We start from the raw sequence: 288,358 nt of genomic DNA, 5'->3' as shown, positions 1-288,358 counted from the left end.
GTCACAGCAACACCTCAGCCTGCTCCATGCCATGTCACAGCCACGCCTGAGTCTGTTCCATGCCATGTCATGGCCACATCTGAGCAGTTGGACCTGGAGATGGTTCCCACCCTTGTACCCACCCTTAGTTCTCCTGATTAGGCAAAGGGAACTTTCGACCCTCCGAACCTGCCTAGACCCTCCGAGCCCTGGACTCCGCCTTGGCCTGTCGATCCCTTGACATCGTTCCCTCGGCTCCACTGTGGTCCTTCAGCCTGTCGGCTTTGCTGGGATCCCTCATCCCTCCTCCTTGGTCTGTCGGTCACCTGGCTCTGACTTGGCTTTCTGATCCTCTGGCTGTGCCTCGTCCCTCCGATCCATCAGCTCCACCGGGGACCTCCATCTCTACAGCTCTGCCTTGGTCCTCAGCCCCACCGGCTCTGCCTCAGTCTTCCGATCCCCCAGCTCCACCTTGCTCCTCCGAGCCTCCAGCGCCGCCTTGGTCCTCCCTGCCATCGGCTCCACCCTGGCCCTTCGAGTCTTCGGCTACTCTCTGGGTACCAAGTTCCCTGGTGTCACCCTTCAAGTCTCTCACAGCTCCGCCTTCCACAGCTCCACCCCTCGAGCCTCTCAGGGCCCCACCTTCCATTGACTCTGCCCTGGTCCCATGCCCTGTCTCGTCAGGCCACGCCCCACGCCTCAAGACCCCCCCCCCCAGCTCCCTACAGAACTTTGGAACTATGTCATGTTTTATGTGTTTGTTCAAGTTTTGGGATGTCGGGAGCCGCCCCTAGTGGGGGGGATATGTAATGTTTAATGTGTGTGTAAATGTATTTCATGTCTTTTATTTTGAAAATGTATTTCCTGTTCCTTGTTATGTGTTCCTGGTCATGTGATGTACTGTTTTCCCTCCATGTTCATGTGTCTTGTTTTCATTGGTTCAATGTTTCATTATCTTGTTTAGAGTTCTTAGTGTTTATTGGTTAACTTTGTCATGTGTTCTCCCATGTCCAAGTATTTAAGCCCTCATGTTTTCCATTGTCGTTTGTCAGGTATTGTGTGTTTGGTAACGTTGTTATGTTTTGTCAGGCCAAGCTATGTCAAGTTAATTTCAAGCCAAGTTTACATCAAGTCTAGTCAAGTTCATGTTTTATGTTTCTTTCATGTTTATAGTTAGGGTTTATTGGATTTCACATTTATAAATAAATTTGCACTCGGGTTCTTCAATTCATCGTCTTCGTCTTCGTCATTGTCATTGCCAGCTTCAGCAGCAACGTTACACTCTTCAGTAATCAAAATACTTTTTGAATGTAACTATTCTAATGACCAATTATTTAAATTGTAACTGTAGTGGAATACAGTTACTTATATTTTGTATTTTAAATACGTAATCCCGTTACATGTATTTCGTTACTCCCCAATCCTGGGGTTTAAGTGTTAAACAAGATCCACTTGTTTATAATTCCCTAAATTATATTAACATTTACTATTAAAACTTTATTTCGCTATGAATCATCATCTACATAAATACAGCTCAGTAGAAATTATCTCCACGACACCGTTTGAGTAAAAGTTTTGTATAAATACAGGCATTCATGGGGCAAAATACTCGTGTCACAAAATATGTGTCTAAAATAGCTTTGTGTCAGATGACAATGAGAGCATTGATGAGATTTGCATGTCATTTGCTGCAAGATAGAATGCAGACTCACTGCTCACTGTAAAACACAAAACATGTCAACTCTGTCTACAGGTGCAGCTGCTGTAATCTAGAGACAGACAAAACATCATTAATAATTCTGACGCCATTCGGGATGGGCTCTTTAATCGCAGCGTTGTATTTATTGTTTTTTCCTTTCCTGAGAATGTATACTTAATCCAGTGAACTATTTGTCTTTAGCCTATTAAACAACACCTAAACCTTTTACAGCTGTAGTTTAAAATGGAAGGTTACATTCATGCAATGTTGGTAGACTCCCTTGTTGTTTATTCATGTTCTCTGTTTGAAAACATAAGACATTGTCATTTATTTTGCCTTTTATATATTAAATATATTATTATTGTTGTAGTTATTATATAAAAACTTGGTATGTGATTATTATTGGAATATAAAAAAAATGTGCAAATTTTTTCGCTGTTGAAAAAAAAAAGAGAGAAAGAAAAAAAAACAGTTCTGCATATCGGTTATTGGACATGTAAAAGTACAAATAATCAGTATCGTATCAGTACGCAGATGCAAGAGCTTGGCCACCGTGTTGCTAACGCACGGTCCAGCTGATCATGCCAAACGCGTTACTGTGGTGGTAACTAACCACAGTACTAAAGGGGGGCAGTCGCGTAACTACAGGCAGTGCGGACTAGGGGACAAAGAATGAAAACAACCATGGGGGACCCACCCCCTCAAGTGGCAATAAAAGGGGGGGCCGACAGGTGCTTCCAAAGACATTGATTCAATTCAATGTCAGTAGTTTGTTAGATATGCAATATAAAGTTGAGTAAACATTATTTTTAGCAGAGAAAGACCACTAGTATTAAAATTAATGGGAAAAACTGGAACGCCCAACGGATGTAGGAAAGGAAGTCCCGCCTTACAGATAAGAAAGCCAATCACCTTTTAGATACAGGCATCGCCTGTTAATCAATTCAAAAACGTGCATGCGCATGAGCTATAAAAGCTGGGAAAATAGTGCTTTTTTTTTGGCATAATCTGAAGCAGCACAATTTATGATACCAGTGCAGTAAAATATGTTATTTGATTTTAATCTTGACTATCCGTTCAAGATAGAAGCTGTACTTTTATGCCGCTTAAATCCATAGAAAATCGGTGCCTGAGAGCATTCCAAAGATGGCCACCAAGTGGATCGACTTGCCTTGACAGGGACTTTGGTCTCACGCAGGAGCCCTATTGAAAAAACGTACTTGCATATTAATATTCTCTTCAAACTGTAGCTTGGCCATTACAATTGTTCGCTTGAAACAGAAAACTCACAGTGGAAGCGAACATTTTACACTAATCTAGCTACAGACCATTTCAAGCATGTAAACAATAACAAGGAATTTGAATGCAATTTTTCCTGCAGCACTTCCGGTCTCATTAACGGATCCTTTAAATATGTCTCTAAGTTAACATATTTTCCTGAAGTGACATATCCAGACGTGTTGTTGATACTGAGCATCTACGCAAGAGAGGTTTAGATGCTCACAATTATTTCCTTAGCGGAGAGCTCAGGAATGATCACTCCTGTTATAACAAAGTCTTTTTAGGGAAGCCAGGTCACTCGGCAGACATCAACGCTCTCGGGCAGCTATTTTCTATGTAAACAAGCAGTACAGCTCCTATCTACTTGAATGGGGAAAGACCAAAATCTCCAAAACGGTTGGTCAAGATTACAATCAAAGAACATATTTCAAACAGTAAAATCGGACAACACTGGTACCATAAATTGTGCTACTTTACCTCAGATCATGCACAAAAAAAGAATATAGCTAATGAACATGCGCATTCTCGAGTTGACAGGTGATGTCTGGCTCATTTACCCGTAAGGCGGGACTTGCTTTCTACATCCGTTGACCATTGGGCAAACCAATTTCTTCCATTCATTTTAACAGCAGTGACATGTCTCTGCTAAATAGTCTCTGGTTATAATCAATTAAGCCATTTAGTGAAGCTGTCTGCACAACCGACGGACAAGGTAAAGATTTTTTTTTTTTTTTTTAATGATTAAAATACTTTTCTTGTTTCTTTGTTCTGGATAAAAGTGTCTGCTAAATGACTAAATGTAAAAGTAAACGACTTGCGAAGCTTAGTAATCGTGTTAAAGTCACTATGAATGAAGCGCCTCGCACTGTTGTTTTGAATGAGGGTGCGTTCTGTTTAGAAGTGATGATCCCTATGCACTTTGAAGACTGTACCATCCACTGTGAGAGCTCTGAAAGACTAAAAGGTGTGGGGCTCAAAAATAAGGGTCATTTGGAACTCACTTTGTAAGTAATTTGTATTGGAAATTCTGTTTGAAGCAATCTTACAGCATGACTATCATGATTGTTCTCCCTTCAAAGTGCCCTTCGGAGGGTGATTTATCCCGTTTGGAATGCACAACTAGCTTGAAATTGTCTATATCACCCCCTTGTGGCAACACTGAGAATGCAACATGTACTTGCGTTGTGTTATTAATGTGTGGTCCGACACATTTTGTAATGCTTGCATTGCAACTTGCATTACTCACAAACTCGAGTAAAATATTTTTAAGCCTTAAAAGTTTAAGAATCGCCCATTGATAAACCCATAATTGTTTACCACTAATCTCAATACTGAGGGGACTCGTCCCTCTGTGGTGGCCCTCACTGTCTTTGGTGGTTACGGCCCTGGGTAGGGTTGCACCAGCTGTGCGTAAGTTCTCACGTAAGTTGGGACGTAAAGTTCACACTAAGGGCTTAGTAACTACTAGTTAGTTTGTAACTAAATCAGTGCTTAATTTGGTTGCACCACCTGTTCTTAAGGCAAGACTTAACTAGTAGGTCGTAAGGTCTCAGTAAAGTGATGTGTAGTTGCTTAATATGACGTTTACCTGTATTGATCCAATAAGCGGCCTTCAAATTTGTACACAGAAGTGTTAAAAAGCTGTGAATTTCAATTTGATCTTGTTATGGTTGATGTTCAAACCTTATTTTCTCATGTAAATGTCAGCTGTAATAAGTTATATCCCCATTCAAATATGATACGTAATAAAAGTAGATTTAATAAATAGCATATTTGCCCTGTGTAATAACAATATATAGGAACTGTATCTAAAATAAATAAGGGGTGATAAATAAATACTAATACAACAGGCTGGAAAAATGGACATTTATTCATTTTAATATCTTATATATTTTGTATATGTTGAAACTTCACACCAGGCGATGCATCCTGAAAATGGCACTGTTAGATCGGTTACATGCTGAAGAGCTGTTTAAAAGTATGTTTTTTTTCTCTCTCGTAAATGAAAACGAGTGTAAATGCCAACACCATCATACCTGTATATGTCGAAATGATTGATGCCTGACAGCCAAAACATGAGCTCATTGATGTCATTAAGTGAGTCTGCTTTTTTATTCCATCCGTTACTCCGGGTTGGAGTATTCTGTAAATATTTAGTTTATACGTAGGGTTACATCCTAAGTTTATGGTGCAATGCTCAAATATTTAGTAGTGTGTAAATTGTGACTTAGTGCCCATTTACGCCACAACTAGGCTACATTTTAACTTATGCACAGCTGGTGCAACCAGCCCCTCGTCCTTTGGGCCTGAGGTGAGAAAATTCTATTTTTAAGGCAAGTTACTTTCATTAAGCCCCTCTTCACTCTTTTAGAGGTTCTTTAATGGTTCTTTGATTCAGCAAAAAACCCTCTTCATTGGTCATATTCAATGTAGGCAAAACCTGACATACACGACTGTGGTAAACCACTTATTCCACTGATTTCCACTCTGTTTAGTAGAATTATACAGTGAAATATAAAGAAAACAATCTGTTGTGTGTGTTGTTGATACTGCACATATAATCTTTAAGCTAATAAGGTTACCCCCCCCAGACGTGATTAAGTGGGGCAAGGTAAAGGTGGAGTTGGAGAGGTGGAGGGATGCTGGAAACAGCTGAGACCGAAGAGAGGTAAACAGCTGCTTATATACTCTGGCTGTTAATTGAAAGATTATATGGACTCGCTCCTCCCAAACTTATGTTTAGCTCTGCAGTACTCAACATGAGCCACAGGATGGCAGACTGATTTGATGTTCACCTGTGATGCACAGTCTAATCAAAGTGATTGATTCCAGAAGTTCCTGTTTTGAAAAACTCAAGAATCTCTCCATGGTAAACCAAACTCTAAATAAATAACAGTGGAAGAGAAGCATTAAATGATTAGCATATGCAAAACTAATGACTGATGTCTGATTGTGTGATGAATGTTGTGACCTGTAACTCATCATATTGTGATTTGTTCGGTTAAATTAATTAATGTATACATATGTTGTTGAAAAGGTTGGCAATAAAGTGTTTAAGAGTGTATATTTGATGACTTTGCAGACAAAAAAATAAAAGTCAGAAACGCACACCATGCATGCGCAGATGTGAATGCTTGGCCAACACGCAAGTGTGTGGTCTCGTTGTACTTATGTAACTTCATTACTGCGGCGGTAAAAATAAAATTACCTTCATATGTCCGTGCCATTAAACTGGATGTGTTATTTTTTAGGTAGTTAGATATAAACACTTTAACTTGCTCAAGATTCTTTAAACTCCGCTATGAACCTGAGCGAAAACTGACTGTAGAAGTAGACCGTTAATACCAGGGGTCCCAAAACGGTATTTTTGTAACAGAGATTATTCTTCTGCTTTTATTACATGGATTATTTTTGCAATTAAAATCCATTCACAGAACATGATTTTAATATTGGTAACTTTATTGTATGTATACATTTCTTAGCAACTTGCTTTAAGTTAGGCCTAAGTTAGGGGGGAGAAGTCTCTATATGTTTTTCTATTGTAGGCTAATCTGTGTGAAATGTTACATTACTATTTCATCTTAAATCAGTAGATCCATCCATTGGCTCGAGAATTTGCCTATCCAATACTGGTGGTGATTTTGATTAATCTCAGTGACTCGAGTCTTTTGAATCTGTTCACCAAAAAGATTCATTCAGATTAGTTCATTGATTCATTCATTGACCAATTCTGCAAATTACGTTTTTGCCAAATGTCACCAAATGACCATCTTTTACATTTTGAACGAGTAAAATGCACAGTTATTCACGATTTGAACAAGTCTAATTATCATTTATTCAAATTTGCAGGTCAACAATTCTACTAAGAGACTTCAGGACTGCAGAGTGTTTAAGCATCATAATCATTTCCCCAGAAATGACATCAAAGCCTATCTATCATATTCTGAACTGCTGAGTGTGAATTTTTATCAAGCTATACAAAAAAGACAGCAATACTAGCCTAAAAAATAATTATGAGTTTCAATAAAGTCTGTATGCCATTGTTATAAGTTGTTTATCATTATTTTATTCATAATTCATCTGGCCCATTTTTTTGTTGAACAAGATTGCCAAATTGAACAAATGACTTGCCTCCTCCTCTTGTTCAGTCGAACAGCAGATCCTCGTTCCTGATGTCTGTTTTATGCATTTTGTCAGCGAACAAATGTATCAGTACATTCAGTTTGTTCATTAACGGGACGTCTCATCTTGTTCAGACTCAAACGACCGACTAGAACTTCAGTGAAGGGCCGTATTCGTTCAGCGGGTGAAACCATTGATATGCTCCTTAACAGCCCGCATTTAAATGCTACTGGCTCATGCTATACTAAGTCTTTACAGGCATGAAAAGCCACCAAAGCAGTCTCACGCTTCCAGTGTGGTCAAAACGTGTGACAGGCATGGTTCTGTGGGCGAGTCAAAACATTTCAGAGGGCCGTAGTTTGGGGACTCTGGTTTACTATTGCTATCGCTATAGCGTCCCTAGTGGCAATGCTACAAGTGCAATGTATGTACTGTACTTCAAGCTTGAATTGCTCCAATGGTATGAAAATACATACTTTATTACGGATTTTTTTGCAATTTAGGGCATTGCACGGTTACATGTTACATGTAATTACATGTACTTTAAACTTTAATTTCTCTGATGGTACCTCACTTTTTTTAATGGAATTTAAGTACGGATTAAGGGGCATTATTAATTGTGTAATTTGTTTGTTTTTTTTCATGTTTTTTTTTTTTTTTTTTTTTTTAAATATGTGATTCATTACACTTAACTAAATTAACACATTAAATCAACAGCCCTAGTCCTGACACATTTCTAAATACAATACACAAAATGTAGTGTAGCTAGACGTGTTTGCATTACCATACTTGCACAGAGTAAGTGTTGTATGAACTGCATGCTTAAAGCCGAATGAACTTTACAGACATTGCACATGTAATGATGTTTTACCCAAACTCTAAAAGTGTGTTATATATCTCTGCTGTTCTTGTGAGGTACTCAGGCCAGGCCAAATCACTCACAGGCCCAGACCTGCATGTTTTCTGAGCCCTCGGTGGACCCGTTTGCCCAGCTGTGTGCTGGATTCAACCCGTGCCAGGCTCTTGATTGAAGCCTGTGGTTGCGTGTGCCAAGAATCACAACTGCAGGAATGCCGCTCTGGAACGTTTCTTCGCCCCATTCCTCACCAAGTGACCATAAAAGGCCGAAAGGATCGTTCAAAAGAAACCGGAGCGCATGCAGCAGGAAAGTGTTCAAAGCCGATTCTTCTAATCTAAGTTAACATGAACAAGGGTTTAACAGAGGCCCAATTCTGAACATGTCATGTGAAAGATTTAACTCTCCATTTTGATCCCAACAAGAGTTAAAAGGTCTCAAAATGTGGGAATGCACATCTAATTTGGTTTTGTTTGCCAGAAAGGTGGATGAGACGGAGGCACATGGTATGAGAAAGTTACAGAATACAATTCATATACTGTATTATTCTGTATTCAACTGTGTTGAAAGTATTCATATACTTTCAACCAAGGGTTCAAGGTTTGGTTGGATGAAATATATATATATATTTGTTTTGCAAGCAACATTTAAATTGATAGTAAATATTTCATTATATTGTAGGATATATTTCACCAGTGCCTTTTTTAAGGCTCTTAAAACAGAATTTTCATGAAATGGTGATTTCTAATACAGTATAAAGCCAATCACAATGTACAGTGGCTCAAAAAGTACTTGGACACTTAGTCACACTTAAAATTAAGAAAAGTGAAACTTAAGCATCAAAATACTTTTTGTGGACACAGTACATTTCACAATAGATTTTATTTTTATCTTCAAAACCCATAAAAATAATGACTGATGTAAGATATGAGGAGAATTCATATGTAAATAATGATAATGTTCACACCTGATTCACATTTCTCCACAGTTCTGTTTTTATATTTTATTTTTGCAGTATTCTGATATAGATTTTCCCTTCTCTATACATCTCACATGCGGCTGTGATGCAGATGTTCTGTGTGGTGAAATGGGTCTCCTCAGTTTAACAAACATGCCAGTCTGACAAACACGCCATCTACAGGATCATATTATACACTGCAAAACAAAAATGTACTATTCTTAAATTTGTTTTCCAGTACAAATATCAAAACACCCTTGTTGATTTTATACATATGTATGAAACAGTTCATTTCTTTAGGAGTAAAACTTTTTTAAATGGTGAAAAAAATACCAAGTCACATACAACTCATATTTTAGTTTGGATGCAAATGCTGCGATTCTTGTCCCAATAACACTCCAGTTCTTTTGGTTTCAAGTCTGGATTTTTAGTCATTTTGAATCATTGCCACCCTGGTAACATATACCTAAATTTCCACAGATTGCATGTAAATTATTTGTTTTTCTCTCTTTCCACAAACAGAAAATCAGCAGTTGAGGGAACTACAGAATGGAGGAATTAAAAGCTGCTGCATTCAAGGGTTCTGTTTAAAACTTTTGTTATTGCTCAGAGATTGCTCTTTCATAACTGAGAACTCCATATTTTTTCTGAAAAATCCCAGATGTGTATGACTCTTTCTTTCTTCTGCAGAACACAAATAAAGATTTTTAGAGGAATATTTCAGTTCTGTCAGTCCATACAATGCAAGTGTTATAATAAGACTATATATCTCCACCTTTCACCAGCCCCAACCAGTAGGTGGCTGAATGTGAAAATGAAAGATTTACAGTAAAAAATGGCTTAAATATTGATCTGTTTCTCACCCACATCTATCATAACAAATATGATCTCATGACAGTAACTTTTAAAAACTAATTCCTTAATCTATCTTCATCCTTGCCTGCTCCAATGTAGTTTAGAACCTGTAGTTTAGATTTGAAGAAAATGGAGCCTGATAGTGTTGGCCATTATTTCTGGTAGAACGTGATGGCATTTAACTCATCTTATTGATTATAAATGCAATAAAATTAACTGATTAATTTCATGAATTCAATATTCATGAATTAATTCAGTATATGTTAACATTTGTATGGTTCTAAAGGTGTTATTACATATAATGAATACGTTTTAGGTGCTGTCAAGATGTAAACATTTTATGTTTTATTGCCTACGCAAACGTAAGCAAATTTACGTTTGCTAGAACGACACTTTACGTAAGAATACATACAAATTCTATCAGAAAGACTCGAGATTATTGGAATAATACGAACAAAAAGATACTTGTAACATTTGGCATATACCCTGTCCTATGGTTCAGCGCTCCGATGCTGCTTTGCCGTCAGACCCTGCCGGATGCGATGACGGCAGGGCAGCAGAGCTTACCCCTGCCCTGGCACTTGCTTTAAAATGAAACCATGTGGTTTCCTGGCCCTACCTGGCCCGAACAATACCGTCAGATTATAAGCCTGAATCCAACATCGCTCACTATCTTTATTATTTCTTCTCCAAGCAAGTACTGTTGCAATAGGCTGTATTTTATATAGGCAACATTCGTAACAGTATTGAAACAGAAAAACGTACAGTTTATACAGTTTTAACAAGGCACAGCAGCCCCACAGTACATTAGAGCAGAAGGGGAAAATAGCATTGCTTAACCATTTATGCGCTGAAACTTTGCTTGGTGCAGAACAATCTGGAATAATATGAAACAATGCAACAGTCCCCTATTTGCAGCCTGAACTTGTTCAGAATGTTGAATCTTTTTGACACCTGCGTTCAAAACAATCTAGATGCAGTGCAAAGAATGAAACATGCGTTTTTGAAAATTTGACTTTTTTTTTAACTTGACATGGTGTTTAAAAAGTGCCAGTGCTGTGCGAGATGCAAAAGAAACAGTGAGACGCAGTGCAACAGTCAAAGACATTCATCCAGCATGTTTTTACATAGGAATACATAGGAACAATGGAAAAACAGAACAGATGCATGCAAAAACACGTTTGGTGTGAATGGCCCCTAACTCATCTGTGAAATGCTTACATTTCTCACAAAATCACATCCTAATTATGTCAGGGGGACAAACTTGAGTCCACAGCAAATAATAATATAAAAAAAAACTACTTTAAATTTAATCTTCTAAGAAAGAGAATGCTAAACAACTAGTTCTAGTTATTAGAACAAATGCAATATTGTAATGTTACTTTTATAAGTAAAAGATTACACCAATATAGTAATTTTTATAAGGTAGATCAAGTTGAAGTCACAATTGCAGTTTACCACCTTTCTCAGACCCCGTTTCCACTTGCTATTTAGATTTGTTTTGGGTGATCTGATCACATGTGTTCATTGCTAAATACAGGTTTAAATGGGGTCTAAAACGTTTTGTGATCGGATCACAAAAATCACATACGAATGTGATCACAAATGCATGTGAAAACATCACATTTGAGTTGTAAACACTAATGTGTACTGATGCGTCCCGGACAGCAGTGAAGCGCCAGCTCTCACCTGTTAATCAACTGCTGCGCTAAAACAAGAGTTTAAACTTCAAACTAAAAGGAAAAATAACATCCGATTGGAAAATTAATACAAGCGGATACATAAACAAGCATTAGAACTTCATGGATCTTCATCAGTGTGTTTGATATCAACATGCAGGGACAGTTATGAGAAGCACGGACATCTACAGTTCAAATTAATACAGCTATTCCACTAAAATAAAAGGACAATTCTGCTTAAAATTTTGCTTTTGTGCTTAGATTACATTTTAGCTGCATCTGGGAGAAATAGCACGCTGTTTTTTTCACGCTTTCTTTGTCTTTTCTGACTTTGTTGCATTTTTTTTATCATGCAGTAACACACTGGCATAGTGATTGATGTGTGTCGTCATGAAACAGAGACCTTCCCCTCCAAATCCGATCATAAGTGGTCACAGAAGATGCATTTAAGTGACCAGGTGTAAACAGCGATGTGTCTCATCTGACCACATGTGATCGGATCACCCAAAACGCATCTAAAACCAGGTGCAAACGGGTTCTCAGTGTGGCGTAAATGATTCATAGTTCAATCATTAAACTCTACATGTTGCAAGCTGATTGGTCCTGTGACATATCTATTAAGACAATCAACTTGCATACTCTCTCTTAACATTTAAATTGCCTCAGTTGTTTGCAAGTAAGCCAGTTTCACTGCAGTGTGCAACAAGAGTTTTTCTCTGAAACCTTCCTCCACCTCAGCTCCATGGTACTAAATCTGCTTCAAGGGGGTTGTACTGTATGTGTGTCTAATTCTGCAGCAGCAACAGCAGTGTAAGCAGATCTAGTCCCCCAAACCAAACCTACCAACCAATTATATCCATTATAACCTCTTACACTTATTAAGAAAGTTGTCATGACTGAACTAAAATTCTATATGTTGGACCAGACCTGATACTGGCCAAACATAGTGGCAGAAAAGGACAGTACAGCCTGCAGAGAAATCCACATGCAATATAATGAAGATCCCCTCACAGGACATGCAGTCTGGCTTGTGGCACATCTGGAAACATATTTAGCATGAGTGATGTTCTGCGCTCTTAAGAGTTAGTCTGTTAGTCACGGATATCATTGTGTTCTTGTGATGCTAGATTTGTTTTCCTGGTGGGTATTGCGATGAATGACTGCTATGGCTGAAAAAGGTTGCTAAAACACTGTTGCAGGAAGTATTCCATTCGCTGGGAAACATCCGAACCAGACTGATAGTGTTCCTGGGACACATTTCATGGGCAAAACTTTTAAAACGGCAATGAAACAGCTTGGTTTAAAGCATAAACTCACATTGCTCAAAGTTGGAGGCAGCTGAGTCACAATATGAATGTCTGCAGATTTTACTGAGAGCTCTGGTAGAGAAGAGCAGGATGGACGCTCCATTTAATCAGTGCTTTTTATCATTTAATTGTAAAGGTACTATTAAACTTTCAAAAAAACTATTTTCTAATTAAAAATTATTTTCTCACCCCAGGCCCAAAGTACCTGGACTGTAACCACCACAGATGATGCACTTCTCCCCAGATTAGTGGACCTAAAATTTGTGATTTTTTTCTTCCACAGCAGAGTTGAACTATTGAGCTTGACGAGGCAATTATAGACCTTAGTCATGCTAGTGCCATCTTTGATTTTTAATGAGAATGACAACAAGGCTGTGAGGGATAGTTTTACCATCTTTTCAATGGGCTGTACTGCAGTGTTTTTGTAAGGTTTTAACAAAACATTGATAACATATCTGTCTAAGAACATTCAGTATACAAAGAACTCCAGACAACATGAGTTGTGGAAAATCAGATGTGATCAAGGAGCTTTATACCGTTCAAGCCATTGATGAGATGGTAAGTCTATCCTTCACAGCCTTGTTGTCATTCCCATTCAAAATCAAAGATGGCGCTAGCGTAAATAAGGTCTGAAATAAAGGTGGTAAGAGACAATTACCTTCGTTTGATCAATGAAATCAAAAGTACTTTGACTATGTTTATGTTTTTATGCTATATAACATAAAATGCAATGTTGTTGATTGGGGACATTAAAAATGGAATTTATACAGTGCATTCATGAAGTATTCAGACCTCTTCATTTTTTCACATTTTGTTATGTTGCAGCCTTATGCTAAAATGCTTTAAATTATTTATTTATTTTCTCACATCAATCAACACTCCATACCCCATAATGACAAAGCAAAAAACTATTTTTGATAACTTTGCAAATATATTAAAAAGAAAATATTGAAATATCACATTGGCATAAAGTACTCAGTACTTAGTTGAAGCACATTTGGCAGCAATTACAACCTCAAGTCTTTTTGTGTATGATGCGACAAGCTTTGCACACCTGGATTTGGGGATTTTCTGCCATTCTTCTCTGCAGATCCTCTCAAGCTCTGTCAGGTTGGATGGGGATGGTCGGTGGACAGCCATTTTCAGGTCTTTCCAGAGATGTTCGATTGGGTTCAAGTCCGGGCTCTGGCTGAGCCACTCAAGGACATTCACAGAGTTGTCCCTAAACCACTCTTGCGTTGTCTTGGATGTGTGCTTAGGGTCATTGTCCTGTTGGAAGGTGAACCTTCAGCCCAGTCTGAGGTCCTGAGTGCTCTTTACCAGGTTTTCATTAAGGATATCTCTGTATTTTGCTGCATACAGCTTTTCTTCAACCCTGACCAGTCCCCCAGTCCCTGACTCTAAAAAACACCCCCACAGCATGATGCTACCACCACCATGCTTCACCGTTGGGATGGTATTGCACAGGTGATGAGCGGTGCCTGGTTTCCTCCAGACATGACACTTGTAATTGAGGCCAAACAGTTCAATCTTCGTTTCATCAGACAAGAGAATCTTGTTTCTCACAGTCTGAGAGGCCTTTAGGTGCTTTTTTTAGGTGTCTTGCACTCAGGAGAGGCTTCCATCTGGCCACTCTGCCATAAAGCCCAGATTGGTGGAGTTCTGCAGTGATGGTTGTCCTTTTGCAAGTTTCTCCCATCTCCACACATGATCTCTGGAGCTCAACCAGAGTGACCATCGGGTTCTTGGTCACTCTATTACAAAGACCCTTCTCTCCCGAATGCTCAGCTTTAGGAAGAGTCCTGGTTGTTCCTAACTTTTCCATTTAAGAATTATGGAACCTTCAATGCAGCCAAAAAAAAGTTTTTGTAGCCTTCCCCAGATCTGTGCCTCGACACAATCCTGTCTCTGAGCTCTGCAGGCAGTTCCTTTGACCTCATGGCTTGGTTTTTGCTCTGATATGCATTTTCAGCTGTGAGACCTTATATAGACAGGTGTGTGCCTTCCCAAATCATGTCCAATCAATTGACTTTGCCACAAGTGGACTCCAATCAAAGTGTAGAAACATCTAAAAAATGATCCAGAGAAATGGGATGCACCTGAACCTAATTTCAGGTGTCATAGCAAAGGGTCTGAATACTTATGTCAATGTGATATTTCAGTTTTTTTCTTTTTAATACATTTGCAAAGTTATCAAACATCTGTTTTTTGCTTTGTCTTTATGGGGTATGGATTGTAGATTGATGTGAAAAACAAAATAATTTAAAGCATTTAAGCATAAGGCCGCAACATAAGAAAAAACGAAGAGGTCTGAATACTTTCTGAATGCACTGTATTCTGTTTGTGAAAAAGACAGTTGTAGCACACACTTAACAGTCATTTAAAAATAAAATGTATATTTTATTTGCAAAAAAGTATTTTGTACTACACAAAAAGTTAAATCTATGAAAGTTTTTTTTCCTGTAAATTATATCATAAGAAATTACATTAAATTGTTAAATAAAAAAAAAAAATAATGTATTAAGTTCAATATTAATCAAAACATTAATTTGTAATTTATTAATACATTTCAATATTTAAAATATAGTACATTTAAATAAAAATTTAATATTAAGTGGTAAGAAATGAGCTTGGTACATTATCATCCACATGCAAACAAACAAAAAATATTAATGTGCAAGGTAAGTATAAATAATAATTTTGATTGGATTTAAAATATTTTGACTTTCCACAATTGTTCTGAACACAAAACAATGCAACATCAAAACTTTCAGATTGTATAAACATTTTCTTTAGCGTTGGCAAGCTTCTTTATAAGATAATTTTCTTAAAGTGACATTTTGCTCTTATTAAACTTCTTGTTTGTAAATATGTGTAGAGACCCCTAATTGTATCTAACTATTTTACATAATACATAATAATACCTGTAATTGCTTTTTAAAATTATATTGCTGGTAATTGTCAGATGTGCCTTTAAATGTTTTTTTCTTTGGAATTTGTTCTGCCATTTTACCTTACAAAATGGGTAAAAGCATACAAGAAAACACTTATGAAGAGGTGTATTAAATATTTTGTCAAATAAACAACATTTGACAAAAGTGTCTGACGTTTAAGTTGTTGAAATATATATATATATATATATATATATATATATATATATATATATATATATATAAAAATAATAATAATAAAAACATTTAAAAAAATAAAGTTTTGTAATTTTCTGTGGGGTCTGTATCACTTTTGTTATAGCTAACATGCAGAATTGCACTCCTAAAATTATGTGTAATTTTCATATTTTGAGTGGATTTTAGTGACTTAAATGTATAAAGTCACAATAAAAAAAATATTGCTTTTAATATTTATTTTAAAAATAGCAAAGTTTCATTTGGATAAAAGGAAAGGAAATACTAGCCAATGCTTTAGCAGTATCTCTTAAATTTCAAATGTGAAGTTCTGGCTCCATCTCCTGCCGCCTCTATAAATCGCTCGGTGTTCCGGCGCCCTCTGCAGACAGCTCCGTTGAACAGCAGAAGTTTAACCTCTTCCTGCCCGCAGTGCGTGTGTGCTATCAGTGGAAGATGGCGACCAGAGTCCTTCAGAGCTCTTGCTCCGGCCTTTATCAAGCTACAAACGTCGCCCGGACGAAAGGACACATTACTGCTGTTATCAGGTCGGCCGGTTTTATCTGAATTACACGTTATAAAGCTGCATTGACACTGCTTTATTAAAGCATTAGTGCGCAGGCTCGGTGCTGCAGTGCTGCATGTGAGTTTGTTTAATAAAAGCGTGGTTACACTTACTAAAACATGAAAATGTTACCTAATTAATAGGTTTTGAAATATCTGCGTAACCAGTAAAAAAAAAAAAAAAAAAAAAGAAAAGAAAAAAAGTTAATTCAAACACTAAAGTGAAGCACAGACCAGTGTTAACGTGCTCAAGGTCATAATAATTCAGCGAGGAATCGTTTTATTATAATAGTGTTATTATGATAAAAACAATAGTAAGTTATTTCATTTATACTGTTTTTTTTATTTTTTATTTTTCCATCCATTTATTAATTAAAGCTTAAACAGTAAATAAACAGGTTATTTTGCTTTATATTGTAATATTTTCTGTCATTTTGTATATACCAAAACAGCACACGTTCATCACCCAGACGTCTATTTGATGTGTATAATTACATCTGGAAGAAGTATTTTTTAGGTTGTTTGCTCAGTCATTTAAAAATAAAATGTATATTTTATTTGCAAAAAAGTATTTTGTTCTACACACGTAAAGTTAAATCTATGAAAAGTTTTTTTTTTTTTTTTTTTTCCTGCAATACGTCTATAAAATATATGTCAGTAAGTATGTTTCGGATATCAATAAGACATTCAGCAGATGTATTTGAGACGTTAAGGATTTAGAGTGTTCATAAATCTGATCTTTTTAAGATGTTTAGCAGATGTGGATTAGATTTAGATGCTTTCCAGATGAAAATAACTAAAACAGACATCTTGGAGACGTGTGCTATCTGGGTGTAGGTGTATTGCAGATGAGCAAACATCCTAAAAAAAAATCATCTTCCAGATGTAAACACACATCAAATAGACCTCTGGATGATGAACGTGTGCTCTCAGGTATGACGTTTCCTTTCAGATGTCAATAAGACATTCAGCAGATGTATTTGAGACGTTTATGATTTAGAATGTTAATAAATCTGACCTTTTTAAGATGTTTAACATCTTAGCACATACATCTCCAAGATGTCTAATAAATTTTTATCTGGAAAGCGTCACATGCTAATTAACATCTGCTAAACATCTCAAAAATATCAGATTTACAAATATTCTAAATCATAAACATTTCCAAGACATCTGCTGAATGTCTTATTGATATCTGAGTGGAAACCTCTTATAGACGTATTGCAGAAAAGCAAAGAACCTAAAAAATATGTCTTCCAGATGTAAACGCACACATCAAATAGACGTCTGGATGATGAACGTGTGCTCTCAGGTATGACGTTTCCTTTCAGATGTCAATAAGACATTCAGCAGATGTATTTGAGACGTTTATGATGTAGAATGTTTATAAATCTGACCTTTCTAAGATGTTTAGCATCCCAGATAGCGCATGTACATCTCCAAGGTGTCTGTTTTTTGATATTTTCATCTGGAAAGCATCAAAATCTAATCCACATCTGCTAAACATCTTAAAAAGATCAGATTTATAAACACTCTAAAACCTTAACATCTCAAATACATCTGCTGAATGTATGATTGATATCCAAAACATACTTACTGACATCTTGTAGACGTATTGCAGATGAACAAACAACCTAAAAAAATACGTCTTCCAGATGTAAACACACACATCAAATAGACGTCTAGGTGATGAACGTGCTATCGGGGTATGACTTTCCTTGAATATGTCAACAAGAAATACAGCAGATGTCTTTGAGACGTTTATGATTTCAAATGTTTGATCTTTTTAAGATGTTTAGCATCTTAGCACATACATCTCCGAGATGTCTAATATATTTTTATCTGGAAAACATCACATTCTAATTAACATCTGCTAAACATCTTAAAAAGATCAGATTTACAAATTAGTGCCTGACCGATATATTGGTCGACCGATATTAGCCTTTCACGGATATATCGGTATCGCTGTATATGTTTACCGATATGCGTAGATATGAAAACTTTTTTCAGAACATATAATGCTGAAAACAATGCTTTAGAATTGGTGTCATTACGTAGTTTGTCCAGCAGAGCGCGCTCTGACTCCATTGTTTACAGAGCTGACTCTGAACTGACTGTGGCTCTGCAGAAAGGGCGGAGTTGAGCAGTGTCTTCTCGGTAAGCTGCTAATTAGTTGGTGAAATACATACTGGAATGTTAACAAACAAACAATGACCCCATCATTTTCCCTTTTCAATATAACTAATATAACGTTAACCCTGTCCCTGACAACCATGTCACTCGTGTCTGTTTGCTGTTATCCAGCTATAGTTTGTCAGTGCATTCAGTAATGAAGCAGATTGAAAGGTAAACATCAGAGCATCTTTTTGCAGCTCATCAGACAACAGTGCGGTGGTGGACTGTATCTGATGAGTGTTGATTTCACGCTACGCTGTTACCTAATTGGTGAGACGCAATGCTGGAAAGTAAATAAAGGCCATCTTTTACTCTCCGTGGCAATGAGCTTACAGCTAACTAGCTAACCACGTAGCTACTTTCATTGCTTGTCAGCTAAGTGGAAGCTAATGAGTAAACATGTATTCACCAAACTGTTTTGTTCAGGATTCAGAGTTTTGTACCTCCTTCAACCGAACAATTCCAGTCGTTGCATTTATAAAATGTAATATTTAAAAGTCTTGTTTTCCACCGTTGAAAGTTTCTCCTGAACTTGTAGAGCAGAATACAGTGTAACACCACTGCCGCTGTTTATCTCTTGACTCGGCAGGTGTAAATGCTTCTTGTTTTACAACCTGCCCCTAATTGACTGGCAGTATTGATATAGTCAGCATCTGACTGATACTAAACAGTAATACTTGTTTATTTAGCTATTTATTTTATTTTTATTCTTTATTTTAATGGTCAGAAGTTGACTGATACTGAACATACAGTACTGATGTTTTTTTAAGCTATTTATTTTATTTTTATTTATTAATTTTCTCAGTGTCCATTTCTAGAATTTGTTGACAATGTATAATAATAATGTTAAATATTTTTTGATAAAAATATTTAAGAAAGCAGCCTTCTGAGTACCTTTGCATAGTCATATCGGTGCAAAATCGATGCACAATCCACATAGAAAAGGTCTGTTTTCATTCCAGCTAAAAAATTAACTATATCGGCCACCATATCGGTAACCGGTGAATTTTCCCTTTCTAAAATTCGTCTCGGGCTGTATTACAAATATTCTAAATCATAAATGTCTCCAAGACATCTGCTAAATGTCTCATTGATATCCGAGTGGAAATGTCTTAAAGCGTATTGCAGAAAAGCAAAGAACCTAAAAAATATGTCTTCCAGATGTAAACGCACACATCAAATAGACGTCTGGGTGATGAACTTGTGCTCTCAGGTATGACGTTTCCTTTCAGATGTCAATAAGACATTCAGCAGATGTATCTGAGACGTTTATGATTTTGAAACCGCACGTACATCTCCAAGGTGTCTGGTTTTTTTTTATATTTTCATCTGGAAAGCATCTAAATCTAATCCACATCTGCTAAACATCTTAAAAAGATCAGATTTACAAACACTCTAAATCCTTAAAGTCTCAAATACATCTGCTGAATGTATTATTGATATCCGAAACATACTTACTGACATGCATCTTATAGGCATATTGCAGATGAGCAAACAAACTAAAAAATACATCTTCCAGATGTAAACACACGTCAAATAGATATCTAGGTGATGAACGTGTGCTATCGGGGTATGAGTATAAGTTCATGATTTGAATGTTTGTAAATCTGATCTTTTTAAGATGTTAAGCAGATGTTAATTAGTATGCAATGATTTCCAGAAGAAACGCTCTTAAGCATACAACTCGGAGATGTACGTGTGCTATCTGGGATATAAATAAGTCTATGCCTGCTGTATATGATATGACATAATGTGTTTGTCTCATTTTAGGGGTCTGTCAGCGTCTAGTAACCGGCATCGGGAGGACAGCTGGTTTAAATCTCTGTTCGTGCGAAAGGTGGACCCTAGAAAGGACGCTCACTCCCATCTGTTAGCCAAGAAAGAGGATAACAACTTATATAAAATACAATGCAAGTCATATTGACCATTTGTCCTCGACTAGATAGTACAAAATCAAAATAAGTTTATTGTTTATTGACTCAGTTAACTTGTGTTTTAGTTCACAATGTGAAACCTGAATGTCTCGAGGCATACAACAAACTATGGTAAGTCAAACTTCTCCCACATGAATGAAAAATTTCAAATGAAGCTGTTTGGTGTTAATTACACAAAGCGAGCTGTTTTTAATGTGCGAGTCCCTTGAGTCTGAACTGATATGACTGCAGCAGTTTGTGAAGTTCAAATGAAATGTCCTGCTTTCTATTCCTGTCTGTGTTTGGAAGCAACACTGGGAGGAATCTGCTAGAGGTCATTCCTCTTGTGTTTACCGCTCAGTGACATGTTGTGCAATGCAATCATAAAGACTTCAGTAAGACAGATTGTAGACGCTAAGGTGCACTGATTCTATAGTTGGATATAACTGTTGGTGGCCAGGTGTTTTGGAACACTTTGAAGTATTTGGACACTTAAAGCGATAGTTCACCCATTTACTCACCCTTGTGTTGTTCCAAACCCGTATGATTTTCTGTCTTCTGTGGAACACAAAAGAAAATATTTTAAAGAATGTTGTGATTGCTGATTTCTATACAATGACACTTGATAGCGACTCACTTTACAGCGTAAAAAAGCACCCAAAAGTGTCTTAGTAGTTAAATATTTTTCACTACACAGTTACACTACAGTAAATAATGAAAATATTTGGCTTGTGTCCACAGTGATGAGGTGTTGCCATCCATTCATAATGATAAGCATTACCCATGTGAGCTGGTGGGCACATGGAATACCTGGTATGGAGAACAAGACCAGGCTGGTAGGACACATCACACAGAAATATCATGATGAACACAGACTAAAATTTAAAAAATGTTGTTGTCGGATGAACGTATCTGCATGCTGGTATTAAACAAAAGTTTTCTCAAATGTACAGTGGTGACCAAAAATATTGGCACCCTTGGTAAATACAGTTGAAGTCAGAAGTTTACATACACTTAGGTTGAAGTCACTAAAACTCATTTATTAACCACTCAACAGATTTAATATTAGCAAACTATAGATATGGCAAGTCGTTTAGGACATCTACTTTGTACATGACACGAGTCGTTTTTTCAACAGTTGTTTCCGGATTTTCACTTTTAATTGACTATATCAAAATTCCAGTGGGTCAGAATTTACGTACATTAAGTTAACTATGCCTTTAAGCAGTTTGGAAAATTCCAGAAAATGATGTCATGCCTTTAGATAATTAGTCAATTAGCTTCTGATAGGTGTACTGAATTGGAGGTGTACCTGTGGATGTATTTTAAGGCCTACCTTCAAACTCAGTGCCTCTTTGCTTGACTTCATGGGAAAATCAAAAGCAATCAGCCAAGACCTCAGAAAAAAAATTGTGGACCTCCACAAGTCAGGTTCATCCTTGGGAGCAATTTCCAAATGCCTGAATGTACCACATTCATCTGTACAAACAACAGTACACAAGTATAAACACCATGAGACCACACAGCCATCATACCGCTCTTGAAGGTGACGCATTCTGTCTCCTAGAGATGAACGTAGTTTGGTGCGAAAAGTGCAAATCAATCCCAGAACAACAGCAAAGGACCTTGTGAAGATGTTGGAGGAAACAGGTAGACAAGTATCTATATCTACAGTAAAACGAGTCCTATATCGACATAACCTGAAAGACTGCTCAGCAAGGAAGAAGTGAATGCTCCAAAACAGCCATAAAAAAGCCGGACTACAGTTTGCAATTGTACATGGGGACTTTTTGAGCATAATGACCATTGTTATGTTTGGAGGAAAAATGGTGAGGCTTGCAAGCCGAAGAACACCATCCCAACCGTGAAGCATGGGGGTGGCAGCATCATGTTGTGGGGGTGTTTTGCTGCAGGAGGGACTGGTGCACTTCTCAAAATAGATGGCATCATAAGGAAGGAAATTTATGTGGATATATGTAAGTAACATCTCAAGACGACAGCCATGAAGTTAAAGCTTGGTTGCAAATGGGTCTCCCAAATGGACAATGACCCCAAGCATACCTCCAAAGTTGTGGCAAAATGGCTTAAGGACAACAAAGTCAAGGTATTGGAGTGGCCATCACAAAGCCCTGACCTCAATCCGATTTGTGGGCAGAACTGAAAAAGTGTGTGCGAGCAAGGAGGCCTACAAACCTGACTCAGTAACACCAGTTCTGTCTGGAGGAACGGGACAAAATTCCAGTAACTTATTGTGAGAAGTTTGTGGAAGGCCACCCAAAACATTTGACCCAAGTTAAACAATTTAAAGGCAATGCTACCAAATACTAACAAAGTGTATGTAAACTTCTGACCCACTGGGAATGTGATGAAAGAAATAAAAGCTGAAATAAATAATTCTCTCTACTATTATTCTGACATTTAATATTCTTAAAATAAATAGTGATCCTAACTGACCCAAGACAGGGAATGTTTTCTACGATTAAATGTCAGGAATTGTGAAAAACTGAGTTTAAATATATTTGGCTAAGGTGTATATAAACTTCTGACTTCAACTGTATGCACAAAGAAGGCTGTGAAAAAATCTGCATTGTTTATACTTTTGATCTTTCATTCAAAAAATTCACAAAAATCTAACCTTTAATTGAAGTAAAACAATTGAAAGAGGAGAAATATCTAAGTATTAAATAAATATTTTTCTCCAAAACACATTGGCCACAATTATTGACACCTGTAGAAATTCTTATGAGTAAAATATATCTGAAGGATATTCCCATTCATATTTTACATTTTTTAGTGCACCTGGGTGACCAGGAACATGAAATTGTTCAGCCATGACTTCACAGGGGTATAAATATGAGGTAACACACAGGCCAAATTCCCTTAATCATCAGTCACAGTGGGTTAGACTAAAGAATATAGTTCTGATGTGCAGCAAAAGGTCATTGAGCTTCACAAAATGGGAAGTGGCTATAAGAAAATAGCCAAAGCATTGAAAATGCCTATTTCCACCATCTGCACAATAATTAACAATTTCCAATCAACTGGAGATCTTAAGAATCGGCCTGGAAAAGGACATGTGTCTATATTGTCTCCACGCACAGTGAGGAGGATGGTTCAAGTGGCCAAAGAATCTCCAAGGATCACAGCTGGAGAATTGCAGAAATGAGTTGGGTCTTGGGGTCAGAAAGTCTCAAAGTATCAGACATCACCTACATCACCACACATTGTTTGGTAGGGTTTCAAGAAAAAAGCTTCTGCTCTCATCCAACAACAAACTCAAGCATCTTCAGTTTGCCAGACACCTCTGGAACTTCAAATGCGACTGGGTTCTATGGTCAGATTAAACAAAAAAAAAAGCTTTTTGGCAGCAAACACCAGAGATGGGTTTGGCGCACACAGAGATGAAGTAGTACCCAATGCCCACGGTTAAATGTGGTGATGGATCTTTTAATGTTGTGGGGCTGTTTTTCTGCCAGAGTTCCTGGACATCTTGTTCGGATACATGGCATCACAGACTCTATCAAATACCAACAGATAAAAAATCAAAACCTGATTGCCTCTGCCAGAAGGCTTAAAATGGGCTGTGGTTGGATCTTCCAGCAGGACAATAATCCAAAACAAACATCAAAATCAACACAAAAATAGTTCACTGACCACAAAATCAAGGTTCTGACATGGCCATCCCAGTCCCCTGACCTGAACCCCATAGAAAATGTGTGGGGTGAACTGAAGAGGAGAGTCCACCAACATGGACCTCTGAATTTGAAGGATCTGGAGAGTTTTTGTATGGAGGAATGGTCTCAGATCACTTGCCAGGTGTTCTCCAACCTCATTAGGCATTATAGGAGAAGACTCAGAGCAGTTATATTGGCAAAGGGAGGTTGCACAAAGTATTTAATAAAAGGGTGCCAATAATTATGGGCAATGCATTTTGGAAAAAAAATATTTAATAATGAGATTTTCCCCGTTTCAATTGTTTTACTTCAATTAAAGGTTAGATTTTTGTGAATTTTTTGAATGAATGCTCAAAAGGATAAACAATGCAGATTTTTTTTTCACAGCCGCCTTTTCTCATATTTACCAAGGGTGCCAATATTTTTGGCCACCACTGTAATTAAAGAAATAGTTTACCCAAAAATGAAAATGTTGCAATTATTTACTCTCCCTCGTGTTGCTCTGAACCTATTTTCCGTTTCAAGCTCCAAAAATGACAAAAAAGCATCTTAAAAGTATATTCTATGTCTTCTGTAATATGACACACTCAAAACAATAAATCTTTGGCTAAACTTGATTCAGTCATGGACAGTGGTTCCACATGTTTGAAATTAGTTTTCTTACATTAAAATGACTATGTAATTTCAACTTGAATACTTAAAGTAGAGGGAACCTAACTGAATCAAGTAACCCCCAAAAAAATTACATGTCAGAAAAACTCTTAAGTGATATGCTAGTAAGTGTCAGGACATTTTAGCATGCTGAATACATGCTGGTGGGAAGCAAAAACAAAAATATTCATGTTGTCCCAAGTCACATGGATTAAGTAAAGCTGACAAGACACTTTTTGTTGAATTAACAAGTCATTTTTTGAGATGATTGAGTAAAACTGACAATAGTGAAAGTTCTTTTTATTATGTGTGTGTGTGTAGCTTTTTATGGAAAAGAGAAGTCATTATTCACTGAAAATCTTCCCCCATAACATGAGTGTTAGTAAATAATGACAGAGTTTAAATCTTTGGTGAACTATTCTTTTAAATAACTGTTTAATAACTCATTTATGTGAAATGAAACAAATAAATACTCTTCCTGTAACAGTTTTGTAACTAAAGGGTTACAAAATTGCAACAAGATGTTGTCCCCAGTTCTAGATGTGTGTTTATTTTAGTGCTGATGGATTGTAATATTTGTACTGTATGTGGCTGACTATATAGTGCACTTGTGGCGGTACAGAGGAGGATATCCAGCTCTCACTGAAGTCATGAGCAAACTGAGGAATAACAAGGTAAGGTTTACTTTGCTCTTGGTATTTGTGTGCTACATACTCGTGTAGTTAAAAGGGGAACCCTCAGGTTGTTTTTCCAAACCCGCATGACTTTCTTCCCTGGAACACAAAAGATGTTGGGCAAAATGACATGCTCGGTCACCATTCACTTTAATTTTATGAAATAAAAAGATGCAATGACATGGAATGTCATAGAGGTTTGGAACAACATGAGGGTAAGTAAATAATGACAAGTATATAATAAGTTTAAGCAGGATTTCAACAATATATATAAATGATTAGCCAAGGCTTTAGCTGTATAACTACTAACTTGAGTCACAGTATGATAATGTGATTTTTGTATGTGTTGTAAATATACCAAGAATTGCAGTAAATGTATTTTTCATATGAATAATTATTGCTAGTGCAGATATCCATTCCTGAGATTAACTGTTGATATCTGTAAATTAAATTTAACAGTGTCTCAGATATCTGGAAATTGATTTTAAATATCAATAAATGGAAGAGTAAATCAAGATATCTTAAAAAGCATTCTTACCAGTTACAGTCACATAGTCACAGATATCTGAAAATAACATTGCCACTAAAAATGAGCATTTTTACTAGTTGTAATTAATTCACAATTACAGGAATGGACATTTGCACTAGGAACAATGTAAATATTGATAAAAAAAAAAATATATATATATATATATATATATAATATTTACTATGAAGAAGTAAACAGCTGAGATGTGCATTTGGAATTTCAACTAGTATTAAATAATTTGTAGAAATCTGTAATTGTGTTTTGAACAGGAGTGAATGACAAAATTCTACTAGTAAAAATGCAGTTCCAGAAATCAAAAATTATGTTGAAAATCAAGAATTAAAATTTTTACTTGTGCAAACCAAATTACTGATATCAAGTATTAGCATTTTAACCAGTAAAAATTTTATAATAGATATGTTATTCATATCCTGCATGTGATTAAATGTCAAAAGGGCTTGCCATACTGTGGCTCTTTTATTTATTGTAATGAATTATTTGCCATATGGAGCATGCAGACAAAACGCTCTGATGCTCTTCATGTCTTTTTATCCACCTCAAGCAAGTGAGCATATACATTTTTATCTGCATTTCTTAAAATGTATGTTCATGTTAGTGTTTCCATCCAGCAGTTTTTATGTGATATCCCAAAATTTGCATATAAATACGTGGATGGAATCCCAGCTATAGACAGATGTGGTTGTTTATGCCAGGGGTTTTCAAACTAATTTTTTTTTTTTAAATGAATGTCCTTTTATAAAACTTGTTTTTGCAATTATAAACAATAGAACTCAGATTTTACATAGAATGATGATAAGACATAACAAATTCACATTATGAATTATATTTGACATGCTTTACTTTTTCAGATTTAATATATTTTGATAGTTACAGCATTTATTTTTATTACAAACAGAAAAATAACTATAAACTTAATATAACACAATACATTTATGTAATTTATATGAATAAACCATTTTCATTAGGTTTTATTAGGTAATAATTGGCAGATACATTGTCTACAGATAATGTTTTATTAATTTCTTTTGACTTTAGCATAGTAGTAATATAAAAGCTATTATAAAAGTCTTTATAATATCATACTTGTATGTTTTCTTAATTTTTCTCTTGTTTTTGAACACAAAAATATATAGCAACCTTTATATATTTTAGGAGGGGTCTCTCACAAGATGATTGTCATATTTGGGGGTCCTTGGCATCAAAACATTGGAAAACTGCTGGTTTATGCAGTTGAAGGGCATAATGGATCTGATTTTCTCTACACAGGAGTTCATGGAGTACAGGAAGGAGAGAGGAAAGATGCTTCTCTCCCGCAGAAATCAGCTGCTGCTGGAGTTCAGTTTCTGGAATGAACCAGTTCCCAGAGACGGACCCAACATATATGAGCTGCGCTCCTACCAGCTCAGAGTGAGTGTCTACATTTAACTGTTCGATCTGTCATGTTTCTCCAAATATCAGACCGTTGGTCATGCAACCAAACAGCCACTTGATTAGCATTGTTTCTCTGTCTTCCGTATGGGTTCCCAGCTATTGTTGGTGTAGTTTGGATCTCATAGTGCAGTTGTCCATTAATATTATTAGAGGAATATGACATTATTGAGGTTGTTAATAATTTTTGAAATACACCAGCAGGTCAGATTTACAGTTGTTGCTTTTTGTCGTTTTTTGCAGCCTGGGACCATGATTGAATGGGGCAATTATTGGTAAGATTTGTGATCTGTTATTATTACAATCATCTGAAAAATCCATTATAAGATGGATTCGGGAACATTTGTCATGTGACTCATCACTTGTCAGTGGTAGCAGATTAAAAAAAAATTACAATGATATAATGAAATACTTCTATTAGTTGGAAAATAAAAAACACGCCCGTTAATGGGGAAAAATGCTTTTTGCCATCATAATGGTGTTATGGCATTTACCAGCTGGTGTTGCTAACCAAACAATTCCTGACCCACTGATATGAAAATTCTAATGTCATTATAACTAACTGTATTCCACACTGGCTTGAATAAAGTGCTCAGATTATTATAATTGTTCTTCAGGGCTCGAGCGATTGGCTACCGGCAACACAATCATGAGGCCGTTGGTGGATTTTTCTCTCAGATTGGAAGCCTCTATATGGTGCATCACCTTTGGGGTAAGAGTGTACATCACACCCATATGTGCTTGTTGAACAATGAATTCCATATAATTTTGTCCACTCCTGATGGAAGACCTCGCAATAAGTTTTGTGTTCCCTCTGAATACGTTTTGCGTTCCCTCAGAATAAGTTTCAGAATAAAATTTGTGTTCCCTCGGAATACATTTTGCGTTCCCTCGGAATAAGTTTCAGAATAAGTTTTGCATTCCCACGCAATACGTTTTGTGTTCTCCCACAATACGTTTTGTCCCCTTGCAATAACAGGGTACCTGCAGGTCTTTAAAAAGTTTTAACTAGTCTCAATTTCACTTTTAAATTTTTAAGGCCTTAAAGGTCTTAAATATGTTAAATAAAATACAAGTCTTAAATCATTTGTGGAAGTTTTGGGGGCCTGAATAGAGGAGATCCTGTAAACAGCAAAAGAGCTGTTAAGCCTTGTTTATACAACACTTCAGCGAGATGCTCCGCAGACTGCGCGCACACCTCCCCAAATTCTAGAGCCCTTTGTACTTGACGCGCTGCTGTTGTACTTTACTGTGAAATGACATGGGGCGGTCAAGAGAAAATGTTTTCTGAATCAGCAGGAAGAGCAGCGAGAAGTAGTAGGTTGCCAGAAGAACAACAACAATGGTGTCCCTTGTGCATTTGCTTGATTTGGATGGTGAATCATTTATTTCATTGATCTATGTGTTCATTTTTTGTGCTTTTAAGCGTTTAGCATTTATTTCCTTTTGTAAAAAATCTTGATGAAAAATCTTTGTAATTAAAGCATCAAACTTCAGTCTGGTTTTGTTTTTATTCAATATCCAATGAAAGGCACCGGACAAATACTTGCATTTAAACCTTACAAATGCTTTTAGTATATTTATTGACCTCAAGCATATAGATATGGTGCAATATAAAACATAAAATGCTTATTTTATATTTCTTATACTCCTTTAAAATGCTTATTTTATATTATCTTATACTCCTTTAAAATTATACAAGCATATAGATGTGCAACAATATAAAACATTTTCACACACTATACAAAACTATTTAAAACTAAAGAGTAATGCTAGTCAATGCAACATCCAAGGTATAGAAGGCACCGCTACTATCAAACTTCAGTCTTGTAGAAATGCAAACTAAAATATGCAGTGCAGTTACTGAGACAACTCAATGAGCCTTAATCATGAAACATTAGCAAAACCTTTACGTAAATGCAGTCTTATGTAAATTGTGCCATTAAACTGAACGGGGCAATTTATGCAAGAATGGTTTTTAATAATGTTTTAAACAAACGAACAAAATAAATGTTTTTCTGCTTGTGTCGAGTATGACCAATTGACAATTTTCATTATCCTGTGTTTTTTTTTAATTTTTTTTATAAGTTTCAAACTTCAGTCTAGTAGTTTTTACTCGGAACAAAATTATTGTAAATATGCCTTAAAACACTTAAAAATCCTTATAGAATATTTCTTGGCTTCATACTCTTATATAATGTTTTCCACACAAACTTTAGAAAATAATTTAAATGTAAAGAGCAATGCTACAGTTTGCCTCTGCAACATTCAAGGGATTGAATGCACTGTTCCTATATTTTATGCTTATAAAATGTACGTTGTACTGCATTTACAGTGAAATGCATTCATTTTTTTAATGCGGCACCGCGTGCACTCTTCGCCTGTGTAACAAAAATGTGTGTGCACCGCAGCGCGAAATGAGGGTATGCGACGCCAAAGCGCACTTCTGCCAATGTTGTGATGTCATTTTTGCCACACTCAAGCTTGCGAGAAGTGGCTGTGTAGAGCATAAACCAGGGTTTAGAGCGGCATGGATTAGAGCCGCTGAGGTGGATTATGAGGTGAAGTCATGAAATAACAAACAATGGGGAAATTAAAGTTTAACAACAAGTGGCTTGAAAATAATGAGTAAATCGGCTCTTCCGCATCTCTCTCTCCCTCTCGTGCAGTCAGCAGTGAGAGTGCGCAGTGAGGAAGCCAGTTGTCGCAAATTTACTGAATTTAAGATGTTACAGATGTATAAACCTTCATAAATATGTTAATCTGACATACAAATGGCATTGTAACGCGTCTATTTAATTGAGCGATTAAAAATATTGCTCCTGTTTATAATCAACAAAGCTGTCAATGCTGCATCTTGGAAGAGCGCAAGGTCTTGTTGCCTTTAACATCGTTGCGCTCAATCACCGAGATCACATTTTTTCCCCATTCTGATTGTTAATGTGAACAATTAACTGAAGCTCCAGATCCATATCTGCATGATTTTATGTGCTGCACTGCTGCCACACGATTGGCTGGTTAGATAATCGCATGAATAAGAAGGTGTACGGGTGTTCCTAATAAAGTGGTCACTGCATGTATACATTTTATATATATATATATATATATATACATACAAATTTTCTATCGGATTGAGGTCAGGGCATTGTGATGGCCACTCCAATACCTTGACTTTGTTGTCCATAATCCATTTTGCCACAACTTTGGAGGTATGCTTGGGGTCATTGTCCATTTGGAAGACCCATTTGCAACCGAGCATTAACTTCCTGGCTGATGTCTTGAGATGTTGCTTCAATATATCCACATCATTTTCCTTCCTCATGATGCCATCTATTTTGTGAAGTGCACCAGTCCCTCCTGCAGCAAAGCACCCCCTCAACATGATGCTGCCACCCCCATGCTTCATGGCTGGGATGGTGTTCTTCGGCTTGCAAGCCTCACACTTTTTCCTTAAAACATAATGATGGTCATTATGGCCAAACAGTTAAATTTGTTTCATCAGACCAGAGGACATTTCTCCAAAAAGTAAGATCGATCTTTGTCCCCATGTGCACTTGCAAATTGTAGTCTGTCTTTTTTATGGTAGTTTTGGAGCAGTGGCTTCTTCTTTGCTGAGCAGCCTTTCAGGTTATGTCGATATAGGTCTTGTTTTACTGTGGATATAGATACTTGTCTACCTGTTTCCTCCAGCATCTTCACAAGGTCTTTTGCTGTTGTTCTGGGATTGATTTGCACTTTTTGCATCAAACTACGTTCATCTCTCGGAGACAGAATGTGTCTCCTTCCTGAGCGGCATGATGGCTGCGTGGTCCCATGGTGTTTATACTTGTGTACTGTTGTTTGTACAGATGAACGTGGTACCTTCAGGTGTTTGGAAATTGCTTCTAAGGATGAATCAGACTTGTAGGTCCACAATTTTTTTTCTGAGGTCTTGGCTGATTTCTTTTGATTTTCCCATGATGTCAAGCAAAGAGGCACTGAGTTTGAAGTTAAGCCTGAAATACATCCACAGGTACACCAATTCAGTACACCTCCTATCAGAAGCTAATTGTCTAAAAGCTTGACATCTTTTTCTGAAATTTTCCAAGCTGCTTAAAGGCACAGTTAACTTAGTGTATGTAAACTTCTGTCCCACTGCAATTGTGATATAATCAATTAAAAGTGAAACAGTCTGTCTGTAAACAGTTATTGGTAAAATTACTCGTGTAATGCACAAAGTAGATTAGCCAAAATTATAGTTTGCTAAAGTTAAATCTGTGGAGTGGTTAAAAAATGAGTGTTAATGAATTCAACCCAAGTGTATGTAAACTTCTGACTTCAACTGTTTATGTATATACACATAGTGCATTCATTCATAAAGTATTCAGACCCCTTCAATTTTTTTTTTCACATTTTGTTATGTTGAAGCCTTATGCTAAAATGCTTTATTTTTTTTCTCACATCAATCTACACTCCATACCCCATAATAACAGAGCAAAAAACTGATTTTTGGGTAACTTTGCAAATTTATTAAAAAGAGAAAACTGAAACATCACATTGATGTACACTGGCTGCCAAAAGTTTGGAATAGTGTACAGATTTTGCTCTAATGGAAAGAAATTGGTATTTTTATTCACCAAAGTGGCGTTCAATATCACAATGTATAGTCAGGACATTAATAATGTGAAAAAATTATTTCTGAATTCTGAACTTCTTAAACTACAAAGAGTTCTCATCAAAAAATCCTCCACGTGCAGCAGTGACAGCTTTGCAGATCCTTGCATTCTGTCTGTCAGTTTGTCCAGATACTCAGGTGACACTTCACCCCACGCTTCCTGTAGCACTTGCCATAGATGTGGCTGTCTTGTCGGGCACTTCTCACGCATCTTAGAGTCTAGCTGATCTCACAAAAGCTCAGTGGGGTTAAGATAATTTATTTATCCAATTATATGTTATCCAATGTCTGTGTTTCTTTGCCCACTCTAACCTTTTCTTTTTGTTTTTCCTGTTTCAAAAGTGGCTTTCTATTTGCAATTCTTCCTATAAGGCCTGCACCCCTGAGTCTTCTCTTTACTGTTGGACATGAAACTGGTGTTGAGCGGGTAGAATTCAATGAAGCTGTCAGCTGAGGACATGTGAGGTGTCTATTTCTCAAACTAGAGACTCTGATGTACTTATCCTCTTGTTTAGTTGTACATCTGGCCTTCCACATCTCTTTCTGTCCTTGTTAGAGCCAGTTGTCCTTTGTCTTTGAAGACTGTAGTGTACACTTTTCTATGAAATATTCAGTTTTTTTTATCAATTTTAAACATTGTATAGCCTTCATTCCTCAAAACAATGACTGACGAGTTTCTAGAGAAAGCTGTTTCTTTTTTGCCATTTTTGACCTAATATTGACCTTAAGACATGCCAGTCTATTGCATACAGTGGCAACTCAAAAACAAACACAAAGACAATGTTAAGATTCATTTAATGAACCATATATCTTTCAACTGTGTATGATATAATGGCAAGTGATTTTCTAGTACCAAATTTGCAATTTAGCATGACTACTCAAGGATAAGGTGTTGGAGTGATGGCTGCTGGAAATGGGGCCTGTCTAGATTTGATCAAAAATGACTTTTTTCAAATAGTGATGCTGTTTTTTACATCAGTAATGTCCTGACTATACTTTGTGATTAGTTGAATGCCACTTTGGTGAATTAAAGTACCAATTTCCTTCCGAAACATCAAAATCTGTACAATATTCCAAACTTTTGGCCACCACTGTAAGTATTCAGACCCTTTGCTATGACACTTGAAATTTAGCTCAGGTGCATCCCATTTCTCTGGATCATCTTTGAAATGTTTCTACACTTTGATTGGAGTCCACCTGTGGCAAATTAAATTGATTGGACATGATTTGGAAAGGCACACACCTGTCTATATAAGGTCTCACAGCTGAATATGCATATCTGAGCAAAAACCAAGCCATGAGGTCAAAGGAACTGCCTGCAGAGCTCAAAGACAGGATTGTGTCAAGGCACAGATCTGGGGAAGGTTACCAAAACATTTTGGCTGAATTGAAGGTTCCCAAGAGAACAGTGGCCTCCATAATTCTTAAATAGAAGTTTGGAACAACAAGTACTCTTCCTAGAGCTGGCTGCCCTGCCAAACTGAGCAATTGGGGGAGAAGGGCCTTGGTAAGAGAGGTGACCAAGAACCCAATGGTCACTCTGGTTGAGCTCCAGAGATCATGTGTGGAGATGGGAGAAACTTGCAGAAGGACTACCATCACTGCAACACTTCACCAATCTCCTCAGTGCAAGACACACAACGGCTGCTTGGAATTTACACAAAAGCACATAAAGGACTCTAGAGGAAACCAGTCACAGCTCATCACCTGCACAATACCATCCCAACGGTGAAGCATGGTGGTGGTAGCATGAAGCTGTGGGGGTGTTTTTCAGTGCCAGGGACTGGGGGACTGGTCAGGGTTGAAGGAAACTGAACGCAGCAAAATACAGAGATATCCTAAATGAAAACCTGGTCCAGAGTGCTCTGGACCTCAGACTGGGTCGAAGGTTCACCTTTCAACAGGACAATGACCCTAAGCACACAGCCAAGACAACGCAAGAGTGGCTTAGGAACAACTCTGTGAATGTCCTTGAGTGGCCAAGCCAGAGCCCGGACTTGAACCCAATCTCTGGTGAGACCTGAAAATAGCTGACCACCGATGGTCCCCATCCAACCTGACAGAGTTTGAGGGGATCTGCAGAGAAGAATGGCAGAAAATCCCCAAATCCAGGTGTGCAAAGCTTTTCGCATCATACCCAAAAAGACTTGAGGCTGTAATTGCTGCCAAAGGTGCTTCAACTAAGTACTGAGTTAAGGGTCTGAATGCTTATGTCAATGTGATATCAGTTTTTCTTTTTAATAAATTTGCAAAGTTATCAAAAATCTGGTTTTTGCTTTGTCATTATGGGCTATGGAGTGTAGATTGTGAGGTAAAAAAAAAAATAATAATTTAAAGAATTTTAGCGCAAGGCTGCAACATAAAATGTTAAAAAAAAAAAAAAAAAAAACATTAAGGGGTCTTAATACTTTATGAATCCTCTGTAGATACATGTATACAGCTCTGGAAAAAATTAAGAGACCACTGCAAAATTATCAGATTATCTGGATTTAATATTTATAGGTATCTGTTTGAGCAAAATGAACATTTTCGTTTTATTCTATAAGGTACTGACAACATTTCCAAATTCCAAATAAAAATACTGTCATTAGAGCATTTATTTGCAGAAAATAACAACTGGTCAAAATAACAAAAAAAGATGCAGTGTTTTCAGACCTCGAATAATGCAAAGAAAAGTTAATATTCATTTTTAAACAACACAATACTAATATTTTAACTTGGGAAGAGTTCAGAAATCAATATTTGGTGGAATAACCCTGATTTTCAATCACAGCTTTCATGCGTCTTGGCATGCTCTCTACCAGTCTTTCACATTGCTCATTGAAAAATTTTAGAAAAATTCAAGAAATTTTCAGAGTTGGGGAACATTGTCAGAGCAGATGGAAGCAAGTTTTCTTCCAGGATAACCATGTGTGTGGCTTGATTCATGCGTCCTTTACAAAGACGAATCTGCCCGATTCCAGCCTTGCTGAAGCACCCCCAGATCATCACCGATTCTCCACCAAATTTGGCTTGAAGGCCTCTACAGGTCTCCGTCTAACCATTAGACGACCAGGTGTTGGGCAAAGCTGAAAATTGGACTCATCAGAGAAGATGACATTACTCCAGTCCTCCACGGTCCAATCATTATGGTCTTATGCAAACCTCAGCCTGGCTCTTCTTTGCTTCTCATTGATGAAGCTTTTTTCTAGCTTTGCATGACTTCAGCCCTGCCCCCATGAGCCTGTTTCGAACCGTCCTTGGCATGCACTTCACCCCAGCTGCCATTTGCCATTCTTTTTGTAGGTCACTTGATGTCATCCTACAGTTGTTGAGTGAAATTCGAATGAGTTGGCGTCATCCCGGTCAGTGGAGAGTCGTTTTCGCCCTCTGTCGTATGTAGCTTTGTTGTCTCCAATGTCTGCTGCTTGACCTTGTTCTTATGAACTGCCGTCTTTGAAATTTTAAGGATGGATGCAAACTGATGCTCACTGTATCCCTCTGCCAGTAAAGCCAGAACTGAACCCTTGTTTCCTCACTGAAAACTTTTCTTTTCAACTCTTTTGGCATGGTCAATATTTATATTTTGATTCCAGTTACTTCTGAGGTACTACTACTAGCACTGTTTTTGCCATCCAGCTGGTCCTATTGCAAGAGGATAGTGATGACCACAGCAGTGGGTTTTGTACTTTTCCTCTTTAAGATTTGGTTCAGGTGATCACCTTATCAGTACCTCATTAATTAGAATGAGGTGTGCTTGTGTTGGAATTCAACAGACACTGGAATGGAATGGCTGCCATACATGTTGAGATGCTGATTTAATAAACATTTGGAGTGTTATCTTAATTTTTTCCAGAGCTGTATATATATATATATATATATATATATATATATATATACTGTATATTAGTATATTAAAGGTTTTAAATAAACATCATAACTGATTATGCAGCGAGATTCTGTTTCATGTTTTCATCTGTTAACATTTTCAATACATTGTCCACATTAAACGACCATTTTTAATGTAACTGGCAGAACTGCCAACCTGTATGCATTTTGCGTAGCAGGTATGCATTCTGACATCAAAGTACGCTGGTACAATTTGCCAATCTAAACTATGCAAAAAGCTGGTGACGCCTTTTTGTTCAATTGTGCACCTGCAATACTCAAGTCTAACAGCAAAGGCAGCAGCGTCTAGCTTGCAAAAGCAAAAAAAGAAGAAGAGTTTGAACATTCATAGCACTGGGTTCATTCCCCTAAATATCAAGTGGGGATGATTGACAAATGCGTAATGTCAATCATTTCAAGAGACTGCAAATGGACAGCAACACAAAATAGGTTTTATCCCTCTGGTTCCCCCTCCTCACTCCTTCTGGCTGGTTCCTCAAGTGAGGATGGTGCTTTTAACTCCTTCGCAAAGGTAAACAGGCTGTGGTGTATGTGGAAATTTGAAATTGTGAATTGAGTTAACTTAACGCAGACCTGCCAAAAAGAAGCAAGTTCATTCAAAAATTATTGAATGCAATTCAATGGTTATCAGTTTGTATAAGCACACATATCATACAATGAAATATTAATCATTAAAAAAATGGTTTTATGCAGGTGTACTGAAACTTTTGACTTTCACTGTATATTATAATATAGCCCAGTGCTGTGCAAGTGAGTAAAAGATTAAGAGTTCTTCTCAAGAATAAATGATTGTATTGTTTTCTTCATAGCCAATTTATATGATGAATAACTTGATGATATGGTGGTGAGTGGGGAAATGTGCAAAGCGAAGTGGTGCGAAAGCATGTGAACTAAGCATTACACTATTGTGGTACTCAAAATATTTTCCCAAGGTTGGCAGGTCTGAACTGGCGAGTATTGACTTGAAAATGAAAAAATGAAACTTCTGTCATCTCTTACTGTCATGCTGTTGCAAACCTGTATGATTTTATTTGTATTTTTTTTTCAGTGGAACTCAAAAGGAGATGTTAGGCAAAATGTTAGTTTCAGTCACCATTCGCTTTCATTGAATGAAAAAAAATTACGCTCCGTCTATACCGGATGCATCCGTTTACATTCCATACATTCCAATGGCTTGAGATTGTCTACACTGGGCATGTCGACACTAACGTTCTAAAGCATTTATTGGTGTTGTTGGCGGTAGTAGCGCCAGCGCGTGCAGCGCAAAATGAACAGGACATCAGTTTACGGTCGACATCATCATTGATAATGGATTCTGTTGCTTTTCATGCAGTGCGCTGCCCACGTCCGTGTAGACAGGGTATAAGTTTTGCGTTCCTTGCAATAAGTTTTGTGGTACCTTGCAATATGTTTTGCGTTCTCTCCCAATACGTGTTGTGTTCCCTCGCAATACGTTTTGTGTTCTCTCACAAGTTTGCGTTCTCGCTTGCGTTCCCTCGCTATTCGTTTTGCATCCTGTGGCAGTACCTTTATCCATCCCTTATGCAAATTAAACATGGTTTTACTACTGTAAGCATATTCGATTTAATGTATTTGTAGTGAAATCATAGTACATTTACCATGGTTTTACTATAATAACCATATTTATTCATAATATTTTCATGGTAATAATAATAAAGGAAAAACAAAACTATGGTAATAATCATTCTGCCAAAAAAAAAAAACATGCTTAGTTTTACAAGTAACACCACAGTTAGTTTGTGGTACATGTATCATGGTTTTTAAAATCATGGTTTACTATAGTGAAACAATAGTTAATTTTCATAAGGGCATGCTTTTTTTTTTTTTTTTTTTGGTGGAATTAAAAAATATATATTTTATTTGGAATGCCCAATTCCCAATGCGGTCTAAGTCCTCATGGTGGCGTAGTGACTCTCACGAATCTTAGTTGCCTCCACATCTGAGACCGTCAATCCGCTCATCTTATCACGTGGCTTGTTGAGTGCGTTATGCGGAGACATAGCGCGTGTGGAGGATTCACGCTATTCTCTGTGGCATCCATTCACAACTCGCCACACGCCCCACCGAGAGCGAGAACCACATTAGAGCGACCACGAGTAGGTTAACTCTACCCAACCTAGCAACCAGGCCAATTGGTTGCTTAGGAAGCCTGACTGGAGTCACTCAGCACGCCCTGGATTTGAACTTGCAATTAGTCAGCGTCTTGGTTTTAAAAAAATATACTTGTTATGGTTTTTCTACAATACCATAGTTCAACTGGTTCAAAGTTTAACATGCATGGGATTGCAAATTATTGCGAGGTAACAGAAATTTTTGTGAGGGGATGCAAAATTACAGAGATTTAAAATGAGACCAATATTTTGCAGTTAGTCCACATAATTTATGCAAGGTGAGCTTTTAAATTTGGGGCTTAAAAATGCAGCCAAAATATGCATTTTGCATGTTTATGCAGCCGGTCTCAGTCCAGTTCCTCCCTGTGTGCAAAGTGCTCCGCAAACTGTTGCCACAAAGTTGGAACTAAAAGCATTAAGATTTTTCCTCACTGTTCAAAATAAGGGTGTGTCCCTGTCCACATACTTTTGGCCATGGAGTGTACTGCATGTATGACTAAGCATGACTCTTTAAGTTGATTTGGCTTGGATCTCATTTAATGTGTCTGTTTACATCAGCGTACAAAGACCTGCAGTCTAGAGAGCATACGAGAAATGCTGCTTGGCAACACGAGGGCTGGGATGAAGTCGTCTATTACACCGGTAAACACTATCATCATTCTGCCATCTTCAAATACATTAAGTACATTTACGTAGTTAACATTGCCTTTGAATCTCTTGTTGTGTTTGAAGTGCCACTCATTCAGCACATGGAGTCCAGAATAATGATCCCGTTGAAGGCGTCACCACTGCAGTAATGAAGCTGAAGACATCATCGTTCCATCCCTGCGAGCGAAAGACCGGACTGCGATACGAGACACATTCACTGCCATGATCTGTTTCATTTTCATTATGCCAACCAACTTTATGTATAAAATGTTCTTTCTGATCATAAAATTGCCCAAAATTTTAACCAGCAAACCAAACTCAGTTTGTGGCTTAGTGGTGTTTGTTTGATATGATTTTTTTTTTTATTTTTTTTTTTTTAAAATAGGATTTTCCAAAGAAAGGTTTTTAAGTAGTCACTATGGCAAGCCACATTGACCTTAAATTATGTGCAGGATATGAATTATGTATATCTATCAATTAATTTCACTAGTTTAAATGTGAATTCTTAATATCAGTGACGGTGAAGCTAATTAGTGAAAATGCTCTTTAAAAAAAAAAACAGTAATAATACTGGCACTATTAGAAACATTTTTTTTTTTTTTTTTTAATGACACCATTACATGCAGAATTACACATTATTGATATTGATATCAAGAACTGGTATTTCTGCAAGTAATGACGTCATTTTTGATAGTTAACATTTTCAGAATTTTCATTTTCACTAGTAATAATTCCATTACTGATATCAAGTATTTCCATTTATCTAGTGAAAATGGAATTGTAGATATCTATAATTCATATCCCACATGTGATTAAATGTCAAAAGGCCATACAGTCACGTGCTTGTTTTTCAAATCTTATCAATAGGCTGTGTTCACAAAGCCCAGTTTTAGTTGAAATATTTGAAGGATATAAAAGGAGGGCATTACAATTTATTGAATTGCCATAATGTAGTGTAAAGTCTTTTACTTGCATCTTAAAGATGAGTGGAATATTCAGCTTGGATTTAACCTTTTAAAATTAGCAAAATACAGGCTTGGCTCCGTTGAATGTTGTCAGAAATCAAATGCACACTACTGAGAAGGAGGTTCACTGTGGCTAATTTATATATATATGTAAATATTATTTGAGGAGATCATTTCAGGTTTTAAAACCAATTATGACAAACACGGCAAAATCTATGCTACATACTTAAATGTTATCATTGGCTTATATCTCTAGTCATTATGTGCATTAAAAAAATAAAAAAAAAATCACCATATACATTTACAGTATTTTTGACTATTTTTGCATAACAAAAGCTGCCTTCATTTATATCAGATAATAAGCCCAAATGTCAGCGGTCAAGTGGTTGTGTGCAAAAGTAAAACTTATTTTGTAAGAAACATTTAATTCAACCTCAGTATTTGTTTTGCATTTCTTATGCATCCGTTTCTAAGCATATTGATAATGTTTTTTTTGTCTTGTGTAATGTTTGAGGTTTATCTTGTCAGCTCTTTCCCAGGTCAACCTGATTTGATCAGACTTGTATCTTACTGATTGATTTCTATATTGATTTTGATTGTTTTCTGTGTGATAGTGGCATGCCCCATTTACTGGACACTTCTGCCCTGCAGAGGTAATTGACTCAAAGGAATCTGACAGCACAATATATTTAATATTCCTGTAACTATTCAATAAATCATGAATGATACATTGTATATACAGTATATTTATTGTTCTAATGTTTTGCATTAAGAAATGAAGTCTGCATTTAAGACCACTAATTTTTTTGCTTTGTAACTATTTTCAGGACTCTTGTTTTTTTTTATCTCCCAATTCTCGTTACCATCATGCATCCGGATGTTTTACTTTTAACTATTCTCATTGTTTTCAATGAGACTACTCAATACCGTAACAGTTGTTTTTACTGCATTACTGCATTTTCTTAACTAAAATCAGTGAAAATGCAAGGCGGGCGGAACTAGTATGATGCATAAATACTTTTTAATTTGAGTAATATTTATATAATAATATTTATTAATATTTTCATGTTCAGGTACTGAGAATTGCCGTAATGACGACTGGGGGTAGAACGTGCAAAACTATCATGAAAACTCAATGTAAAAGATCTTAATGGCCCTAAAAATATCCTTTATTTTTTCTATATGCAAAATATAATTTCTTTAAATAGGACCAAACATTTTTTTGGCCAGTTTCGTGAGAATCACCTATTCATTCATTCATTCATTAAAAAAAAAAACACAAAACCTGTTACTTTTTTCTGATTAACAGTTTTTGTTGATTGGCAAAGAAAAGAAAAACATATATTCACAGAATCAACATTTAAACTCCACTACATATTTTCTTCAATTAGTTTGATAGAGATGCTTTGCAATGGTGAAATAGGGGCAAGAACTTCCTGTTCAATACAAAACCAGGGAGGGGCTCTCTCAGGTGGAAGCGACCAATGAGCCAAATGTCTGAGACTGAATGCATAACAATAAAACAAAATCTTGGGTAGGCCTAGCCCACCTTTGTCAATCGGCCTATGTAATTTATTGAAATGTAATCTGGGACATTTACCTTTCCAAATGAAGGACTTTGCTATGCTATCAAATTCCCTGAAATAAGAGAGGGGGACATCTACAGGGAGAGATTGTAGTAGGAAGTTGAATTTTGGAATAAAATTCATTTTAATAACATTAACCTTCCCAATCATAGATAAATGTAATGAAGCCCACCTGCCCACATCACTCGAAAACCTTTTTATTAAGGGGTCAAAATTAACTCTAACTAAATCACACAAATTTGCTGTGAATAAAATGCACAAATACTTAATGCCCTGTTTGGCCCACTGGAAGGCGCCCGGCTGGAAAGCCGTTACTGGGCAATACGCTGTGAGATCCAAAGCTTCGGATTTAGACCAATTGAATCTGTATCCTGAGTACTTAGAAAAGGAATTAATAATTCAATCAAATGAATGTTCAGTGAGTCGGTCCATTCGGCTGCCAAATGAGTGCAAGCAAATGACTTACTCCAATGAATCTTCACGCAGCTTAATTTCCCATCCTTAATGGAAAGTTGAAATAATGTAATTTCCTTGGCAGTCGTCAGCATGGCGGCAGGTGCTTTAAAAAGCGGTCGATTGTGACTGACGTCAATTCCAATTCCAAACACGCCCCACAGTATAAACTCCCACTCCCAAAACTGATTGACAAGTGTCTCTGTAAGGAATCGGAAATGCAAGTACAAAGGGAAATGCGATTTCATTTGAATTTTGGCAGGCTCCATACGGGACGCAGAGGAAGTGAGATAGCAAACGGGGTAATTAATATTGTTTTCCAATATGACAGGGTCATAACTCGTAAGACATAGGAAATGCAATTGCAAATGTTTTTTGCTTTTCCAATTGAAATTTGGCAGACTTTGTACTTTTGTGTAAATGAGAATGTAAACGGTATTATGCAATTTGCAATTGCATTTGGATTGTCACAATTTATGCGTCCAAAACGCAACTGCAAATACAATTTGCAATTTGGTTTGAAAATAGTCCTGTATATCCTCCCATATATCTAGTTATATAATTACTGATATTTAAAAAATGAGCATTTTCAGTAGTAATTCCATTGCTGATATGAAGAATTAGCATCTTAAGAAGTAAAATTGGAATTGTTGATACCTTTAATTCATATCTTGCATATCCTGCAAGCCAAACGACTAAAGTAGACCAGACAAGTAAACTACTATAAAGTAGACTCCAGTAGTACAAAGCAAACAAAAGAAAACATGTCACATGTTCACTTGTATATAGAAGCAGCACTGTTATACTCGTCTGCACATGATTCCCAAAAATAAAGATGAACTTATTTAATGCCTGTAGTGAGCTGAGGTAGGTGGTCAGTTATTAGTTTGTTGACTTGTTCCCTTGTTTGTTGATGCCCTCCTCGCGGACTGTGCTGTCGACCTCGAAACTGCCTCCATTCGCCGGAACAGCTCTTTAGTCTGAGCGACGGTTGCCATGGTGAACACCGAGAGTGTCATTAGACGCTCTGACAACACAATATTTTAGTGTATTGCAATGATGAGACCTTCAGGCATTTGCACAATGCTGGATAAGCACATGCAGTGATGCATTAAATGCCTGCATTCATTTGAAAAGAACACTGGGTTATTGCGTCACCCTCACTGAGGTTTAAAGTGCCCTGCTCACAAAATGTGCCTGACAACATTTGGTTTAGGAACTAAACATTAGAAATTAAAAGAAATGATTCGGAATTCAGTAACTACTCGCTCATTTTAAGTGAGAAGGGACAAAATACTGGGTATGTTATGAGTTTTGTGACTTCTCTATTGTTATACGCTTATTAATTCATCTTACCTTTATCCAAAGCAAATGAAATACACTTTAAACAACCATTCAAAGATATCTCTTAAATGACGCATTGGTTTTAATGTCCTGTAGTTGTGAAGTAAACACAGCTGTTGTTGCGGTGTACCTCCATTAATTCTTTCGTTGTTGTGTTGGGATTTAGAAAGCGAAATTTCGTATGGACATACATCAATCACTATACCAGTGTGTTACTGAATGTTAATAAACTGCAAAAAAGTCATAAAGACAAAGAAAGCGTGAACAAAATCGTTGGTATGTAATCGCTTTTTCAAGTTTTTTGATCGTACGTTTTTTTTTTTTTTTTTTTTTTAAATCCACACATAAGTTTAAACGTTTGTTTGGCGGTTGATTGACTGGAGAAAGGATGGGACGCATCAGGATGCCATTTTAAACCTCAAATGCGATGTGGTTTTTGACTACCTCTGTATGTGGTTTTTGTGGTCCAATTACAAAACATTTTGCATCCCGTTTACAAATATATTTAGCGCTGACCATTTGCGATCGGATCATCCGAAACGCATCCTATTTCCAGCTGTAAACAGGGTCAAAAGTGACTGCAGCCAGTGCTAGGGTATGCTGTAGAACAATTTCCGGCGGAAGTTCCATCCCCTCCCCACCCACATCCCCAGTAAGACCCCAAGGAAAAAGGTGGATATAGTATATTCACCGCTTCCTTTCAAAAAAGGATGCATTAAATTGATCGAAAATACTTCCAAAATCATTAATTGCAAATTATTATTACAGTTTGAAATAATTGTTTTAAATGGTATTTATTATTATTTTTTCTTTACCCATGATGGCAAACATATACTGTGTCACCTATTCCTTACAAAAGCATTCTAAAGTGCTAATTTGGTACTCAGGAAAATGTTCTTATTATTAGAACAATTGGAAATGGTTGCACTACCATGTGGAAATCAGAATACAGTGGGGGTTTTTCCCCATTTGCTGAGGTATTGGCACGGATCCACCGGACTTCCTCTCTCACGCCACACTCTGCTTCCTCTCCCACTCCACACAGCGCTCACTCTCCCCTGAGTTGATCACAAGCACCTGCGCATTATCAGTGATTAATCAATGACTGCATAAAAACCCCTTTCTCACACTATGTCATTTGTCTGTTCTCATTGTCAGTGTTTCCCCAGAGACTACAGACTCCCGAGTTCGTCAAGACTTACCTGAAATTATATACTTATCTGTTATTGTCCCATCATCAGAGTTTAGTGTTAGTTCATCCTCCGTTTGTTCCCCAGCATTTGGATTCTCTTGTTTCGTTTACGTTTCCTGTAAAGACCAAAAGACTTTGTGTGTTTTCCCTTCATCTGCATATTGTTATATTTCCCTGTTTGGAGTTTACTCGCCTGCTGTTCGTGTCATACCTGCGTCTGGATTGCCTCACCAGTTTGTTACACCTCTTGTCCATTCCCTCTGTCAATAAACCCCACGATTGAGTCCATCCCTCTGCCTCTGTGAGTTTCTCTGTGACAGAAGAACAGACCAACCAAAAAGGACTCAGCGGGTATTCCACCAACACCAACAAGCACAATCACCAAGAGCATGGAGCTGACCGGTGCATTGATTAGCCATTTAAACAAGATCTTCCTCTCCTAGAATACACAGCTAAGTTCTGTCAACTCATCACCCCAACCACAATATCGGACTCCTACTTCAGATCCATTTACGGAATGGGACTGAACTTTCATCGACACACAGCCCTTCTGGAGGTGGAGAGTCTTTCCTTTGTGGATTATGTCCGAGCCACGCTGGCCATCCATTACCCCTCGCCATTATCGACACACGGGACAAAGGAGGTCACTCCCATAACCCCAAAGTTAACTCCTCTCCCAGCATTCTCCCCTTACACTGTGGGTTATGGCGGGAACCCCGTGCCACCACCACCGCCTGCTCTGAAGACCACGGAGCTTACCTCGTTGTTTACTGCACTATCTTCTAAAGTGAATGATCCCCCACTGATGTTGGTACGTTTGGCCATGAAGACCATTCCTCATGGATTATCAACGTCCATGTCTGCCACAGTTAACGAGCCAGTGCCCATGCCTGCCACGGTTGGTGGCAGGCATGGTGGAGAAGAAAGGCTCCTACTCCCCAGTCGCTGCCAGTGCTCACGACCACGGAGGTCCACGAGGTTAACGAGCCGGTTAACGAGCCAGTTAATGAGCCAGTGCCCATGCCTGCCACGGTTAAAGAGCCAATGCCTGTAGCCTCGACCGTCCCAGAGCCAATGCCTATAGCCTCGACTGTCCCCGTAACAATGCTCCCAGCTGTCCAGAAGAAGAGGAGAAGAAGGGCTCCTACTCCCCAGTCGCTGCCAGTGCTCACGACCACAGAGGTCGTTCCCCAGTTGTTGCCAGTGCTCATGACTACGGAGGTACTTCCACGGCTCCACATTCCCTGGCTCCATCCCTCGAGCCTCCAGTGGCTCCGCCTTCCCTGTATCCGCCCCTCGAGCCTCCTGTGGCTCCACCTTCCCAGGCTCCACCCCTCGAGTCTTCCATGGCTCCGCCTTCCACAGCTCTGCCCCTCCAACCTCCCATGGCTCCACCCTAAAAGCCTCTTATGGCTCCACCTTCCACGACCTTGTCCCCCGAGCCTTCCACGGCTCTGCATTCCCTGGCTCTGCTCCTCGAACCACCCATAGCTCCGCCTTCCTTGGCTCCACCCCTCAGCCATCTCCTGGCTCCGCTCCTCGAGCCTCCTATGGCTCCGCCTTCCATGGCTCTGCCCTTTTACCCTCCCACGGCTTTGTCCCTCGATCCTTCCATGGCTTCGTCCCTCGAACCTCATGTTGTTCTGCATTCCCTGGCTCTGCTCCTCGAACCTCCCGTGGCTCCGCCTTCCATGGCTCCAGCTCTTGAGCCGCCCATGGCTCTGCCTTCCTTGGCACCACCCTTCGGGCATCTCCTGGCTCCGCCTTCCTTGACTCCACCCATTGAGCCTCTCCTGGCTCTGCCTGCCTTCGTTGAGCCTCCCTCGGCTCCGCCTGCCTATGTCGAGCCTCCCTCGGCTCCACCCTCAGAGTCTTCCATGGCTCCGCCCTTATCCCCTGAAACTCCACCTCCAATGGTTCAGTCCGCTCCACCACTATCTCCACCACCTGAGTCTCAAATCCCTGATCCTCTTGTGGCTCTGCCTGCTCCTCCTCCGATTCCTCCTCTTGAGACCCAAATCCTCCATCCTCTTTTGGCTCCATCTCCGGACCCATCTCCAGCTCCACCATTGGGATCTCAAGTCCCTACTCCTGCTGCTCTGCCTCTGGATCCGCCTATGGTGTCCTCCTGCCCTCCTCCATCTTTGGGCGCCAGGAGTCGCCCTTTAGTGGGGGGGGTTCTGTCACAGATCCACCGGACTCCCTCTCTCATGGCACACTCTGCTCCCTCTCCCTCACTCCACACAGTGCTCACTCTCCCCTGAGTTGATCACATGCGCCCACACATTATCAGTGATTAATCAAGGACTGCATAAAAACCCCGCTCTCACACTCTGTCATTTGTCTGTTCTCATTGTCAGTGTTTCCCCAGAGACTACAGACTCCCTAGTTTGTCTAGATTTACCTGTAATTATATACTTACCTGTTATTGTTCCCCTCATCAGAGTTTAGTGTTAGTGCATCCTCCGTTTTTTCCCTAGCATTTGGATTCTCCTGTTTCATTTACGTTTCCTGTAAAGACCAAAAGACTTTGAGTTTTCCCTTTATCTGCATATTGTTATATTTCCCTGTTTGGAGTTTACTCACCCGCTGTTCATGTCATACCTGTGTCTGGATTGCCTCACCTGATTGTTACACCTCTTGTCCATTCCCTCTGTCAATAAACCCTGTGATTGAGTCCATCCCTCTGCCTCTGTGAGTTTCTCTGTGACAGGTATTGAGTTCTTACAAGTTGCTTTACACTTGCAAGTCAAATTTTGGTTTTAAAAATAGGCAAAAAGAAACACATTTCTCCTGAAATTATATTTTCTCCTAAAGTCTATTGTTTTAGAGAGATGAAGGCTATTCCATCCATTCATTACTGTTTTGAAAAAAGAATCTCCAACCAGGATAGAGACGGAACTGGACGACCAGATGCACAACAAAAAGACAAGAAAATCACAGTAAAAACAGACTCCTTATAGGTTCTAAACTAGCAGATTCTAAATGCCAAAGACCTGCATTGCTCTTTGAAAGTATCCGAGACAAGTCCACCGGTGGACACTCTGGCCATGGGATTAGTGTAAAGGACTTGTATCATTCTAATGAACTGCTCACCAAAATTAAACTCTTTCTAAGTGTACCATAAATAACTCCATTCCGACCAGTCAAAAGCTTTTTCGGCATCAACAAATAAAAGGCCACTGGATGTTTTCTGGATTCGGCAATGACATGTAACACTCAACGAACATTTTCTGAAGCAAACGACCTGTAATAAATCCTGTTTGATCCAGGCTGATTAAACTGTGTTTCACCGATTGTAGACATCCTGCGATGACTTTAGCAAAGAGTTTTATATCCTCACTGATCACTGAAATATTGTTGTCCTGAGTGCTTTATGCACCTAAGCACCCCACCCTCCCCCTTAGTCCCCATTTAGCAAATGTCTGTGGCGATTGCGAGGCAACATATAAACACTACTCACCCCACCAACCCCCTCTGAAATGATCAGTTAAGGAAAGCTAAATCTAGAGAATCAATATTATCGAACTCAGAACAGCAGAATAAAGTGCTCAGGTTTCCGAAATTAGATTATTTTATGGTAACGAAAACTATAACTATAAACTATAACTCATCTTACACAGACAAGCAACCAGAGAAAAACAGAAGTTAAACAAGAACTCTTCACATGGCTGTACAAGCAAGCCAGAACAACTGTAGTGAAATGAAAATGAAAAGGAAGTTACATAAAAATAAAAATATAGATACCACATCACTTTGGTGTCATGAATGCAGAGGCAGGACCCAATAGCCGAGTACAAAAAAACAGGAATTTATTGAATACAAAAAAGGGGAAAAACAAACATAAACTACCTCCAAGGGGAAAAAGGGTAATTCAGGCTAGGGCAGAGGGAAACAGGACTGAAGGGACCAAAACAGGAACCAGGTAGGGGAAACAGGACTGACAGGGAATAAACTAGACCATACGACTGAACACACGAGACACACAAGACGAACTTGAGTAGCAATGCCAAACAAAGCGATGCCATGCATTCTCACACTAAATGAAACCTGAGCGTACCGTTTGCGAGGCAAACGCCACATGATGCATGCAACAAGAGACAAAAACAAGACCAGACACCTGTGCGAGAGTTTAGCCACACACAAACCCAAAATATCAGACCGAAGTGATTGAACATCAGCACAACGTGAAGACAGTTTGCGACCTGGGTGCGCAGGGCAAAGCGAGTGCAACACACGTCCATGGTCGCAAGAGACAGACACAGAACTTGGAGCATGAGTGTCTAGACACCGACACAGACCAAAACTGAACCAGACAGGGAAGTTGGGATCCAGACACCATGCTCTGGGCATGAAACATAAGACAGCTCGCGACCCGGGTGTGCAGCGTAACGCAAGCGCAATGCGAGACGCGCCTGTGTTTGCGAGAGACAGACATAAAGTACTGACGTGAGTGCATGCTGCCAAGATGACATAAGCGCAACGCACACACATCAATAACAGACAGACATGGAGCATGAGTGTCCGGATCCTGACACAGACCGAAACCAAACCAAACAGGAAGTCAGGAGCCAGACACCATGCTCCAGAAATTAAACAGGACAGACCGAAGAGCGCATGGCAGGGAATACAACTGAAACCGTGCGCTCACACAAAGACAGACAGCGAAACACGAGACAGACATGGGACGATGATGCCACGGACCTGTCAGACAAAAACCCAGACTGACAGAGTGACAGGACCGTGAGTTTTGGAGGATTGAAACGCGAGTTCACACTGAAAACGAAGACCATGTATAATCCGGGCTTGCTAGCAAAGACAATTATAAGTCCCTTGATTCAGCATGCTCCATGTCCTCCTGAAAGTTGAAATCTAATGATCTACGAGCGGCCAGTACCACTGAGCTATCCAGCACTCCCAGATACTTTTCGGTGTCCTCCGGTGATTCAATCAAATATTTCTGACCCTTGCGAATGACTCTCAATGATGCTGGGTAGATCAGAAATGTTTCAGCACCTTTCTGGTGAAGCTTAGACCTAACGGCCGAAAACGCCTTCCTTCTCTTCACCGTCTCTTGACTGTAATCAATATAGAATTCTAGACACACACCTTCAGGCAAAGTGGGCTTTGCTTTTCGTGCTCCTTGAAGGATGGCTTGCCTGACTGGATGGGGGATAAGCCGAATAGCAACGATCGAAGTTTGGGTGAGTTAGAGATTGAATAGACACGATCGGGTGTGGGCGCACTGAAAGGTTGGGGATCCATTTAGGTAGCATTTTCTGTAGAAAACCAATGGGGTCATCCCCTTCCATTCCTGATGGTAGATTAACCAAGCAAACATTGTTGCGATGTGACCGATCTTCTAGATCGTTACATTTTGGTTGCATCTATTCAGCTGAGACAGGCAGTGATTCCTTTCGTTTTTTGTTTTACGTAAACTGCCTTGGAGGTTTTCCACTTTTCTTGTGACCGTAGCCATACTTTTATTCAGCGAATCCAGCTCCTCTTTCAGTGATTGGAGAATACACCATTTTCGTTAATGTAGTCATTGAAAGGATTGAGAGCTGACTTTATTGCCTCCATCAGCATGCATGAAACTTAGCACATAACCTCCTGTTGCGCTTCGATCGCATAGCGAACAATTGAGGCCACATCGTCGAGCATTTTGAGGCGTTTACAGCTTACAGTTACAGTTTACAGATTTTTGAGGAGACATGGATTTTTTTCTGGTTGCCATTCTTAAGAGAGTTGTTCAGCTGCCAAAGAAAATGATTGATCTTTCCTCAATATGAAAATATACCTTTAGAGAGGGGGTTTTTGTCAGGAGCTCAGCGCCAAGTGACCATCTTGCTGTTCGTGCCACCGGAAGTCCTCATACCTTCTTTATATAACATTCATCCCTTGCGCACTTTTGGCCTCTAGCGGGTGAGGCTTTTCAGACAGATAAACAGCAGCACAGGGCAGGGAAGTACAGTACAGCACAGTGAGCAAGAGTGTTACCCACTAGGACAGTTTAATTTGAACAAGAGGGGTGAACGGTTACGGAATTTAACGTGGGAGTACAATACCGAACCGATACGTCTGTACGCGCGATAGTGTAATGAACTGGACGGCGTGGAAAAAAAATAAAGTTCAGTGAAAAGTCAAAAGAAGATCGCAATGTATGTAATTATAACTATATCAGATATTATTAATGAAACACGGGAACTTGTTGCGTGGGCAATTTTTGTCCCCATATTTTGAAGTTTGGTGATATTTTTGTTAATTTCAGTGGCATTTTTGCCCCGAGTCTCCATTAATTTCTGACACAATTGGTATTGTATCTTTCTAAGGTTTTTAAAAGTTTGTTTTAGACAAAGTAGCAAGTAAACAAGATATCCCCACATATATGTCAAACTACATTATGTTAATGTTTGACAAAGTAAAAACATTGCCTACCTTAAAAACAAGTGAAGTTTGATCAGTGGTTAAATGTGTTCAGAGAGTTCTCTCATACCTGAATGAACGGCTCCTTTCCAGCATAAAATGAAATATGCAGAAAATCACATTATTACAGTTCTTGTATAGAGACAGGGCAGAAAGTCTTAAAGAAGCTAGAGAAGAGAGGACACCGGTGGCTGTTTATGCAAGCTGCTTGGATACAACGTGATTTTTCTCCAATGAGGGGGAGGAGGGGCGGGATAGGTCCACGTGGGGATTTGTGGGAGGGCAAATTACACTACAGCACTGATATTATTGTGAGGCTGTGAGCAGACAGTGTCAATCAATGCATTGGAGAAAACAGCAACCATAAATGTAAAAAAACAAAGTCGCTTGTCAGATTTTCCTAACAAGCAACCATATTTTGTAAAACAAGCCCAAAAAACCACAACCCGCTACCCGTGATTTTTTTCAAGCGGCTTAAAAAAGAAGATGCCCAAAGTCACATATTACAAGCAGACTTGGCATCTCTGACTGATGTTCCTCTTCTCTGGATGTGACAGAGCCTGCCAAACACATGTTTAGATGTCTGTGATTGGTCAGAAATGTTTTACTGACCATGACGAAACATAAATTATCTGGTGAAGACTGGAAATATGCATGGCTGTTGCCAAAAAAGATTTTATAATTAACAAGGTGAGAGAAATACATGTTAAAATAAATCATCTGGTGTATCCTGTAAAAAACACTTTTTCTAAGATTTCATACTGATCGTTTGATTTTTGTGGTTTGGAGAAGGAGACTGTTGTTCACTTATTTTTCAGCTGCATTTAAAGTAGAATTTTTTGGATCGACTTGGAAGACATTTTCTTTATGTCTTTGGGTATTAAAATTGTCTTCTGAAAATACAATCTTTCTGATGTATTTGTTTATTCTAATAGACAAGGATTACAACTAAATGTGGCCTTTCTTATTAATTTATGTCTAATTATGGGGAAATACCATATGAATAAACAAAAATGGGCTAAATGAACTTTAGGTTAATCATGTAACCCCGGTTCTCTGCTAACAGGAGTGCGGTATCTCACTATGGGTAACGCCTTGGGCGTGGCCAATCCTGGAAGCACCAATAACACCCAGTCTGTCAGTTGACAGACCAATCACAGCAGTGATCAGGGAGTCCCACCTCCCTAAATTAACCACTGTCATAGGGGCCTACTTCATTCTCTATGCAACAGCAAGGAGGGAAGTGTGATGAGATCAAAATAACACACTTGTGTTTTACTGTGTTATTGTTGATTTGTGAATTATTATTATTATTATTTTTTTTTTTACACATTGGCAGATTGACTACCCACACCAAGGACTGAATGAGCCAATGATGGCTCTGTGACATCCAGTCTATAAAATCGGACAAAAGTGTGAGGCGATGCCCAACTCGCAGCTGCACAAATGTCCTGGACTGAAACGCTTTTAAACAGAGCCAATGATGTAGCCATGCCTCTGGTAGGATGAGCTCTCTAACCCTCCGGAGGTCGCAACCCCAGATTATTATAACTTAATATAATAGTCTCTACTACCCAATGAGACAGGCACTGTCATGATATGGGTCTGCCCTTACAAGAATCAGCCCAAGAAACAAAAACTGACTACATTTCCTCAATGCCTTCGTTCTTTCCACATACAAACATAGACTACAAACTGGACACAAACAGTGAAGCCACCTGGTGAGGAAAAAGGCGGAGGGTAAAAAGTTTGCAAATCCACTGGCTTACAGCTGAGCGCAGAGTCGCTCACCTTAGGCACATAGGTTGCATTCGTTTTAAGAGACACTTGATAAATCCACCACAAAGCGCATACAAGTGTGATAAACTGACAAAGAATTAAGTTCACTAACCCACTTTGCAGTTGTTAAGGCCAATAATAAAGCTGCCTTTAGCAAAAGGAGCTTTAATTCTATACTTTCAACTGGCTTAAAGGGAGGCCGAGAAAGCACATTCAGGACCACGGAACAGATCCCATGACGGAACCAGTGGTTTTGACACCCTATTCAAACATCTTGTGCCCCTCATAAACCTGCAAACAAGTGGGAGTTGACCTATTGTATTTGAGTCTATTCCCACATGATAAGCCTATATGACAGCAAGATAAACCTTGGTGGTAGAAAAGGCCCTGCCTTTATCTAAAAGTTGAATCTCGTGCTCTGAATCGTTTCAATAACCCTGGGGGGTAAACCCATGGCACACAAATTTGGCCTCTCACGGGCCAGGCCCAAAGAGCTACTCAGTCCGGAGGGGGGTGAAATATTTACCCCCGCGCTTGAAACAGGAGATCCCTGAGCTGTGGGAGCTGCCAAGGCTGGGTGCACAATAGTTGAATTATCTCCGGCAGCCACAGTTTCCTCGGCCAGTTCGGGGCGATCAGTACGACTGAGTGACTATATTCTCTTAATCTTTTAGAGTTGGAATGATCAGACTCGATGGAGGAAATGCGTAAAGTAGCGCAATTGTCCAAGGATGCGCTAGAGCTTCCACACCCATAGGAGCACCGTCTCTCGTCAGAGAGAGGAATAGAGGGCAATGAGCGTTTTTGTGAGATGGGAAGAGATCTATGGCAGCTTGCCCGTATCTCTCCCACAGCTGACTCACCACCTGAGGGTGAAGTCTCCATTCTCCATAAAGAGGATTCCCCCTGGACAGGAGATCCACCCCGGTATTCATCACTCCTGGATCGAGTGTCGCCCGTAAAGAGAGAAAGTGTGCACCACTCCACACAGTCAACTTTTGTGCCAGGTTGTGTAGCCGCTGTGAACGCGTGCCCCCTGTCTGTATATGTACCCCCTGTCTGTTTATGTATGCCACTGTTGTCGTGTTGTCCAATCTGACTAGGACATTGTAGCCTTGAAGGAACTGTACAAAGTGCTTCAATGCTAGAAACACTGTCAGTAACTCCAGAAAGTTTATGTGCCCTTTCTGTAGTGAAGCGGTCCAAACCCAATTAAATATTCTGCCTTCACACACCGCACCCCAACCTGTGAATGATGCGTCTGTCATCACCACTTTCCTCAGAGAGACTGCCCCCAAAGGTGTTCCCCTTTGAAGGAAAGCAGGGATTCTTCAGTGATGGAGAGTGAGCATTCCCTCTGATGTCACTCTTACTCTGGGATTTAAGTGACGGCGAGGACACAAGTGCTGCGCTGCAATCCAATGCTGAAACTCTCTCATTCGCAGTAGTTCCAAAGGAATGATTGACACAGTTGAAGCCATCAGACTCAATAGGCGTAGACACAACCTGAATGAGACTTTTTTCCCTTTCTGAAAAAGGGACAAAAAAACACAAATCGATCCGATGCGTTCCTCTGACAGAAAATGCTCGATACTGATCGGAATTCAATCTGAGACCCAGATAAATTATTTCCTGTGAGGGCATCAGACAGCTCTTTGTCTCATTTTTTTTTGAATCACAGATTCGCTAAATGAGACACCAGCGTTCTCATATTTATCTCTGCTTGCTGACGTGACGGTGCGCACAGCAGTAGATTGTCTAGATAAGCCGACACCCTGAGACCCGTTAACCTCAGCGGCATTAGCGCTGCCTCCACACACTTGCTGAAGACTCTCGTGCTAATGAAAGTCCGAAAAGCACCGTCAAAAATTTGCAAGCTATTCCCTGACAGGCAAATCTTAGGAATTTTCTGTGCGATGGGTAGATGCCCACATGAATATACACTTCCTAAGAGAGTGTTTTTGAAAAAACTAAGAGAGTGTTTTGAGCATGAGAATTTTGAACTTGTACATTTTGAGGTATTTGTTGAGGTTTCGCAAATCCAGAATGGGACTGAGACCTCCTCCTCTTTTGGGGATGACGAAATACCTGGAGTAATGGCCCTGACGGCTGTCCTTCAGCGGCACAATCCTTATTGTTCTTTTGCTCAGCAAATTGGCTATATCCTCCTCTAAAATCTGAGTTGACTCCCCCTCCGCTGTTGATGTTAACACACTGTTGAACAGAGGTGGTTTTACAGCAAATTGCAACCGATAACCCAGTTTTATTGTAGATAAAACCCAGGGATAAACTGCATATGCGTGCCAACCTTCTGCGTGAACAGAGAAGGTCCTGCTGAAGCTCTCGCTTACTGATGGCGCTGCTGCACCATCTAGCGGCGGAGCTGGGGATTGCAGCTCTGAGTTCGGTATTATTTTGTGATTTATTTTCACACACTGCTGTGCCCTTGGCCCACTGGATGCACAGAGGAGATTTTTATTGTCGTCACACACGTTTTTCTGCAAACTTTCCTCTTCTAGTATTTTCTAACCCTGTGGATGGAGAGGGTAGATGCAAACTGAGAGGCACTGGGGAAACTGGTGCAAACACTCTAATTTAAATAGTTAATGTATGAACCGTGTAACACAAAACTTTTGGTTTGATTCCCCTTCCGAGTCCTCTTGGCTGGAGGGGCGGAATACAAACTCACATCTTGATGGAGAAGTGGAACAGAGACTCTGTAAGCAGTGTTATTATAGTTAACGAAAATTAAAATGAAAACTAACTAAAATAAAATAAAAATGATCTTGAATTTTAGTTTTAGTTTTTGATATACTAAGGTGATTATGGGCAAAGTGGTTTACTTTTGGAAATTTTACATTTCTTGACACTTTGAATAATGATCCAAACACCACATAACCTAATATTATACCTTTGAAGAAAGCTTAGGACGTCTTCTACCTTAGTCAAAAGCAAAAATGAAGAAATATTCAATACTGAGAAGTAGAACCTTTGAAGACCCTCTTTTGTAATTAACATTTTTTATTGATTCAAAGAGGAAGCACAACAGAGAAAAATATACACACCGAATCAACATTTAACTTTTAACACTCATTAACATCCCTCCCCAAACACCAACCCCACCCTACCCCAAAGAACACCCCTGTGGTCACATAAAATAATACACATGCACAAACAATAAAATAAAAAAATAAAAAAAATAAAACATAAAATATATAATAAATATACATAATTAAACTAAACATCTCCCTCCTCATCCCTTTCCCTAGAGTCCTCCAAAACTGCCAAATACCTACCCCACTTCCTGAAAAATAAGTCCTAGGCCCCAGCCTTCTATCTATCATCTTCTCATAAGCCGCCAACCTCCCCATCTCCGATCACCACTCTGGAAATGGTGGCGCTCCGTCTGACTTCCATCCCCTTAAAATAATTTGTCTACCGATCATCACGCCAGTCAGAACCCAATTTTTTATATATTTGTTGCCCGAATTTATAACTTCCCCATCGCCCAAAATGCAAAGTCTGGGGCAAAGTAAAATTTGAGTGCCCAGAATGTCATGCAAATAATTCTGAATCTTTAACCAAAAATCTTGGATCTTAACGCATCCCCAAAAAACATGGGCTATGTCTCCAACTTCTGATTGGCACCGCCAGCATGTGGGTGTGTCTTTAAGACCAAGCCTATATAATCTAGAGGGGGTCCAATAAAATCTTTGTAAAATCTTAAATTGCATAAGGCGAACCCTTGCATCTCTAGATGCAGACTTAACATTTTTCAGAATCTTAGTCCACACTCCATCCTCCAATACCAAATTCAAATCTTTCTCCCATAATTTCTTAATAGAAGTTAAAGCTCTATCCCCATACTCTGAATTAACAGGGAGTAGAACACTGATGCCTCATGACCTTTTCCAAAAGCCGCAATCACCTCTCCCAAAGCATCTGCCTCCTCAGGGTGGTGTGTGGTACTCCCAAAAATAGTACAAAGCAGGTGGCGCAATTGTAAATACCTATAAAACTGAGGTCTGGGGATCCCAAAATGTTGGACCAAGTTTTCAAATGATCTCAACACTCCACTTTCATATAGGTCACTGAGTGTAGCAACCCCCCTCACAATCCACTCTGGCCAGCAGAAAGGGGACTTGCCAATACATAGCCTTGGGTTCTGCCATATGCTCGAGGCAACATTTAAATAAGTGTCCAATTTAAACAATCTGGACACTTTAGTCCATACTAAGTGTAAATGCGAAATAACGGGATGTAACTTAACTTTTCCAATTAGTTTGATAGAGATGCTTTGTAATGGCGAAATAGGGGCAAGAACTGCCTGTTCAATAACAAACCAGGGAGGGGCTCTCTCAGGTGGAGGTGACCAAAGAGCCAAATGTCTGAGACTGACTGCATAGTAATAAAACAAAATCTTGGGTAGGCCTAGCCCACCTTTGTTAATCGACCTATGTAACTTAATAAAATGCAATCTGGGACATTTACCATTCCAAATGAAGGACTTCGCTATGCTATCGAATTGCTTGAAATAAGAGAGGGGGATATTTACATGTAGGGACTGTAGCAGGTAGTTAAATTTTGGAATACAATTCATTTTAATAACATTAACCTTTCCAATCATCGATAAATGTAATGAAGCCCACCTGCCCACATCGCTCAAAAATCTTTTTATTAAAGGGGCAAAATTGACACTAATTAAATCAGACAAATTTGCTGGGAATAAAATCCCCAAACACTTAATGCCCTGTTTGGGCCATTGGAAGGCGCCCGGCTGGAAAGCCATTACCGGACAGTACGCTGTCAGAGCCAAAGCTTCGGATTTAGACCAATTAACTTTGTATCCTGAGAACTTGGAAAAGGAATTAATAATTCTGTGGAGGCAAGGCATAGATCTAGTAGGTTCAGAGACAAATAATAAAATATTATCTGTGTAAAGCAGAAGCTTATGCGTCATACCTCCCGCCATCACCCCTTTCTTATCCTCTGTTTCTGACAGAACAATAATGGGGAAAGAGGGCAGCCCTGCCGAGTTCCCCTATCCAGAGTAAAATAATCTGAAATCAATCCATTTGTTTGTACCGCTGCTACATGGTGTCTATAAAGTAACTTAATCCAACCAATAAATGTACTCCCAAACCCATACATTTCCAAAATCATGAAAAGATAATCCCATTCTACCATATCAAACGTCTTTTCGGCGTCAAGTGAGATGGCAGTGACTGGAGACTGATCTTTCACCACTGACCACATAATATTGATGAGACTCCTGATGTTATCAGAAGAGCTACGGCCCTGAATAAACCACACCTGATCTGTATGTATAAGTGATGTCATAACTTTACTTAATCCGTTAGCCAAAATTTTTTACAATATTTTTACATCTAGTTGGATCAGAGAGATTGGATGGTAACTTTTACATTCACTTGGATCTTTGTCCTTTTTAAGAATCAGACTGATCCGGGCTTGTGTCATGGTTGGAGGAAGCTTTCCATTCTTTAATGATTCAGTATAAACTTCTAACAAAAGTGGAGCCAGTTCTGTAGCATAGTATCTAAAAATTTCAGCGGCAAAACCATCTGGCCCCAGAGCCTTGCCAGTAGGTAGGGACTTAATTATCTCGTCAAGCTCCTCCAAGGTTATCTCAGAATCGAGAGAGTTTTTTTGCTCAGTTTAGGAAGTTCTAATGGTTCCACAAAGTTTCTAATATCTTCATCAGTAGACGAAGACATGGAACTATAAAGATCAATATAGAACTCTTTAAAGGCATTATTAATATCAATGGCTGAAGTAAAAATTTCACAACCAGCAGATTTCACTGAGGGAACGATAGAAAGAGACTCTCTCTGCTTTATATATCTAGCCATGTCACCCGACTCAAAGTATGACTGTCTTGCCCTGGATAACCAAAACTCCACTTTCCGTGACAAAATAGTATTATATCTATATTTCAATTGGGTCAATTCTCGGAGGCCATCAGCTGACATACGTTGCTTCAGCTCTGCCTCTGCACTTTTAATATTCTCTTCCAACTCCACGAGTTCTTGTGCTTTGGATTTTTTTGATGAATGAGGCATACTGTATGATCCGACCCCTAAGAACCTCCTTAAGTGCCTTCCAAGCCACGCCCACAGAGGATACTGAGGACCAGTTGGTCTCCATATAAACATTGATTTCAGTCTTTAACATTTGTTGGAAATCAGGATTTTGCAAAAGGGACACATTAAGGCGCCAACTATATGATTTCTTTTTCTCTATTTGTAGCATCACCTCTAAACTCACCAGGGCATGATCTGAGACTAAAATGTTTCCAATTGAGCTATCAACAACAGATGAAATGAGGGATTTGGATATAAAAAAAATAAATCTATTCTAGAATAAATCTTATGGACTGATGAAAAAAATGTATAGTCCCTACCATATGGGTTCAAACGTCTCCAAATATCTGTAAGACCAAGATTTTTACACATCCTGTGAAGCGTCAGTGTTGCTCTAGGGGGTTTACACACTTTTGCTTCACTATGATCAAGGACTGAGTCCATCAAAAGATTAAAGTCTCCTCCCAATATTATATCATGAGGGGTGCCAGCAGCTTGCAACATCCCATCAAGATCTATAAAAAAGCCCTGATCATCAGCGTTAGGTGTGTAAATATTAGCCAAAATCAACCTTTGCCCTTGAATTTCAACATCAACACAATGACTCTTCCTAATTAATCTTTAATCTGTTTGAGACATTTGAATTATAGATGTTTATTTACCAATATAATGACTCCCTTGCTCTTACTTGAGCCAGCACTAAAAAAAACATGTCCACCCCATATCTTCCCAGATTTTTCAGCTTCCTGCGGGGAGAGATGTGTTTCTTGAAGAAACGCTATATCATATTTCTTACGTTTAAGAAATGTAATAACCTTCCTTCTTTTTATGGGGTGCCCCAACCCATTCACATTCCTTGTGGAGAGAGATAGTACACTCATATTAACATTTGACATTTTGATATAGTAGAAAAAATAATTTGTGTGCCAAAAACAAAATTATACAGACTACATTCCCCATTAGTGAAACAATCAACCCCCGAACATCCCCCTGAACAAAACAAACAGAAAAAAGAAAAACGTGCACATTAACCCCGTGCACCAAAGCGCCAACCGGCGACAATCCCTCTAAACTCAAAAGGTCCATGAACACCCACGAGCCCCCACGACAACTTTCAAATCGGATTGCACAATTTTGCCTCACAAATTTGTGAGGCAAAATTACATAACAGACAATACTTTGTAAAATAAACCCAGCCAATAGGAAGAATGAACTCAAGGAACGTGTAGATTCATCCACAGAACTGTCTCAAGGATGTGATCTTCCACAAAACAAATTCCAGCTGATATAAAACTGTTCAGATTCCTCGGACAGACAAACAAATGTTCAGTGAGCCAGCTGTTATGAGTTCAGCGGATGACGTAATCATTCCAATATCCCGTAAAAAAACTCAACAAAACAAACTACAGTCAGCAGGAGGAATAAGCACGAAGAATGAACAGATTAATCCACAGCTGTTCCAAAGGAGTGTTATTCAATAGAACAAGCTCCAGCCACTAGGCGGAACCATTACAAAAAGAAACAAAACCGACATCCCGGTTCCCCGGTTGGACAAGTCAATTCACTCGGAGGCCACATAAAAGTATATACCATGACTTACACAATCCGTCAACTTTATAAAAGATCCTTTGTGTGAGCATGTAGATATTTTGCGGTCATCCATAGTGTCCACTCTCAATCTGTCTGGGAACATCAATGCAAAAGTTTCTTTAAGGAAAAGTGTTATTCACAAAACAAGCTCCAGCCGCTCGGCGGAGCCAACGCAAAAACCCCAAAATGTCGCCCAGCTTCCTCAAGAGTAAGTACAGCGAGTCAGACCCACTCACATGAGAAACATCCAATGGTTTACATAGACATTGATTGTATAAAAGACATTGCCTGATTTAGACATGTAAATACTTTGTGACCGACCTTCGTTTCTATTCTCAGTTTGGCCGGAAACATCAGAGCAAACGAGATCTTTTTCTGATGTAAGAGTTTCTTACATTTCTTTAACCGATCGCATTTCTCTCTTGTCGAACTCGCAAAGTCCGGGAACAAGAAAATATTACGGTTCTTCCAAGAAAGCTTCCCTTTGCTCCTCGCCTGGCGCAACACAAGATCTTTATCGGATGATCTCAGAAATCTGGCCAGAATTGGTCAGGGCCTGTCTCCCTCAGCAGATCTCCGAGCCAGGACTCTGTGAGCTTGCTCGATTTCCAGCTTGTGGCCTGTTATGTCGAGCAGACTCGGGAAAAGCTCATCTAGGAATTTCACCATATCTCTGCCCTCCTCATGCTCAGGAATTCCAACAGTTTGAACGTTGTTCCTGCGGCTTCTATTCTCAAGATCTTCAAGCTTTTCAAGGAGATGTTCCAGATCAACTTTGGTCGTGGGCGGATTAGCGGTTAATTCCCTCTCCGAAGATTCCAGAAAATCAATTCGTTTTTCAACATCAGTCACTCTTGTAACTAACTCAGAGAATCTTCGTCAACATCACCGACATGTTGGACAGTTGACACTGGATTCCTTCTCCCGCCAAGCCATCCAAAAGGAGTCCCCGGTCTGTAGGCCTGTCGGGGCTTTCATCCTGAGCACATAAGTGTTTTTTAATGTCTCCAGAGCCCGAGGATTTTGACTTCTTTGCCATGTTTTGCCTCAAAGAGCAAATGTGTAACTGGGTGTATCAAAATTCACCAGATTATAACATGAGAATAATCGAAAATTCAGCAAAGTGCGCAGAGCTCGTCGCTCACACGTCTGCTCCTTGCATGGCGACGCGTGACCTGTTAGTGAAGAAGACCCTCTTTTGAACAAATCCCAGAATTTTTTTAAGCAGTACTGGTAAAGTGGGATAGAGGAAAATGATTCTCTAGAAAATATCTACAAAGTATTTGGAATTAATTTTTATATTTCTTACACACTTTCACATCATAATATTAAGTTAACTTTTACTTTTTTATAATTTGTTTGACCTCAAATTTCTGACATTTTCTTGACCATTGTTTTCCCACCAGTAGTCATGAAATGAGCTCTGTCACACATCCTAAAGTGAAATCATCAATTTAAAATCTCAAAAAAATAAAGGGATAGTTGACCTAAAAATTTAAAGTCTCATCATTTACTCACCCTCATGCCATCCCAGATGCGTATGACTTTCTTTCTTCTGCAGAACACAAATGAAGATTTTTAGAAGAATATTTCAGCTCTGTAGGTCCGTACAATACAAGTCAACAGGGTCGAAAACTTTGAAGATCCAAAAAACATATAAATGCAGCATAAAAGTAATCCATAAGTGGTTTAATCCATGTCTTCAGAAGTGATCTAAACTGAACAGACCAAAATGTAACTCCTTTTTCACTGTACATCTTGCAATTGCAGTCTACAGGAATGATCATGGTTTCAACTTGATTACACTTACTAGTAGAGTTCGCAGAGCACTAGATGGTGCTGGGAAATATAATCGAGCTTGAAATCATGATTGCCAAGGATACAGCAGATGTCGAGATTTACTGTAAAAAAGGACTTAAATATTGATCTGTTTCTTACCACATCTATCATTTCGCTTCTGAAGACATGGATTAAACCACTGAAGTCTTATGGATTACTTTTATGTCATCTTGATATGCTTTTCGGAGCTTCAAAGTTCTGGCCCCTGTTGACTTGTATTGTATGGACCAATGGAGCTGAAATATTCTTCTAAAAATTTTCGTTTTTTTGTTCAGCAGAAGAAAGAAAGTCATACACATCTGGGATGACATGAGTGTGAGTAAATGATGAGAGATTTGTCATTTTTGGGTGAACTAACCCTTTAATTGTTTACTCCCCAAAGATTAGTTTTGTAATGATTTATAATAATTTAAGGAAATACATATGGATACAATGGGGATCAAGTTTAGATGTCCTTTGTCACTTTAACCATATTCACCCTATATGATAAAATTTGCAACATTTACAATCCACATTAAACATGAACATACCACTAGATAGAGGTAACACAAGAATGCCCTGAGAAATAACAGTAAATGATGTTAGACTTGTTAAATTACATCAGTGAAAGCTCAGCTTTGGCAGCCATAAAAAATACCAAAACTAAAATAAAAACGAACTAAACTGAAACAGAGAAAACTAAACTAAAACTTACAGTGAAACGAACGAAAACGTAACTAAATTGTAATGTCAAATTGAATATAAAATAGAAATAAAAACTACATTTAAAATCCAAAACTATAATAACCCTGTCCGCGAGTGCTGTTCACCCATTCCATGTCCCAAAACACAACACTGGTTAGGTCGCCAGTCTCTTCTTGTTCCCCTGAGGGTTAGACAGATGATGTTTGGGCTCCTCCGCCACAAAAGAAGCCTTGCTTGTTTTGGCTGTGCCCCTCCCTGCCCTGACTGCTGGGTCTGGGTTCTAAAACCAGATTGTCCACTTCTAAAAATGGGTTGTGAACCCGGAACGTGACGGCTGCAGGGGGGTGAGCAGTGGATTTTCGGGGAAGGCAGGCCTCGAACACTTCCCTATCCTTTTTCCTCAAATCAAACTGCTGCTGCACTGTGGACGCCATAGCCCCGAAAAGGGCTTTCGGATCCACTGGGGCATTGAGGAAATCTGTCTTCTCCCTCACAGACAGGCCAGACAGACTGAGCCAAATAGCCCTTTCGCCCACAACGGCGAGACCCATGCTGCGGCAGCGATCCTCATTATTCGACGCCACAACCCACACCCTCCTTTCCAAATCTCTCTGTACGAAACAGAAACAATGCGCGCAACACATTAGCTAATGACAATTTATGCTTTGAGATGCATTTAAAACTCAAATCAGAGATATTTCTTCACTCAAAATGTATTTTACAATAAAATTATTGTTTAAATCTATTATTTGTAAAAAAAAATAAAAAAAATTGTGAAAAGTAAAAGCACACCCAAGCAAGTAAAAAAATACACCCCAGTAAAACACTTACTTAGTTTACTAATTTTAAACTATGTCCTGCACTACACATAAATAACTAATACTGGCATTATATTCATGTTGTTTAGTCAGAGGGGAACTGGCCCCCACAGTGAGCCTAGTTTCTCCCAAGGTTATTGTAACGGGGTAAAAGGGAAAGTAGGAGGCGAGAACCGGCATAACAATATAAATAATATTTTAATAACCAAAAAGACAACCACACACAGGTGTCGGACAGCTGTCCGTAACTCTCTCTCTGTCGCACTGCCGTCTCCGGTTGGCCTTATCCCTCTCGGGCTTAATCAGCCTTATTAGGGGCCGGGTGTGCGGAATCACGACCTGGCCCGGCCCTCTGCCCTCCCACAGTTATTTTTCTCCTTTAACCAACATCTTATGGTGTTTTGTGTCCCTTGCCACAGTCGTCTTCGGCTTGCTCACGGGGGTTCAAAATACAATTATTATTTAATTATTTTACAAAATTTACAATCATAAACTCAGCAAAAAAAGAAATGTCCCTTTTTCAGGACACTGTATTTTAAAGATAATTTTGTAAAAATCCAAATAACTTTACAGATCTTTATTGTAAAGGGTTTAAACAATGTTTTCCATGCTTGTTCAATGAACCATAAACAATTAATGAACATGCACCTGTGGAAAGGCTGTTAAGACACTAACAGCTTACAGACGGTAGGGAATTACGGTCACAGTTATAAAAACTTAGGACACTAAAGAGAGCTTTCTACTGACTCTGAAAAACACCAAAAGAAAGATGCCCAGGGTCCCTGCTCATCTGCGTGAATGTGCTTTAGGCATGCTGCATGGAGGCATAAGGACTGCAGATGTGGCCAGGGCAATAAATTGCAATGTCCGTACAGTGAGATGCCTAAGACAGCACTACAGGGAGAAAGGAAGGACAGCTGATCATCCTCGCAGTGGCAGACCACGTGTAACAACACCTGCACAGGATCGGTACAGCCGAATATCACACCTGCGATACAGGTACAGGACGGCAACAACAACTGCCTGAGTTACACCAGGAACGCACAATCCCTCCATCAGTGTTCAGACTGTCTGCAACAGGCTGAGAGATGCTGGACTGAGGAACTGTAGGCCTGTTGTAAGGCAGGTCCTTACCAGACATCACCGGCAACAACGTCGCCTATGGGCACGAACCCACCTTCGCTGGACCAGACAGGACTGGCAAAAAGTGCTCTTCACTGACGAGTCTTGGTTTTGTCTCACCAGAGGTGATGGTCGGACTCGCGTTTATCGTCAAAGGAATGAGCGTTACACTGAGGCCTGTACTCTGGAGCAGGATCGATTTGGAGTTGGAGGGTCCATCATGGTCTGGGCCGGTGTGTCAGCATCATCAGACTGAGCTTGTTGTCATTGCAGGTATTCTCAATGCTGTGCGTTACAGGGAAGACATCCCCTCCTTCCTCATGTGGTACCCTTCCTGCAGGCTCATCCTGACATGACCCTCCAGCATGACAATGCCACCAGCCACACTGCTCATTCTGTTCATGATTTCCTGCAAGACAGGAATGTCAGTGTTCTGCCATGGCCAGCGAAGAGCCCGGATCTCAATCCCATTGAGCACGTCTGGGACCTGTTGGATCAGAGGGTGAGGGCTAGGGCCATTCCCCCCAGAAATGTCCGGGAACTTGCAAGTGCCTTGGTGGAAGAGTGGGGTAACATCTCACAGCAAGAACTGGCAAATCTGGTGCAGCCCATGAGGAGGAGATGCACTGCAGTACTTAATGCAGCTGGTGGCCACACCAGATACTGACTGTTACTTTTGATTCTGACAGCCCCCCCCCCCCTTTGTTCAGGGACACATTATTCCATTTCTGTTAGTCACATGTCTGTGAAACTTGTTCAGTTTATGACTTAGTTGTTGAATCTTTTTATGTTCATACAAATATTTATACATGAAAATAATAGCAGTTTATTTCCTCAAACTACACAATGATGACCCTAAGGGTGATTTCACACTGGCAGTTTAGTTCGAAACACAGCACGGTTCGCATGAAAAATTGGTAATGTGAAAGCTGTCATGCGGACCGGGGAGTGCACCGTGGTACCGAACCCGAGACTACCTGTAGGAGGTGGTCTGAGTTCGGTTGCAATGGAACTTTATCGTGATTTGCGTGAATGTGAAAGCAACTCGGACTCGGGTACGCACTCATTCAGGAAGTAAAATAACCTGTGCATGAGTTTTAGCCATTGACGACATCTATCTATCTATCTATACACCTTATAAATACTATATATAAATACTATTATAGGTTATAAATATAGGGTATAATAGGAGATGACAGTGGCGATAACTTCACCTTGGACGCGAGCGTAAGTGTGCGGTGTAAACAAAGATGCAAATGAATTCCTTGCAATCAGCTGTCTCCTCAAAAAAATGCCGTTAGCAAGCCACCTTTCCCTGGACATCTGATGAGTTACACCATGAAGCGCACATATATGCAGTTGTCGTTCACACTGCTGTGCATAATGGCACCAAAATAACAAAAAGTATGATGAGTCGCTGTAACACTTCTTAGTGGAAAGGAGGAGGCGAGAAGCAAGATTTCCTGGTTCAGGTAGGAGTTTTAATCATGCACTCTGACGCTTACAGTTCCACACTCGTCATTTTTACAGGCAAACATTTACTCAAACACTTCCAGTTCAATACACTAACAGTACAATAGAATGCAGCATCGTGGCCTTTCTTGCACCAGTCTCTCTCTGCCCGACTGCTGGTGATGTGGCTCTTTTAAGCCGTTCTCCCATGCTCACTGAAATTAGAGACAGGTGTTAGACATAATTTAGCTCAGGTGTAAGCACCCTTACCGCTTTCTCTCTCTCCGGAGAGATGCTTGACCACGCCCCCTCTGCCAAAGTTGCTTTGTGTTCTCCATGCGTGTTTGTGATGACGTAAGATGAACGCAAATGGACCGGGGTTCGATAGAATTAAGTGAGCGTGAAACCAGACCAAAGCTGCGGGGGGGCACCGGGAACAATTGCACTCGGAATTGCCCAGTTTGAAAGCCCCCTAAGACTTTATAGATATTACAGTTTCATTTTCTGTTAATGCATGATTTCCTGTAAAGCTGCTTTGAAACGTTGTGAAAAGCGCTATACAAATAAAAATTACTTGACTTGAGTGAAACATAAAAATCAAGTAAAAATACACCCAACAATTAGATTAAGTATCACAAATGACAGCGATTCATCAATCACGACATGAAAATGATCAGATACCTCTTGACCTTGCTGCCTCTGGACAATAATTTACACCTAAATAATGATGCTCCAAGAAACTTTAACAGCCATTGAACTGAAAATACACAGTAGAGTAAAAATATGATTTATTATTTAGACCCATCAAACCAATTAGAGATGAGATCTGTACCATAAGCCCCGCCTTACACATGTTTCTGACCAATCAGAGCTCACCAACCGTTGCTGTCTACCATATTGTCAAACAAATGCTGTTCTTGTCAGGAGTGTTTGTTTGAATTAAAACCGTCCAAACATGTTGAAACGCTGTTGTTGGGGCAAATGTAAGACCAACTCAAGGTACCCTGACAGAATACGAGGGGTCGCATTTTATCCTTTTCCGAAACCTAAAACTTGCCTTGACAATTGCTTTTTATGGATGAAATTGTGTGGCAGACCGTATTCACAGCTCAACACATCGAACGTCAGTAGAAATACCTACATCTGTTCAAAGTTAAGATCATTTCATCTAATTTCATTCATGTATTTGCTGTACTACTCGTAGTAGTGATGTTTCAAAGGGGCCATTCACACAGAATGCGTTCTAGAACGCAGGGGACACGCTGTTTTTAATGTACACCGGGCACGTCCATTGACGTAACGCGATGGCTTCAGGCTGTCTACGTTGGACACGTCGAATCGAGCATTCTTAACCTTTATTTGTCTTGCTGGCAGAAGGAGCGCAGAATGGAACATTTATGTATGGAGCCAAATTTCTGCCAAAACTAAACAAAGAAATAGAACGTTTGGCAAATAAACAATCTGCTTTGCAAAGGAAAACTCGACTGTCAAACAAACAGAAAGCGATTTCCAAATACCATTTAAGAGAAAATGAAGGCCAGTTCCCAGATAGCAAACCGACACAGAATCAACGTAGAATTGATGTCTCTCTCGGCACCAAAACGACGTTGATTCAGCATCTTTTCATGCTCGCTGGCATGAGAATCCCCAGCTGATGTTCGAATACTTCTTGGAAGTGAGTGAAGAACGTGTTGACTGACTGGGTAACTGGACCTCCTTGTATCCAGATTGTAGAGCCCCACTACAATGCTTTTCCAGTCAGAAGGGAAATGACATTTGAGAGACTGGTGCCGCTGCAGTTCCATCTCCATCATTTGATGTGGGAGTGGAAGAGGGTAGTGCCCATAACACAGCATCTAAAGTGTATTGAATTTGTTGCAACATATCCCCATGGCTTTGAAACAGCTGTTTGTGAGCAGTGAGGGTTGGCTGTGATGTATCAGTTCCCGCTGGGTCCATTTAAACTGTCTAGTCTTCTATCAGAAATGAAGACAGAGACAGTGAGAATTAGTAACCCATCTGTAGGAATCTTTAATGAAGTTCAGCAAAAAGGAAAATAACAAGGACATGAGAAATAACAATACACACTATAATAAAACTAATAACGAGCTCTGTGGGAAGAGCAACATGGTCTGAGTACATAGAGACAAGAGTAGACAATGTATGTGAACTAAAGTAGAGTATATATAGAGTCTTAATGATGATGATATTTGACACAGGTGTAGCTGATAATTGAATGATTATGGAGTTAGAATGTTGGTGAGTTAGAGTGGGTGATGGCGGATGATGTGAAGACCGACGGGGCGTGAAAAGAGCTCTAGGTCTATTACAATTTTTTTTAAATAATGTCAGAGAAATACTTAGACTTAGATACTTTCACTGCTTTCTAATATTTAAACAAAGAATCTCTTAAAATGTCATAAGACACCTGAAGCTTGTCTTTTTTGCATTTTCGTTCTGATGTTCTACAGACCTGTGACCGAGTGACCGTGTGGTATCATTTAGCCAAGGCTCAGACTTTGGTTTAGAGTATATGGCCCTCAAAAGAGCAACAGAGTCTAAAATATTAGTACAAATAGAATTAAACAGTGTATGATGCTCCCTTGCATTTAAGTGGTAGGAAGGGCATTTAACAGTATTAGGTTAAATCATCACTAGAGGTCGAACTAAACATATGGGACCAGCGAGAAGGAGTAAAAGATCTAGTGGCTGGATATGGAAGAGAGGCAGTAAGCACAACAGGCTCATGATTAGTAAAACGTCATGGTTACTGGTGTAACCTCCATTCCCTGATGGAGGGAACGAGACGTTGGTGTCGATGTAGTGACACTAGGGGTCACTCTTGGGAGCCCGAGACACCTCTGGTCTTTGATAAAAGGCCAATGAAAATTGGCGAGTGGTATTTGCATGCCACTCCCCCGAACATACGGGTATAAAAGGAGCTGGTATGCAACCACTCATTCAGGTTTTACGCTGAGGAGCCGATATAAGGTCCGGCCATTTCAGCAGGTAGTTCAGCGTTGTGCCAGGAGGGACCAACGTCTCGTTCCCTCCATCAGGGAACGGAGGTTACACCAGTAACCATGACGTTCCCTATCTGTCACTCACTCGACGCTGGTGTCGATGTAGTGACACTAGGAGTCCCTATACAAAACGCCACAAGGCTGAACGGTGTTACGTGAACTGGCGGTGTGCGGTGGGCAGACTTGCTGTGTGCCTCATAGCCAGCACACCAGGTCGACACGTAACCTCCCCCAACACAGTTATGAGTGTCGAACGGCCCTTTTTGGGGACAAGTCGACTACCCAAAGATAGAGACAAGCTTAACCCAGTCGTGGCCTCTTTCCCCTTCTCTTTTTCCACTCCCTAAAAAAGAAGGGGGATTATCTCTTGGGGTGACACACCTCACCCCAAGAGAGGGGGGGATATTTAAGTGGAAGAATACATCACATGGTCTTTCCAACCATGTGGAGAGCCTTCAAGGTAGATCCTGCCCAATGGGGGAGGAGTTACTACAACATGGAGACTGGGGCAGAGAGGCTCTGCCCAAGGAAGACACAGTTTGCCAGCAGGGAAATTAATTAGCAGAAGATATAGATCGCATGGGGTTAGCCTTACAGGAAACCACCACATGCAGAGCACCTACCCCAGAACCGGGCTCTTAGCGCGTGTACTGGGCCGGCAGCGAGTCTCTCAGAAAACTCGACTGCCACAGGGCTCGGAGGAAGTCAACCAGGGAACAACTTTTGTGAACACTACTGGGAATTAACAGTGCATGTCTTCAGCTCAAAAGGAGGTGGAAGGCGCTATGTGCAAGCGATACACCCGGCTGGCTATCCCGGGCTTATCCGCTTGTGTTGCGTGCCACTGGGACGAAACCGGTTCCACCCAGAGGTTGTAGAACCTTGCAAAGGTGTTGGGTGTTGCCCAGCCCGCTGTTCTGCAAATGTCTGTTAGAGAGGCACCTCTGGCCAGGGCCCAAGAAGCCGCTACACCACGGGTAGAATGGGCTCGTAGCCCTACCGGGGGTGGCATGTTTTGGGTGAGATATGCCATAGTTATGGCGTCAATGAGCCAGTGGGCGATCCTCTGCTTGGAGACAGCGCTTCCTTTCCGCTGTGCACCAAAGCAGACAAAGAGCTGCTCAGAGATTCTAAAGCTCTGCGTGCGATCCAAATAGATGCGTAAAGTGTGCACCGGACACAGCAACGACAGGGCTGGGTCTGCCTCCTCCTGGGGCAGCGCTTGCAGGTTCACCACCTGGTCCCTAAAAGGAGTGGTGGGAACCTTGGGCACATAGCCCGGTCGGGGTCTCAGGATCATGTGAGAATAGCCCGGACTGAACTCCAGGCATGTTTTGCTGACAGAGAACGCTTGCAGGTCACCTACCCTCTTGATGGAAGTGAGCGCAGTCAGGAGGGCAGTCTTCAAGGAGAGTGCCTTAAGCTCGGCTGACTGCAAAGCTCAAAGGGGGCTCTCTGTAGACCCTGAAGAACTACAGAGGTCCGATGAGGGAACAAGGCGCAGCCTGGAGGGATTCAGCCTCCTGGCATCTCTTAGGAACCTGATGATCAGATCATGCTTCCCTAAGGACTTACCGTCGACTGCGTTGTGGTGTGCTGCTATGGCAGCAATGTACACCTTCAAGGTGGAAGGAGACAGCCTCCCTTCCAATCTCTCTTGCAGGAAGGAAAGCACTGATCTGACTGTGCATCTCTGGGGGTCTTCCCGATGGGAAGAACACCACTTAGCGAACAGACGCCACTTAAAGGCATACAGGCGCCTCATAGAGGGAGCCCTAGCCTGAGTGAATGTGTCTACCATCGCAGGTGGGAGACAGCTTAGGTCTTCCGCATCCCATCCGGGGGCCAGACATGGAGATTCCAGAGGTCTGGGCACGGGTGCCGGATGGTGCCCCTTCCCTGAGAAAGAAGGTCCTTCCTCAGGGGAATTTGCCCGGGGGGAGCTGTCGCGAGGAGCGTGAGGTCCGAGCACCACGTCTGGGTGGGCCAGTAGGGTGCTTACCAGGACGACCTTCTCCTCGTCCTCCCTGACCTTGCACAGAGTCTGTGCAAGCAGGCTCACTGGGGGAAAACACATATTTGTGAATGCCAGGGGACCAGCTGTGTGCCAGCGCGTCTATGCCGAGGAAGGCCTCGGTCAGGGCGTACCAGAGCGGGCAGTGGGAGGATTCTTGGGAGGCGAACAGGTGCACCTGTGCCTGTCGAATCAACTCCAAATCAGCTGGACCACCAGAAGGTGGAGTCTCCACTCTCCCTTGAGGGTAACCTGTTGTGACGGCGCGTCCGCCGTAGTGTTGAGGTTGCCTGGTATGTGAGTGGCTTGCAGCGACTTGAGGTGCTGCTGACTCTGTTGGAGGAGATGGCGGGTGTGTTGTGACATACAGCGGGAGCGCAGACCGCCTTGGCAGTTGACATATGCTACCGCTGCCGTGCTGTCCGTCCGAATTAGCACGTGCTTGCCCTGGATCAACGGCCGGAACCTCCGCAGGGTGAGCAGAATTGCCAGTAACTCGAGGCAGTTGATGTGCCAACGCAGCCGCGGACCCGTCCAGAGGCCGGCGGTTGCGTGCCCGTTGCAAACAGCGCCCCAGCCCGTTTTGGAGGCGTCTGTCGTGACCACGACGCACCTGGAGACCAGTTCCAGGGGAACACCTGCTCGTAGAAATGAGAGGTCGGTACAAGGGCTGAAAAGACGGTGACAGACCGACGTAATGGCCACGCGGTGTCCCGTGGCGCCATGCCCGTCTCGGGACTCGAGTCTGGAGCCAGTGCTGAAGCAGCCTCATATGCATCAACCCGAGCAGGGTGGCCACCGCTGAGGATGCCATATGCCCCAGGAGCCTCTGAAAAAGTTTCAGTGGAACCGCCGTTTTATGTTTGAACGGCATCAAACAGGCCAGCACCGACTGGGCGCGATTGTTCGTAAGGCGCTTCGTCAAGGAGACTGAGTCCAACTCCAAACCGAGAAAAGAGATGCTCCGAACCGGGAGGAGCTTGCTCTTTTCCCAGTCGACCCGAAGCCCTAATCGGCTGAGGTGTGAGAGCACCAGGTCCCTGTGTGCGCACAACACGTCTCGAGAGTGAGCTAAGATTAGCCAGTCATCGAGATAGTTGAGAATGCAAATGCCCACCTCCCTTAACGGGGCAAGGGCAGCCTCTGCGATCTTCGTAAAGATGCGAGGAGACAGGGACAGGCCGAAAGGGAGGAGTTTGTACTGATACGCCTGACCCTCGAACGTGAACCGCAGGAAGGGTCTGTGTCGAGGAAGGATCGAGACGTGAAAGTACGCATCCTTCAGGTCTACCGCCGCGAACCAATCTTGATGCCGGACGCTTGCTAGAATGCGTCTTTGCGTCAGCATCTTGAACGGGAGTCTGTGTAAAGCCCGGTTCAGTACTCGCAGGTCCAAGATTGGCCGCAACCCACCGCCTTTTTTCGGTACAATGAAGTAGGGTCTGTAAAACCCTTTCTTCATCTCGGCTGGAGGGACAGGTTCTATCGCGTCCTTCCGTAGGAGGGTAGCGATCTCTGCATAAGGTAGCAGCGTTTTCGTCTTTCACCAAGGTGAAGTGGACACCGCTGAACCTGGGCGGATGCCCGGTGAAGTGAATCGCGCAGCCGAGTCGGGCGGTCCGGACCAGCCCTCGTGATGGATTGGAAGGCGCAAGCCATGCGTCCAAGTTCCGTGCAAGGGGGACCAAAGGGACAACGTCATCGGATGTACCGGCAGGTGGGGCCTCGCGGCGGGGCGGAGCTCGAGGTGCCACACCACGTCGTGGCCGTGCTGAGTCCGAGGACATCGAAGCAATTACCTGGCTCCTTGTGACCACCCCTGGAACAGCCTGGGACGGGGGAGGAAGAGGTCTGTCCTCGTGACCCGTGGAGACTGTCACATCGGGGGCGGATTTGTGCCACAGCTGGGCGCTCAGGGCGGGAGACCGCCGCTGGAGCGCCAACCTGCCAAATGGAGTGGTGGACGGTGGTCGTGATGCCAGCCGTACACACTGGATACGTGACCCAGGGAACAAGGAAACCACTCTTGCTGAGCTCTTGAGTACTGCAGCCACTTGGGCATGCAGCGCAATTAAATGCAAAAGGTAACTAAAAGATGAAGATCTGCTTACCAGCTCCAGAGCAGCGGGTTTCGTTGTCCCTGGATCGCCCGTCTCAAGGGCGCTTTGAAGCCTTTCACGGGTTCTGGGCGGCCGCGAGACGGGTGGCGTCTGCTTCCTGCGGTGGGCTCCTTGCCGGGGCCGGGCCGAATGGGCGGGCTGCGGCAGAGCCGGTGCAGTCACCGCAGGGGGACGCCCTTGGCGATGAGTAGATGGGGTGCGGGATCTTGAGCTGCGCCGGGGCAGGATATGCCGGCTAGCATCCATCTACTGCTCTACCATTGAGAACTGCTGGGCAAAGTCCTCGACGGTGTCACCGAATAGGCCCGCCTGGGAAATGGGGGCAGCAAGGAATCGTGTCTTGTCGGCCTCACCCATCTCGACCAGGTTGAGCCAAAGGTGGCGCTCCTGGACCACTAGTGTGGCCATCGTCCGCCCGAGAGACCGCGCCGTGACCTCCGTCGCTCGGAGAGCGAGGTCGGTCGCCGAGCGCAGTTCCTGCATCAATCCCGGGGCGGAACTACCCTCGTGCAGTTCCTTTAGCGCCTTGGCGGACTTGCAGGAACCAATCACCGAGCTGCGAAGGTTCAGAGAAGAGCGGTGAATCCACTCTAACCGACGCTCGCGGCTGCCCGGGAAAGCATGTCGTCATCTCCGCGTCAGCCTGTGACTGGGCGATCGACCCCGAAGGGAGGAGCCCAGCTGAGGCTTCCGACTGGACAAGCCCGCTCTCCGATGCTGCGCTCGAGAGCTCATCACTTTCGCGGGCTCCGAATAAGAGGTCAAACTCGCCATGAGACAAGCCGGCGGACTCACCCGGAAGCCCGATCGGGGCAGACGAGCGTGCTGGGGAATGGGAGGTCCGCGGGGGGATACCCGGCGGAGGCAGTCCCATTGGGGTCCCCAAATTGCCCCCAGTGCTAGCCACGCTGGCCTCAAACCCGTGGGTAAAAGGACCGAGGCGGGAGCCTCTGGGGTGGCTCGCTTTCTTATGAAGGCGAGCCGCGACCGCAACGTTGCCATGGACATATTCTCGTAATGAGAACATGACCATCCACAAACACTGTCTCCGCGTGAGCAGTGCCCAGACACGAAAGACAGTGATCATGACCGTTAGAAGGCAAGAGAGAACGAGCACAACCAGGAATAACACACATTCAGAAAAGCATCTTTAAAAAGACGTTCCGTGTGTGCCGCTCTTTTAGAAAATATATACTCTTTTAGAGGGGAAAAATGCTCTTTCAGAAAATATATTCTCTAGTTTTTCTGCCGAAGCGCCCAGGGGCGTTCTCTGCAGTGCACCAGTGCAGAGGAGGGAGAAGCCGCTGAAATGCGCCGTCAGATCCAGCAGAGGTGAATGAACAGTAGTATTCAGCTCAGTGAGCATGACCGTTCGGCTCCGAAGAGAAAATCTTAATGAGTGGTTGCATACCAGCTCCTTTTATACCCGTATGTTCAGGGGAGTGGCATGCAAATACCACTCGCCAATTTTCATTGGCCTTTTATCAAAGACCAGAGGTGTCTCGGGCTCCCAAGAGTGACCCCTAGTGTCACTACATCGACACCAACGTCGAGTGAGTGACAGATAGGGAACTAATGTCACATATCTCAATGTCACAGACAGACATGCGACAGAACCAGATTTAGTGTGTGACCTTGTATATGAGTAGGGCCTTTCACAGCTGAACAAAATCAAAAGAATCAATAAGATTTATGACTTCTTTAGCCAAGGAATTTGAGGGACAGCAGATTTGAATGTTAAAATCCTCAAAAATTAAAAGTCTATCATACTCAGAGATAATTCCCCCTAAAAAGTCAGAAAACTCATTGATAAAGTCTGTAAAACACCAATGAGTTAACCAGGTCCATTTGAAAGTTGTAATTCGAAAGTTGAATAGGCATTTAAGTCATTGAAGTCCTACAGAAAAAGTAATTAAAGATCTTCAGTAAAAGCTGCTTTTAAAAATAGATGCCAGCCCTCGACCCGTGGTTCGGGGAGAATTAAAACGTTTATTCAGAAGGCACAAGTTCAGAAAAAGGGCTTAAATCCCCGGCATTCAGCCAAGTCTCATTCACAAATAAAAAATCCAAGCCACGAGAGGTGAGAAAATAATTCAGAATAAAACTCCACCAGCTGCCATTCTTCGTACATACAACCTACTAACCACTAGATCAGGGGATGGGAACCTTTTTTCACTAAAGAGCCATTTTTTCATTTTTTGTTAATAAATTTTTTCAAAAGAGCCTTTGCAAAAACAAATATTTTACTGTTATAAAAACACGGTTTTTCAATAACATTAAACATTTATTAGGTCCATAGACAACTCAAAATCAAACAAATATGCAACAAACAATAAGTAACATGTTGCAGTATTAAATGTGTGTGTCTGTGTTGTGTGCAGGGCTCACACTTTGAGGTTGAGTTCGCACCTGAGCAGCATAAATCCTCTTCAGTGTTCTCTGTGTTTGTGTGTGTGTGTGTGTGTGTGAGGTGAGTGAGTGAAGAACAAAGCACAGTGCTTCCAAAAAATAACTTCCATTGCTTACGAACTACTAACAGGCTTACATCAGGCCTCCATAAAATTATTTTTCATTGCACATTTGTCCATGAAAAGTCCTTCCATTTCTGTTCCTTTGCCAAAAGTTCACGTTGACATATGAGGCTTTCCAGCTTCGTATTCAGAGTGACAAATTTGGTCGACCACATTTCTGCAGATTTGAGCTCAGCCGCCTCTAACTCAAAACTTGCAGTGGAGGTGCAGGGGATGACCTTGAGCTGTTTGTCGTTGAGTGTGGTATCGTGTGGAAGAGTGATGCATTTGAACAAACTGCTGTGCACACGAAAGTCCCCAAAACGTGCTTTGAATGACATCAAAAGGTCGGATGTGAAAGATATCAGCTGACTGAGTGCGATATCACGAGTGGGCTCATTTGTGAGGCAGTTTTCCCTGAATACTCGTAATCTTTCAAAGTGCAGGTGGTGGCCACTTTCAATATCATGGGTGAAAAGTTCCAATTTTGATTCAAATGCCAACACAACCTGGTAAAGAAAAAAAAACTGTGTTCCTGTGTCCCTTTATCCTCATGTTTAACTGGTTCAGATGCCCAGTAATGTCCACCAGGTAAAAGAACTTGCACAGCCAATCCCAGTCTGTGAGCTCAGGATGCACAATTCCTTTCTTCTCCAAAAAGGCCTTCACCTCATCCAAGCATGCAGCAAAACGCACAAGCACTCTTCCTCTTGATAACCAGTGGACGTTGCTGTGCAATAACAGGCTGGAATTGTTGCTCCCCATTTCCTCCAATAGTTCCTTGAACTGGCGCTCGTTCAGCGCACGGGCCACAATGAAATTCACCACTCGTATTACTAATGACATGACTTCACGTAGTTCGGGCCCACAAGACTGAGCACACAGTGCCTCTTGATGTAAGGTGCAATGATAGTTCAAAATGCTGCGCTTTTCTTGCTCACATAGCAGAGACACAAAACCTTTGTGTTTCCCCACCATACTTGGAGCTCCGTCAGTGCACACAGACACAAGTTTGTCCAGTGGCAGTTTTTTCAGTAACAACATCTACAGTATAAACACATTCAGAACATCTTCCCTTTTGTGTCCTTCATAGGCAGAATGGCCAGACTGTCTTCACGTATTTTGTTGTCAGATACATAGCGCCCAACAATGCTTAGCTCTGCAAAATTACAAGTGTCTGTAGACTCGTCCTGTGCAAGAGAAAAAAACAATCTGCCGAAGTTATATCCTTGATCTGTACCCTCTCTACCTCATGCGCCATCATGACAGCACAGTTATGCACAGTTCGGGCTGACAGGGGCACGACTTTTATTTTCTGAATGATTTTCCCCTTGTTTGGGAAATCAGCAAACAGTTCAGTTGCCATACTTAACATGCATGACTACATACATTTGGGTTTTCCTTGTCTTACAATCTCCAATGAGCCAGAAAAGCTGGCAGCATTCAGGCTTCCAGTTGCACCTGTCCACGCTTGCAGCTGCTGCTGGCCAGCTTGCAGTTTATGCTGGAGCTCCGCACATGCCTTCCTTTGGCTCTCGCCCACTGGGTACTTTGCTGCAAAAGCTGCATGGTGGGTTTCGAAATGTCTCCTAACATTTGATTTTTTAAATGAGGCAATATGTTCTATGCAAATCAGACACAGCAGAACACCAGAACTTTCAATAAAATTTTCAGTCCAATCACTTTGGAATATTAGATGCTCCACGTTCTTTCTTTTCGCCATCTCCACAAACTAGCTAGCTAGTTTGAAACTGAGTGCGAGAGGTTACCATAGAAACGTAAGTGGTTTTGGCCATGTATTGGCGTTGTGATACTTGCGCTTAGCACTGCAAATGCACAATGGACGGAAAAACCTGAAATATATTATTGTAAACTGATTGTTACCGACTTTGGTAGGCTGTACAACAAATTAGAGACAAATTAATTGTAATTTAATTTGCAATCCCACCCGTGTTGTCTGCTGGAATCTGATATCTAGTGATGTCTCTAAGTTTTTAACGATCATATGTTGGTAAATGGTGAGACACCTGGCGAGCAACATGGTTTTTGTCAAAGAGCCACGTGTGGCTCGCGAGCCATAGGTTCCCAACCACTGCACTAGATCATTAAGGTCTTCACAGAGTATGGTTTTGAGTGTCCCCAAGTCCCATCTGAAATCTAAAGGGGATCGTGATTTCTCTGTTGCGGCCCCTTGTCTTTGTAATAGTTTGCCTCTCCACATTAGATCCTGTGGCATTAGATCCTGTGTCTTTTAAAACTCAGTTAAAAACTCATCTTTTCTCTATCGCCCATGACTGTACCTAGACGCACTATAATTATATCTTGATTTATCTTTTATTGTGTATGTGCTTGATTGTGGCTGTATTGTAATTTTGAGTCTGTTGACTCAAAATTGAGTATTTTAAAACTCCATTATAGACTCAACTTTACACTATTGCCTTTGAATGTATTGTATTTTGGTTAATGTTTTTAGTGTGTTTGTGTTTAAATGTGTCTGTATTTTAATTCTTCTTGTGTAAAGCACTTTGGTCAACATGTGTTGTTTTAAATGTGCTATAGAAATAAATGTATTTGATTGATAAGCTCACAATACAGAACACAGAATCACACTGGTCATTTTATATCTGTAATTTAATTTAACCACGTACTCTGTATTGAAAATAATTTAATGTTTTTTACACACTAACTTTTGAGACTTATTCCAAGACGCTGATTCACAAATATAAATGCTTAAATCGGTTAACACACTTACATTGAGGATGGATGGATGAATAGATGGATGAATAAATTGATCGATAGCGTTTGTGTCTGGGACAATCAATGTAACCATGTCTCAAATGAGCCCATTCAGAAACAGTCCACCACCTCACTGCATATCTCGAAACACTCACGTTAATAAATGCATACTGCGTGAACATTTAAAAAATGTTGCCATTGACTGAAAGCCTATCCAGTCCCTCTGTCTGCGCAAGGTAAAGCCCAAAGTATACTTCGCCTGTCCGTGTTCCGCAACGGTCCGCGCACAGTCCACGTGACGTAATTTTCGTCATCAGGAGTGTCCGCGTGCAACCAGATTTTTCTGTCAGCACAGACTGTGCGTGGGCAAACGCGCCTGTGGAAGGTTGACTTGAGATGGAAGAGTCCACTAGGTTGCAATATGCACAGTTGGGCTGTACTGTCAAGCAGTAGTCGAAGAACATATCCAGCGTGAGTCTGACACGTAGTGAACATTATCTGTAAAAACACAAACTTTGTTTTGCACACGTCTCTCAAACACAGAACCAGGAAACTGTGTCAACTGATCATTTCAGGGAAACTGAAACTAAAGTGCTGTTGAGCTGTTGTACGTATCTCTTTGTCTCAGAGTACATGCAGTAAAATGGCAGAATATATTCCAGTGGATCATGAGCAGTTCTGCTGTCCTATCTGTCTGGATCTACTGAAGGATCCAGTGACTATTCCCTGTGGACACAGTTACTGTATGAGATGTATTACAGGCTACTGGAATCGTGATGATGTGAAGGGAGTCTACAGCTGTCCTCAATGCAGACACACCTTCACTACAAGACCTGTGTTATGTAAAAATGTGGTGTTTGCTGAAATGGTGGAGAAACTGAAGACGACGAAACTCCAAACTGCTGTTCCTGCTCACTGTTACGCTGGAGCTGGAGATGTGGAGTGTGATGTCTGTACTGGAAGAAAACACAAAGCTGTCAAGTCCTGTCTGGAGTGTCTGAACTCTTACTGTCAAAATCACCTTGAACAACATGAGAACCTTGTGGCAGCGGGGACGTGGTCAAGCATCTCTCCGGAGAGAGAAAGCGGTAAGGGCGCTTACTCCTGAGCTAAATTATGTCTAACACCTGTCTCTAATTCCAGTGAGCACGGGGAGAGCGGCATAAAGAGAGCGACACAACGCTCAGAGTGAGAGAGACTGGATATGACAGAGCTGAGCCAGAGTGACCATACCTGAATTGTGGAAGTTATTTGTAGAAGCAGTGTGTGTGTTAGTGTGGATAGAGTGTATGAACGTAACTAAAGTGGTGTCGAGGAAGAGGGGAAATAAAAGCGTCACCTGAAAAAGGAAAACTGCTTCTCGCGTCCTCTTTTACAAACCTCTTCCAAGGTAAGAGAGACAATCTGATGGACGCAACAGGACGATTTCAGGAGATGATCTGCCATCAACACAATAAGCTCCTGGAAGTTTTCTGTCGTACTGATCAGAAGTGTATCTGCATATTGTGCACGATGGATGATCACAAAAACCACAACACTGTATCAGTTTCTGCCGAGAGGACTCAGAAGCAGGTATGAATTGTATAGGGTGTAGTTCCAGCATCTACCAGCAGGTGCTAAAAGGGTCCTGCTAACCCGCTAATTCCTGACCCCCTGGTTCCTACTGCTGGATGCCCCACATTATTGACAGATCACATGAGCTCCACTGTCTGCGCACTTATTGGTAGTTGTTGCATCGTGTCCCTGCTCATATTTACATAAAGTTAATCTTAAATGCTAAAATTTTCATTTTCCCAAACTCACATTGGTAATGAATAACAGTTGCTTTTGTCACTGCAAATATCTGTCGAAGTAAATGTACCTATAATCTGTGTTTTTATCCTAACCAGCCACAACCACATCAAGCAATGAGTGACAACACATTACAGCAGTGCTGGTCAACTAGCGGCCCACAGGCCAAATCCATTTGCCAATCATTTTTATCTGGCCCTATAATTTTACTAGATAAGTATACGTGGACAGTCCTTGTCGTTGCATGCCGTTGGTGCATAAATGTACTAAAAAAGTATCGCAAAGCAGACATAAATAGAAAAACCGAAGAATATTTTCTCTTTTTCAGTTTAATGGCAGTTCTATATTAGATGACCGTTGTTTTCTTATGTGGATTAATATTGTCAAAGAGATGGAATTTAGCAGATCTAAATATTCCTCAGTTTTATAATTTGTGAACAATAGCCCTTAAATGTTAAAATGACAGAATAATTATGTTTTTATTTTCAAAGTAAAGTTCATAAAAACTTGTTTGTTAGTTGAGGTTGTGAAGTTGTGTTGTTCTTCAACCAAAACTTTAGAAGGAATTTATGGCCAAATCTTAAAAAACTGTTAAATGAATACCCCTGACTATTTTAATGTAATAAACGCACAGTAATAAAGTCGCAGTGAAGTTCCTTGATGAGTGCAGTTCTATTGGGTGTTCTGATGTATTTCCTGCTGAAACAGGAAGTGGGGGCAAGACATATCGAATTCACATTGCAGCCTTAGGCAAAGCCACAGACAGACACACACACACAGACAGACACACACACACACACACACACACACACACACACACATATATATACACAAACACACACACACAAACACACAGACACACACACATGTTGGTTTTGCTATACTTGTTAGGACCCTCCATAGGCATAATGATTTTTATTCTGTACAAACTATAGATCATATCCCCTAACCCTACCCCTAAACCTAACCCTCACAGAAACCTTTTTGCATTTTTACGTTTTCAATAAAACATCGTTTAGTATGATTTTTAAGAGATTTAAATTAAGGGGACACTAGAAATGTCCTTATAAAACACATTTATAGCATAATACCCTTGTAATTACCAGTTTGTAACCTAACAAAAAATCCTCGTAAACCACTTAAACCTGCCCAGACACACACACACACACACAGACACACAAACACACATACACACACAGAAACACATACACACACACACACACACACATACACACACAAACACACATACACACACACACACACACACACACACACACACACACACACACACAGAAACACACACACACACAGAAACACACACACATACACACAAACACACATACATACACAGACACACACACACATTCACACACACACACACACATACACACACACACACACACACACACACACACACACACACACACACATCCTTTTCCACCGTACTGCTCACACCAGAGCCGGTTGGATGGGTAACTGAATCTGGCCTGCTTCTCCACTCACTTGAGAACCAAATGACGATCTAACTGACAACATTAATACATAACCAGCCCACAATCGCACACATCACAGCGCGTTCTTTGCTTATGATGAGGCTGGTGTTGTTGTGCAAGTCCAGTGCAGATGAATGAGAAACATGAGTAACCTCTATTTAATATTTTCATGGAAATATGGAACTCATAGCATATGACAGCTGGCTGGATTGATGCATCCCACGTAGTTTTACTGAATACAAAACATCCTGCAGAAACATTTCTTCAGAGAAATTCTCATTGTCATCCTTAGACATAACATGTGTGGTCTGTTGGTGGTGAATTCTGCATTGATCAACTTGATACAATTGTCTCATTTGATTTGTTACATGATAAACTCACTCTGTATATCATTTAATACTCATGTTATTTAACTTATCCTGCCAGTGCATCAACCAGCCATTGGACTTGTTTTGCTACAAAAAACAGTGCTGGCACAGTTGCGTGACGTCATCGCTTTTTAAGATTATCCGTTTTGTCTGGTCTGGCATCAGTTGTTCCAGCTCTTGTGTTTGGTCACGACTTCATTGGCCCCGCCCCCACCGAACACTGGTCTTGCTTTCTCACATCTTGATTTACAAGTGCACAAGTGAGTTTTGCTGCAGGTTTATCACAAAAGTAGTTGCAAAATTCAAGGCGGGAAGATTTGAGAGGTTGTAAGTGCCGATTTGTGGTTGTACAGCGAAAGTGAATTAAATTACAAAAGTAAATATGTAATACAAGTTTGTGTCTGTCGTATTTATGTGAATGTCATTTTACACATTTGTGACTATTTATCTACAACTTTGAAATCAAAACTCAGGCTTTTGATTATTTTCTGGGAGCAGATTGCGTGATCTGGCAACACTACAATTGGCATTTCACCCACCCCTCGGCACAGAGTACTGTCATTTTAAAAAGAACGTTATTAACCAATCTTTTATTTTCTTCTAACCAGTAACCTTTTGGAAAGGTGGCTGCGGATCTTCTGAACCGGAACAAAAAATTGTTTTGCTCAGAATGAACCAAAATTAAAAAAATAAATTAATAATTGTTTTTAGTCCCTGTTTGAAATAAGGTTTTGTGAAAACTGAAATACGACAATAATGATTTCGTATCATACAGTATAGATCTGAGATTTTAATGCAGTTTGTTTGATCAACAGAGTCACTTGGAGGAAACACAGAAAAAATCCCAACAGAGAATCCAGGAGAGGGAGAAAAAGATTCAGGAGGTGAGAAGAGCTGTGGAGTCTCACAAGGTGAGTTTTGAGAAGAGGAAAAGAGAAGTTTGAGACTCAGTTGAGTCACAGACTGTGTGAGGTGTCAGTAAGAGCTGATTGTAATGTGTGTGTAACAGCGCTCAGCACAGACAGCAGTGGAGGACAGTGAGAGGATCTTTACTGAACTGATGAGCTCCATTGAGAGAAGACGCTCTGAGGTGACACAGCTGATCAGAGATCAGGAAAAGGCTGCAGTGAGTCGAGCTGAAGGACTTCTGGAGCGACTGGAGCAGGAGATTACTGATCTGAGGAGGAGAGACGCTGAGCTGGAGCAGCTTTCACATACACATGATCACATCCAGTTCCTGCAGGTAACACATCTCATCATTAATATTCATCATACTGAAGCTTCAAAATCCTCATGAGAACATCATAGTATAATTGCACATACAGAACAGATACAGTCAAAGTGTTTGATCAGTTCATTTTAATTTAATCATCACAGTATAAATGTAACTGTAGTGGAGGTGATGAAGGTTTTTGTCTCTGTATTTTCATGTTGTATTTCTGTAGAGTTTTCAGTCTTTCTCTGCACCTCCTGGATCTTCAGTCTCACCCAGCATCACTGTCAGTTCTGTCCTGTCTTTTGATGAGGTGATAAAATCTGTCTCTCAACTGAAACAACAACTGGAGGATTTCTGCACAGAACATATTGACAAGATATCTGACAGAGGTCAAATATCAGATATTTATTTACTTTCAGAGATTAATCTAAATAATAAATAAAAATACAAAGTGAAAATGACAGTAACTATGTCTGTTTATTCCCATAGTAACATACATTAAAATTATCACTGATGAACCCAAGACCAGGAATGACCTTCTACAGTGTAAGTCACTATAAAGAAACAAACAACACATGCTACTGTAAGATGCATTTCCCATAATCCCATAATATCCATGTGAAATAACACAAGATTAACAGACATGAGAGCAGGTTTGAGAAGGTTTGGTCTTTAATATCTGTTCAGCTTTATAACAGCCTAAGAAAAAACTTGAGCTTCATTCTTCAGTCTCACCAACAGAATTGTAAATTCAAACTGAGTTATTATTAAACTTAATAGAACTGATACAAAATGAGTTCAAATGTACAGTAAATATAAGAAAATTAAATATTTATACATTATTGGCATGTAGCCAATAACACACAATAACAATGTTATTTATTAAAATATGAGAATTGAGAACACAAATATATATTCTTAGTTACAGATGCCTACTATATAGTATAAGTATGTAATTAAACATTGCTGCTCACCTTCACCCCAATGAAACAAACTTACACACACAGAAACATACAGTATATGCATACACAAACTGACAAAACTGACCAAATTTAATCTAATGACGTGTGTTTTTATCTCATCAGATTTCCGTCAGTTCACAGGGGATCTAAACACAGTGAATAAACGCCTCCGTCTGTCTGAAGAGAACAGAGTGATTGCTTGCACTGACACACTCCAGCAGTATCCTGATCATCCAGATAGATTTGATTTTTATCTTCAGGTGTTGTGTAGAGAGAGTGTGTGTGGACGCTGTTACTGGGAGATTGAGTGGAGTGGTGATGGTGGTGTGTTTATATCAGTGTCATATAAGAGCAACAGCAGGAAGGGAGATGGTGTTGAGTGTATGTTTGGGGGTAATGATCAGTCCTGGTGTTTGTTCTGCTCTCCCTCCAGTTGCTCATTCTTTCACAATAACATAAGAACTGATGTCTGTGTCTCCTCCAGCTGCTGTAGAATAGGAGTGTATGTGGATCACAGTGCAGGAACACTGTCCTTCTACAGCGTCTCTGACACACTGACCCTCATCCACAGAGTCCACACCACATTCACTCAAGCTCTATATCCTGGGTTTTATATTAATTCTAAATCATCAGTAAAACTGTGTGATGTAACAAATTAGAAAAGCAGTTTTCAACTAGTTTTGCTTCATGACTCAGATTTTACATTGAACATCAAGTTTGTACAGTAATAAAACTGTTTATTGTACAAAGGGAAAAACTCCTTAAAATCAAACACAAACTGCATAGACCCAACAATAAACACATTTTAACATGTCATATAGGCTGAATATGATTTTAGTTTGTTTGTTTGATTGTTTTAGATCATCTTTAAAGCTTGAGTGTTGAGATTTTATATTTCTATAGTTTCATGCAGCCATTAATAAAACACAGATAAATTGTGATCGACAAAAACAATGTTTATCGTTATTTATATCTTTATTTTCTTTAACTTGTGTAGTTTTGTTGATGGTTTTTGAGGATGAGTTCAAGTTCACATCTGTCTACTTTGACAGATGAATTTGTGTTAAAATACTGTACTGTTTGATTGGACGCACAGCCTTTAATATCAACAAAATAAATGGGAAGTGTTTTCTGGTACCTTGATTATTCTATTTATTTTGCTATTGTAACAATGCATTATTATTTTGTTAATTGCATTTTATTATTTAATTAGTAGTTAAGTCCGATACAAAACAATGTGATAAATGGATACATGCAAACAAATTGACTGTGATCGTCACATTAACTATATACAAAAAACTAAAATAATCCCAGGAGACATGTTAACATGTCCTGTTCTCTGTTAACTCTTTGATCCTGATTAACCCTGTAGCTCGTGCACATGATTGAGTGACGTTTGCCATAAACATTTACTTCTCACGAGAAATACAGTGTGATTTATGTCCACTGAAGATCAAGAGATCATTATGAAAATATGAAGAATTTGAACATTTACACAAGAAACACCGCTACTGCCGTGAAAGAAAAAATAACTCAATATAATGTGTAATTTAATTTACATGCTTATTAATTTTATAAGCATAACAATCAAAATATTTATCTAAAATATAAAAACTTTACAATATAATTTTAACCAGTAGATATATTCATGTGAAAAGAATCCCCAGATAACAAACCGACACAGAATTAACGTAGAATTGTTGTCTCTCTCGGTATCGAAACGACGTTGATCTCTGACGTTGATTCAGCATCTTTTTGCACATCGAAGTCACGTTGAATCTACGTTGTTTATGCCATTGAAAACTAACATAAAATCAATCTAATTGGTTTTCTGACCTGACGTTGAAACGACATTGATTTCAGTTGGGTGAAACGACGTCAGACAATAAACATATTTTCTACTTTTGTTTTTAAAATCCCAAATACTTACAAATTAATAAATAAGCCATATGTACTCTCACATTCAGATGTATATTTATACAAAATATACATTTACAAATACAGACTTCTTTGGAGTTAACTTTTTCTGCAGTATATAAATCTTAATAATGAACTGCATTTACAAATGGAGGTATAATAACATATTACAGGCTAATTTAAAGGTAGTGTCAATTTGACAGATTTAAGTTAGCTCATCTATAAAATTAAAATGCTGTCATCATATACACATCCTCATGTTGTTCTGAACCTTAGATATTTTTATTCTGTATAACACAAAAGGAGAAATAAAGCAGAATATTAGGGTCAGACATTCTCAGTCACCATTTTCTTTCATTGCATCTTTCTTTTCTATAAAAGTGAGTGGTTGACTGAAATTCAATATTGCAATATCTTTTGTGTTTCACACAATAAAAACATACAGGTTTGAGCCTCTTAAGAGGACAGAGAGGGACGATCCCCCCCAAACATATTCCCTCGCAAAAAACAAAACGTGGTTTTAGTACAGTAACCATAGTTGAACAATGGTATTTGTAGTAAAACCATAACCACAAAACTTATCGTGGTTTTAGTAACCATATTTTAACCGTGATACTTGTAATGAAACCATTGTATAATAACACAGGACAATAAAAAGTATGGTAATAAAACTTGAATTTTGTGGTTCATCTGGTTTTACTACCATAATTAATCTATTGTTACTGCTGAAAGAAACAAAAACATTTAACCATTATGAAAATTAACCCTTGTTTTACTACAGAAACCATTGTTTAACCATGGTATTTAAAAACTACAAGATTTACCATGGTTACTAAAGTCATGTTTGCTACAATCTTAATAAAGTAAAACCACGGTTAATTTATTGCGAGGGAGCAATAATAAAGGGTTAGTTCACCCAAAAATGAAAATTCTCATCATTTACTCATGATTTCTCAGATGTGCTTGACTTTCCTTTACCTGCAGAACACAAACAAAGATTATTAGAAGAATATTTCAGCTCTGTTGGTCCATTCAATTCAAGTGAATGGTGACCAAAACTTTAAAGCTCCAAAAAGCACATAAAAGCAGCATAAAATTAATCCATAAGACTAGAGTGGTTTAATTCATGTCTACTGAAGCAATCCAATCAGTTTTTGGGTGAGCACATTCCAAAATATGACTCCTTTTTCATTACAAATCATCACATCAGCAGCCTCCATGGCGATCATGATTTCATGTTCGATTACACTTTCTAGCACCATCTAGCGCTCTGTGCATGTGTCAAGCACTAGGAAGTGTAATTGAGCTAAAAATCATTATTGTGCCTAGAGACTGCAATGGCAAGATGTACAGTAAAAAAGGAGTTACATTTGGGTCTGTTCTCACACAAAACTGACTGGATCACATCAGAAGATATTGATTAAACTACTGGAGTTGAATGGATTACTTTTTTGCTGCCTTTATATGTTTTTTGGATCTTCAAAGTTTTCGACCCTGTTGACTTGTATTGTACGGAGCTGAAATATTCTTCTAAAAATCTTCATTTGCGTTCTGCAGAAGAAAGAAAGTCATACACATCTGGGATGGAATAAGGGTGAGAAAATTATGCGAAAATTTTAGAAACTAACCCTTTAACTTAAGGGATTCACTGCAACTGGATCAAGTTCTTTGCTCTAGCAGTTCTTTATTTTTGCATACATCTCATTTTGAAGAGAACTTGCAAGTAGACAGCCATCCATATAAAAGCAGAAAAAGTCTTGTGTGGTGCCAGTAGGACTGAAATAAATGTCTGTCCAGGTTGACACAGGTTAAGGCCAACATCTTTAAGTTCTCGTTCTTCAACTGGGGCTCACAGAAAAACAGAAGACCTGCAATAAAAAAAACAATGCAGTTCAAATATTGCCATATGACCCACTTCAGTATCAAATCTTATCTGGTCACAGGAATATTCCCAGTACTATAACAACTCTTATGATGCCTTTAAACCCCTATAAAGGTTTTTGTATCCTGGGCGATACAGCATTTGAGAGGCTGAAGTGAGGAGCAGTGTGTAAGTTGGCTTAAATGTTTAAAAAAAACGTAATATGTTAGAAAATAGCAATACATTTATTTGTTTTCATAAATTAATTTGAGGTATTTTTATGTTCTTGCCTTTTTAAGGGTTAATGATCAGCAGGCTTACAAAGTATTTTAGAAGTACTTTTTTTTCTGGAGTAATTCATGTGCATCAGTAAGTGTACAGGCATCATTTATTTCCATTGACATCTGTTTTTTTGGTCTGCACCATGTAAGCTTGCAAAGGTATAAAATTGTGATCAATGATGAGAAAATACTTTATCATTCAGTGATGTGCTGCGATGCGGCTCTGTTGAGAAGTTCCTCAATAAAGGGAAAAGACAAGACATCAATCACATTGAAACTGCATTTCCCTATCAGTTACTCACTCGACGTTGTGTCGATGTAGTGACACTAGGGGTCAAACTTGGGAGCCCCAAACACTTCTGATATTTGAGAAAAGGCCAATGAGAATTGGCGAGTGGAATTTGCATGCCACTCCCCCGGACATGCGGGTATCTTTCTTTCCTTTTTAACGCCATGCCAGTTTCTATGACTATGACTAAATTGGCTCTCGCCATGAATGTTCAAGAGTAAAACTAAAGGTGTTTAAGATTCATTTTTTCTAAAAACCTTAAAACTAAATTTGGATTTACTTAGTTAAAAACCTTTTCAAAAGTGTCAACAGAATAATACAGGTTCCTCAAGTGTGTAGAAGTGTTACAGTCCAGTAAGACATGTTTAATGGATAGTGGGCTCTGACAGGATGGGCACTTTGGTGAATTTTCTCCAGATAGTAAAAACTGGTGTGAGAGCCTTGCGTGTCCTTTCCGGCATCGAGTGTAAGTGACTTGATCCCAACGATTTTTAAAAGGGAATACGTGTCTTGTCCCAACAACAGGATTTATTTCCTGTAATTTGTTTGGTTAAACATTGATCCCATTCTGACTGCCATTTGTTTTTAGTGTATATATTTAATGTTGGTTTTAGGTCTGTGAATGGAATAGAGCATTTTACTGGTTCTGAGGATAATGCTTCTTTGGCAGCTCTATCTGCTTTTTCATTTCCAGAGATTCCTGAGTGGCCAGGTACCCAGCAGAAAATAATACTAAAATTCTCTGATTTCAGAAATGACACTTTGTTTAAAATCTTCACGATTGTTGGGTGATTGGTTCTTGTAGACTCCAATGCTTCCAGACATGATTTAGAATCAGTTATCATTAGAAAGGATTTCTGTGGAACAGTCTCAGTGAAGTTCAGTGCTAGTAATAAAGTATTTGCCTCTGCATAAAAACTGAACTTTGGTCGGGAATGCAGATACCTTGACACAGTTGACTTGTTGCAAAGGCTGCTGCCACTTGATTTCCAGATTTGGATCCATCTGTATATATTGGGATATGTTGTGAGAACACTGCTCTTATATCCAAGAATTGTTGGTAAAATTAATTCGGATGAGTTTTTGATTTTTGGTTTCTCGTTAAATCCAGATGGATTTTGGGCTTTCTGAGATCCCATGGGAGGATTTCACAAAAATGTGTCTGCACCAGAATTTTTAGATCCTCTTTCAGATTCTCCAGATGGGTTTTTACACGTAGGCCAAATGGACGAATGTGACTTGGTTTTCTTTCATATAGTATTGAATGTTGAGATGAGAAAACTACTGAATAGGCTGGATTTTCTTTATTTGTTTTCAGTTTGATTGCATATTGTAGGGTCAGCTTTAGGCATCTGATTTCCAAGGAAGGTTCATTGGCTTCCACATATAAACTTTGAATTGGTGATGTTCTGTATGCTCCTAAGGCCAGTCGAATACCTTGGTGGTGAACAGTATCTAGAAGTCGTATCTATGATCTCCTGGCTTATCCATAAATGATGCTTCCACAGTCCAGCTTTGAGCTATTCAAGGTTTTGTACAGATTCATAACAGTTGAGCTGTCTGCTCCCCATTTGGTTTTGGATAAAAAGCTATAAACATTTTAAAGGTTAAAACATTTCTTTTTCAATAATTTAATATAAGGGATAAAAGACAGCTTGCTATCAATGTTGATACTAAGGAACCTGTTCTCTTTAATGACTTTGATGGGGACTCAGTCCATAAACAGCTCTGGTTCATTGTGCGATGAACAGAGCTGACAGAAATGCATGCAGACAGTTTTTGTTTGTGAGAACTTGAAACCAATCAAGTTGACAAGGAGTGCATTTTGTTTATCTTCAGTTGGATTTTTCGCTCGATAGTATGCATGTACTTGCTTCTGTAGCAAATGCAGATGTCATCTACATATAAACTACAATGAACATCAGAAACAATGACTTTCGCAATGCTGTCTATTTTAATACTAAAGAGAGTTACTGATAGAATACTACCTTGAGGTACTCCAAGTTCTTGTTTATGTAGATTGGACAAGGTGTTTGCTATCTTTACTCTAAAAAGTCTGTTTTTTCAATGAAGTCTGGCAGGTGACCTCTAAAATTCATTAGTTACAGATCCTTTGAAATGCCATGTTTCCACGTCGTGTCGTAGGCTTTCTCCAGATTTCTACCTTTCCTGAAACCACATTGGGCATTACTTATGTGATGCTCAGATTCCAGTACCCAGACCAGGCGATCATTGACCATCCTCTCCATTGTTTTACATAAGCAGCTGGTTAAGGCTATAGGGCAATAATTTATGGGATCACTATGGTCTTTTCCTGGCTTTGGAATGGGTATTATTTCTGCTTCATGCCAAGTGGTTGGGATATTTCCGGATATCCAGATGGAGTTGAAAATTCTAAGGAGCATTTTCAGAAAGAGGTGGGGTAGACTTTTAAGAATTGATAGTGGACTGTATCTGGTCCAACAGCTGTGTCATGGGATTTTTTATAGCTTGCTGTAGCTCTTCCATGGAGAAGGGTTTGTTGTAGGGCTCTGCATTGCTAGAGCCAAAGTTAATCTTCTCTTTTTCTTGTTGAGCATGAAATAGTCAAAAAGTGGGAAGACAGTTCTCAATAGATGAATTGCTTTCGAAAGTTCTTGCTAAAATGTTTGCAATTTCTTGTTTTGACGTCAGGAGTGTACCAAGCTGTTTGATGTGTTGTATTTGAGGGCCATTGTTTTTTCCCTTCATTACTCATATCAAGTTCCATATTTGGTTTGATGAAGTACTTGTTGTTAAGTTGGAAACTAATCTTCTCCAGCTTTCCTTTTTAACTTCATTTATGATTCTTCTTGCTCGTGACCAAATAGGTCCACCGGAACACTTAGGTATCCAATTCGAATTTGTTCTTGAAATCACGGTTTATTAAAAGTGAGGATGTACGTACTAGTTTTGATTGTTCGCTCTTCTCTCTTAATTATTATTATTTTAACATTTGTTACTTTTGGGTCTTGAGTTCATGTGTTATTTTTTCTTCATCCACATCGTCCAGCTCTCTAGTGCGGATTACTCCTTTACTGTAATTCAGAGTTGGAAGGTCTAGATCTGTACTCCAGCTAATGCGCTGGCATGAAGTAAGATTTCAGCATTGGCCTTTTTACTGTACTCCACAAGAATCTGACCAGATCGAAGCTGATGGGTTGAAGCAGTGACTGCTTCCACACACAATGTTGAGCTGAGACTTAAACATTGTTTGTTTAAAATATTTAAAAAAAATTCTAAAACTTACCAGACAACGTGTCCTACTGTTGCATCTATCATGAGCAGGAAGTGGGAAAGGGGTCCTCAGAGTTATAGCGGACCATGACATTGTCTGATATATTCGGGATTATTAAAAAAAAATCTAACGGAAATTATGCAAAATAAGCACACAACTTTGATAGGCAGTTTTTTTTATTTTTTTAATGGAAAATATAATTTAAAGTTTACTTTATGTATTGTTTAATACATTACAGATCCCTACCTTTCATTTGATATTTATAGTACATTTATGATATGTTTGCATCTTTAAACACTTTGTTTGGCAGTTTGACATTGTGACCTATTGCTGAGGACAGGTTAATTTACATATGCTTCCAAGTATAGAGTGTACTTTTAAAAAAATCGTAATGAAATTATTTAAAAATATAAGTAATAAATGCCCATACACATTTCCTTTTCCTCTTGATTTTTAACATAGAGGACTTTTGTATGTAGGACATGTTATGTGGGACATAGTGCAAATGTAATTACTGATATTTCACCATTTTCACTCATAGTATTTCCATTGCTGATATCAAGAATTAGCATTTTAACTAGTGAAAATTGAATTATAGATACCTCAAATTAATTTCCTCCATGTGATTAAATGATAATCTGGCTTGCCATAATGCTGCCATGAACAATAATGTTTGGTCACCTCTTTCTATTGTCAAGAGCTGAATTCTTTGAAGTTTTAACTTTTGAATAAGATGTTTTTATGATGATCATCCATATAACCAAAGCATATAGTGACCATGGGCTGTCAAGCATCTTAAGACATCTATCATAAGATTAGCTCATATGACTCATGTGCTACATTCATGATATTGAATGGCACAGCATCAAAAATGCCATATGTATTGATTTACACTGTTTAATGTTTACAGAACATGAAGAGGATGTTGATTATGAGCAAGCTGAGAAGTTTCCTGTGGTGGACCCGAAGATACAGCTGGAGCAGCAGAATGCAGAATTACTGCAGGAAATTGACTCATTGAAAAGATTAGTGAAGACTCTTCAGTCACGATTGTATAAAACCACACCTGAATCTCTGCATTACAGTGGTGTCCCCAATTACTACTTTTACTGCACCGGTTTCACCTACCAGCAGTTCAATAGTTTAATGTACAGTGCATCCGGAAAGTATTCACAGCACTTCACTTTTTCCACATTTTGTTATGTTACAGCCTTATTCCAAAATGGATTAAATTCATTATTTTCCTCAAAATTATTCTACAAACAATACCCCATAATGACAACATGAAAGAAGTTTGTTTGAAATCTTTGCAAATTTATAAAAAAAATAAATAAATAAATAAATAAATAAATAAATCACATGTACATAAGTATTCACAGCCTTTGCTCAATACTGTGTTGAAGCACCTTTGGCACCAATTACAGCCTCAAGTCTTTTTGAGTATGATGCTACAAGCCTGGCACACCTATTTTTGGGCAGTTTCTCCCATTCTTCTTTGCAGGACCTCTCAAGCTCCATCAGGTTGGATGGGGAGCGTCAGTGCACAGCCATTTTCAGATCTCTCCAGAGATGTTCAATCGGGTTCAAGTCTGGGCTTTGGCTGTGCCACTCAAGGACATTCACAGAGTTGTCCCGGAGCCACTCCTTTGTTATCTTGGCTGTGTGCTTAGGGTCGTTATCCTGTTGGAAGATGAACCTTCGCCCCAGTCTGAGGTCCAGAGCGCTCTGGAGCAGGTTTTCATCAAGGATGGCTCTGTACATTGCTGCATTCATCTTTCCCTCGATCCTGACTAGTCTCCCAGTCCCTGCCGCTGAAAAACATCCCCACAGCATGATGCTGCCACCACCATGCTTCACTGTAGGGATGGTATTGGCCAGGTGATGAGCGGTGCCTGGTTTCCTCCAGACATGACGCTTGCCATTCAGGCCAAAGAGTTCAATCTTTGTTTCCCATGGTCTGAGAGTCCTTCAGGTGCCTTTTGGCAAACTCCAGGCAGGCTGTCATGTGCCTTTTACTGAGGAGTGGCTTCCGTCTGGCCACTCTACCATACAGGCCTGATTGGTGGAGTGCTGCAGAGATGGTTGTTCTTCTGGAAGGTTCTCCTCTCTCCACAGAGAAACGCTGGAGCTCTGTCAGAGTGACCATCGAGTTCTTGGTCACCTCCCTGACTAAGGCCCTTCACCCCGATCGCTCAGTTTGGCCAGGCGGCCAGCTCTAGGAAGAGTCCTGGTGGTTCCAAACTTCTTCCATTTATGGATGATGGAGGCCACTGTGCTCATTGGGACCTTCAATGCTGCAGAAATTTTTCTGTACCCTTCCCCAGATCTGTGCCTCGATACAATCCTGTCTCGGAGGTCTACAGACAATTCCTTGGACTTCATGGCTTGGTTTGTGCTCTGACATGCACTGTTAACTGTGGGACCTTATATAGACAGGTGTGTGCCTTTCCAAATCATGTCCAATCAACTGAATTTACCACAGGTGGACTCCAATCAAGTTGTAGAAACATCTCAAGGATGATCAGTGGAAACAGGATGCACCTGAGCTCAATTTTGAGTGTCATGGCAAAGGCTGTGAATACTTATGTACATGTGATTTGTTTAGTTTTTTATTTAATACATTTGCAAAGATTTCAGACAAACTTCTTTCACGTTTGTAGAATTTTGAGGAAAATAATGAATTTAATCAATTTTGGTATAAGGCTGTAACATAACAAAATGTGGAAAAAGTGAAGAGCTGTGAATACTTTCCGGATGCACTGTTCACATGTAGACAGTTTTATAGGTATTTACAGCTGCAACATAGCATACATCCCCCTAAAGCGGCAGATACTCTGGGAGTGGTGCTTATTGCTTTTGGAAAAGGTCATGAGGCATCAGTGTACTCTCTCTGCTAATTCAGAGTCTGGGGGGACAAAGCTTCAGCTTCTCTCAAGAGATTATGCGAGAAAGATTTAAACTTGGTCTTGGAGGGAGTGTGAGCAAGGATTCTAAAAAAAACATCAGGTCTGCATCTACAGATGCAAGGGTGCACCTTATGCAATTCAAGATTTTACATTGATTTTATTGGACCCCCTCTAGATAGTATAGGCTTGGTCTTAAAGACACACCCACCTGCTGTCGATGCCAGAGGATGGAGACATAACCCATGTCTTTTGGGGGTGTGTTAAGATCCAAGAGTTCTGGTTGAAAGTTCAGAGTCTTGTATGTGATGTATTGGGCACTCAGCTTTCATTTTGCCCCAGACTCTGTATTTTGGGCGATGGGGCAATCATCGACATTGAGAATAGGCACATAAAGAGTTGGGTCCTAACACTAGCGTCATGATCGCCAGACAGGTTATTTTAAGGGGTCGGTGGTCGGCTGGAGCACCCTCATTTAATGAGTGGTGCTCAGAGTTGGGGAGGGTGGCGGCCTTTGAAGAAGGGTTGTATAGAAGGATGGGCAATCTGGGGTTATTTGATAGGAAATGGGGCAGATATTTGGCCTTTTTGGAAGGTTCTCATGGAGGGGTAGTGGAGAGGGATCTCTAGTTTTAAATGTGTGTGTGCAATTTGATTGTTTTTTGAAAGTATACTATTTATGTTTTTGTGTGTGTATGTTTTATGTTTCTAAATATTTATGACCACTGGGGTGAGAGTTTGTGTCAGTGGGGGGGATGTTCACGGGGGAAGGGTTTAATTTTATATAATTTGATTCTGCATTTTCTGTTACAGCTGTGCTCAAAAGTTTGCATACCCTTGGAGAACTGGTAATATATATACCATTTTTAAAGAAAACAAAGTGAGCAGGCAAAACATTTCTTTTATTTCTTATAGGATTCATATTCAACTGTAGGTTATAACAGAATGGCACAATTATAACACATGGCAACAAAGAAAAAAATGAAATGACCCCTGTTCAAAAGTCTGCATACCCTTAGTTCTTAATACTGTGTATTGCCCCCTTTAGCATCAATGACAGTGTGCAGTCTTTTGTAATAGTTGTCTATGAGGCCCCAAATTCTTGCAGGTGGTATAGCTGCCCATTCGTCTTGGCAAAATGCCTCCAGGTCATGCAAAGTCTTTGGTCGTCTTGCATGAACCACACGTTTGCGATCTCCCCAGAGTGGCTTGATGATATTAAGGTCAGGAGACTGTGATGGCCACTCCAGAACCTTCACCTTTTTCTGCTGTAACCACTGGAGGGTCAACTTGGCCTTGTGCTTAGGTCATTGTCGTGCTGGAAAGTCCAAGAGCGTCCCATGCGCAGCTTTCGTGCAGAAGAATGCAAATTGTTTGCCAGTATTTTCTGATAACATACTGCATTCATCTTGCCATCAATTTTCACAAGATTCCCTGTGCCTTTAGAGCTCACACACCCCCAAAACATCAGTGAGCCACCACCATGCTTCACAGTGGGGATGGTATTCTTTTCACTATAGGCCTTGTTGACCCCTCTCCAAACATAGCGCTTATGGGTTGTGACCATAAAGCTCTATTTTGGTCTCGTCACTCCAAATTACAGTGTGCCAGAAGCTGTGAGGCGTGTCAAGGTGTTGTCAGGCATATTGTAACCGGGCTTTTTTGAGGCATTGGTGCAGTAAAGGCTACTTTCTGGCAACTTGACCATGCAGCTCATTTTTGTTCAAGTATCGTCGTATTGTGCTCCTTGAAACAACCACACTGTCTTTTTCCAGAGCAGTCTGTATTTATCCTGAGGTTACCTGTGGGTTTTTCTTTGTATCCTGAACAATTCTTCTGGCAGTTGTGGCTGAAAGCTTTCTTGGTCTACCTGACCTTGGCTTTGTATCAAGAGTTCCCCAAATTTTCCACTTGATAAATGATTGAACGGTACTGACTGGCATTTTCAAGCCTTTGGATATCTTTTTATATCCTTTTCCATCTTTATAAAGTTCCATTACCTTGTTACGCAGGTCTTTTGACAGTTCTTTTCTGCTCCCCATGGCTCAGTATCTAGCCTGCTCAGTGCATCCACATGAGAGCTAACAAACTCATTGACTATTTATACACAGACACTAATTGCAATTTAAAAAGCCATAGGTGGGGGAAATTAACCTTTAATTGCCATTTAAACCTGTGTGTGTGTCACCTTGTGTGTCTGTAACAAGGCCAAACAATCAAGGGTATGTAACCTTTTGATCAGGGCCATTTGGGTGATTTCTGTTATCATTGATTTAAAAAGGAGCCAAACAACTATGTGATGATAAATGGTTTCATATGATCACTATCCTTAAATAAAAGAGTTTTTTTTTTTTTTTTTTTTTTTTTTTTTTTGCATGATCAGTCATATTTTCAAAATCAATGCCAAAATTTCACAATTTCTGCCAGGGTATGCAAACTTTTGAGCACAACTGTATGCATATTCACGCAAAAAAAAAAAAAAAAAAAAAAATGTACATTCAATACTTTCAATGAGCTTGGCACAGTGCATGTGTCCATTTGGCTGCTCAGAACCTGTTGTAACAGCCTTCTCTTCTATGATACCAAAAAATGCTGTCTAGGAAGACAGCTCAATTGGTTTTGGAACTGAGCTATATAGCACACACATATAGTACTTTATGGTCATTGATGAGTTAAGCAAACCTGTTCTGCTCCAGAGCCGCTGCTGGTACTGATTAAGTCTCTGGGTGTGCAGGTCATCTGGCGTAACCTTTATACAGGTAACAAGCAAGATAATGCATCTTTCTTAGAAACGGCCCATGCCCGCATTACTAAAGTGTTTGAAATAATTCACTCTTAATCTGTGCACATGGAGTAAAAAGGTTGAGCAAGAGAGTGAATATTTACATGGACATTAGGGGTAATTTCAGAAAAAATACTATTTATTGCTTATATGTCATTCAAGATTGATATTTACATTAGATTTGCATTCAAAAAAGTTGGTTGTGCATTAATTTTCAATAATTTATTCCACATTTTAGACACAATATTGCTGGCTGATTTGTTCATTTTTGTTCAGCCAATGTAAAAATAAAACAATGGTGAAAAACACAGAATTGGAATTCTATATAGCAAACACAGACAAATGGAGTGATAAACACAGTAGCTGGGTTTCCATCCAGTTTGCAAACTTATGCGAAAAATTTGAATATTGCAAAAACTATTTGCAAATAAAGCAGTTTCTATCCCACATGTTTAAGAGCAAAAAAGTTGTCACTTCCAGTGAAATTGTAGTCAATGGGGAAGGCACTGTGCCTCTAATTAACCCTTAATCACTGTTCAATAGAAGTTTACAGTTTTGCTTTTCTGGTCAAATTTGACCCGAAATATCTTCAAATCTAGTTTTATGCACAGGTTTGTGTGATGGTTAGATTTAGGGGTAGAGCTAGGAAATAGAAAATATCTTTAGCCTGATATGAAATCAATGGAAGTCCGAGATGTCCTCACTAATAGTCAAACAAACGTGTGTGTGTGTGCATGCACGCGCACGTGTATGTGTGTTCTGCACTGTAGATGTGTTATAGTCTCACTTCTTTATTTTTTCAGATTTATACATTTTGACAAATAAAATAAAAAAAATTGCTCTGTGTTGTAGTCTCACACATTCACTCCTATAGCGGGCCAAATTTGACCGAACACATTGAGTGTTGCACTCTTTTTTTAACAACCACTCCGAATCAAGTCTGAATTTATGTGTGTGTCTGTGTGTGTGTGCAGATTGCAATTGAAGGAAAAGTCCAAGCCTTCACCACTCAGATGAGGGAAATCATTTTTATTAACAAAATAAAAAAATCTAAAAGTAATTAAAGGTTACATTTAAGCACGGTTTACTTACGGTTTGGAACCTGTAGACAAAACGCTCTGACAAATGTCATGCTTGTCAGTGTTCGGTGGCAGATACTACCTCCCAGTTCTCGGACATAAAAGTACTCAATCATAATCGCAGGTGTAATGAATCACTAAACAGACCACGCATGTGTATTTCTGTTGTCGCCTTTTAGTGAAGTCATCTCAGGGGGACAGAGCTAGAGCACATACAATGCTTGTGAGTTGTCTAGAGCGCACAATACTCCATCTTTCTAACTATATGTTTTTCTTCACGTGTCTGTTAAACCAAAAAAAGTCTATAAACCTGCTCTTCGGCAGAGTTCAATTTGTGTGCATCTTACTGGCACTGAAAACTCTATGCAGGATTTGGTTTGGGTATTTCAGAATGAACAGAGCAACATTTGAGATGCTGTGCAATGATATTGGTCAGCTGGTTAGTCACAAGAGCAAATTCAGGTCACATTACTTATTTGAAGTACAAGTTTCCATCGTAGTTTTTGCACGTTTTCTTATTTTGGAAATGTAATTTGCATCTTGGTGTTTTCCGCACTTTTTATTTTATTTTATGAAATATCCCAAAATTTGCATAAAAATGTGCATGGAAACCCAGGTACTCTTGGAACACTGCTCATCTAATCAGATTTGAGGACCAGATCAAACACGCATCTCTGGAGTGGGGGCATGAAGCGCTCGGACCTCTTGAAGCCCAGTATGTCTCTGTGCAGCTTCCTCCAGCGTGCGTCTCTGCAGTTGAGCGTCTCTCAAGTGCCGCTCCAGCTCACGCCGTTTCTCCTCTAGCTCCTCCAGTAGAGCAAACTGGTCCTGCTGCTCCAGTAAGGGAAGTGAAATGCAGGACAATACAGGAGTCGGTGTTAAAAGGACATTCACTTTCATTGATGGACAAAAAGATGCGATGCAAGTGAATGCATTTCACTTTTGGGTGGCATTTTATGTAGCTACTTGCCATATTAATATAAATATACAGCTCATCCAATCAGAATACAGTTTTATAGGAATAGAATAGTTGTATACAGGAATGAATGCATCTCTGAGCTCAGTTCAAGTGTAGATGCCATCATGGAATACATGTTTGTGTTTCACAAACATTTCAGGAACAGTAAATTTACATCATAGCTCAGCACCAGCCCGAGACCATCAACACAGCATTGCGTTTGCGGCCCACAGACATTAATGCAGGCGGCGATACCAAACTCACATGTGTTTGTTGGCTCGTGTCTGTCTTAGTCTCAGCTGATGTGGGCTTTACATGGGCTTGTTCCTCTGGCAGCGGCACCGTTCCTGCCACTATCAGCTCATTGCTTGCCTACCTGACAAAGGGAGAAATTATTTTGTATTTCAAACACGGACATTCTACAGTCAGTATTTCAGAGTGAAAATGGTCTTACCTTCATCAGAGTGCGTTACGCTGGGCGTCTGCTTGTCTACTTCACCTGCTCGCTTCGGTTCCTGGCTGCTTAAAGATCCTGTTTCAATACTCAAAACATCCGGGACAGTGTCTTCTTAAGAAGTTGTTGCTGTAGCAGTGCTCTGTCTCTGACCAACCACATCTCTTTGGCTCCTGATGCGGTCAAGCAGTCTTCTCAGAGCATGTCTACCAGGATCTCCGACAGAGGACTGCACAGGAAGATGAAGAATAATATTCAAGAAGGGAACGCTGCAGTTTAATTCAGCAGTTAAACTAACAAATCTGGGCTCTATCGCCAAGTTATCCGTTTGCCAAATATATGTGCGGGTATGTTTGTGAGGGGTTGTGTGTGTGTGCGGTTAGTACGAGAGAGAGAGAACAGAGTGACTGCACCGAAGCCGGTTTTAGCGATCGTGGGAGAGAAGGCAACCATTAATTTTATCACTCAGAGACGTGGTGAATGGCTCGTAATCCGTCCGCCACGGTCGTGTATATATATATATATATATATATATATATATATATACACACACATATATATATATACACACACACACATACATATATATACACACACACACATACACACACACACACTCCATTTGAAAACATTAAAACATCTATTTATTTAGCCTATTATTATTGTTGCTGCTGTTGTTTGTTGCTATTATTAAAATTTTTATTATTATTAAAATAAAATTATATATATATATATATATATATATATATATATATATATATATATATATATATATATATTTTTTTTAAGATTCTGCACATTTTTTACTCTTTTGGGACCTCAAATAAATTCGTGAGATTTTTCCTACTTGAGTGCGAGCTCTGTTTTTTAAAACTATTTTAAAAGTGATCGTGTCGTTTTAGAAGGCTTTAATTTAATTAACCGCTTGAGTCATATGGATGAAGTCTATGCTGACTGTCTGTAACCTTATATTTTAATTTTATGCCTTTAAAATATTGAATCTACTTGGCTACAATGGCTGTTTGGATGAACACGAGGTACTCGTAATAAGTAGGATAATTCCGATAGCACATGAAGGCAGCATTATTTAAACACAGAAAAGTCAATGTGTATTTGACAGTTTACAATGTTCCGCATTTTCCTGAAACAATGTAATCTCCTCCTTTTCTGTTATTATGTGCCGCATTTGTAGATTTGTATAATATCTTGTAACGGTTACCAATATTTGGAGTTGCACGAATGCTTGAACCTGCATTACTTTGATTTAACAATGCAAGTGAACCGATCAGAGAGCGCCACCATGCACATGCACACAGATCAGTACGTCACAGGTTTGTTCTGAATCACACACGCCTTTTGTGGATTAATAATCACATATGACCAACTCGCCATTTTGATGTTATTTTGATTAATTATGCAGCCCTGAAGGATCGTGAAATTAGTCTACTGATGCGCTCTTTATGAAACTTAATGGCCAAATGAAAGCACATTAAAATCATCACGATATTCACGATATTGGTCAATTTGACATCGTCAGCAAAATTATCTGGATTATATCATTAATATTCGATATATCACCCAGCCCTATTTGCCAGTGTAGTTTAAAGCAGCTGCCTAATGAAATCCCTGCTGACAGAGCACTATTGTTAGCTTTTACAGTGAGCAGTGCGTCTATAGCTATCTGGCAGCAAATGACATACACATCTCATCAACGCTTTCATTGTAACCTCACACAAAGCAATTTAGACATGTTTATTGCATTTATTGTACATGAGTATTTTGCCCCATGAATATCTATGCGTTTATGCCAAAATTATACTCAAACTGTGTTGCAGAGAAAATAATTTCCAAAGAGCTGTAATTACACGGATGATGATTAATAGCAAAATAAAGGTTTTATAGTAGCCTAAATGTTTATACAATTTAGGGAATTTTAAACAAGTGGATCTTGTTAAAAGCTTAGCTGGCAACATACGGGTCGATTCTATAATTAATTAATTTTATAATTAATTTTATTTATTTATCACACATTATACATTTGCACATATACAGTGAAATTATTTTTTTTTTTCACATATCCCAGCTAAGCTGGGGTCAGAGTGCAGGGTCAGCCATGATACGGCGCCCCTGGAGCAGATTGGGTCAAGACAGTGGCATCTGATTCTGTTGGAACATGCCTGAGCATCAATCTGGTGAATGGACATTGTACGGGACTAATGAGCACAGGCAACAGAGAATTAAAATTAAACCATTTTATTTAAAACATGCACTCATCCAAGGCTCATCGCTTGAATTAATTTAATGTTACATCTTTGGGACTGTGCAGGATTTGTCTTCCACTACGTGAGTTCGTCTCTGTTTCTTAGCTTTAAGCTTAAACTTTCCAGCAACATATCTCACTTGAGCATAAATGGCTGTTACATTGAATATAGTTTATTAATTTTAAATATACATTGCAAAAGCAAGTTACTTTACCTGTGAACACCCAGCATTGTTTCCACTCACATAAAATGCTGTATAATGATCTTGCGTGCAATTTCTGAAAAAACCCACCAGATTGCACAGTGTATCCGATATTACAAAAATGACATCCAAATTAGATGCAAGCAGCAATAATGGGGCCAAGCAAACCAATAGCAATCAGTTTGATCAAATATAGAATTCCTGTGATGATTTAAGGTCTCTGCATATGTTACATGCAAAATTTCCAGCGAATACTGTCTAGGGGAAGCTTGAAAAAGTGTTTTTTTTATTTTTTTTTTTATTCAAAATGGCAGAAATCGAGCAGGTGGAGCTGAAAAACAATGCTAGGATGGTTCAAAAGTTATAGGCCTGAAACTATTTTTTTGGGGGAGGGATTTTCTCCCCAATTTGGCACGCCTAATTCCCAATGCGCTCTAGGTCCTCGTGGTGGCGTAGTGACTCGCCTCCAGTCTGAGAGTCAATCCGCACATCTTATCAAGTGGCTTGAGCGCATTACCGCGGAGACCTAGCACGTGTGGAGGCTCAAGCTATTCTCCGCAGCATCCACGCACAATTTATCACGTGCCCCACCGAGAGCGAGAACCACATTACAGCAACCATGAGGAGGTTACCTCATGTGACTCTACCCACCCTTGCAATCGGGCCAATTGGTTGCTTAGGAAGCCTGACTGGAATCACTCAGCATGCCCTGGATTCGAACTTGCAACTCCAAGTGTGGTAGTCAGCATCTTTACTTGCTGAGCTACCCAGGCCCCCACTTAAATGAAACTTTGAACTGTTGGTGGCACTAGAGGGTTTGAGTTAGAGACCCCAAATTTGGGTCACTTACATTTGAGAGTGTCCTCTATCAGTGTGCCAAATTTCATAGCTTTTTTATGTAAGGTTCTATGGGCTGCCATAGACTTTCAGTGGAAGAATAATAATGAGAAGAACATCAACAGATACAATAGGGGCTTCACACCTTCTGTGCTTGGCCCCTAATTAAGGAAAAATGCTTGAATATCGGAAAAAAATCAATTATCGGTCAATCTCTATTCATAACCATCCAGTCCGCCGAAGAAGCAGGCGTTTAGAATCAAGTTTAGGGAAAAACGTTGATAACCAGTGACACAAGCACAAAGTTGGTGTTAAAGGCATATGATTGGCTGCCCACCTGGCATTTCAGTGACTGGGGTATCAGGAGTGTCCTCTGTCTCAGCTGCAGGTGTACATTCAGTGTCAAGGGTCACATCCAAGTCCTCATCGTGACTAGCAGCAGACAGAGAGGGAAGAGGATCTGGTACCAGCTGAAGAACCAAGTCACTTTTGACCTCTGGCAGAGATCAGATGATGAAAGTCAATAGCTTTGTCTGAAACCACCCCATCCCATATATAGTGCAGTATTTCGGATGTCGGCCATTTTGCAGTGGTGTCCGAATTCCGAGTGAGCCACTCAATCCCTACTTTGTTCACTCATTCTTACCCACAATGCACTCTAATACACTAGACGATGGTTAATTGCCCATAATCCACCACTGGGAAGATGTACAAACTGGGAGAGGGTGCGCGTGCAGGAGAGAGAGAGCGCGAGAAGGCGAGAGATGCCAGTTTACTTTTTCCTTGCAATGTTTTATTTCATGCTGAATGTATTAAATTACTTTTTGACAAATCATTACTTATTTAAAATAACATATAGAGACGTAAAACATAGATACATTTTAAAATGTACTCTTTATATTTATACAGAATTTTGCCATTAAGCTGATTAAATCTTTATTTATTAAATAATAAAGTTGATATTTTAACTCAGGAAAATGCACATAGTGGAAATGATAATTCTGTGGATGATTTAAATATTCGGTTATAACATGTAGGTTATGATAACTTGGTGCCGTTTATCATCAGATAAGAAACGCTACCCAGCTTGTATTGGAGTTTAAAGATACTAAAGTATAACAAATAAATACAATAATGTACATCTGATCAAATGTGTTTACTCTTTATATGAACATATATATTAAAAATGACAAACAGAATGAATATTAACTGTATTAATATATTATTTAATAAGAATAACAAGTATTTAAAAAGTGACACTGTTTCTGCGACAGCCCCAGAGCTCCAACGCTCGGCGAATACGTCAGCATCCGAATTCACTCACTCATTTCGTTCACTCACTGTTGAGATATAGTGCACTAACTGCCATTCACTATATAGGAAACAGTGAATGAGTGAACGATTTCAGACACAGCTAATGAAGAACAACAATGCTGAAAATTCCTTTGACACGTCATCTCATCCTGTGGGACTTCAACTGAAGACCTTAGCTGTGAAAGGTGAAGCGCGTCATTATTACGGCGCTACCTTCAATGGGATGTTTCACCCGTTTTATTGTCCGCCAGGCAACATTTAGAAAACTCTTCGACAAGCCTCAAACTCTCATCATTGGTCAGAAGTTGAAATACAGAGCCACTCCGACAAACAGAACAATGTTTTGAAAGTGGAACAGAGTCACTGTATTTACAGTACACTTTTCAGGACATCAACCTAAAAAAGGCTTGCTTACAGTTGACTACACATAGGACACAAGTATTTAAACATGGAAAGTCTACAAACCTTTACATCTAACAACAGAGCATCTGAATTAGAGTAACAGCACATACAACTCTCTTCAGTGTACGTGTCCTGGAAGGCGATCTCCAGATCTCGCTGCTGCTCATCTCGGAGCTCCTGCTGTCTGTAGAGAGGCTGATAGATCTGTGCCGGGAAGCTGTTCACCGCCAGCCTGCACCGCAGCAAATCGACCTGCTGCAGATGCTCAAATTCACACAGCAGCCGTGCATGATCCTACACAGACACAAGACAGAGTGATCACTGAAACACCCTCTCAGTTGTGTTGATTCATCATAAGATGCTGTGGATGTGGGCTCTACCTGTGTATTCGGTTCTTTCCTGAGCGCGTGGTTTCCTCTCAGTCGTGCTTTCTCCAGTTTCCCCTGCTGATCTTGAGCTTCTTCTCTCTGCAGCTCTTCCAAACACTGGCCCTCAACCTCCGCTGCCTGACGAGCATCCACATGTTGCCAGAGAAGGTCAGTTTGAATCATTTTTGTTTATTTGTTTATTTTTATCCTGTTTTTGATAGCCTATGATTCAGGCTCTGATTGCTCTTTGTACCCGTTCAGTGTCTATCTCCCTGTCCACTGCTGTTTCAGACATGTGATGGCGTGTGACAAGAGAAGCGTTCTGCTGTTGCCGTCTTCAGCGGATGAGGGCTCTTCTTCACAATGCTCTTAAAGAGGAACCGTGCTCATTAGTATAATGACAATATGTGATAACTGCTCTTCAACACCTCAAATCACACACACATTAAAGACGAGCATCGCTGTACATCCACAGGTTTTAGAGGAGGTGGAGGCAGACTAGCCACTTGAGCAGCTTTCTTCATCTCCTCCTGAAGTGCTTTCCTCTGAGCTTCAATGCGCCTGTGAGGTCCATTTATTCACAATACAAGACCAGGTTTTGAGATTTTACCCTATACATTTGTAAATCTTGGGGGGTAAAAATATAGAATTTCCGATGCATCACGACCTTCTTGATATCGATTCTTAAATCCTAAGGTTGATATTTTACGGTGTTCGCAACCCTCCACTACAATAAGAGGAAATCACTCGCATTTGCAAAAAAAAAAAAAAAATAAATAAAAAATAAAAAAAAATACAAATAGGCGCTTGGCAACTGGCTGGTAAATGATGAGATTTCACTCAGCAGTGATTGTGTAGTTTAGTGGTGGAGTATTCAGCAGCGAGATCCTTTCACTGTGTGTTGAGAGTAAAAGTTGCTCTGTGTAATGTGTGTCCAAAGATGAGATCCACAAAATCCATTTGTCATTGAATAATGTCTCTTAATACCCTTTCTGTTCTTTACAGTCAGTTTTTGATCAAAAACAACAAAAAAGAACTGCCGGTTTTCTTAAAGAGACAGTACCGGTTTTAGCACGTTCAACAAATCAACATAAATACTTGAAAATACTACAAATGATGCATGTAACAAAACATAATATATGCAATATAATATATTTATTGATGGAATACATGGATTATCTCAATTTTAAAGAGCTAAAATGTGACCAAAATGATGAAAAACTGGTCAAATGTAATTAGTAAAATTAACATTTTCATACAATAAGTAGCTAGATAGTAGTTCTCCTGTATAATTAATAGCATTAGCTGGGAGAAAATGTTTCATATTTGAGAAAAATGTATATTATATCTGAAAAATTCTCATGAATCGATATCAAATTGAACGCTTGTAAATTGGAATCGAATCAGGAAATCTGTACCAATACCAGCACTATTAATTACACTGATTGGACAATATTGTCTGTGTTTAGTCAATGCTCAACATTTTTAACCGCTGAAACTACACAGGACACCTCCATGTGCCTATTTGGATTTAAATATTTTTCTACACTAGATGAACAGCTTTGACCGTTGTCATGCATCACGCCGCTTTTAAAAGACACAATATCAAGTTCGAACTCTATATAGGAGACCTACATGCTGTTGTGCTGTTTTGAAGGCATCCTGGACCGTTTTTGCACTCATCTGTGCTGTATTTAATTGTTGGTCTTTTGTAAGCGTGCACTAGATGGACGTCTTTAATCATTTTGATACGTTTCTGGCGATGTGTGCTGTGTTTTAAGAGCAGTACAAACGCAACTTTTAAAAACACGTCTCATTCTGCTGCTGTCAATGACTGTGTAAACAAACATGGAAAATGTGAGATGTGAAGACCAGCGTGGATTGTATATTTTTGGCTCATATCAGAGTGGATTGCTTGTGAACCAGTCACAATATGATTCAAGCTTTGCAAAGGAACTGAAAGATGCGACAGATAAACTCTACAGTAAACAGTTTCATTCACGAATGTTTCAAATGTCATGTCTGTTTGATAGAGTGAACATTTTGATGCATTCAGATGAAATGTGTTGGGTGTATGTTTTCTGTTAACCCTGAAATGTCGTTTTATTTATTATAATTTAAAGTTTGTTCATTTTCTTTCAACTGAGTTTCAAATATGGCTAAATTTGAAGGACTGGACCTCAGGGAAGATAATAAAAAAAATTTAAACAAATAAATAAATGTATGAGTATGTCATGACCCTTTAAACAATAAACACATTTAAATTACTAGGTTTGGGAACCTTTTTTTTTCTTTTTTTTTTTTTAAATACCAAAACTTTCGAGTCAGCTATCGAATCAAAAACACGCTGAACCGCAACTCATTTATTTCTCCATGTCCAACTTGTGAGACTTAATTAAGTAAATAATGAGACTTTTCACTTTTGGATGAACAATTTCTTTAAATTCCTTACGATTCTCATACCTTGCGTTTAACCTACATGCACACCAACACACTGATGACAACCAAAACATTTTTACATCAGGTTATCCTCTGCATTTGACATTAAAACACAAGAAGGTAGGGGCCTGGGTAGCTCAGTGAGTATTGACGCCGACTACCACCCCTGGAGTTCGTGAGTTCAAATTCAGGGCGTGCTGACTGACTCCAGCCAGGTCTCCTAAGCAACCAAATTGGCCCAGTTCCTAGGGAGGGTAGAGTCACATGGGGTAACCTCCTCGTGGTCGCTATAATGTGGTTCTCACTCTCGGTGGGGCGCGTGGTGAGTTGTGCGTGGAGAATAGCGTGAAGCCTCTACACGTGCTACGTCTCCATGGTAACATGCTCAACAAGCCACGTGATAAGATGCGCGGATTGACGGTCTCAGACGCAGAGGCAACTGAGATTCATCCTCCACCACCCGGATTGAGGCGAGTCACTACGCCACCACGAGGACTTGGAGCGCATTGGGAAATGGGCATTCCAAAAAAAAACAACAAAAAAAACAAAACAAGCAGGCATACGCACACTTGCGCGAAATCCGAAATCCGAAGGTTTTTGGCTTAAACCATGTGCAACCTTTCCCTGATAGAAAAACACAGATTTTAGGGCTGTTTACTCACGTTCTCTTGAGCACTGCAGTGCGCATGGCCGACAGATCTCAGGCTGTCCTCATAGTGTTTCTCCAGTATCTGGAGTTTCTCCACCTGTTGCGTTTGCCACTCCTGCTGTAGCGCACCAGCGAGCATCTGCAGCTCTCTCTCTGTCTCTCCTGCACCTCTCCGCACACCTGCTGCGCGATAAACCGCTCCTGCTTGCTCATCTGTCACAACAGCCAATGAAAAAGACGTCTAAAATGATGATTTAACAATCTAATTAAAAATGTGTATTCTTTGGATTCATGCTGCTTGTGTATGTTTTTGCAAAACTTTTATAGCACAGATTTAATGAATCTAACAATGTCAATGTCGGTCAAAAATTTTCAAATCGGTGCATCCCTAGTAATAATAACATTTTCCATACTCCTTGAATATGTGTAAGCGTACACATCTTAATCATTTCCAGACATACACTTTTAAAAAATAAAAAGTATTTTTTTATATATTTTAATATATTTTTTTACCATTTGACATGCAAACTAATCTGGCCACGCCATTAAAAACATGCAATTATCTGATTATTTTTTAGTTTACACCGCACTGACTTTTATTTGCCAAACATTTTTCAAATATTAATGGTATATTTAAACAAATCGGTTTCACTACATATTCTTCTTAGGCTACTTAAATGTTTCTCTTCAAGAATTTCTTCCAATCAAAGAGACATTTTCTTTCTTATGATTTTAGGATGGTTACACCACCTTGACATTTTTATTTTAAAGGATCAGTTTGCCCACCCAAAAAATTAATTTTCTCATCAATTACTCACCCTTATGCCATCCCAGATGTGTATGACTTTCTTTCTTCTGCAGAACACAAATGAAGATTTTTAGAAGAATATTTCAGCTCTGTGTGTTCACAAGTGAATGGGGATCAAAACCTTCAAGTTCAAAAAAGTACACAAAGGCAACAGAAGAGTAATCCAAACGACTCCAGAGGTTAAATCCATGTCTTCAGAGGTGATCTAAATTATTTTTAGTAAGAACATATAGAAATGTTACAACATCTGCGCATGCATCAAGCATTAGGAAGGGTAATCGAGCTTGAAATCATGATTGTGCCTAGAGACTGCACAAGTCAATATTTACAGTGAAAAAGGAGTTATATTTTGATGAGAAGATATAGACTTGACCACTGGAGTCGTACGGATTACTTTTATGCTGTTTTATGTGCTTTTGGAGCTTCAAAGTTCTGGTCACCATTCACTTGCATTGTATGGACCTACAGAGCTTAAAAATTCTTTATCTTCATTTATGTTCTGCAAAAGAAAGTAAGTCAAACACATCTGGGACGGCATGAGGGTGAGTAAATGATGAGAGAATTTTCATTTTTGGGTCAACTATCCATTTAAATACATAAAGACTAAATATATTAAATCATATAAGAAATTAAAGAGGTGTATTCAGTTACAGTTGTTACTATTAAGTGATCATGAAGAGCTTGCTTCTCCTCTTCAGGTGTATTTGATTACAGCTGAAGATCCGCTCTTGTTTTATGAAGTATTGATGTGGTACGGATTTAAATGTGACCTGTTGTAATCGGACTTTCCACCTGTCAAGCTCTTCTCTCACCAGCTGCGTCTCTTCATTCGGACTGAGCCTCATGTTTGTGTAGTTCAGCTCTAAACTTCACAGGAATCGTCAGATGAAACACACTGTTGATGGAACACTATCACAGCAAACACATTTATAACCAATACCTAACTTATACTCTATATAATAATGAGCTCCGCGCGACTGGATTCTGCCAAATATCATAATAAATAGGAATTAACAGAATGATTTACACGATCAACATCAGCACAGACTGCAATGCTTAAGACTTTTCTTTGATTAGCTGCATGTCAACAGACTCTAAACGGCTCTTATACCTGCCGTTACGTCACTTCCTCTATTCAAAACGTGCGCTGGAGCGATCCAATCCAATATGTTCGTTAAAAAATAAATCTATAGATTAAAAGCACTGGTAGCTCGACATTTAAATTGAAATACGCTTCTTAAATCTGTATAAAAAGGTTAAATAAAAATGATTCCCCAGTAATCACAAAAGGCTGTGATTGGTGCATATTTATCAACGCTGAGAAAAGTCACAGAGATCACGTGACAATGCAATCATATCCTGCTTCAGCAGCGCTCGGATTTATACATGAACAAATGACACCGGATACTTCAATAAACATTTAATTGAAATTAAATAGCCAAAAATTAAAATAAATTTAAAATTAAAATTCTTTATTATTATTATTATTATTATTATTATTATTATTATTTAGACTCATTAATCTTGACCAATCACTGAAAAAGTTCGAACCTATAAGTCCCGCCCATTATACTCACTTTTTGTTGAATTACATTCATTTGTATTTAGATTGGTACAAATATTATATTTATTGTAGCTGTAAAAACATTACACAACAAACTTATAAAATAAAGGGGGATTCCCTTTAGTCTCATTTCAACTTTGACCTCATCGCATGCAGCGCCAGTTCTCGCGTGATTTGCGCAGTTATCGTTCAGTAGCAGTAAGCAGAAGCTCGAGAACTGCAGCAGAAAGACACACAGAACATCACTACATAGATCATGTGAGTATACAGCAGAACATTTCATCTTTGATATCAGCTCTCAGAATGACATCATGCGCGTAACACTTTAGAGTTTGAGAGACAGAGAGCTGCACAAATTCATTAGCAGCTTTGAATCAATGGACGTGTCTCTAAACCCAGTGAGCTGCCTATCTAGACAGCGTTTTAGAACATAGGCAGCTCACTAGGTTAAGACTATCTAGACAGCATTTTTTAACATCCTAGTCTTAAAACCTAGTGAGCTGCCTATCTAGACAGCATTTTTGAACATTTTAGTCTTAAAATCTAGTGACTATCTAGACAGCGTTTTTGAACATATTCTTAAAACCTAGTGAGCTGCCTATCTAGACAGCATTTTTGAACATTTTAGTCTTAAAATCTAGGGACTATCTAAACATCATTTTTGAACATCTTAGTCTTAACCTAGTGAGCTGCCTATCTAGACAGCATTTTTGAACATCTTATTCTTAAAACCTTGTGAGCTGCCTATCTAGACAGCTTTGTTGAACATATTCTTAAAACCTAGTGAGCTGCCTATCTAGACTGCGTTTTTGAACATATCAAATCAAAATCAAATCACTTTATTGTCACACAACCATATACACAATGCAACAGTGGGTGAAAGTCTTGGGTGCAGTTACGAGCAACATAGCAGTCGTGACAGTGATACAACACAATTTACAAATAATAATATAAACATAATTACTCAACACAGTATACAAATAATAATATACAATGTACAGTATACGATACACACAATATGGAATATACAGTATAATAAAAATAGTATATATAAAATATAAAGTAGGTTGTATTGTACTGTATTGACATTCAGGCTGTCGGTTGATAGTAAGTTGCCAGTGTGTTGTTAAGAGAGAATATAATTTATGACAGTCCAGTGTGAGATAATAAGATTAATAAATTGCAGTGCTATTGTAAATTGATCGTGAGAGATCAAGAATTCAAAAGTCTGATTGCTTGGAGAGATTGATTCCAGAGTTTCTCATCAAGCTTGGAGGACACTATGGTGTTGAAGGCTGAGCTGTAGTCTACAAACAGCATTCTCACATAAGTGTTCTTTTTTCCAGGTGGGAGAGAGCAGTGTGTAGTGTAGATGCAATGGCATCATCAGTGGAGCGGTTGTTGCGGTATGCAAACTGCAGTGAGTCCAGTGATGGAGGGCAGCTTTAATCTCTGATTAGTCTTTCAAAGCATTTGCTGATGATGGGGGTCAGAGCAACAGGTTGCCAGTCATTTAAGCAAGTGATTTTGGATTGCTTTGGTACAGGCACAATGGTGGACGTTTTAAAGCATGTGCGGACCAGGGGCCTGGGTAGCTCAGTGGTAAAATACGCTGGCTACCACCCCTGGAGTTCGCTAGTTCGAATCCCAGGGCGTGCTGAGTGACTCCAGCCAGGTGTCCTAAGCAACCAAATTGGCCCGGTTGCTAGTGAGGGTAGAATCACATGGGGTAACCTCCTCGTGATCGCTATAATGTGGTTCATTCTCGGTGGGGCACGTGGTGAGTTGAGCACGGATGCTGCGGTGGATGGCGTGAAGCCTCCACACGTGCTATGTCTCCGTGGCAACGCGCTCAACAAGCCACGTGATAAGATGCGTGGGTTGATGGTCTCAGACGCGGAGGCAACTGGGATTCATCCTCCGTCACCCAGATTACAAATTGGGTGAAAAAAGGGGAAAAATCAAAAAAATAAAAATAAAATATGTGGGGACCACAGACAAGGAAAGGGGAAGGTTGTAAATATCTGTAAAAACACCAGCCAGTTGGTTCGCGCATGCTCTGATGACGCGGCCCGAAATGCCGTCTGGACCCACCGCTTTGCGGATATTCACCCGTCGGAAGGATCGGGTTACATCCGCTACAGAGACGGAGACTGAACTAACCACTGTAGCTTCGGCCGCGAGAGCTCTCTCCGCGCGGGCGGTGTTATTTCCCTCGAAACAAGCATAAAAAGTATTAAGCTCATCCGGGAGAGATGCAGCAGTGTTCACGGCGGAGTTTTTATTCCCTTTAAAGTCCGTGATGATGTTAATTCCCTGCCACATTCTAGCGTCAGTGGTGTTGAACTGTCCTTCAATCTTGTCCCCGTACTGGCGTTTTGCTGCTCTGGCATAACTGGCTTGTTTATGCTCCTCCGCGTTCCCGGAATTAAAAGCAGAGGTCCACGCATTAAGTGCTGCACAACATCGCTATTAATCCTTGGTTTTTGGTTCGGGTAAATCCGTATAGTTGTGGTTGGTACAACATCCTCTATGCACTTCCTGATGAAACATGTTATGCTATCAGCATATGCCTCGATGTCGTCATCAGAGGCGGACCGGAACATCTCCCAGTCCGTGTGATCAAAACAGTCTTGTAGCATAGAATCTGATTGGTCTGACCAGCACTGGATCGTTCTGAGGGCGGGTGCTTCCTGTTTCAATTTCTGCCTATAAGCGGGCAGAAGCAGGACAGAAGAGTGGTCCGATTTGCCAAATGGTGGGTGGGGGAGGGATTTGTAGCCATCCCGGAAGGGAGAGTAGCAATGGTCCAAAACCCGGTCCCCTCGTGTGTTGAAACTGATGTGTTGATAGTATTTCGGTGCTATTGACTTGAAGTTGGCTTTGTTAAACTCCCCAGTCACAATGAACGCGGCCTCAGGGTGCGCGGTTTCCTGCTTGCTTATAATCCCATACAGTTCCTTGAGTGCCCGGTCTGTGTCGGCTTATGGCGGGATATACACAGCAGTGATAATGACCGCTGTGAATTCCCTCGGTAGCCAGAATGGTCAACACAGAAGCATGAGAAATTCCAGATCAGGAGAGCAGAAAGACTTGATAGAATGTACGTTCCTCTGATCACACCAGGATTTGTTGATCATAAAACATACACCACCACCTCTGCTTTTACCTGAGAGGTCTTTCACTCTGTCCGCTCGGTGCATGGAGAACCCCGCGGGTTCAATGGCTGAGTCTGGAATCTCCGCAGACATCCAAGTTTCTGTAAGGCAGATAATGCAGCAGTACCTCATCTCTCTTTGGAAAGAGATCCGCACTCTCAGCTCGCAGAGCTTGTTGTCCAGAGACTGAACATTTGCCAGTAGAATACTGGGTAGCGGGGGTCGATTTGCACGACGTCTTAGTCAGATGAGAACGCTGGCTCTCCTTCCCCTTTTCCGGTTGCGTTTCTGTGGCCGGGCAGCCCAGACAAAGGGCTCCGCTGGCGTGTTTGTAAACAGCGGGTCGGCATTGAGGTATTTAAAGTCTGGTTTTCGGTGTGCTATTGCAGAACCAATGTCCAAAAGTGTTTGTCTATCGTAGACAACAAGACAAAAAACATAAGAATTGTAGACAAAACAAACAAAAAACTGCAATATTGTGTTGGAGCTCGCAACGCAGCAGCCATACTCGGCGCCATCTTGAACACAACTCAAACCCATCTTAGTCTTAAAACCTAGTGAGCTGCCTATCTAGACAGCATTTAGGGTGACTGAATGTTTGTTGTGTTTGTCATTTCTCAGTAGTAGCCCCGGTGTCTTCAGAATGATGTCGGGTGGTCCAGCAGTTCGTGTGAGCATCGAGTCGTCCTGTGAACGGCAGGTACAGGAAGTGTCTCTGGACGGGTTGGAGACGTACGTCCCGCCACTGTCCATGTCTCAGAATCTGGCTAAGCTCGCTCAGAGGATCGACTTCGGCCAGAGCTCCGATTCGGATGAAGAGCGCACTGAAGGAGAGAGCCGGGACGAGTGGAGCAAACTGGAACCAGAGGAGGACGAGGGTACGTCTGTTCGACTCAAACCCTGTTACGTCACTGGTGCTTATTCTTCAAACAGGCTTGAACCATTACAGCTGCTCTCTGCTGACAGGTACAGTGAAGTTCCAGCCGTCGCTGTGGCCGTGGGACTCTGTGCGTAACAACCTGCGTAGCGCACTAACAGAGATGTGTGTGCTGCATGACGTCCTCAGCGTGGTCAAAGAGAAGAAGTACATGACACTCGACCCAGTGTCCCAGGACCCCACTATGGCAAAGGTCATTTAAAACACTAACCACATCAACACAGCGCTTGCATTAAACTCACTGCTATGAAAAGCAAGGCGGTGTTTCAGGAGGAGAGTAGTCCTCTACAATCCACTGCAAACTCATTTACAGGTCTGGCTTTGTTGATACACCCAGTGTGCACGATGGATAAAATCCATCCTACATAATTTTCTCTTTGAATATCCCCATTTCATTCTGAAATGCATCATACTATGGAAGTAAAATGGGTTGCAAATGCCCTTTTGAGGTGACTTGAAAAACTTAAATTTAACAGGTGTGTGTGTGTGTGTGTGTTTAGACTCCGCAGGTTTTCCAGTTGATCAGTAAGAAAAAGTCCTTGGCCACTGCAGCCCAGCTGCTTCTTAAAGGTGCAGAGAAACTGACCAAGTCAGTGGCAGAGAACCAGGAGCAGCGCAGACAGAGAGACTTTAACTCAGAGCTGCTGCGTCTGCGCTCACAGTGGAAGCTGCGGAAAGTCGGAGACAAAATCCTGGGAGATCTCAGTTACCGCAGCGCTGGTAATGCACTAATTTTAGTAGTTCATCAGTGTGACATGCAATTGGTCTTACACCAAAGGCCTTTGCACACCAAACGCAAATTTTCGCCACAATTTTATTAATTCATTCCATTCACACCGGGAGCGGACATTGGCACGCCTACAAAGCAAGATATATATATATATATATTATGGTGAGTGTGTGCATTTTTCTTTCTTCACCAGCTGGTGAAATACCCCAACCAATAAAATATGAGTTGTTGATCCCCCTTTCAGGAGCCACTGCAATTACCAAAACCAGCACAATTGGTGGCGCTAAAGCACAGAAAGCTGTTTTGACCACCTACATTAATTAACTCGAGGAAGACTTTCTGAGCAAGCTAATAAAAATGTTTTTTAAAAGTTAGTGTACTTGTTAACCATGTGGACAAAAGTGTCAGTGAAGAGTGTACTTGAGATGAAATATGAGACAAAACAGAAAGATAAAGGGAAATAAAAAAAAATTTGGCCATCATTTCCAATCAAGCTGTAATTTTGCCAAATTATTCAAAAAGTGTGAAAATATTATTTATTTGTGTGCATTTAGGGTACATAAAATGTTAGCAATGAAATTAGCCTTAGCAAGTCAGCCATTTTATTTCAAAAACATGAAAAATTTCATTTCCAGGACAGAATTCTTTAAAACACTATACAGAATTTGAAATGTGCTGGAAATGACACTGTGGCGGGAATTGTTTTTATGACTTTCAGAAAAAATGAAAAAGCAGACATAAATCTCCTGATGCATGTACATACACTGTTGGATGTTGTTAGCAAGCAAAAAAATAAAAATAAATATTGAGTTAAAATTATTTTAACAAGACTTTACTTTCTAGACATTCACAGTGATATAAGTGCCTGAAGTTGAAGAGACAACCTTTAAATTAATTTATTAAAGTGATAATTTTGACCAAAAGAATCTTTTTCACACATATTTTTACATGGTTAAAATGTCCTCAAAATGAAAAAATAAATAAATAATATATTATATATATATATATATATATATATATAATATATATATATATATATACATACATACATACATACACACACACACTGTATACAGTATATAGCAAATATTGACCTTTAATGAAGAGGTTAATGGAGAAGTTTATGATGCTAGTCTAGATAAATGTTTACATAGATGAATGTTTCTAATGTTTTTGTTGTATTTTGTGTTCACATGTAGGGTCGCTGTTCCCCCATCATGGCACATTTGAGGTTATAAAGAACACAGATATTGACCTAGATAAGAAAATTCCAGATGATTATTGTCCTCTCAATGTGCAGATCCCCAGTGATCTGGAAGGCTCTGCTTATATCAAGGTCAAATTCAAGAATGTCTGATGGAAATTTAATGGAGAATAATTTTTCAGAAGAATTAACAGAAAACATCTGGATGTTTCTCTGGATGTCTGCAGGTGTCCATTCAGAAACAGTCACCTGATATAGGAGATCTTGGCACAGTGAATCTCTTCAGAAAACAACCCAAAGCCAAACCAGGTATATCCAGCTAGTTTTAACACAGAAATTGTACTTTTGGAATCAGATTTTACGGCTTCAGTAAGCCAATAGCTGAATGTCCATGTACCGATTAAATGAACTGCTATTAGGTTCAAACAATATGCAAATTCCCAATTTTCACCGTTGTCCAGCTGTAGTAACTCTGTGTTCATGTCTCATTGCTTTTTCTCTGTCAGGTTCTCAGATGTGGCATTTAAAGCTAGAAGCCGCCCAGAACGTGCTGCTGTGTAAGGAGATTTTTGCTCAGCTCTCACGTGAAGCTGTTCAGATCAAATCCCAGATTCCTCACATCGTTGTCAAGAATCAGATCATCTCGCAACCGTTTCCTGGTATGCACACGCACATTATGCTTCAGAAAAGGCTAAGACTGTGGAAAATCATGCTTTTTAATTTATGTTCCATTAGCTGCACCAAACAGAATTATAATCTGTTTGATTTAACAGCCAGACAAGAGAACATGCCTCTGAAAGACCTTGCATTTTGGAGGTCTGTTTTCCGGTCAGATGAAACAAATTGTATGGCAAGTGCTTTTAACATTTATTCCTTAAAGCTTACAAGCATCTATTTTTATGTTACTTGTACTTATTTTTTTAGTTACTAGTAAGTATTCCAGTAGTGACTAGTACCTTGTTTTACATTTTACTTGTATTTATTCATTAGATAGTTCCAGTAGTATGGTGACTAGAAGTATTCTATTGTTACTGGTTACAAATTGCTAAGTTTTGCCATTGAATTGAATTTGTGGTTCAGATATCAGCTATTAACTTCTGACTGGTATGTATTCCTATAGTGAATAGTGTATAAAAACATTTTTTATTAGTAACTATTAGATATTAGTACTTATAAGATATTGAAACGGTACTTATTATTATGATACAGTAGTGATTAGTATCTATTTCAGTTTACTAGTACTTATTTATTAGATACAATTGTCTGTTCCAGTTGTTACTAGTAACATTTCTTATCTCACTAGTTACAATATTATTATTATTATTATTATTATTATTATTTTTTAATGTAATGACTGGTAAGAATGGCTATTGTATAGTTCAATAAAAAAAATCTTACTAGTACAATTTAAAATCTTACTGGTAACAACTGGAATACACACTAGACTAGTGTAATAAATAAGTACTAGTAAAATCGGAATAGATACTTGTGTTGTCTATTGGAAGACGTATTAGTATCTAATGAATAAGTACTAGTAAAACTTCAATATATTCTGGCGTCTATTGGAATACATAGTAACTGAAAACTAAGGGCTTATTCATAAGATATTAGATCTTATTCCAATAGTAACTAGTATCTTTTCCAGTTTACTAGTACTTATTTATTAGGCCCTACTAGTGTATATTCCAATTGTTACTAGTAATATTTCTTATCTCATTAGTAACAATTGTTTTTTTAAACAAATGTAATGACTAGTTAGAATTGCTAAAGTACAGTTCAATTAAAAGTCTTACTAATAAAATTTTAAATGTTACTAGTAACAATTGGAATAGACACTAGTGTCTCATAAATAAGTACTAGTAAAACTGAAATAGATACTAGTGTCTATTGGAATACTTGAAACATAAAAATAGATACAGTACATAGATTTATACAAGTTTTAAGGAATAAATGTTAAAATGGCTTGCCATACAAATTGAACTGAATCGCCATAATGATCAGCACTATGCATGGAGGAAAAAGTGTGTGGCTTTAAACACCATCCTAAATGTGAAGCATAGGGTTGGCAGCATCATGTTTTTGTTTTATTTTTTGCAGAAAAAGAGACTGGTACACTTAAAAAAAAAAAAAAAAAAAAAAAAAAAAAACAAACAAAAAAAAAATTAGAAACATGGAACAACACTTCAAGACATCAGCTAGAAAGTTAAAACTTTCAGCAGGACAATGATCATAATTATACCTCCAACGATGTTACAAAATAGTATAAACAAAACAAATTGAAACGAATGGCCATCACAAATCTCTGATCTGAATACCATTTAAATTGTTTTGATTGCACTGTGTGTGCCCGAGGAAGGAGGTCCAAAAACCTGACAGAGTTGCACCAGGTCTGTTAGAAGAAATGGGAAAACTAATATTGTGAGAAGATTTAAAAGGCAGTGCCACCAAGTGTATGTAAACTTTTGACCCAGTGAAAATCTGATTTAGTACATTAAAGCTGGTATTACAAAAAGGTTTACTGCATGACGTGGTGGGGCATAGAGAGAGGATCATTATTATAGATAGGTGTTATAGTGTGTATTTATGTTCACTCCTCAGGTCTACAGCTCTCCATCTCTCTCTGTCACTCTACTGGAGACAAAAAACACCAGAGAACGTCACCAGACAAGAGCAAACCAGACGACCACCTGTATGTGTTAGAACACAACCTTCACCAGCTCACACGAGAGGTACTCGCACACGTCAGAGATGGACACGGGCTTCTGGACTGTTATGTTATTATGTTGGAGTGATTTGTTTTGTCTGTGTATGATGGGTATGTGTTGTTGTAGTTCCACAAGCAGACGCTGAGTTCAGTGGTGATGCCTCATCCAGCCAGCGCTCCGTTCGGACACAAACGCTTGCGCTTAGCAGGACCGATGGCGTATGATAAAGCAGAGATCAGCTCCCTGCAGCAGAGTGAAGGACTGCTGGAGAAAATCATCAAACAGGCCAAACACATCTTCCTCAGAAGCAGGTACATTATACACTTGACTGAATTGATATTTTTCATGATCTTAAAAACCTTTTGATATAAAGAAGTGTTTGTTTTGTGGATAAATCTAAATTAAATAGATGAGTTGGAGTGGTTAGTGAAGGAAAAGCAGCCAACAGGTGTCAAGCATACATGTGAACTCCTTCAGTACTGTTGAAAAAGCATGTAACGATGAACCTCATGAAGCCACTAGAGGGCCGACTAGCAGAATAAAGCTAAATAGATGTGTAAAAGTCTCTCTCCTTTTCTTCGATCGTCAGGACGGCACGGACCATTGACAGTTTGGCGAGTCGCATTGAGGACCCTCAGATTCAGGCTCACTGGTCCAACATTAACGATGTTTATGAGTCCAGCGTCAAAGTGCTCATCACTTCACAAGGATACGAGCAGATCTGCAAGTATGACAGGATTCTGACATTTAAAACTCTGAAGTTGCTGTTAGCCTGAACAGATGAACATCAGATCATCACACCAGCAAAATATCTGTGGAGACACCAGAAAAATACCCCATGAACAGTTCCTATTGTCATTTTCCCAAATTGTATCTTGTGCTAATATGTTTTCCCTTGTTGTCTTTGTTTTTAGTAAACAAATTAGTCATTTTTCTCAGAATTATTTCTGTTTTTTTATTTTTTTTGGACAAATTTCTGTGTAAAACATTCGGAAACCATTCTTGCATAAATTGTTGCATCCAATTCCATGGTGCAAATTATGAATTTCTACATAAAAAGTTTGGAAACCATTCTTATGTAAATTGTTGCATTCATTTTATGTGGTACAAATTACGAATTTCTATGTAAAAAATTTTTGGAAAGCCATTTTTACATAAATTGTTGCATCCAATTCCATGGTACAAATTATGAATTTCTATGTAAAACATTCGTTCAGTGCATCAATTTACGAATTTGAATGTAAATCATTTGCAAAGCCATTGTTACGTAAATTGTTGCATTCAGCAATTTACCCAAGTATGGCTTTACAAATGAATTACACTGAAATTTGTAAATTGTTGCACTGAACTGAATGCACAAATTTCTGTAAGAATGGTTTTCTGAACATTTTACATAGAAAATTCGGAATTAGTCCAATGAAATTTAATGCAACAATTTACATCAGAACAGCTTTACGAATTATTTCTACTGAAATTCATAAATTAGTGCCCTGAACTGGATTCACCAATTTACATAAGAATGGTTGTCCGAACATTTTACATTTAAAATTTGTATGTCCCATGGAACTGAATCCAAAAATGTATGCAAAAATGGCTTTACAAATGATTTACACAAAAATTCGTAAACTGAGGCTACAATTTACCTAAGAATAGTTTTCAAATGTTTTACATCGAAATTCATACTTTGGCCCATGGAACTGAATGCAACAATTTAAGTAAGAATGGATTTCCAAAAACTTTTTTTACTTAGAAATTAGTAATTTGTCCCATGGAATTGAATGCAACAACTTACACAAGAATGGTTTCTGAACGTTTTACATAGAAGTTCGTAATTAGTTCCATGGAATGGACGCATTCCGAATTTCTATGTAAAAATGTTCGGGAAACCATTCTTATGTATGTTGCATTCAGTTCAATGCAAGAATTTATTCATTTCTTTGTAAATTGCTTGTAAAACCATTTAAATATGTCAGTTTACAAATTATGAAAATGTTTTTAAAACCATTCTTACAAATTCTGTTGCATTTAATATAGTGTGACGATTTACGAAAGAATGGTTTTATGAATGATTTACACACAAATCTTTTCTACTCATATTTCATGAGTGAGACCCAATGATTGGCAAGTCAGGTCACAGGAACTAGTAAAAATGCCTTGCTACTGTTCTTTCCTCTCCCATAACGATATCCTCAACCATTGGACCTGTGAATGAGAGAAATATAACAAACCTCTTCCTCCTCTTCCTCTTCAGATCAATCCAGCTGCAGTTAAATATTGGAGTGGAGCAGATCAGAGTGGTACACAGAGACGGACGTGTCATCACGCTATCACACCAAGAGCAGGAGCTGCAGGACTTCCTGCTGTCACAGGTACTGATGCTCATTCACACACACCACAGTTTCAAACTCAAAGAGAAAAGAGAAGTTGCACTGAGTGTGTCTGTTTGTTTGTGCAGATGTCGCAGCATCAGGTGCATGCCGTGCAGCAGTTGGCTAAAGTCATGGGTTGGCATGTGTTGAGTTTCAGTAATCACGTGGGTCTTGGCCCCATTGAGAGCATCGGGAACGCCTCGGCCATCACTGTCGCATCTCCAAATGGCGACTATGCCATCTCAGGTACACACAATAACACACACATCTGGTATCGGAGTCGTTAGGGACCTAAACAAGCACTTCCTGATTAAAGGAAGGTTCCTGGGTTAAATGCAACTTAAGGTCTATGTACAGCATCAGTGACCTGCTGTCAATTACCACAGAAAATACATTTCCATTCGTCCATCCATAAAATTAAAGGAAAAATGGTTGAGCTGTAATTCACTTACATTCGAAGTCTATGGTGAAAGACATTGCACTGGGATAAACATTAAAATGCACACTGTTTAAAATGTATAACTACAAGATTGTATTGTGTTAACATGAGACTAGTCTAAGCGAATAACAGACTAACTAGTAGTTCTACCTAGAATTTCCACCACTTAAAGGAGGATTTAGACCACTTTACAGCTCAAGTAACAAGCTTTTTCACAAGAATCAATATAAGTGCTTTAGCAAAAACACCAGATGCACATTTTTGCTTCAAACTCTCTAAAGGCCCCAGCACACACACACAGAAGTTTTTCTTTGTTCTTCGCTCAGAGCCTGAAAAAAGATTGAAACAGTCGAGCAACGACATACTGTTTGCGAACATTCAGACAATGGCTACACCACTGGGGGAGTCGTTTAGAGGAGCATTTAAATATGAGGATGCACAAGACTACATGTAAATCATCAAATATACTTTTTTTAAAAAAAGTAAAAGAAGCTGTTTTAACCACTCGATGATGATTTAAAGTAATATACAGTATATACACCGATCAGCCACAACATTAAAACCACCTGCCTAATATTGTGTAGGTCCCCATCGTGCCGCCAAAACAGCACCAACCCTCATCTCAAAATAGCATTCTGAGATTATATTCTTCTCACCACAATTGTACAGAGTGGTTATCTGAGTTACCGTAGACTTTGTCAGTTTGAACCAGTCTGGCCATTCTCTGTTGACCTCTCTCATCAACAAGGCGTTGCAGTCAACAGAACTGCCGCTCACTGGATGTTTTTTGTTTTTGGCACCATTCTGAGTAAACTCTAGAGACTGTTGTGTGTGAAAATCCCAGGAGATCAGCAGTTACAGAAATACTCAAACCAGCCCATCTGGCACCAACAATCATGCCACAGTCCAAATCACTGAGATCAAATTTTTTCCCCATTCTGATGATTGATGTGAACATTAACTGAAGCTCCTGACCCATATCTGCATGATTTTATGCATTGCACTGCTGCCACACTTGGCTGATTTGATAATCACATGGATGATTGTTGGTGCCCGACGGCTGGTTTGAGGATTTCTGTCGGCCTTAAAGTAGGTGGAGCTCCAGGTCACACCTACCGATGATGTGGACCAATGGCAGTACGAAGGTGCTGGTATGAAGTTTTCCCGTGAGTTTATGCTGGCAATCTGTTTTGAATCACCAAAACAAATGCAAAAAATCTTCGTTTTGGCAAGATTTTGTTCGACTTCAGTTTCCCTTGAAGTATATCAGAGCCTTATTGCTAGACCCTATAGAGGGATGAGTCTAATAGATTTTCTGTGGGAAACAACAAGTCACAGATGCTGTACAGTATGTACTGTATGCATTAAACCTGAAACATTGCTTTAATACTTCCGTTTAGTCATCATGCCTTGTAAAAACTAACCAGTCAGCTATCAGAATATGACCTGTCTTCCTTCCTGTCTACCTGTAGTGCGTAACGGTCCAGAGAGCGGCTGTAAGGTTCTGGTCCAATTCTCTCGGAGTCAGGCTAAAGATCTGCCCAAGAGTGATGTGGTGCAGGATGCTAAATGGACTCACTTGAGGGGCCCACATAAAGAAGTGCACTGGGGCCGAATGGAGGGAAGAAACTTTGTTTATAAAATGGAGCTGCTCATGGCCGCACTGACACCGTGTCCCTGATTATATAATTACTGTAAATGGATGCTTCTTTTGTTCCATTTCTTAGCTCAATGTTTCTCACTCCTTCATGGCGTGTCAGTTTATTTGAATGAGAAACATTTTCCGTATTATTCATTTGACACCAGCACTGCTAACACTGAGGGATGTCATCTGCAAATGATTCCTGAAATGATCCTCATCTTCAAACATTGAACTGGCATGTCATTTTTCTAGGAAAAGTTTTTGGAAATAAAATATTTGTATTTTCAACACTGTATTAACCCCTTCATTTTTTTAATGGCAAGCATGCAAGTATAGGAAGGTTGTCCAAACACATAAGGATTTGTAATCATAAAGGATGAATCTAAATAAAAAGATCAAGGCCAATAAATCAGAATTTAATGAGTAATCCTTTACCATCAAGAATCATGCAATCAACAAAATATCTATATGCAATAATCTATGCAAGGTTCCCACGGTCATGGAAAGCCTGGGAAATTAGCAAAATCTTAAAGGTAATGGAAAAGTCGTGTGAATTTTTTAAGAGTTCATATAAATTTGTCTAGTTATGTTATGTTCTGTTCAAATATTTCTTTGGCTAGATATTGCTTTTACCCCGTTGAGCCACATTCAAATTATTATTTTTATTTATTTTTATTTTTTTGTCCTCCTAGATGTTTTTTCAGTAAAATTATAATTGGGTAAATCTCTTAAAAGGATTAGTACCTGACAAACCAATAGATTTAAACCCAGCAATATCGAGAAAGTTTTTTTTTTTTTTTTTTTAAACTCATCTATGAATTACAAAATGTTATTGTCAATAGATGTGTTAACTCTTTACAGTAATCTTGAGAAAATTCTAAATTACCAAACATTTTCACATCATGCATAGTACATATGTACACAACACAAACACTGCTTTCTTATAGACACTGTGGCAGTGTCAAAGTACAGCACACTAAATTTTATAAAAGCAGCTTAGCACCCACACAATCCCTGGACATCCAAGGATTCCCCCAAAACAAACACTACAGTGTTTGCAGTTATCTAGATGACATTGTAGTGGTTTTCATTTAGTAGAATATACATGCCACATCATTTTCATACATTCGATTAAAACTTCTGACTCAGAACTGAACTGTCCTGTAACTAGAATCCGTTATGTGTCAGTCGTAAATAAGTGTGCCATAAATAATATAATGAATTCAAATAAATTAACTTTGCAACTGTACTGTGTTCTTGATTGTTTTATGTAAATTTATAGCATACGAATAAAAAATATCCCAGATTGGGCTATTACAAAATAAATTAACAGATTGACTTTCTTAATATTTAAATCAATGCTCAGAATTTTTCAGTGTTTGCTGTTGTCAATATGGCTCCTTCATCCTGATCTTATGCTGTTCAAACACATTCAGGGCCTGAAAAAATGTTTTCATTCACGAAAAATGTCTATAAAATGAATGCCCTGATTTGCTAAAGGTTTACATGAATAGATGCACTTGGAAGCTTGAAAGCACTCGTGAGAAAATAGCTGATCTACTACCGTACATGGTTATTACTCTTAATTAATACTTATCGCCAAAGAGCAGGGGAATTTATGATAATATTGGATTTTATAAGCAAATTCTGTAATTACATTTATGATAAATGCCTTTACTATAAAATAATAAAATGGTATTAAGTGAGATCCGTAAGTGAGAGGTTGATCATTAACCACATGCACAAGCCTACTTTTTAGGAGGGTGTGTCCAACATGTTTACACATGTGGTTATTTGTGCTATTGTTCTTTGTAAATCACCAGCAGTACACCCACAAAGCGCACACAATTTGATAGACTGCACAAGCAAAGTAGTACACATTTTTGGGGATTTTAGCAAATCGGGCCTAAATCCTTTATTTTTGAGTAAATCTGTAATTTCTTATTAGAGAGTGAAATTTGATATCTAGTGTTCCAGATTCCAGAACAAACACTCTTACGTGTGATGTTGACGTGGATGTTAGTTGTCCCCTGAAGGTGCTGGAGGATGGGGCCCTCCTGGCATTTGGATGGTATTAAAAATCAGGTTAGTGTAAGGTAGTGATGAAAGGATTTGTTCCTTCATTGTCCATTGTTTTCTTGTCGGTTTGAGTCATACATGATCAGGAAACATTGGAAGTTCAGGAGTCTGAGTCTCTAAGTGTCTGGGGCCCGGGGCCTTCATGTGCCTCACATCCTGCCCTCAACACATCGATACACAATGAGTTTTATGCTTGTCCTCAAGAAGTGTCCATGTGCATTCATATCATCTGGAATATTATGAGAGAGATGCAAGACTGACTTTGTGATGTGAAGTTCTTCACCGAAAGTAAGAAATGAATCACTTGTCCTCTGAACACAAGTCCGTTCATCTCAGACATTCACCTTTAATTCAGAAACAAATTGTTTCCTGTATTAGATGCTGTGTACATGTTTGTGCTCTTCACAGCCGCTGTAGTTCAGTGTCATCATACTCTTAAAATATAAGAAAAGAAAAGAAATGCCCAGTTAGTTGTAAATCCTAAATACAGTATATAGTTATAAATCTGAATTTAGTTGTAAATCCTAAAAACATAGTTAAAAATCTGAGTATATAGTTGTAAATCCTGAATATATAGTTATAAATCTGAATATATAGTTATAAATACAATAATATATTTATAAATACTAAACATGTAGTAATTGATCTGAATATATAGTTGTAAATCCAAATATATAGTTAAAAATCTGAATTTGTAAATCTGAATATATAGTTGTAAATCTGAATAAATAAATCTGAATATATAGTCGTAAATCCTGAATATATAGTTATAAATCTGAATATAGAGTTGTAAATACAATAATATATTTATAAATACTGAACATATAGTAATTAATCTGAATATATAAATCTGAATATATAGTTGTAAATCAGAATATATAGTTATAAATCTGAATACAGAGTTATAAATACAATAATATATTTATAAATACTGAGCATATAGTAATTAATCTGAATATATAAATCTGAATATATAAATCTGAATATATAGTTGTAAATCCTGAATATAATTATAAATCTGAATATACTTGTAAATCCAAATAAATAGTTAAAAATAAGAATATAGTTATACATATGAATATATAGTTGTAAATCCTAAATATACAGTTATAAATGATTGATTTAAATTATATTTAAAATGTTTGTAATGTTTTGCATAATTTACTTTTTCACTTACTATTTCCTTAGTATTGTTTTTTACCTCTTACTATCTTTACTTTTTTACTTACTATTTGCAATTGTTTTTGTTTTTTTATCATATTGTGTCACCGCCATTGCTTTTAAAGGTACTCTCAATAACATTTTTGTTTGTGTCATCTTGGACTTACGTGGACACCTAGCAGCTTGGATGCAACATCATTCAAAATGAATAGTTCTCAGTTACAAATGCCATTGCAGAAATACACTATTTACAGTGAGCCATGATTATTTTAATCCATGAGTGAAAGTGTCCCATATAACAAGACGGTTCCTGAGATTAAGCAAGTAGTATCCTAACATGGCAGCCCCACTGAATTAATTTTGAAAACATCTTCACTATACCACTTAAAACTTTTGCACAGTACTGTACTTAAATTTCAAAATTACAGTTTATTTCTGAGGAATAAAAACATTTTAATGAGGAAAAAATTACAGAGTGTATCTTTAGGATAAGAAATAAAAAGAACAAAACTGATTTTTTTATTTACTTATTTTTGTTTGTTTATTGATTTATTTAATTAAAAATTTTCTCCCCATAATTTATTTTTGTTTTCTCCTTGCTACTATAGTAGTAGTGTCAAACCTACATCTCTTTTCCAGCTCGTACTTTGCCGTAACATTTCTATATTACTGTCTTCTTCCGCTTGTATGAAATATTCCTTATCTGTTAGTTTGCTTTTGATAAAATTGTCTGCATAAATCAATACAATGTAAATGGTTTCAATAATTCAGTGTAAAACAAATTTAGTAAGTTACCAGGCATACGTCTCTTTTCACTCCAGTCCATGATGTAGCGGGACAGTTTATTCAAGAGCCACATACACAGCATGAGAAATGCAGCCAGGATCCCCAACCCAATGACAGATACAATCAAATACTGTATATCCTCATACAGCACCTCTGAAACATAAATAGAACATTTAATCAATGCAAGAATGAGAGAGAGAGAGAGAGAGAGAGAGAGAGAGACAGTATAGCTGTCACACTTTTTACTCCAGTAAATATTAGGTTTATTTTTGAAAGCCAAATTCTGTATAGACAACCACCTTAAAGTTATGGCTACCAAAAAAGCTATTAAACGTTTCCATTGTCATTACCCAAGACAAAAGATGCAGTTGCACACTTTGACCAATAGCAGGGCATGTTTTTTACATGTGCAGGTGACCAGCTATGGTGGTCTTTGCAACAGGGCAACTGAAGGGAAAAAAACTTACTACTTACCTGTTACATTCAGTACCAGACCTGCATCTTTGCTGTTCCCAGATGGTTCTGTAACAGTGATGATGTAATAGCCAGAGTCTTGAAGCCGTAAGTCCGATATCGTGAGAGAACCACTGGGATGAGTTTGCACTCTTCCCTCGTAGAATTGCGTGACATTTGCAGAGTCACCGAGCATCCAAACTGCGATGCTCTGCTGCTCGTTTACAGAATTGAACATCCATGTGACTGTTGGAATATCAATGAATGTGATATTCACGGAAAAATGCACTCTGCCCTGAACTGGTGCTGTGACAGTGTTCCTTTGGACTTGAATGGTGATTGCCTGAGCTTCAGAGAGAGTACACAGAGAACAGTTAAAATACATTCTTTTTTCCCTGTTTAATGTTCAAACTCAATTTTGAGTAATCCATTGGCCGACTTCATAAAGAGCATAAACATTGTGATGTTTTTAAATCATTGCTCTGTTTGTTTGAGTGGCCAGACATGTTAACCTCAGACTCGATCAATGCCATGAGTTTGAAACGGACCTAACTGTTTGGCAAAAAAATGAAAGATGGGAGAGTGTTTGGGAAACCTGTATGAACATTATTTATGCTATTCTATTTAATGCTGCTAGTGGCACTGACCACGTTTACATGCACTTAAGAAAACGGTTTATTCTAGGATTTAAGCAGAAAGTGGCATTCTGAAACATCATATAAACAAGAACACTGATTTCCTTATGCCTTTAAGGGATTAAGAGAAAGTGGTTTAACACACCTAGGTTTCTCTCAGAGAATGCGGCTTAATATACTCATGTAAACACATAAGTGACATTCTGATGGGTGTTTGATGGGTGCACATGCAAGGAACAGGCCAGGAGAACAAACGTCATAGGATGGAGCCCAACAACAACACAGCGGAAAGAATTCAACATTTCTAGGGGTACAGCGGGAGAATCACATATACAATAAACTATAGCCTACCCATTTATACACATGAATGTAAAATATTGACTTTCCCTAATGTAATATGCTGGTACATTGCGGGAATCCCGGAGTTTTAAGTAAGAGGGAAACCCCCAATACTGCATTGCAATTCAGCTGCAGGTCGCGGTAGTATGTTAAGGAAACAAACACAGCAACAGCTCTGGAATATCTGGAAATAAAGTGAATCAACAGAGAGTAAAATAATGAAGCCTTCCTCGGATGCCATGTGTGTTATTTACACAAGCATCGCGGGAAAATTATGTTGCTGTGGAGAAGGCTTCTTATTGAATGAGCCGCATGTATACAGGAGTAAGGAGAACACCAATTTTACAGTGCATTAAACGGAAACACTCATGTAACTGTGGTCACTGACATTACAAGCATCCCCTTTAGGGGTGTACTCAAAGATGTGCCTTGTGTCCAGGGTTGGGAAGGTTACTTTTATAATGTATTCCACTACAGTACAGATTGTATGTAATTTGATGTAATTTGTAACATATTTTGTTAGATTTCTCAAAGTCAGTAACGTAATCTAAATACTTTGCTTCAGCACTGGCAGAATGTTTTACAGAATAACGTTAAAAAAAATTCTGTCAGTACCATAAGTCAACATACACTTATATTAACCTCCTGAGACCCGAGCGTGACTGCTGTGTGCATATTCCATTTCCCTTTTTGATTTGTTAATAGCACCTAATAAACAAGCAAAAAAAAAAAAAAAAAATCTAGAGAAAATAGTTTTCCTAAAAATGTATGTCCACATATGTGGACAGCGGGAATATGTTGTGCAATTTTAAATAATACCAAGCTGTAGAAAATCCTATTTTATTCATCAGATTGTTTATTTTGTTTCCAGGAGTGTTGGTTATTCATGTTTTTGAGACATTATAGACATTACAAATTCTGAATCTATGTACTGATTATCATTGTCCCATGTCTGCCAAACCTGTTGAGTGGTCCATACATCATCTGCAGCCTGAAACTGAACTTTTGGTCGATTTTTGGAGTGAATGCACTTAGCTGTATAGAAAGCTATAGTATGCACCCTTGCTCCCTATTAAGTGAATGACCTCCAGTGAGCTGTCTGTCTGCACTGGTCTCAAAACAGTTAAAAATGCACCTTATTTTCATCCTAACTCCATATAAAGCCTCTGAAAGCAACAATTTTCAGCTTTTGGATTAACCCATTGATTCTCAGTGTGAAAATGCACAGTTAATATAGGAATGCATTTACTAATGCTGTACATAGAGCTAAAGACACCTAATATGAAATGGGACCTAACTTTTTTCTCTCTAGGAAGACCTTTGATATTAGGGCAAAGATGTACTATAAAAATATCTAAAAATCCTTAAAACAAGATCAATTTATTTAAATAGCAACACTGCTATAACACACACATTTGGTATGTCAGAGAATGTATTTTTAACCTCATGCGACCCCACGTCCACATGTGTGGATGTTGTATTTTGGCTATAAGTATAATAAGTAAATTTACTGAAAGGGGGAGAAATCTCATAATTAAATATATAATTTTCTCCAAAACACGTTTGCCTCAAATATTGGCAAATTCTTATGAGTAAAATATAAAGTATATACCCATTCATATTTTAAATTTTTTAGTACACCTGTGTGACAAGGAACATGAAATTGTTCAGCTATGACTTCCTGTTTCACATGGGTATAAATATGAGGTAACACACAGGACAAATTTGCTTTGTCATCCATCACAATGGTTAAGACCAAAGAATAAAGTTATGATGTGCAGCAAAAAGTTGTTCAGCTTCACAAAATTGGAAGTGGCTATAAGAAAATAGCTAAAGCATTGAAAATACCCATTTCCACCATCATGGCAATAATTAAGAAGTGCCAATCAACTGGAGATGTTACGAATTGGCCTGAAAGAGGACGTGTGTCTATATTGTCTCCATGCATGGTGAGGAGAATGGTTTGAGTAGCCAAAAATTCTCCAAGGATCACAGCTGGAGAATTGCAGGAATTAGTTGGGTCTTGGGGTCAGAAAGTCTCCAAAACTACAATCAGTGTAACGTATGGAAGGAAGTCATGAGAGCTGGATCTAGGTGCAGCGAAACAGTATTTAATAAAATAAACAAAGTACAGATTAACGGGGTAAACACAGGAACAAAAGAAACAATCACGATGGGAAAAACACAGAAACAGAGATAACATCTACGATGGGAAGGGGTCAATGAACAGGAGGTCAAAACACATAACAACTGACAAGGAATGAGCAAATAACAGGGCATTAAATACACAAATACTAATGAGTTAATGAAACACAGGTGAGAACAATCAAGGACAGCTGGAAGTGATGAGGGCAGGGAATTAGGGGAAATGTAGTCCGGGCGGAACAGATGACAGTGGAGAAACACAAGGCAAACAGCAGTGAATCATGACAATCAGACATCACCTACTTAACAGCAAGTTGTTTGGGAGGGTTTCAAGAAAAAAGCTGCTCTCTGCTCTCATCCAACAACAAACTCAAGCATCTTCAGTTTGCTAGACACTACTGGAACTTCAAATGGGACTGGGTTCTATGGTCAGACGAAACAAAAATAGAGCTTTTTAGCAGTAAACACCCAAGATGAGTTTGGCGCACACATAGAGGTAGCCATATGGAAAAGTACCTCATGCCCACAGTTAAATATGGTGATGGATCTTTAATGTTGTGGGGCTGTTATTATGACAGAGTCCTGGACATCTTGTTCGGATACATGGCATCATGGACTCTATCAAATACCAACAAATAAAAAATCAAAACCTGATTGCCTCTGCCAGAAAGCTTAAAATGGGCTGTGGTTGGATATTCCAGCAGGCCAATGATCCAAAACACACATCAAAATCAACACAAAAATAGTTCACTGACCACAAAATCAAGGTTCTGACATGGCCATCCCAGTCCCCTGACCTGAACCCCGTAGAAAATGTGTGTGGTGAACTGAAGAGGAGAGTCCACCAGCGTGGACCTCTGAATTTGAAAGATCTGGAGAGATTCTGTATGGAGGAATGGTCTCAGATCACTTGCCATGTGTACTCCAACCTCATTAGGCATTATAGGAGAAGACTCAGAGCAGTTATATTGGCAAAGGGAGGTTGCACAAAGTATTGAATAAAAGGGTGCCAATAATTGTGCCACACATATATTTGACAAAATTATTTGTTTTTTGATCAAACTTGTGTTGTGTTTAGAATTGTTTGATATCTGTTCGAGGATAGATTTTTGTAAATATTTGGAATGAAAGACCAAAAGGATAGACAATAAGGATATATTTTTCACAGCCTTCTTTTCTCATCAAGGTGCCAACATTTTTGGCCACCACTCTGTGTTGTTGCATTGTTTTCAGTTTAAATTACCTTCATTCAATTACATTTGTAGTTACACTGTTAACCTTACCCCAATCCTTAACCTAACCCGACCCTTTCCCTAAACCCTAGCCTAACCACTACTCCTAAACCTACCCATACCTCAAAGGCTAAAGGCTACATTGGTTAGTATTTCTCATATAAATATCCTTTATTCTTGTAAATACCTTAACTGCATAAAATATATTAACAAAGCATGTATCCTGTAATTGTATATTTATTAAATTTATGTTTCATCCTTCAAAGCGTATCTAACTTTTTTCTGTTAAGCTGTAGAAACATGCTGAATTAAACATGAATTAAACTGAGAATTTTCTACAACCCCAAATCCGAAAAAGTTGGGACAGTATGAAAAATGCTAATAAAAGCAAAAAGGAGTGATTTGTAAATTATATTCACCCTTTGCTATATTGAAAGCACTACAACTACACATTGTGAATTTCATAATTTTTTTTGAAAATGTACAGTAATTTCAAATCAGATGATTTGAAATCAGATGCCCATGCCGTATTGTGCGTTTATAATGCACCACACATTCTCAATTGGAGATGGCCAGGACTGCAGACAGGCCACATTAGCGCCCGCACTCTCTGCTTATTTGGCCAGTATGTTTTACTACAAATAAAACCATAGTAAATACAAGATTAACTATTGTTAATCTTAAGTAAAACCATGGTAAATATATGGAAACAGTATACTGTATTAAAACCATGGTTTCTTAGTCTACCACAGTAATGGTTCCCACCACCACCAAGGGAATGCAGAACTTATTGAAAAAATCCCGCTCTGTCTATGGGACTCCATATATAGACATTATTTGTATGCTCTCTTTCTTTGAAATAATTGATGCTTTGATATTTTTTTATCTATTGCAATGACATTTGGGACCACTGTGAACAACATTCTACAAAAACAGTGATATTTTGACTCTCTGATTGCTTTATGCAAGTACATCAAAAAGTAAAAGCATGCAACAGTTAAACTGTCGCTCATATGCCAGTACTTCCAAGGCTAGTTAATAATTACATTTGTTTAAGCCACGAACAAGCTGGTGGAATTTAAAACCAGCTGACAGGATAAATAAGAGCCTTTCATACTTCAGTGTGCCTCAGAAACATATGACATAATCTTTCACCTTTGGGTTTGGGTAGCAGGATCAATGGTACATAGATGCAATGTACAGTATACATATATATATATATATATATATATATATACAGTATGTGTGTGTGTGTGTGTGTGTGTAAATGCTCTTCACGATAACAATACAATGTTATGATCAAGGCCAGAAACATACTCTACATTTGTGAGAGTTAATGTGACTCTACTGCCCATTGAAAATGAAGCAGAAACAGGTTTGTCCCGACTGACTCATTTACTGCTGAAACTACAATCCTGTCACTTCAGGATTTAACACTTGCAAGTCACATACGTGGCAGTTTGTTAGTTGTTCATGTGAACGTGTTCACATAACATAATATGAGATATCCATCCATTTTAATGTTAAAAAAAAAGTTTTGAGAATGCATAGCACCTACTGTATACCTAAAAGTTTCAGTCATAACACTGTAATAATGATTATCAATAATAATATGTATTAATATGATTCCTTGTTTGTTATCTATAAAATACACATGCAATGCACACATGTGAACAAATGTTTGCATAGCTATTTAGATGAGGACAGACTTCTATTGATTTTATATAAAGGTCATTATGACTACTATTAACTAACCCACCCACCCCTAAAAGAAGACATTTAGCTCACTTCTGGAAACAATTTGGTCTATGGCCACATACAGACACCCTAACACGCACTTACTGTAATGACAAAGACAGAAGATCAAGAGAAGTATCTGTGTGTTCTGAGACAAACTGATCCATACGAGCGTCATTCCTCCATGTATTTCCACACGAGTAATGTGATTCTCTTCACAGCGCGGTCATAACTCTGCACTTTCACTGTGATTTTCTGCTTTCATTTCTGTCAACTGCATGTTTCTTCACACCTCCACTGATTATGTTTTCTCTTCCTCTTTCATTACTCTCTTATCTTTCCATCTTTTCCTCTGTCTGTATCTGATCTGTTCATTCAACAGAGTCGTTGCACTTGATAGTGATCAGACTAGTTCAACAGGCTGTGAACAAACACAATAAACACACAAACGCCCACACACACATAAAGCATGGCTGTGTTCGGCATCACATTCAGCAGTATATGTTGTATACTTCCAACTATTTAAAAAAGCAGGGCCATTTTTAAGTATAAGAGCCAAAGTGTTATAAGTGGCTGCATAGGTCCCCCAAGCCACCAGGGGACCCCGGATGGTGATCGTATACAAGGGGGAACACCCCCCATATTTGTTTTACTTTTTGCTGTCATAAATATGAAAATATTGCATTTGAATCAAATTCTGTGTAATAATGTCTTGGACCCGATGAGATTTAATCGAGTGAAGAACTGAGAAGTCAATAAAATGTAAATATAAGGGCTGTGTGGTGGTGCCCCTCAAGGATTCCTTTTCTTGACTGAACAGCCTGGACTCATGAACATTAAGTGACTGTGGCAACATTTTTGCCAAACTGAATTACATGCTGTATTAAAGGTGAATATTAGATGGAGGTTTTAATGAGTAAAAGGTACCTCCCTAACCTAGAACTTTAACCTAAACCTAACCTATAGTGTTCTAGGAGCGAATGAGAGGTGAACAAAACAGACATCCTCACACTAAACAAACATCTAAACCTAACTGATAGTGTCCTTAAAATAAGGAGCACCATTTCTGAAGCAACCACGTTATTTTGTGTTGCTTCTATGACACTCTTGCCTCACATATCAGTTTGTGTGCCTGACCTTGAAACGTGGTCTTCAGAGTTCAAAGACCAACACTTTATCAGGTGCGCTACCATGGAAGATAACCATGTTGGAATAAGTGTGTAATTGTAGGTGAGTCTGTAATACAAGCGTTAAAATGTATCATTTTTCAAATAATGCATTACAGTAAAAGTATTTTGAATCATAACATAGTAGTGTGCGAGTAATAGAGCGAAAAATACGTGTTTATAAAGTTATAATCAGCTGTTGTACTCTTGATTTGTGTGAAAGTGAATAAAACACACAGTTGTTGTAGCGCCTCTATTGTTCATTTCAACAGGGAACTGTAATGAAACGTAGAATTCAGCTCATTAAAGTCAGCTTGCAAAATGTAGTTATAGTAACATTCATTCTATGAGACTAGGTTGTGACTGAAAATTGGTTTTGGAAATGTATTTGCATTTTTATCATTGTGTATTGTCTCTTATAGTCTGTATCTTTTTTTATGGATTGGTCTTAGATTTCTTAGATTTTTTTGTAAAATAAATAAGCATATCAGACATGACAAAAGACAAAAAATTATGAATGTGTCAAAAAGATAACAAAAAAGTACTGGAAGCAACTGTGTAGTTACCTGAACTGAGTTTTCTATGATATTCTAGACTCCCTTTAGCCTTTTAAGTTTACAAACCCAGATTAACCCTGAAGACTCTCTTTTTAAATACTCCTTTTTCCCTTGAATTAACCTAAATAGGTATCAAGTTAATAAAAGCCGCTTGAAAAAAACCTGGGTTGTATGATCTATGTAACATAATATTATGTTGTAATTGTAAATCTAACCAATTAATTGTACAAATCTTACTTGGAATGTCCTGCTAAAGCTCTTTAAATGCAACATTCAGTTAAATATAACATGTATTTATTGATGTGATGAACTAGTTCTTATGTCAATAACAGAATATACCGTAGTAAAAAAACAGAACAATTGTACATACAACCCCAATTCCGAAAAAATTAGGACATTATGAAAAATGCTAATAAAAATAAAAAGGAGTGATTTGTAAATTATATTCACCCTTTGCTATATTGAAAGCACTACAACTACACATTGTGAATTTATTTTTATTTTTTTTTAATTTTTTAAATGTACAGTAATTTCAAATCAGATGATTGCAATACACTTCAAAAAAAGTTGGGACAGTCGAGTGTTTACCACTGTGAAACATCACCATTTCTTCTAATAACACTTATTAAGAGTTTAGGCACTGAAGACACAAGTTTGTTAAGTTTAAAAAGTGGAATTTTCCCCCATTCATCCATTATGCAGGTTTTCAGCTGCACAACTGGGTCTTCGTTGCTGTATGGTGCGCTTCATAATGCGCCACACATTCTCAGTTGGAGATGGCCTGGACTGCAGGCAGGCCAATCTAGCAACCACACTCTCTGCTTATTCAGCCAGTATGTGGTTTGAAGTTGTCCTGATGAAAATGCCGGGACGACCCTGGAAAAGAAGGTGCTGGATGGCAGTGTATGTTGCTTCAAATTTGTACATTTCTGTCTGTATTAATGGTGCCCTCATGGATGTTACCCATGCCATGGGCATTGACGCACCCCTGGCCCATTCAGACACTGGCTTTTGGACCTGATGCTGATAACACCTTGGATGGTCCTTTTCCTCTTTGGCCCGGAGAACACGATGGCTGTGTTTTTCAAAAGCGTTATGAAATGTGGACTTGTCTGACCAAAAAACACGGTCCCACTGTTCTACTTTTCATCTAAGATGAGACCGAGCCCAGAGAAGTTGGCAGTGCTTCTGGACAGTGTTGATGTATAGCTTCTGCTTTGCATAGTAAAGTCTTAACTTGCATCTGTGGATGCAGTGGCGAGTGGTGTTGACTAACAAAGGTTTACTAAAGTAATCCCAAGCCCATGTTCATGATTTCCATTACAGATGAATGATGTTTTTTAAGACAGTGATGTCTGAGGGATCAGAGATCACGCTCATTCAGAAGTGGTTTTCGTCTTGCCCTTTACGCACCGAAATCTGACCACATTCCTTGAATCTTTCAACTATATTGTGCACTGAAGATGGTGAAATGCCCAAAATCCAATTTGTCAATGGGGAACATTGTTCTCAAAGTGCTGGGTTATTTTCTGAAGCATCTCTTGGCAAATTGACATGTCTTGAACAATCCTTGCTCTTGTAGGTCTAGGCTGTTTTTGGATGCCCCTTATAGAGTATACAGTTTTATGACACAATTTCCTCACCTGTTTAACATCTCCTGTTTCATATTGCCTTGTTATTTCAACTCGTCAAATTGTTTTTATTCTTAAATTGCCCCTGTCTCAACTTTTTTGGAGCATGTTGCAATCAAATGATTTGAAATTACTGTACATAAAAAAATAAAATAAAATAAAAAATAAATTCACAAGGTAAAACATAATATAATGTGTTGTTGTAGTGCTTTCAGTTTAGCAAAGGGTGAATATAATTTACAAATCACTACTTGTTTCTATTAGCATTTTTCATACTGTCCCAGCTTTTTGGAAATTGGGGTTGTATAATTTGATTCTAAACAATTTACAGAAATAGGGAAACACTTCTAAAACACTATCTAAAGCAGTTAATTGACATTTCTAAAATAATAGAAAATAGTTTTAAAAGTCATACTTCTACACAAATATATCAGAACTGTAATATTTCAGAATCAGAATCAGAATTAGCTTTATTGCCAAGTATGCTTACACATACAAGGAATTTGTCTTGGTGACAGGAGCTTCCAGTGTACAACAATACAAAAACAATACAAAAACAGCAGCAAGACATAGATAATAATAATAAAAAAAAAATTGTTATACACATACGTACATACACACAGACACACACATACATACATACACACATGTAGTGCAGTCTAATACAAATCTGTTATCTCTTATGTACAGTGCAAATGTTTTTTTTTTTTTTTTTTTTTTTTTTCAGAGGAATGAAATGGCAAAAAAGGTTGGATGTGTATTGCACATAGTTATTGCTCAATGGGGCAGTTTAATTGTTCATGAGATGGATAGCCTGAGGGAAAAAACTGTTCCTGTGCCTGATGGTTCTGGTGCTCAGAGCTCTGAAGCGTCGGCCAGAAGGCAACAGTTCAAAAAGGTGGGCAGGGTGAGTGGGGTCCAGAGTGATTTTTCCAGCCTTTTTCCTCACTTTGGAAGTTTACAGTTCTTGAAGGGGGGGCAGGGGGCAACCAATAATCCTCTCAGCAGTCCAAATTGTCCTTTGTAGTCTTCTGATGTCTGATTTCATAGCTGAACCAAACCAGACAGTTATTGAAGTGCAGAGGACAGACTCAATGACCGCTGAGTAGAATTGTATCAGCAGTGCCTGTGGCAGGTTGAACTTCCTCAGCTGGCAAAGGAAATACAACCTCTGCTGGGCCTTTTTCACAATGGAGTCAATGTGGGTGTCCCACTTCAGGTCCTGTGATATGGTAGTGCCGAGGAACCTGAATGACTCCACTGCTGCCATAGTGTTGTTTAGAATGGTGAGGGGGGTCAGTGTTGGGGTGTTCCTCCTAAAGTCCACAATCATCTCCACCATTTTGAGCGTGTTCAGCTCAAGGTTGTTTTGACTGCACCAGAGAGACAGCTGTTCAACCTCCCTTCTGTATGCAGACTCATCGTCATCTTGGATGAGGCTGATGACAGTGATGTCGTCTGCAAACTTCAGGAGCTTGACAGAGGGGTCCTTGGCGAAGAATAGTGTGGAGAGCACACATCCCTGGGGGGCACCAGTGCTGATTGTACAGGTGCTGGAAGTGAGTTTCCCCTGTCTCACAAGCTGCTGCCTGTCCGTCAGAAAGCTGGTAATCCACCGACAGATAGACATGGGAACAGAGAGTTGGTGTAATTTATTCTGGAGTATAGCTGGGATGATGGTGTTGAAAGCGGAACTGAAGTCCACAAAAAGGATCCTTGCATATGCCCCTGGTCTGCAGGAGGTGTTGGTGTTTGTGTGAAGTGAAGGTCAGAGTGGGTGTAGGGTGTGAGATTGGGCCTTTCAAATCTGCAGTAGAACACATTCAGGTCATCAGCCAGTTGTTGGTCCACCACAGGGTTGGGGGTAGGAGTCCTGTAATTTGTGAGTTGTTTCATGCCACTCCACACTGATGCAGGGTCGTTCTCAGAGTATCTTCTTTTAGCCACTCTGATTTCCTTGTTCAGTGTGTTCCTGGCCTGATTGTACAAGACTTTATCCCCACCCCTTTAAGCATCCTCTTTGGCCTGACGAAGCTGCCTGAGCTCTGCTATAAACCACGGTTTGTCATTGTTGAACTTTAAATAAGTCCTAGTAGGAATGCACATATCCTCACAGAAACTGATATATGATGTAACAGTATCTGTGAGCTCATCCAGGTCTGTGGCTGCAGCCTCAAAAACACTCCAATCCATGCAATCGAAGCAGGTTTGTAGTTCCCGCTCTGCTTCACTGGTCCATCTCTTTACAGTCCTTACTACTGGCTTGGTTGATTTTAATTTCTGCCTGTAGGTTGGAAGAAGATGAACCAGACAGTGATCAGAGAGTCCCAAAGCAGCTCTAGGGACTGAGCGATATACATCCTTTATTGTTGTGTATCAATGATCCAGTATGTTCCTGTCTCTGGTGGGGCATGTGATGTGCTGTTTGTATTTGGGCAGTTCATGTGTGAGATTTGCTTTGTTAAAATCCCCAAAAATAATAATAACTGAGCCCGGGTATTGTTGTTCCATGTCTGTGATTTGATCAGCCAGCTGTTGCAGCGCCGCATTCAAACACGCGTTTGGCGCGATATACATACTCACCAGAATAAACGAGGAAAAATCCTGTGGCGAGTAGAAAGGCTTACAGTTAATAAAGAGCGCTTCCAAATTAGGACAGCACATCCTCTTTAACGTTGTTACATCTGTACACCAACTTTCATTGATGTAAAAGCATGTTCCACCGCCTCTCGTTTTCCCTGTTAACTCCGCGATGCGATCTGCTCTGAACAGCTGGAAGCCCAGCAGATGTAACACGCTGTCCGGAATGGCTTCACTCAGCCAGGTTTCTGTGAAGCACAAGGCAGCAGAGGTTGAAAAGTCCTTGTTTGTGCGGGTGAGGAGATGTAGTCTGTCAGAACACATACAGCCATTCAGTGCCAAAAACTTGATTTCCTTGAGAGATGTTTATTACTATATTTAGAATGTCATGTTATTTTAACCTTCTATAGTTTCATTACCACAAAGAAAGGCTCCACTCATAGAAGACAAAAAGCTGTAAATGATACTCAGAACTCTAGTGTAGTGAAACTCAAATGAAAAAAAAAAACAAACAAAAAAAACGTGTATTTGTTGTGTTCATGGAGTGGGCAGCTCAGATTATTGAGCAGGTCCGGCATACTGGAGTGTGCCAGTTGGTATTCATGCCATCTGTGCTTGCTGAAACAGAAGCAACAATGAGCCATTTGTGTGTTTATTTGTTCTTTGTACTTAGAGTGAATCTTAAAAAAACCTATCAGAAAATACAGTAAGTCCTGTTAATATTTCACCCCAAAATAAAGGGACCAAAAAATCATAGGAACAAATACTGTTCAATTGTAGGTATTGTGACATTATATTAATGACAATTAAGTGCCCCATCCAACCCCCAGCTCCATTAGATTTAATAGAAAAATGTTACAGAATTTGTTTTTAATTTATTTCTTTACTATAATTAATTTTATAATTATAATTATTACTATAATAACATTGAGAATAATAAATGTAACTGTACAAAAATAACACAAAAGTAAAACATCTGGACACACTATGCAAAAAATCTTATGTGGTCTTAAAAAGAAAAGCCAAATTTTCTTCATGCAAAATAAAATGTCTTATAATTATTTTGGTCCCACTTCATGTTAGGTGTCTTTAACTACTATGTACCAAAATTACAATACAAGACAATCTACAGTATTTATTGTTTAACTACATTCTGTTCTTCAAAATTCTCTCAAGATTCACATTTGCTTCTACTAAGGTTGAGGTATGGGTAGGTTTAGAAGTAGGGTTAGGGGTTAAGGCGTGAGTATACAGTACTTCGGTTGTCCACATTGCTGAAGCTCTGCACACAGTATGCATGAAGTAAAATTCGTCATTCGGTGCCCAGATTTTCTCAACCTGTGGACAGGGTCATCGTCTGTGCACATTGTCTGCACTTGCGCCGGCCATTGATCCTACTAAAGAGTATCATAAAGCAGTTATAGTATGCATGCGTCAAACGCGTCCATCTGCACTCAGGGTCATTGGAGTATGCTCAGAAAAGCAACGCGGACAGCCAGGCAAGATCCGATACAGAATGGGCAGAGACTATTTAGCAGAGATGGGCCACTTCTATTAAAATGAATGGGAGAAATTGGAATGCCCAACTAAGAAGCTCTAGCGCCCAACGGTCAATGGATGAAGAAAGGAAGAGCCAGTCATCTTTTAGATACAGACATCGCCTGTTAATCATCTCGAGAACGCGCATGTGCATAGCTATACAAGCTGGTGTCATGATGAATTGTGTCTGCCCATAAAATAGAGTCCGCATCTGACGTCATAGTGATTCCATTGGCTCATAGGACATTTAATGAGTACTATATTCACTGCCTGAGTAAAAATCAAAATTATTTTATGATGTACAGTGTATGTCAATACAACTTTGTAAATACAACATTTAATGACTTCTAAATAATTTGTTACACATAATAGTATATTACCATCTATTAAACATTTAAACATTTCTTGTTCTGTGTGTTTTTCAGTTCGCTTCCATTTGGCAAGCTATCTGCTACAGAATTACTGAACCACAATATTACAAAATATTTTACATATTTACACACCTTAGAATCTTATATGACCACCAGCAATTATGATGGAAAAACCATTGTGTCCTGAGCCCCCGGCGAAACTATTTCAAGGTTTATCAATGCCACCAGGAAATATATATATATTTGTATAATCTGTGGTAAAGAAGCACAATTTAAGATACCAGCTGTGATGAGGCAGATGAGGAATGAGGATCTAAATGCGGCTTTAATGAAAAACAAAAGATGAACAAAGTAACTCAGAATTAAACGAAACAAAAACACGGGAAACCAGGCACAGAACATGACAACACATGTAAAGACTGACCAAGAAACCAGGGGAAAACAAGGGCTTAAATACACAAGGGCAAACAAGGGAACAAGGAACACCTGGGGAAAACAATCAGGGGGAAACCGATCATAAAAAGAAACTACAAAAGGACTACAAACTAACAAGAAACAGGAACTAAACAGAAATGTCAACATAAAAGTAAATACAAAAACAGGGAATATGTGACAGAGCCCCCCCTTTAAGGAGCAGATTCCAGACGCTCCAAAAAACAAAAACAAATTGTCCATGGAGTGTGGAGGAAAACAGTTAGTTCAAGGGGGCACAAGGGGTAAACAGGCAGTTCAAAGGGGCACAAGGGGCAAGGGGAGCAGAGGAACAAGGCAAAGTCAGGGAGGCTTGAAACCAAGGTGGAGCCAGAGCAATGGAGAGCCAGAGCGACGCTGCAGGCTAGGAGGACCAAGTAGACCAGAGCAGATCAGGCGGGCGGCCAGGAGGCCAGGGAGACCAGAGCAGATCAGGTGGATGGCCAGGGCACCAGGGAGACCAGAGCTGATCAGGCGGACGGCCAGGAGACCAGAGCAGATCAGGCAGATGGCCAGGAGACCAGGGAGACCAGAGCAGATCAGGCGGATGGCCAGAAGACCAAGGAGACCAGAGCAGATCAGGCGGATGGCCAAGAGACCAGGGAGACAAGGGCAGATCAGGCGGATGGCCAGGAGACCAGGGAGATCAGGGCAGATCAGGCAGACGGCCAAAAGACCAGGGAGACCAGGGCAGATCAGGCGGATGGCCAAGAGACCAGGGAGACCAGAGCAGATCAGGCGGACGGCCAGGAGACCAGGGAGATCAAGGCAGATCAGGCGGATGGCCAGGAGACCAGGGACTGGGTCAGGCGGCAGAGCTGCTGTAGGAGTCATCTCTGGGGGAGCGGGCAGAGCCGCTGGAGGAATAGTCTCTGGGGTAGCGGGCGGAGCCGCTGGAGGAATAGTCTCTGGGGGAACGGGCGGAGCCGCTGGGGAAATAGTCTCTGGGGGAGCGGGTGGAGCCGCTGGGGAAATAGTCTCTGGGGGCGGAGCCGTGGCAGGCTCGAGGGGCGAAGCCGTGGAAGGCGGAGCCGTGGGAGGCGCGAGACAAAGAGTCCTGGATGAATGGGAAACGACCTCCATGGTCGTGAACATGGGAAGAGACTCGGGAACGACCTCTGTAGTCGTGGGCATGGGCAGAGACTCAGGAATGAACTCTGTGGTTGTGGGCATGGGAGGAGACTCGGGAATGACCTCTGTGGTCGTGGGCATGGGAGGAGACTCGGGAACGACCTCCGTGGTTGAGAACATGGGCAGAAACTGGGAAATGACCTCTGTGGTTGTGGGCATGAGCGGAGACTCGGGAACGACCTCTGTAGTCGTGGGCATGGGCGGAGACTCTGGAACGACCTCCGTAGTCGTGAACATGGGCAAAGACTCAGGAACAACCTCTGTGGTCATGGGCATGGGAGGAGACTCGGGAATGATCTCCATGGTCGTGAACATGGGCAGAGACTCAGGAACGACCTCTGTGGTCGTGGGCATGGGCAGAGACTCAGGAACGACCTCTGTGGTCATGGGCATGGGCAGAGACTTGGGAATGACCTCTGTGGTCGTGTACCCAGGAAGAGACTTGGGAACCGAAACTTTTCTTCTCTTCCTCTTCCTCTGGATGGCCGAAGTTGGCAACACTGGCTCTGGGACGGAAGAGGCTGGCAACGCTGGCTCTGGGACGGACAAGGTTGGCAACTCGTTGGCTGTGGCAGGTGTGGGCATTGGCTCATTGACCATGGCAGGCATGGGCACAGACAATTTATGAGGTACGGTCTTCATGGACCTAGGCACCGACATCAGTGGTAGATCATACAACTTGGAGACAGGGGCCGTGGAAGGCTTCGAGACAGGGGCCATGGAAGGCTTCGACAAAGGAGCCGAAGACGTGGGTTTTCACCCAGGATTCCCACCATAATCCACTGTATAAATGGAACCGCAAAGTTCCAGAGCCTTCTCCACATATTCGCCGAGCGTCCAGTGAGGATCAGCCGGAGGCATCAGTTCCCTCAGTGCACTATTCAGACCGGCCCGGAAGAAAACCACCAGAGAGCAGTCTGGATAACGCACTATATTTACCAGCTCTAGAAACTCATGGACGTGATCCTCAGCTGGACGGTCCCCTTGCTGAAGGAGCAGAATTCTGATGGCCACTAGATCCATTTTTAGGTCAGTCTTTCTGTGACGAGGCAGATGAGGAATGAGGACCTAAATGCGGCTTCAAAGAAAAACAAAAGATGAACAAAGTAACTCAGTATTAAATTAAACAAAAACACGGGATACCAGGCACAGAACATGACAACACATGTAAAGACTGACCAAGAAACCAGTGGAAAACAAGGGCTTAAATACACAAGGGCAAACAAGGGAACGAGGAACACCTGGGGAAAACAATCAGGGGAAAACCAATCATAAAATGAAACTACAAAAGGACTAAAAACTAACAAGAATTTCAACATAAAAGTCAATACAAAAACGGGGAATATGTGACACCAGCTTTATCAGATTTTACTGCTGATTTGAAATATGTTCTTTGACTGTAATCTTGACCAGTCGTTTTTGAGATTTCTATGTTCCCCCATTAAAGTAAATAGGAGCTGCACTGTCATGACTGGAAATAACCTCCCGAGAGTGTTCCAAAGATGGTGCCAGTGGACTGACTTGCTAGACAGACTTTGGTTTGTTAGGTTTAGGTTTAGGGGTAAGGTTTACAGTTCAATTACAGATGTATTAAATGCATGTACTTCATAAGTATATTCTATCAAATTCTTCAATACATAGTAGTTAAAGTACCCAAATATAAAGTGGGTCAATTTTTTTGTCATTGATTTTGGGGTGAAATGTGATCTGGACATGTTGTCATTTGATCAACCCATTATCTTGATGTTGGTTAACTTGGTGCTATGCATGCCTAGTTAACTTAGAGGTAACACATTTGTATGCTGCCCTTTTAGTAATCTGTAGGTCACATACAAACAAGGTATAAGTATAGTGTTAACATGATGACATACCTGATTCTTGTTCATGCATGTTCCAAGCAGACATCCGATCAGTCTGTTTACTACTTGTGCCAGTAGCAGCACGGCCTCCATGGTACCAATGCTCAGCAAAATTGAAAACAGAACCACGTTCCACAGCACCACATTCTGTGGTATCTTACATTCGACCCATATTGTTTGATAAAACAGGTAACTCTCTCTGAACAGAGAAAAAAAAAAATCCTCAAAATATCCTTAAACACCTCTAAATTTATAAGGTGAAACTTTAGGTTTTATAGATTTCTATTATTAAAACTATGACCCCTGGAGTTGATTTTCTGGGACATTTATCTTTATAAGGCATATTTTTTTCATTAAAATTAAATAAATTAATGTTCCCTTTCTTTTAAAAGGGTTTTAGATTAATAAATGACTAATAAGTCATTTACAAATGCATTATAAATGCAGTTATAACAACAAGAATAAAATGGATGGCTTTCACGCAATACTTGCCAATTAGTGAGCACTTTCACTTACATGTTTAAATAATTACATGTAAATAAATATACTTAATTATAATTGTGTTAATCAAAAAAATAAACTGCTCTAATTCATGCTTTATTTCACAATGCAGCAAGAAAAAAAAAAGATTATTATAATGAGCTAAAAAGGAGGGATTATGACATTTTGCTACAGTCCGCTTTGTGTTTTTTTTTTCATGACTGTAATTCTTGACTCACTTGTGTTGTCACTTTTCTTGTCATGTTGATGTCAAAAGAATGGTTTTATCTAGTCCTAGTTACCTAAAGTCCTTTGCTAAAACACTTCAGATATTCATGCTCATTCACAGCATGTATCATATAATGATGCCTGATGACTATTAAACCATACTGAACTTTTTGTACAGGTTTCTTAAATGTGTTCAATTTACATTAAGGTTAATTTTCATAGGATTTTTTAAATGCTATATTAGTGTTATTAAGCATTTACAACATTTGAGGTAAAATGGTTCACTATTTGGCCAGTATTGAATGAAAGTCACCCTTTTTATGCATGTTTTTATGACCGCATATTAATGATTTATTAAGCATCTGCAAATGTCGTATTAGTCATTAATGAACCCCTTTACAAAGTCTTAACAAAGGGAATGTAAAGTGTTACCATTTTTTAATTTTTTTATAGCTATTTAAAAAAACTTATTTTATGTGAAATGCTTCAATTTAATCAATTAATTATAAACTGATTGATTACAATTATAAACAAGGCCTGGAATAGAAATGAAATTTAAGAAAAACATCAGATTTTACAAAACTCACTATAAATTCACATTTTGAATATCAGTGTAATTTTTGCCCTGAGCCCTGGTTAATTCCTTACCCTGCATTAAATGGTTAGTTCGGACTCTAAATTCTGACACATTTTTATATCAATTATTCATTCATAGAATGAGCTTTACTCGTTTAATATACGTGTATACATATATATGTCTTTAAATATGTCATATATAGTGCTTGGGTGCTACAGGTCCTGGATTTCTTATCCTGGACGAGCCCCCAATTTTCATGTTTTTAAAGAGGGCATGAATGATTGTTACTCTGAAGTCCGGTTTAAGAAGGGGTAGGTAAAGTTCCCATCTCCTGTATCACACAGAGGACCATCCTGCAAGCCAACGGTGGAGACGATCATACAGTACAACGCTCCAGCTGCACCCAATACAGACATCAGCATAGACAGCATCATCTAAAACACAGAAACACACATGCACACATTCACATAAATACATCAGTAAAAATACTTAAAACTTTGAAGCTAGTGGCTTAAAGCCGATTTATACTTCTGCGTCAAACCTACGCTGTAGTCTGACACGCACCTATCCAAAAATGTAACTATGCGTGGCACCTACATACACAACAAAACCCATGATTGGTTCACTTTGTAACCAGAGACGCTCTCCCAGGAAGATATAAAGATAGCTTCGCATTTTCTTTAAGATTATTTTAACATATATGCATCATATAACTTTGTATATGACCTGGTTTTAGTTGGGGGTATCTGCTGTTTTTATATTCTGTTTATGTTTAATGAAGTTACAAGTGAAAACTTGACAAAAAGCAACATCTGTTAATGACTCTGTTCTTTCTATTTTTTTTTTCTTTTTGTCTGTGAGTTAAACAATATGCTTGTTGTATTCCTTTCATTGTTGTTGTATTCTACTCGAGACCTTTCTGATCTGCATGGTGTTTTGACCATGTATTTGACAGTATGGTGTACAATTAATCATTGTATTTCACTGTCATGAAAACAGAACAGTTTAATTTGTCAGCAAATTACAAATTACTTGTGAAGAGTTGGTCATATTGCCTATATGCATTGTAAAGTCCAGCTTCTAAGCTTTATAATGGCATCCATTTTCTTTTGGTCAAGTGAGAAGTTAATATTAATAATCTGATGATTTATTTAAGTGTAGAGCTTCAAGGTATTCCAGAATATTTAATTATTAATATTTAGGCGACTCAAGAGCAAGCATACTGTATATGCCTAATTTCTTTTCTCTCTGCATGTCAGACATAATGTATTATACTGTGCATACTATGTACCTGCATCTCAACATGTCCACATACTTTGATTAACTGTTTTTAATGCTACAATAATTAAAAATATGTGTAAATCCATGATATACATTGCTTTTGTTTATTTATGAAATATAGCCTATGAAAAGGAAATGTCCCTCCAATAGCTCATTGCACAGCTGAACTTTGGGCGTGTGCACTCATGCAGAGAGTGATTACTCACCCAGGGGCGTAGATTCCAGGGGGGATGGGGGAGGTAACCCCCCCCCCCCCAATATTAAAAACAAGCAAATACAACCCCCCCAATATTTATACCATGATCAATGGAAACATGTAAATTCTTCACACTTTAACCCCCCCAAAGTTCAAGCCAATCTACACTCTTGTACTCACCCCACATCTTTGCACATCAGCTCCCATCCAACCCTGCTGCTCGCATCATGAAAGCAGGTAGACACCTAACACATGCACATGAAGAACGCAAATCACACACATGCTCACAATGGAGAAAATGGATGGAAACTTTTCTATCATACACACACTCTCAAAGCTTCAAGCCAGGCCCAGGTGGAATATCCATTTACTTAAACATGGTTAAATGTGTTAAAACAGAGAGTTTTCTACATTCTTATTGGTAGCTGAAAGCAGTGGTTTTGATCTGATAGGTCGCAGGTAATGCATGTTGGGTTGTGGACAGCAAAAGCAAGCAATAAAATACTATTTAATTGTGTAGTTAAGATAGAAAAAAATATGCTTATCAAAATATAAATGGTAGGAGAAAATGGTTTCTATATATTTTGTTGTTGATGTCAAAGGCTGTGCGTCTAATCAAAAACAACGCAAATTCATCTGTCAATAGAGCGCAACAGTGCCCGTCCCCTTTTTCAGCAACCCTTAATCCAGAAGTATTTTTCCCATTACTTTTTTTCCAGAGGCTTTTCGTAAAAGTCTTCATTAAAGCGTTCTAAGCAATGAACCAGACCAACCAGCTCTGATGTAGTATTTAAGTATTTCAAAAGTACTGAAAATTGGACAAAAGGTACAAGACTGTATACTTACCGTATGAAATACAATCCCATGAAGCACTGCAAATGACATAATCACATAAAAATGATAAAAATAAATAAAACTATTTATTTAGAATTGTGATTCTAAGTGTAGAACCAATATATATAAAGTATATTGCAAAATATTCTGAAAAGTTCTCTGATTGGTGGATCTTTTTATTTTGGATCATGTGTAGTGTAGTTCTTTACCAGGAATTCTGCTATTAAAAGTGATTTTTTTTAAACCAAAGTCGAAAGAACATGGATTGATGGCTTCAACAGAAGCATACCCCATTGATTAACAAACTCAGAGCTCATGGTAAATCTGTTTTTAAAGGTTGATAAGTTATTGTTAAAAAAGAATGAAAAAAATTAATTGGAATTTTACTTCCAGAACCAGATGGTTGCGCTCTTTTGGTAGAAGCTTGACAAATTAGCAAGATTCCATTATGGACAGGTTGCGTGACATGCACTTATCCATGAAAACTGTAATCATTTCAATGGTTGACCAAGGATATTTTTATTTACTTCTGTGTTGGGTCACCTTGATGTCCAATTAAATTCTGGGTCTTGAACCAAAACCAGTTCAGGACAACTGGCTCAAAAAATTATTAAATTAGCCAAAATCTTTAAGGAATGAACATGCAAGAGACAAAGGATGGGTAGAACTTTGAGACTGATGTGTCAAATTTGGTGGAAATATGCAGAGTTCTGTGGGTGCAGATTCTGTGTGGGCCTGCTTAAAACCCACCAATATTCCTCCTCCAATGACACCGGGAACCAGATCTTTTCTGTGATTTCCTGGGTCCTCCACACCTCACAGTTGGGAAAGAACAGCAAGATGTTGGCCCAAGTGGAAACAGGAGATTGCTGGTGCATTTAGCACACTTTCCCATACAAATGATGAACTCTTACAAAAATTTTCCTTCACCTGGGTGAGGATATGTTTCTTGGTTGCCAGTTTGGTAAATTAATACATGCATTCAGAGGTGGGTATAGTAGCCAAAAACTGTCAAGTAAAAGTACAATTACTTAAAAAGAATAATTACTCAAGTTGAAGTAAAAGTGCTAACATAAATAATTACTTGAGTAAGAGTAAGAAAGTATCCAATTAAAAGAGTGCTCAAGAACTGAGTAACTTGTAAACTTCACAAATGACATAATGGACGTTAACTCCCTACATTTCATTACATAATACACATTTAACATGTATTTCAAAATTATTATTTTTATTATTATTATTAATGGAAATTCTGTCATCATTCATCATCATGTTGTTCCAAACACATATGACTTTCTTTCTTCCATGCAACATAAGAAGATATTAGATAGAATGTTTGCTGAGTCACTATATACTTTCAGTGAATGTTTTTTTTCTTCTCTATTTTTTGAAAGTGAATGATGACCGAGACTGTCAGTCCCTAACATTCTGTCTAACATCTTTTGTGTTCCACATAATATAAAGGGTCACATGAGTTTGGAACAACATAAGGGTTGGGAAATGATGATGGAATATTAAATTATGGCTGAGCTGTCACTTTAAAGGGATAGTTCACCCAAAAATGAAAATTCTCTCATATTTTACTCACCCTCATGCCATCCCAGATATGTATGACTTCCTTTCTTCTGCAGAACACAAATTATGATTTTTTGAAAAATATTTCAGTTCTGTAGGTCAGTACAATACAAGTTAATGGGTGCCAAAATTGTGATGCTCCAAAAAGCACATAAAGGAATCATAAAAGTAATCCATACGACTCCTGTAGTTAAATCCATATCTTCAGAAGTGATATGATAGGTTTGAGTGAGAAACAGATCAATATTTAAGTCATTTTTTGCTAGAAGTTCTTCTCTCAGCCCAGCAGGGGGCAATATGCAGAGAAGAATCACCAAAAGCACAAGAAGAAGAATGTGAACATGATCTGTTTCTCATCCACACCCACCACATCGCTTCTGAAGAAATTGATTTAACCACTGGAGTCTTATGGATTACTTTTATGAATGAATGAATGTTACATTTATATAGCACTTTTCTGACACTACACACAAAGCATTTTACACAGTGAACAGGGGTTTCTCCTCAACCACCACCAGTGAGCAGCATCCACCTGGATGATGCGACGGCAGCCATAGTGCACTCACCAAACACCAGCTATTGGTGGAGAGGAGAGAACAGAATTCTAGAGCCAATTAATGGATGGGGATTATTAGGAGGCCATGACTGGGAAGGGCCAATAGGGGAATTTGGCCAGGACACCAGGGTTACACCCCTACTCTTTACAAGAAGTGCCCTGGGATTTTTAATGACCACAGAGAGTCAGGACCTCAGTTTAACATCTCATCTGAAGCACTTTGCCTTTTTACAGGATAGTGTCCCCATCACTATACTGGGACATTAGGACCCACACAGACTGCAGGGTGAGCACCCCCTGCTGGCCTCACTAACACCTCTTGCAGCAACAAACTTCATTTTCCCCAGGAGGTCTCCCATCCAGGTACTGGCCAGGCTCAACCCTGCTTAGCTTTAGTGGGCAACCAGTCTTGAGCTACAGGGTGATATGGCTACTAACTTATGTGACTTAAGGGATTTTTTTTTAGCTTTGAAATGTTGTCACCCATTCACTTGCATTATATGGATCAAAAGAGCTGAGAGATTCTTCTAAAAATCTTAATTTGTGTTCAGCAGATGAAAGAAAGTCATATACATCTGTGATGGCATGAGGATGAGTAAATGATGAGAGAATTTACATTTTTGGGTGAGCTATCCCTTTAAGGGCTCTTGTCAGATCTGGATGAAATTGTCAATAAGAGAGGTTTGGAAACCTTTCTAGTAATTATTATGGTGAAAAGTCCCATAGGGACATTATATTTAATGCTGAAATATAAACCAAAGCAAGATCACATTTTATTAATGCCTACTTTCACTATTTCATAGCTTTTAGTTGTTAGTTTAGTGTAGTTACAGTTTTCAGTGTCGAAAGAATTTGGATCATTAGTTCTGTACACAGTACGGCCGCTCTCTAAACGCAGAGTACGCAGCCTGCACAGGGCACCATGTGCAGAAATGCTGTCTGTTTGCGCTCCAGTTATCAATTACACATTCGGCAGAGCAAAAAGCCTTTAAAAAGTTAATCAGCCCGAAGTAGCTGCAATAGTTTCCAGTATCCCCACGAGGGCATGGGGTAAATGCATAAATACTACTCATGATATGCGGGACACGGGACAAAGCACACTGATATATTGCTGCAGATTTAAAAATAGAATCACCCTGAAAATGACCATCACCATGTCACAGAAAAGCCACGTTATCATTAGAGCCACGACTTACCTCAGTGTGCTGCCTTAAATTGGAGCTGCAATTTTAATCTTGAAATATCTGCTTGACTTGGTGTTAAATGAAGGCATTGCATGACGAATAAAGTGTTTCACTTTGAAGAGCATGATGCTGCAGCAGTAATGGACTCGGCTTGAGTGACAGTCTATGACAGCGCGCACAGCTGTGTGAACTTCCATTGTCGTAAAAGTCCCATTCAATAATCTCTCAATAAATTACACATTTATTAAAATTAAACCCAGTAATGTAACGACAGGAATGCCACCCATTGTAACGAAGTAAAAGTAATTTTTTTTTTCATTAGAAATGTACTTGAGTGAGAGTAAAAAGTACCCACTTTTAAACCTGCTCTAAAAGTAATTTTTTTTAAAGTTACTCAGTAAATGTAACGGAGTAAATGTAGTGCATTACTGCACACCTCTGCATGCATTATACAAGTCATTATAGCATTTTGCACGGAGAAAAAAAAACTTTGAACACTGCATAAAGTCATATTCTTAAGCAGTATCTTTATCTTGTTTTCCACTAAAAATACACAAATATTCTTACAAGATACATTTACCTGTTAAACAAAACTGTAAGATTTTAAGACTTCTTTATGGTCTTGTAGCACTGGCAGATTTTTAAGTTATGTTTGAAAACAAACAAGACAAAGATACTTGTTAAGGATATGACTACTGATGAAGAAAATCAAGTTGAAACAATTACAGTAAAAATAAAAACCGTACCTCGAGATCAGTAAAGGCCAAATATTGGATTCTTCTAGTCGTAGAGTTCAACATGGAGCACAGAGTGGTACAGAGCGTTGAGAGAGCTGATAATTGCTAAGTGAGGAGTTTCGATAATACTGATGATGACCAGGGAAGTGTTTTGTTTCATGAGACCGGTAAGGTAATATAAGCACACGAGTATATGTCCGGACGGTCAGTGACCCTGCTTTAAAAAAAACGGTCAATAACATACCGGCCACTCTCAATATGTGCTTAAACTATCAGAGGGACTGAAACTGGAACAAAACAGACCAAAATTTTTATAGTTTTTACAAATTTATACAAATGGGTTTTCTTTGTGTTTATTTTCTAAACTTCAAAACTTAAGCATGTACTGACTGTATTTGCCACAGACGTTTCCATATTTGACTTTTGCAAGGAGGTAACTTGGGTAGAAATGTTTAAAAACCAGTTTGATTTTATTTGATTTATGTCACAAACCCTATCCTAATGAGACCAGTTTTTCCTAAAGGTGAGGTAAATTTGTTTCACATATGTACTTGGTCTCTGAGAAATCTAATCCCATCCAGGTATGTATGTCTGTGCTTGTTAGATCTTAGATTGTCCTACACCAGGGGTGCTTACACTTCTGTGGTATGAGATCTACTTTTTCATAATGTCATTGTAGTAAGATCTATCATGTGTTGTAGGCAGTGTTGTCACAATACCAAAATTTCAGTAATCGGTACATGTGCACCAGTGAAATTTGACAATTCTCGATACCAAAACTAATAATTTGTTACAGTAATTAGGTAAACAATGTTTTAAGTTCTTAAAATGTATGCAATTATTCAGGACAAGGAAACAGCAGTAATAAAATAAGAACAAAGAAACAAATTCAGAAAACAGTGCTTACATTTTCTAACAGCAGTATCAATATGTCTTCAAGTATACATACGTTCAGAAATTGAAAAAAAAAAAATCGAATTCACTATAAAACTTAATAGATCACAGGTTTTCACTGTATGATTATAATATTTTTAAAGCTAATAAAGTTATCCAGCAAAGAGCAATAAATAGTCTAGATTTCTTGTTATTGTTGTTTGATTAATATTAACGGCACAGATGGACATGTCTATCAGGCTTGTATGCTTACTTTAGAAATAACTGATTGTGTTTGAATTAATACCTCGCACCAGGACAGACATTTTGCAGTGTACCGTCACACAGTCACACTGGCGCTTATCCGCATTACCATAAGCGCTCTTAGCACGCACAAACACAAATTAGCACACACATAGAAAGAATGGAACCTATCAGTGCACGGTGGCAAATATCCGAAATGTAGGATGGCAAGGATGGGCCTTTACATTCATGAAGAAAGCATATCTGATTGGTCGAAGAAACTATAACCTAACTCCAACCCTGCCCATATACCTAACGCTATCCAATCAGGTATCGGTTTCCTCATAAATATGAATGAGTCTTCCCCTGCCATCCGTGTGCGGGGGAGCCGAAATAAGGAAATCTTTAAGATTATCTTTATTTGTGTAGTTTATATCCCTTTCCCATTTGACCTGTTAACAAGATCGACCAGTGTTTGTCTTGTGATCGACCGGTCGATCGCGATCAATATAATGAGCACCCCTGTCCTACACAATCATCTGTTAACTTCTTTGAAAGTGCTTTGATGTTTTTATTTGTTTTATTTTTAAATATACTTTATTTTCTTTAGTATGTTTTTGAGAGCATAATGCTAATAAAAAAACTCTTTTAAGAATTTACTAAAATGTAATGACACTAAAAATGCCTCTCTACTTATAACTTAAAAAGTATAATGAATGACAGCTAGATGATAACTAAAATGCTTGTAGTATAGAAAGACATAAAAATATAAAAAAATTAAAACTCTTGTATTACTACTGTTTACTACATGGCTCTCTGGAATACTTGATTCTAATTTGATCAATTGCACCATCTAGTGGTCTGACATTTCTCAGTAACAATCGCAGATCCATGTATGAGACCGCTCATTCGGGTATCTTAGCCATCTTTACTACTTCCCAGATCACTGGGCAATCTCTACAAGTAAGCTAATAAAATAATTTCAGCCCAAATCAATGTGTCATGTGCATTTATTTGTTTATTTGGTAAGTAGTCTTGTAATAAGATGCATAATGGGCAGTCAGATGGTCATTCATTACAAAATAAACACCAACAGAACTCTGATGTAAACCAGAGGTTGATTTCAGCTGTTCAAAGATTTTTTTATTCTCACAATATTACATAATTTCAATGCAAATCAATGTTTAATGTCCATTTATTTGTTTATTTGGTTAGTAGCCGTGAAATAAGCAGGATAATGTACAATCAGCCGGACAGTTGGTAACACCCAAAAGCATGAATTATTTAGTTGTCTTCACACAGTATGCCTGGGATAATATAGTGGTAAAATAAAGGTTTACTTGTCGAAGCCAAGTGTCAAAAAAATAAACAAAAATAAAAATAAAATAATAATAATATATATTTTATTCATGATTTTCGGTAACACTTTATAATAACTTTCATTAATTAATCATTAACAAACATTTTATAATGCTTAACAGATCATTAGTTAATGTAAATGAAAATGCTAACAAATGTTATTAAGCATTCATTCATATATGGCACTTTTTAACATCTACAAATGGTATATGATTAACAGATAATTTGTTAATGTACATTTGAATGCTACAAATATCTTTAAACCTTTTCATTAATGATTCATAAATGAGCTCATGCATTTTTTTTTTACATTTACAAATGGTTTCAGAAATTATTAGCATTTTTGCAGTGCCCAATTTAAAGTCAAATCTGTTCATACAATGTTTATAAAGGCTTACAAATAATTATTTAGCACTTTTATGGGCACTTAAGTTTGGACTTAAGCTACTGTCACAAAGTTTGTGTATAGGCTATGAATCATATGCTTGATAAAGACGTTAATAACACATGACAACAATAATAACAAGACTTACTTTTGGAGCAAAACTTTGTGATTATTATTTCAATAACACTTATAATATACTGTATCCTTAAACAGAGAATATTAATTTCATCATAAATCAAAAAAACAGTAAAACTTTCAAGAGTGTTAGAAAATAATGTACAGTTATCAAATAAATGTTTAACAAAGAACCATGTTACCTTACTAATCAAATAAAAATATACAGGCCTATGCCTCTACCTTGTGTAAATCAGATAACAAGTGTTTTTTCTCTTGTAGGAGTTAACAAAATATCAGTTTCAATAGTATTATTCAACACCTGCACACCCTCCCCCACTGAACGGCGAAAATGTCCTTATATTTGAAAGAGGAAGCATATTTTCACTGAGTAGCTAATGGGGGATTTCGCTCGTAGATCAATTTTCACAGTTACTTGAAAGATTTGTCATTCAGCAGAACACAACCAGACACTAATAGGGCATTCAGAAAACCTTTTAAGCCCCATAATAGCAACTTTTTGAAGAGCATGTAGAGCTCATGGCACAGTTTGATCCTATAATGAGTGAATACCTTCGAAGAGTTTAGAAAAAAAAAAAAAAAAAGAATAAAGATCACTATTTTAGTAATATGATCCAAAAATGAGCTCAAGAAAAACAAAGGATGCAATTCTGCTGAAATTCAAGAAGGCCAAGTATTCTTCTGTAAAAACAGACTGTACAGTAGCGGTTCTAGCTTGTATGGCGCCCTGGGTGAAACTCCCTTAAACACAAAGTTTTGCTCTCAAAGTAAGTCTTGTTATTATTGTTGTCATGTGTTATTAATGTCTTTATCAGGAACAAATGTCTGTATCAAGCATATGATTCATAGCCTATACACAAACTTTGTGACAGTAGCTTAAGTCCAAACTTAAGTCAAGTGCCCATAAAAGTACTAAATCATTATTTGTAAACTTTTATAAACATTGTATGAACAGTTTCAGCTTTAAATTGGGCACTGCAAAAATATGAACAAACCATTAATAAATGAGTTGTAAAGATGTGTAAATAGTAAAAGCATGTTTCCATCAACAAACAAACAGTAAATGTGTGACTTTTACAGACATTGGATACTAATTAGCTGGACATTAATGAAATATTTGTAAACATGAATAGTGTGTGAAGTGGTGAAAAATACTAATAATTTCTGAAAGCATTTGTAAATGTAAAAAAAAGTGCATGAGCTCATTTATGAATCATAAATTAAAAAGTGTAAAGATATTTGTAGCACTCAAATGTACATTAACAAATGATCTGTTGATAATTATATACCATTTTTAGATGTTAATAAGTGCCATATATGAATGAAAGCTTAATAACATTTGTAAGCATTTTAATTTACATTAACTAATGATCTGTTAAGCATGATAAAATGTTTGTTAATGATTCATTAATGAAAGTTATTATAAAGTGTTACTGAAAATCATGAATAAAATTTTTTTTTTTACACATGGCTACAACAAGTAAACCTTTATTCTAACACTATATTATCCCAGACATACTGCGTGAAGACAACTAAATAATTCATGCTTTTGGGTGTTACCAATCAACAATGTTATCATTATTTTAAGTCAATCGTTTGTTAAATTCAACATTAAAGTTTTAGTTGCTTTCATTTGTCAGCACACTAGATCTTAGGACTTATATAATTTTTTCCTGTATCAGTTTTCATTGGATTTAAGTAATACAAAACAAATATATGAATTGCAGAGCTGAAATTTAGATTATGGCAACAAAGTGCTTTGGTTACCAAGAAAGGAGAAACACAAAACAAAGGGTACAATGGGGCTAAATGCACACCATAAAGGGATAGGTCACCCAAAAATTTTCTCATCATTTACTCACCCTCATGCCATCCCAGATGTGTATGACTCCCTTTCTTCAGCAGAACACAAATGAAGATTTTTAGAAGAATATCTCAGATCTGTAGGTCCATACAATGAAAGTGAATGGTGATCTACAGAGCTGAAATATTCTTCTAAAAATCTTCATTTGTGTTCTGCAGAAGAAGGAAAGTCATACACATCTGGGACGGCATGAGGATGAATAAATGATGAGAGAATCTTCTTGTGTTCCATTCAGAAGTGATCATCCCTAAGCCCTATTCCCTTTGAAGTCTTTACCATCCACTGTGAGAGCTTCAGAGTGCTGAAAAGAGTAGGGCTCATAAATAATGGTCTTTTGGAACTCACTTTTAGAGTAGTTTTTAGGCAGAGGCTATTTTGCACTAAGTGTAATTAGCACATTCCACACAGCATGGCTTTTTCACTCAAATGATCTGGTAGAAATACAGAAATTAAAGAGTAACTGCACTCTCATGTGTCGAGGCAATGGCGTAACATGTGAAGACAAAATGTGCATTTTTTGTCCAGATGGACCCAGGTTCAATTCCCCCTTTTGTCCCACTTTTCCACATTCTGCTTCCTGTCTCCACTCTTAATATTTATTTTAATGCTACTTATAATAATTAATAAAGATTTACATAAAAGTTGTTTGCCTCGTAGTAATTTGGTCACAGTGACGGTCAGGGAGTTGAGAGAAAGGTTTGATCTGGGTCAAATTAACCATGGTTTTACAATAGTGATATTGTTGTAACCATGTTTTTGGTGGAAGCCATAGTTTTAATGCAATTAATCATGGTTTTACTACAGTAATATGGTGTTAATATAGTAACCATGTTTAATTATGTGATTACTACGATTTTTAATAGACAATGCCATGGTGACACTGTGGTCACTGTAGTTAAATCATGGTTAATTTTTGTAAGCTAATTTTAGGGTTAGGTGTAACTGTGGTTGTAGGGTGTCTGTGGATGCTCAAATACTAAGATGCCCATCTACTGTATGTTAGTATTTAATAAGGAGTGCAAATAGCATCTAACACTACTTGCGCTTAATGCAAAGAAGATGCTTTTTGTTGCTATTTACACTTAGTTCAAATAGTCACTCTGTAAGTTTGATTAGACGTTCTGTTTGGAATGACCTTAAAGCATGGCGATAATGATTGTAATCCCTTAGAAGTTCCCTCTGAAGGCATCATTTAGGCCATTTGTAACACACGGTTCTTTTTGGGGTATTCCTTTATAGACAAATTTGCTTTGTTCTGGTCACAAAATGTACCAAGATTTCTTTATTTTTATTTTTATTTTTTTGGGGAATAGTGATAGAGCAAAATCATTTGTGTGAAAAGAATTATATCAGAAGGTTTTTTTGATTAAATTCATAAAAAAATAAAATAAATAAAAAAAAAAAAAGGTTGAGCAATACTTGGGGTAAAAAGCCCCCAGGGGGTTTATAGTGATTTCATGGAGATAGCAATAGCTATAGTGCAGAATTTGTCAACTAATTCAAATAATTTTGAGACAGCAAGATGCTTTTTTGAGTAACAAATTAAGATTATACTTATTCAAAATAACCACTTCAGAAAAGGGTGCCCCATTTCCTGTTAATTTCAATCACATTTAACATTTTATTATATCTCAAGTATTCTATAGAAAAATTAATCTATTCGCCCCACTTAAGAAAAACACCCTTGTACCCTACAAATTCATGTGATCATAATGACACATAAAATAGAAGTGATGAGATAATTAAGTTAATTTTCCCATTTTGAAATCTGTAAAATAAATAGCCTCCAGTTCAAATATAATGTAAGATCTAGAAATAAAGACATCAAACAGCAGAAAAGGATGGGTTATACAGCCATCTTTCAGGTCATATAGCAGCAAAGGGACAGTCCTTGCACCTGGCATTTCAATTACATTTTATAGAGTCTGTTACTTGTGATTATAGATGAGGTTATAGATTGAGTGGTTGTGGTGCATCTATCAAAACAGCAGTCCCTTTTAAGGAAGAGAACACGCCATGGGATCCAGTGAATCTGGCAAGAGGTGGCAGTTGAAAGGCCAGTTTAAGTTCAAGAGGTTGAGAGCTTGACTGCATTGCTGCTCTGCTGTGACACAGATGGACTGGCATGGTTGCAGCACGCCGCTCTGAGGGCTACAATGAGGCAAAAACATCCTGCATACTAGCTGCCGCAGAGATTCAAAACATGCAAACTCCATCAGCACCTGCAAACAAAATCAAAACAAATTTCCCAAATAAAATGCCATTACTTGTGAAATGGGGTTAAAATAACTTCAAAGTTTGTTCAACATAACTCAACAACTCAAAAGACGTTCTCACCCAGTACTTGTGCAAAATGGATGCAGCCTCTCTCTGATCAGAAATAGACAGCCAGATGTTTGGGAAGGAAGTGAGATTATAGCTCAAGCCTCGGCACATCTCAACCTGGATCAGCTCACAAGATGAAGCTGAGAGAAAAATGTCAGATAGTGTGTGTATTAATAAACTCTGCTGCATACAGTATTTTGACTGCCATCTGCAGTTTTTCACAACCAGTTTTTAAAGTTCACTTTACACAGACAGTGGACTAATGGCAAAATATTGTACTCATTTAACAGAAAACACCCAAAATTTCAAAAATATTCTTGCAATAATTCATAAATAATATTGTATATGTTTAAAATTTTAGGATGAACATACATTTTTTATCCTTTCTTTGAAGACATGTGATTCAGGCTCTGTTTGCACTATGTCCTTGCAAAAACAATTAGTTCATTTCAATAGATGACAGTAAGTATTAGGAATATTCCTCTATCACCTTCCATCACAACATACAAATCTGAAATGCAGGTGGCACTCTAACGCAGCTGAGCACTCACCATGTGCTTGTCCATAGACATTCACTCTATTCTGTGATTCCACGCACCTTCTCCACTATTTCGTTGAATATCTTGGCCTCTGAGTGGACTAGAAGCTACATCTAGGTGTCGTTGGAAAGTTGAGATCCTCAGATTTGCGATGATGTATAATATTTACTGATGATTTGCTTATAATACTTTTTCTGCTGGACTACATATTTTGTTCTGGAGACATAACATTGGATTATTTACCCAATCAAGATTACAGACAAGTAGAAAATGGCTCGTTTTGAAGAAAACAGTCGAAGGTAAGAGCTGATGTAGATTTTGTGGCTTCTTTGGGCTTACAAAGCAGTGATCAGAGCAGACAAGAGATGTTTGTCTTTGTTGTCTTACAGAGATCATATTTCATTTTGTGATATACACTTGAACTGTGGTGTTATGACAACAAAATAAACTGCATTGTCAAAACAAACTGCATTCCTGAGAATGAGAGCTTTTATTTGATATATGACTTGACTATTTTAGTGTTATTTAAAAAACTTTTACATTCATATTTCTACATCATTACCACAGAGTGGCCCTCAAAGGATTCCAGTTCGTATCTTTTTACTGAATGCAACATAAGTGCTAATGTGATTTTATGAGTTTTTCTGTGAAAAAATCAGATTCTAAGATTTCAAATGGCACCACATATGACTGTTTTTGTATACAGGGACTTTTACATTTTAAGCGTAAACTTTTAACATACCCCTGGCCCTGCAGAGTTCAAGGGGTTAAGAAATTAATGAGTTCATTGACTGAGTTTTGCTGTTGGTTCTTTATGTGCATAAGATTAACCCTGCCCTATCTGTACTCCAGTAAACTTATTTCTATACATCTGTGAACATTTCTTAACCATTTATCTATTTTAATAGGGGAAAAACTATGTAAAATGTAAGAGAATAAAAAGAGTGACACTGAAATAAATATAATCACAAGCTAGACTCAAGTGATTTTAAATGCATGGTTTATTGAAGCATTCTCACTGAAAGTAGGGTAGGTAGAGTTCATGCAGTCATGCTCATCTGAACCATCTGCGCAGTCACTCCATCCATCACACAGCCAGTTCTGGTGCAGACACTCCCCAGTGCTACAGGCAAACTGCGATGGACTGCATGTTCCTTACGAATACAAAACATCACGCAGTGCAGCCTTACCAACTGACAGTTTCAAAACATTGACACTTCACCACATTTCCTTCATGAATTTCAGAGATAAAAGCAGAGTGTAACAATGTGCTTCTCACTTTCTGAAAGAGATATGGTCTTATATGTTGCATAAAAGCCACTGTCAGCAACACCTTCATCAGCCACAAACAGAACAGTCATCACAGGTCCAGAAGAGGTCAGATCAGGAGGTAGAGTGGACCCACAGTATCTAATGCAGAGAGTCATCCATGCATAACACTGCAGCATAATGAAAGATATTTTCTAATGCATTAATGCAAGAAGCAATTACTACTAACCAACGAAGTCTTTGTTTGAAAAGGACAATGTGAAAACATGTCTAAAATTTGCCAAAAGCCATAATAGTGACCAAGTTTTGCAGCAGGAAATGTGTGGCATTTGGGAAGCGTGGTCATGTGTCGGTCTGTGGGAGAGGGAGAGCGGTAAGGCTCACCTGGGTTGTAATTATCTCTAACACCTGTCTCTCATTATAGTGATGGCAGAGGGAGATCTGAAAAGGTACGCCAGAGCATCAGAGAGGGGAGAGTGACCAGAGAACACGATAGCCCTGAACTGAGAGAGTGTTATTATTGAGAGTGTTTTCATTTATTTAAAAACTATTTTCTTTGTTATCGATGGATAATGTCGATTGTGTGTTTAAGGAATAAAAGGACTGACCTTGAACCTGCTTCGCTGCCTCCTGGAAATGCTGCCATGTAGTCCTCTGCCAGCTGGACGGCACTGGACCCACTCGGACATGCCTCGGGGAAGTTGGGAGACGAGTTGCTCCAGTAACACCAGATCGACGACTTCCACGACGCCACGGGTTCCCCCACCTGCAACCATTTCCGGCAGGTGTCACAGAGCTGCTGTGCAAAAGCAAATGGGTGGCCGTGCTTCCCAAAGCTCAGGGACCGGAAAAGCTTCCGACTCTGCTCCGGGGTTTGACCAACCCGTTGCTGGATGGCCTTCTTCAGGTGGCTGTAATCAAGGAGGCTTGTGGCAGGAAGTTGAGTAAGGGCAACAGATGGGCCACCCACTGATCGGGAAGCCACCTACAAACCTCTGCGGTCTTCTCGAACAGGTCGAGGAAGGCCTCCGGATCATCGTTTGGCCCCATTTTCATTAGGACCACTGGTGGGGTAGGCTCCGGGGAGGTCGCAGCACCAGCCCCCTCCCTGGTGATCAGGCTCCGGAGCACCTGCCGGTCCTCCGCTTGTGCCTGGAGCAGGACTTGAAAGTGTTGTTCCTGCTCCAGGTGTACCTCTATGAGGGCATGATGCTGGTTCTGCTGGATGCTGGTGAGGGTCTTGAAGACTTCGCCCAGCGGTGAGGACTTCGTAATGGCGCTCTCCTCTAAAGCCGGGTTTCGGCACCACTGTAAAAGGATCTTAGTTCATGGGCAATGGAGGAGTCAGGAGAAAACGAAGCAGGTTCAAGGTCAGTCCTTTTATTCTTTTTGTAATTTAGTGTTTTTTTATTTTCGAGAAAGCATACAGAACATTTTGCAATGAAAGAAAGAAAACTTATTTGACCATTATTACCCCATAACCTCCCCCCTTCCCTCACCCAACCCATTGTACTACAGGACTTAGACAGATAAATAAATAAAATGGGATAAAATAAAATAAATACATAGAAAAACAAATAAAATAGTAATAATAATAATAACAACAGAAGCAGTAGCTGCAGATTAAATATCCAAAATTTCCTTGACTGTAGATATCCAATTCTTCCACATAGACAAAGTCACAGGTTTAGCATGATTAGTCCATGCAGATGACAATTCCAGATATAGTATCTCCAATAAAGAATGTAGCCAATGCTTAGTAGAAAGGTCATGAGGAGATTTCCAACGTTGAACAAGTAGGTTCTTTGCAGCAGTCATGGCAGCTAGCCAAAATTTCCATACCTTCTCACTTAGAGGAAATTGAGAATTGTCATTCATCAATAAAATAACAGGATCTTTGGGAAAACAAATCCTAGAAGCTTTGTACAAAACGTCAAACAACATATCCCAAAATTTTTGCACATCTGGAAAGTCCAAAAGCATATGTATCAAAGTGTCCACGCATCCAGGTCCACAAAAATTACAATACGGGTGGGGTGATAGACCCATAGCATATCGTATGCGTGTGGTTAGATATGCCCTGTGAATAACTTTAAAATGAATGAATTGGTGGTTAGGGTTCGTGGACGCATGGAATGTATTATCCCACACTGTATCCCATTCGATGATTCTGTTAGAAGTGTTCAGATCCAATAACCAAGCTCTAGCTTTAGAGAAATGATCTGTATTAAGATTTAAAAAGCAAAGATAAAAATAAGAAACAATTCCTGTGCTTGGTGCATTGCAAATCCAATTCACCACCAGGTGAGCTTGAAGATTTGTACCCCAAGGTACCTTATGGGCCTTTAACGCGGCACGTAATTTAAAATATAAAAATAAAGTGTAATTCGAAATATTAAATCTTTCGATTAAGTCTCGAAAATCCAGGATAGATTCCTTTCCTTTTATGTCATTTAACGTTAGAATACCTTTTATAGCCCAGGATGGCTGCACAAAATGTTGTCCGCCAGAAAGTAAATTCAAATTGTGCCAAATAGGAGTATGAGTGTGCCATATAGTTTTAGATGAAAAACAGGCTTCTATCTTTTTAAATATTTGGAGAGTGTAGGAAAGTATAGGACCATAATATAATGAGCACTTCCTGTGTGAAAGGCCTGAAAATAAAAAATCTTGCAAACAAATTGGTGAAATGCGCTCTTTTACTATTTGTTTCCATGAAGACTGTGAACAAGGATCAAACCATTTCATGACTGAGAGCAGGATAAAGGACCAATGATACCATTGAAAATTAGGGCAGCCCAATCCACCTTTTATTTGACTTCTTTGAAGTGTAGACCACTTAATGCGGGGATGCTTTCCATTCCAAATATATTTTATCAGTAAAGAATCTAGCTTTTTCCAGTAATTTACTGCTGGGGGGAGTGGAAGCATAGAGCTAATAAAATTAATGCATGGCAGAATATTCATTTTTATTGTTGATATTCGGGCAGATGATGATGAAGGCAGACACTTCCATCTTTGAATATCCGACTCAACTTTTCCATAAATTGACATTTAATTAACTTTTGAAATGAGAGGTAAAGTAGGTCTCAGCTCAATCCCTAAGTATTTGACTTGTGTTGATATCTGAATATTATTTGGAATAGAGAAATTAAAACCATCTGAATTGAGAGGCATCAAAATAGTTTTAGAATGATTAATTTTAAATCCAGATAGTGTGCCAAATTCATCTATGCTTTGGAGGGCATTAGGGAGTGAGCGTTGTAGATCAGATAAAAATAATAAAGTATCATCTGCATATAGAGAGATAGAATGGATTGATGAGCCTAACTGAATGGGGTAACAAGTTTACACTCTCTAACGAACTGCGCCATAGGTTCTACTGATAAGTCGAACATGAGGGGGTAAAGTGGGCACCCCTGTCTTGTGCCTCTGCAAATATTAAAAGTGTCCGAGATGAGTCCATACCCTGGCCATGGGATTAGTGTATAGAGTTTGTATCATTCTAATAAAATGGTCTAAATGGTAAAAAACTTTTTCAATGTATACCATAAATAACTCCATTCTAGCCAATCAAAGACTTTTTTGGCATCAGTAAATAGGAGTGTTTCTAATTTCCCAGATTCAGCAATGATATGTAATACTCTACGAACATTGTCTGAAGCCAAATGTCCCGTAATAAATCCTGATTGATCTAGGTCAATTAATTTATGTATCACTGACTGTAGACGTCTGGCAATAACTTTAGCATACAGATATATTTACATCGTCGTTAATCAAGGAGATGGGCCTGTAATTAGAACAGTCCGAATGATCTGTGCTGGGTTTAGGTAAAACCGTAATTAGAGCTGTATTGAGGTCTTTGTGAAAATGACCTTTGAATATGGCCTCATTTATAGTGCATAACCAAATGTGGCCTAGTAAATACCACAGCGCCAGGTATAAATCTATTGGGAGGCCATCGATTCCCGGGAACTTTCCTTTATTTGAACATAACACTGCATAATGTAGTTTTTCTAAGGTAATTTCAGAGTCAAGGCTGTCAGCTTCCTCCTTTGAAAGTATGTTTAAGTTCAACTGATCAAAATTTTTTTTTAACTGGTCAGTACTGGGTTGCATTTCTGAAGTATATAATTTTTCAAAAAATAACATTGTGGCAGCGGGGGCATGGTCGAGCGCCCATCCGGAGAGAGAGAGGGAGGTAAGGGCGCTTACACCTGAGCTAAATTATGTCTAACACCTGTCTCTAATTCCAGTGAGCTTGGGGAGAGCGGCATATAAACAACCACGTCACTGCCAGAAGAGAGAGAGAGAGAGTCTGGCATGAGAGTCTCACGGTGAAGCTACTGAGTTCGAGACGCTACAGAGTTGTGATAGGGACTTGATCTTAGAGCAAAACTCCACACCTTGGGATGACTAACACAGGGGAATTTGCTCCAAGCTCAAGAACGGCAGAGCCGACTGTATAACAGGGGTGCTTGGCTGTGGGAATTCACACCGGGAGATAAGGTACTTGTGTTACTACCCACATCAAGCTCCAAATTACTCACCAAGTGTCAAGGACCCTTTGAGGTCACGCGACGAGTGGGGGATCTCGATTATGAGGTAAAGCGAACCGATAGAGGGGGCGCACGTCAAATATATCACCTCAACATCCTGAAATTGTAGAGGGAGGCAGTCCCTGTGACGTTGGCTATGGTAGATCTGGAGAGGGTGGAGCTCGGGCCGGAGGTGACCATACCAGCTCACAGGGGTTGCCAACTTGCAACAAGAATTTGCAGATGTGTTCTCCCCTCTACCAGGTCGTACGAACCTCATCCAGCACCACATCGTGACTGAACCGGGAGTGGTGGTACGTAGCCGTCCCTATCGCTTGCCCGAACACAAAAAGAAAATAGTTCGGGAGGAATTGGATGCGATGCTTGATATGGGGGTAATAGAGGAATCCCACAGCGATTGGTCCAGCTCAGTTGTTCTGGTGCCTAAGAGCGACGGGTCTGTACGGTTCTGTGTGGATTATAGAAAAGTCAACGCAGTGTCTAAATTTGATGCATACATGATGCCCCACGTTGATGAGTTGCTCGATCGGTTAGGTATTGCTCTATTTTATTCGACACTGGATTTGACAAAGGGTTATTGGCAGATCCCCTTGACACCAATTTCTAATGAAAAAACAGCCTTCTCCACGGCGTTTGGATTGCACCAATTTGTGATGCTTCCGTTCGGTTTGTTTGGGGCCCCGGCCACGTTTCAGCGTGTCATGGACTGAATCCTCAGACCGCATTCGGCTTACGCTGCTGCCTATCTAGACGATATTATAATTTACAGTAATGATTGGCAGCGGCACATGCAGCATCTGAGGGTGGTCCTGAGATCGCTGCGGCAGGTGGTACTCACAGCAAACCTGTGAGTCCCACCAATGCGTGATTGGGTGGGTGGAGGTACGGTATCTGAGTTTCCACTTGGGTCATGGGCAGGTGCGTCCCCAAATTGACAAGACTGTGGCGATTACGACCTGCCCGCGACCCAAGATCAAAAAGGGGGTGAGACAGTTCCTGGGGCTGGCTGGCTATTACAGGAGGTTTGTACCTAATTATTCGGACGTCACCAGCCCGCTGACTGATCTCACTAAAAAGGGGGCTCCAGACCCGGTCCAGTGGACAGAGCAGTGCCAACAGGTCCACTGGACCATGCAAATTAAAGCCGCACTTTGCGGGGGGCCGCTTTTGCATGCACCTAATTTCTCTCTCCCTTTCCTATTACAGATAGACGCTTCAGACAGAGGACTGGGGGCTGTACTCTCGCAGGAGGTGGAGGGGGAGGAGCACCCGGTGCTGTACATCAGCCGCAAGCTCTCCTTGAGGGAGACCAAGTACAGCACTGTGGAGAAGGAGTGTCTGGCCATCAAGTGGGCGGTCCTCACCCTCTGCAACTACCTGCTGGGGCAGGCCTTCACCCTCTGCTCGGACCATGCCCCACTCCAATAGCTCCACCGTATGAAGGATACCAAAGCGTGGATCACCCGTTGGTATCTGGCTCTCCAGCCCTTTAAATTCAAGGTGGTCCACAGACTGGGGGTGCAGATGGCTGTCACCGACTTCCTTTGCAGAAATGGGGGGGAGTGGTAGACAGGCCGGATGGCTCCCTGGCCTGAGTTGGGCGGTGGGGGTATGTGGCAGCAGGGGTGTGGTCGAGCGCCCGTCCGGAGAGAGAGAAAGTGGTAAGGGCGCTTACACCTGAGCTAAATTATGTCTAACACCTGTCTCTAATTCCAGTGAGCTTGGGGAGAGCGGCATATAAACAGACACGTCACTGCCAGAAGAGAGAGAGAGAGAGAGTCTGGCACGAGAGTCTCACGGTGAAGCTACTGAGTTTGAGACGCTACAGAGTTGTGATAAAGACTTTGTGATGATTAAGAGACTGTGATTAGGAGGCTGTGACTAGGAGCCTGTGACGCTAAAGAGTTGTGAAGCTGAGGAAGTTACTGTGCCAGTTGTGACTGTGTTATCCCTAAGTTTGTGATTAAAAGCTTACCTGAGACCTGAACCTTCCTGTCCCAGTGACCTCATTCCCTCACAGACATGAATGTTTTGTTGATGTCTGTGGGATGTGAGGTGAGACCATTTTTTGAATTTTTGATCACCTGGATGTTAAAATGCTGCTAATGTTTTTTCAGAGTAAGTGCAAGGAGTCGGCTCGGTCTGTTTCCATCTATGTAATATTTATGTTTTGTAATGTGCATTAAATATTCTGCTCTTCTTCGAAGCAGATCATTAAGTGCAGCCCTTTCAACATTAAATTTTTGTTGTGTATCATTGGAAAATCGATGACCTAATTCCCTTTCTAATTCCCCACATCTTCTCTCTAATACTGATAGTTGTTCAAGATAATTCTTTTAAAGTCTAGCAGAAAAGGAGATAGCATTGTTCCTTAAAACCCTTTGATGGATGCCCATAACAGTTCTTGATTGGAAACAGAGTCCTGGTTTAATTTGATAAAGTCAATCAGTCTTGCTCTCAGTTGAGAAAGAAAGTCTTTATTTTGCAGCAAAAAAGTATTAAATCTCCATCTGGATGGTTTACAGGGTGTATTAATCTGAAGGTGTGCTAATACAGCATTATGATCAGAAACACTTTGTGGTAGAAACTCAATACTGATTAGACCTGAAAGTAGCGATGATGAAAGTAAAATATAATCAATTCTCAAGAACGATTTGTGATTTGGGGAGAAATAGATGTATTCCTTAGCTGTTGGATTATGTGGTCGCCAAGCGTCACACACATCTAAATCTTTAGTGAACAATCTCAGCGCTGTAGAAGACTGAGATTGCGCTACTGAAACTGAAGGGTTGGAACGGTCCAAAACTGTGTCAAGCACGGCATTTATGTCGGATCCAATGATAATTGAATAGCCCTGGAGAGATTGTAGGGTTTTCAAACATTTGGAAAAAAGGAGGCATCATATGAGTTTGGAGCATATACAGGTGCATCTCAATAAATTAGAATGTCGTGGAAAAGTTCATTTATTTCAGTAATTCAGCTCAAATTGTGAAACTCATCTATTAAATAAATTCAATGCACACAGACTGAAGTAGTTTAAGTCTTTGGTTCTTTTAATTGTGATGATTTTGGTTCACATTTAACAAAAACCCACCAATTCACTATCTCAAAAAATTAGAATACATCATAAGACCAATAAAAAAAACATTTTTTAGTGAATTGTTGGCCTTCTGGAAAGTATGTTCATTTACTGTATATGTACTCAATACTTGGTAGGGGCTGCTTTTGCTTTAATTACTGCCTCAATTTGGCGTGGCATGGAGGTGATCAGTTTGTGGCACTGCCGAGGTGGTATGGAAGCCCAGGTTTCTTTGACAGTGGCCTTCAGCTCATCTGCATTTTTTGGTCTCTTGTTTCTCATTTTCCTCTTGACAATACCCCATAGATTCTCTATGGGGTTCAGGTCTGGTGAGTTTGCTGGCCAGTCAAGCACACCAACACCATGGTCATTTAACCAACTTTTGGTGCTTTTGGCAGTGTGGGCAGGTGCCAAATCCTGCTGGAAAATGAAATCAGCATCTTTAAAAAGCTGGTCAGCAGAAGGAAGCATGAAGTGCTCCAAAATTTCTTGGTAAACGGGTGCAGTGACTTTGGTTTTCAAAAAACACAATGGACCAACACCAGCAGATGACATTGCACCCCAAATCATCACAGACTGTGGAAACTTAACACTGTACTTCAAGCAACTTGGGCTATGAGCTTCTCCACCCTTCCTCCAGACTCTAGGACCTTGGTTTCCAAACGAAATACAAAACTTGCTCTCATCTGAAAAGAGGACTTTGGACCACTGGGCAACAGTCCAGTTCTTCTTCTCCTTAGTCCAGGTAAGACACCGCTGACATTGTCTGTGGTTCAGGAGTGGCTTAACAAGAGGAATACGACAACTGTAGCCAAATTCCTTGACACGTCTGTGAGTGGTGGCTCTTGATGCCTTAACCCCAGCCTCAGTCCATTCCTTGTGAAGTTCACCCAAATTCTTGAATCGATTTTGCTTGACAATCATAAGGCTGCGGTTCTCTCGGTTGGTTGTGCATCTTTTTCTTCAACACTTTTTCCTTCCACTCAACTTTCTGTTAACATGCTTGGATACAGCACTCTGTGAACAGCCAGCTTCTTTGGCAATGAATGTTTGTGGCTTACCCTCCTTGTGAAGGGTGTCAATGATTGTCTTCTGGACAACTGTCAGATCAGCAGTCTTCCCCATGATTGTGTAGCCTAGTGAACCAAACTGAGAGACCATTTTGAAGGCACAGGAAACCTTTGCAGGTGTTTTGAGTTGATTAGCTGATTGGCATGTCACCATATTCTAATTTTTTGAGATAGTGAATTGGTGGGTTTTTGTTAAATGTGAGCCAAAATCATCACAATTAAAAGAACCAAAGACTTCAACTACTTCAGTCTGTGTGCATTGAATTTATTTAATACACGAGTTCCACAATTTGAGTTGAATTACTGAAATAAATGAACTTTTCCACGACATTCTAATTTATTGAGATGCACCTGTATATTGACAAATGCAAACCTCTTTCCTTCTGTTAAAGTACAGCAATATGCAACTCTACCAACATCATCAGAACCTGTGTGTTCAATAATAAAGTTAGAGTTATGTTTGAATAGAATTGTCACCCCCTTCTTCTTAGATTTACAACTTGATGATACTATGGGAATATAACGCCTGTTTTGCATTCTTTGGGCATCCATGGCGGTAAGGTGGGTTTCTTGAAGAAACGCTACATCAATCTTTTTTCTGTGTAAAAGATCTAAAACCCGTGTTCGTTTGATAGGAGAGTTTAATCTCCTAATGTTAAAAGACAACGTGTTTATTCTAACCATAGACTGTAGTTACAGGGCTCACACAGGATAACATGTAATGTTTAGAGCAGGTTATAAAGCGTACCAATAAAGTTTTCACAGCTATACACAAAAACAAAGATGGTCCTGAGTGCTTTATGCGCCCCCTCCCTTTCCCATATCCCCCCTTTAGCAAACGTCTGTGGCGATCGCGAGGCAATGTCTAAACACTATTCACCTTATTAGCCCCCAATGAATTTAACAACTGAGGAAATTAAAATTATAGAATGAATATTTCCAAACTCAGAAGAACAATCTAAATTGCAACGATTTTGATAACGGCAACCAGATTTATAGAAGAACTGTAGCCCGTCTTTTCTAAGTAAACAAACATACAATAGTTATACAAGACCTTTACATATAACAGTCTAACAACCTGCACATGAAAACTGTTTAAAGGAGACTTAGAATGAAAATGCAATTGTATAGAAATAAAAGACTATTTACCATTTCACTTTGGTGAACTGAAACACAAGTGTACGCTGAAAAAGTCTTTGGTCCATGTATTGCACAGGTTTGTCAGCAAAGACATTACATGTCTCTTTAGTTGGCCTCCTCCATTGCCTCCTGAAGCAGGAAGTTTAAAGATCTACGAGCAGTAGGTACCGTTGCGGCATCAAGACCCTCGTGATATTTTTCAGCATCCTCCGGAGATTCGAACGAGTATTTCTGACCCTTATGGGTGACTCTCAGCGATGCTGGGTAGATCAGGAAAGTTTTGGCACCTTTCTGGTGAAGCTTGAATCTTACGGCTGAAAACGCCTTCCTCTTTTGCGCCGTCTCATGACTGTAATTAGCATAGAATTCCAGGTGCGCTCCTCCGGGCAGAGTGGGTTTTGCTTTCCGGGCTCCTTGAAGGATGGCTTGCCTGTCAGGATAGCAGAGGAGCCGGAATATCAACGATCGTGGTTTAGGTGAGTTGAAGTTCGAGTATACTCAATGAGCTCTATCGATCTCAATCAGGCTTGAGTGCGCCGAAAGGTCGGGGATGCAATTAGGTAGCATTTTCTGTAGCAAACCGACAGGATCATCCCCTTCCATTCCTGTTGGTAGATTAACCAGGCGGACATTTTTGCGACATGACCGGTCTTCGAAGTCATTGCATTTTCACTGCATCTGTTCAAGCTGAGACAAGAAGAGGTTCGTATCTTTTTTTGTTTTGCGTAAACTGCCTTGGAGATTGTCCACTTTCGTTGAGATCGACGCCATATTTTTACTCAGAGAATCTATTTCTTCTTTCAGAGATTGAAGAACGGCGCTGTTTTCATTAATATAGTCATTGAAGGGATTATGGGCCAACTTTATTGCCTCTGTCAACATGCGGGAAACCATTTCGCGCATAGCCTCCTGTTGTGCTTCGATTGCATGGCTAACAATTGAAGCTACGTTGTCCTCGGGTGATTTGAGGTGTTTGCAGCCCGCAGCTGATTTTTGGGGAGACATCGATATTTTACTAGTTGCCATTATTGAAGTAGAACTGTCCAGTCAATAACAAAGAAAATCATTTTTAAATAAACAAAAACACTCTCAGTAATAACACTCTCTCGGTTCGGGGCTGTTGTGCTCTCTGGTCACTCTCCCCTCTCTGATGCTCTTGCGTGCCTTTTCAGGTCTCCCTCTGCCATCACTATAAAGAGAGACAGGTGTTAGAGATAATTACGACCCAGGTGACGAGCCTTACCGCTCTCCCGCAGACTGACACATGACCACGCCCCCCATGCCACAAAAGGGTTTTCTGAAAAAACAATGGATTTTTTCTTTTAGCTAAAATTAAAACTTGAACTGAATTGGGCTTGGGTTTCCCAAAGGTGCTATGTTTTGTTATTACGTTATGAGTTGCTACAGAGTACACTGAACTAATTTCAGTCATTTTCATGTCCAGGTGACATTTTCTTTTTTTTCTTTTTTTATATTTTACGGTCCAGTTTTGGTGAGAGATTTCAATGCTGATAGTTGCCTTGATATGTTACTATAACCTGCATCGATGCACTCAAAATCCTAATTTAGACAAAGATATCATTCTTTTTCTCAATATCTAGCAGTGATGCACACAGATGCTGCTGTGATTGTGAGTGATTGTGATAGAAAGAGAACTACTTTAGATTATTAAGTGATCAATGTTAAAAAAGAGTTAAGAGTAGAATTGTTCTTACCTCCCTAGAACAGTGTTGTCACCCGTGTTTGCACTGTCATAAACCTCCAAGTAGTCAAACTCACATACATCCTGTGTTTCCAGACTGAAGTTCTGAAAACTTAGTCTTATAACTTGTCCATCTTGCACGGATATTTGCCACATGCACAGCTGTAAGAGAGAGTGCTAAAGCATTAGGCTGAGGTAGAGATACAAATTTATAAATAAAGATTTAATAGTGAAAATGGTTAATTAAATCATTAATAGTTAAGAGTTGGTATGAGTTAATTGCTCTGTTATGTCAAATGACATTTGTTCCATAAAGGTTTTATCACTTTACCAAATCTTTCTGCCCTACAGCATGTTACATGTATGAAACAAAATACATGATATCTTCAGATTTTTTCTTCTATTCGTCATTGACAACCTAACACAACCTGGCATAACAGAGTTTTACTATACACATTCCTTCCAAAGGTGGACAATAGAAAAAAATCAAGTAGACGCATGTACACAAGTAGGAAGTTATATATATATATATATATATATATATATATATATATATATATATATATAAAATAATCATACTCAACCAAAACTACTCTACTCTCTCCACGCCCCACCCCAAGAGCCCTCCAAAAACTCCAAATAATTGCCCCATTTCCCGACAAAAAAATCTAAGTTACCTCGTCTTCCCAATGACACCTCTTCAAAAGCCGCCACCCTCCCCATCTCCATGCACCACTCCGGAAATGGGGGCACACAAGCTGACCTCATACCCCTCAAAATAATCTGCCTGGCAATCATCACACAGGTCAGAACCCAATTCTCTATGTGACTATTCCCCACATCGATGACTGCCCCGCCCAAAACAAAAACTTTCTGAGGCAAAACGAAACCCGAGTGTCTACCACGTTACACACAAAATTCTGAAACTTCAACCAGAATTTCTGGATCTCAGTACACCACCAAAAAACATGGGCCCCTATCCAGAGTAAAATAATCTGAAATGAATCCATTTGTTTGTACCGCCGCTACCAGGTGTCTATAAAGTAACTTAATACATCCAATAAAAGTACCCGTATATTTCCAAAATCTTAAAAAGATAATCCCATTCTACCATATCGAATGCCTTTTCAGCATCAAGTGAGATGGCAGCGACTGGAGTCTGATCATTCACCACTGACCACATGATATTGATGAAATGCCTAATGTTATCAGAAGAGCTGCAGCCCCGAATAAACCCCACCTGATCTGTATGTATAAGAGATGTCTTTACTTAATCGATTAGCCAAAATATTTGACAAAATTTTAACGTCTAGCTGGATCAGGGAAATTGGACGGTAACTCTTACACTCGTTTGGATCTTTGTCCTTTTTAAAAATCAGACTGATCCGGGCTTGTCTCATGTTTGGTGGAAGCTTTCCATTCTTTAGTGATTCCGTATAAACTTCTAACAAAAGTGGAGCCAGTTCTGTAGGATAAGATCTAAAAAATTCAGCGGCAAAGCCATCTGGCCCTGGAGCCTTGCAGGGTCTTAATTACCTGGTCAAGCTCCTCCAAGGTTATCTCAGAATCAAGAGAATTTTTTTGCTCAGTCGTCAGTTTAGGGAGATCTAATGGTTAAACAAAGTTTCTAATATCTTCATCAGTAAGCGAAGATGTGGAACTATAAAGATCAAGACAGAATTCTTTAAAAGCATTATTAATATCAATGGCTGAGGTAAATATTTCACCACCAGCAGATTTCACTGAGGGAATGGTAGAAAACGACCCTCTCTGTTTTATATATCTAGCCAAAAGCTTCCCTGCTTTGTCCCCCGACTCAAATAACCAAAACTCCACCTTCCGCAACAAAATAGGATTATATCTGTATTTCAATCAGGTCAATTCTCTGAGGCCATCAGATGACATTCGCCGCTTCTGTTCTGTCTCGGTACTTTTAATATTCTCTTCCAACTCCACGAGTTCTCGTGCTTTGGATTTTTTGATGAATGAGGCATACTGTATGATCCGACTCCTAAGAACCACCTTAAGTGCCTCCCAAGCCACACCCAAAGAGGAGACTGAGGATCAGTTGGTCTCCATATAAACATTGATTTCAGCTTAGACATTTGTTGGAAATCAGGATTTTGCAAAAGGGATACATTAAAGCTATATGATTTATTTTCTTCCATATGTTGCAACACCTCAAACTAACCAGGGCGTGATCTGAAATTAAGATGTTTCCAGTTGAGCAATCAATGACAGAAGAAATGAGGGACTTTATATATATATATATATATATATATATATATATATATAAATCTATTCTAGAATAAATCTTATGGACTGATGAAAAAAATGTATAGTCCCTACCAGATGGATTCAAAAGTCTCCAAATATCTGTATGATCAAGATTTTTACACATCCTGTGAAGCATCAGTGTGGCTTGCACACTTTTGCTTCACTATGATCAAGGACTGAGTCCATCAAAAGATTGAAGTCTCCTCCCAATATTATATAATGAGGGGTGCCAGCGGCTTGCAACATCCCTTCAAGATCTATAAAAAAGCCCTGATCATCAGCGTTAGGTGTGTAAATATTAGCCAAAATCAACTTTTGCCCCTGAATTTCTGCTAAAACAATAATGACTCTTCCTAATTTATCTTTAATCTGTTTGAAACATTTGAATTGTAGATGCTTATTTATCAATGTTATGACTCCCCTGATCTTACTTGAGCCAGCACTAAAGAAAACATGTCCACCCCATATCTTCCCAAAGTTTTTAGCTTCCTGCGGGGAAAGATGTGTTTCTTAAAGAAACACTATATCATATTTCCTACATTTAAGAAAAGAAATAACCTTCCTTCTTTTTATAGGATGCCCAGCCCATTCACATTCCACGTGGAGAGAGATAATACACTCATATTAACATTTGATATTTTGACATATTAGAAGAATAAAATTGTAAAGACCAGATTCCAACATTAGTGCAACAATCAAATCCTGAACTTCCCCCAGAACCAAACACACAGAAAAAAGAAAAACATGCATTACTACACAAAACAAACTCCAGCCGCTAAGCGGAACCAACACAAAAAGAAACAAAAATGCCCTGCTTCCTCAGACAGTCAAGTGTATGTACAGCGAGACTTGGGGGCCATATGAAAATCACCAAATGGTTTACTCACCCCATTTTCTCTATGAAATACAATGCTTGCTGTGGGCATGTAAATATTTTGCGGCCATCCTTAGTATCTATTCTCAATTTGGCCGGAAATATCAGAGCAAAAGCGATCTTCTGTTGATATAAGAGTTTCTTACATTCCTTGAATCGATTACGTTTCTCTCTTGTTAAACTCGCAAAATCTGGGAACAAGAAAATGCTGTGATTCTTCCAAGAAAGCTTTCCTTTGCTCCTTGTGCAACACGAGATCTTTATTGGATTATCTCAGGAATTTGGCTAGAATTGATCAGGACCTGTATCCCTCAGCCGACCTCCGAACCAGGACTCTGTGAGCTCGCTCCATTTCCAGCTTATGGCCTGTTATGTTGGGCAGACTCGGGAAGAGCTCGTCTAGGAATTTCACCATATCTCTGCCTTATTCACGCTCAGGAATTCCAACAATTCGGACATTGTTTCACTGATTACGATTCTCCAAATCCTCCAGTTTTTCCCAAACGCTTTCCAAGTCTATCTTGGTTGCTAGTGGATTAGCAGCTAATTCCCTCTCTGATGACTCCAGATAATTGATCCGTCTCTCGACATCCCCGAGTCTTGTAACCAACTCGGAGAATTTCATTTCCATCGCAGTAATCGATCGACATATTACAGCAAGATCCTCTGTCAGCAACAACTTTCGTCAGCATCACAGACATGCTCGCCATATGGCTTTGAATTTCTCCTGCCGCACATTTCAAATCGAGTCCCTGGTCTGCGGGCCTGTCCGAGGCACCAGCTTGAGCACATAAGTGTCTTTTAATATCTCCAGAGCCCGAGGATTTTGAATTCTTTGCCATGTTGAATTCAAAGAACACATATGTAGCAGGGTGTAACGAATCTCACCAGTTTATGACATAAAAATAATAAAATACTAGCAAAGTGCACAGAGCTCGCCATTTACACATCCGCTCCTCAAATGGCGTCACGTGACTCCGCTTTGCTAGTTTTTAAATAAAGTAGCTTTTCAGTAGCGAAGCTTTTTTTTTATTAGGTAGCGGCATAGCTTTCACAAAAGCTACTCTGCTACATCATACATCACACCAGTGTTTACTATCTCCAGTTTTGAATCAGAACTAAAGATGTCCGTTCAAAAATGAATCTCTCATTTGAGTTGGTTCCTTAGAATTAATTGGTCACATGTGATAGCAAAGCAGTCTGAATCAGTTCGCAATTCAATCTAAATGACTCAGAAAGCTGCTGAATCTTATGGTGCGCGCTCTGACTTGGCAACATGCAAATGGTATTGTTTAAAACACGAAAAATAAAGATAACACTGGTTGCAGTGGATCTACAATCAATGGAAACAGAACCTGCAAATGTGTCCAATGAAATGATGAAGGTCTTTATACATAGGTTTGTATATGTAGCATGTATGAATATGATTGTACAATTTGTTTTACATGCACATACATTTTATATTGCACCATACTGTACACTTGTATACTGGACTACCATGGCTTAGATAAACATCATGTGAATAAGTCTTTTAGATGCTTTGTCTATAACAGTATGCTCTGTGCATCTGGTTGGAAAAAATGAAGTAGCTTAAATGTAGCAAACTACTTTTGGCCTGTAGCTTGTAGTGTAACTTGCTATGTTCTCTCAAGCATACCTTTTAGCTTAGTTTAACTAATTTTTCTGTTGAGTAGTTAATAGCTTAGCTATCTAAATGTTTTGAGTAGCCTGCCCAACACTGATCAAACTGAATACCAGGGTAGCAACTGGTAAAATAATGGAGATGGTTTACCTGTTGATGTGGGTAAGGCTTTGGATGGTTTGGACTGGAGAAAGATCCATATTCTCCTGTCAGTCTCCCCCCACATACTTGAAAAAAGGGATTTAATGCATCATGGATGACAAGAGAAAAAAAGGCTGGAATTCAAGTTTAGTAGTTTTTATTCAATGTGTTCAGTAATGTAACCTTTGTGCTTCTGGCTGCAGTTCACTTCATCTGAGTGGTCCTTACAGTTTGGCTGGCTGTCACAAATGGAAACAGGAAGTAAACAACGGCCATTGTCACACATAAACTCCTCTCGGGAACAGCTTTCTAATTGCAAACAGACAGACAAGTCATCTTCAGTACATATATACACAGAAATGTTTCCTATTAAGAACACCAACACAAATAATCCATGATCAGAATATCATATATATTTTACACCCAAAACACAACAAGCATTGCTGGCCAATACACTTGTATCTAAAGGTAGAAACAGTGCATATCTGCCTGAAAAATGTGTACCGCAGATGACATTTGAAGCTACATTTCATGCCGGTGCGTGCCGGTATATGTTGGAGCCCGCGATTTCCGGTGGCTGATCTCCAGACGTCCTAGCACTATCAGGGGTATTAATCTATCTCTCTTGCACCCCCCCCCCCCACCCCCAGTGGCTGGGCCCCTGAAAGCTGTCTCCCCCCCCCTCCCCCTTATGGGAAGCCCGGAGCCTGTGTATCAAGCTATTACTCTAACATAAACATAATGATAATATGTTCATGTAAGTTATACTTACTCTGTCCTGGTAATACAGAATGGTATTGTGCAATAAACCCATTTCTCCCAATGCTGCCATCAGATCGAAATGACACCCACACAGTACTGCTGTTTGTATTCACTGTAGGTGGTGCTACGTTGCCACAAAATCTGGGAAGAAGTGAATCTTAATTAAAGGTTCATGAAACCCTAAATCACACTGGTTACTGATATACACTATATTGCCAAAAGTATTCGCTCATTAGACGCATATGAACTTAAGTGACATCCCATTCTTAATCCATTGGGTTTAATATGACGTCGGCCCACCCTTTGCAGCTATAACAGCTTCAACTCTTCTGGGAAGGCTTTCCACAAGGTTTAGGAGTGTGTTTATGGGAATTTTTGACCATTCTTCCAGAAGCGCATTTGTGAGGTCAGACACTGATGTTGGATGAGAAGGCCTGGCTCGCAGTCTTCGCTCTAATTCATCCCAAAGGTGCTCTATCGGGTTGAGGTCAGGACTCTGTGCAGGCCAGTCAAGTTCTTCCACACCAAACTCGCTCATCCATGTCTTTATGGACCTTGCTTTGTGCACTGGTGCGCAGTCATGTTGGAACAGGAAGGGGCCATCCCCAAACTGTTCCCACAAAGTTGGGAGCATGGAATTGTCCAAAATCTCTTGGTATGCTGAAGCATTCAGAGTTCCTTTCACTGGAACTAAGGGGCCAAGCCCAGCTCCTGAAAAACAACCCCACACCATAATCCCCCTCCACCAAACTTCACAGTTGGCACAATGCAGTCAGACAAGTACCATTCTCCTGGCAACCGCCAAACCCAGACTCGTCCATCAGATTGCCAGATGGAGAAGCGTGATTCGTCACTCAAGAGAACACGTCTCCACTGCTCTAGAGTCCAGTGGCGGCGTGCTTTACACCACTGCATCCGACGCTTTGCATTGCACTTGGTGATGTATGGCTTGGATGCAGCTGCTCGGCCATGGAAACCCATTCCATGAAGCTCTCTACGCACTGTTCTTGAGCTAATCTGAAGGCCACATGAACTTTGGAGGTCTGTAGCGATTGACTCTGCAGAAAGTTGGCGACCTCTGCGCACTATGCGCCTCAGCATCCGCTGACCCCGCTCTGTCATTTTACGTGGCCTACCACTTCGTGGCTGAGTTGCTGTCATTCCCAATCGCTTCCACTTTGTTATAATACCACTGACAGTTGACTGTGGAATATTTAGTAGCGAGGAAATTTCACGACTGGACTTGTTGCACAGGTGGCATCCTATCACAGTACCACGCTGGAATTCACTGAGCTCCTGAGAGCAGCCCATTCTTTCACAAATGTTTGTAGAAGCAGTCTGCATGCCTAGGTGCTTCATTTTATACACCTGTGGCCATGGAAGTGATTGGAACACCTGAATTCAATTATTTGGATGGGTGAGTGAATACTTTTGGCAATATAGTGTATGTAAATATATGACTGAAATGGGAAACGATGACAATAAAACCTAACATTCACTACAGAAACCGTACTCTCCACCACAATGTTGAAAGTTTTTGTCTCCTCCTAACACGGAAACGGACGGACGGTCACTGAAGTTAAAGGATTCTCCACAGTGGCCTAAATGGACAATGTTGTCGGGATTTCTCCCTGTATGTCATTCTTTATTTATGTTCTGATTATTAATCATTAATGTGACATAAATTTGGTTTCAAATGTGGTTTCAAGACCAAGTCGTTTGAGGAAAATTGCCCAGATGTTTGTCTGATATTTCTGGTTTTCAGAAAGTTAAATCTATGCCTATGCTGTTGCGAAATCATCATTTGGTGGCGCTCAGGGAAGGTTAATCAGTGCATACATAGGAATCCTTAAATGTGAATTGTGGAGAGAGTTCAGAGTTAATTATATTCTTATGATGTTTATCAATATTTTTAAGAATAATTGCATGTAAAATAATGGCACATTTATTAGGACTACTACTAAATATTCTAAAAATGTTAAATAGTGCTGACTGACAGCCTAGTGTGTCTTGGTGTAAATGCAGTGTGGGCAAACCTTGTGACAGCAGAGGTCTTCTCAGTCTGCTCTCTAATCTCTAACCAATCAAACAAGCAAGGAGAAGGTCCCTCGATAGCCAGAGATGACACATGGATCTGCACAAGGTAAGGAGGAGACACCCTGATCACCCACACACAGTGAGAATCTGGAGGGTACAAGTCAGGGTGGTTTGGAGAACTGAGAGTGCCCTCAGAATCCGTCAACATGCCACCACATTCTGACAGAGCAGGAAAAAAAACATACAACCAATAATGATTAAATCAATTATATTAATTTATAACAGGGTAATTCACAACATGTGTGCACCATTCAGAATTGAATTAAGAATGCCGATTCACTTCCATTTCAATTCCTGAATTTGAATGGAATTTTAATTGAGGTAGTAAAAAGAATCAGAATCAGAATGAGCTTTATTGCCAAATGTTCTCACGTACACAAGTAATATTTTTTTGGTGATAGAAGAAGAAAGTGCATACAGAACATTACAGTGAGACACAGAATATAAAACAAGGTAAGAGTATAAATAGACATACAAATAATAGGACATATAACAGAATGGCATATGTACATGTGCAAGTGGTAATGTATGTGCAAGGTAGGGGTATGTACAGATATTGAATTAAATATGTGAATTTACATATGTATATGAGATATGTATTTACATTATTGCACTATGGGTTACAGTACATCCGGAAAGTATTCACAGCGCTTCACTTTTTCCACATTTTGTTATGTTACAGCCTTATTCCAAAATGGATTAAATTCATTATTTTCCTCAATTCTACAAACAATACCCCATAATGACAACGTGAAAGATGTTTGTTTGAAATCTTTGCAAATTTATTATAAATAAAAAACTAAAAAATAAAATAAAATCACATGTACATAAGTATTCACAGCCTTTGCTCAATACTTTGTTGAAGCACCTTTGGCACCAATTACAGCCTCAAGTCTTTTTGAGTATGATGCTACAAGCTTGGCACACCTATTTTTGGGCGGTTTCTCCCATTCTTCTTTGCAGGACCTCTCAAGCTCCATCAGGTTGGATGGGGAGCGTCGGTGCACAGCCATTTTCAGATCTCTCCAGAGATGTTCAATTGGGTTCGAGTCTGGGCTCTGGCTGGACCACTCAAGTACATTCACAGAGTTGTCCCGGAGCCACTCCTTTGTTATCTTGGCTGTGTGCTTAGGGTCGTTGTCCTGTTGGAAGATGAACCTTCGCCCCAGTCTGAGGTCCAGAGCGCTCTGGAGAAGGTTTTCATCAAGGATGTCTCTGTACATTGCTGCATTCATCTTTCCCTCGATCCTGACTAGTCTCCCTGTTCCTGCCACTGAAAAACATCCCCACGGCATGATGCTGCCACCACCATGCTTCACTGTAGGGATGGTATTGGCCAGGTGATGAGCGGTGCCTGGTTTCCTCCAGACATGACGCTTGCCATTCAGGCCAAAGAATTCAATCTTTGTTTCTCATGGTCTGAGAGTCCTTCAGGTGCCTTTTGGCAACTCCAGCAGGCTGTCATGTGCCTTTTACTGAGGAGTGGCTTCCGTCTGGCCACTCTACCATACAGGCCTGATTGGTGGAGTGCTGCAGAGATGGTTGTTCTTCTGGAAGGTTCTCCTCTCTCTACAGAGAAATGCTGGAGCTCTGTCAGAGTGACCATCGGGTTCTTGGTCACCTCCCTGACTAAGGCCCTTCTCCCCCAGTCGTTCAGTTTGGCCGGGCGGCCAGCTCTAGGAAGAGTCCTGGTGGTTCCAAACTTCTTCCATTTACGGATGATGGAGGCCACTGTGCTCAGTGGGACCTTCAATGCTGCAGAAATTTTTATTTACCCTTCCCCAGATCTGTGCCTCAATACAATCCTGTCTCAGAGGTCTACAGACAATTCCTTGGACTTCATGGCTTGGTTTGTGCTCTGATATGCACTGTTAACTGTGGGACCTTATATAGACAGGTGTGTGCCTTTCCAAATCATGTCCAATCAACTGAATTTACCACAGGTGGACTCCAATCAAGTTGTAGAAACATCTCAAGGATGATCAGTGGAAACAGGATGCGCCTGTGCTCAATTTTGAGTGTCATGGCAAAGGCTGTGAATACTTATGTACATGTGATTTTTTTATTTTTTATTTTTAATAAATTTGCAAAGATTCAAACGAACTTCTTTCACATTGTCATTATGGTGTATTGTTTGTAGAATTTTGAGGAAAATAATTAATTTAACCCATTTTGGAATAAGGCTGTAACATAACAAAATTTTTAAAAAGTGAAGCGCTGTGAATACTTTCCGGATGCACTGTAGTCCTGAGGCAGTTTAATAGTTCATTTGGAAAATGGCCTGAGCGTAAAAACTGTTCTTGTGCCTGGATGTCCTGGCACTCAGTGCTCTGTAGTGACGGCCAGAGGGCAACAGTTCAAAGAGGGAGTGGGCAGGGTGTGTGGAGTCCAGAGTGATTCTACCTGCACATTTCCTTACTCCTGAAATCTACTATCATCTCCACTGTTTTGAGCGTGTTCAGCTCAAGGTTGTTGTGAGCGTACCAGACAGCCAGCTGTTCAACCTCCCATCTGTATGAGGCTGATGACTGTGGTGTTGTCTGCAAACTTCAGGAGCTTGACAGTGGGGTCCTTTGCAGTGCATTCATTTGTGTACAGGGAGAAGAGCAGTGGAGAGAGAATACATCCCTGAGGAGCACCAGTGCTAATAGTGAGGGTCCCGGATGTGAGTTTCCCCAGTCTCACTAGCTGCTGCCTATCTGTCAGAAAGCTGGTGATCCATCAACATATTGGGGTGGGCACAGGGAGCTAGGTCAGTTTGGTTGAGAGAAGATCAGGCATGATGGTATTGAAGGCTGAACTGAAGTCCACAAATAGGATCCTTACATAAGTCCCAGGTCTGTCGAGGTGTTGCAGGATATAATGCAGGTGAAGCTTTCCTAGTCTTTTGTTTCTGAAAGGCCTGGCACACATCCTCCTCACAGGTCATAAGTGCAGATTGAGTAACAGGAGGGGGGAGGAGGGGGGTTCCAGGAGGTGTTTGTGTGTGTGTGTGGGTGAAGTGAAGTTCAGAGTGGGGGAGGGGTGTGAGACTGGGCTTTTCAAACCTGCAGTAAAACACATTCAATTCAGCCATTAGTTGACTCTACTAAGCGAGGGGGGTGTCTTTTACATGGTGATGCTTTTCAGGCCTTTCCACACAGATGGAGGATCGTTGGCTGAAAACTGGGTTTTCAGCTTTTCAGAATAGTTTCTTTTAGCCACTCTGATTTCCTTAGTCAGTGTGTTTCTGGCCTGGTTGTACAAAATTTTATCCCCACTTCTGTAAGCATCCTCTTTGGCATGACAAAACTGTCTGAGTTTTCCTGTAAACCATGGTTTATCGTTACAAATATCTTGCTCTTATCATCTAATCGTGGATGCATTTTTCTTCTAGTGCTTTTAGATCTTGGTGCTGCCTTCAATACCATAGATCACGACATTTTCTTGAATAGGCTTGAGAATAATGTTGGCATTTGTGGACTTGCATTAGCATTGTTTAGGTCCTATTTAGCAGACCGCTACCACTTTGTCTGTGTAAACGAGGAATTCAAATAAAAAAAAGTTAAGTATAGAGTTTTTCTCCTTATATATGCTTCCCCTGGGAGATATTATCAGGAATCGTGGAATAAGTTTCCCCTGTTATGCTGACGATACCCAACTTTATATTTCTTCAAAACCCGATGAAATTTCACAATTCTCCAAAGATTGGATGGCCATAAATTTCCTTCTACTCAATTCCAAAAAAACAGAGGTACTAATTATTGGACAAAAAAACTCTAAAAAATAAGCTGCAAAAATATCATTTGACTCTTGATGGATGTACTGTTACATCGTCTTCTACAGTGAAGACCTAAGGTGTTATATTTGATACCAATCTGTCCTTTGAAAATCTTCTAAAATTTCCAATGTTTGTAGAACAGCAATCTTCCACCTCAGAAATACTGCTAAGTTACGACAAATGCTCTCTGTTGCTGATGCTGAAAAACTAATTCAAACATTCATGTCCTAAAGACTAGATTATTGTAACGCATTACTGGGAGGATGTCCTGCAAGTTCAATAAATAAACTTCAATTGGTTCAAAATGCAGCAGCCAGAGTACTGACTAGAACCAAGAAGTATGATCATATTAGCCCCATTTTATCATCGTTACATTGGTGTTGGGGCTTTGTTCAGGAGCTGTTTGGTTCTTAGCAATAATTCATAATTATTAAAATCAATACAACATTGATTAGAATCAACATTAGCTTATTAATCCTTCAAATCAACAGCTATCAGATATAATTATTCATTATTAAAATCAATAGAACTTTGCTTAGAATCAACATTAGATTATTAATCCTTCAAATCAACAATCATCAAAGATAACTATCAATTATCAAAATCAATAGAATATTAATATGGATTATTATTGCCGGGGCACCACCCTGGAATCAGGCACTAATAACCAGACAGTATAACAGTCTCAATATAGGATTGTTCTCTTAGGAAGTCAACATCAGGAGAACATCGACATTCAAAAGGAAAACAACGAAGGCTTGAATCCGAGCACTGACATCCCCTGCCAGCCCTTGGCACAGGTGCATGCAGAACAATACCAAAACACTTCTCTTTAAAGTATAACAAAGTTTATTGATGCAGTAATATCAATTAATAATCAATACAATGCAGTCGTTAAACTTCTGACTTCCAACTACAAACTAAACAGTAAAGCCAGTTTAGCGATCGTGGGAGAGACGGCAACCATTAGTTTTATCACTCAGAGACGCGGTGAACAGCTTGTTATCCATCCGGCACGGTCGTTGGTTCTTTAATGGATAAACTTGTGTAAACTTCGGAAAGGTGTGCCGGTCTCATCCGCGATGGCGCAAATGCACAAACAGCCCAATGTGGTTGGATGACAACACAGCAAATCTCATTCATGGTAACAGTAAGTTAAAATAATACTTTTGAGTATGATTAGCATCAATGAGCAGACTCTGCGGTCCGTAAACTGTACAAGCACTAACTTTGATACACAAGAATAATATACTATAATAATCTATCTCTGCCCAGACGTAAACCTCTTACTTGAGTCACGTGAGGATGTGGGTAGAATGTGTGTTCGTCCATCGATTGACTCTGATTCGGTTCCTCGAAGCTCGGGTGATGACAGGAGGCTGTTTCCTCGCTCTGTCGGTGGGTGGTACGGTGGCTGATTCTTGGCAGGTTGGCAGAGATATCAGTGAAGTTGACTCGGTTGAAGAAGGGAGAGAAATATTCTTTCTTCACTTCTGCAGGCAAAAGTGTGAGACGCGGATTGCTTGGTGGTCTCCTTTGGAGAATCTCAGCCTGTCCAGCGAAATGGAGTTTGTATGGCCAAAGTTCAGGTACGTACGTTACTTATTTGGGCAGCGAGGCTACACCTGGGAGCAGCAGGGCTGCAACTAGACATGGCAAATACTGTCACTGGAAACAAGCTTAAGAGGAATCTCCGGAGTTTTATATTCTTGATGACATCATGGTTGAGGGACGCGTTCTGTCGCGCATTTCATCCAATAGGAGTTGAGAGTTCGATCCTTCAGAATTTCACACATGTGTAAAGTGAGCAAGGCTTGATGGGATCTGTAGTTTGTTTGGACTCCCTTTGTTTGATTTTGGTGCCGTTTGTGTTATCAGGATTTGAGTGTTCCTATAGGCCTCAGTCAGGCTTTATGACGGTATGTAGGCCTGCCTTTGTCTCCTGTCTGAGCACATGAGGCCCAACATTGAGTCATTTTTATTTGTGTAGCGCTTTTCACAACACACATCGTTTCAAAGCAGCTTTACAGAAAATCAGGCATTAACAGAAAATGAAAATGTAACATCTATAAAGTCTTAGAGTCATCATTGTGTAGTTTGATTAAATATGATGTAAATTGTGTATAAACTTAAATAAGTATATAATAATTGTATTTAAAACCCCAGTGAGCATGCCGAATGCAACTGTGGCAATGGTCACAAAACTCCATAAGATGCTGGTTAATGGAGAAAAATAACCTTGGGAGAAACCAGGCTCACTGTGGGGGCAGTTATATGTGTGCAGTGCAAGTCATGGTTTAAAATGATTAAACTAAGTAAGTGTTAAGGGCAGGTGTTTAAACAAAAATTTTGTATGAACTGTAAGATTAATAACGTCTTTTGAAGTCCATCCTGGATTAACTGCAGAAGTTCACATAGATGCACTGTCCTTTGTTAGTTGGCTGATGAAGGCTTTTGTTGGCAATTAATTGATAGTCTGTGTATTCCATTTTATAAGTGTGGTCCAACATTAGACCAAGGTGATGCAGGCAGAGATCAAAGAGGTGAATCGCAGTTCAACCGGCAGTTCATTTTGGTGAGGTTCGGTGGGGTCCATCCTTCAGGTCCAAGGTTCAGGCAGTGGCATATGAAGTATCCCATGTCTTGCAGTTGGAGTTGGTATCAGTTCATCCTCTGAAGTCCATCGTAGTAGACTGAAGAGATGTCTGGCTAGCACAGGCTGCATTTAGTCATCATCACTGAGAGACACATAGCAGTGGAGTCCAACACCAAGCAGGAACAGAGCTGGATCCGGCCGGCTCTGGTAACCTTGGGATATGAATACCAGTACCAGGTTGTTCTGTCTATCCAGAGGCAATAGTGCTCTCAGGTAATTTTAGCAAGTCTTAACTTACAAACTGGCATTTACAGGGTCCAAAATTTACTTTTCTTAGCTCATATTATAACTTGTAATAAAAAACATATTATTAAACGAATTATATATATATATATATATATATATATATATATATATATATATATATATATATAATTTCTATTTTATAAAAATATTTTTATATATTATATATATTATAAATTAAATTGTATATTTTATATATTTTTATTCAAATGGATTTTTGTCCCTATGATGGGAATTATTTAGCTGTTTTTTTCCTTGCATATCAAGTAAAAACAGAACATGTTATTCATTGTTCCTGTGAAGTGAAATTTCCCCCCTTTAGAAAAAAAAGATACATCATCACAATTGTATTCCTCAAATATTCTTTTGATGGCTTAATATGAGGAATATTCCTCATGTGTCTGATGGAGTTCTGGAAAAAGAAACCTTTAGGCGTCATAGTTAAATATCTGTGATAAAAGGTGTTTCTATTTCATCAATGTTATATCTTATATATCTTTTAGATATTTATAGATAGAAACAGTTTGATTTGAATAGTTCACATACATTTATTCAGCAAGGGTTAGATTATTGTTCTCACTATTCAATGTAAAGCATGTAATGATGACTTTAGCAATAATATTAGTGGCCAACTGGTGTATATTTCCATTTTACTTACTTGCCAAAGGCAGATTTTCTCGCACTTGGCATATGTCGAGTGTTAATTTTGGACCCTGTTGACATGGATATCTAACATACGTATATTTACCTAAGTGGCTATGGTGACACACATGGCTGACTTTTCTTCTGTAAGACACTCTTCAGACAATTGTCTACCTCTCGCTCTTTCTCTGCTCCTGTCTCTTTTGAATGTAAGATTTCAGCTTAATTTCTGTAGATGCATTCATGGACTAAGTATTGTAAATGACGTGTACTCTGTTTTACATCGTGCACTGGCTGAAGGACCAGACCACTTTTGTTTTCATTGGGAGTGGGTAGGGAAAGTTGCTAATATGGGAAGAGACCAGACAAATTAGGGGAACTCCCTGTTTTTATGGATGGAAAACTGACGTTTTATTCCTACCAACAGCATGTTATTACTTTATGTAACGTTTTCATGATAATATCAAGGAAAATCAATATAGCCTTTCTGTGGGCCCCCCTCCAGTGAGGGCCCATTACTCTGGTCCACCATTACCCCGGGTCCAACACCCCTGCTCAGAGCTGATGTCAATCAGCTGCGCCAAGTTCTTTCTTATTGGGAAGTTCTGTTAATAAACACGGCCACTGGCCATCAGTTCATAACTCTGCATCCGTGGTATCTTTTGTTAATACAGTACAAAAGCTACTTTGGGGACACCGATGCTTAAGTTATTACATTACTATGATGAACTTCGTGTCTCTGAAGTTGCCAGAGTTGTGAAAGCATCAACCAACAGTGTGGTTCGCCCAAGCCGAGGCCCTGTTTGCCACACTGAAAACTTATTTGTGGGAAACATTTGGTTTGACTACAAGGAATTGGCACAGCTGCAGAAGTTTTTGGGGATTGTAAATTTTTATCACCACTTCATCCCACTTCCAGCTGTGCTCATGCACCCCCTGTACAGTGCCCTGAATGTCAAAATGTGCAAATCACCTGGTCAAAGGAGATGACCAAAGCCTTATATTTAAATATGAGGACGCTCAACTAATATGACATTAAAATGTGTTATCAATGACTTCATGCCTAATTCTATGAGTAGAATTCATATGAGATCACTAAAATAAGCTGTATTAACTAATAGATAATGATTTAAAGTAATATATGTGCAAGTAGATAATGTGTAATTTGTAATGTTTACCTTTTGCATTCATAGAGCTCATGCGCTAACATGCTATACACGGACATAATATGCAACGATTACATTCTGTTATTGTAATTTATGATTACACTGATACTACTGCAAAGATGGGTGTATAAAAGAGTGTTAGCAGGTAGAATACACACAAAAGTATGATGATCATGATATCTTAATTTGGGCAGATGTGTAAATGGATTTTGGCTTTAGATGCTGCATGAGTAAATGGGCACTTAAGAGTATTTGAGTAGATTTAATTTCTTTTGTAGACTAATTAAACAAAAAAAAACACTTGACATGCTCTTGTAAAAAGTCTCTACGTGAACGAACATACAATTGTAGGTAAGTTTTCAGCAGTTTGCAGTTTACGACAGACATCAGACACATAGAAGGAAAGCCTCTCCAGTTCAGAACTCTGTGTACGTGGTATCTTTTTTTACAAAAGCTACAATATCAAAGTGCAATTCATACAAAATATGCAAACTACAAAATAATACAATTTAGTTTTACATTTTTAATTATAGCATGCATGCATTTTTAGAGGTCGCTGTTTTAGAGGTCGCTGTATTCAAAAATGCATATAGCAGACCAAGAACTGACTTGTAAAGAATGTGGGCACTTTCTCAGGCAGAGGGAGCTTGGAGCTGTTCGTAGGATGGGGGGTAGTCAGACTCAAAGAGAGATTCTGTGGAATTCTGTCTCCAAAATGGGACATCTCACCAATATGAGTCTTCATTTCTGTGAAATGCAAGAAAGCAAAGAAAAGTGAAAGGGCATTCCTAAGCTCTGTTCAAAATTCATAGGAACAATACTGTGTCATTTTCCTTTAAAGCAAAGGTAGATTTCTTTTAACCAGTGCTCTCTTGGATTCTTCCAAAAAATCCTACCACGCTTTGATCCCCTCAGGTTCTGTCAGCCTAGAAGTTGTAATACATTTTATAAAGGGATTTTTGCTCAAATTTATAGGACAGTTGAGAGAGAGATGGTAAATAGGCTGCAGACCTGATTCAAACCTGCATCCCTGCAAGCACAAAAGTACTTATGCCAGATAGAGGTGTTAATGGCCAAAGCTAACCATTTAAATACACACAATATGCTCCCAGATGAGGATTAGGGATGAGAAATAAAATATTTTCTTCTAAACTAAATTTTCTCTCGTCCCTACAAGGATCACAGTAATTGATAGAAAACATCTTAACAAATGCAAAATATTTAATGAAAAATGTAAGAAACATACAAATGTTCAGGACAAAAAAGGCCAAAATAAACATATAGAGTCACCACTACCTAAAATGAAATTAATCTAACTTACCTGAGAAATCAAACAAACAAAAGAAACAAAACAAATAAACAACACAACATTTTCCAAACTCCCTCTCTGACTAAAAGCAGGACAAAATAAAAGACAATAGGCCTCATTCATAAAACTTTCGTAAATATATTGTATGAGCAAACCTGGAGTAATTTATGCATAAAATGGACCTTCCTGTAAACTTTCCTCCAGATTCACAAACGCTGCGTTCACCCCAGATTCAAACACATGTACTGTAAGTAAGTGAATTCCAAACATTCATAAATATGGTGCGCATGCATACTCATTCACAATTATCATAATCCACGGCCATGAAAACGGCATATACTGTAAGGAAGGCATCAGAATAGAGGGATCAGTAAATGACAATAGGATGCTTTTAAAATCAATGTGGAAAGACATACAGTCAAATCATAAAATTTTGATTTAGCAAACTCACTGGTTTGTTAGGGCGCAAAGAAAGTAAGTAAGTTCCGGTCAGCGCATGTATTTGCTGTCATTGGACCTCTCTGGAAAAAGTCCAAGAGGTCAAGAAAAAATATTTGACATGAAGCTTCAGTATAAAAAAAATAGCATTTCAGGAGTCCACCACCAAAAACTTTATTTGGCTCAGTTGAATGCATTGCCAGAATCATTGGTGAAACTTCTCTGGTAAATCATGATGGTAACAGTGATTTAAACTGGAAGAATCTTCAGAGAAATTAAAAGCGTACCCGAAGAAGGTCTTTGACTAAAACACTGTAAGCTAATACAAATTCAGGAGCTATGACAGTGTGCGAGGCTTTTTTCTGTTTTATCTGTTGTATTGTGTATGTACCTGCCAATTACATATATTTATTTATAGGTTTAACAGCATTAACATAGACCATGTATGGCATCACACTCCCATAGATGCTTTATTTACACCTTTTGTTTTCATTTTTATTTAAAATAAATTACTTTTCGGTGGCGTGCACAGCCACTGTCTGTCTTTGCTTAAATGGATTGATAAAGGGGCAATAGTGAAATTGGCAAAAGGTGTCAGACACAAAGAGAGATTCTGTGGATCTGCATAGTAGTGGTAGGAGAAACCATGTGCCTTAATTATAGGTCCAAATGATGTAGTGTAGACTGAGAAGAGGAGGGGTCCAAGCACTGATAATGTCAAGGGGACAGGTGTAGGGCAGTTAGAAAGTAGTACTTTGGAGATGTCAGAGAAAGAGGAAAACATAGGATGGGATATGGGAAGAGAGCGGTTGTGGGTATGTGATGTAGGGAACTGGATGCTCACTATATCAGTGAAAAACATGGCAAAGTCTTCAGCAGTCAGAGAGGAAGTAGGAGTAGATGGGGAGGATAGAGAAGAGAAAGCTGAAAACAGTTTACAGGAATCTGAAGTGTTACTGATCTTATTCTGGTAATAATCAACCTTAGCATCAGAATCAGAATCAGCAAGGAATTTGTCTTGGTGACAGGAGCTTCCTGTGCACAACAATACAAAACAGCAGCAAGACATAGATAATAATAAAAATAATTAAAAATTGAATAATAATAATAATAATTTGAATAGAAAATAAAGTATATATAGAATACACAATAAGACTATATCACACACACACACACACACACACACACATATATATATATATATATATATATATATATATATATATATATATATATATATACATACACATACATACACATACATACATATATATATACATACATACATACATGCATACATACATACACACACATATACACACACAGACACACACATACACTGCGTGCCCAATTATTAGGCAAATTGTATTCCTCAGGATTAATTTTATTGTTGAACAAGCACAATGCTCTCAGTCAATCCAAAATGTTATTGAACCTCAAACCTGAATGTTTAACGAAGAAAAAGTGAGTTCCCTATCTGTCACTCACTCGACGTTGTGTCGATGTAGTGACACTAGGGGTCACTCTTGGGAGCCTGAAAAACCTTTGATCTTTGATAAAAGGCCAGTGAAAATTGGTGAGTGCTATTTGCATGCCACTCCCCCGGACATACGGGTACAAAAGGAGCTGGTATGCAACCACTCATTCAGATTTTCTCTTCAGAGCTGAACGGTCATGCACACTAAGCTGAATTCTCACGACTGTTCATTCACCTCTGCGGGATCTGATGGCACATTTCAGCAGCTTCTCCCTCCTCAGAGAATGCCCCTGGGCACTTCGGCAGAAAAAAGAGAGTATATTTTCCTGAAAGAGTATATTTTTCTAAAAGAGCAGCACACACGGAACGTCTTTTAAAGACGCGTCTTTTTAAAGATGCCTTTCCAACTGTGTGTTATTCCTGGTTGCGGTCGTTACCTCTCAACTTCAGATGGTCATGATCGCTGTCTTTCGTGTCTGGGCGCGACCCACATGGAGGCAGCGTTCGTGGATGGTTCATGTTCTCACTGCGAGAACATGACCATTGCAACATTGTGGTCACGGCTTGCTTTCGTAAGAAATACGAAATAGCACTTCATAAGAAAGCAAGCCACCCCAGCAGCTCCCCGCCTCGGTCCTTCTACCTATGGGTTTGAGGCCAGCGCGGCTAGCACTGGGGGCGATTTGGGGACCTCCCATTTCCCAGCACGCTCGTCTGCCCCAATCGGGCTTCCGGATGAGTCCGCCGGCTCGTCTCACAGAGAGTTCGACCTCTTGTTCGGAGCCCGTGAAGCTGATGAGCTCTCGAGCACAGCATCGGACAAAGGCCTTGTCCAGTCGGATGTAGAAGCCTCAGCTGGGCTCCCCCCTTCAGGAACAATTGCCCAGTCACAGGCTGATGCAGAGATGACGGATATGCTTTCCCGGGCGGCCGCTCAAAGCAGCCGCACCCCGCTCCAGTGCCTTTCTTCCCGGAAGTGCACGAGGAGCTGACAAAATCGTGGGAGGCACCTTTTACTGCCCGGTCCCGATTTCTCAGTTCCCCCGCACTCACTACCCTAGATGGCAGGGCAGCCAGGGGCTATAGGGCGATTCCCCTGGTGGATAAGGTGCTCGTGGTGCACCTATGTCCGCAGAGTGCCGCCACCTGGCACGGACGCCCAAAGCTCCCGTCCAAGCCCTGTAGGTTCACGTCGTCCCTGACGGCCAAAGCCTACAGCGCTGCTGGATAAGCCGCCTCTGCCCTGCACGCCATGGCTCTCCTGCAGGTCCACCAAGCCAAGGCACTAAAAGAACTGCAAGAGGGTAGTTACGCCCCAGATCTGATGCAGAAACTGTGCTCGGCAACCGACCTCGCTCTCCGAGCGACGAAGGTCACGACGCGGTCTCTCGGGCGGACGATGTCCACATTAGTGGTCCAGGAGCACCATCTTTGGCTTAACCTGGTCAAGATGGGTGAGGCCAACAAGACACAGTTCCTTGCTGCCCCCATCTCTCAGGCTGGCCTATTTGGTGACAACGTTGAAGACTTTGCCCAGCAGTTCTCGACGGTGAAGCAGCAGACGGAGGCTATCCGGCATATCCTGCCCCGGAATGGCTCAAGATCCCGCACCCCATCTGCTCTTTGCCAAGGGCATCCCCCTGCAGTGACTGTACCAGCTCCGCCGCAGCCTGCCCCTTCGACCCGGCCCCGGCGTGGAGCCCACCGCAGGAAGCAGACGCCACCCGTCTCACGGCCGGCCGCTAAGAACCCACGAAGGTCGTCAAAGCGCCCCTGAGATGACAACCCAGGGTCGACGAAACCCACTGCATTGGAGCTGGTAGTGAGACCACTCCATCCCCCAGTGGAGGGCCGGGTGGAGAATCTTCTGTTGCTTTTCATTTGATTTTGCCGCATGCCCAAGTGGCTGCGGTACCCAACAGTTCAGCAAAAGAGTGGTTTCCTCCTTCCCTGGGTCACATACCCAGTGTGCACGGTTGTCATCATGACCACCGTCCACCTTTTTTCCCTTGCAGGATTGGCGCACAAGTGGCGGTCTCCCTGCCCCTGCGCATCCAGCTGTGGCACACATCCACCCCCGATGTGACAGTCTCCACGGTTTGTGAGGACAGGCCTCTTCCTCCCCCATCCCAGGCTGTTCCGGGGGTGGTCACAAGTAGCCAGGTAAGTGCTTCGATGTTCCTAGACTCAGCACGGCTATGACATGGTGTGGCACCTCAAGCTCTGCCCCACTGCGAGGCCCCACCCTCCGGTACGTCCGACGACATTGTCCCTTTGATCTCCCTCGCGCGGAACTTGGATGCGTGGCTTGCGCTTTCCAATCCGTCGCGATGGCTGGTCCGGACAATCCGACTCGGCTATGCGATTCAGTTTGCCAGGCATCCGCCCAGGTTCAGCGGTATTCACTTCACCTTGTTGAAGGACGAAAACGCTGCTACCTTCCGCGCGAACCTGTCCCTCCGTCCGAGATGAAAAAGGGTTTTACAGCCTCTTCTTCATCGTACTGAAAAAAGGCGGTGGGTTGCGACCAATCTTGGACCTGCAAGTACTGAACCGGGCTTTACACAGACTCCCGTTCAAGATGCTGACGAAAAAACGCAGTCTGGCAAGCATCCGGCATCAAGATTAGTTTGTGCCGGTAGACCAGAAGGACGCGTACTTTCACGTCTCGATTCTACCTCGACATAGACCCTTCCTGCGGTTTGCATTCAAGGGTCAGGCGTATCAGTACAAGGTCCTCCCTTTCGGCCTGTCCTTGTCCACTCACGTCTTCATGAAGGTCGCAGAGGCAGCTCTTGCCCCGTAAAGGGAAGTGGGCATTCGCATTCTCAACTATCTCGACGACTGACTAATCCTAGTTCACTCTCGGGACATGTTTTGTGCACACAGGGACTTGGTGCTCTCACACCTCAGCCGATTAGGGCTTCAGGTCAACTGGGAAAAGAGAAAGCTCCTCCCGGTTCAGAGCATCTCTTTTCTCGGTTTGGAGTTGGACTCAGTCTCATTGACAGCGCGCCTCACTAATGAGCGTGCACAGTCTGTGCTGACCTGTTTGAAGGTGTTCAAACAGAAAACAGTGGTTCTACTGAAACTCTTTCAAAGGCTACTGGGGCATATGGCATCCTCAGCGGTGGCCACCCTGCTCGGGTCAATGCATATGAGACCGCTTCAGCACTGGCTTCAGACTCGAGTCCCGAGATGGGCATGGTGCCACTGGACACATTGCGTGGCCATCACGCCAGTCTATCACCGTCTCTTCAGACCTTGGACCGACCTTTCGTTTCTATGGGCAGGTGTTCCCCTCTCCAGGCATGCTGTGGTCAAGACAGACACCTCCAAAATGGGCTGGGGTGCTGTTTGCAATGGGCACGCAGCCACCGGCTTATGGACGGGCCCGCAGCTGCGTTGGCACATCAACTGCCTCGAGTTGTTGGCAATTCTGCTCGCCCTGTGGAGGTTTCGGCCGTTCATCCAGGGCAAGCATGTGTTAGTTCGGACAGACAACATAGCAACGGTAGCATATGTCAACCGCCAAGGCTGTCTGCGCTCTCATTGTATGTCACAACTCGCCCGCCGTCTCCTCCTCTGGAGTCAGCAGCACTTCAAGTCGCTGTGAGCCACTCACATCCCGAGCGACCTCAACACTGCAGCGGATGCGCTGTCACGGCAGGCTACCCTCAGGGGAGAGTGGAGACTCCACTCTCAGGTGGTCCAGCTGATTTGGAGTCGATTCGGACAGGCACAGGTAGACCTGTTTGCCTCCCAAGAATCCTCCCACTGCCCGCTCTGGTACACCCTCACCGAGGCTCCCCTCGGCATAGATGCACTGGCACACAGCTGGTCCCCTGGCCTACGCAAATATGCATTTCCCCTAGTGAGCCTACTTGCACAGACTCTGTCCAAGGTCAGGGAGGACGAGGAGCAGGTTGTCCTGGTAACACCCTACTGGCCCACCCAGAAGTGGTTCTCGGACCTCACGCTCCTTGCGACAGCCCCACCCTGGTGAATTCCCCTGAGGAAGGACCTTCTTTCTCAGGGATGGGGCACCATCTGGTACCCATGACCAGACCTCTGGAATCTCCATGTCTGGCCCCTGGACGGGATGCGGAAGACCCGTGGTGGTAGACATGATCACTCAGGCTAGGGCCCCCTCTATGAGGCGCCTGTTTGCCTTTAAGTGGCGTCTGTTCACTAAGTGGTGTTCTTCCCGACAGGAAGACCCCCAGAGATGCGCAGTTGGATCAGTGCTTTCCTTCCTGCAAGAAAGGTTGGAAGGGCTGCTGTCCCCTTCCACCTTGAAGGTGTACGTTGCTGCTATAGCAGCACACCACGACACAGTGGACGGTAAGTCTACAGAGAGTCCCCTTTGAGCCTTTGCAGTCAGCTGAGCTTAAGGCACTCTCCTTGAAGACTGCCCTCCTGACTGCGCTCACTTCCATCAAGAGGGTAGGAGACCTGCAAGTGTTCTTTGTCAGTGAAACGTGTCTGGAGTTCGGTCCGGGCTAGTCTCATGTGATCTTGAGACCCTGACCGGTACAGTGTGTCTTGGCTACAAGACACACTGTTGTCTGCCCGTTACACACCGCCAGTTCACGTAACACAGTTCAGCCAGTTGCAGCGTTTTGTATTTTGTCTATGTGCCCAGTTGCAGTGTTTTGTATTTTGTCTATGTGCCCAAGGTTCCCATGACCCCTTTTAGGGACCAGGTGGTGAACCTTTGAGCGCTGCCCCAGGAGGAGTCAGACCCAGCCCTGTCGTTGCTGTGTCCGGTGCGCGCTTTACGCATCTATTTGGATCACACGCAGAGATTTAGGATCTCTGAGCAGCTCTTTTTCTGCTTTGGTGAACAGTGGAAAGGAAGCGCTGTCACCAAGCAGAAGATCGCCCACTGGCTTATTGATGCCATAGCTATGGCATATCACGCCCAGGATGTGCCGCCCCCGGTAGGGCTACCAGCCCATTCTACCAGGGGTGTAGCAGTCTCCTTGGCCCTGGCCAGGGGTGCCTCTCTAACAGACATTTGCAGAGCAGCTGGCTGGGCAACACCCAACACCTTTGCAAGGTTCTACAACCTCCGGGTGGAACCGGTTTCATCCCAGGTAGTGCCACGCAATACAAGCGGATAAGCCCGGGATAGCCGGCCAGGTGTATCGCTTGCACATAGCGCCTTTCACCTCCTCTGAGCTGAAGAAGTGCACCATTAATTCCCAGTAGTGTTCACAAACTGTGTTCCCTGGTTGACTTCCTCCGAGCCCAGAGGCAGTCGAGTTTTCGGAGAGACTCGCTGCTGGCCCAGTACACGTGCTAACTAAGAGCCCAGTTCTAGGGTAGGTGCTCCGCATGTGGCGGTTGCCTGTAAGGTAACCCCATGCGATGTATATCTTCCACTAATTCGTTTCCCTGTTGGCAAACTGCATCTTCCTTGGGCAGAGCCCCCTCTGCCACAGTCTCCATGTTTGTAGTAACTCCTCCCCCGTTGGGTAGGATCTACCATGAGACTTCTCCACATGGTCGGCAAGACCATGTGACGTATTTTCCACTTAAATACCCCCCCCTTTGGGCGAGGTGTGGTCTCCGCGGTGTCCTCCCCTTGGGAGGGACACCCCCCAACTAGACCTGGCGGCCCAGTCGGATGATCCCCCTTGATTTTTAGGGAGTGAAAAATAAGAAGGGCAAAGGAGGCCACGACTGGGTTAGCCTGTCTCTATCTTTTGGGTAGTCGATTTGTCCCCAAAGGGCCGTTTGACACTCATAACTATGTTGGGGGAGGTTACGTGTCAGCCTGGTGCACTGGCTACAAGACACACTGTTGTCTGCCTGTTACACACCGCCAGTTCACGTAACACAGTTCAGCCAGTTGCAGCGTTTTGTATAGGGACCCCTAGTGTCACTACATCGACACAGCGTCGAGTGAGTGATAGATAGGGAACATCCTGGTTACTTGCGTAACCTCTGTTCCCTGATGGAGGGAACGAGACATTGTGTCCCTCTTGCCACAACGCTGAACTACCCGCTGAAATGGCCAGAGCATTCACGCACGCGTTTGGCGTGATATAAACACTCACCAGAATAAACAAGGAAATCACCCGTGGCACGTAGAAAAGCATACAGTTAATAAAGAGCGCTTCCAAATTAGGACAGCACATCTTCTTTAACGTTGTTACATCTGTACACCAACTTTCAATGATGTAAAAGCATGTTCCACCGCCTCTCGTTTTCCCTGTTATATCTGCAATGCGATCCACTCTGAACAGCTGAAACCCGGCAGATGTAATGTGCTGTCCGCAATGGCTTCACTCAGTCAGGTTTCTGTGAAGCACAAGGCAGCAGAGGTTGAAAAGTCCTTGTTTGTACGGGTGAGGAGATGTAGTTCGTCTGTTTTGTTAGGGAGCAGAGATTCGCTAGATGAATGCTCGGCAGTGCTGTTTGAAAGCCGCACCGACGGAGCTTGAACAGCACATATGCCCATCTCCCTCGCCTGCGTCTCTTGAACAGCAAAGCTGCACCTCCAACTAAAATGTCCAGCAAAGTGTCCAAATATTCAAAAACCGGGAAAAGATTGTCTGGTATATGCTGCCACATGTTCAGCAGTTCGTTCCTGGTAAAACTTACTGGAAAAAGATTACTAAACACAGGACAAACAAACAAAAACAACAAAAGAATAGGAGCGCTCCACACTGAGATGGCCACCCGTGGTGCCATCATGATGTATATCATGATGTATCAGAAACACTAGAGGAAAAAGAGGAGAGAAGAGATTGATACTTGCTCAGGTCAGCAGGGTCTTTTGACTTGTGCCACTTCCTTTCCACATCCCTGAGCTCAGTGCAATGGTCACGAAGAGTCACTGACATTCAGGGGCTAGAGGGAGTGGCACGTGCTGGGCTGGAGACATGAGGACAGACACTATCAAGGCAAGAATCAATGTTGGGCAAAGAGCATTTGTGGCTTCATTTACATGAAGTGAAGAGAAGTGGTTAATGAAGGAAAGGCCCTAGAAGAGAAGCAAGTGGGGGAGACAGAGCGGAGGTTACAGCGGAAGGATACAATAGGTGGGGTAAGAGGTATGGAAGAAGGGAGAGTGACAGAGAACCAGATTCAGAAGTAGTCAGAGATATGTAGAGGAGTAACAAGAGGATAATCAGAGATACAATTATGGGTAAGGATGATATCTAGCTGTTTTCCTGCTCTGTGTGTTGCAGTGGTGTACAGTCTTGGAAGGTCAAATGACATCAGAAGAGATAGAAAGTCAGTTGCATGAAGTTTATCCAAATGGATGTTGAAGTCCCTGAGGACCACCAGCAGAGTTCCATCCTCAATGAATGAGGACAGCAATACATCTAGCTCATCAACAAAGTTGCCTAGTTGATCCATTTACAATTTATGCATTTAGCAGACACTTTTATCCAAAGCAACTAACAGTGCACTTATTACAAGGACAATCCCCCTGGAACAACCTGGAGTTAGGTGCCTTTCTCAAGGACACAATGGTGATGGCTGTGGGGGTTGAACCAACAACCTTCTGATTACCAGTTATGTGCTTTTAGCCCACTACACCACCGCTACTCAGAGGGTGAAAGATGACCAAAAAGTGAATACTAGAAGGATTAATGGCAGTAATGGCAAGTGGCCTGGAAAAGCAAGAGCCTAGATAGCTCAGTTGGTAGAGCATCAGGTGTTTAACTTGACCGTTAACCATGGTACAAATCCCCATTTAGGCAAGTGGCATTGAATTTAGGCTAGCAGCAGTCCTAGCTTAGAATATCTGTTTTGAGAATTCACAACTTCTTTGGGCAGAAGTGTTGCATGAAACCAGACAAAGGGCAGCTCCAAACTGATTGTTGTGTAGGAGCTGTTAAGTTAATGGATTAAAAATCCATTGGGGTCTCCTTGTGCAGGTTCTAATCCTGTTGACTAAATTGCCAGAATGTGCCAACACTCTTTCTTCTTGCAGTGGCCTTTTAAAACTTTTCAGAGGTAGTGTTAGCTTTTTAGAAAAGGTTGCCATTGCAGTATACCCTTGAAAGCAATTGTGCTCCATGTATGCCTCTGAAAAATAAAGTAATTTATTCTGCCAGCTAAAGAAGCCATGGCCTCTTTGTATTCAAGAAGATATCAGTGAACTCGCTTAAAGGTAGATTGTTAGCTGGCCGAGATCGTGTAGCAGTTAGTACTCTGTGTTGTGCCCACAGCAACCTCAGTTTGAATCTGGGTCATGGCAGCTTTTTTTAAGGAGGAAAAAAATTAGCTCCCTGTGATACCTCTTCTCACTGCAGCCTTCAATATTGCACACATCCAGGCAAAATAGCTCAACAGCACAGACTATTTGTAGTCGTGGCTGTATGGTTAAGCTGATGTACTAGAAATCCATTGAGTTCTCCCTGTGCAGGCTCAAACCCTAGTGAATAGGGGCATCTTGATCTGTCTGCCTTTAATTCTGTTCTAATAATCTAAAAGCCTTCAGCTGCCCAGCTCAAAAGTAAAACCAAGAGGTCTGGTAGCTCAGTTGGTAGAGCCTTAGACTTTTAATTTGAGGGTCCAGGGTTCAAGTCCTTGTTTGGATGATCGAGTTTAGGCTAGCTGCAGTCCTTGCTTAGGAACGCTGTGAAGTGGCAGAAGTGTTGCATGACACCACACAAAGGGTCATTCCAAAACAAGTGTTATGTTGTTGAGGCAATGGACTAGAAATCCAGTGGGGTATCCCCTTTCAGTTTTGAGCCTTGCTGACAAAGGGCATCATGCTTCAGTTCTGTTCTGATAATATAAATGTCTTCAGTTTCCCAGCTTAAAAGTCATTTATTTCTGGGTAGACACAATCACATAGCAAAGCTTTTAATGCTGCATCTTCATGATGATATTTTGGAGGTAGACTTATTTCTCTTTCCATTACCACTAGAAATCCATTTGGGTCTTCCTGCACAGATTTGAATCCTGCTGACTATGTTGCCAGAATGTTGCCTTTGAAGACAATTGTGCTTGCTGTTAATGTAATAGACTAGAAATCCATTGGGGTCTCCCTGTGCAGGTTCTAATCCTGCTGACTATGTTGCCAGAATGTGTCAACACTCTCTCTTCTTGCAACACCCATGGGTTTGTGATAACGTTTGCCTTTTAAAACCTTTCAGAGGTAGTGTTAGCTTTTTTAAAAAAGTTGCCATTACAGTATGCCCTTGAAGACAATTGTGCTCAATATATGTCTCTGAAAAACAAATGTATTCTGTCAGCTAAAGAAGCCATGGCCTCTTTGTATTCAATCAGATATCAGTGAGCTCTCTTGAAGGTAGATTAATTGTTGGGTGTGATTGTATATTGGTCAATACTCTGTGTTGTGTCCGCAGCAACCCCTGTTCAAATCTGAGTAACGGCAGCTTTTATAAGGACGAAGGAAACTGAGCTCCCTGTTGGCAGCACTGATCGCTGCAGTCTTTTTTGTTGCACAAATCTACTCAAAAGTGCTAAAGTCCACGGCCAAGTGGTTAAGGCGATGGGCTTGAAATCCATTGGGGTCTCCCTGTGCAGGTTTAAACCCTGCTGACTACGAGGATCATATGTTAGTTCTCTTCTGATAATCTAAAGGCCTTCAGTTGCCCAGCTCTAACATCTTTTTTTTTTTTTTTTCTGGGTAGACACACTTACATAGCAAAGCTTTTAAATGCTGCCTCTCCATGTTCATGTTTTGGAGGTAGGCTGCTTTCTCATTCTCAAAAGATGAGTCTCTTTGAGAATATTGAAAAAGGCATCTGCTCATTCAGCTTTAACAGTAAAAATTACTCCTCTGTCCTGCCCACAAAATAGCTAGCAGTTTGTGATTAAGGGATCACACCATATTTTTTTTGCATTACTATGCTGGCAAGAGCAGTCCCTCTCACAATCCTTGTTGTTCGTAGCATTCATTCTGTAGAATGTATGGCGAATTCACTTTGTGTCAATGGAGCGCATGCGTTTTGTTGTTTAACTGATGTAAATTTCCACGTGTCTAACAAAAACAAGATCCTGGATAGTGCAGTTGGTAGAGCATTAGTCTGAGAGTCCAGGATTCAAGTCCCTATTTGGGCAGTTGGCATTGAGTTTAGGCTTGTTTGATTCTAGCTTAGGACAGCTGTCCTGAAAGTGTGCAACTTCTTTGAGCAGAGGTGTTGCATGACACCACAAAAAGGAACATTCCAAAGTGGGTGTTGTGTAGTTGATGCAGAGTGGTTAAGCAATGACTAGAAATCCAGTATGGTCTCAATGTGCAGGTTTGAATCATGCAGACTATGCTGCTGGAATGAGTCAGCACTCACTCTTCTTGCAACACCCATGGTTTTGTGATAACATTTGCCTTTTCAAAACCTTTCAGAGGTAGAGGTAGCTTTTTAAAAAAGCTTGCCATTTTAGTATGCCCTTGAAGACAATTGCGCTCAATATATGCCTCTGAAAAACACATTTATTCTGCCAGCTAAAGAAGCCATGGCCTCTTTGTATTCAAGCAGATATCAGTGAGCTCTCTTGAAAGTAGATTGTTTGTTGGCCATGATCGTATAGTGGTTAGTACTCTGCGTTGTGGCCGAAGCAACCAAGGTTTCAATCCGTGTAATGTCAGCTTTTATAAGGAGGAAAAAATTTTAGCTCCCTATTGACACCACTGATCACTGCAGTCTTATTTGTTGCACAAATCTAGGTAAAAGTGCTAAATCAGACAAACAAGTTGTAGTCGTGGCCGAGTGGTTAAGGCGATGGACTCGAAATCCATTGGGGTCTCCCTGCGCAGGTTCAAACCCTGCCGACTACGAGGATCACACTTTCATTTTCTTCTGATAATCTAAAGGCATCTGATCATTCAGGCTTAACAGTAAAAATTACTCCTCTGTCCTGCCCACAAAATAGCTAGCAGTTTGTGATTAGGGGATCACACCATATCCTCTTTGCATTACTAAGCTGGCAAGAGCAGCCCATCTATCTATCCTTGTTGTTTGCAGCTTTCATTCTATAGAATGTATGGCGAATTAAATTTGTTTCAATGGAGCGCATGCTTTTTGTTGTTTAACTGATGCAAATTTCCACATGGGCAGGAAAAGCAAGAGCCTGGATAGTGAAGTCGGTAGAGCATCAGACTTTTAGTCTCAGAGTCCAAGTTTCAGGTCCCTGTTTGGGCAATTGGCATTGAGTTTAGGTTTGTTCAGTTCCAGCTTAGGATAGCTGTCCTGAAAGTATACAACTTATTTGAGCAGAAGTGTTGCATGACACCACACAAAGGAACATTCCAAACTGACTGTTGTGTAGTCATTGCAGAGTGGTCAAACGATGACTAGAAATCTCATTGTTGTCTCCAGGTGCAGGTCTGCCAGAATGTGTCAGCACTCTGTCTTCTTGCAACACCCATGGGTTTGTGATAACATTTGCCTTTTCAAAACCTTTCAAAGGAAGAGGTAGCTTTTTAAAAAAGCTTGCCATTATAGTATGCCCTTGAAGACAATTGCGCTCAATATATGCCTCTGAAAAACAAATTTATTCTGCAAGCTAAAGAAGCCATGGCCTCTTTGTATTCAAGCAGATATCAGTGTGCTCTCTTGAAAGTAGACTGTTTGTTGGCTGTGATTGTATAGTGGTTGTGGCCGAAGCAACCCCGGTTTGACTCCGAGTAACGGCAGCTTTTATAAGGAGGAAAGAAAATTTTTTAGCTCCCTGTTGACCACTGATCACTGTAGCCTTCTTTGTTGCACAAATCTAGGTAAACGTGTTAAACTGCACAGACAAGTTGTAGCTGTGGTCGAGTGGTTAAGGCGATAGACTCAAAATCCATTGGGGCCTCCCTTCACAGGTTCAAACCCTGCTGACTATGAGGATCATGCTTTAGTTCTCTTCTGATAATCTAAAGGCCTTCAGTTTCCCAGCTCAAACATCGTTTTTGTTTCTGGGTAGACACACTTACATAGCAAAGCTTTTAAATGCTGCCTCTCCATGTTAATGTTTTGGAGGTAGACTGCTTTCTCTTTCTCAAGAGAAGAGAGTCTCTTTGAGAATATTGAAAAAGGCATCTGCTTATCAGGCTTAGGAGCAAAAATTACTCCTCTGACCTGCCCACAAAATAGCTAGCAGTTTGTGATTAAGGGATCACACCATATTCTTTTTGTGTTACTATGCTAGCAAGAGCAGTCCCTCTCTCTATCCTTGTTGTTCATAGCTTTCATTCTGTAGAATGTATGGCAAATTAAATCTGTGTTCATGGAGCGCACGCTTTTTGTTGTTTAACTGATGTAAATTTCCACGTGTCTGAGAAAAACAAGATCCTGGATAGTGCAGTTGGTAGAGCATCAGACTTCTAATCTTCTAACCAGAGTTCAAGTCCCTGTTTGGGCAATTGGCAATGAGTTTAGGCTGGTTTGATTCTAGGACAAGAGTCTTTAAAGTATACAACTTCACTGAGCAGAAGTGTTGCATGACACCACAAATAGGAACATTCCCAAATGAGTATATAGTTGTTGCAGAGTGGTTAAGCAATGACTAGAAATCCATTGTGGTCTCAATGTGCAGGTATGAATCATGTAGATTATGCTGCCAGAATGTGTTAGCATTCTCTCTCCTTGCAACACCCATGGGTTTGTGATAACATTTGCCTTTTCAAAACCTTTCAGAGATAGGGTTAGCTTTTTTTTTTTTTTTTTTTTAAGTTGCCATTACAGTATGCCCTTGAAGACAATTACACTCAACATATGTCTCTGAATTTTTTTTATTCTGTCAGCTAAAGAAGCCATGGCCTCTTTGTATTCAAGCAGATATCAGTGAGCTCTCTCAAAGGTAGATTATTTGTTGGCCATGATCGTATGTTGGCCAATACTCTGCATTGTGGCTGCAGCAACCCCAGTTCGAATCTGAATAACAGCAGCTTTTTTAAGGACGAAGAAAATTGAGCTCCCTGTTGACACCAATGGTCACTGCAGCCTTCCTTGTTGCACAAATCTAGGTAAAAGAGCTGTATTACACAGACAAATTGTAGTCATGGCCGAGTGGTTAAGGCAAATGGAATAAAGAAATAAATAAGAATACACCACTCACAATTGCTTTGACTGAAAGGAATATGTATATTGTGGTAGGAATTTCCTTGTATCTTTTCCTTTCCTTTTTTTTATAGATTCCTTTCCCATTTTTTTTCAGAGACTTAAATCTTAACTTCAGTGTTAAGGGGTTGAATCTCTCAACAATCTGAACAATTTATAACAGACAGTTGGAATCAAAATGATAACTGAACTGTTCAAGTTGACAAAGTGAACAAAACAACTTTCATAATGTGTTCAGTCCTATGAGGTGTGTGTGTGCGCATATGTATTGGTTGTCTCAGTCCTACCACTACCTTGGGAATTGTGATATTCAGTCCAGTAGCGATGAAAGGATGATGAAGAATGAAGGGGATAGAAGATTCCAGTGGAATGCAATGACCTCACTCCAAGGAATCCACTTGAAGCAATTCAATCCAGATGATTCACTCAAGAACAAAGTCAACAAAATAAAAAACAGTCTGCACAAATGTAAAATTCCAACATTGATTACATCATCAAAATCATTTCCAATAAATGGATACAATATGTACTTTTTTCCAGCACCTCTCTCAATATATAAAATATACAGTGTTAAATTTAACCTTGTCTAGTAATTTTGTTATTTACAACACATAATTGTGTCTCATTACATTACGTTAACACTCAACACATGCAAAGAATCTTAAAGTGTAGACATCGTATGCCACATGTTTGTAATGGATAGCAATACTAGCAGCTTAGCATTTTACTCAGCCATTCTCTACGCACTTATAAAATTGCTCTCACACAGACAGTTGAACTTTTATTTTCAATAACCACATCCTGACTGGTTTTGATATGATTTTGTTCAAAATTGACAACAAAATAACAATTAATGTTCAGATGAAAACAAAATACACTCACCAGCACATTTGGAAGGATAAAAACAGTCAGGAGGGGGAGCCAGCATCTCAGACTCCAGTAAACACTTACTTCGTCAGTTCTGTCAAGGGTGCTGGGACCAAGCCATGATAATAGGGCTTCAGCTTGAACAGCTGAAAGACAGTGTTCCATCATTCCCTGACTTTCTTCTCTCAGTTAGAACAGAGGAAGATAAAAGAGCAGCAAAGCTAGACCGAATGAAAAAACACCTTGGTAGTGCAAAAGCTCACTCCGTGTATGGTATACCCTTAAGTGTTGAGTCCCAGCCTGAACCCACAAAAAAGAAGCAGGGAGAAGCTCAAAAACTTAAAGGAGATATAGCAGCATTGCGAAAACAAGTTGCATATCTGTCAAGGAAAGATGAAACTAAAGAGTGTGAAGCAAAACTTATGAAAAATCTGCCTTGTGGCTAGTGCCAATGTGTCTTCTAACCCCATAGCCATGCCAAGGCCCTGGTTCTGCTTTAAGTGCAGGGAGGATGGACACATTGCAGTTCACTGTAGCAAAGAACCCAACCCCGAGATTGTCTGAAAAAAGAATTCACACCTCCGGGAGAGACGAGAAAAGTATAGAATTCAGCAAGAACATCTCAGAATTATTTAAACTTGTAGCAGCTCCTGTTGTGGGACACTCAGGAGCTGCCAGCCCTCATGTTCGTCCCAAAATGATGGTTAACAATGTTGTGGGTTGGGTCACAGATAAAATTCAAAATCAAATTCAAGACAAGATTAAAGATGAGTTCTTGACACAAGGTCTTATTGGCCAATGTTGCATTGCCTTTGTTCTTATTGAAGGCATTGAATGTGAATCTCTTGTGGACACTGGGTCTCAAGTAACAACTGTTTCAGAAACATTTTACTTGACCCATCTTTCTTCTTTCCCCATTCAACCAATTCATGCTTTGTTTGCAGAAGAAGGTGCCGGTGGGCAGCATGTTCCATATCTTGGCCACATTCAAGTTGTCATAACCTTCCCTTGCACTTTCACAGGTGCAGAAAAAGAACTCTCATCCCTTGTACTTATCATTCCAGACTGTCACTTTAACAGTAAAGTTCCTCTGCTGGTGGGAACAAATGTTCTGGATAGGCTGTATCAGCATGGTGTAGAGAAAGAAGGAGCCAAGTTCTTCCAAAGGCCTGGTGCCAGCAGTGATTATGCTTTGCTCTTTCAGCATGTCGCTCAGAGTTATGAGAGTGAAGAGCAACTTTTTCAAGTCAAAGTACCTGGAAAATGTTGCATCACTATCCCAGCCAAATGGAAAGTCTGTATCCCTGGTCAAGTAAGAGTAAAGAGGAGCATTCCAAAGACCTAATTTGTTCTACAGCAACTTGAGTCCTTTCCATTGCCAGGTGGGTTATTCCTTGAAAGAGCTGTTGTGAGTGTCCCACACAGAGCTTGCTCCAAGATTCCTGTCACTCTCAGGAATGTGACAGACAATGACATCATTCTTCATCCCAAGCGTGTAATTGCTGAGCTGAGGGCTGCCCATTATGTTCTGTCTTTGAAGTCTGAGCTGCTATCTTGTTCCGCTCAGGTGCCGAGTGGAGAGCTCATGTTCGATCTTGATGACTCACCAATTCCTGAAGACTGGAAGAAGCATATTATTAATAAACTCAAGTCCATACCTGAAGCCTTTGCTGTTGATGACTTGTCAAATGGTCATACTACTGTATTGAAGCACCATATCAGACTCCCAAGACGAGACACTTTTCAAAGAACGGCCAAGGCCAATACATCCAACTGACAGAGAAGCAGTTAAGTAACACCTCAGAGAGCTCCTGTATGCTGGAATAATCAGGGAACCCAAAAGCATCACCAATAGTGCTTGTCTGCAAGAAGAATGGGAATATCAGACTTTGTGTCACTTATAGGAAGTTAAACATGCGCACCATCAAGGATGCGTATGCCCTTCCAAACATAGAGGAGAGTTTTTCAGCACTCAGTAGGGCTAAATGGTTCTCTGTTATGGATCTTAAATCTGGATACTATCTAGTTGAAGTAGCCAAAGAGGACAAGCATAAAACAACTTTTGTATGTCCTCTTGGCTTCTGGGAGTTCAACCGTATCCCTCAAGGTGTCACGAATGCACCTAGTAACTTCCAGAGGCTTATGGAAAAATGTGTCAGAGACCTTCATTTGAGTGAAGTATTCGTGTTTTTGGATGACCTTATTGTCTTTTCCAAAACACTTGAGGAATATGAAATGCGACTGATGAGAGTGTTAAATTGGGTGAAAGAGTATGGCTTAAAGTTGTCCCAAGACAAATGCCATTTCTTTAGGTCCTCTATGAAGTATCTTGGTCATGTTGTGGATGCTGATGGAGTTCACACAGATCCAGAGAAGATTTCAGCTTTGAAGGTTTGGCCTCGACCTTCTAACAGGTGGGAGCTAAAATGTTTCTTAGGCTTTGTTGAGTATTACAGGCATTTCGTCGAAGGTTACTCTAAAATATCCAAGCCGCTAAATTGTCTCACTGCTGGATATAGTCCTCCGAAGAAAAAGGAGAAGGTCTATAAAAGAAAGAAACCCAACACTCCTGTGAATCCCAGTGTACTCTTTGGTGAAGAGTACAGCTGAGTGTGAAAATGCATTTAGGACTCTAATTAGGAAACTCACATCGGCACCAATCCTTGCCTTTGCAAAACCAGAACTTCCATATGTCTTGCACACGGATGCCTGTAGAGATGGGCTAAGTGCTGCTCTCTACCAAGAACAAGAGGGCAAGCTTTGTGTGATGGCCTATGCAGCATATGGCTGTTGAAAAATGAGAGGAATTACTCCACACATAAGTTGGAGTATTTAGCCTTGAAATGGGCTGTCTGTGGAAAGTTCAGTGACTACCTGTATGGCACTGAGTTTACAGTACTTAGACAATAACCTGCTGACTTATGTGCTGACCACAGCAAAATTTGATGCAGCTGGACATCACTGGCTTGCCGCATTATCCACGTACAGATTCAACATAAAGTACCAGGCTGCATCTGCCAATAAAGATGCCGACGGTTGTCTAGGAGACCACAGGATCCACCGGAGGAAGATGTTGCTTTCCTTAAAGAGGAAAGGGCCATTGATAATCTAAAACAGTGGTTGTCCCAAACAGATACAATGATTTTCAATGAACTGTTCTCTGCTTTTTGTCAGTGCCAGTCAGTTACCTTGACAAGTGAAGTTCCAGAAGCGCCAGAATTCATTTTTCTTGCTGAGTCTTTAGCTTTGAGTGCTTCATCTGTCCCTGAAAGCTTTGCCTGCTCAGGTTATGAGACTCTACCTGGAATGACCCACGATGATTGGTATCAAGCACAGAGGGAGGATTCATCTTTGCGAAGGATCATCTCTTTTATGGAACAAGATCAGAAATCCAGCTTTAGACAGACCAGCCTTGAAATCCTTGAAGTCAAATTGCTCCTAAGGGAATAGAATAGGCTTGAACTTTGAGATGAAGTGTTGTAAAGGAAGTGGACAGACCATGAGGCTGTGCTTCTTCAATTAATTCTGCCTCAGCAATGCAGAGAGAGCACTGAAAGGTATTCATGACGATGTAGGACATCTTGATTATGAGCTTGCGATCAAACTCGCTCATGACACGTTCTTTTGGCCTAGGATGGCTAAAGATATTGAGAATTGATGCCATACATGTGAGAGATGTTTTAGGTGGAAAGCAATACCACAAAGAGCTGCTCCCGTGGAATACATACAGACAACATTCCCACTTGATTTAGTGTGTATGGATTATCTGTCCCTTGAGCCAGACAGTCACGGCACCAGAAATATACTGGTCATGATTAATCATTTCACAAAGTTTGCTGTGGCAATACCAACAAGAGGCCAGAAAGCTAAAACAATCGCAAAAGCACTATGGGAGAACTTCATTGTCCATTATGGGTTCCCAAGTCGCCTCCTTAGTGACCAAGGAAGAGACTTTGAATCTCACACTATACATGAATTGTGCAACCTCATCTGAGCTGAGAAGGTGAGAACGACACCTTATCATCCTCGTGGAAACCCAGTTGAGAGATTTAACAGAATGCTGCTTAGTATGCTTGGAACCCTTGATGAAAAAGACAAATACTACTGGAGAGACTTTGTGAACCCACTGGTACATGCGTACAATTGTACCTGAAATGATACCACAGGCTACTCGCCTTATGCATTAATGTTCGGGCGGCAATTCAAACTGCCAATTGATCTTGTTTTTGGAATCAGTCCTTCAAATGACAAACACAAATCTCACTCTGAGTATGTCAAGAAACTACAACAGTGTCTTCAAGAAAGCTATGAGTTAGCAGTTGAAACTTCTCGCAAAATGAGTGAAAAGAACAAGGCAAGTTTTGATTTAAAAGTCAGAGCTGCTGAATTGATGCCAGGTGACAGAGTCCTTATGAAAAATGTGAGTATCAGAGGGAAGCACAAACTTGCCGACAGATGGGAGAAAACGGTTCATGTTGTAGTCAAGCGAATTTCAGATGGTCCTGTTTATGTTGTGAAGCCGGAACAACATGATGGTCCACATTGTACCCATCACAGAGATCTCTTATTGCCCTGCAGTTTCTTACCTGTGAGCCCTGAGGAACAGGTGCTTGGAACAAGTTCCACCACTAAGAGGAAACCTAAGATGAGGACAAGAAATATTAAAGAGGTGCAAGAAGGAGACGATGAGTATGTGGAACTGTCCAGTGATGAGGAAGGAGATTACTTTCAAATACCAATTCCTGAGATAATCACAAGGGGCCCATTCATACAGCAAATTGAGGATGTTTTGCTTACTCCTCACAATCTTTCTGGGAAATCATCAGACCAGTTGATCCCTCATGCCGTTGAGTTTGCTTTACGTACCTTGACTGTGCCCATATGCAGAGTGTGTTCACCCTGTAGAACCCAAAAGACAAGTCCCTGAGTTTGTCATTGAAATTGCACTCCCTTCAGATTCTAAGTCTGTTGAGACTACTAGTCCTTCCGAATATGTAGCCATTGAAATTCCAGAGGAAACTGTACCTTCCATACAACCAGAATTCCAAGAGGAAGTTGAAATCCCACTTAAGACTGAACCCATTCGAGTCAGATGTTCAGTGTGGGAAAGACACCAACAAGATAACATATGATATGATAAACTGGGGAAACCTCTATTGCTTGCCCTAACTACTAATAAACTGCCTAACTTGACATTTGGTAATCCTCAAAACATCTACATAGAGAGAATTTCTCAAACACTATAATGAGCATTCAGCCCTACAAGAGCAAACTTGAGATCTCTCCCTTTCCCACTGCCCGCTATTGCAGCTCTCTCCACACACAAGCTACTAATTTCTTAATGGGGCAATGCTCGTTTTAAAGGAAAAATGCTTATTGCCAAAATAAAAGCCTAAAATAAAAAGGGTTACATATGCCCTTGAAGACAATTGCGTTCAATATATGCCTCTGAAAAACAAATTTATTCTGCCAGCTAAAGAAGCCATGGCCTCTTTGTATTCAAGCAGATATCAGTTAGCTCTCTTGAAGGTAGATTGTTTTGTGGTCATGATCGTGTAGTGGTTAGTACTCTGCGTTGTGGGCACAGCAACGGCAGTTTGAATCCGAGTAACAGCAGCTTTTATAAGGAGGAAAAAAATGTAGCTCCCTGTTGACGCCACTGATCACTGCAGCCTTCTTTTTTGCACAAATCCAGGTAAAAGAGCTAAACTACGCTGACATTTTGTAATTGTGGCCAATCGGTTAAGGCGATAGACTTGAAATCCATTGGGGTCTCCCTGTGCAGGTTCAAACCCTGCTGACTACCACCATTATGCTTCACTCCTTTTCTGATACTCTAAAGGTCTTCAAGTCATGTCATTTTATTTGTATAGCACCTTTCACAACACACATCATTTCAAAGCAGCTTTACAGAAGATCAGGCATTAACAGAAGATAAAACTGTAATATCTATAATGTCTTAGAGTCATCATTGTGTAGTTTGATAAAATATGATTGTGTATTGTTTAAAAATAAGTAATTAATTAATAATTGTATTTATAACCCCAGTGAGCAAGCCGAAGGTGACTGTGGCAAGGAACACAAAACTCCATAAGATGTTGGTTAATGGAGAAAAAGAACCTTGGGAGAAACCAGACTCACTGTGGGTGCCAGTTCCCCTCGGCTAACATCATGAATATAATGCCAATATTACTTATGTATAGTGCAAGTCATGGTTTAAAACTATTAAACTAAGTAAGTGTTAAGGGTCAGTGTTTAAAACAAAGATTTTGTATGAACTGTAAGATTAATGACTAATGTCTTTGAAGTTCATCCTGGATTAACTGCAGATGTTCACATAGATGCAATTGTCCTTGTTAGTTGGCTGATGAAGGGTTTTGCTGGCAATTAAATGATAGTCAATGTATTCCATTTCAAGAGTGTAGTCCATCATTAGACTGAAGTGATGTAGGCAGAGATCAGTTTGGTGCATCACAGTTCAACCTGGCTGGTAATTTCGGTGAGGTCTATCCTAAGTCCAAGATTCAGGCAATGGCATATGAAGTATCTTATGTCTTATGGTTGGAGTTGACATCAGTTCTTCCTCTGAAGTCCATCGTAATAGACTGAAGTGATGTTTGGCTGGCACCGGCTGCTATGAGTCATCATCACACAGTGACACGTAGCAGTGGAGTCCAACACCAAGCAGGAATGAAGCTGGATCTAGCCGGTTCTGGTGACCTCAGGATAGGAGCCCTGAGGTTGAGACAGGGAAACAAATAAAATAATATTAGCATAGATGCCATTCAATTTATTGCAGAGTTATAGATCATGATCATTGTTTCTGGTTCCGGCAGACCTAACTAAAGCAGCCTAATTGTGAGTTGAAGGATACATTAGGTGTATGCCTGGCTAAATAGATGAGTCTTTAGTCTAGACTTAAACTGAGTGAGTGTGTCTGCATCTCGAACAGTGTTAGGGAGACTATTCCATAGTTTAGGGGCCAAATATGAAAAGGATCTACCTCCTTTTGTGGATTTTGATATTCTAGGAACTATTAACAGGCCAGAATTTTGCAATCATAATGAACGTGATGGAATATAGCATGGTAGAAGGTCACTTAAGTACTGCAGAGCTAGACCATTCAAAGCTTTGAACGTAGTTAACAGAAATTTAACAGATAGCCAATGTAACGATGATAAAATGGGGCAATATGATCATATTTCTTGGTTCTAGTCAGCACTCTGGCTGCTGCATTTTGAACCAATTGAAGTTTGTTTATTGATCTTGCTGGACATCCTCCCAGTAATGCATTACAATAATTCAGTCTTGAGGTCATGAACGCATTTATTAGTTTTTCGGCATCAGCAACAGAGAGCATATGTCGTAATTTAGCAGTATTTCTTAGGTGGAAGAATGCTGTTCTACATACATTTGTAATTTGATTTTCAAAGGACAGATTGGTATCAAATATAACACCTAAGTTCTTCACTTGATGATGATGTAACAGTGCATCCATCGAGAGTCAAATTATATTTTAGTGGCTTATTTTTAGAGGTTTTTTGTCCAATAATTAGTACCTGTTTTGTTGGAATTGAGTAGAAGGAAATTTCTGGCCATCCAATCTTTTATTTCATTGATACACTCTGCTAATTTGGAGAATTGTGAAATCTCATCAGGTTTTGAAGAAATATAAAGTTGGGTATCGTCGGCATAACAGTGGAAACTTATTCCACGATTCCTGATAATATCTCCCAGGGGAAGCATATACAAGGATAAAAGCAAAGGCCCTAAGACTGATCCCTGTGGCACTCCATACTTTACTTTTGTTTGGTTTGACAATTCCTCATTTACATAGACAAAGTGGTAGCGGTCTGCTAAATAGGACCTAAACTGTGCTAATTCAACTCCACAAACATAACTCTCCAGCCTATTGAAGAGAATGTTGTGATCTATCGTGTCGAACGCAGCACTAAGATCTAAAAGCACTAAAAGTGAAATGCAGCCACGATCAGATGATAAGAGCAAGTAATTTGTAACTCTGATAAGTGCAGTCTCTGTACTGTGATGAGGCCTAAATCCTGACTGAAATTGTTCATATATACTATTTCTCTGTAGAAATGAACATATTTGGGAGGATACTACCTTTTCTAGTATTTTCAACATAAACAGAAGATTTGAAATCGGTCTATAATTAGCCAGTTCTCCAGGATCAAGTTGTGGCTTCTTAATAAGCAGTTTGATAACTGCCATTTTAAAGTTTCTTGGAACATGTCCTAAGGATAACGAAGAGTTAATAATATTAAGAATAGATTCTGAGATTACTGGGAATACTTCTTTTAAGCTGGTATTGGATCTAACAAACATGTTGTGGTTTTTGATGTTTCGATAAGTTTTGTTAGCTCTTCATGACCTATGACAGTGAAGGATTGAAGTTGCACGTGAGGAAAATTATGAGACACTGTTTTCTGAGGTACTGTGACAGATGATTGCATAATTCTAATTTTATTTCTGATTATTTCAATTTTATCAGTAAAGAAATTCATGAAGTCATTACTATTGTGCTGTGACGGAATATCTGGTTCAGTCAATGCTTTATTCCTAACCAATTTAGCCACAGTACTGAATAAACACCTAGGATTGTTGTGGTTATTGTTGTGGGAGTTTGCTAAAATATGCTGACCTGGCAGCTTTTAGTGCCTTCCATGCATCGCGAAATACCTCTAATTTTGTACTCTTTCACTTGCACTCCATTTTCCGAGCAGCTCTCTTGAGAGCATGAGTGTGATCATTGTACCATGGTGCAGGGCTTTTTTCTTTAATTTTCTTTAATCAAAGGGGGGTGACACTATCAAGAGTGCTAGAGATGACTATATTTGTATTTTCTGTTATTTCATCAAGTTCTTCTAGGCTTTGGGGTTTACTGAGTGTATGAGATAGATCTGGAAGATTATATCTTAAGATGTAGATTGAGTAACATTAGCTGATCGCAGCATACAAGAGACGAGGTAATGATCTGAGATGTCATCGTTCTGCGGCAGAATTTCTATATTATCAACATCAACTCCATATGACAGAATTAAATCTAGCATATGATTATGGTGATGAGTTGGTCCTGTTACGTTTTGTCTGACTCCAAGAGAGTTGAGAATATCGATAAATGCTAATCCCAATGTGTCATTTTCATTATCTATGTGAATGTTGAAGTCACCAACAATGAAAGAAATATCTACAGTGACTTCAAGATCTGATAAAAAATGTGCAAATTCACCAAGGAAATCAGAATAAGGCCCAGGTGATCTATACACTGTAGCAAGGGTAAAAGACAACAAAGTTTTTTTTTATTTTTTTATTTATATCTATATCTGATGGTTATTAAGCATTATTAGCTCAAAAGACTTAAATTTATATCCTGTCCTCTGAGTAACACCAAAAACTTCACTGTAAATTGTAGCAACACCTCCTCCTCGACCCTTCAGATGAGGCTCATGTTTATAACAATAACCTGCAGGGAGAAGATTCATTTAAATTAATATATTCATCCGGTTTAAGCCAGGTTTTAGTCAAACAGAGCACATCCAAACAATGATCTGTAATAATTTCATTTACAATAAGTGCTTTGGTAGAAAGAGATCTAATGTTTAGTAGCCCTATCTTTATATGGTTTGTTTTGTTCAAGTTTGACCTAAATACAGTTTTTCTAAATGTTTTAATGAGGGTTTTGTGTGTGGTATTTCGGGGAACAGACACAGTCTCTATATGATATCTAAGTGATACAGTCTCTGTGTATTGTAGTTTATGTGACCTGTGTGACGTCTCAAGGCAGCTAGCAGACATTCAGATTAGCCAGTTTGTCTGCTTCCTGACCTGGGCCCCAGTTAGTCAAATACTATCATTATTAAGACTATGAGCCAAATGAATAGAGAGGAGAGTGGCACCTTCCCTGGAGGGATGGAGTCCGTCTCTCTTTAGCAGGTCAGGTCTACCCCAAAAACTCTTCCAATTATCTATAAATCCTATTCTATTCTCCAGACACCACTCAGACATCCAGCCATTCAGTGACACTAATCTACTATAAACCTTGTGTATTAGACACTATATTACAGTGTCTGATATTTTTGCAAATTGACACACCTCTTTAATATTATCTCTAATGATTTCCGACTGGCGAAGCCAGACATCATTAGTGCTGACATGAATAACAATTTTAGAAAATCTATGTTTAGCATTAGCCAGCAGTTGTAAATTTGATTTGATGTCAGACGCTCTGGCACCCAAAATGCAATTAACAATAGTTACTAGAGTCTCTATTTCCACCATGTTCCTTACAATAGAATCACCAATAACAAGGGCTCTTTCAACATGATTCTCAGTGGGTGCATCACTGAGTGGGGAGAATCGATTGGAAACTCTAACAGGAACGGGAGAGTGGTGTCGCTTTGCTGAGCGAGTATGCCGCTGAGACGTCACCCAAACGCCCTGCTGTGGGGGCTCTACAGCTGGAACCAAAGTGTGCATGTTGCTCTCTGTACTGCCCGCATCCGAACCAGTATCTACCGGCTTCTCTTTCTCACTGACTTCCACTAGCATTTGGATGTGTGCCTCTAACTCATGAACCTTCTCCGTCAGCCTGACTAATTCCTTACATTTATCACATGTGAACCCCTCACTGCTGACGGAAGAGGCTATTGTAAACATGTGACATGCAATGCAGGAAGAAATAACATGAGCGGATGACATGACTTACCGCAGTTGTTTGTTGTTGTTGTTGGTGGTTGTTCCTGAGTCGTGAGGGTTTGAGATCGATGTGAATCCCTCACACAATTGTTATTTGTTATGGTTGTTCTTGATAAGCGGTGCTTTGAGATGGATGCAATAATCCGTGTAACACAGAGGAGAAAAAAACAGGTGCATGCTGTAAAATGCTCGCAGTTAAATCACGATAAAAATAGAAAGTGGATTCATGTGGAAAATACACTTAGTTGAATCACGATAAGTGAATAATGCGGGGAAAACCCGATGCGCAATGAAAAATTGCAGATGTTAAGGATTAAAGTCTGAAAACAGATAGATAAGCGATGCTCAAAAAAGCTAGCAGGCTACAAACACAAACTCAAGCTAGACGCCAGCAGTATAAGGTAAAATACAAACAGATGAAACAGCAGAAAAGCGGAAAAACCCAAAACAATCAAGTCCCTGTTTGGGTGATTGGCATTGAGTTTAGGCTAGTTTGGTTCCTAAACTTAATGCAAACAAATAAACATTCCAAAATGAATGTTGTGTAGTCATTGCCGAGTGGTTAAGCAATGACTAGAAATCAATAGTGGTCTCCCTGTGCTGATCTGAATCATGCAGACAGTGCTGCCAGAATGTGTCAGCACTCTCACTTCTTGCAACAACCATGGGTTTGTCATAAAATTTGCCTTTTCAAAACCTTTCAGATGTAGAGTTAGCTTTTTAAAAAAGGCTGCCAGTATAGTATGCCCTTGAAGACAATTGCGCTCAATATATGCCTCTGAAAAACAAATGTATTCTGCCAGCTAAAGAAGCCATGGCCTCTTTGTATTCAAGCAGATATCAGTGAGCTCTCTTGAAAGTAGATTGTTTGTTGGCTGTGGTTGTATAGTGGTTAGTACTCTGCATTGTGGCTGCAGCAACCCAGTTCAAATCCGAGTCATGGCAGCTTTTATAAGGAAGAAAGAAATTGAGCTCCCTGATGACACCACTGATCTTTGTTGCAGACATCCAGGCAAAAGAGCTCAATGACCTAGACAAATTGTAGTGTGGCCAAGTGGTTAAGACAATGGACTCAAAATGCATTAAGGCCTCCCTGTGCAGGTTCAAACCTTGCTGACTATGAGCATCATGCTTTAGTTCTGTGCTGATAATCTAAAGGCCTTCAGTTCCTCAGATCAAAAGTAAAAAAAATTCTGGGTAGACACACTCACATAATAAAGCTTTTAAATGCTGCCTCTTCATTCTAATTTTTTGGAGGTAGACTGCTTTCTCTTTATCAAGAGAAGAGTGTCTCTTTTAGAATATTGTAAAAGGCACCTGCTCATTTAGGCTTAAAAGTAAAAATTACTCCTCAGTCTTTTTTTAAAAAAACAATTTTATTTTTTATTTTTTTATCAAAATTATGTTTACAGAGCAATTTGCACTTTAAAATCATACATTTTCACACAATTTAAAAACAAACTCAAAAGAAAGAAGTGAAAATATAAAGCAACATTTAAAATAAACACCTTAAAAACAGTTTTACTCTGGCAATTTTACTTTGAGTACTCAAGGTGTTTTGTACATCCAAAGTCACCAATTTATAAAAACAGTCCAAAATATCCTCCATTTTAAAATATTCATACAGTATTTTAAGTGCTCTTCAACTTTTCTTTTAAAAAACAGATCTATTTTATATTTCTTTTATTTTTCACAGTGTTTCTTCTACACCAGATTTTCCAATGCCAACAATAAATTAATTACTTTCTTATTTTCACATTTCTCATTGACAGCAAACAATTATTTTATTCCAGTTCATTAGATTCACAGTTTTCTTTAAAATTCCCATTAAACCTTCCAGTTCTGTACAATTTAAAAAAGTGTAAAATACCTTCATTTTCTTTTTCACAGATTTACATAAAGCATTTTGGGCCATTGCAATTTTACACAACCTAATTTCTGTGAAAATCACATTGTGTCTTAAGAAAAAGTCCAAACCTTCTACCTTTGCATCCAAATATTTCCATCTTACATTACACCAAATACTTTTTTCCTCAATTTCAGGAAAGACCAGGGGTGGAAAGAGTGCTGAATAATAATACTCAAGTAAAAGTACTGTTACTTCTTAAAAAATGTAGTTTCAGTAGAGTAAAAGTACCTGTCCTTAAAACTACTCAAGTAAGAGTAAAAGAGTAGCTCATGATTAGTGAGTATTGAGTACTGAGTTGTGAAAACTATACCCCTCTATAATGAAAACTCGATGCTGCAGTTTTAAAATGTAGCACACATACCGTAATTTAACACATCCCATTATCTGGCTGCCGGTTGATGCACATATCAAATTCAAGGCTCTGATGCTGGCATACAGATCAGTCACTGGGTCTGCTCCAGCATACCTAAAATCATTTATGCAGAGCTACACGCCCACTAGAAGCCTGCGGTCGGCTAAGGAACGTCGCCTTGTTGTACCAACACAAAGGGTCACCAAAACACTTTCCCGGACTTTCAGCTTCATCATACCACGTTGGTGGAACGATCTTCCCAACTCCATCCGTGAAACTGACACACTCTCTGTCTTCAAAAAAGGACTAAAAACATCTTTTCCATGAGCACTTAACCAGTCATTAAAAAAATAAAATAAAAATAAAATAAAAATTCCTGTTGCATTTTATTCTGTTTTGAATACTATTCTGATGCTAGTGAAACTTTGTAATATGGCACTTTTCATACCACTGTCTCCTTAAGATGATTCGCTTATGTTTTCCTCTTTTGTAAGTCACTTTGGATAAAAGTGTCTGCCAAATGAATAAATGTAAAATGTAAATTTACATTTCCTTCTATGGCTGTTTGCCAGAAAGAACAAACAAGGTATTTTATAGGTGTTTGTGACTGACAACTTTTAAAATACATCACTTACTGCATCTATGATACTGTAAACACTACATGAATCTGATTAAAAAAATAAAATAAAAGGGCGACATGATTATAGAAATGAAAAGATGAAAAAGTTATTTTCAATATCATAATGTATGAAACAATTACGTCAGAATCCGTTAATGTGTAGGGTCTAAATTTGAGGGTTTCCTTAATGCCGACTGAGAGTTATTGTTGCGTATAAAACATGTTCAAAACAATGCAAGGAATGCAAAAAACCACTTAAAAAGCAGGGTCACTTGGCGCGTCATGTCCCATACAATAGAGGCGGTAGAGCAGTTGTTTGGTACAGGGGCCACATTGGGCTTTAAAGAAATAATTCACACAAAAATGAAAATTCTTTCATCATTTAGTCACCCTTACGCCATCCCAAGTGTGTATGACTTTCTTTCTTCAGCAGAATACAAATTAAGATTTTTAGAAGAATATCTCATTTTGGTCTATACAATGCAAGTGAATGGGTGCCAAAATTTTGAAGCTCCAAAAATCACACAAGTAGCCTAATCCATGTGACTCCAGTGGTTTAATCCATGTCTTCAGAAGTGATATGATAGGTTGGGTGAGAAACAGATCAATATTTAAGTCCTTTTTTTCTATAAATTCTCCTGTGAAGCAATGTCGGGAAACGAGCTTGCGTGTGCTTACATACAACGTCATTTAAATTGGTTTGTTGTGAAATTAGAAGGCACCTAAAACTACATACACAGATAAATACCATAGTCTGGTGTTTATTTAACTTAAACGTATAGCTGGAGTTTGTGGAATATTTTCCAATGAAATGCGAATAATTTCGTTAACTCTGAAAAATTTGAGGCAGGGTGACTCGTCTTATTTGACGAGGATGTATGAATCGTTTGGAGTTTGTACCTGAGGGATGGATTTAATAGATGCTATGTGGGTGCCGTTTGCAGTAGTGAGGTGAATAAAACGACTTGTTTATATTGATAACCTGTAATAATTTCTACTGAAAACTGAAATATTGAAGTATAAGCGAGGAGCCGAGCCGAATCATCTGGCATAGATTTAAGCCAGTTACTTTAAAAATGGGGGGGATCGTAAGATTAGGACAGATTGCTGAACACTTCTTAAAGTCATGCATCCATTAGGTTCTATGGTTGAGCTTGTTAAGAGTTTGTAATCCGATGATTTGGGCAAAAGTAGAGACTGTCTGTAAATGAAATGATAGTTGTTTAAGTGCTTGCTTTGTGTATGGGGGCTGCGAGGCGAGCTTGAATGCTATGAGGCGAGACGAAATTGTGGAATGTTTTATGAATGAGTGTTACATGCCGCGCAAACTGCCTCTTGCGGGGCCGAAATCGGCTTGTGTCTGTTCAGACATAATTTGTGCATAGCTATAGTGAGCTGTAGAGTGATCAGAGCGGGAGCTGCTGTGGCAGCGAGTTCACGCTAAAATGTCTGTGTTGATTTGAGAAGCTGTTGCAATTAGAGTTATTGTAATTCGAATGAAAGTGCTTTGGCTCTGCATTGCCTATGGAATGTGGGAGGAATGGACTTGCGATCAATCATTATTGAAGGATTCGCTTGTGGCCATTCATTCCTTTGGAGTATTACCGCCACCTGCTGTACAATGTAAGTCTTGCATATCTGAAGCGTCCAATAGCAATAGTTTTGTGATGAGGGAATGCTCCACTCGACCCCCATAGAATCGAAGCCCAGGCTATGGCTGGCACTGCGTGTTCAGCTCCTCCAGCTTTCACGCTGAGCTCCTCAAACTCCGGAGCATGAGGAGTTTTCTCAGACGAGCTCGGCTGCTATGAGGGGGCAAAACGTATGTCAGAGCGGGAGCTGCTGTGACAGCATGCTCACATTAAAAATATCTGCATTGATTAGAGAAGATGTTGTAATTAGAGTAGTGTCATTTGGAAAGAGTTTGTTTGTTATATGATTGCCGCTGAGTTCCAAATTGGATAAATCACGCTTCGAATGGCACTTTGAATGAGAATGAGAATGAGCTTTATTGCTAAGTATGCTTACACATACAAGGAATTTGTCTTGGTGACAGAAGCTTCCAGTGCACAAACAATAATAATAATAATATATATTTTTTTAAATAGAACAAAAATAAAATGTGAATAGAAAATATAAGTATATATAGAAATACACAATAAGACAATATATATATTGTTTTGAATGCACCAGTGAGCCAGCCGTTCAACCTCCCTTCTGTATGCAGACTCATTGTCATCTTGGATGAGGCAGATGACAGTAGTGTTGTCTGCAAACTTCAGGAGCTTGACAGAGTGGTCCTTGGCGGTGCAGTCGTTGGTATAAAGGGAGAAGAGTAGTGGGGAGAGCACACATCCCTGGGGGGCACCAGTGCTGATTGTACAGGGAGTGTGTTTGACATCTGAATCGGTGAATGGAGGCCATACGGCTGCTCCCGGGTCCTAGTGCCTGCCAATCTAACCTCTGTCAGTGTGACTTAAGTGTTTTAAGTCTTTATCTTTCTGTCAACAACCCGGTGCGACTTATAGTCAGGTGCGACTTTATTTCCGGAAAATACAGTAAATAAATAATAAAACATGTATTTGCTGTGCTGTTGCAAGGATTAATTTGCAAGAGCAAATCTACAAATTGGAAAAGACACAAATTTGTTGGTTTTTCATTATCCAATTAGCGCTCTTGGCATCTGTGACCTCATTATACAGCGTTACTTGCGTTACTTGCGTTATTTGCATAGCCGAATTTCAAATATTACGAGTTCACGCTGCTAAGACAGACAGAAAACATGGGCAAGTTCTTGAAAAGAAAACTATCGACGATGGTTATGTGGGATAGTGGTGTGCCATGGGATTTTTTAATCATAAAAAGTGAGCCTTTGCAGAAAAAAGGTTGGGAAACACTGACCTAAACCACAAAGAGTTAATCTGCAAAACAACATCCAAAAGAAAACACACAGCAATATGTAAATTCTACAATGCAATGCTTACCGAGATGGCTGGGATCACATCAAACATTTATCGGCACTTAGAAAGAAAGCATAAAGAAAGGTATGCTAAGTGTAAGTGATGCAAGCACAGCTAGCTAGCTAACGTTAGCAATCTGCCTCTTGCTGCATTCCATTCAACTTAAGTTACTATATTGTTTAAGAAAAGACAGAGAAAAGTGAAGACTTAAGTATTGAATAATTTAGGGTGACCATACGTCCTATTTTTTCCAGACATGTCCTCTTTTTCGGACCTTAAAAAAGCGTCTGGCCGGGATTTCTAAATTTGCGAAAATGTCCGGGATTCGGCTTTAGTTGCATTATGATGTGCATCTGGTTTAACCCCTCTTTGTAAGTCCCGCTTTTTCGCACAACAATTGGTTGATAATAAGAGGCTTGCAGCAACTATTGGCCAAATTCCTGCCTGTCAATTTCTCCGCGAACGTGCGAAGCGCTGTTGTGTTCGGCATCAAACAGTTGCTTGACAGTAGCAGCAAATGACAGCTGAGTGCAAACAATGCCCAAACGAAAGTGCAAATTTACAGAAGATTTGCACAAAAAATTCTCATGTTTTCGTCCAGGTCGAGATCCGTGATTTAGAAGCACACATTAGTTAAAGTTCATCAGGTAAATTAACGGACTACTTTTTGCGACCAGTTAAAATTGTTATCACAGCTTCATTTTCCATGGGCATTCAAAATAATAGTAATAGTAAATGAAGGTACACTCATGGCATCAAATATTTTATTTTAGTACATGAACATTCAAAAGAATGTTGGAAATTTGTATTTATTTATATATATTTATGTTATGCTAATAGAGTGTATTTTCACTGTATTAAAGCTTGCATTCATAGTAACACTGTTTTGAACGCTATAATCCCTCCACCCACCCCCCAAAAAAGGTGTCATCTTTTTGGAAAACCAGAATATGGTCACCCTAAATAATTGTTTGATATATTCTGTACTTAATGATGGTTCATTATCTGTCACTCACTCAACGTTGTGTCGATGTAGTGAAACTAGGGGTCAATCTTGGGAGCCCCAAACACCTCCAAACAGAGGATCGCGCACTGGGTCATTGACGCCATCACGATGGCATATCTGGCGGGGTTATGAGCCCACTCCACCAGGGGTGTGGCGGCCTCCTGGGCCCTGGCCAGTGGCGCCTCTTTGGCAGACATCTGTAGAGCAGTGGGCTGGGCTGACCTCTCCACATGATATACTTCCGACAAGACTCGGTAAGACCATGTGACGTATTCCACTGAAAATACCCTCCTTTTTGCACGGTGTGTGGTCTCCGCAGTGTCTTCTCCTTGGGAGGGACACCCCCCGACGCAGACACTTATGGCTCCCAGTCAGCAAACAAATTCCAATATTTTTGGGGAGAAAAGAGAGGGAAAAGAGGCCTCGGCTGGGCTAGCCTGTCCCTATAGTTGGGCAGTCATCTTGTTCCTGATGGACTGTTCGATGCTCATAAGAGGGTTGGGGGAGGTTACATGACGGCCTGGTGCGCTGGCTAGGAGGCACACAGCAGTCAGCGCGTCACACACCGCCAGTTCACGCAACACAGTTCAGCTAGTTGTGGCGTTTTGTATAGGGACCCCTAGTGTCACTACATCTACACAACGTCGAGTGAGTGACAGATAGGGAATGTCCTGGTTACTTTCGTAACCTCCGTTCCCTGATGGAGGGAACGAGGCGTTGTGTCCCTCTTGCCACTACGCTGAACTACCCGCTGAAATGGCCAGGACCTTGTCTTGGCTCCTCAGCACAAAACCTGAATGACTGTTTGCATACCAGCTCCTTTTATGCAAAATCTGACACTTCAACACAAGTGGTTTAAAAAAAAAAAAAAATAAATATATATATATATATATATATATATATATATATATATATATATATATATATACATATATATATATATATGTATATATTTATATACACTGGTGGCCAAAAGTCTGGAATAATGTACAGATTTTGCTCTTATGGAAAGAAATCTGTACTTTTATTCACCAAAGTGGCATTCAACTGATCGCAATGTATAGTCAGGACATTAATAACATGAAAAATTACTATTACAATTTGAAAAAAATTAAATAAATCAGAACTTCTTAAACTACTTCAAAGAGTTCTCATCAAAAAATCCTCCATGTGCAGCAATGACAGCTTTGCAGATCCTTGGCATTCTAGCTGTCAGTTTGTCCAGATACTCAGGTGACATTTCACCCCACACTTCCTGTAGCACTTGCCATAGATGTGGCTGTCTTGTCGGGCACTTCTCATGCACCTTACAGTCTAGCTGATCCCACAAAAGCTCAATGGGGTTAAAATCCATAACACTCTTTTCCAATTATCTGTTGTCCAATGTCTGTGTTTCTTTGCCCGCTCTAACCTTTTCTTTTTGTTTTTCTGTTTCAAAAGTGGCTTTTTCTTTGCAGTTCTTCCCATAAAGCCTGCACCCCTGAGTCTTCTCTTTACTGTTGTATATGAAACTGGTGTTTAACAGGTAGAATTCAATGAAGCTGTCACCTGAGGACATGTGAGGCATCTATTTCTCAAACTAGAGACTCTGGTGTACTTATCCTCTTGTTTAGTTGGTGACCCTGCACTATGACCCCAGCTTAGCTGGGATATGTGAAAAAAAGAATTTCACTGTATATGTGCAAATGTATAATGTGTGATAAATAAATATAATTAAAAAAAATTAATTAGTTGTACATCTGGGCCTTCCACATCTCTTTCTGTCCTTGTTAGAGTCAGCTGTTCTTTGAAGACTGTAGTTTACACCTTTGTATGAAATCTTCGCAATTTCAAGCATTGTATAGCCTTCTGTTACACCCGCAGTGCCTGCCATCTCCCCCGAACACTGCCAGAGGTCGCCATCACCGGAGTTTTAACATTTCACAAACTACATTTCCCATAATCCTCCAGTCAGACTGATAACTCTTCCACCTGTATCACATTTAACCCTGTCTATTTAAGTTCCCAGTTTCCACGCATTCAACACAAAGTCTTGTTTGCCTAGTCTAAAATTCTGAGTGTTATTACTATCATTGATTACCCTGTGTTTGACTCCTGCCTGTTCTCTGAATTCCCCAGCCTTCTTGTGAGTGTTTTGGATTTACTGCCAGTTTATTGGATTACCCCTCTGCCTATCGAACTTACTTTGTTTGCCTTTCTGGACTGCCTATCTGTGTACTGATCCCTTGCCTGCCTTTGCTTTTGCTCTTTGTTTTGTTACTTTGTTTTTACTATTTATTTGCCTTATTAAACTGCACATGGATCTTAACACTACTGTCCCGGCATCTTCGCTACAGAAGACTTCACCAAACCTAGATCCAGCAGCTTTTCAACAGTTACACAAGCTTGTTTCAGCGCAAGCAGCCATGCTGACTAGTCACCATCAGCAGCTGTGCAAGTTCACATCTATCACGGAAGAACTCTTCAAATCCATGCAACCCAACCCATGTGTATCTCCGAAGGGGGTTTCCACTAGCAGTTCTGCCTGCAGCCCAATGCCCTCCATGGCTGTTATTAATCCTCGACTCTCTTCTTCCAGAGAAGTTTGACGTATCACCCAGTAAGTGTCGAGGATTTCTGGTACAATGTGAACTATTTCTGTCACAACTACCTCACATGTATCCCAACGATGAAGCTCATGTTTCCTTCATTATATCACTGCTGTCAGGCAAAGCTCTAGACTGGGTTATGGCAGTTTGGAGTCAAGAAAACATCTTAAAGTGTTCTTTGTCTCACTACTTAACTCGCTTGTGGGAAGTTTTTGAGCACTCCAAGGGGTGTAAGGACCCTGGAGAACTTCTGTTGTGTCTAAAGCAGAATAATATGTCAGCCGCTGAATATGCTTTATCATTCCGCACTCTAGCAGCACAAACCGTGTGGGTGGAGGATACGTTAAAACTGTTGTTCTGTAAAGGACTAAAACCCTGACCTTCAAACGGAACTAGCATGTCGTGATGAGGGAAGATCTCTGGATGAATTCATCAAACTCGCCATTCGCCTGGACAACCTGATCAAAGCCCGTCGTCCGGTCAGCTCTCTACAATCAATTCCTTCTGACATCGCTGTTACCAGTCTCCATGAGTCCATGCAAGTGGGTCGTTTCTCCCTCACCACCGAAGAGCAACAATGCCATCTCGGAGAGATTTTGTATCTACTGCGGACAGTCGGGACATTTACTGGCTGCCTGCCCTACTCGCCCCCCTAGGAGGGGGGGGGGGGGGCGCACGCAACGTGAGTTTTGAATTCTCTAATTTGATTCATATTGATCAGTTTCAATTGTCCGTCATATTCCATGTTCAGAATAGTGAACAGCAAATGTCAGTTATCTTAGATTCTGGGGCTGCTGGTAATTTCATTGACCTGGCCCTCGCCATGAATCTAAGATTGTCTTTTGTCCCTTGTGTCCCTCCATTACATGTTGCAGCGCTAGACGGATGACCCCTGTGCTCCGGAAAGATTCAGCAGATAACTCAACCCATACATCTCCAAGTTGGACTCTTTCATCATGAGGAAATTCAGTTCCTGGTCACTCACTCTCCAAAAAATCAGATTGTTCTTGGCTTACCATGGCTGAGACTTCACAACCCTGAGATTTCCTGAAGACATGGACAAATTACTTGTTGGAGTATCTCCTGTTTCCAGTCTTGCCTCAACCTCCCTGTACCCATCTTTCTCCCTCCGGTATGTACCACGACTATCCTCCCAGAAAAGGAGATGTTGACCCTGCCACAATGTTATTCGGATCTCCGGGAGGCATTCAGTAAAGCTAAAGCTACCCAACTTGCTCCTCACTGTTCCTGTGACTGTGCTATTGACCTTTTGCCAGGCTCCTCTCCTCCATGCGGACGAATTTACCCCTTATCTGAGCCAGAGACTAAAGCTATGGAATAATACATAGCAGAATCCCTAGAAATGGTTTTCATTCGACCCTCCACCTCTCCAGCTTTGGCAGCTTTTTTTCTTCGTAGGAAAGAAGGACGGGGGTCTTCGTCCATGCATTGACTATCGAGGCCTGAACTGTCACCATCAAGTATCGCTACCCCCTTCCTCTGGTACCACCTGTGCTAGAGCAGTTAAGAAACGCCAAAATCTACACTAAGCTGGATCTTCGTAATGCCTACAATTTGATCTGCATCCGGGAGGGGGATGAATGGAAAATGGCCTTCTCTACACACACTGGCCACTATGAATATCAGGTGATGCCTTTCGGAATTTCCAATAGTCCTTCTGTCTTCCAAGCCTTCGTGAATGACATTTTTCGTGACATTATTGGCAAGTGGGTTCTAGTCTACATCAATGACATCCTTATATTCTCGTCTTCCCTCGATGAACATGTTCAACATCTCAGAGTGGTACTCAGCCATCTTATTCAACATCAGCTTTACGCCAAGATGGAGAAATGTGAGTTCCACCAGTCCACAATCTCCTTCCTGGGGTATATCATCTCCCCTGAGGGGGTTGCCATGGACTCTTCCAAAGTACAAGCGATACTGCAGTGGCCTTTACCAGTCTATTAAGGAACTACAATGCTTCCTCGGCTTTGCCAACTTCTACCGACGTTTCATTCGAGGTTTCAGCTCCGTAGCTGCCCCACTCACCTCTCTGCTCCGCATTAAAGCCCAAAAATTCAACTGGACACCTTCCGCCCGTCAAGCCTTTGATCTCAAGCATTGCTTCACTACTGCCCCTATTCTCCAACATCCTGATCCCTCTCGACACTTCGTGCAAGAAGTAGATGCTTCTGACTCTGGAGTAGGTGCGGTACTCTCCCAGCGACAAGGATCTCCCGCTAAACTCCATCCCTGTGCATTCTACTCACGCAAGTTATCTTTGGCCGGTGTAGGGCCTTGGCCCACTTAAAATGGCAGCAGAGACCGCATGGCCCTTTGTTCTATGGTCAAAAGGAGAGACATTGAACTCAGTTTCCCAAGGTCCTTCACAAATTCACAACTGGATGCGAAGTCCCACCCATGGACCCAGGCTTAAACGCCATTGGTCGAGTGGCCTACGACCGATGACGTCATCTCGTCAACAAAACCCGCGGACAGATGAATTTCGCTCTCTCTGTGCTAAGCTCTGCCTGGCTCTAAAGGGACATCTGTACTGTGCACGTACTGAAGGAGTTTTCCCTCCGTTTGGACTGAGAACAAAGTGACCACGTTTTTCTAACCTCGCCATTTGGCCACGGTAGAGTAAGATTAACTTAGCTTTGTTCAAGTCTTTTAGTATACGTATATCAACCGGTTCAGTTTCACTGTAAAGCAACAGTGAATTCATTTTGAAAAACGGAAGGGCAACCAGTTTCCCTTCTCCCTCTTTTTCATTCAACGTTGACTATCTGCATTCTTCCCCACTGCTGGATCCGAAGAATAAAGCAGAGACGCGTCTTTCCGCTGACGAGCGTAAGACAAGGAACCATCCAGACTGTTTCTCCTGACCACTCGATGCAACAGGAATTCAACGGACAAACCTACTGAAATCACACAGGATTTCCCAAGTAAGGCTTGATATCTGGGCAGATTTAGTTTAGAAACTGACTTTTTCTTGTGAATCTAAATCGTATTTTTGATTCTAAATGCTGATGTTTTGAATATATATATATATATATATATATATATATATATATATATATATATATATATATATATATATATATATATATATATATATATATATATATATTTGTATGTTAAACTCTGCTCGCTGTTTCAAGTGGGGATATTTGTTTTAGTTTCTTTTGGGGTTATGTTTGTTTTGTTGAGTGATTTGAACTAGTAATTCAGTCCCGCTGTTACAAGCGGTTACCCTTAACTAAACTGCATGCATTCTTCCTCGCTCCCGCTCGCGCTCTCTCTCTCTCTCTCTCTCTCTCTCTCTCTCTCTCTCATTGATATTCATTGAGTGAGCGGCGCCTCAGTTCGTGTTCGACTCAGGCTGGTGAACCAAATTCTCCTGCCTATTTTGTCAGTTCCTTTGTGTGTCCGTTCATTTCCATTCGCACATGGGATCAGCTCCATTTTGGACTTAACCCTCCATTCTGAACCTGATCCTCTTTTTTTTTTTTTTTTTTTTTTCCTTTGTTACCACACCTAGACACACACACTATCATATAGCTCCACTGTTATCTTAGGATATCATTGATTTTATTTTTGGATTATATTCAGATAGTATTGGCTGTGTTCACTGGCTGGCTGCCAAATTCTCCTGCCTGTTCCATCAGTCCCTTAGTGTGTCCGCTCATTTCCACCCGCACGTGGTATTAGCTCCATTTTGGATTTAACCCTCCATTTTGATTCCTTGGTTACCACACCGGGACACACACACACACTAGCATATAGCTCCACTGTTAGCTTAGGATATCATTGATTTTAACTGGATTATATTCGGATAGTATTGGCTGTGTTCACTACTGCTTGTTTATAATAAATCTTGTTATATTAAGTACTCCTGTTTGTTTTTGTTTGAATGTTGTGTTGAAGCCAACCTCTGCCACGTGAAGAACTCCCAAGTTACCTCAGAGTACTATTATGTTGTTGGTATTAGAAACTAACTGTAACTAGATTACTGTTGGATTAGGTTTCCCCTTTGATTATTTTGATTAACAATTAAGATACTCAACCTACAGGGTAGATTTTATTCTATGAGACTCCGTCAGTAACTTGCTATCATTTTTCTCTTTTCAAAGAGTGGTGCCCCGAGAATAGAGTTTAATGAATTAAATTCTATTTAATTACTATTTAGCTACTTGATTATTCCATAATTAATAACAATTAATTATTGATCATTTCTGGAGAATAGTTTGTTAAATTCTATTTAGTTATTTAATTGTTATTTGATTATTCCATAATTAATAACAATTATCGATTATTTCTGATAGTAAAACTGATTTAAACAACCAGTGGCACCTACACCGAGAGAAACTACGATGTCGGCAATCGAGAACTCTTGGCCATGAAAACGGCTTTCGAGGAGTGGAGACACTGGTTAGAGGGAGCTCAACATCCATTTCTGGTGATTACAGATCATTGTAACCTAGAATAGATTCAATCGGCCAAGCGCCTAAATCCTCGCCAAGCCCGATGGTCTCTCCTCCAGATTAGATTTCACCTTTCGACCTGGGTCTAAGAACACAGAGGCCGACGCTCTGTCCTGCATTTATGATTCCTCCAGTGACAACCCTGTGACTTCCATCATCCCACCTACTCTCATTGTTGCTCCCATACACTGGGATATCATCACCCAAGCTCAGAACCAAGAACCCACTCCTGCTGGCTGCCCTCCTGACAAAGTCTTTGTCCCCAGTTACTTACGGAACAGGGTTCTTCAGTGGATTCATGACTCGGCCTGCTCGGGACATCCAGGTGCTCAAGCTACATGCAGGTTAGTGCAAAACCAGTTTTGGTGGGAAAACCTAGCCATTGAAGTAGCTGACTATGTTTAAAAACTGCAATGTGTGTGCCACCACTAAATCTCTTTGACAGCTCCCGTCCGGTCTCCTTCAGCCTCTTCCTACCCCTCGACGTCCTTGGTCCCATATCGCAGTGGACTTCGTCACAGATCTACCCAACGCGCAGGGTTTCACTACCATCCTAACCTTGGTGGATCGATTCTCTAAAGCCTGTAGATTCATCCCTCTACCCAAACTTCATCCATGGAATGTGCAGAGAGCCTGTTTCATTACGACTTCTGCTTAATGGCCTTCCTGAGGACATTGTCTCCGACCGTGGTCCCCAGTTCACCTCCCGAGTCTGGTCTGCATTCTTCAAATTATTCAACATCAATGTGAGTAACTTCTGGTAATCACCCTCAATCTAATGGTCAGGTCGAATGGCTAAACCAAGACCTGGGTAAATTCCTCCGAGCCTTCTGTCAAGTCAACCAACACGTTTCCTACCCTGGGCTGAATATGCTCAGAACTCTGTTCAAACCTGCCACCGGAACCACACCATTCAAATGCATCTGTTTTTTGGCAATTTCAAGCATTGTATAGCCTTCTTTTACACCCGCAGCGCCTGCCATCTCCCCCGAACATCACCAGAGGTCGCCATCACTGGAGTATTATATAATCCTCCAGTCAGACTGATTACTCTTCCACCTGTATCACATTTAACCCTGTCTATTTAAGTTCTCAGTTTCCACGCATTCAACGCGAAGTCTTGTTTGCCTAGTCTACAATTCTGAGTGTTATTACTATCATTGATTACCCTGTGTTTGACTCCTGCCTGTTCTCTGAATTCCCCAGCCTTCTGAGTGTTTTGGATTTACTGCCAGTTTATTGGATTACCCCTCTGCCTATCGGACTTTGTTTGCCTTTCTGGACTGCCTATCTGTCTGTGTACCGATCTCTTGCCTGCCTTTGTTTTTGCTCTTTGTTTTGTTACTTTTGTTTTACTATTTATTTACCTTATTAAACTGCACATGGATCTTAACACTACTGCCCTGGTGTCTTCGCTACACCTTCATTCCTCAAAACAATGACTGACTGATGAGTTTCTAGAGAAAGCTGTTTCTTTTTTTGCCATTTTTGACCTAATATTGACCTTAAGACATGCCAGTCTATTGCTTACTGTGGCAACTCAAAAACAAACACAAAGACAATGTCAAGCTTAAGTTAACAAACCAAATAGCTTTCAACTGTGTTATGATTTTCTAGTACGAAATTAGCAATTTAGAATGATTACTCAAGGATAAGGTGTTGGAGTGATGGCTGCTGTCTAGATTTGATCAAAAGTGACTTTTTTTTCAAATAGTGACGGTGCTTTTTTTTTTTACATCAATAATGTCCTGATTATACTTTGTGATTAGTTGAATATTACTTTGATGAATTCAGGGCCGGCCCATCCTACAGGCAATACAGGTGACTGCCTGTGGCCCTGACGTGTCTGGGGCTCTGCGAACTCGTGCAAAACATATGAAAGTCATAGAATTTAATGTTGATGACTTTAAATTTTAAATTCTCCACAGTCCAGTGGTTTCCAGAGCACTTATTTGTTGGGCAGCATACAACGAGCTTGGATCTGATCATTTAACATACAAATCACAATGACGGTGAAAACTAAAAACATCCTATTATGTATAAAATGAGCTCTGAATAATCACAAAAAAGATAAATAACTGAAAGTGACAACAAATAAAATAACAGCAGTGTATCTAAACTCAGCAAGAAGTAAAGCTAAGCACTACATACTAATCTGCATAATTTATTCATAATGCAAATCATTGCTGGGAACTAGAGTGCGGCTTCTCTTCACAATATTATTAGACAGGAAGGAATTCAGACACTGCCAATATAAAGAGGCAAAAAAAAAAAAAAAGAACTCGCATAGAGTGAATATATGAGCAGTTAATCTGAAAATAACCAAACCATCCTATCTGCAAAGATATTAGCTCTAAGAGGTATGTGGTTTTTTTATTTACATTTGTTTACAAATATATATTGAGGCGTTGTGTTAATAGGCCCTATTTAAAATATGTAATTTTATTTATAAATTATGGATTGCTGTAGTTACCTTATTTTCCCTGATGTTTTAACTTTTATTAACTTTTGCACACATTCTGGCCAACTTTTTGTTTTCATTGATTTTGTTGCTTTAAATAAACATTTCAAGCATTTTCAGCAGAATCAAGCATTGTCAGCAGTGTCCTATACAATTAAAACTATCTAAACCTATTTTAAACAGCATTTTCTTAGTGTAACTTTTTAATGGGTAACACTTATGGTTGTGTTAACATGAACTAACAATGAACAATACTTAATAATCTTATTTAATGTTAATTTATACATATACTAGTCCATTTTTAACTTTAGTTAATCCAATATGAACTAACATGAACAAACAATAAACAATTGTATTTTTATAAATTGACATTAGCCAAGATAAATGCTGGAAAATTTTATTATACATTGTAAATGATACCTAATGCAAACCTTATTGTAAAATGTTACAAAGTAATTATCATACTTGCGGTTTCCATGACCTCATTTTAATTGAGACACTAGTTTATTTGTACTTCTAGAAAAAAGTTGAAAGGTGATCAAAATAAGCGATAAAATGGTGACTTGTCAAAGCACCTAAAATGCACATTCCTTTATGCATGCATGTACATTTTAACCAAACATCTTCATGTTGGGAAAAATCAGAACACGTTATTTGTCATCTACCGAGCTATATACAGTATAGTGCTTTTTTTTTAGTGGTTTCTTATTAAAAAAAATATTTTTATAATTTCGCCAAGGGCCCCACAAACCCACGCGCCGGCCCTGAGTGAATTAAAGTACCAATTTCCTTCCGAAACAGCAAAATCTGTACATTATTCCAAACTTTTGGCTGCCAGTGTATATATCCAATGCATAACTTTTATGATAATATCTAGAAATTAAGTTTGTTACAACATTGACTTATAGAGATCAGCTAATGCATGAAGCACTGAAGCCATCTACTGTATTGGCCATAGTTGTCATTTCATGTAATTGTCATTTTTATTGTAGCAGATGTCACCAGAGACCCCCAATGCATGACATACTGTATTTTTTAATTTAGAGATAAGGTATAAATGCATAAAGTACCCCCCCCCAAAAGGGATACTGTAAGAGATCCGCCATTCGCAATTAGAGAAAACAATTATCGAAATCAATATCGTAAGAACACTCCCAAAGTTTTTAAACTCCCCCATTGGAGATTATGCTCACCTTTTGCTGTGTCTCACTCTCTCCCAATACAACAAATAACCAATAGAGAAACAAGTACAAGACTTGCATGAACACACAGATACAGGTATTGCAGTTTTTACATTAACAATGTGATCTGCCTTTTTACTAATATTTTCCAAGCACACTCTCTGGGACTCTTAAAAAGAACATTCTGGATGTCCAAGGTGTTTTAGAATAAGTTATTTAAGAATTTGTGAGCTAACAGAAATACCTCAGAATTTGCCTGACCAACAGCTATACAATACATCTTCACTCTTTTATGACATTATTTGTTTTTGTAATTTCATAAAACAGAACAGCAGCAGCATATGAATACAGTAAAAAAGAAGTTTGCTCACTCACGTTTTGGAACAAGGAGCAGTATGAGGCACACCACCGTCGTAATCAACAGCACACCTGTCGACACCATTACCATCGCACGGCCCCCCGACTGTCCTTTTACAGCCACCACAAAGTCACTTACCACACTGTGACCTAGATGAAAGCAGTTTTGACCAAATTATTAAAGCTTGTTTCTGCCTTTCAATCTAAATGTAATGTAAAGTTTTGAGGGCAAACATCTCCCCTGTTAAAATTTAAATCATATGAAAATATTTAAATGTGTAAATACCTCTTAAACTGATTTAGAGCTGTATCTGTGTCTAGAAAATCTAGATTAGATGCCCTGCCACAGGACCCACAGCTCTTTATTGTACACGTGTTATACAGTGCAACATCCAAAATCCAAATCTATTGACTCGTATGCACATTTACCTGCAGTTGGCTTTTTAGTGGGTTCAAGATGTATGTCAATTCTGAAATTTCCTTTGGTTTCTACATTCTCATCCTCAGGCTCAAAAACTGGGTTGCAGAAAACGTTCTATGAGTTTAAAGATACAGAATTAGGATAATATATTAGAACCACTATTGAATGATCAGTAAAAAAAAGTTATTTACCTCATATACATCTGAGCTGTCCGCCGGAATGTCAGAGTCCATCATCTTTGCGTTTCAAAAAAACCATTTAGGTATATTCAGGAATAAAGTTTAATCTATTTGGTTGTGCTACTGAAGTCCAGTTTAAAAGGTTATGCAGACATTGTTACAAACACAATGAAAAAAAAAAAAAAAAAAAAATGTAAAATAAAAAAAGAGCTTGTTGTTTTAGAATTTGAGTATTTGCATTTAATAGATTCAGTGGTAATTCAGTGTATATTTTAAAGTGCTTTTTAATCAAATCAAATATTAGTTTCAGCTCCTTAGGTTGTTAAAACAGAGTGGTTGTTTTCTTTGTAAAGAAATTTCCTCCCAAGTATTCCCAAAGCCGAGTCAGCTGATAGGATTGAGCTATGTAAGAGAGAGAGAGAGAGACTAAGAATATTCTTTGTGCATCAATTTTCTTTTTGTGATGTATAATTTTATTGTTACTATTATTATTACAGACAAAATAATACAAATAAGAAGTGCCCCCCCCCACACACACACAAAGATTACAAAATGTAAAAAAAAAGAGAGAGCAAGAAACAAACAAACAAAAAACACTAGATATATTAAGATATATATGACAAATATAATTCATTCAACAGGTTCAAAATGACCATAAAAAAATGATAATTTATTGTTATACAAGGACAGCCATATCCTACTAAATTCATCTTGCTTATAAGAAAGCTCACAGGTTAACTTTTCAAGACATAAGAAAAGTAATCATACAGCACATTATTGAGCTGGAGCCTCATTTTAAAAGTTGGAATGTCTGCAGATTTTCAGAGAAGCGGGATACATTTTTTTTGCATTATAAAAATAATGATTAATACTCTTTTTATGTTCATCCAAACCCAGATCTTGTGTTGCATTTAATAAGTATATACATGGTGTCATTTCAAAAGTAATTTGTAGAACTGATTTAGTAACCTTATGTATACTTTCCCAAAATTCTATTATTTTTTTACAGGACCAGAAAACATGTATAAAAGCACTGGTTCTCAACTGGTGACGAGTTCAAATGGCGACCCAACATAGGAAAAAACATAACCTGTATTAAATGTAGCATAGGTCGGATTTTCTTTTATCTTGAATAGTTTTGTTCGTGGTTTTCAAGTATAAGGGCATGTATCAAGTGATATTATATTTTGTTGTTGATGTCATAAGTCTTGGAGGTCCAGAATTGAAAGCATTTTATGTACTTGCATTAATATTTAAGTGCAATGTCATGTAAGCACTAGTAAGACCATGGATGGCTCCTCACTGTGGTCAGAGGTGGGTAGTAACGCACTACATTTACTCCATTACATTTACTTGATTAACTTAAAAATAATTAAAAAAGAAAAAAACTTTTAGAGTAGGTTTAAAAATGGGTACTTTTTACTCTCACTCAAGTAAATTTCGAACGTTTTTTTTTTTTTTTACTTCTTTCCTGTCATTACATTACTGGGTTTAATTTGAATTCATGTGTAATTTATTGAGAGATTATTGAATGCACGCTGTCACAGACTGTCACTCAAGCCAAATCCACCACTGCTGCAGCATCATGCTCTTAAAACAAAGTGAAACACTTTCTTCGCTCTGCACAGTAAAAAAAAAAATGTCGTCATGCAATGCCTTCATTTAACACCAGGTCAAGCAGATATTTCAAGATTAAAATTGCAGCTCGCTGAGGTAAGTCATGGCTCTAATGATAACGTGGCTTTTCTGTGACATGGTGATGGTCATTTTCAGGGTGATTCTGTAAATATGGGCTATTGTGACATCAGTTTTTAAGTGTACATTTTTAAATCTGCAGCAATTTATCAGTGCGCTTTGTCCCGCGTCCCGTGTGTCATGAGCAGTATTTACGCATTTACCCCGCACCCACGCAGAGTTACTGGAATCTATCTACTACTATCTACTTCAGGCTGATTACATTTATAAATTAATGTAAACATCCACATTAAGTGTAAATGCCATTTGTTCTGCTGAACTGACAGCATTTCTGCGCGTGGTGCCCTGTGCACGCTGTGTACTCTGCGTTTAGAGAGCGACGGTACTATGTACAGAACTAATGATCTAAATTCTTTTGACACTTAAAACTGTAACTACACTAAACTAACAACTAAAAGCTATGAAATAGCGAAAGTATGCATTTATAAAACATGATCTTGCTTTGGTTTATATTTCAGCATTAGATATAATGTCCCTGTGGGACAATGTTCATGTTTTCACTATAATAATTACTAGAAAGTTTTCCAAACCTCTCTTCTTATTGACAAATTCATCCAGAGTTGACAAGAGCCCTTAAAGGGATAGTTCACCCAAAAATGTAAATTCTCTCATCATTTATTCACCTTCATGCCATCCCAGATGTGTATGACTTCCTTTCTTCTGTAGAACACAAATGAAGATTTTTAGAAGAATTTCTCAGCTCCTTTTCCATACAATGCAAGTGTATGTGTGCCAACATTTTAAAGCTCAAAAAAATCACATAAGTCAGCATAAAAGTAATCTTCAGAAGTGACATGATAGGTGTGGATGAGAAACAGATCACTTTCACATTCTTCTTGTGTTTTTGGTGATTCACATTCTTCTCTGCATATAAAATGACTTCTAGCAAAAAAAAAATGACTTAAATAGTCATATGGATTACTTTTATGGGGCCTGCATTTGCTTTTTGGAGCATAAAAATTTTGGCACCCATTTACTTGCATTGTACTGACCTACAGAACTGAAATAGTCTTATAAAAATCGTAATTTGTGTTCTGCAGAAGAAAGGAAGTCATACACATCTGGGATGGAATGAGGGTGAGTCAGTGATGAAATAATTTTCATTTTTGGGTGAACTACCCCTTTAAAGTGACAGCTCAGCCATAATTTAATATTCCGTCATAATTTCCTTACCCTCATGTTGTTCCAAACCTGTGTGACCCTTTGTAATCTGTGGAACACAAAATATGTTAGACAGAATGTTAGGGACTGACAGTCTCGGTCATCATTCACTTTCAAAATATAGAGAAGAAAAAAGCACATTCACTGAAAGTAAATAGTGACTCGGGCTACCATTCTGTCTAAAATCTCCTTATTGTTTTGCATGGAAGAAAGAAAGTCATATGGGTTTGGAACAACAGAATGGTGAATGATGACAGAATTTCCATTAATAATAATTCTGTAAATACATTTTAAATGTGTATTATGTAATGGAATGTAGGGAATTAACGTCCATTATGTCATTTTTGAAGGTAACAAGTTAGTACTTGAGTACTCTATTAATTGGATACTTTCTTATTCTTCCTCAAGTAATTATGTTAGCACTTTTACTTCTACTTGAATAATAATAATAATAAAAAAGTAATTGTACTTTTACTTGAGTACAGTTTTTGGCTACTCTACCCACCTCTGACTGTGGTTAGGTCAATGTAGCTACAGTAGTCTTTCTAAAGAAATAATTATAATAAATTATAATATTTTCATGGTATAAATAGTAACCTAAACACATTTAGAAACTTTACAACTGCCACAACTGTAATAAAAATATAAAATAAAGGTAAAAGTAAAAAATAGATTCTATCTATTTAACCCCTAACTAATATTTTTGTCACAATATCACAGTTACTGTTACTACTGTAAAACTGTGATATATTTCAGTGAGGGTAATGATGTATAATATGAAAAACCCTTAATTTTTTGGGCATAGCACAGTGTTGCTCTTTTCCTCCTCAGTGTTGTTTAGCATGTCGGGGCAGTCTACTGTTTGAGAGGTTTAACTTCCTCCATAGCAGGGGCGAGGCCACATAAGGGCCAGGGTGGCACTTGTCCACCCTGACTGACGACTGGTTCACTCAATTAAAACGTTGGAATAAACGATTAGTTTGCAAATAAAAAGAAACTGCATTTTGTCTCATGCCAAACAGCTCATATGCACGATCATCGTATTCCAGTTATAATGTTAGAAAAATGTGTTTTAATTTAAAAGAAGTAAACGTTAACATTATTATGGTGAACTGAAATGGCTTGTGCCAAGCTCCTCACGAGTCGCTCATGTTTTGTGGTCTGCGCAGCGCTACATACAGTCATGCACATTAACGGATCACTGTGCACTCAGATAACTGATCCATTGTTGTGTGGTTTTGTCGCACTTTTTTGAACATTAACGTGGGGTTGTGGTAGAAGTGATTTGTAGATGTCATGACATTTCTGTGGTGTGGCCTGTGGGGTAGCTCTCTAACATCCAACACAAACCATTAAAGCCCCGTTCACACCACCAGCGACAAAAAGTGATAGGATCTCATTCATTTTCAATGACACGACGACACGAGCGACAGAGACTGTTGGCAACAAGATGTGGGCATGGCCAGTGGCACGACAAAGTTGAGAAATGCTTAACTTTATGCAAATTATGAGCGACATTTGGGAGCGACCCTCAATGGGAGAGAAAACTGCAGAGCTCACGTCATCCATCTCCTGTAAGATACTGGTGGTCTGAAGTGCAGGCAAGAAAGAGAAGTTATGTTGTGAGTGATTTCACTGTTCTATATCATTTGTCGGTAACCACATGGATGGATGTAATAAAACAATCATGCATGGAAAACCATCTCAGAATCAGTGTGTGAGTGAGTTTGATTCATATATTGATAGATTGTTTGTCTTGATCATGATATGATGCAGGTTATATAAAATACTCTCCCTTGCAGAATGTTAATTTTTAGAGGGAAGAGAATTGATTCCTTGTCAAATTAGAATGATATCTTAGTTTAACCGGCAGTACATCTCATCATTGGTCAGATTTTCCAAACCTATGGCCAATTATGCAGTCCACCAATAACGTTAAAGCGACAGTAGTAGAATTGCTCTCTAGCGATTTCATAGTATAAAGACTAGAGACACCCAGCGACAATATCGCTGGCGGTGTGAACCGGGCTTAACATAACAGCCACATATAAAGCAGGCTGATATATGTCCCATGTGTCCTTTTTTCCCCTAAACATGTCCTCCTTTTCTGACTTTCTGGCAGAACATCTGGCCGGGATTTCTAAATTGCCTAAAAATCAGAGGTTCGGCTTTGTTTTCATATTGATGTGTGTGCATATTTGCAAAAGCCATTTGAACCTAGTTCATCAGTCAGCATATGTGGCTCTCTACTTGTGCATACTGTTACATCCCAGGGCGTAATTATTATTTTTATTTGTATAATACATTGGCAGTGATAATTGTACTAATTACTGTATTGTGGCAGTGTTTTGTGGTGTTTTGCTCTCTCTCTCTTTCTCTTACCTCCACTCTGGCTCTCCTCATTGCAAAGGTTAATGGACACCAGCAAACAATGGTTACCTTTGATTGCTGCCTTGCTCTGATTGGTTACTGGATGGAGAGCTTGAGGATAAAGCTGGAGAGTTAACTCACTTTGAGGAGGCCTTTTGTCTCCAGGCTGCTGAGATGACTTTTTCCTGTCCCAGACAACTAGCAATATTGTTATTGTATTATACTAAGTGTTAACTGTTGTTATGGTACAACCTGTTACTTGGTGAGGTAATGGTGGTAAGTGTTGATATTGATACTCATAGAGAATCCTTAGTTCATTGTTTCTTTTTTTGTTCCTTTTGGAAGCCGTAGAGAGGAGGATGCCATTTTTGTTATTGAACGTGTTTTCTCCTGTTTCTGGTTTAGAGAGGGAGTAAGGAAAGAGTTTTGTGGTTAATTTTAGTTTTGTTTGTAAAGGTTAGAAAGGACTCCTTAAAATTAGTCAGAAGAAATTTGTTTTGGCCTGGTCCCCTCCTGAAGCTTTTTGAAGCTTCCCTTTTTTTTGTGTGTGAACTTGTAAGTAAATATGATTTTTGATTTGAGAATTGAGTGATCTTTATGAGCGCTGGGACAGGAGAGGATACCTCTTTAGCTGCTTATTTTTCTACATTTTTCAGTTCTTATTTCCTTGTTACCCCCTTCCCAACCCTAGACGGGGAGGGACATAACCATACAATATGTGCATGAGAGAGCTGTATATTTAATCTTTTGACATTTCTGTTAAGGGTGTGGTGGTGTGTTATTTTTTTATTTTTATTTTTTTTATGCAGCTCAGCTGCTGTTACTTTGGCAATACAAATGTACAGTTACCCTAGTAGTCTTGCCAATAAAGCAAATGCAGAACCACCTACAAAGAGAATGCTATACCAATTATTTTCATTATGAATACCAAAATAATGTATCATAACTTTTAATAGTTACATTCCCCAAATCTGTAAACAATCAAAAAAGAACGCCCATTTCACCAGACTCGCACTTTTTACGAATTGTCATTTTTAAAGACAAAATGAATATCTTATTTAAAGACAATATCAAATAGTACTTACCAGGAAAATAAAAACACATATTATAAATATTCATCAAGTCTGTCAGGAAGATAATTTGTAGTGCAAAGTGAGTTTGTCAGCTAAATTTAAGATTTGATCTTCAGAGAAGTAGATAAACCTGTGCACAGCCGGAACTCAAAGCACAAAGGCAGCTTAAAAGTAATCCAAATGACCCCAGTGGTTTAATCCAAGTGTACAGATGCGTTCTAATAGGTGTGGGTGAGAAACAGATCAATATTTAAGTCTTTTTCTACTGTAATTCTCATTTAAACAGCCCTCTAAGCACTCTTCTCTCCTAAGAGTTCATTTGCTTTTGGTGATTCGCATTCTTCATGCATGCAAGTCCCCTACTTGGCAGGAAGAATTTAGTGTTAAAAGGACTTAAATATTGATCTGTTTCTCACCCACACCTATCATATCGCTTTAGAAGATATAGATTTAACCACTGGAACTGCATGGTTTACATTTATGCTGCCTTTACATGCTTTTTGAAGATTATGTGCTCTTTGTCAACCCTGTGACTTGCGTTGTATGGACCTGCTGAGCTGAAATATTCTAAAATTCTTTGTGTTCAGCAAAAGTCATGCATATCTGGGATGGCAAGAGGGTGAGTAAAAACTTTTGGGTGAACTATCCCTTTTTAAGGCTTGAATTAAATCACACAGAACTGACTTCTGTATAGCATTTCACAATTTGCTCAACTGCATGTTAATGTTTAATCCCTCTTCAAATACCTGAGTTACAAGGTTTCAAATTGCCAATGCACCCCATATATGAGAATAATAGAAACTTAGGAGAAGAACTTAAGAGAAGAGAAACCAGCACAAACATTTTTAGCTATGAAATATGAAAATAAAGTCCAATTTTAAGTCCAGTGACTGTTAATGTTTTGACAACACTTTTTAGTTGGGTATTTTGGATAGAGCAACATTTAATACAATTTGATGCAGACAATAAGACAACTGACTGAGGTCTACTATCATATTGCAATCAGAGTGTCCGATTTGTCTTGTTTCATTATTTTTTCTTATTCATTAATTCAGATGTGTCCGTGTTTAATTGACATGAGTCAATGATGTGGTGCTCATTGTTTTGTCTGGATTTAATAGTATTCAGAAATGCAATTAGTACAAACTGTACAATGACTTTTACATCTCTTTCTATGATGTTTTCGATATCTGAATTAAAATTGTTCCCTATCCGTCACTCACTCGACGTTGTGTCGATGTAGTGACACTAGGGGTCACTCTTGGGAGCCCGAGACACCTCTGGTCTTTGATAAAAGGCCAATGAAAATTGGCGTGTGGTATTTGCATGCCACTCCCCCGGACATACGGGTATAAAAGGAGCTGGTATGCAGCCACTCATTCAGATTTTCTCTTCGGAGCCGAACGGTCATGCTCACTGAACTGAATACTACTGTTCATTCACCTCTGCTGGATCTGACTGCGCATTTCAGCGGCTTCTCCCCCCTCTGCACTGGTGCACTGCAGAGAATGCCCCTGGGCGCTTCGGCAGAAATAAGAGTATATTTTATCTAAAAGAGCAGCACACACGGAACGTCTTTTTAAAGACGCGTCTTTTTAAAGATGCTTTTCCCGATTGTGTGTTATTCCTGGTTGCGCTCGTTATCTCTCGCCTTCTGACGGTCACGATCGCTGTCTTTCATGTCTAGGCACTGCTCACGCAGTGACAGCGTTCGTGGATGGTCATGTTCTCATTGCGAGAATATGTCCATGGCAATGTTGCGGTCGTGGCTTGCCTTCATAAGAAAGTGAGCCACCACAGAGGCTCCCGCCTCGGTCCTTTTACCCACGGGAATGAGGCCAGTGCGGCTAGCACTGGGGGGCGATTGGTGGACCCCAATGGGACCGCCTCCGCCGTGTATCCCCCCACAGACCTCCCATTCCCAAGCACACTCGTCTGCCCCGATCGGGCTTCTGGATGAGTCCGCCGGCTCGTCTCAAGGCGAGTTCGACCTCTTATTCGGAGCCCGCGAAAGTGATGAGCTCTCGAGCGCAGCATCGGAGAGCGGGCTCATCCAGTCGGAAGCCTCAGCTGGGCTCCTTCCTTCGGGGTTGATTGCCCAGTCACAGGCTGACGCGGAGATGATGACATGCTTTCCCTGGCAGCCGCGAGCGTCGGCTAGAGTGGAACTCGCTGCTCTTCCCTGAACCCTCGCGGCTCGGTGATTGGTTCCTGGGCTCGCGGCACCACTCAAAGCCATGCCCTGCCCCCATTCCTTTCTTCACCGAAGTGCATGAAGAGCTGATAAGGTCGCAGGAGGCACTTTGTACTGCCCGGTCCCGATCTTTTCAGCTTCCCCACCCTCACTACCCTCAATGGTGGGGCGGCCAAGGGCTATTTGGCAATCCCCCAGTGGATAAAGGCGCTCGCGGTGCACCTATGCCCGCAGAGCGCCGCCACCTGGCGCGGGTGCCCAAAGCCCCCGTCCAAGGCCTGTAGGTTTACGTTGTCTCTGACAACCAAGGCCTACGGTGCCGCTGGACAAGCCGCCTCCGCCCTGCACACCATGGCTCTCCTGCAAGTCTGCCAAGGCCTTAAAGGAACTGCACAAGGGTAGTTCCACCCCGGGATTGATGCAGGAACTGCGCTCGGCGACCAACCTCTCTCTCCGAGCGACGGAGGTCACAGCGCGGTATCTTTGGCGGACGATGGCCACACTAGTGGTCCAGGAGCACCACCTTTGGCTCAACCTGGTCGAGATGGGTGAGGCCGACAAGACACGATTCCTTGCTGTCCCCATTTCCCAGGTGGGCCTATTCAGCAACACTGTCGAGGACTTTGCCCAGCAGTTTTCGATGGTAGAGCAGTAGATGGATGCTAGCTGGCATATCCTGCCCCGGCACGGCTCAAGATCCCACACCCCGTCTACTCATCGCCAAGGGCGTCCCCCGGCCCCGGCATGGAGCCCACCGCAGGAAGCAGATGCCACCCTTCTCGCGGCCGCCCAGAACCTGTGAAAGGCTTCAAAGCACCCTTGAGTTCCGGGGGTGGTCACAAGGAGCCAGGTAAGTGCTTCAATGTCCTTAGACTCAGCACGCCACGACGTGTTGTGGCACCTCGAGCTCTGCCCCACCGCGAGGCCCCACCTGCCGGTACATCCGATGACGCTGTCCCTTTGGTCCCCCTTGCGCGGAACTTGGACGCATGGTTTGCGCTTTCCAATCCGTCACGAGGGCTGGTACAGACCGTCCGACTTGGCTGCGTGATTCACTTCGCCGGGTGTCCGCCAAGGTTCAGCGGTGTCCACTTCACCTTGGTGAAAGACGAAAACGCTGCTACTTTGCGCGGAGATCACTACCCTCCTACGGAAGGGCGCGATAGAACCTGTCCCTCCGGCCGAGATGAAGAAGGGGTTTTTCCAGCCCCTACTTCATCGTACCAAAAAAAGGCGGTGTGTTGAGGCCAATCTTGGACCTGTGAATTCTGAACTAGGCTTTACACAGACTCCAGTTCAAGATGCTGATGCAAAAACGCATTCTGGCGAGCGTCCGGCATCAAGATTGGTTCGCGGCGGTAGACCTGAAGGATGCTTACTTCCACGTCTCGGTCCTTCCTCGATACAGACCCTTCCTGCGGTTTGCGTCCAAAAGTCAGGCGTATCAGTACAAAGTCCTCCCTTTCGGCCTGTCTCCTCGTGTCTTTACGAAGGTCGCAGAGGCTGCCCTTGCCCCATTAAGGGAGGTGGGCATTCGTGTTCTCAACTATCTCGACAATTGGCTAATCCTAGCTCATTCTTGACATGTTGTGCGCACACAGGGACCTGGTGCTCTCACACCTCAGCCGACTAGGGCTTCGGGTCAACTAGGAAAAGAGCAAGCTCCTCCCGGTTCAGAGCATCTCTTTTCTCGGTTTGGAGTTGGAATCCGTCTCGTTGACAGCGCACCTTATGAACGAGCACGCCCAGTCAGTGCTGGCCTGTTTGAAGGCGTTCAAACAGAAAACAGCGGTTCCACTGAAATTTTGTTCAGAGGCTCCTGGGGCATATGGCATCCTCGGCGGTGGCCACCCCGCTTGGGTTAATGCATATGAGGCCGCTTCAGCACTGGCTCCAGACTCGAGTCCCGAGAGGGGCATGGCACCACGGGACACATCGCGTGGTCATCACGCCGGTCTGTCACCGTCTTTTCAGCCCTTGGCCGACCTCTCATTTCTACGGGCAGGTGTTCCCCTAGAACTGGTCCCCAGGCACATTGTGGTCACGACAGACGCCTCCAAAATGGGCTGGGGTGCTGTTTGCAATGGGCACGCAGCCGCCGGCCTCTGGACGGGTCCACGACTGCACTGGCACATCAACTACCTCGAGTTGTTGGCAATTTTGCTTGGCCTACGGAAGTTTCGCCCGTTGATCCAGGGCAAGCACGTGTTAGTTCAGACAGACAACACAACAACAGTAGTATGTCAACCGCCAAGGCAGTTTGCGCTCTCGTTGTATGTCACAACTTGCCTGCCGTCTCCTCCTCTGGAGTCAGCAGCACCTCAAGTCGCTGCAAGCCACTCACATCCCGGGCAACCTCAACACTACAGCGGACGTGCTGTCACGACAGGTTACCCTCAGGGGAGAGTGAAGTCTCCACCCTCAGGTGGTCCAGCTGATTTTGGAGTCGATTCAACAGGCACAGGTGCACCTGTTCGCCTCCCAAGAATCCTCCCCACTGCCTGCTCTGGTACGCCCTGACCGAGGCCCCCCTCGGCATAGACGCGCTGGCACACAGCTGGCCCCCTGACATGCGCAAATATGCATTTTCCCCCCAGTGAGCCTGCTTGCACAGACCCTGTGCAAGGTCAGGGAGGACGAGGAGTAGGTCGTCCTGGTAGCACCCTACTGGCCTGCCCAGACGTGGTGCTCTGATCTCACGCTCTCACGACAGCTCCCCCCTGGCGAATTCACCTGAGGAAGGACCTTCTTTCTCAGGGACGGGGCACCATCTGGCACCCGTGCCCAGACCTCTGGAATCTCCATGTTCTGGCCCCTGGACGGGACGCGGAAGACCTAAGCGGTCTACCATCTGCGGTGGTAGACACAATCACTCGGGCTAAGGCCCCCTCTACGAGGCGCCTGTATGCCTTCAAGTGGCGTCTGTTCGCTAAGTGGTGTTCTTCCCGTCGGGAAGACCCCCAGAGATGCGCAGTCGGATCAGTGCTTTCCTTCCTGCAGGAGAGGTTGGAAGGGAGGCTGTCCCCTTCCACCTTGAAGGTGTACATTGCCGCCATAGCAGCACACCACGATGCAGTCGACGGTAAGTGCTTCCCTTAGGACGACCTGATCATCAGGTTCCTAAGAGGAGTCAGGAGGCTGAATCCCTCCAGACAGTGCCTCGTTCCCTCATCAGACCTCTGTAGTTCTTCAGGGACTACAGAGAGCCCCGTTTGAGCCTTTGCAGTCAGCCGAGCTTAAGGCACTCTCCTTGAAGACTGCCCTCCTGACTGTGCTCACTTCTATCAAGAGGGTAGGTGACCTGCAAGCGTTCTCTGTCAGCGAAACGTGCCTGGAGTTTGGTCCAGGTTACACTCACATGATCCTGAGACCCTGACCGGGCTATGTGCCCAAGGTTCCACCACCCCTTTAGGGACCAGGTGGTGAACCTGCAAGCGCTGCCCCAGGGGGAGGCAGACCCAGCCCTGTAGTTGCTGTGTCTGGTGCACGCTTTACGCGTCTATTTGGATCACACGCAGAGCTTTAGAATCTCTGAGCAGCTCTTTGTCTGCTTTGGTGCACAGCGGAAAGGAAGCGCTGTCTCCAAGCAGAGGATCGCCCACTGGCTCATTGATGCCAGAACTATGGCATATGTCACCTAGGACATGCCGCCTCTGGTAGGGCTACCAGCCCATTCTACCAGGGGTGTAGCGGCTCCCTGGGCCCTGGCCAGGGGTGCCTCTCTAACAGACATTTGCAGAGCAGCAGGCTGGGCAACATCCAACACTGTGCAAGGTTCTACAACCTCTGGGTGGAACCGGTTTCGTCCCAGGTAGTGGCACGCAACACAAGTGGATAAGCCCGGGATAGCTGGCCGGGTGTATCGCTTGCACATAGTGCCTTCCACCTCCCTTGGAGCTGAAGACGTGCGCCATTAATTCCCAGTAGTGTTCACAAACTTTGTTCCCTGGTTGACTTCCTCCGAGCCCTGTGGCAGTCGAGTTTTCGGAGAGTTTTCGGAGTACACGTGCTAGCTAAGAGCACTTTCCTGGGTTAGGTGCTCCGCATGTGGTGGTTCCCTGTAAGGCTAACCCCATGCAATTTATGTATTTTCTGCTAGTTCGTTTCCCTGCTGGCAAACTGCGTCTTCCTTGGGCAGTGCCCCTCTGCCCCAGTCTCCATGTTTGTAGTAACTCCTCCCCACCATTGGGCAGGATCTACCTTGAAGGCTCTCCACATGGTTGGCAAGACCGTGTGACGTATTCTTCCACTTAAATATCCTCCTCCCCCCCCCTTTGGGCGAGTTGTGGTCTCCGGTGCCTTCCCCTTGGGAGGGACACCCCCCCCCCCGACTAGACCTGGCGGCCCAGTCGGATAATCCCCCTTTTTTAGGGAGTGGAAAGAGAAGGGGGGAAAAGAGGCCCTTCTCTATATTTAGGTAGTCGACTTGTCCCCAAAAAGGGCCGTTCAACACTCATAACTATGTTGGGGGAGGTTACGTGTCAACCTGGTGTGCTGGCTATGAGGCACACAGCAGTCTGCCCACCACACACTGCTAGTTCACGTAACACAGTTCAGCCAGTTGTGGCATTTCGTATAGGGACCCCTAGTGTCACTACATCAATACAACGTCGAGCGAGTGACAGATAGGGAACGTCGTGGTTACTGGTGTAACCTCCATTCCCTGATGGAGGGAACGAGACTTTGTGTCCCTCCTGCCACAACGCTGAACTACCCGCTGAAATGGCCGGACCTTATATCGGCTTCTCGGCATAAATCCTGAATGAGTGGTTGCATATCAGCTCCTTTTATACCCGTATGTCCGGGGGAGTGGCATGCAAATACCACTCGCCAATTTTCATTGGCCTTTTTATCAAAGACCAGAGGTGTCTCGGGCTCCCAAGAGTGACCCCTAGTGTCACTACATCGACACAATGTCTCGTTCCCTCCATCAGGGAACGGAGGTTACACCAGTAACCACGACGTTTTGATATATTTTGGGGGCATAAAGTTCAAGCACCAAATTATGGTTTCATTTATCTCAGGATTACAAGCAGCTGACAGTAAATCGGCCTGCAGTAGTAGACAAATCCAGTCACTACACCTATTAAAGGTGATCCGTGTATATATATATATATATATATATATATACAGCGTACATATCCAACTTTATTCTAACACAAATGCTGAGGAAGATGTACTGTTAAATCTCTTTCTTGATACTGTACAAAAGACAAAGAGCTGAAATTTGTTGCATTGTACATCCATACCGAGCAAAATACAGTACATCTTTTACTAAACACAGAATCCAACTTTGCATTGCCAGCAGTTTAAATCATACATTTAAATGCTGAATGCTATCTAACACTGAACAGCTATATTCCTCAATGTTTATTTCATTTGTTTCAGTGCAAACAGATAACTATATGATTATAACTATGAAGAGAGAGCGCCAAGAACTGCACCACATCTGAATCCATCACTGGCGGTATGGTGGAGTATTCTAATGCTGGTGTTGAGGGGAGTCTCCAAATTTATCACTGCAGTGATGGGTCTGAACCTTACCCAGTCAAACAGAAAACCTGCAACTCTAATGGAGAATGGGAGCCAAAGTGAAATGTGAAGGTAAACTTTAAATAGCTCCAGGCATAGAAATCCAAGAAGCTGTTTTTTTTTATTTTATTTTTTTTGTAGTGTTTATACTTAAATTGCAAGCACTGCCTCTACATCTATATGATTTTAATGAGCCCCAGTAAACTGCTTGCGCGCACACACTTAAAAGGCTAAGCGTCCTTCAACGAACGTAAGAGCACCCTCAGTTGAAACTAAGAATGGTTTATATTGGCAAAGCAGGCTTCTCTGAATGTATCCATGAATTCAGCCATTATACACACAAAATCCCTGCATCAACACTTAATTATGCATGGTCTTACAAATCTGCATTTAAGCCTCCAACATACACATGATGGCATTTGATTGGTTATGACCTCTGCTCATGCATCGCTAAGCCTATATCTTTGTTCACTTGGCAGAATGTTCTACCCAGGGTGTTAGCTAGCTAGCTTTTTAAGAATTGCTTTTTAAAAAGGCTAGAATATTCACTATCCAAGATTAACTATCCTGCAAAAACATTACAACCTTATGAGCAGGGTTTCAAATTAACACCTGCCAACAGCAGTGGCGGGTAACTTGGTCACTTTTACAAGCCACTTTTCAGGGTTTTTCCTGCATTGAAAATTGTTGCGCAACTCGGAGCCACTGGTGAAGCAAATTAATGATACTCACGCCTCTCATAACTTACAAGTGCATCTGTGTGGGGCGTATGAAGTGTGCCGGGTTTTTATTTTATTTTTTTAATGATGGGTGTCCACTGGTGTGTGGTGAGCGAAGCAAGTGTTTTGAATTCATTCCAATGGGAGCCGGGCGACACGCTCGCAAGGTGGACTCATTGGAATGAACTGAAAACAGTGGACACACACGCCCGTGGACACGTACGGTCAGCGTGCTCCAGAGCGAAACTTGCGTGATTCAGTCTGTATCACGCTATATCAGTGTGGCCAGTGGAGACCATAAAACTTATGTGACCTATTTGAATTTTACAGAGAACATTTTATCTAAACAAAAAGCTAAAATGTGACAAGAATGCAGTATACCGAACAGATTCGTGCAGTGTATGCAAGCCATTCGTGCATCACGAGCCGGCAGCGCGTCCCTTTCGGTTAATCACACAGGAAAACACGCCCGCTTTGCTTCGGTCAGGCTGCAGGGACGACAGCCTACATTGTTTAATTTGTTTCTTTTTGCTTTTAGAACAACACGTGATGCAATAAGGAAATCACCACAATTAATCCTTGATTTCTAATCCAGCATACAGGTACACCCTCAAACCATGGACATTCAAAATTACATTAAGCAATTAAAAGAAAACAAACCCACATGTGGGTTCAAAAATCTATTCAAAATGTAACCTGGTGTTACAGTTATTTTCCTTTATCACTTTTTGCGAGGCGGGGATTTTGGCTAGTGAAAATGTTGAGTGGCTAGTGACCTTAACTACTAGCCACAGTAAGCCATAAAGTTAATTTCAAACCCTGCTTATGAGTATATTTGTCTAGTATCAAAAAAATACTCAAGTCATTCATTCATTGGCAGTGCGAATGACATTTAGCGCTTTGGGTGAGTAATATGGGGCTGATGAACACTGCTGTTTCTTTCTGTGTTTCCTGTAGCGCTTCATAGTTGATTTAAAGATGGCATTGCATGACTTGACGATGTTTTGTGATGTGACGGTTAGTCTCAGAGCTGGGATTGTATTCGCATCTGGAGGCCGTTTGAACGGGCATAAAAGTCTCGCAATGTCTCATTACAGAGAACAGCACAGTAGGCGTATTAATATAGAACGGTGAATAAAACTGACTGGAACTACCTGTGCATTAAACTTTTAATGCATGCTTTCCATCCAATCAGAATAGAGTATTCAAACAGACCATGGTATAATATTTTAATTATCATACATCTAGTTGTTTGAGCTCCTATTCATTGAGTGTCTACATGGAATTTTTGGAAAAATCCATCTGTCACACTGCAAAACCATTTGAGTAAAGAAGATTAAAAAGGTGATAACCAGATACAGCACATAAATATACACTCTTTCACACACCCCCCCCCCCCCTTGTATGTGAAATGGCCAGAAACTAATTATACATTCAATAAAACTAGTGTTATCAATTATTTTATAATGTAGAGAACTGAAAGTATTCCAGAATTACTATGAGTCATGTATAGTGTCTTCTAAAGAGCAACTGAGGAAACACAGAGGAACTGCTCTATGTCCAATAAAGGGAGGTATTGTGTCCTACTTCAATGAGGGACTGGAGGGAAGTGTATTGACTTATCACTGCAACAAAGGACACTACCCTTATTTCACGACGCAAAGAGTGTGACAAAGATGGCTCCCAAATGGAAAGAACATTCGATGCCATGTGCAAAGGTATTTTCTCATATTTAAAGAAGTGAACAGTACTTGTTTGGCTTCCACGTTGACCATCCATGCCTCTAACTCCAGCTTGACAACGGGCAGTTTTGGCCCAGGAGACAAGGTTGGAGAGCAGCAGACATTTTCATGCCATGACGGATTTGTTTTGACTGGCTCTGTTCAGAGGAATTGCACTCAATGGGGTGGATGGACCGGTACTACACCAGTGTGTGACCAGTGTAATCATCCATAAGCCCTAGGATCGATACTTAAACATTACATATAAATGATGTTAAAGGTGAAGTGTGTAATGTCTACATCACAAATGGCAAAAGTATTAACTATTATTAAACCGGTTTCCCAAACACTCGAGTTTCAAAAAGAGACCTCAACAATGTCTCTGAGGCCACGTACACACTACAGCTAAATTCGGTTGTCAGTTCACCTTTTAGTTCTGAATTCTGTTCTGTACACATACAGTTCAATACAATATGGGAGTGACAATCGCATGTGTACGAAACCGAAAAACTAGTTGTTAATGATGTGTTTAATGAGCCGTGTGAGATGTGCCTGCCTTCTCCAGGTGCAAATCACACAAACGGAGGTATGTCTTTGCTCCTTCATATATTCCAGTCTCTCTCCACTGTGGTTTCTCTCATCGCTGTTTAACAGTAGCCGCTTACACGCATATAAAAAAAAAACAGCGATTCCGTCACAATCACAGTGAGACATTCCGAAAGGTGTTTTTTTTTTTTTTTTTTTTTTTTTTTAATCAATTATTTGTATAACTTTATATTGAAAAATTTTATTGTGGGCCTTGTCTAACAAATGTCGATTTGATTTATTAATCAGCATATCAAGTAATTCAATTAAAGTTTAGCGATTTTGACAGCCCTATTTCTCTTCTAAGGAATTTTAGAAGCAACATCTGAGACAAAGTTGATACTGAAGTTCAGGTGCTTAGCCACAGGTGGGCTGGAATGGGCCTGGCCAAACTCTTATTATTTGACTTAAAGTATATATTTATAAAACCGTAAAAATACACTATGATATATCTGCTGTTCTGACACAAAGCATGCAATATTATGATTTCGTCTGATCTTAATTTTGTTGTGTTGTGGCTTCTTTCTATTGTATATTGGCTTTTCCATTGTGTTGTGACCCAATTTCATTGTGCCATGGTTTTCTGTTGTCTTGTGGCTTATTTTTGTGTTGTAATTTACTTTGTTGCAGCTTTTCTGTTGTCTTATGGCTTATTCCCATTATGTTTTTAGCTTTGATTTGCTTTTTGTAAAGTTGTGCACCCCTGGGCCACCATACTTTCCAGCAAAAAAAAAAAAGTGCTGCAATTAGTGAGTTGTTAAAAATTTACCCACCCATTTGAGGTTCCCCCCCCCTCCCCCCAAAGCCATTTTCTGGCTACGCCACTGCTTAAACATAAATGAGAACTCCATTATTTCTCCTGAGCTGTGATAGCAATGAATATTTGAGCAATGTAATTTGGATCTTGTTCTCTTCTGGTCAACTTTGGAAACATTGTATTGTGGCCTTCCTTTTGATTAACCCCCAGTATTTGCATTGTTCCTCAAACATAAAATACATTAGCTCTATAAAAAGAATATTTTAATAGGCTCGATTCAAGTTTTTAATAGAATTAATTACATGGTATGCTGATTAATTAAACAAATTAATTGCATATAATACATATTTGCTGAGAAAGCTCCTCCAATAACAATGATTCAATATGTGATTTTAAATAATGTATAATTTTTTTATTTTTTTTTTACATTTTTATATAATTAATCGCACTGAATTAACACGTTTATTCGACAGCCCTAATTTTTATATTATATTGTATTATATTATATCTTCCTTGTTCAAGCTGAGGACTGCAAAAATCCAGGCTCCCCTCCAGGGGCCTTGCGCTCTGGAGAACGTTTCCATATCGGAGATAATTTGTAATACAAGTGACAGTTATGCCTGGATATGCTCTGCTCTTTCGAGAGACTGTTTGGACTCGAGGGAATGGAGCAGTGTAGAACCAGGCTGCTATGGTCAGTCAGAGAAACAGAGGATCCTTTTTGTAATCTCTTGGAAATGACACAACATGAGGGTTGTCTGAATATCTTCATCTTATTGGACACATCAGGAAACATTTCACCCGACAATTTTCAGAAATCTAAAAATGCTATTATTAAACTTGTCCATAAGGTTTGTATTTTTGACATTTTCTGACCCTAAAGGAAATGGATAATAATAAAACAAAGTGTGCCTAGAATCAGTTGTGTATGGGGGGGGGAAAGAGGTCATGAATTGTTCATTCTTCAGAGCAGACTCTGAATAGTATGATCATAACCTGAAGGGAACACTACTCCCGAAATTTGTCTCTGACAGCAATATCATGGCCAAAAACATAGTGTGCAGCGGCTTTTATTTGAATCATTCAGAAGTCTTTTGGAATAATAGCATCATGCTTTCTCCATCTTCCAGTTGGATAGCTATGAAGTCAATATGAACTTTGACATCATCTCTTATGCCAGTGAGCCCAAAGACATCGTATCCATGACAGACATCAACAGTGACGATGTGGATTACGCTGTGGAGAAATTAAACTAGTTTAGCAACAAAAGTATGTTCATTATAAAACTTTGTAAAGAGTCATGTCCTATTACAACATTATTGTAGCTTTCTCACCTCAATTTATAAATATGAAACTTTCCATTCCAGGTCATGGGGAAAAAGAAAGGCAACAATCTTTATAAAGCCCTAGAAATGTACGACCATCTTTTTTTCCTTGGGGAGAACAAGAGAAACCACTTCAGTGAGACTCAGAACATCATAATCATTGCAACTGATGGTAAGACCCAGAGCTGGATTATGAAACGGGATAGTGGGGCCATGGGCTTCTGAAATCACAGGCCATGCGGCACAATAATTTACTGTTCGAGTCAAAATAGTGCCATAAAAGAATATTCCGGGTTCAATACAAGTTAAGCTCAATCGACAACATTTGAGGCATAATGTTGATTGCCACAAAACAATTAAATAAATATTTAGTTTTGTCCCTCCTTTTCTTAGTGAGGCACTTACAGTGGAATTTAATGGGGCCAATTTTTTTGATGGTTTAAAGGCAGAAATGTGTAGTTTTATTAGCACTTATGTTAATTCTTATTTTTTATATATATATATATATATATATATATATTAGTCTTTTGAGCTGTGAGTTTAAATCGTCATTTTTACAGTAATTTTAGGGTTTTAGGGAGTCACATCATGGCAATGAAAGTGTAAAATAAAAAAAAAGCTTTACATTGAAAAAGATTAGTGAGCAATTTTATCACACAAATCATCTTTTGACTATTCTCTTGCCTCACTGGAACCAAGATTCTCTTTTTTTTTTATTAGCCAAATCAACATTGGCACTTACTCTAACATAGAAAAGGGGAAAAGATAATTTGTTAAACTTATTCTTAGAAACTGTGGGCCCCCAACACTAATATGAGATCATAGTTTTTGCTCATAGGTAAACAAACAGCCAGCTCAGAATTTAATGATATACTTACCTTTTTTTTTAATTTATATATATATCTTACCGTTTTATATACTTTTTGTTTTTTTCACTCCAATATGGGACGCGACCCAAAAATATATTTTAGCTAAGATCCGTAACTTGTTGGGCTACAAAACCACCGGCATAGACCACACACAAAAGGACCTCCTGGGTTAGCCTTGTGTCCTTGTCCTGGTCTTTCTAGTCTAACACAAATATGATGGTTTTTCATTGTGTTTTTAAAAATAATTGCTTAAATGCCAATTAAATCATTACACCTATAAAGTATATAGATCTCTATAATTTCCCCTAGCTAAAATTAGGTCTGCAACTAATTGATAAATCAATAATTATTGATAACTGAAATCATCGACAACGAATTTCATTATCGATTTGTTGGACATGTTCAGCGAGCATGAAGAGACTCCATCAGGGACGTCACTTTACAGCCCTGTGAAAATGTGTTGCATGATGAAACTTGTTTGAAAAACAACGGAGACAAGTTAAAGTGAAAAAAACAAAACATGACCCAAGCTGTCCTGCGCATGTCAGCACTTAATAAACACGTCTAAAAAGATTATAAGCCTACAATTCTCATGTGGAGCGGTTGCTGCTTCAGGTGCGTTGAAAGTGTGTGTGCTGTTTGATGCGCTTGAGAGTTGTTACTCTCCAGCACAAAACATACATTTTACTGATATTCTATGTTTTATAATGTACACATTTTGAATTCAAAATCAAGTCATTTTTATTTGTATAGCACTTTTCACAGCACACATTTTTTCAAAGCAGCTTTACAGAAAATCATACATTAACAGAAAATGAAACTAATATCTATAAATTCTTTGAGTCATCATTGTGTAGTTTGATTAAATGATTGTAAATTGTGTATAAAAATAAATAATTAAATAATTGTATTTAGAACCCCAGCGAACAAGCCGAAGGTGACTGTGGCAAGGAACACAAAACTCCATAAGATGTTGGTTAATGGAGAAAAAGAACCTTGGGAGAAACCAGACTCACTGTGGGTGCAATTCCCCTCTGGCTAACATCATGAATATAATGCCAATATTACTTATGTGCAGTGCAAGTCATGGTTTAAAATTAGTAAATACACAGATATTAGTAAAGTGTTAAGGGCCAGTGTTTAAACTATAATTTTGTATGAACTGTAAGATTAATGACTAGTGTCTTTGAAGTTCATCCTGGATTAACTGCAGAAATTTACATAGATGCATTTTCCTTTGTTAGTTGGCTGATGAAGGGTTTTGTTGGCAATTAATTGATATTCTATGTATTCCGTTTCAAAAGTGTAGTCCATCATTAGACCAAGGTGATGCAGGCAGAGATGTGTGAGGTGCATCGCAGTTCGACCGGCCAGCCATTTCGGTGAGGTCTATCCTAAATCCAAGGTTCAGGCAGTGGCATATGAAGTATCCCATGTCTTATGGGTCGAGTTGGCATCAGTTCATCCTCCGAAGTCCATCGTAATAGACTGAAGTGATGTTTGGCTGGCACCGGCTGTATTTAGTCAATATCACTCAGACACGTTGCAGTGGAGTCTGACACCAAGCAGGAATGGAGCTGGATCTGGCCGGTTCTGGTTACCTGGTGATAGGAATCCCGAGGTTGAGACAGGGATACAAATAGAATAATATTAGCATAGATGACAAAGAAAATTTCAGAGTTATAGATCATGATAAATGTTTCTGGTTCAAGCACACCTAACTAAAGCAGCTTAATTGTGAGTTGAAGGATAAATTAGATGTATGCCTGGCTAAACAGATCTTTTGTCTTTTGTCTAGACTTAACTGAGTGAGTGTGTCTGGGAGACTATTCCATCATTTAGGAGCCAATAAGGAAAAGGATCTACCTCCCTTTTGTGGATTTTGATATTCTAGGAACTATTAACATATTAACAGAATTTTGCAATTGCAATGAATGTGATGGAATATAGCATGGTAGTACTTAAAGTCACTTAAGTACTGCGGAGCTAGACCATTCAAAGCTTTGTACGTAGTTGACAACATTTTTAAATTAATACGAAATTTAGCCAATGTAATGATGATAAAATGGGGCTAATATGATCATATTACTTTGGTCTAGTCAGCACTCTAGCTGCTGCATTTTGAACCAGTTGAAGTTTATTTATTGAACTTGCTGGACATCCTCCCTGTAATGCATTACAATAATCTAGTCTTGAGGTCATGAACGCATGAATTAGTTTTTCGGCATCAGCAACAGAGAGCATATGTCGTAACTTAGCAATATTTCTGAGGTGGAAGAATGCTGTATATGAAGTTGGGTATCGTCGGCATAACAGTGGAAACTTATTCCACGATTCCTGATAATATCTCCTGGGGAAGCATATTTAAAGAGAAAAGCAGAGGCCCTAAAACTGATTCCTATAGTGAGCATTTTATTTCGGGTTTGTCATTTCAATCTCTTACCAAAATGTTGGATGAAAATGTTTTAATACAACAACTCATGTTTTTGTAGTCGCTATGGTGTTTATTAAAAACTTATTGGTGTTCAGAGAGCAGCAGCTCAATATTCATCTGGTGTCTGTCAGACTCTTTCTGTCACTCACTTTCGCTCAGCTCTGGGCACGAGAACAAAAGTGCAGATCTCCTCGATATGAACAATTTTTAGAGTCGAACTGCTGAAGACTTGTCAAGACTAATCATCACATTTGTTCAATAAACAATTATCTATACTTCATTTACTGGTCTTTCCTGATTTAACTTTTTATTTACATGGAGTATCATCTGCTACACTTCACTGCCACCACTAGGCGCAAGTGACACTTCTGTTCAAGATGCTCTTGTGGAAATTAGTGTAGAGTTAGTAGAGAAAGTCAATATAAATCAAACTACAAAAGTCGTTACTAAATCAAATTTCTGGTCACTGTCAGTTACAATATTATTTGTTAACTTAAAGAATAATGGCACAACATTCAAGAGAGCTAAGATTGTCAATGTTTATTGAACACAAAACTCATTGCTAATACTAATATATGCTAATTACAGTTGCACATGTGACCCATGTTATTTTTTTGAATACATTGTGCATCTAGGGGTCAACATTACCATATTGGTCCTAATATATATTATCCTTATATTCGGATCAATACAGTAATACATGAAAACAAGTTTATACTGAATGTGACATTTTGAGGATTATTTAAGTGGGTAATTATGTTTTGCTTATGCCAGATGCCCAAGAAACCAGCAGTCGACAGAGATTCCATTTTCACAGTCCTGTGTTCATCAAAAGAGGCCATAGTCCAAAATGGCAACATGGCTACTCCTAATCAGAGCATCTGGACAGAGCTTAGTAAGCAGCTATAAAACAAGATCACTGCAAAGGCTCTATACACTTTTGTTAAATTAAATAGACACAACATCTGGACTTCTTTGGGGTTTACGAATGAATGTGATCATGAAACAAATGGCAGTAGTGATGACACTGATTTTTAGCCAGGTTCCCTTTCACCCAGACCAAAAGATTGCTGGACTTTTGATCTTTAAGTTCCATTTCAGAAATGGATTGAATTCATGCCTGAAACTGTTAAATACATCAAGTTCTCTAAAACACAAAAAAGGGAATACACAATTTTGAACGTGATAAATCATCACATTTGGCAAGAAGTAAAATGCCCCTGCACATTTGCCTTTAAAAGAGCCAAGGTCTATCCATCAGCCACAGAGAAATACATAGAAATCAGAGGCAACTGTAAGGAGTGTCGTGGCCACATTCACATAAAATGTGTCAGAGCCTGAAATGAACAGCCCAATGGTGCTCAAGTGCTTAATTAAAAACACTGATGACTCCCCGCACACTGGCTGTTCCAAGCGTGCGATGTCTGGTAACTTGCGTGTGCAGATTGCCAAAGAAATGTGTGAGGGTAGAATGGAACATGTATGGAGGGCATCAGAAGCAACAAAGCTGATGGATTTTGGAGATCCTGAGCCTAGTCATCTGCCTAATTTGGCCACCCTGCGCAACGCAAGAGAAATGATTTAGAATTAGGCGACAAGGATCCCATTGTATCACTGTAGATGTTAAAATACAGTGCACCTCACAGTGGTAGCATTAAAGATATTTGGACTGGACAAGTTTTTCTGTCACTATTTGAGTCGAACACAAATGTATATGTACAAGTCATTATCAAAGACATCTACTAACCCCACTGTGAGTTTTGATGCAACTGGCTCAGTAGTGAGGAAACTACAGAGACCAAATGGCAAGTCTGGCCATATATTCTTATATCAGGGCGTTCTGGCAGGGGATGATAGCTCAAGTGTCCCAGTGGTGCAAATGCTGTCAGAGAGACACTGTTAATGCAATAACACATTGGCTGACAGAATGGATACGCGCAGGTGCACCAACTCCAAAAGAGGTTGTGAGTGACTTTTTCTCTGGCTTTGCTCGGAGCTCTGGTCAAGGCTTTTACTCCTCATCCTGATCTAAAGACCTACATCAGTGAGTGTTGTGGTGTCTTACTCTGTAAACAGTCAGCAAAAGTGCCACCTTGTTTTGTTCAGTTGATGTTGCACACTGCATCAAGATGATCTGCCAGTGGGACTGCCTGAAGAAAAAACTTTGTGAGGTCAATGGCACAGCTTCTCATGTCACAATCCATGGACGATGCAAAAGAGCTACTACGCTGTATTACTGTTGTGGCTCTCAGCGAAGCAGAGGGTAATGACAGCTCTGGAGCCCCCCTCATATCAAAAAGGTGCAAGAAATACCTGAAAGCCCGAATTGCTGAAGAGTGTCATTCCAGATGTAGAGGGTGAGGACCTGGAAGTGGATCCATGTGACCAAACACAGACAGACCTACGACAGTGGGTAACAGACATATGTGAGAGCAGGTCACTTGCCGTAGCTAATGGGGATCATGATAATATGCACTTCCTTGCTGAGATTATTCCCAATATAATCTGGCTTGCAAGTAACATATCACTCTGGACAGGTGTAATGATCCCTCACTTTGAAATATTCAAAGCTGTCCGATTGAAGTCCGGTGCTCTCTAAATCAATGCACTGTTCCACATCTCCACTATCATTGAAAAGTCAATGACAAAACATGCATGTGTTTCCTTCACAAAACAGTGCTCCTCACAGTATTGTGGTCTCAGCACACAAGTCACCTGGGAAATTCCATTTGTTTGTACTTCTGTTGCTGTACTGCAGGCTTCTGTCATGGCTCATCTTCAGACTGCAGTGGAAGAAGGCCTTACTCTTCCGGAGTCCCCCTGCCTCAGGCCAAAACAAAGTCCATCACAGTGTCCCTCTCCATTCAAGACAGATACCTCAGGAAAAGTGCTCTGTGCAGGGAAAGTTTCTCACAGTTACAGTCTGGGAGAACTTCTGTGGATTGACACTGACCTGGGAAGTAACTCCACAATTTGCTTTTGTGTGAATTTTCCCTCCAATCTGATGCTCCAAGGAGAGAGATTTACTTTAAGGGCAATCATTGCTTTCAAAGGAGGCTTAACCCAGGATGCTCTTGGGCATTGTGGCCTACTGCAGGAGGTCTCCATGTGTCTGGGAGATGTATGACGACCTGAGGAGTGACAGGAGTGTCAGAAAAAAACAAAATATGCCCACATGCTGTATTATACACAAAAGACTGATTGCATTGTTTAAATGTAATTTCACAAATACAAGTATTTTTGTTATATGCCACACACCCTTGTTTTCCTAATCCTGTTTGGAGAAGTAATATCTGCTTTTCTGGAAGTTGGGCTTTATGTTGTTTGCACTCAAGTCTATTATTCTGTGTGGTATTTTTGGTTTGAAGACAGATAGTGATTTGACAGTATTAAGTGTTTTTAAGTTTTTAAAGGTCCATTATTTGTGTTAATGGATGTTTGATAGTACACAGTAATTAAATTTCAAAAGTTAAATACTTTTGGCTTAATTCTTAATTCATTGAGTCATGAGTTTCCACTAATATATATATATATATATATATAATGTATGTATGTCAAAAGTTTGAAAACATTAAGATTTTTTTAATGTTTCTGAAAGAAGTCTCTTCTGCTCACCAAGGCTGCATTTGTTTGATCAAAAATACAGTAAAACAGTAATATTGTGAAATATTATTCCAATATAAAACAGTTGTTTTCTATCTGAATATATAGTAAACTGTAATTTATTCTGTGATCAAAGCTGAATTTTCAGCATCATTACTTCATTCTTCAGTGTCACACGATCCTTCAGAAATCATTCTAATATGCTGATTTGCTGCTCAAGAAACATTCATTATTATTATCAGTTGAAAACAGTTTTCGTGGAAACCATGATGCACAACCATTCAAAGGTTTGGCATAAGTAAATTAAAAAATATTTTATATATATATATATATATATATATATATATATATATATATATATATCTTTTATTCAGCAAGGACGCATTAAATTGATCAAAAGAGACAGTAAAGACATTTATATTGTTAAAAAGATTTCTATTTCAAATAAATGCTGTTCTTTTTACCTTTCTATTCATCAAAAAATCCACACAAAAATGTATCACTGTTTCCACAAAAATATTAAGCATGCAAAAATAGTTTTCAACATTGATAAAAATAAGAACCATTCTTAATAATTGAGCACAAAATCAACATTTTACTATGATTTCTGAAGGATCATGTGACATTGAAGACTGGAGTTTGTTTTTATTTATTTTTTTTATATGCCAGTCAAATTACAAACAATGAACATGACAATAGTCATTCCAACACATAGTATAAAATATAGAGCATATATAGACTACAAATAGAAAAAAATATACAGTATAATCTATAAAATAAACAATACAAGTGAAATTAAAAACAAACAAACAAACCATTGAAGACTGGAGTAATGATGCTGAAAATTCTAATTGACATCACAGAAATAAAATTACATTTTAAATTATATTAAAACAGAACACAGCTATTTTAAAGTGTAATGTTTCACAATATTACTGTTTTTACAATATTTTTTTTATCAAAAAAATCTTATTGGTGAGATTAAGAGACTTCTTTCAAAAACATTTAAAAATCTTAATGTTTCCAAACTTTTGACCTGTACTGTATAGGCCTACACACAGACACACACACACACACAGCCTATGTATGTATAAACACAGAGCTACAGCAAACAGATTATGGTGCCGGTATTTACGACAGTGTTAATATTACTACTGTTATTCACATAACTACATACAGTAACAAGTAAAAATACCATGGAGTTTGTGTTACATTCCCCACATCCTGTGATCCGCTGTGTCCGTTAAAAGTTGAAAACGCACAGTGGATAGGTAACAGTTAAGTGAATGCGACTATTTATGTGATTTGGTTTGCCATTTGGATCTTACCTTGTTACTTCAACTGTATTGTTAAAAAAAAAAAGACAGTCACAAAAACGAAACTTTTACTGGCACAAACGAAGCACAAACAAACAAGACTATTTGGGGTTAATTTGGAGCATGTGGGGTGGCTGGTGACGTCATCGCCTATAATTCAATGTCTAATACTTTAAAAACCGAAGCAGCACAAACGGAAATTTTACCGGCACAAACCAGCACAAACGAAACACAAACAATTGAGCCTATTTTGGGTGAATTTGGAGCATGTGGGGTGGCTGGTGACGTCATCGCCTATAATTCAATGTCTAATACTTTAAAAACCGAAGCAGCATTAACAAATCTTTTACCGGCACAAACCAGCACAAGCGAAGCACAAACAAACGAGACTATTTGGGGTGAATTTGGAGCATGTAGGGGGGCTGAGTGACCTCAGAATGACCTATAAATATTCTTTTAATATCTAAAAAAACCGAAGCAGCACAAACGAAACTTTTTACAGCACAAACCAGCACAAATGATTGAGACTATTTTGCCAACGGGTCTCAGACATCCAGCCATTCAATGGCACAAATCTACTATAAACCTTGTCACCACGACAAGCAGGGAGGGGGCCAGAGCATATTATGGTGTCTGACATCGTTTTTGCAAGTTCACACACCTCTTTAACATTACCTGTTAAATGATCTCCGACTGGCAAAGCCGGACACCATTAGTGCCAATATGAATAAAAATTTTAGAAAATCTACATTTAGCATTAGCCAGCAGTTGTAAATTTGATCTGATGTCAGACGCCTGAGCCCCCGAAATGCAATTAACAATTGTGGCTGGAGTCTTTATTTCCACGTTCCTTACAATAGAATCTCTGTAACCAGGGTGCTTTCAACATGATTCTCAGTGGGTGCATCACTGAGTGGGGAGAATCGATTGGAAACCCTAACAGGAACAGGAGAGTGGTGTCGCTTTGCTGAGCAAGTATGCTGCCAAGACGTCATCCAAACGCCCTGCTGCAGGGACTCTACAGCCGGAACCAAAGTGTGTGTGTTGCTCGCTGTACTACCTGGATTTGAAACAGTATCTACTGGCTTCTTTTTCTCAATGACCTCCACTAGCGTTCGGATGCGTGTCTCTAACTCATTAATCTTCTCTGTCAGCCTGACTAATTCCTTACATTTATCACATGTAAATCCCTCACTGGTGACAGAAGAAGCTATAGTAAACGTGGCATGTAATGCAGGAAGCAATAACATGAGCGGATGCCGTCACTTACCACAATTGTTTGTTGTTGTTGGTTGCTCCCAGTCAGCGAGGGTTTGAGATCGATGAGAATCCCTCACTCAATTGTTTGTTGTTATGGTTGTCCTTGATAAGCAGTGCTTTGAAATCGATGCAATAATCCGTGTAGCACAGAGGAGAAAACGGATGTGCAGGTTAAAATGTTAACAGAATAATGCGGAAAAAACCTGATGCGTGCTGAAAAATGGCAGAGATTAAAGATTAAAAGCTGAACACAGATAGATAAGATGTTAAAAAAGCAAGCAGGCTACAAACACAGACTTGAGCTAGGCACCAGCAGCAACCAGACAAGGTATACGTATTAAAATCAGGTGTAAAACTGTTTGTTTTTACCACATGCAAGTCCCTGTTAAACTGCACTGAGCATTGGGCAAAGGAGCACGCGCATCCTGGTCAATCAAACTGATCGCAATGGAGAAAGGGGCGCAATCATTTTCATTAAATGTGCAAAAACATACCTCGACTTCAGTTTCAATAATCAATTGTGCAGCTCTCATGCATATCACACCGATGTCTCGGCGGTCAAAATGTGCCGGATTTCAAAGTCTTTTAGATGGTTTCTCCTCATGCAAGCGCATAATACAATGAACAACGATGCTATTTTCAACACAAGAGAGAATTTGCACTGCGTTTACAGATAATTGTACTATATTAAACTGTATATTGCTGAATATAATTATAATGGTCCTGATATTTGATAGTCCTCCTTGATAATGCCAAATGTAATGTCTGATTATTGGAATGAACAACCACATCCTCACACGGTTCTACACCTGCACTGTAGAGAGCATCCTGACTGGCTGCATCATCGCCTGGTACGGCAACAGCACGAAGGGTGGTAGGAACTGCCAGACACATCATTGGAGGTGAGCTTCCCTCCCTCCAGGACATATATACAAGGCGGTGTGTGAAAAAAGCTCGGAGGATCATCAGAGACTCCAGCCACCCGAGCCATGGGCTGTTCTCACTGCTACCATCAGGCAGGCGGTATCGCAGCATCAGGACCCGCACCAGCCGACTCCATGATAGCTGCTTCCCCCAAGCAATCAGACTTTTGAACTCTTGATCTCTCACGATCAAAATACATCAGCACTGGACTGTCATAAATTATATTCTCTCTTAACACACTGGCAACTGACTATCAACCGACAGCCTGAATGTCAATACAGTACAATACAACCTACTGTATATTTTATATATACCATGTTTATTGTGTACTGTGTATTCTATATTGTATGCGTATTCTATATTGTGTGTTTTGTATACTGTACAGTGTATGTTATTATTTGTATATTGTGTTGTGTAATTATGTATATATTAGATTTTATATTTTGTTTATATCTGATGTTTATTGTAAATTGGTATATGTCTCATCACTGTCATGACTGCTATGTTGCTCGGAACTGCACCCAAGAATTTCACACACCATTGCACTTGTGTATATGATTGTGTGACAATAAAGTGATTTGATTTTGATTTCACCAGTAAATTTATACCATGGCAAACATTATTTTACTGGATAAACATACATATAGTTTTGAAAAGAATAGTCATCAGTGACAATACTATTTTAAAATGTACAATATTAATTTAAAATACATAAAATGTATGTAATCAGTAACTGTGTACAAGCATATGTATCTATCCTAATTATGTATTTTTCAGCTGGGCAGAATTAGTCATATTTCTATTCTGCCCTCTGCTGGGCAGATTTGTTTTTTTGTTTTTTTTCACTCCATCCTGATTGGCTCATTTTACTGTTTAATGAACAGTACTTTTTGTTAAGATTTACAAGTAAAGGAAAGGAACTATTTAGCATATATCCTCAAAGTAATAATAATAATAATAATACATTTTAAAACTTAACTTTTCATGATATAGGCTTTGTTCAAAGTTTTGTAAGAGTATAGAATTGTGAATTCAGTACTGTAAATCAAACCAAATCTGTACACCTTTGATCATTTCAGTTTTTTTTAAATCATATTTTAATAAAATACAAGAAATAAAGTTGATTTATCTGATTAATTGAAAACATAAAGCTTAATCGATTACCAAAATAATCATTAGTTGCAGCCCTAGCTAAATTCTCAAATTTGATTTCAGTAATTAGTTTTGCACTTGATATCACAAATGGAATTTCAACTAATTTAACCAGTCATTTTTTATATCAGCTAATTTAACCATCATTTTTATATCTAAAAATAAATTTTTAGATGTTACATTCAGTTTTTCAGTAATCTGGGATTTCAGATATCAGTAAATTCAAGAGTAATGAAAGATACCTTAAATATCTTAAAAGTTTTTTTTTACTAGTTACAGTAACATTATAGATGTCTGAAATTAACATTTTCTTCAGTGAAAACAAAATTACTGATATCAAAAATGTGCATTTTTGCTCTCAACAATTGTGATTCAATTGTCAAACGTCAGCGACGTTGCTAGACCCTGGCTGATAGGGCTGAAACCCTGGATCTTTTGTTAATAGCCCGAATGTTTTTTTGTGATGAAAAAAAAAAAGAATAAAGTAAGGCTTAATGTTAATTACATCAGGGTACAAAAGCAACAAGACAGACTGCAATTCTGTCTTTAAATGCAAATTACTTTCGATCAGTGAGCCCAACGAGCATTAACTGACTGTTCGCACTTTGACTTTTACCTGCTGTTCGTGCTCAAGTTCATCAGACACATTACGAATGCTTTCTATTTTCTCTCACAGGGGTGCAGCTTTTCTGCACCAGAGGTTTTATTATACAAGCCTTATTTCTAAATATACAGGTGCATCTCAATAAATTAGAATGTCGTGGAAAAGTTCATTTATTTCAGTAATTCAATTCAAATTGTGAAACTTGTGTATTAAATAAATTCAATGCACACAGACTGAAGTAGTTTAAGTCTTTGGTTCTTTTAATTGTGATGATTTTGGCTCACATTTAACAAAAACCCACCAATTCATTATCTCAAAAAATTAGAATACATCATAAGACCAATTAAAAAAAACATTTTTAGTGAATTGTTGGCCTTCTGGAAAGTATGTTCATTTACTGTATATGTACTCAATACTTGGTAGGGGCTCCTTTTGCTTTAATTACTGCCTCAATTCGGCGTGGCATGGAGGTGATCAGTTTGTGGCACTGCTGAGGTGGTATGGAAGCCCAGGTTTCTTTGACAGTGGCCTTCAGCTCATCTGCATTTTTTGGTCTCTTGTTTCTCATTTTCCTCTTGACATACCCCATAGATTCTCTATGGGGTTCAGGTCTGGTGAGTTTGCTGGCCAGTCAAACACACCAACACCATGGTCATTTAACCAACTTTTGGTGCTTTTAGCAGTGTGGGCAGGTGCCAAATCCAGCTGGAAAATGAAATCAGCATCTTTAAAAAGCTGGTCAGCAGAAGGAAGCATGAATGCTCCAAAATTTCTTGGTAAACGGGTGCAGTGACTTTGGTTTTCAAAAAACACAATGGACCAACACCAGCAGATGACATTGCACCCCAAATCATCACAGACTGTGGAAACTTAACACTGGACTTCAAGCAACTTGGGCTATGAGCTTCTCCACCTTTCCTCCAGACTCTAGGACCTTGGTTTCCAAATGAAATACAAAACTTGCTCTCATCTGAAAAGAGGACTTTGGACCACTGGGCAACAGTCCAGTTCTTCTTCTCCTTAGCCCAGGTAAGACGCCTCTGATGTTGTCTGTGGTTCGGGAGTGGCTTAACAAGAGGAATATGACAACTGTAGCCAAATTCCTTGACATGTCTGTGTGTGGTGGCTCTTGATGCCTTGACCCCAGCCTCAGTCCATTCCTTGTGAAGTTCACCCAAATTCTTGAATCAATTTTGCTTGACAATCATAAGGCTGCGGTTCTCTCGGTTGGTTGTGCATCTTTTTCTTCCACACTTTTTCCTTCCACTCAACTTTCTGTTAACATGCTTGGATACAGCACTCTGTGAACAGCCAGCTTCTTTGGCAATGAATGTTTGTGGCTTACCCTCCTTGTGAAGGGTGTCAATGATTGTCTTCTGGACAACTGTCAGATCAGCAGTCTTCCCCATGATTGTGTAGCCTAGTGAACCAAACTGAGAGACCATTTTGAAGGCTCAGGAAACCTTTGCAGGTGTTTTGAGTTGATTAGCTGATTGGCATGTCACCATATTATAATTTGTTGAGATAGTGAATTGGTGGGTTTTTGTTAAATGTGAGCCAAAATCATCACAATTAAAAGAACCAAAGACTTAAACTACTTCAGTCTGTGTGCATTGAATTTATTTAATACACGAGTTTCACAATTTGAGTTGAATTACTGAAATAAATGAACTTTTCCACGACATTCTAATTTATTGAGATGCACCTGTATAATCTATAAGCCTCATTTCTAATCTTGATTTGTTTTTAACAATTCTCACACCAAGTAGATTTTAATGCACGCACCAGTCAACTTGTTTTGAGCACCCCTAATCGCTCCCTAAAATGGACTCTTAAAATCTGCTAGTGCATTTAAGAATTACCATCCATAATCAAATTAGTAGCAAGTTCACTGAACGACGAACCAACCAGATTTTATTTAGCATTAGTCGATCAGAATGAAGAAGGTATGTCAATAACAGTGCCTTCAATACAACAAAACTTTAACAAGGATAAGATTTGTATGATGTAGGCCTACGATTGTTATGCCAGTAGGTAGCCACGTTAATGACTAGTTGCTAACTGATTAAGTTACATGTGAGCTGACCAAATATCTGGATTTATAATTATCCTTTGATAATTTGTAGTAGGGATGTGCACGGTTACCGTTTTAACTCTTTGGTTAAACACAAGGTTTCACGAACAGTTATTGGGGTTTTTGCCGGGAGTCGGTACGTGGAAATTAAAAACATTTATTGCAATGGAGTTTCCTCAAACACAACTCAGAATATCAGCATAGTGAGCTATGAGCATAAAATCTCACATTAAAGTCAAATAAAAATGATCAAACTGTCACTGCCTGTATATGCGCACTGTCTGGGCTGGTTCACATTTCCATGTCATGTGCGTGGCGTTAAATAGCCTCTTTGGGGTGCCTTGATTTTTAAATGGTTTAAAATCAAATGGCATTGAACTTGTCTAATTATTGTAGGCTACTTAATTCTGCACACCAGAGCAAAAGGGAAAACGCTGTCTAACCGTTTAGCATTGAAACTATACTTTGGTTAAAAACAACCTGGAATCATGTTTAATGGTGTAACAGTCATGAAACCCAACGCAGGTGTTTCGAGATGCATTTATAAAAATGTAAGTTATTTTTAAATATACTCTGTGATCCTACGATGGAATTTTTATTGCCACATTAAATAAAAGGAAAGAATAAGATTTTGAGAATAAACACATATTTTGCATTATGAGATTGAATTCCTATGAGAATAGTCAAATTAATTAGAATAAAGTTGTAGCACTTTGAGATTATAATTATTATATTTTGAGAATAAAGTAAAGATTACGAAAATAAAGTCGTAGCATTGTGAGAATAAAGTAGAAATATTTCGAGAAAAAACAAATCTCAATATTAGGCTTAACTGAGCGTCATTATCACAATGATAGAACAGACGCCGTGCCAGCAGCTTCATTAATGCAAGAGATGGATGTGGAGGATATAGTTATATCATGCTATATAGGATAGGATTTAGCAATAAAGAAATCCTTGGTCTTTTGGTGCATCAGCACAGAGTTATTATTGGTATCCGGACACTGCAGTGGTTATTTAGGGAATTTAATTTATTCAGGAGAAAGAACCAGACAGACATTTGCACAGTCCCTCTCGGTGTTGGTGATGCTTGGTCTGCTTTTTTGTTGGGCTTTCCTCTCTAAACAATACTGTAGCTGAGGGGATGTTACCACATACAATGTCTTGAAATGGACTTATATAGTCCACAGCAGTTACAATTATTTTTCGCTTCACTTGAGTGTGAGCCTATATCTCATGCCTCCCTTGACAGGCGCCCACAGATAGAATAGATACTGCTGTACTAATGCACACCTCATTTATGAACAAAAAGCTCGCAAAAACTTCCCACAAATTCAGCTCGGTTGCATAGCCACGTTATCTCCCTGGTTAGTTGTGTTGAATGTAAAGACCCAGATGCTCCACTTTTCTGTTATTCACCACATCACTTTGATGTTGCTTGCGTTGGTGGTATAGTGGTGAGCATAGCTGCCTTCCAAGCAGTTGACCTGGGTTCAATTCCCAGCCATTGCATTTGAAGGGCAGTGGTGGCTCAGTGGTTAAGGCTCTGGGTTACTGATCAGAAGGTTGGGGGTTCAAGCCCCAGCACTGCCAAGACACCACTGTTGGGTCCTTGAGCAAGGCCCTTGACCCTAACTGCTCCAGGGGTGTTGTATCATGGCTGACCCTGCACTCTGACCCCAGCTTAGTTGGGATATGTGAAAAAAAGAATTTCACTGTATATGTGCAAATGTGTGATAAAATTCATTAATTAAATTAATGTTACTTTCCTTTTGATTTATGCTCAAAATATTACAAAATATATCTCATAATGCTTCGACTTTATTCTCGTAATTTTTACTTTATTCTCAAGATATTATGATAAATGACAATTGCAAATTTAAGTTATTAAATGACTTTGATTTTATTGTTAGCGCTAGTTTCTGCACTATGAACAATGAGCCAACAAGTTGTAATTCTCGCTTTGATTCTCCACAATGTAAATTAAAAAGTGTGCCTTATATTTGCTCATATAAAGTTCTGAACCGTGTCAGTGTTGTGCTTAATATAATTATTATTTGAAAGGTAGGGTGGTCATTTTGTAAGTCACGGATGCAAGGATTTCTCTTATTTTTATATTTATATTATAATATGTCCTGTGGGCTAAGCCCCAGATGTCACTGAAGTCTAGCGACGCCCAGGGTAGACGTTGAAAGCTTTCTTCATGCATTTGCTGTTTATCTCTCCCTCAACACTGATATTTATCATTTGACATGCAATTATGTTGAAGACTATCAAAGGGATACTTCATCCAAAAATGAAAATTCTGTATCATGCACTCACCCTCATGTTGTTCTAAACCCATATGACTTACTTTCTTCCGTAGAACACAAAAGGAGATGTTAGGCAGAATGACAGCCTCAGTCACCATTCACTTGCATTGCATGTTTTTTTGTTCAAGTTTATGCCAGTTTTTTACATTTGCATGTTTAACAGATGTGTACGTGTTTGCTGTTGGCCAAAATGTTAATGAGGAGCTAAAAACCATTTCCTCTTTCAAGAAAGATGAGATGCATAGTTTTTCTCTGAAGGGCTATGACCAGCTAGGATTCATGTTCAACCAAATGATCAGTAAGTAAGCAGGTTTCTATTTCATGTTTGCCAACCTTACTTGTAAAAATGTTCATTACTTTATTAATAACTTTTATTAATGAATTTATATTAATTACTGTTAATAAAAAAAAAAAAATATTACAAATTGAAAGATATTTTGGGGCCATTTTGATACATAGAATTTAAGAATAAAAATATATTAAATGTTACCTCATAAAGATGAAATGATGAAATGTAGAAAAGTGTGACTAAATGCCACTCGTACACCTGTGGTGGACATTTAAAAATGTTCCTGACTACGCCACATTGTGGATATGTTATAGTATCACCCCTTCATTTATGTGTGTGTGTTCTGCATTGTGGCTGATTTATTGATTTTATTTGACAAATTTAAAAAAAATGCTTGGTTTTATCGTCTCCCCCATTCATTTCCTAAGTGGGGTCAAATTTGACCCCAAACAGTAAGAGTGTGAGTATTTTTGTCACACCACCAGATTTTTTTTTTTTTTTTTTACGGGAAACCATGTTTTTTTAAAGCAGTAAAGTTCAAAAGGGGTCAAAATTTACCCCAACAGTCCATAAGGGTTAAGGGTTAAAATCCAGAAAAACCCAACACCAAATGGTATAAAGAGAGATATGCCCACCCACCAGGGATACGATCATATCAAAAACCACCATTGGCAGATGAACAGAGGGCACAGTGTAAATGGCGATCAGCAGCCTGCTGAACAATTATAACACAAAAAAATGTCCCCAAACTCCACTGCAAACAAACATGCTAAAATTAGCATGCAACCACATGTAAACAATAGGTTGCACACTAGCCAAACCGCTAACAGCAAGAAAGCTAATGACACATACTTTCAGGTGGTAAGGTCCAGCCCTGGCAAGGGAGGCCACTCAGTGATGCACACCCCAGTTCTTCTTCTTCTTTCCGTTTTATGGCGCATTACAAACCAGCGTAAAAAGGTATATACCGTCACCTACTTTATCGGAGTGTGCAGCATCAAGGCTTCATTCTCCTACTTTATATTCTGATTTGTAACTGTGTTTCTTGTAGAAATTAAAAAATAGTCCTATTTACTTCATTTGGTTTCTCTCCTGTTCCTAGAATTCCCTTAACATTCTATTCTCTTCCCACTTTGTTATCGTATCTTTAAGATTTGATCTCTCCTTACTATAATTTATACACCTCATAATCACGTTCAACATTTTCTTAACATTTAAATATTACGCATTTATCCGTTTTTAAGCATTGCTTAGTCTTGTGTGTCCCAACCTAAGTCTGGAATAGATTACTTCTCTTCTGCATCTATTATTGAATGTTTTGATTATGGTTGGATTTTGTAATATTCTCTGCCTTTATTATCCATATCCCATCTGATTTGCCATGTTTGACTTATATTATACTTGATTCATGATTTTCCTTAATTTGTACTTGTATGTATTATTGTCCTTTAGGGCTGATTTTGCCAGATGGTCTGCTACTTTGTTTCCCTCTATTCCAACATGAGCTAAAACCCAGCAGAACTGCACATTTATTCCAAGTCTTGGAAGATTTAGTATACTAGTATTAAAATGTCTTCTCTACTGAATTTACTTGTTTTAATGCTATAAATTGAGGCAGCAGAATCTGAGAATATTACTATTTTATTGGGCTTGACGTCTTCTGTCCACTGTAAGCCTAAGGCTATAGCTACTAGTTCAGCAGTATATACCGAAAGGTGATTTGAAATTATTTTAGCTATGCATTTTTTAAACTCTGAAATACCCAACCCTACGTGACCATTAACTGGATCTTTTAACCATCTGTAAAGATAATTAAGTGACTGTAATATTGTTTCTTTAGGTAATCTTGTGTTAAATATGCCAGAATTTTCTCCTTCAATCCATTCCCTTTTCTTATCAATTAACTCCATATTAACACTAGGTTCTGGGAATACCCATAGTGGGACATTACTTTGAACAACTATAGAGCAGAATTTAATATTATTCAAACTATATTCTTCAGATCTCTGTCCTGTAATCCACCCAAACCCTCTACTTGTGTATTTTCTATATTCCCAAAATTTTAAAAGGATGGATGACGCAAAGTTATTTTCTGCCTCTTTCAGTCGTATCCAGTATGAAAGTGACAATTTCCTCCTCAAGTCTAGTGGTAGTTCATTGGTTTCTGTTAATAAAGCATTGGTTGGAGTAGTTTTCATAGCTCCTGTACAAATTCTTAGTGCTCTATATTGAACTCTATTGAGCTTTTCTAAGTGAGAGTTAGCTGCAGCACCATAAACCATACTGCCATAGTCCAAGTTTGATCTCATCAAAGCTCTATAAATATCTAGCAATGCTCCTTTTTCTGCTCCCCACTCATATCCGGAAATACTCCCCATCAAATTCAGCACTTTTTTAGATTTGGTCTCAATGTGCTCCATATGTATGGAGGACGAAAACTGCAAAAACAATAAATAAATACACAAATAAATAAATAAATAAATGATCACATAATTCCACATATTCCTGCATAAATAAATATATAAATAATTAAATGTGCGAGGAGATTAACAAATAAATAAAATAAACAATTAGGGAAATGCAAATCTGAAAGTTTACTTTTTGCCTTAATCGTTAATTTATTTCTGGATGTAGTTCAGTATTTATTTTTCCTTCGCGCAACATGCTAATAAGAGGATGTCAATCAAACATCAGTAGGCGGAATTTATGCCACCATTGGCTGATCATTGTATAAGTGCTGCTCTTGATTGTTTGCCTGCCCTGTGCCTGCGCATTAACGTTAGGACAAATGGACGAAGTAGGCTAGAAATTATCAGAGACCTGCAAAGGCTTGCTGACACTGTTGAAAATTGAAGTACATTATCTGCTGATTATATACTCTTCAGCGTGGATGCCTGTATAGACGACTTAGATCAGTTAGCAGCTACATTTGACATGGATGTAGATCCATTTGTCCTTGAAAAGTTGGAAAAGGTTGTTCTACTTATATGACATACAGGTGTCAACAGAGGTGTAACTGGACATGCTTTAGTCCCTGTTCCCATAAGTACAATCGAGTCTTATTTATTATCGTGTTTAACAGCACCTGAAATCGCAAGTTTTTTGGTAAGTTAAGGTAGAGCCCCTTTACAGTACTTGATATTAACAAGAGTTGTCTACATATTCACGAGTTTACCCCTTGCGTAGTCATGAGTACACTGTGTAGGGAAAAGAAACAGCATTCATATATGCCCAAGTAAGCACATTGTCAGTGGTACCAGTGACTTAAGATCTCACGTCCAATCTGAAAGAGACAGTGAGATTGCATGATAATGAATATACTTTGTAAACTTTCATGTCAGGTTGATATCAGTTTTAATGTTGTAAAATAAAATTCCATATTTATTTTTACATTAACACACTCAAGCGTCCACTTACGTAGTGTCTGCCCACTGAGGGCATTTGTCTCCAAATGCAAGGTACAAATCAGTTGCTGGAAACATCACAAAGGCAAAATGAAAACATGACATTGGTGATGATATTCACTTTGCCCCCCAGATTTCCCCCTGCCGCCTTCATAAAATAATTAATGGTGTAGTGGGCTGAAGCACTTAACTGGTAATAAGAAGGTTGCTGGTATGATCCCCACAGCCATCACCATTGTGTCCTTGAGCAAGTCACTTACAGTGCATCCGGAAAGTATTCACAGCGCTTCACTTTTTCCACATTTTGTTATGTTACAGCCTTATTCCAAAATGGATTAAATTCATTATTTCCTCAGAATTCTACAAACAATACCCATAATGACAACGTGAAAGAAGTTTGTTTGAAATCTTTGCAAATTTATTAAAAATAAAAAACGAAAAAAATCACATGTACATAAGTATTCACAACCTTTGCCATGACACTCAAAATTGAGCTCAGGTGCATCCTGTTTCCACTGATCATCCTTGAGATGTTTCTACAACTTGATTGGAGTCCACCTGTGGTAAATTCAGTTGATTGGACATGATTTGGAAAGGCACACACCTGTCTATATAAGGTCCCACAGTTAACAGTGCATGTCAGAGCACAAACCAAGCCATGAAGTCCAAGGAATTGTCTGTAGACCTCCGAGACAGGATTGTATCAAGGCACAGATCTGGGGAAGGGTACAGAAACATTTCTGCAGCATTGAAGGTCCCAGTGAGCACAGTGGCCTCCATCATCCGTAAATGGAAGAAGTTTGGAACCACCAGGACTCTTCCAAGAGCTGGCCGCCTGGCCAAACTGAGCGATCGGGGGAGAAGGGCCTTAGTCAGGGAGGTGACCAAGAACCCGATGGTCACTCTGACAGAGCTCCAGCATTTCTCTGTGGAGAGAGGAGAACCTTCCAGAAGAACAACCATCTCTGCAGCACTCCACCAATCAGGCCTGTATGGTAGAGTGGCCAGACAAAAGCCACTCCTCAGTAAAAGGCACATGACAGCCTGCCTGGAGTTTGCCAAAAGGCACCTGAAGGACTCTCAGACCATGAGAAACAAAGATTGAACTCTTTGGCCTGAATGGCAAGCGTCATGTCTGAAGGAAACCAGGCACCGCTCATCACCTGGCCAATACCATCCCTACAGTGAAGCATGGTGGTGGCAGCATCATGCTGTGGGGATGTTTTTCAGCGGCAGGAACTGGGAGACTAGTCAGGATCGAGGGAAAGATGAATGCAGCAATGTACAGAGACATCCTTGATGAAAACCTGCTCCAGAGTGCTCTGGACCTCAGACTGGGGCGAAGGTTCATCTTCCAACAGGACAACGACCCTAAGCACACAGCCAAGATAACAAAGGAGTGGCTCCGGGAAAACTCTGTGAATGTCCTTGAGTGGCCCAGCCAGAGCCCAGACTTGAACCCGATTGAACATCTCTGGAGAGATCTGAAAATGGCTGTGCACCGACGCTCCCCATCCAACCTGATGGAGCTTGAGAGGTCCTGCAAAGAAGAATGGGAGAAACTGCCCAAAAATAGGTGTGCCAAGCTTGTAGCATCATACTCAAAAAGACTTGAGGCTGTAATTGGTGCCAAAGGTGCTTCAACACAGTATTGAGCAAAGGCTGTGAATACTTATGTACATGTGATTTTTTTTTTTTTTTTTTTTTATAAATTTGCAAAGATTTCAAACAAACTTCTTTCACGTTGTCATTATGGGGAATTTAATCCATTTTGGAATAAGGCTGTAACATAACAAAATGTGGAAAAAGTGAAGCGCTGTGAATACTTTCCGGATGCACTGTAACTCCAGGTTGCTCCAGGTGTATTGTCCCTGTAATAAGTGGATAAAAGCGTCTGCCAAATGCATAAATGTAAATGTATGCTTGAGTTGTATGACCCTGTCTTGAGAACATTCTCTGATTATTTTATGTTTCTGTTTTAACTTTATTGCAATCATCTTATAATAATAATTGTTTCTGAAAAAAAAATGAATGGCCAGAACATACATGGACCAAACACTGCAACAAACTTCTCATGTTAAATCATAATCATACTGACATCTTTGTTATATTTCAGAGTGTCAGACCTGCGCACAACCATGGACAATGAGGAGTTAGATGCCATAGTGACAGGGATTCTACAACAACACCCAAACACTGGGTATAAAGTGATGATAGGACATCTCAATGCTCAAGGCATTCGGATTCAGAGTATGAGAATTAATATCTAAAGCAGTGGTTCTCAACCTTTTTGACTCCAATGCCCCCCTTTGTCCAAGACAATTTTCGACGTCCCTCCTATGTAGGCTGATATGTACCTCTGTTACTTCTGTTGTAATGAAAATAAATACAATGAAAAATATGATGTGAGTTTAATGTTGTAGATCTTTATTTTTAGTTTTTATTTTATTTTTTTATTTTTTATTTATTTTGCATTTTAATTAAGATTATGTTAATATAACAAAATGTAAATAATTTTAAGAGTTTGCTGGAGCCCCCTTGTTGAGAACTCCTGATCTAAAGTTTAATTAGACATTCTAAACATAATCTCAGTCATATTTAAATGTAATTTATAGTTTCATTTAAAATGCGTCTCATCTCTGTGTTTTTAATTGATTGAATGATTATTTTATTTCATTCTATTTACTAACAATTTTACTAGAAATTATTTTGATTGTTAATAGACCGTTGGGTCTGTTTGGTCTATTTTTATAGTTATGCATATGTAACATTAAGTAAAAAGTAATTCATCCTGGTTCTGACCCTGCACCATAGTCTTTCTCAGCATATTAGGACATACAGATATTGATTTTGGAGTTTCAGAAATGTTGTTTGATGAAAGGCAAAATAACAAATGACACTGAGTTAATTTTTTCTAATGCACATTATTTGCATTTATTTATATTATGTACACCATGCATATATGCCTTTAGTTATCGTCACAATTAAATGGGTTCATTGCTCTTAAACTGTAAACTTCTGTCAGTAATTTAAAGTTTTGTTTCTCCCTCTCCTATATATTTTATTTCCTTGCTTACTTTAAGGCACAGTTTTCTGTAAAACTGCTTTGAAGCAATATGTACTGTGAAAAGCACTATTGAATCAAACTGTCTTGTGTTTGATTTTTTTTGTGTTTGTGTTTGAGGGGTGCTTGGTCTTTTCTACACCACATTTTACAACCTGGAGCATGAGGGCCTACTAAACCCAGATGATGAAGTTTACCTGTATGCACTGCACTGGAGCTATCTTCCACACATACAGAGACACCTACACTTCTTCAAAGATGCTTGGAATCACCATAGACTCAGAACGGAGGGCAATCAATCACCTTACCAACTCTGGACATGTCATCGACTGGCGGAAGAACTTTCTCCAGTTTACATTACTAATATTGTTTTTTTATATTCTTGAATTAACAATTTCATGTTTGGGCTTGTCTACAGCTTGTCATGTGTACTTACTACATCTGCTTACAGCATAGATATCTAAAACTAAAGGGCAAGGAGTGGAAACTGTTATACTATCTATATGTCAACAAATACTGTATGGCAGACATGCTATAGTGAACTGTTATTACCAACCACATCTATTACTGTATTAGCCACACACTGCCTGACATGAGCCCCACTTTTATACAGTAATATTTTTTTATTTTTGTTCCATTAGGTTGACCCTGACTATGGCATTGACAGGATAGATCCATACAGTCCTCATTAACAAGGTGTCCTCATCCCTGAAGTGCAACTTCAACGCCCATTGACAGAAGAAGAAATTGAGAGATTGCCAAACCCAGAAGCATCTTTTTCCAGTGTGTTGGACGTATACACACATTCAGTAGCCTTAATACAGGGAATGCTAAATTAAAATGCAATATTCTAGTTAAATGCTGCAACCTTGATTATTTGAATAAAGGAATAAAGAAAAAAATAATTTTACAAATATATTTTGCGAAGAAACAACTTAATGTCTTTTAAAAGCAACAATAAAAACCCTGAAAAACAGTGTTGAAGTTTAATGACATGTAACTGCATAGCCATTTCTACAACATTGTTTCAAGATTTTAAACACTTTAAACAAAGCCACTATTTTGTAAAATAAAGTGACAAAACTCAGGAGTTGAGTAAACATGCAGCTTGTCTACTAATATAATAAAATACAATGACAAGTTTGTTTTCTTTTTTATCACCCTCTGATTCTGGCAGGTCTGCATGCATGAAGGTTGTGCCTCGAAATCCTCTTCAACTGTCTTTATTTGTATTTATTTTAAAATATAATATATAAATATAAATATTTTTAAAATTTAGTTTATTATAGTATAAGCTGTCAAGTTTGGGTTAACCAGGCTGAGGAAAACTAAAGGCTATTGGGTATTTTTTTTTAAACATTTGATATGCTCTGCCCCAAGTTTGCATTCACATTGAAACATGGGAGAACACTGAGCTTAGACTATTTCATGGAGTCCTTAATCTTTTCACATTTTTTAGTAATAGTTTACATCTTTGGAAACAGGTAACACTCAAATTCAAATTAAAAAAAAAAAAAAAAAGGAACACTCCAACCTCAGACTCCATTTGATTAGGGGAAATAAATACACTGCACACTTTACCTTCAAGTGAGCACTCAAGAGGGCAAGCCCATACCCTGTTGGGAATTTTGTAAAAGGACAGAAGTGACTTCTCACAATCCACTTCTGTATCTCTGACATCCATGTGAAGTCTAAGGGGTTTTCCTGTTTCGTACATGTGCAGGGTATGTTCTCTGTAACACTTCACAGCTTCCAATGGATCTGGTTCCATTTTCCATGCTGAAAAATGCTAAATTGTATTAGAACCACTTTTATCAAGTTACTAAATCAAACAATAAAATTAAATAATCCCAACTCCTCGACAGTATCTGAAGCCATCTCAGATGCACCTCCACTTTGACTCTATGAAACAATTTTCTATCTGCCTCCCTGTCTTGAAAATATATCTCCCTGAAGCCTCACCAGTGGAGGCCACAATGGTGGAACTCCCTGAAGCCTGAGATGCACTTGTTGAACTCCCTGAAGCCTAAGATGCACTTGTGGAACTCTCTGAAGCTTGAGATGCATTGATGAAACTCCCTGAAGCCTGAGATGCACTTGTGGAACTCTCTGAAGCCTGAGATGTACTGATGAAACTCCCTGAAGCCTCAGATACACTTGTGGAACTCTCTGAAGCCTGAGATGCACTGATGAAACTCCCTGAAGCCTGAGATACACTTGTGGAACTCCCTGAAGCCTGAGATGCACTTTTGGAACTCCCTGAAGCCTGAGATGCACTGATGAAACTCCCTGAAGCCTGAGATACACTTGTGGAACTCCCTGAAGCCTGAGATGCACTTGTGGAACTCCCTGAAGCCTGAGGTGCACTTGTGGAACTCCCTGAAGCCTGAGATGCACTGATGAAACTCCCTGAAGCCTGAGATACACTTGTGGAACTCCCTGAAGCCTGAGATGCACTTTTGGAACTCCCTGAAGCCTGAGATGCACTTATGAAACTCCCTGAAGCCTGAGATACACTTGTGGAACTCCCTGAAGCCTGAGATGCACTTGTGGAACTCCCTGAAGCCTGAGGTGCACTTGTGGAACTCCCTGAAGCCTGAGATGCACTGATGAAACTCCCTGAAGCATGGGATGCACTGATGAAACTTCCTGAAGCCTGAGATGTACTTGTGGAACTCCCTGAAGCCTGAGATGCACCGATGAAACTCCCTGAAACCTGAGATACACTTGTGGAACTCCCTGAAGTCTGAGATGCACTTGTGGAACTCCCTGAAGCCTGAGATGCCCTTGTGAAACTCCCTGAAGCCTGAGATGCACCTGTGGAACTCCCTGAAACCTGAGATGCACTTGTGAAACTCCCTGAAGCCTGAGATGCACTGCTGAAACTCCCTGAAGCCTGAGATGCAATGATGGAACTCTCTGAAGCCTGAGATGCACTTTTGGAACTCCCTGAAGCCTGAGATGCACTGATGAAACTCCCTGAAGCCTGAGATACACTTGTGGAACTCCCTGAAGCCTGAGATGCACTTGTGGAACTCCCTGAAGCCTGAGGTGCACTTGTGGAACTCCCTGAAGCCTGAGATGCACTGATGAAACTCCCTGAAGCCTGAGATACACTTGTGGAACTCCCTGAAGCCTGAGATGCACTGATGAAACTCCCTGAAGCATGGGATGCACTGATGAAACTTCCTGAAGCCTGAGATGCACTTGTGGAACTCCCTGAAGCCTGAGATGCACTGATGAAACTCCCTGAAACCTGAGATACACTTGTGGAACTCCCTGAAGTCTGAGATGCTCTTGTGGAACTCCCTGAAGCCTGAGATGCCCTTGTGAAACTCCCTGAAGCCTGAGATGCACTTGTGGAACTCCCTGAAACCTGAGATGCACTTGTGAAACTCCCTGAAGCCTGAGATGCACTGCTGAAACTCCCTGAAGCCTGAGATGCAATGATGAAACTCCCTGAAGCCTGAGATGCACTGATGAAGCTCTCTGAAACCTGAGATGCACTTGTGGAACTCCCTGAAGCCTGAGATGAACTTGTGAAACTCCCTGAAGCATGAGATGCACTGATGAAACTCCCTGAAGCCTGAAATGCACTGATGAAACTCCCTGAAGCCTGAGACGCACTGATGAAACTCCCTGAAGCCTGAGATGCACTGAAAAAACTCCCTGAAGCCTGAGATGCACTTGTGAAACTCTCTGAAGCCTGAGATGCACTGATGAAACTCCCTGAAGCCGAAGATGCACTGATGAAGCTCCCTGAAGCCTGAGATGCACTTGTGGAACTCCCTAAAGCCTGAGATGCATTTGTGAAACTCCCTGAAGCCTGAGATGCATTGAAAAAACTCCCTGAAGCCTGAGATGCACTTGTGGAACTCTCTGAAGCCTGAGATGCACTTGTGAAACTTCCTGAAGCCTGAGATGCACTGATGAAACTCCCTGAAGCCTGAGACACACTGATGAAACTCCCTGAAGCTTGAGACGCACTGATGAAACTCTCTGAAGCCGGAGATGCACTGATGAAACTCCCTGAAGCCTGAGACACACTGATGAAACTCCCTGAAGCTTGAGACGCACTGATGAAACTCCCTGAAGCAGGAGATGCACTGATGAAACTCCATGAAGCCTCAGATGCACTGATGAAACTCCCTGAAGCCTCAGATGCACTGGTGGAACTCCCAGTGCATCTCTTCATCTATAAGACCTATTATATGAACTTTCACAGAAGCCCTCACAGAAAAAATACAATGGATCAGTTATGGTTACAGCAATTATCCATGATCAGTTTTATTTGAGAATAATACCTCTAATACAAGAATTTTGCTAAATTATTTTAGGAGCGGTATTATTCTTCACTACAACTGATCATGGAGACAACCGAAAAAACAATGGGGTTTCTGGCACTTCATGCTTGGACCCCTAAAAATGCTCCTGTGTGATAAAACCATATAATAATTACAATGTACATTGAGAAAGTCAACATTATGGTTTAACGTTTCCAATCTAATCCATGTCATTTACAGGTTTTCAAAATGCATATGTAGTAAATTACCTCATGCACAATTCACTATGCAATTTTATGTCCACAAAAGAAAACTCCTCCTGTTCATACACACATACAAGAACAACACATTTAATAATAAACATTTAACACCAACACCCTCATTAAAATGCACATCCTCTCAAATAATACAGAAAAGAAATATAAATATATACCTAAAGGATTCTCTCACTGCAATGTAACAAAAAGACTGTCTCAATCTCATATCTTGGTTAAATGGTGAATGTAATAATGAAACAAGTTTGCAATAAAAATCATTTTTTAATGAATACCTACACAACATTAGCTCACACAGCATAAATTTCCGCTACACATGACATTTTAGTAATACAGCAGAGACAGGTTATTGAAGACTTACAAGATTTAAGTGTGTTTGAAGTGGACGGACAAAGATGGTGGCATGGCCTATGTAGGTCTGTGGGTCTTTGAGATATTTAACACTGTAGCCATAATTTGGACAAGGGATGAGGACAAGTTCACGGCTTCGTGTTGTTCCAGAAATTTTCATCAACTCATATCCTCCACCATTTCTCAATTGAGGAAAGGCACAGAAAAGAAATTCCATGAACTCTTGAAAAAAGAATGATAATTAAGAATGATTCTGCACTAAATAACCAAATGCAGGTCACCATTCATTGGGTCATCAGCAGCAAGGCAATCTTTACATGTATGCGACTTAAACAAGCCGTTCGTAAGCTTATTTCAATGAATAGTGTAAACAGTGTGGATCTGGTGCAATGGCACATGGGGGAATGTTTGGGAGACCTGTTGAAAATAGAAAATAGGCTCATTTGAGAAGCCAAACGCCACACCTGATAGTAGACAAAGAGTACAGTTGCAGGGGGAAGTTTATATATATATATATATATATATATATATATATATATATATATATATATATATATATATATATATATATATATATGCAAAAACAATGGTGAACACTACATACCTTGAAAAGTAAAGCACTTATCACCCAGCCCCGCATGGGCAAGGTCATTCTTGATAGCTCTTGTTGGAACCAAGGATGCATCTTTTCTTGCCAGGCAGCAGAATGTGTGCATGTATGTTAAAAGAGGTACACTTCTAGGTGCTCGACATGGCATATTTTGCCCTCTGTATGGGCTAAAAAGCCGTGCTACTTCAGTTATGAGAACAAACAACACAGTTACACAGACACAAAGCCCTATACACACATAAGATGCAAACAATTTAAAGACAACCTCACAACAGTATTAACCTACCATCAACTGGGAGTCTAGGCACCGGAAATGAGGAAAAGGATGTCTGGACATTTCCTGAACATGTTGCTGGTATTAAACCATGAATAGAAAAGGCAAAGAGGTAGAATAGTGATTAGCATGATTACAATGGGTTCCATAAAATGGGCAGAGATTAGCAAATTAGTTGTCTCTAATTGGATAGGGATGAGTCTAAATAATTCTACCAATATTCTTACACAGCTTTCTGGAATACTCGATTCTGATTGGTCAGTCGCAGCTTTCAGAGGTCAAGTATTTCTGATTACACTGATAGATTTTGGAACACCGGCCATTCAGGTACTTTCATGTCTGTCATACTACAATTTCTTGGTCTCTTCAAGTAACAAATTATTTTAAGTCAAATCAATATTTCATGCCAATTTATTACTTATTTGAGAAGCAACTGTTTAAGAAGCGGGTTTATACAGTTAGCTGATCATTATCGCACAATAAACAGAACAGTGAACAGAATCACGGGGTTTAGAGTTACTTAACAGTCCGTGGCCTCTTCTTTCTCGAATAATAATTTTTTTTCAACTAAAATCAAAATGATCTCCATCAATTTCATGTCCTCTGCTTCCCGGATCACCCGGTTGGGATTTACTTTGCGATAATGACCAGCTAGCTGTACATTCCCTTAATGAACTCTTCACCATATATTATCAGTACGTAACCTATAGTGTTCCAAATAAGTCACTTGTAATGTTTTATTGCAATTAGGGTGGTGTTTATGTAGAAAGCAAGGTAGCTCATCACTTTACATTTTAGAAGTTAGCTGATGAGCAGTACTCAATAATCTTAAACAAATCAGAGTTACAGTTATTACATAAAACGTCACAGAAACCTAAACAAAACCCTTTATCGATGTATATACCTACCATCTGTCATTTACCTCGCTTCAGAAGTTAATAGAAATGAGGCCGAGGTGTGTGCTGTAGCTGCTGTACAAACATGAGACATTACAAAGATGAGTTAAATTCACAAAATAACTTAATACTGACATATTCGGACCCAATTTACACAAACTATGACTTAATAAAATTTGTGCAAAAGATCTTGCTCTTACGATTCTCCAAACGATGCGCTGCCTCGCGGAGCAACTCTGCTATGGACCTTCTCTCCACCATGGTGAAACTGCAAACTCCTGCCAAACCGTTGCATTTGAGTATCTACCTGGTAGTTACTCGATAGATGGACTGTGATGCCTGAATGGCTGTTGACATCCTCTCATTAGCATGTTGTGGGAAGGAAAAATAAATACGGAATTACATACAGAAATAAATGAATGATAAAAAAATAAAAAATTAAATTTGAAATATAGAATTAAAACTCAGCTTTCATTTTTGCATTTCACCAACCATTTATTTATGTTTTATTTTGTATTATTTGTTTATCTCCATAAATATTTATATGAAATAATATATGACACTGACCTTGTTGATGCATAGAAATGTAATGGAGTGAAGCCACAAGTCTGATAATGTTCTATTTCAAATTTGAAGATGATAACTTTAAAACTCTTAGTTATATGAATCATTTTCCAAGACCATGTCTTGTGATTCTGGCCGCAAATAGCATTAGCCATTAGCATTAGCGCCTACATATAGTAAACATTATAAAATAAACATTATCTTGTGCATATATTTTATACTTCCAATCATAACTGAGTTAATATAGCAGTGTGTTTTAATGATCTCATGTGGATTCCAATCATATAATGAGGCAGAAAGCAGATTATTGGCAGGTGAAGATGATAGCAGGTTTACAGCTCTTCTGCAATTACAGCCACAGAACTGTCAATAATCATATACAAATACCAGAGACTACATGGAAATAATAGACAAACCACATATTTTTAATCATCTATTTATTTACAATAAGTCTCAGCAGTCAACTGATTCGTTTATCCCTGTCATGAGGGCACTGAGGTATGCATGATGTCATAACTTCCTCTTCATCTTGATCATATTTACATTTATGCATTTTGGCAGACGCTTATATCCAAATATTTGGACAGAGAAATGAACTTGTGCACCTTCTAGCTTCGTGGAGGTTTGGAAATCAACTTAAGAAAGAATTACAGCATGTCAGCAGATCATATCACATAATTTAGTGGAAAATGGACATAAAGTAAATATGAGAATATATCAACATTTCTGTAAATGTGCACACTTTTGGACTAAATGTTCTATTGGATGTTATTCTCTGAAGCCTGCTAAGGACAACTCATTTAGAGATTACATCATTGAATAGGTATGTGCGTCTTTATAACAGTTTAATTTTCATAACTCTCGCTTTGATATTTTTATATGTTGACATAAATTAAGAAATTACTCAGTAACATTTCTGTTGTGAAACATTGGCTAAATATCAAAGCTGAAGTTTTAGACCTTTCTTATGATGCATAGTTTGTCACAATTAAATAAGACATGAATGTTAATAACATACTGTTAATGCAAACAATACCAATCACAAGATCACTGGCGATACCTGCCAGTGAAGGAGATAACCAGTAAGGTTAAAGTTCACAGTCCTCTTGAACTCTCTTCCAGATTGAATTCCACTTCACCATTGGCTGATCGTGTGTCCAGGTCTCAGTCTGATAAACTGAAAGTCCGAGAGTTCTCGACAAACTGATCTAAAGGGATTCTGTGATTGGTCCAGTTACATTTAAACTGCTATTTCAGGAGGTTTAGAGCAGACTGAATCCATGCAGCTGAACAGCATCAGAATTAATATGCTCTTAAACCTGAACTACATCTGTTGATTTAGTAGTCAGAAACTACAGATTAACGTCTGAACTGATTGCAAACAATGACACGTAGTGAACATTATCTGTAAAAACACAAACTTGTTTTGCACACGTCTCTCAAACACAGAACTAGGAAACTGTGTCAACTGATCATTTCAGGGAAACTGAAACTAAAGTGCTGTTGTACGTATCTCTTTGTCTCAGAGTACATGCAGTAAAATGGCAGAATATATTCCAGTGGATCATGAGCAGTTCTGCTGTCCTATCTGTCTGGATCTACTGAAGGATCCAGTGACTATTCCCTGTGGACACAGTTACTGTATGAGATGTATTACAGGCTATTGGAATCGGGATGATCTGAAGGGAGTCTACAGCTGTCCTCAGTGCAGACACACCTTC

At 39.8% G+C, this 288,358-nt stretch overlaps 8 protein-coding genes, 1 long non-coding RNA gene, 2 other non-coding genes and 1 pseudogene across 32 annotated transcripts in view; 7 read left to right on the top strand and 5 right to left on the bottom strand.

Annotated features, from left to right (window-relative positions):
* Positions 1–16,273: 16,273 nt before the first annotated feature.
* Positions 16,274–40,509, top strand: LOC127429813 (protein NipSnap homolog 2). The gene is made up of 10 exons (XM_051679054.1): positions 16,274–16,409; positions 20,368–20,507; positions 20,597–20,642; positions 21,252–21,346; positions 25,439–25,509; positions 27,326–27,466; positions 27,731–27,762; positions 28,105–28,199; positions 38,720–38,803; positions 38,894–40,509. The coding sequence occupies exons 1-10, from the start codon at positions 16,318–16,320 to the stop codon at positions 38,956–38,958; spliced, it is 861 nt and encodes a 286-aa protein (XP_051535014.1). The 5' UTR covers positions 16,274–16,317; the 3' UTR covers positions 38,959–40,509.
* A 38,574-nt stretch (positions 40,510–79,083) lies between these two features.
* LOC127429824 (tripartite motif-containing protein 16-like) lies at positions 79,084–85,530 on the top strand. The gene is made up of 7 exons (XM_051679074.1): positions 79,084–79,598; positions 79,931–80,135; positions 83,031–83,126; positions 83,225–83,458; positions 83,661–83,820; positions 83,921–83,977; positions 84,517–85,530. The coding sequence occupies exons 1-7, from the start codon at positions 79,207–79,209 to the stop codon at positions 85,050–85,052; spliced, it is 1,680 nt and encodes a 559-aa protein (XP_051535034.1). The 5' UTR covers positions 79,084–79,206; the 3' UTR covers positions 85,053–85,530.
* A 12,270-nt stretch (positions 85,531–97,800) lies between these two features.
* On the bottom strand, positions 97,801–110,568 carry LOC127429822 (centrosomal protein of 295 kDa-like). 14 transcript variants are annotated; one of them, XR_007895349.1, is made up of 8 exons: positions 110,224–110,568; positions 108,659–108,858; positions 105,570–105,925; positions 105,253–105,483; positions 103,811–103,969; positions 100,174–100,402; positions 99,984–100,095; positions 97,801–99,592 (listed from the first exon to the last, which is right to left on the bottom strand). XR_007895349.1 is itself a non-coding variant. In XM_051679071.1 (6 exons), exons 1-4 carry the CDS (start codon positions 105,850–105,852, stop codon positions 103,883–103,885), a joined length of 486 nt encoding a protein of 161 aa, XP_051535031.1. In that variant the 5' UTR covers positions 105,853–108,652; the 3' UTR covers positions 97,801–100,095; positions 100,174–100,402; positions 103,811–103,882. The 14 variants fall into 14 exon arrangements, 2 of the variants coding, with proteins under 2 accessions (XP_051535031.1, XP_051535032.1); XR_007895355.1 differs by having other exon boundaries at positions 99,984–100,091; XR_007895353.1 differs by having other exon boundaries at positions 97,801–100,091.
* A 616-nt stretch (positions 110,569–111,184) lies between these two features.
* On the top strand, positions 111,185–125,978 carry LOC127429798 (mediator of RNA polymerase II transcription subunit 17). Its single transcript, XM_051679020.1, has 13 exons — positions 111,185–111,275; positions 114,797–115,053; positions 115,142–115,305; positions 115,613–115,832; positions 117,042–117,178; positions 117,274–117,355; positions 117,553–117,705; positions 119,645–119,775; positions 119,878–120,062; positions 120,341–120,478; positions 122,003–122,120; positions 122,207–122,366; positions 124,032–125,978. The coding sequence occupies exons 2-13, from the start codon at positions 114,819–114,821 to the stop codon at positions 124,238–124,240; spliced, it is 1,932 nt and encodes a 643-aa protein (XP_051534980.1). The 5' UTR covers positions 111,185–111,275; positions 114,797–114,818; the 3' UTR covers positions 124,241–125,978.
* A 137-nt stretch (positions 125,979–126,115) lies between these two features.
* Positions 126,116–135,158, bottom strand: LOC127429821 (V-set and transmembrane domain-containing protein 5). Of its 5 annotated transcripts, none has more exons than XR_007895344.1 (5): positions 134,874–135,158; positions 128,702–129,028; positions 128,237–128,380; positions 126,625–126,714; positions 126,116–126,509 (listed from the first exon to the last, which is right to left on the bottom strand). XR_007895344.1 is itself a non-coding variant. In XM_051679069.1 (5 exons), the coding sequence occupies exons 2-5, from the start codon at positions 132,155–132,157 to the stop codon at positions 126,683–126,685; spliced, it is 558 nt and encodes a 185-aa protein (XP_051535029.1). In that variant the 5' UTR covers positions 132,158–132,417; positions 134,874–135,158; the 3' UTR covers positions 126,116–126,682. The 5 variants fall into 5 exon arrangements, 4 of the variants coding, with proteins under 4 accessions (XP_051535029.1, XP_051535030.1, XP_051535027.1 ...); XM_051679069.1 differs by adding an exon at positions 132,103–132,417 and having other exon boundaries at positions 126,116–126,714; XM_051679070.1 differs by lacking the exon at positions 134,874–135,158 and adding exons at positions 132,103–132,417; positions 132,555–134,155 and having other exon boundaries at positions 126,116–126,714.
* Positions 135,159–138,574: 3,416 nt separating this feature from the next.
* LOC127429803 (calphotin-like) lies at positions 138,575–153,860 on the bottom strand. 5 transcript variants are annotated; one of them, XM_051679030.1, is made up of 7 exons: positions 153,731–153,854; positions 150,420–150,599; positions 149,682–149,707; positions 149,016–149,080; positions 147,647–147,792; positions 146,086–146,272; positions 138,575–145,292 (listed from the first exon to the last, which is right to left on the bottom strand). In XM_051679030.1, exon 7 carries the CDS (start codon positions 144,932–144,934, stop codon positions 143,387–143,389), a length of 1,548 nt encoding a protein of 515 aa, XP_051534990.1. In that variant the 5' UTR covers positions 144,935–145,292; positions 146,086–146,272; positions 147,647–147,792; positions 149,016–149,080; positions 149,682–149,707; positions 150,420–150,599; positions 153,731–153,854; the 3' UTR covers positions 138,575–143,386. The 5 variants fall into 5 exon arrangements, with proteins under 5 accessions (XP_051534990.1, XP_051534989.1, XP_051534994.1 ...); XM_051679029.1 differs by having other exon boundaries at positions 150,420–150,484; XM_051679034.1 differs by lacking the exon at positions 149,682–149,707 and having other exon boundaries at positions 150,420–150,484.
* A 6,103-nt stretch (positions 153,861–159,963) lies between these two features.
* On the bottom strand, positions 159,964–237,032 carry mfrp (membrane frizzled-related protein). Its single transcript, XM_051679021.1, has 13 exons — positions 236,900–237,032; positions 236,717–236,822; positions 236,306–236,437; positions 191,133–191,270; positions 181,996–182,215; positions 179,970–180,100; positions 179,381–179,506; positions 179,207–179,283; positions 174,277–174,425; positions 162,724–162,854; positions 162,464–162,598; positions 160,918–161,045; positions 159,964–160,802 (listed from the first exon to the last, which is right to left on the bottom strand). Exons 1-13 carry the CDS (start codon positions 236,942–236,944, stop codon positions 160,578–160,580), a joined length of 1,743 nt encoding a protein of 580 aa, XP_051534981.1. The 5' UTR covers positions 236,945–237,032; the 3' UTR covers positions 159,964–160,577.
* Positions 204,437–204,518, top strand: trnas-cga (transfer RNA serine (anticodon CGA)). Its single transcript has one exon. It is a non-coding gene; the product is annotated as a tRNA-Ser (tRNA).
* A 13,570-nt stretch (positions 237,033–250,602) lies between the features above and the next one.
* LOC127429992 (complement C2-like) lies at positions 250,603–278,590 on the top strand (annotated as a pseudogene).
* On the top strand, positions 271,756–271,827 carry trnag-ucc (transfer RNA glycine (anticodon UCC)). The gene has a single exon. It is a non-coding gene; the product is annotated as a tRNA-Gly (tRNA).
* A 5,503-nt stretch (positions 278,591–284,093) lies between the features above and the next one.
* On the bottom strand, positions 284,094–286,418 carry LOC127429825 (uncharacterized). The gene is made up of 4 exons (XR_007895357.1): positions 286,274–286,418; positions 286,086–286,148; positions 284,898–285,255; positions 284,094–284,710 (listed from the first exon to the last, which is right to left on the bottom strand). It is a non-coding gene; the product is annotated as an uncharacterized LOC127429825 (long non-coding RNA).
* A 1,733-nt stretch (positions 286,419–288,151) lies between these two features.
* The window catches only part of LOC127429800 (tripartite motif-containing protein 16-like), a 6,593-nt gene continuing 6,386 nt past the window's right edge, over positions 288,152–288,358 (top strand). Inside the window, exon 1 of the mRNA XM_051679022.1 lies at positions 288,152–288,358. This exon is cut by the window's right edge and continues 408 nt beyond it. Coding sequence (XP_051534982.1) covers positions 288,179–288,358 — 180 coding nt within the window. The 5' untranslated portion in view covers positions 288,152–288,178.

This window comes from Myxocyprinus asiaticus, chromosome 39 (assembly GCF_019703515.2).
Source record: "Myxocyprinus asiaticus isolate MX2 ecotype Aquarium Trade chromosome 39, UBuf_Myxa_2, whole genome shotgun sequence".
NCBI lineage: Eukaryota > Metazoa > Chordata > Actinopteri > Cypriniformes > Catostomidae > Myxocyprinus > Myxocyprinus asiaticus.
Note: the sequence above shows the minus strand (reverse complement) of the source record. Positions and strands in the feature narration are given on the sequence as shown.

Bases quoted from the DNA above. Each gene is read 5' to 3' on its own strand.
- LOC127429813 (XM_051679054.1), top strand. From the start codon at position 16,318: ATGGCGACCAGAGTCCTTCAGAGCTCTTGCTCCGGCCTTTATCAAGCT. The intron at 25,510-27,325 runs GTAAGGTTTACT...TTCTCTACACAG, and splicing joins GCAAACTGAGGAATAACAAG to GAGTTCATGGAGTACAGGAA. The intron at 27,763-28,104 runs GTAAGATTTGTG...ATTGTTCTTCAG, and splicing joins ATTGAATGGGGCAATTATTG to GGCTCGAGCGATTGGCTACC.
- LOC127429824 (XM_051679074.1), top strand. From the start codon at position 79,207: ATGGCAGAATATATTCCAGTGGATCATGAGCAGTTCTGCTGTCCTATC. The intron at 79,599-79,930 runs GAACCTTGTGGC...GCTTCTCGCGTC, and splicing joins AATCACCTTGAACAACATGA to CTCTTTTACAAACCTCTTCC. The intron at 83,459-83,660 runs GTAACACATCTC...GTATTTCTGTAG, and splicing joins ATCACATCCAGTTCCTGCAG to AGTTTTCAGTCTTTCTCTGC.
- LOC127429822 (XM_051679071.1), bottom strand. From the start codon at position 105,852: ATGTCTGAAACAGCAGTGGACAGGGAGATAGACACTGAACGG. The intron at 105,484-105,569 runs GTAGAGCCCACA...GTGTCTGTGTAG, and splicing joins GGAAAGAACCGAATACACAG to GATCATGCACGGCTGCTGTG. The intron at 103,970-105,252 runs GTTTGTAGACTT...GATCTCTGCCAG, and splicing joins CTCTGTTGTTAGATGTAAAG to AGGTCAAAAGTGACTTGGTT.
- LOC127429798 (XM_051679020.1), top strand. From the start codon at position 114,819: ATGATGTCGGGTGGTCCAGCAGTTCGTGTGAGCATCGAGTCGTCCTGT. The intron at 117,179-117,273 runs GTCAAATTCAAG...GGATGTCTGCAG, and splicing joins AAGGCTCTGCTTATATCAAG to GTGTCCATTCAGAAACAGTC. The intron at 117,356-117,552 runs GTATATCCAGCT...TTTCTCTGTCAG, and splicing joins ACAACCCAAAGCCAAACCAG to GTTCTCAGATGTGGCATTTA.
- LOC127429821 (XM_051679067.1), bottom strand. From the start codon at position 134,946: ATGACGCTCGTATGGATCAGTTTGTCTCAGAACACACAGATACTTCTC. The intron at 128,381-128,701 runs GTAAGTAGTAAG...TTTATGTTTCAG, and splicing joins TCTGGTACTGAATGTAACAG to AGGTGCTGTATGAGGATATA. The intron at 126,715-128,236 runs GTAACTTACTAA...TTATATTTTAAG, and splicing joins TGAAAAGAGACGTATGCCTG to AGTATGATGACACTGAACTA.
- LOC127429803 (XM_051679031.1), bottom strand. From the start codon at position 144,934: ATGGCCCCTGTCTCGAAGCCTTCCACGGCCCCTGTCTCCAAGTTGTAT.
- mfrp (XM_051679021.1), bottom strand. From the start codon at position 236,944: ATGATGGACTCTGACATTCCGGCGGACAGCTCAGATGTATATGAG. The intron at 180,101-181,995 runs GTTTGCCCACAC...ACTTCTTCCCAG, and splicing joins AAGACCTCTGCTGTCACAAG to ATTTTGTGGCAACGTAGCAC. The intron at 174,426-179,206 runs GTAAACCATCTC...TCTCTCTTACAG, and splicing joins AGCCTTACCCACATCAACAG to CTGTGCATGTGGCAAATATC.